The following is a 288,358-nucleotide window of genomic DNA, read 5'->3' on the forward strand; positions in this document are numbered from 1 at the left end:
GGAATTCCCTGGCACTGATAGTGCTTACCGCCATGGATTTCATGGCGGTTCCAAACCGCATGAAATCCATGGCGGTCAGCCGGGTCCAAATACCGCCGGCGGTATAGTGACGACCGCCGGGCTGGAGACCCAGGTCTCCAGCCCAGCGGTCGTCTCCGCCCTGGCAGGCTGAACGGAGAAGCGGCGGATGACAATGGCGGTAACCGCCATGGTCATAATTGCAAAAATGTGACCGCCAGCCGGTTGGCAGTCTTACCGCCGCTTCTCCCCCGTCCGCCAGGGTCATAATGACCCCCATTGTTTTTTAATCCTTATCCATTGGTGCTGCCACCAGCGTTAATTTAAAATTTTAATAACAATCATCCCATGCGCTATCTTGGGATCCTTGTGACGAGTAGCTACACAGATTTATTTAAATTAAACTATGAGAAAACAATAGTGAAAGGGCTTCTAGAAAAATGGTCCTTGCTGCCGCTCACGTTGATATGGAGAGTGTCATTAATTAAAAGTCTTGCCAGTGTTTTTTGTTTGCGATTCTCCCACTAAAGGTCAACAAGGCACTTTTTAAAGAATTAGATTCTCTTATAATTTAGGACCTCACTACGATTCTGACTGTGGGAACACCAGCCCGCCAGACTTGCAGTGAAGAGACCGGCATGGTGCTGGCAGTCTCCCCACCAGCCCCATTTTGAAATTTCCACTGGGTGACAGTCAGAAACCAAGGTTTCCGCCAGTCAGCCCAGTGGAAAACGTGCAGCAGCATTGGACTTGGCTCCACATGAAGCTGAGTCCAATGCCATTGCCCAGGGGGCCATCCAGTATCCTCGGTATCTTCAAAGCAGACAGTGCACATTCCGACAGTGCTGGGGAGGTGGGCCCCAGCACTGGCATCCCGCCAGCCTTTTCATAACGGTCAGACCACCATGAAAAGGCTCATGGAAAGTGGGCTTGTAACTTATGGATGCTTAATAGATTTCTTTGTGTGGGATAAACATAATTTTTTAAGTTTAAAAGTTCTGTATCATCGTAGCACATTCTAGGATGAGGAGTAAGAAGGAGAAAAGAGAACAGGGAGCTATTTCTTAGTTTTTATGCCAAGCTGTCTATTTTCACCAAAATAAAAAGATGGTTGATTAATTTATGTTCAGGCTAGGCCTGTTTTGGATAAGTGAGTCCTCCAGTTTAGCTGTGAAATGTTATGTAAAACTGTTCATGTATATGATATAAATGGTGGATTGTTAGTCTATGTTCATTTTGAATTGTCATTTTTAATGCTGGAGACCCTTCGATCTGGTGAATGAATTTATTCTTTATATTGCAATATTGACTTGCTAAATCTGCTCAGTAGAAAAAAAATGAAATATCGTTAGAGTAGTTAACCTATTGTTATATCTGAGTGCAACCCAGGAACATGGTATGAGACATCTCTGCTTGGTCCATTTCCATAATCGCCCAGTGGGCCAAGCGTGGCAGCATTGGTAGTAGATAGACAATCTTGTACTGCTATGTTTACATATTTTCTAGTGATATGTGTGTTGTGATATGTCACAATGTATTTTAGCCTGCACACATTGCTGGAGCATATGTCAACTGTATGGGTTGAACTGGGTTCCCATCCACTTACTGTGTGCCCCAGCTGACAGGCATATGACTGTGAGTTGACTCTACTATCCTTCACAAGTGTGTGGCTGTACAAATGGGTAGCTAAAAACCACAAGATTAGTATTTGGACAGTACTTACTTTTACACACACTTTTGTAAGTGTTTTGTTGTCTGACATTAATTACACTGCAAAAGAACACATTATCATGAGCTGTACATTCCCTGGCTGTTTGTAATCTGTATTCATAACGGACCTGCATTTGCCACAGGTCATTGGCAGGGCCACTATTTTTGGATTACAAGATGTTGTGCAGCCCTTTTTTTGCACATTGCTATATACCATGGTTGTGTGCCAATGAAGAGCAGATATGATTAGTTGTTTTAGTGGTTTACAGTGATTTGGAATTAGGAAAGCTTACATATTGCAAATGTTACAAAATAGCTGCAATTTTATTACCGTTTTGTCCGGTGGACAATGCATTTGTTATTGAATTGAATAGTCTCATGCATCTGGGAAGAATTTGTTCACAATTTGGTGTCTTTGTCCTGTCCTGTCCTGGGAATTGGTGCAACATTTTGATGTTGCAACCTAATCTTCTTCTTCACCCTCAGCAGGGCCTTCCTGGTCTACATTTTCCTCATTCCATGGGACATAGATACACACACAGATATTAAGTAAAATGCACAGACCAGGATGATTTTACAAACCATGGGGGAGGGGTGGTAGAGCAATCTCCCGCCGGACAAATTAAATCAGCGAAAGAGTGATTTGAGTAGTCTGAAAGTCCACTTAACCATGCTCCGGGCCCTGCTGAGGCCATGATTGTAGTTGTGCTGTGTCTCTGTCTGGGAATGTGCTTATGGGGTCATGACCCATGGCTGCAGACCATATCCTTGGTCACCTGTAAGGACAGGAGGGGAACAACCAGACCATGTTCATAATGGTTGCTGTCTCCACATTCAGTTACATACTGTTTATTTCCTGATTGACTCAATCACTTTTCACACAGTACAGGAGGTGCCCGGACATTGTTTGACCTAAATGCTCTTTAATTTTTGTTATGACTGACACTGTACTACACATACAAGTGTCCTAGCCTTGGTGTTACACTTACTATTTGTCTAACTTGTGAGTGCCAATGCCTTGGCCATGGTGAGTCACTGATGGTATGGATAATCAGTTAGCAATTGAGGTGACACTTCTGTCACACTTTTAAAATTATTTTTTTTGGGACTATTGTTGGCATTTCTGACCTGATGCATGTCGGAATGTTCAAACTTTTGTAAGTCTAGATAATGTTGTCCCATTCATTCACACATATTTGGATATGACAGTAATAGTTACTGTTGTTTATTAGTTACTGCCATGGATAGTTTATAAGTGCGTGCCATTATGCTACATGATAATCTACACATGGCACTGCACTGTGTCCACTGTGTTGAAAGTACAAAATGTGCGAAATTTGTAGGAGCTCTTTACTGTATAATGCAACTGTCAAACTGTCAGGACTACCCTGCTTCACTTATTGAGTACAGTGTTGGAAACATTTTTCTGCATGATGCATTGTAGTGGGTTTGCCACGTGCACTTGCAGACAATGGGCAGCATAGTACCAAAACAGACAAATTATGGGAATGGTGAATGCGTGGCTGGCTGGTGTATTAGCTAAACTTTGTGCATGAGAGTCTCCCTTGCTGCACACTGTGAAGCCGTGGGTGACAGTTTTTTTCCATTACAAAATGGAGCAAACACAGGATGGCAGGTGTGTTAATACAATGAGTGAGGGAATTTCCCAGTGCGCACATGAGCTGGGTATTGTCAAATATTTGGTCCTGTTTAGGTTTCACAGGTATCGGGTACATGACGTGCCTCATTGCCATGGGAGTTACCTGTGGACACACAGACTTAAAAAATGTAGGCCCTTCCTTCAACCTGGGATGGCTACACAGCATTTTACATGTTGATGCAGGGCTTAGGATCTTTAAACCATTTTGAAACACACACAGGGCTTCATTTCCAGGTTGTTGCCACAGGGCAGCACAGGGAGCCACTTAGCTGCACTGCCATACGTTAAATGAAAAGGGTGTGAATGCGTCATATTAATGCAATATGACACATTTGTGTTTCTGCTGCATGCACAAATTCACAAATTGGTGAATGGCAACAATACATGCTCCCTTGAACCATGGTGTAGATGTGTCTGCTTTATGGACTAACTTGTTTTTATGCCATAAGGGAAACCTTAATGCGTATGGACAAATAAGCTAGGCTTTTGACGCTTTGTATGCGTACTACAGAATGCAGCACACATTGAAGAGTAACTAACAAGGAAAATGAAGTTATGTTGTCCTTGTTACACCTCCCCTGAGAAGGCATACATTTTTGGAAAATGTGCAGTTGACCATGTCCTTGTACATCAGGGAATGTATCAAATGCATTTGGTGTTGCATGGGTAAGCTCAACGTGCGGCCCATGTGACACATCCTTGCTGCAGAGTAAAGTAATGTCTTTGCACTGTCTTACCTTTGTCCATATCTATGAGGCTACGCAAAGGCACACAGGGTGACTTTGTGTGGCCTCATATGTATGATTATGATACCTGCCTCACCAGAGCATCATGGAAACAGACACCTCAGCAGTACAGGCTTCTTGTACATGGGGCTCACAGTGGTTTTACAGGTCTTGACATGTGTGACTTGTCAGGTTATATTGAACATGTGCCACGTGTTAGTTTGCAAGAATAAGGCACACACCTGCTACATATACACTGTCTCAGTCACTCAACCCAAACATGACTAATTTCCGCAACATGTTTGACTTTAATGATGTGATTCATGTGCTTGAAATGTACTTACCAACCAGCAGGCCATTCCCATATCTCCTGTTCTGGAAGTACTCGTTGATGATGGAATGTCTGAAGATGGATACATCATGAGCATTCCCAGGGTACTTTGCCAGCACATTGATGGTGATCTCCAGATGGTCCACTATGGCATGTACGTTGATGTAATATGTGTGCTTCAGGTTTTGATACTGCTAAGATGCAGCAGCAGGAGGCCCTAGTTGCACATTGGTGCAGTCCATTGTCCTCAATACATGTGGAAAGCCAGCAGTGACACAGAGGCCCTGCTTGTTTTGCAGTTGTTTCTGCTGTGTGTTGGGGAACATAAGTTACTGGGATGTTAGGCTTATGATGGCATCAAGGAAGGAGGGGAGGAATGCAGAAAAGAATGCCTGAGATATTCCTGCCACTCTGGCTGTGGTGGTTTGGAGTGAGCCAGACGCCAGCATGTGTAATATTGCCATCAGCTTGGCCTGCAGAGGGATTTTGAAGGACTTCTGTGAGCCTTTAGTAGTTGATGACCTCCACCTCCCTAAGGTCAATGAGGGTAGTCCTCTGCTGGTATACTGCTCTGTTCTCCGGTGCTGTCTCTCTGGAGGTGGTGGTGGCAGGAGGGGGTGGCCATCTTCTTCTTGCTGCTCCAAGCTGGAATAGGAGTAGTTGTATGGTGAGGTTTAGTTTGCCAGAGTGTTTGGGGCATGCTCTGCTTATGTACGGCCCTGGGCACCGCACGACCCCCTCAGACCACATACGCAACCTCGGATTCATCCTGGACCCCGTTCTCACCATGACCAACCAAGTCAATGCCGTTTCGTCTTCTTGCTTCTTCACACTCCGCATGCTCCGAAAAATCTTCCACTGGATCCCCGCCGACACCAGAAAAACTGTGACCCACACCCTCATCACAAGCCGCCTGGACTACGGAAACACCCTATACGCAGGAATCACCGCAAAACTTCAGAAACGTCTTCAGCGAATACAAAACGCCTCTGCATGCCTTATCCTCGATGTACCCTGCCACAGCCACATCTCCACCCACCTGAGACACCTGCACTGGCTACCCGTCAACAAAAGCATCACCTTCAGGCTCCTCACCCACACATGCAAAGCCCTCCACAACAAGGGCCCCGAATACCTCAACCGTCGCCTCACCTTCTACACGCCCGCCCGTCAACTTCGATCCACCAGCCTTGCTCTCGCCGCCGTCCCTCGCATCCGCCGAACCACTGCAGGTGGGAAATCCTTCTCCTACCTGGCAGCCAAGATGTGGAATTCCCTCCCCGCCCACTTCAGGACCACCCAGGACCACCTCGCCTTCCGGAGGCGGCTTAAGATCTGGCTCTTCGAGCAGCGGTGACCCCCCCAGCGCCTTGAAACCCTCACGGGTGAGTAGCGCGCTGTATAAATATGATTGATTGATTGATTGATGTACCAGTACCAATGCATCATTTTTACACCTGGGTTGCTGATGCTCAGGAATTTTGACACATTTTTGAGTTGGCGTGTCATTTGCCAGCTATGCGTCACTTTCCCAAAATCTAGTATATATGGATGCCTCAGTTCTGCATGGGTTTTTAAATGGGAACACCTACCTTGAATATAATTAATGTTACCTGATGCAGCCGGTAGTTGCACTAGAAAAAACTGACGCAGGACAAGGAAAAGTGACACATTTTCCTGAATGTGTCCCTTTGTTAACATGGAACAGTTAATGCGCCATCACTGTTTAAAAAAAAAAATGACACAGCTGCAGTGCAAACTCCTTATAAATATGCCCCTGAGTGCTTAATTTGTGAAATAATGAGTGTCAGCATCCAAGAGGCCCACTGAACTCTGAATATTGCTGTATTTCATTACCCAACCGGCAGACAGAACGTCCATTTTCATTGCTTGCATTAGGTCCAAAACATTGCTTGTTATTGTCAAAAGTAAAAATTGTTCATTTAGATTGCATGATGAATCCAAATGTGAAGTGTGCAAAATCATTTGAATCCAATATCAGCCTAAAATGTTGTTATGAGCTACTGCTGCTTAAAACGCAGACTTCATTAATGTCTGCCAATTCGGGCCCATATTTATACTTTTTGACGCACAACTGCGCCAACACAGTTGTGCGTCAAACATTTTACCACCGGCTAACGCCATTCCAACGCGCCATGCGGGCGCCTTATTTATGGAATGACGTTAGCCGGCGCTGCGGACTGGTGTGCATCCAAAAAAATGACTCACACCAGGCAGCGCCGGCGTATGGGAAAATGGGGGTTGTGTGTCAAAAAATGGGGCAGGTCAGGTCTGAGGCAAAATTCAGGCCTCAAACCGGATTTGCGCCATTTTTTTTTACGCCCAACCTCCATTGGCATGACTCCTGTCTTAGCAAAGACAGGAGTCATGCCCCCTTGCCCAATGGCCATGCTCAAGGCATGGTCATTGGGCATAGTGGAATGTAGGGGGGCCCAAATCAGGCCCCCCTATGCCACAAACAAAATCTGAAAAAAATACTTACCCGAACTTACCTTTACTTCCCTGGGATGGGTCCCGCCATCCTTGGGTGTCCTCCTGGGGTGGGCAAGGGTGGCAGGGCGTGTCCCTGGGGGCAGGGGAGGGCACCTCTGGGCTCCTTCCGAGCCCACAGGTCCCTTAATGCCTGCCCAGGCATTAAAAAACGGCGCCCATCAGGCTGTGCGTCGTTTTTTAAGGCCCACACCCTCCTGTGCGTCAAAACGACGTCAGAGTATAAATATGGGGCACAGGCCTTAAAGTCATTTTTTGGAAGGGAACACCTACCTTGCATATAATTAACGCAAGGCTGGTCCCCCCTTCAAAAAAATGACGCATATGGTGGAATTTTGACGCCCGCGGGGTCGGACGTCAAAGTATAAATATGGGGCAGAGTTTGCGCCGATTGTGCGTCAAAATTTTTGACGCACATTCGGCGCAAACAGAGTATAAATATGCCCCTCGGTGTCTGTGCCAGCGTAATTTAACTAGTCCTGCTCAATTCAATAAGATATTGTTAGTGATCATTATTAAAAAAGAAACTATCAAGGGCTGCAGACCTGCACGTAGCAGATCACTTTAAAGGTTGATTAACATGCTGTAAAATCTTCTGCATATATCAACAATCACAATGTAATGTGAGCAAAGATGATACTAGAAAAACTGCAAATGTATAGACATAACATAGATCTACTTAACTATTTGGGATGAATCTTGCAATGGTGAGGTTTACACACTTTATGAGCGTGTCACAGGGAATAAAGGGACCTCACTGCTGTTCTTGGGCGTTATTGATCTAATTTTGGGAATTTAGTCTTACTGTTATAATGTGAATTTCCTAGAATTACAGCATTATGCTAAGTCGTACAAATACGTGTCATTCGCAGTACACATTTTACTGTGAATGTGCCATTGTCTGTAATATTTTACTGCAAACGCACAGGAACAACAGAACAGGAGTGGCTGTTGTCTGTGGTCCTTTTGTTTCTTTAGCACAACATTAAACCTCATATCAAATTAAAACAAGGATGCAGTTCACTGTAAAAACAAATAGCATGAAATGCCAGATTTGCATTTCATAGAATGTTTCCAATCACTAGAATTTTGCACTTTCTCAGCTCATCTATCTCAAAAAGCAGACCCTTTCCCCAGCTTGCCATGGTTTCTCCCCATAGCCTAATCGGTCAGTCAAGATGCGATGTAAAAATTGGGATTTACTCAACTCCACTATTGCACTAGCTTTACATTTCTGACCTCCCAACGTGTTAGGATGGCCTGGAGAGTCTGCCTCCAAAACTTGGGGGCATATTTAGGAGAGTGTTGCATCACATTTGCCCCACGCGAAGTGGCACGTGCATGATGCAAGGCTCTAAATCAGATTTATGAAGCCACACAAAGTGGCCTCATAAACCTGGAATAGCGCAGACTAAAAATGGTTGCCTTTCACTACTCTGCCCTGGGTAGGCATCCCACTGGTGTTGCGGTGGGTGTTTCCATGCAAAACCTATGGATTTTGACGCACCTCCAGAGTTACAAGACCATGTTAACCTGGGGATGTGCAAAAATAATACACCTTCCCAGGGGAGGGGCAACAAGGAATTTATCCTTGTTTTAAACTCTTTCTATGTGTGCTGCATTCACCAACACACATAGGAAGAGGAACATGCCTTCTAGGATTGTTTTTGTGCCGGAAAGTGCCTCTTCCTGCACAAAAAACCCTGCCTATAGTTTGATCCTCCACCCTCAGCTCCCCCACCCTACTCAAGGGTCTTCTGCAAACCATAAAATGTGATTTCTTAAAATTGACCTCTAAACCCAAAGCTGACATAAAAGAGACATAGGCTCTAACTATTTCCCGGAGACCATTCATAGTGCGGGCCATGAGGACCGCGTCATCCGCGTACGTCAGCACAGGGATATCAATACCATTCACCTTTGGGACATCCCTACAATGCTCCATCAACAAATCAGACAATCCATTTGTATATAGAAGGAACAAAGTAGGAGCCAGAACACACCCCTGGCGCACACCCCTTGAAAGCTTAAAGGCCTCTGAGCATTCCCCATTTGGCCAAACCCTCACATTTGCAACCGTTCCAGAATGGAGATACCGGAGCAGCTCTACAATATTAGGATCCAACCCTAGCTGATTTAACCTCTCCCACAATAAAGACCGGTTCACCTTATCAAAGGCACAACTAAGGTCTATAAAAGCAAGATAGAGGGTACCTTTCCTGGCCTGCGTGTATTTACCGATCATCATCAATAAGTTAAGATATTGTTCTCGCGTACCGAGGCCTTCCCTAAAACCATACTGGCCCTGGCTTAAAATATCATTTCCTATCATCCAGGCCTCCAGACGCCTTAAAATAATCCGTCCCAGAATCTTTGCAGAAGAGTCCAGGAGGGAAATAGGGCGATAAGACTTAGGATCGTTTCAATCGCCCTTTTTAAACACTGGGACAATGCAGGCCAATCTCCAAGAGGCAGGAATGCCCACAGTAACTGCTGCATTGAGAACATTTAAGAGAATAGGTGCCCATAACTGCGGGTTAGATTTTTACAAATCCATAGGGATCTAATCCGGGCCCGGAGCTTTGTTACTAGCGCTACTCTGTATCGCATCCATAACCTCCTGAAGCGAAAACCTAATTGCTAGATTAGGAGCCATGTCATACTCGTTATCCCGGTTATTTCAAAGGGGAGTGCCCTCAAAAATTCTACAAAAGTGAATTACCCAGGCCTCCGGGGCGATGTTACAGCCAAGGCCCTCAGATGTTTCTGTCCTAAAGGAGCCTCTTTTTACCATCTTCCAAAACAGACCAGGATCCTTCAGAGTTATAGCACGCTCTAACTCTTCCCAGGCTTCATCTTTATGTTTTAGCTTGCTATCCCTCAGGGCCCTTTTATACTTCAATCTGGCTTCTTTTACGAGGACCCAATCTCTAGGATGTTTCTTAGTGGACATCTTCAGGTTTGCCCTTGCATCATAGCAGGCCTTGTCAAACCAACCACATTTGTGTTTACTGGGGTGGCTGCCTACCGAGAATAGACAGTATCTCACTGCTGCATTTACTACTGTTATTGCATCCATAACAGTTTTAGGATTAGGAGCCTCTGTCAAGAGTGTTTCCATAAATAGGTGTAGAAATCCATGTGCTTGGTGTTTTAATGAAGAGACAGCAAGTATTCTCAAATTATATCTGGTTTTGAAAAATTGGTTGATGAATATCCTCTGCTGTTCCACATTGAATTGTGAAATGAAGTATATCTACTTTCTAATCTTTTTGTATGTTTATGTTTGAGCATTGTGAAAATGTATGAGACTAGTGCATTTACTTTACCAAATACCTGCTTCCAGAGAGGTGCTGACATTGCACATTAGTACTAGAACAGACATACTGAGAAATGCTGGTAATGCAAGATTTCAAGCTACATGTAAAAATCTAATTCTTCTGCAGGCTTCAGCCGACAGGAATTGGCTTTATGTGACTCAGATTATGCACTGACAGTCACCTGCTCCACGGGGCCAGTGCACCACATTTTTTATCACTCTGTCTGTGTCTGCCAGAGCACTTTCTCCTGCGCTCTTGACAGGTAAGAAATGTTGGAAAGCGGATCATTGGGAAGAGCAGGTAAGTACCTACACTTAGCAATAAGCCACAAACCCCCACTGAGGTCCAATTAGGTCTCAATAAATTAAATCCAGCTCAACCTTTGGTAGTTTGGCAACGAGTGACAAGGCTTAACTTAGGAGACAAGTGTGTGAAGCAGTTAAAAATCACAAAACAGTAAATAAGTCAACACAAAACACAATAAAGATCCAACACCAATTTACGAACATAGATTATGGGCCAGATGTATGAAAAAAACCCTTAGCGAATCGCAAATAACGATTTTTAAGAAATCGCTATTTCTGAGTCACAAAATGCAATGTAACAAAATTGTGATTCGGAAATAGCGATTTCTTAAAAATCGCTAATGCAAATTGCGTGGCCCAAATACCGAATCGCAAAAATATTTGCGATTCGGTATTTGAAAATCGCAAATTGCAAAAATGGACACCTGGCACAGCCTGATGACATCACAAGCAGGAAGTGAGTCAACCCAGGCTGTTTCCAGGAGCCACACCCAAAGGAGCAGTGAGAGAGACACAGCTCAGCCCCAGGGAGCAAGTCTGTGAGCAAGCCAGGACTTTACATCACCATGGCCAATGCTGCTAATGGGAAGGAGAAGGGAGAGAGGAAGAGAAAGCTTAAGTTCAGTGAGCAAGAACTGGAGGTGCTCACTGAGGAGGTGGTGAGGAGCCGTGACCGGCTATTTGGGAAGAGCACACTCCAGGTCCCAAAGACTGAGAAGCGCTAACTCTGGGATGACATCCAGACCAAAATCTGCACAGTGGGGGTTGCGCAGCGCTCAGTGGAGGAGATAAGAAAGAGGTGGTACGGCCTGTGTTCCCGTGCCAAGGAGAGGGTGGCCAGCAGACTACAGGAGCCAAGGAGCACAGGAGGCGGACCATTCACCCAGACACCCTCCACCCCCATGGAAGAACTTGTGGAGTCGACACTGCTCCCAGAAGCTGTCAGTGGGGTCATTGACATAGGAACGTCCGGCACACCCAGCACCAGTAAAGGTAAGTCCAATAATGAAATGTAACCCCATATGTGTAAGTACAAATGCCCCTTAGGAAATAGCAAGTAGTGCAAACCATTGTGATAAGTACTCCATTCCACATCTTAGATGCAGCACAATAATGCCTTATGGGAGTTGTAGTCCACAACCCAGAGCTGAAAGTAGCACATAGAATGTGATTAAGTAGAGCGACACCCAGAAGAACATCCACAACATAGTGATACGATGTAAGTGTACATTTATTACCATTGTGCAACATTTGGTGATACATACATAAATGACATGCTGCACATTGTGGTTGCAGATGGCCCAGGCCCATCAGCAGCAGATTGTGCCATTGTGGGGGATGCTGAAACACAGCCTCCATCAGACTCCAACACCAGCGAGTCATTGAGAATTGCGCCAATCAGACGCAGGGCAAGGGTTGTAGCTCTCCCCGATTTGAGCCTGGACTCAGATGACATGCGGGATGAAGGCCACACTCCATTCCCAGAAGCCAGATCCACCGTAAGGCAGCAGTCCCTGCCCCAGCGTCACTCAACACTCCGCAGGAGGCCTCATGATGCAGGCACACAGCACACGGAAGTAAGTGAGGGCCCATCATTCTCGGTGGCCTGGAGGCATCAATGCTCAAAGTGCAGTGCCTGCAAAACAAAAACATGAGGGCAATGCACAGGCAGATGCAGGCACATAATACCAACATGGGGGGGCTGCAGAAGCAGTTGGAGTGTCTGAATACCAACATTTGCAAGCTGCATGAGGGACAGGTAACAGCTGCGGAGAACACCAGGGAACTGACCAATGCAGTAAAGCAACTCTGTACTGAGATAAGGCATGAGAGAGTCAGCCACCGCAGGCATGAAAGGCGATTCATGTGGATGTTCAGTGGCTTTTGTAAATCAGTCAATCGCCTAGCTACATCTACTGCCCTCATATCACGGCATGCTGTGGCCGCACAGGTGGAGGCAGCACATAGCAGTCGGGATGTAGCCCAGGGACTGGTCCAGATTACCAACGTTCTGGATACTATGCTGGCAAATCGCAGTGCTACACCCAGTGAACTTGGAGTTGGGGATACTGAGGATTCATCTAGCCTCAGCAGCCTTGCAGTGCCCACGATGGATCCTAGGCAGCGCAGTGCCAGGCACAGCCCTGCCACTGAGGCTGATACAAGAGGTGCCCGCGAGGCCACTGCGCACTCAAGTGGAATGCGTGACCGTAAAAAGTGACTTTGATGGCCACAGGGGACTAACTGCACATGTTGAATTACAGCAAACTATGAAGTCAATAGTGCAACACTATAAATGGCTCATTTATGACACATGTGTATTGTTTTGTCCTAATGACACGTATGTTACCTGAAGTCAAGGTAATAAAGGTGCTAACTACCAGAACACATGTCAGTGAGGTTGTGTTGTCATGACTTACATCTGAAATGGTTGTGCGTGATGTCAGCACGCCTTTACCTGCCCTCTGCTACACTGGTCCTGTCTGCTGGCTGTAAGGGATGTATGGGATCATCATCATCATCTGAGTCTGGCTCTGATATTTCCACAGGTATGCCCCTGGTGGTAGCTATATTGTGCAAGATCGCACATGTGGCCACTATTCTACAGGTCATGTCCGGGCTGTACTGTAGTGCCCCTCCACTTTTGTGGATGCACCAGAAGTGTCTCTTCAGCAGGCCAAAGGTGCGCTCTACCACATTGCGGGTTGTCCTGTGTGCTGACTTGTATCTCAGCTCTGCGGGTGTTGCAGGATTTAGGTAGGGCGTCATCATGTAGGTGCGCACTGCGTAGGCACTGTCTCCTGGAAGGAACAAAGGTTATAATGAGTAGCTGAGCCATCTGAAGTCACACTGCCATTAATGCACCATTGTAAAGAGGGAAAATACCTAGTAGATATCCTTCACCAAATTCCCCAGCTAGCAGTCTTGTGTGAATCCCGCTGTGGCGAAAGATGTATGAATCATGTGTGCTCCCTGGTTACCTGGTCACGAGATCAGTTATGATATAGGAGGCATTGCATATCACCTGTATATTCATTGAATGTTGGTATTTATGGTTGCGGAACACATACTCTGTGGCCGATGGTGGACAGATTGCAACATGTGTCCCATCTCTGGCACCTAGGACGTGGGGGAACTGTGCTATCTGGTAGAAATCTATTTTTGTCTGCTGTATTTCCTGTGGAGTGTGGGGGAATCTGATGTACTGGTGTATCCTACTCAGCATGGTGTTTAGAAACGCATTGAAAAATCTAGAGGAGGGCACTCTGTGATACCCCTCCAGCTGCTGCTATGACCCCTTGATAGATCCCTGAGGCAAGTAGGTGCAGGGAGCATAATACCTGCACATGGGTTTGTATGCTATTGGTCCTGTGTGTTGTGCGCTGCAGTATGGGTTATAGGTCAGCTATCAGGTCAAGTATCATGGCTGAGTTCAACCTGTACTTCTCATACATTTCCTCCTCAGTCTGGTAAAAGATGATGTGGAAAAGAGTCTGAGGTATTCTGGGCCTTTTTATATAGGTTGCACCTGGTTACCACCTGGTTTCAGTCCGTGGTAATTTGCATGTGCAAAAGGTCATTCTGCGAAAATTCGCAATTTGCGAATTTTTTATGCATTGAATTGCGATATGGTTTTGCGTGTTGCATTTTGCGTCTTGCAATTTCCGACGTGAAATACCGATTCTGTATTTGCAAGTCGCTATTCCGAAATGCTAATAGCGATTCGGTATTTCATGTCGCAAATTGCAAAATGCGACAGGCAAAACCATATCGCTTTGCAAAAAATCGCAAATTTGGCAATTCCTTGTTTTTGGCCTGCGAATGCCTTTTAGGCATCGCAGACCACATTTTTACATTCTCAAACAGCCGATTTCTGCGATTCGCACCGTTTGCAAATGCAAAATCGTTTGATACATCTGGCCCTATATTCTTCTCTTTAAAATGACACCAAAATGATTAAAATCGGATAAGGGAAACCGGAGATATGAATGTTTAAAGGATTGGGCCCTCATCACAACCCTGGCGGTCGGTGTTAAAGTGGCAGTAATACCGTCAACAGGCCGACTGTAAAAAAAAATGGAATCACGACCACGGCGGAAACCGGCAAAACATACAGCCACTTTAACACTCCGACCGCCACGGAGGTAGCAACAAACACCGCGGCGGTAACCGCTAACAACCAGGCGGAAGACAATGTACCGCCCACCCCATCACAACCCGCCCATCCGCCAGCTTTTCCGGGGCGGTACCAATGCCATCAAAAGCACGGCGGAAACAGTACTTGAAGGGAAACCACTCACCTCTCGACACTCAACGAAGAACCAGGACGCCATGGAGCCCGAGATGCAGGTCCTCCCCATGCTGGTCCACCTCCTCATCTACCAGGAGTACCAACGGACTATGGTGAGTACTGCACCTAGGAGACAGGGGAGGTGGGAGGAAAAGGAGACTGACACACACACGCAACACGCCACCCCCCACCCTCACCCTCGTCCACAACACCATACACACAAACACATGCATCAACATTACATTTACACCCCATAACCCACTGGAAGAACGCAAGGATAAATGGAATAGTGTCAAATCAGTGATATTTAGAAATAGTAAGATATACGTAAGAATTTCTAAAACAGTATTTACAAAAATATACAATATGTACATAAGGCAGTACATTGTCCACTCAAAATGTCCTTGGGCCACTGGGACAAAACTCATAGGCCAAGCCCACACTTGACTCCTGCCACAATACGGAGAGAACACTGCAGGGTCATGAGGTCAAAAACACACAGGCACCTCAGGGGGAGGGTGAAGGGGGGTGCACCTCAGCCGGAAGATGGGACAACACCACTGCTCCTGGAGGGGGCTTGTAGCAGGCTGGCCTGGCTTATAGTGGGTGCCTTGTGGTACTTACACCCTGTGCCAGGTCCAGTTATCCCTTATTAATAGAATAGAGGTGTTTCTAGCAGCTTAGGCTGATAGGGGTAGCTATGGCAAAGCAGCTTAGGCTGAACTTGGAGACATGCAAAGCTCCTACTATACCACTTATATCATATAGCACAATATCATAGGAAAACACAATACTCAGAGTTACTAAAAAATAAAGGTACTTTATTTTAGTGACAATATGCCAAAAGTATCTCAGAGGATACCCTCACTTAGGAGGTAAGTAATATACACAAATTATATCTACACAAACCCAAAACAGGTAAGTAAAAGTAAGAAAAGTAGTGCAAACAATGTAGAATCACAATAGGATGCAATAGGTAGACATAGGCTTAGGGGCAACACAAACCATATACTCCAAAGGTGGAATGCAAATCACGAATGGACCCCAGGCCTATGGTAGTTTGTAGAGGGCCGCTGGGACTGTAAGAAAACAGTAAGGGTGTCCAAAATACCCCATCCCAAGACCCTGAAAAGTAGGAATAAAGTTACCCTACTACCCCAGAAAGACAGAATAGTCGTGATAGGGGATTCTGCAAGAACCACAAGCCCCAGCAAAACACTGAAGACGGATTTCTGGACCTGAGGACCTGTAAAGGAAGGGGACCAAGTCCAAGAGTCACGCAAGTGTCCAGGGGGGGCAGGAGCCCAAAAAACCCAGGATGAACGTGCAAAAGGGCTGCCTCCGGGTAGAAGAAGCCAAAGATTCTGCAACAACGAAAGGTGCCAGGAGCTTCCCCTTTGGTGAGAATATGTCCCACGGTGTGCTGGAGGTTGCAGAAGTATTTCCACGCAGAAATGCCGCAGGGTGACAAGACAAAAAGGGGGGAGAGACAGAAGATACACTTTGTCAATGCCTGCAACAACACTACCGTTGGTGTACACAACTCATAGGGAGCAGCCCTATGCACTAGGCCATGCACTACCAGTTACTAAGATAGTCACCAGCCCATTGGGTACAATGCCTAACGCCATTAGCTGCACACTTGAAACCCACAGGACCCTGCACAGTAGTACATGCCCACTAACACTATTGGAGGTGGATTGCTTCAGAGCCTGCCCAACAAGGGACCTATCCTGTCATGTTAGCCCTGGCCTAGGGGCACCCACAGCCCACATCCCCCACCCAGGTAAACCTTAATGCGTGCACAGTCATGACTGTGAATCAATACTCAACCCCTTGTGGCTGCTGTGATGCCCTCAAGCGCCCATTCAACTCCAGATAGGCCACCGCCAGGATGCGGAACATCAGTGGGGTGAGGGTATGACGGGCACTCCTTCCTCACAGGTCCTCCCACCGTTTGTGGCAGTGGGTGCTCCGCCTGTGGAAGACCCCCAGGGTCCGCACCTCCTTGGCGATGGCATGCCAAATACCCTTTTTTTGATGGGCGCTGACCTGCATGGAAAAGACAGCAGAAAAGGGCATTAGTTAACTGTCCAGACTGTCACATTCATGGCCCACCAGATCCCTCCCATCCCCTGACACATCTACATTGACCACAAGCCCCCCCCCAAACATGTGGCTTACACACACAGCATTCCATACATTCATGGCCCATGCATCATGCTCACAGTTTACTCACCTGTTTGTGTGGAGGACCTTAGAGTAACGTGTACTGGGGTAGGACCCCATCCACCAGTTTCTCCAACTCCTCCGCAGTGAAGGCAGGGGCCCTTTTCCCAGACACATGAGCCATTGTTGCTTCCTGGCACAGGTAACAGCAGCACTTGCAGTGTAGGTCCTCTCCTGTTGAAGGTCAGGTAGCAAGTGAGTGAACAGATAGGAAATGGCGGTCACGTCCACGGCGGAGCGTATCGTCACCACCAGCGTACATCGCCATTGGCTCTTGGAACCCATAGGGCCCAATGGTAACCAATGCGAAGTTGCGCAGCGGTCAACGCCTGCCTACCGCAACGGCACACAACACCAGCGGAGTTACCTCATTTCCACTTGTCCATCCTCACAGGTCAGGCAGCTGTCATTTCAGGGGGGCACAGGCCATGGCACCTAACTTCATCACAGCAGATATTGACACATCAACTGACTCTCAGATTCACATACAGGTTCTGTAAAGTAAAAGATGCATCATTATTTCAATTGATGTGTGAATAAGACCCTCTGCTCACCGTTTTCCTCCATAGGCTTCTGCCGCTGAGGATGAATATGAGATGGCGACATCCTCCCGTGTACAGACCCTTGGTGGACCTTGCGACTATGGAGGACAGACACATTATCCTAACCTACAGAATTGATTGGGCCACAATCCAAGAACTGTGTGCCCAACTGGAACCAGACCTGATGTCAGCTATCCGCCAGCCCACAGGTATCCCCCCTTTAGTGCAGGTCCTGTCAGTGCTCCATTTCCTGGCAAGTGGTTCCTTCCAAACAACAGAGGCTATGGCATCAGGGATGTCTAACAAAAGGATGATGGACGGAGTGCTGACAATGCAAACACTCACCCCTAGTCACAGATCTGGGTTTAATCCATCGTTCTTTTGCTCACCATGCTTAAACCCATATCTGTGACTGGGGGTGAGTGTTTGAAAAGTTTCAACACTCCGTCCATCATTTTATTTTATTTTGATCAGGCATGTCTCAGCCACTGTTCTCAAACATGTTGACCAGAGTGTTGTCATCCCTGCTGGAACACATGCCCAGCTACATTTCATTCCCCAAGGTGGAGAATTTGGCCGATTTGGCCACAGTGAAAGCTGACTTTTATGTCCTGGGACATATCCCCAAAATCATTGGTGCCATAGATGGTACACATGGAGCATTTGTCCCACCCCGGAGAAATTAACAAGTGTTCAGGAATAGAAAAAGCAATCACTCTATGAATGTGCAGATTGTGTGTTTGGTGGACCAGTACATCTTCCATGCGAATGCCAGGTTTCCTGGCTCTGTGCATGATACCTTTATCTTGAGGAATAGCAGACTCCCATGTGTGATGGGCCAACTCCAGCGGCACCGGGTGTGGCCAAGGTCACCACCCAGTATACGTTTGTTTCTGGGTATGTGGTTGTCCCTAAAGGTTAGTGTGTGTCTAACAGGTATCCCTCGATATTTGCAGGTGGCTCTGGTTACCCCAACCTCTCATGGCTACTGACCCCAGTGAGGAATGCCAGGGCAAGGGCAGAGGAACGTTACAATGAGTCACATGGGCGAACAAGGAGGATCATTGAACAAACCTTTGGCCTCCTGAAGGCCAGGTTCCGGTGCCTCCATCTGACAGGTGGAGCCCTGTACTACTCAACCAGCAAGGTGTGCCAGATCATCGTTGCATGTTGCACAACCTGGGCTTGAGACGCCAGGTGCCTTTTCTGCAGGAGGATGAGCCAGGAGATGGTCATGTGGCAGCGGTGGAGGCTGTGGACAGTGAGGAAGACGAGGCAGAGGAAGAAGATGTGGACAAAAGAATTACTTCCAGTGACACACGGGTAAGACACTGTAACTTCACTTTACACTTCAGTTTTCTGTTGGACATTGTACATGGCAGCCGGATTTCCCCATGTCTATGGCCACTTACTGTACCCTTTGACATCTCTATTTTCAGATCTCTGTGGCACACTGTGGCTCCTGGTATGTTTACCGTTGCCCACTAAAGGTCATACCAATGAATAAATGACTGTATACATGATTCAATCATTTGACAGACTCAAGATTAGTGTTTGTTCCAAGGGTGTTTATTTAAGTGCTCATACGGAGGGGGGGATGTGCAATGGCCTGGGGTGATGGTGGAGGAATTTCCAGTTAGATCCAGTCTGTTTGTATCACAGGTGCATTGTCCAATGGGGCATAGGGAGGGGAGTAATGGCAGTACAAGGTGGACAACCAGGAGAGCCTTATTTCCTGGTGGGGGTCTTGGCAATGTACTCTGGCTTCTACCTGGATTGCAGGGACCGTTTGTGGGGTGGTTCTCCTTCTGTATGGGGTGGAGTGCTGATGGCCTGTTGGTCCTGTGGCGGGGCCTCCTGTTCACTAGCGCCGGCGGAGGTGGAAGGCTGTTCTTTGGTGTGGCTAGTGTCAGGGGCCTGTTGGTGTGCCACTGGCTCCCTCATGGTCTTGCCCATGTCTGTCAGCACCCCTGCAGTGGTGACCAGGATGGTGTAGATGTTTTGAGGTCCTCCCTGATCCCCTGGTACTGTCCCTCCTGCAGGCACTGGGTCACCTGCAACTTGTACAGTATCTGGCCCATGGTCTCCTGAGAATTGCGGTATGCTCCCAGGATGTTGGAGAGTGCCTCCTGGAGAGTGGGTTCCCTGGGCCTGTCCTCCCCCTGTTGCACAGCAGTGCTCCCAGATTCCCTGTTGCCCTGTGCCTCTGTCCCCTGAACCGTGTGCCCACTGCCACTGACCCCAGGTCCATGATCATCCTGTGTTTGTGGGGTTGCCTGGAGTCCCTGTAGTGGTGCACACACTGCTGATTGACATGTCCTGGGGACAGTGGCATGGGCCTGCTGGGTTGGTGCTGTGCTGGTGTTTCCTGAGGGGGAGGCTCTGTGGTGGGTTGGGACTGTGGCAGGGTAACTGACTGTCCAGCGGTCCCTGATGGGCCAGGTTGGTCATCGTGATCCTGGTGTGCAGAGCTGCTGTCATCACTGTGGGCCTCCTTGGTGGGGGGATTGGATGTTGGTGCCAACTCCTCTTCAGTGACATTGAGTAGGGGTCCTGTGGGGATCACAAAGCAGTGTTATTGTATCTGCGTGTGCCATCTTTTGCATGGGTTTGTTTCCCTGTGTGGTTGGGATAGCCCTGGCAGCTTAGGCTTGTGTGCGTGGTGATTTTGTGGGTGTGGTGATTCTCTCTAATGGGCATGCTGTGGTGATGGGTGTCCATGCAGGTCTGTGTTGGGGTCCAAGGATTGGTGTTACATGAAGGGCTTGGTTTTGGGATGGGTGGGTTGTGATGGTGGATATATGTGAGGGGGTGGGGTGAGGGTAGGGGTAGGAGTTTGTGATGGCATGCAGGTAGGGTGGGGGATATAGTAGTTAAGATTTGACTTACCAGAGTCCAGTCCTCCTGCTACTCCTGCGAGAACCTCAGGATGCATTATTGCCAAGACTTGCTCCTCCCATGTTGTTAATTGTGGGGGAGGAGGTGCGGGTCCACCGCCAGTCCTCTGTGTGGCTACCTGGTGTCTTGCAACCACGGAACACACCTTCCCCCGTAGGTTGTTCCACCTCCTCCTAATGTCATCCCTTGTCCTTGGGTCCTGTCCCACGGTGTTGACCCTGTCCACGATCCTCCGCCATAGCTCCATCTTCCTAGCAATGGACTTCTGCTGCACCTGTGATCCGAATAGCTGTGGCTCTACCCAGATGATTTCCTGCACCATGACCCTTAGCTCCTCCTCTGAATACCTGTGGTGCCTTTGGGGTGCCATGGATGATATGTGTGAGGATGTGTGGGGTGATGTGTGGGGTGATGTGTTGTGGTGTGTGGTGTGAGGTCCATGGATGGTGTATGGGTGATGGTGTTATGTGGCTCAGATTGAGTGGGTGCTCCTGGCTTGTGTCTCTCTGTGTCGGCAATCTTATTTTTCATTGAAAGGGTTCTGGGAATGTGGGTGTGTGTTTTATAGTGGTGTGAGTGTGTTGGTGTGGTGTGTGTATGTGTGTCAGGTGTGTGTATTTTGAATTGTCCAATGTCGTGTAGTTTTGTAAGTTTGTGTGTATTTTGAGCGCGGCAGTGTGTACCGCCAATAGTTTACAGCGGTTGAAAGACCGCTGCGGTGATTCGTGGGTCCTGATACTGTGGGCGTATTCCTGTTGGCGTAACAGTGTGAGTTTTGCTACTGACAATTTATCACTGACCTTTGGTCTAGCGGACTTGTGTGGGTGTCTGTATAGTGGCAGATTTCTCAGTGTGGGTCATAATACCTGTAGCGGAATACTGCTGCGGTCACCGTATGTTGGCGGCCGTCAGCACAGCCAAAGGCGGCATTTACCTCTCCTAGTGTGTCTGTGACACCTCCTCCCAAAGTACACAAAAGCAAGCACCCACCCACCCAACAGCCATCCACCTCACAACAGTATCCAGCCCATGCACCTGCACCCAAACTCAGCAGACAGACACCTACAACCACTCCCTCTTCCTCCACTCCCTCTTCCCGCCCCAGTGTCCCCAAGAAGCTTTTCCTGGCAAACATTGACCTTTTCCCTCCCACTCCTCCCACGTCCTTCCAGTCGGGCCAGGGTGGCCAGAACCCAGCCCAGCACCTCAGCCACCAAATCGTCGCCCGCTGGGGTTCCTGCAGCTATCAAAGGCTCAAAGGGGACAAAAGTCAGCCCAGCCAGTTTGCCACCAACCCCTGCCAAGGACAAAGCCATTCCACTACCTGCCAAGGTGAAGAGGGGAACAGGATCCAGCAAGGGGAAGGAGCCACAACTACCCATCAAGGCCACCTCAAAGACTCAAGCTGCCAGACCCAAGGTCACACCACCATCTGCCAAGGTGAGGTGCCAAGGTGAGGAAGGGGCAGAACAAACCAGGCAAGGCACTTCAGCCGTCTGAGGCTGCCGGTGAAGGCCTGGTGTGTACTAGCACAACTGCCAGCACTTCCACCTGCACCGCGGCCAGCACCGTCCAGCAGCCCTGCCGCTAGTACCACCACAAGCCCCGCCACCTGCACTTCCACCTGCCCAGTGGGCAGCCTTCCGAGGCTGCAGGAGAAGGGCTGGAGCCTCCCTCCACCACTGGCAGCACCGGCACCTGCACCACGGCCAGCACCACCACCTGCACCACCGCTAGCACCGCCGCAGGCCCCGCCGCAAGCACTGCCACCTGCACTGCTGACAGTAGCACCACTGGCGGCAGCAGAAGCCCCAGTGGGCAGCTGTCCGAGGCTGCAGGAGAAGGGCTGGAGCCTCGCTCCACCACTGGCAGCACCCCCAACCAGCCCCGGCATTACCAGCAGTTTGCAGCCGTAGCCGTCTTACGTATATCTGACAATTTCTAAAATATCACTGATTTGACTCTATTCCTTTTGTCCTTGCATTCTTCCAGTGGGTTACGGGGTGTAAATGTAATGTTAATGCATGTGTTTGTGTGTATGGTGTTGTGGGTGGGGTTGGGGGTGGGGATGTGGCGTGTTGCATGTGTGTGTCACTCTGTTTTACCTCCACCCCTACCCTGTCTCCTAGGTGCAGGGGAGGGCCTGCTGCTCAGGCTCCATGGCGTCCTGGTTCTTCACTGAGTGTTGAGAGGTGAGTGGTTTCCCTTCCAAGTACTGTTACCGCCATGCTTTTGATGGCATTGGTACCACCCCTGAAAAGCTGGCGGATTGGCGGGTTGTGATGGGGTGGGCGGTACATTGTCTTCCGTCTGGCTGTTGGCAGTTAACGCCACGGTGTTTGTTGCTATCGCTGTGGCAGTCGGAGTGTTAAAGTGGCTGTATGTCTTGGCGGTTTCCGCCATGGTCGTGATTCAATTTTTTTTTACCGCCGGTCTGTTGGCGGTATTACTGCTGCTTTACCACCGCCAGGGTTGTAATGAGGGCCATATTGTCTGCGACAGGAACAAATCAAACCATGGTCAATGGGAGCCCTTGCATGGGGACTCCTATTGATCTTATTTGATCCATTCCTGTCACTGGCACTAGGCCCAATCACACAAGTGTCACAGCGTGCTAATCAGCACAAGAGGGACAATGCTGGATGGTAAGAATTTTGTGGATTCCGGAAGTTTCCATCACAGAAATATGAGGCAAAAGCGTGATTTCAAGCAAAGTTTAAGGTTTGCACGGCATTGTAGATAAGAAAACCTCATGGGATTCACACAAGGCATACCACCCTGGAATTCTCTAGTTGTGTACTTTTCAGAAATGTCTGTATTTGGTAGGTTACCATGGGGGTTGGTCAAGCATGGCCCAAATCCTGCAGCTTTACCTACTGCTGATATCTCCATGTTGCATTTTAGGGTAGGCCTGGTTGGCGTGCATGGAGTAGCGCTATGAGGAACTTTGTGGAGTGAAAAAATAAAATAATTTGTGCTACACTGAGTTCCGCTAGTGGGTGGAGTTCTCCATTGCACTCATTCACATTGCATTTAATGTCAAACGCAATCCGAAGTATGTACTCACGTTCTAAGTTGCGCATGAATGAAACCACGGGTTCGCATGGGTGACCATCTTCTTTTTTACTTTATTTATGGTTCTAGGTCTGTTTTGTTATCCCACATCAATCTTTGCAATCCTCCACCCTTACACTTAATCTAACCATACTTGTTATGTATTGTATTAGCGAGTCTTTTTGTGTCTGATTATTTTTACATTGTTTTAACTTTTTTGTATTTTTTGTGACGTTTGGTATTTTTGCTTATTTTTCTCTTATGTCTTCCTTCCTTCCTTCCCCTCCTGATTCTTTTCATCTCTTCTCCACCGTACTCCACCCAGCACCATGGCAGAGTAGGAGAACAGCGGCCACCTACCTTGTGGGCGGCGGTGTCATCAAGGGCTGTAGCCTTGGCCAATCTTTAGCAAGGAGGAGGTAATAGCACTGTTTTTTTTTGTGCGATGCCACTCCCCTTCATGCTGGCAGCAAGTGGCAGGCCTGGCAGAGTTACCTCCTCTTGGAGTATCAGCAGCATTAACGCACTGCTAGGTGGATATAATCGATCGTGAGCAGGACCTGCTCGAACTGCTAGGCATTGAGATTCCGGGGCTTGGTGAGTATTATATTTTTATTCTGTTGTGTTACAAAGTGTTCTACAATGCTAACTTTTTTTTTGGAATACCATGCGGCTTCCACTCAGAGGTAAGTTACGTTTAGTTTATGATAAGAATATATTTTCTTATGTGATCTAGTTAGAGTTAGGCAGGTGCTCGGCACTACATCATCGTACTCATGAGCACTAATTTTGGCTGATTATTTAAGAAGGCATTGCAATGCAGACTCCTCTGTCCTTCTGTCTCCATAGAGAATTAGTGATATTGGTGAGTGAGCATTCTCTGTGACTTTATGTAGCTCGTACAGTCCGAAGAGGTTTCACAGTGATGCGAGTATGCATGCACTGCAAAAAAGAAAGATTGAGTTGGTTGATCAAGGGGTCTGAGAAATGAGATTAGAACAAACGATCATTCATTGTAATGCGTTAGTTCCAAATGCAATTTTTATTAAGGAAATTTGAAATAGGGTTTATAGGAGCATAGCCAACTCAATGATAATTGATTATACTACTACCACAGGTGATCTGATTTGAGTATAATATTATTGCATTTGCCAATTATATAATAATTTTGTGGAGATCAAAGGTACCACTAATGTATTTTTTAAATCTTCTTTATTTCTTACATAAGCACCTAGGGGCAAGAAGAGGGAAATTGCACCAGTGGGTCCGGCAGGAGGTGTGGAGGTGCATACCACCAGCGCTGATGCTGATGGCTCTGTTCATCCCAGTAAATCCTATTATTTAATATTATTATTATTTTCCTAACTTTTACATCTCCCCACTTTTATACTACTTTTAATTTGCCTTGTTAATTTTTCTATACTGTCTCCCTTTTTTCCAACTCCCCTATCCAAGTTTGGTTTAATTCATGTTATCCTTGCATTATCTTTTTTTTCTGTTTTCATTGACCATTTTGTATTCCACCCCTTCATTGCTCTTTAATGATTGAGTCATCATCAATCATAGGCTATAGATCTGCTACACAAGGATTTTGGTTGGCTTTACTACCTGGCTTTTTTTAACATTCCAACAAAATGCCCAGAGTAATATTTTTGACAGAAGATACTGCAGTGCTAACCAAACTGCAACAATGTATTGCGGTTGCATTTATTTGATTAAAGAAATTAAGACGGTGAGGTGTTCCTGGCATCTAAAAACTATATACTGTTTTTTTATAGCCACACCAACTAGTGGAGCTGGCTCATGTTCCACTGCTGCAGGAGCAGATGGAGCAGGGGACGTGACATTTCTTGCTTATTGACAATTACCATTACTAAATAGCTACAAGGGTTTGTCATGACTAGATTCTCGAACCCCACCCCCCGCATTGCAGCTACAGTGGTAGTTGGATTACTTATGGCCTCTTCTATCTGCAACTCAGCAAAAGCACACATAATGTATGTTAAAAATGATGGCTTGATGAAAATGTAAAAGAATGGAAGGTTAAAAGAAAGGATGGGTGAAAAGAGTGAAAGGAAAGGATGCGTGGGTAGATGAAAAAGGATGCATGGCTGTGTCGCGCCGCTGCGCGGGGCACCAGCCAAACATTTGTCTCGGGCCGCAGCACGCAGTCATAAGACGCACCATGCCCCCAGCCTGCGCTGTACCTTACGAGGCCCCAAATTGGGCATGGGGCCTCGTTCTTTTTTTAGCGCACCGTGTGTCTAGGTAGGTCTGACCCCCACACACCTGAGTATTCCTTGTTCCCTACTCTCTATGGTTCCTAGTCCATTCTGTTCTATGTGCTTTTCCCTATCTAATATGGTGTCCTTTTACTTCCTGTTGGTCGTTTCTTGTTTGTTGGTATTTAAGGGCTGTGATTCTTTCTCTCCTTGCGCTGCAACACTTTCTGTTTGGATGGTGTCTTCGCTCCTGCTCCCTTGTATTCTGGTGCAGGTTCTTGTCGGTTCCAGTGTATTTTCCTGTATTTTGTTCCTGCTGTTACCTATTCTTTTTGTTCCTGTTGCAGGATCCTATCTTTTTGGAGGTTTTTTCCCCTTTCAGTTTTTTTTTCCCTCTGGCACTACTTCTGCGGGACACGGCCTGCTCTTGGCGTACCCATTGCCAGCAGCACCGTGGCTACCAGAAAGAGTCGCCCCTGCTTGGGCCAAGGATGAACATTCAAGAACAGGATCCACGCCACTCGCTCTGCGGCCTCCAGGGTAAAGCAGCACGTAAGTCGTGACAGGCTGAGTATTGGGTAAATTGATGGATGGGTGACAGGATGATTGAAAGAAAGTGTAGATTATGGGTAATGAATGGATGGATAAATGATTGTGAATTTGGGTGAAAGACTGGATGAGAGAGGGTAAAGCTTAAATTATGGTGGCTATGGGTGTATCTAGGGGAAGAATAAAAGGATAATTGGATAATCGCTTGGATGAATAAAGAAGGGACCTCTTCGTCTGTAGAGAGATCAGTGATACCCCTCTAGTTTCCTATAGCAAAAGCTCTACCTAACTTCCTAATCCATCTGCCTTACTCTGCGGTAGAGTAAAGACAAGTGTCTTTACTTTCCTTACTGCCCAGCAAATCAATTTGTTGTAAAGAATTTATGATGGTGGGTGAGACCAGTGAGTAAAGTGGGACTAAGAAGTACCCGATTTGATTTCAAGTTTGGCGTAGGGGATACTCAGTGATGAATGTGCCAAATACAATCTAGTTAGCCCATTCCTTTCACTGTAGTACAGTGCATCATTTTCCCCGGTCTACTTACGGCAGACAGGATAAATATATTCCTGCATTTTATACATGACATGTGTGACGTATCTTATTTATTCATCTGCCTCTTTGGAGTCAAGGTAGAAACTAAGTGGAAGGCATGTGGGGAGGAGCAGGGCCATTGGAATTAAAGATAGATGATTGTCAGCTGCAGCTGACCGAGCTGCAGACAGTAGCAAAATACTTGAAGCACTGACTAGCATGTCTCCAGTTATATGGCACAACAACCTGCACCCCACAGTGCATAATGCTTTACTCATCATAAATGAGATGTAATTCATGTTTATTTTTCCACTAAATGTTTCTGTTTGGTTACAAGCAAAGCCTTTAAAAAAATTAAATCACAGATTTTAAAAAATCTAGTCAGTGCTTTGTATGTGAGGTATGTGTAGATAAACAAATAAAATTGGCCCTGTGACTCTCCTAATCATAATCTCATCAATCTCCAACATCCTGAGGGGACCAGCAATGTAGTACATCTGTGCGGCCCACTACATATTATTTGAAGAAGTGTTTGTTCAGAGCATTGTTTCAATTTGTCATTTTTATTCTTCTTTTTCTTGAAATAGCTACTCCTGCTCGATGGCCACCAACTAGAAAGGAGATAGCAGCCCATCTGCGGCAGCAGAGGATGGGGAACATCAAGGCCGAATATCAGCCACAGGTGATCCTGAAGGAGGAAGAGGTCGAAACAGCTGCCTTGGACCCAGACCCCAGCAGAGCAGAATGGCAGCCCTCAGCCTCCCGACTAGTACATTATCAGTGCCACCGCCAGCACTCAGGGTTCATGCTTGCACCTGCTGTTGCATCCTCATGCCCCAATAGAGCATTGATCAGACACATCCTGCAGCGGATGGACCGGAAGGAGAGCTGGCTCACCAGCATCGAGCAGAGCCTGCACTAGCTCCTAACCCATATTGACAGTGCCATTTTTTAAGTTCTTTTTGATTTTTTTTGTTTTAGTGGGAGGGACTTGTGGGTGGAGAGGGCAGTAATGGCCTTTGAACTTTTCTTTGGACTTTTTGGGGGCGGGTTATTTGTTCAGGAAATGGGGTGGGACTGTTCTGAGTGGAGAGGGAGGGTTTTCTATTTGTAAATAATTAAAGGGGATACTGTCTTTACTTCATTTGCATCTAAAATCTTTCTTTTGGTATTTTACAGTTCACACTCTTGTCTTTTAGTGTAGCCTGTTTTTTAATCTGCTAAAAAAAGGTGTATGTCATTTACTTTATTATACTCTGCAAATATATATTGACCACTAAGGGATGATTGCACTTGCCTATTGTGCCTACAAAAACTTAGTACACACACAAAACATCTTCTTGAATAAGAGTTAATTGCTACCCACAGTTCTTCTCTTGCTTGAATAGATGAAGTGAGGGAGTCTTCTTACTGCAGGGTTTTTCTTAAGGTGACATCTTAAGGGGGTCATAGGGGTAGTGTTAGCAGGCTGGCACACTAACAGGGAAGACAGAAGGTGCCAGTTCCATCTATTCAAACTACAACTGCATGATTAATTAAAGAATTATCCATCATTGTCATCTAGATTGAAAGAAAACAGCGGGTTTGTGGGTCGTATGTCATAAATTTAGGAAGACTGAGACCGGCCTACCACAATGACAGCATTAGACACACAACAAAGAAGACAATATGATAATACAATCTAGTAATATCAATTTCTTCTGAGCAATGGTGGGAAGCTATAAAACTAAACTTAGGAAATTAAATCATGGGTTCAGGAGAAGTGGGCTTATACGCAAGGGTGGAGAAGTGAAGAGGTGCCCGTTGGCAGCCTCTTGAGAATGCAGACAAAGCAGTCTTTGGGTGGTGCCCCGGGGCAAAAGCAGGTACTTACTCTGGGTGCAGTTATCGGTGCAGCCCACCAAGGTGCACTGCAACAAATCCCCAGCTCCCCAGGAGGTGCCAGGAGTGGGAAGAGGCCGAGGAAGCCTGCCAGTCGGGCAGGAGGGTGGTGCTTCGCAGCCAGAGCGGAGAGGCTTGCCCCGCTGGGCTGCCTTGCGTGGTCCCTAGAGTGAAGGGAGACAGAGCTGGCAGGAGCCACCTCTTCCTTCCCACACCGCTCCACATTGTCTGCCAAAGGACTGCAGCCCTGCCAGGATTTCTACCCGGGAGAACCTAGGGAGGGCTTCCCCACACCACTTGGCACCAAGGCAGCTCCGAAATAAGAGTTGGTTCACCTCCAGGACTCTGGAGGGTGAACCCTCCCCTCTCCGTTGGAGCTGTATCACTCAGGGGGCAGGATCCTAGCTGGAAGGATGGGTGGGAAAACCTCAACAGATGTCCCTGTGCTGGTCCAGCTCTAGTGCTGCACTGTATGTGGTAGGAGCGCGTGAGCTCTGTGGTGGACGGAGTACTAGTCTGATTACTGTAAATCCCATAAAGGTACCATAGACCTTGTAAATAGAGTGCAGACACGCTCCAAACTTCACATGCGAAGTGTCTTTGGTGATCTACACGGCATGACAATGGGGGTTTGTGATATGTGCCACCTGTTAGGTGCATTTCTTTTATTGTCTTGTCATTCTTGTTGATGTGCTTATTACGCTATGGGCATTCATGATAATATGTCTTCCTGATATGTGCATTTTCTTTGTGTCTGACATTTACCATTTGGGTAATGTGGTTAATGATGAGGTTGTAGCATCCATCCCAATGTGATTACCCTTTCATGAGCATTTTTGGTGATGTTTCATCTTATGTGCAATCATGATGGTTTGGCAGTTATGATTATGGCCCTCATTTTAAGATTGGTGATAAATGCCACCTACTGCTGGGGTGATGGCAGCCAAAAAACCGTCGCCGTGGCTAACATCTGTCCGCCAAATTATCACCACAGCTGGATTTCCGTCACAAGAAGGGCAGAAATCCATCTGTGGCCATGCTGGCGGATGGTGTTAAGGTGGCGTTGCTACCACCAGCAGCGCCATGCCAGTAGACTGCCACCAGCCGTATTATGCCCCATCCCGTTCCATGCCGGAAGACCCCCTGGACGTAGGTAAGTTGGGCTTCCGACAGGGGAGGAGGGTGGGGGTGTTGTGTGTGTGGGGGGGGTTGTGTGAATGAATGTGTGAATGTGTGGGTGAATGCAACTGTGTGTAGTGTTGTTTGCGTGGGTGTACGCATGTGTGAGAATGAGTGTATGAATGGAAATGTGAATGCATGCCTGCGTGTCAGTGTGAATGTGTGTACGGATGTGTGTGAGAATGAATCGATGTATGCCTGTGTGAGTGAGTGTGTGTATGTGTGTCTGCAAGTGTGCGTGAATGGAGGATTGGAAGGAGGGAGCGTGGATGGAGGGGTGTGGAGGGCGTCTGGAGAGTGTTTTGGGGGGGGTGAGCCTCCTACCAGTGACAGGGAATTCCTTCAGCCATGGTTTTTGTGAAACAAGGCGGTAGGCAGGGTCAAAATGCCACCGGTGGTACAATAGCGGCCGCCGGGCTGGAGATTATTATCTCCGGCCCGGCGGCTGCTACCGCCTTGGTGGTCGGAATGGTATATTGGCAGATTGGCTGCAGCCAACCCGCCAATGTCATAATGTGGAAGTATGTACCGCCAGCCTGTTGGCGGTACTACAACACATTATCACCGACCGCCGGGGTCATAATGACCCCCTATGTGTTTACTATGATATGTGCATTTTTTTGGCAAAAATGACAACCTGACTACGGCCTGTGTTGCAGAATAGCTAGTAACCTATATGTTTTATATGACCACTGCTGGCTTTTGCAGAATACTAGTAACTGTGTGATGTTCTGACAACTGCTTGTGTAGCAGTGTATTACTGACATGTTGTATTGGGTCTAATGATAGTTTATGCAATACAGTTTATTTTTATTTAACTCAGTGTTGTATTTATTGTGTCATGTCTGTTGTGTGTGTTGTGCAATCGTTTTACACATTGCCTCTGGGATAAGCCTGACTGCTTGTGCCAGGCTACCAAGGGGGTGAGCAGGGGTTACAATTTACTCTCCCAGACTAGAGTAGGTGGGTTCTGCCTGGCTTAGGTGCCTACTCTATCCAATCATAAAACCCATTTCTAACACGTTGCAAAAAGTCCTTCGTCCATAGAGGGACACCAGATAGTATATCCTAAGTGTTATGACTTCTAGTTTTGAAATATAGAAGATTGAATTTAACCCACCAAGTTCTAAAAATGATGATTATTAAAAGGAAAACAATACTGTATTGCCAAATTGGGTGATGCATCTCAATTTTTCTTGAAATGTCTGCTACTCAGTGCCTGTCTGAACCTGTCTGGTAGGAAAGCTGGAGTTTTGAGCTTTCCCCAAGTTTGTTCATGCAGGAGAGTACTAAGAGAAAGCCTGTGTATTGAAAAAAACAGTAGCTGAATTAAAAAGAAGGACAAAAGAAAGCAAGGTACGCTTCATGAAGAGTCAGGAGGGTACCAAGAAGACTCAGAGACAGAGCAAGAACATAAGAGGAGTTTCACGTTTGAGTTAGCAATGCAGCAAAAACATACTCAGCAGCGTTTCCAAATCAAAGTACCTGTCTCCAGTTCACAGAGCAGAGTGAGTTCTAGGCCTCAGAGTCCTGCCATTATCATGGGTTCTCTTTGAAGTCAGTACCTTTCTCCTTTCTAGCTGTTGAGGTAGTCCCGCACTGAGTCCTTCAATCTTCCTCTTCAAGATCCTGAGTAACTCCGCCCCAGTCCCAAACCGAGCAGGGCAGACCTCTGAAGTGTACTGCTGTTGAAGAACAAAGAGAGAAACAGAAATTGAGTATTTTTGTGCAGATTTGTGTTTGGTAACTAAAGTGGCTGATCTATTCTGAGGAACTAAAAAAAAGGAGCGTGCTGCTTTTTGTGAGTGTGTCACCCTCTTCTTCCTCACCTTGCACTGTGATCTGACCAGTTGTAGCTGATGTTTCTTGGCTCTCCTCATCTTCACCACTGCAATCACTTTGAGCCATGTTTTTTAGGTGCTCCTCCCACCACAGTGCATGTTTTTTTTCATATCGGTCATCTGGCCTCCAGTACCATAATGTGAACATAGCTAACCTCAACGAACACTTGTGTGGCAAATGGAGCATAGGGCAATGTTCTCCTCTTGTTTGCTAATCATAAAAAAGCCCCAAACTGGGGAGGAGCACTTTCTCGTTGGAACACTGCCAATGTGGGAAGAAGAACTGGATGTAAGTGGGTGTGCCAATTGCCTCTCTGCAGTGCATACTTCTGCTGAGGTATGGGTTGATGCGGGTCTCTGCTGGGGCCTTACAAATATGGGAGCTGGTGGTGCTGCCTTTGCCACATCCCTCGCAGTAGGTTGGATAGTAATGTCGGACTCCTCTATGTCAGCTTCCACAATAACTGGCTCACGGTCATTATCTTCCTCAGCGTCATCTCCTTCCATGACTCTAAGGCTTTCTGGAACTTTTATTTTCTCTTGCCTCTCTTGGCATGTTCGGGACTCTGCCGGGGCCCACCTCTATGTCTTATCATCATCATCAGAGGTGTGTTGGGAGAAGATGGTGGAGAAGTACCTGTTGTGTAGCTATTTTAGCAATGTTTCAGGGGCGTTGTTTTAGCTAACTAGGCCTGCAGCTGTGCACTTTCACCTGCCTACTTTTTATTCAGCATTGCTTTGTTTTTCTAGCAATTGATCCATTTGAGGTGCTGTTTTATTTCGCTCTATCTTGTTGTACTTTCACCTAGGAAAGTATTGTGTTCTTAGTAGGACATGTAGATCACTTTGTGCTTTTTCAAGACTACAGTCAGATAGGGTTTCTTGTCTCCCCTGCCCTAGCTCCAAGCTGGCTGCATGAACAATGCAGGAGGGACAAGTCCTTTGTGTGAAGGCAGAGCACAACCTCTTCAGTTGCGAGTAGGGCTGTGCACAGCTCCACCACCTCATCCTGTCAGTTGATGGCACATCCAGGCACACCTAATCTCTTCATTGTGTGGTTGTCTGGAAGGAATAAATAAAGTCCCATTCAGTCGTGTGACCCAGGGGAGGCTGCAGGCACCAAATAGCAAAGATAGGGAAATGGCATTTTTCTAAAAGAGGCATTTTCAAAATTCTAATTTCAAATCTGACTTGGAAATTGTAATACCTATTTCATAGCTACTGTTAGAAATTGGGTCTTTGGTTGACAGTGAGGTTACCCCCTGTCCAAGCAAGGACCCTCAGTCTAGTCAGGGTAAAGGAGAATCACACTCAGTTAACCCCCGATCACCCTCTTGGTAGCTTGGCATGAGCAGGCAGGCTTAACTTCAGAAGCAATGTGTAAAGTATTTGTACCAACACACACAGTAATGCAGTGAAAACACTACAAAATGGACACCACAACAGTTTAGAAAAATAGGTAATATTTATCTAAATCAACCAAGACCAAAACAACAAAAATCCAACATACACAAGTCAAGCTATACATTTTCAAAAGAATAAGAGTCTTAGGGGGTGATTCCTACTTTGGCGGGCGGCAGAGGCCGCCCGCCAAAGTACCCCCGCCAGAACACCGCTGCACGGTCAAAAGACCGCCGCGGTGATTCTGGCTTTCCCGCTGGGCTGGCGGGCGACCGCCAGAAGGCCGCCCGCCAGCCCAGCGGGAAAGCGCCTTCAACGAGGAAGCCGGCTCCGAATGGAGCCGGCGGAGTTGAAGGCGTGCGACGGGTGCAGTAGCACCCATCGCGATTTTCAGTGTCTGCTTGGCAGACACTGAAAATCTTAGTGGGGCCCTGTTAGGGGGCCCCTGCAGTGCCCATGCCAGTGGCATGGGCACTGCAGGGGCCCCCAGGGGCCCCACGACGCCCGTTACCGCCACAGGCTGGCGGTAAGGGGGTCGGAATCCCCATGGCGGCGCTGCAAGCAGCGCCGCCATGGAGGATTCCCTAGGGCAGCGGGAAACCGGCGGGACACCGCCGGTTTCCCGTTTCTGACCGCGGCTGTACAGCCGTGGTCAGAATTGCCCTGGATGCACCGCCAGCCTGTTGGCGGTGCATCCGCGGTCCCCTACCCTGGCGGTCCTTAATCCTTAGAAAACAGTGAGAATGCTGTTGCTCCACGAATTACCTGGTTGGTGTAAAATAAAAGCTGCACAGGAAAGCGGGCGTCAGAAAAGTCAGTAATGCGTCGATTCCTTACTCACAAATGAGGCCGTGCTTTGTTTCCTTCTCCGGTCGGTTCGGCGATGCGTCGTTTTTTACCCTCGCAAGAAAGTGAAGCATTGATTTCTGGATGGGGCATCTCGGATACGCGCAGAGTCGGGTGGACTTGAAAGCCCAGGACGATGCGTGGAAAATCTGATTGCACTGTGTTCGAAAACCACGCTGCATGGGATTTGCGTCATTATCAGCCTCCGTAAGCGGGTGTTACGTATCATTTCTCCAGCTGCGTTGCGTTTATTTCTTAGCCATGATGCAGGTGGAGCATTGATTTCAACTGCGAAGCCGGTGGCGCGTCGTTTATCAGCCTCGTTGCGAAAGGTGCATCGGAAATTTACCCGCACGGGGTTCTGTGTGTGTATTTTCAGTTCTTGTCTGCCAACTTCACCTTTCAAGGGCCCATGGACTGGATAGGGCACCATTTTGTAGGGCAGGAGTCTCAGCAGAGAGTCCAGGTGCTGGTAGGGGAAGTCTTTGATGGCCATGAGACTTCAACAACAGGAAGTAAGCTCAGTTCAAGCCCTTGAAGATTCTTCTCAAGCAGGAATGCACAACAAAGTTAAGTCTCTGTCCCCTTTCACAGGCAGAAGCAGCAACTGCAGGATAGCCCAACAAAGCACAGTCCCAGGCAGGGACAGCAGTTCTCCTCAGCCCTTCAGCTCTTCTCCTTGGCAGAGGTTCCTCTTGATTCCAGAAGTGATCTAATTTTCACTACTTATACTCCTTTTTTGCTTTGAAGTAGGCAAATTTCAAAGGAAAGACTCTCTTGTTTGTAAGATCCTGCCTTGCCCAGGCCAGGCCTTAGGCACACACCAGGGGGTTGGAGACTGCATTGTGTGAAGGCAAGCACAGCCCTTACAGGTGTGAGTGACCCCCTTCCCTCCCTCCCGGCACAGATGGCTCATCATGATATGCAGGCTACACCCCAGCTCCCCTTGTGTCACTGTCTAGAGGAGAAGTGCAAACAGCCCAACTGTCAAACTGACCCAGACAGGGAATGCACAAACAGGCAGAGTCACAGAATAGTTTAAGCAAGAAAATGCCTACTTTCTAAAAGTGACATATTCAAACAAACAATCTAAATACAAACTTTACTAAAGGATGTATTTTTAAATTGTGAGTTCAGAGACACTAAACTCCACATTTCTATCAGCTCCCAAAGGGAATCTGAGCTTTAATAATATTTAGAAGCAGCCCCCATGTTAACCTATGAGAGAAATAGGCCTTGCACAGTGAAAACAGAATTTGACAGTATTTCACTGTCAGGATAAAACACATTAGTATATATCCTACCTTAAACATACACTTCACCCTGCCCATGGGGCTACCTAGGGCCTACCTTAGGGGTGCCTTTCATGTAAGAAAAGGGAAGGTTTCGACCTGGCAAGTAGGTCCACTTGACAAGTCGAATTGGCAGTTTAAAACTGCACACACAGACACTGCAGTGGCAGGTCTGGGCCATGTTTACAGGGCTACAAATGTGGGTGGCACAACCAGTGCTGCAGGCCCAATAGTAGCATTTGATTTACAGGCCCTGGGCACCTCTAGTGCACTGTACTAAGGATTTACTAGTAAATCAAATATGCAAATCATGGAAAGTCAATTACACATACATTTTACAAAGAAGCACTTGCACTTTAGCACCAGATAGCAGTAGTAAAGTATCCAGAGTAACAAAAACAGCAAAAACAGAGTACAGCACACATCAACAACCTGGGGAACAGAGGCAAAAACTTAGGGGAGACCATGTCAAGGATGCCAAGTCTAACAGCTACTAAACATGAAGTGCTTAGTAAACATTGAACAGAAGCAGCAGAACCAACCTTCATTGAATGGTTAGCAGGTGTTTTTTATTATGCCATATTTGGTAAAAAAATGTGATCCAAATGAAAATGTGACATTTTGTAATCGCTTTGACAAATGGCGTTGGAAATGTGTCCAATTTATACATCACGTACAGCTCATCATTCCTTATTCTGTTAATAGTTGACTTAAATACATGTGTGAATAGCTCGGCACGGTTAGGTTCAGATCTTAGATTATGACCCAAAGCATTTCACATTCTTGGTTCTTGGCCTTCTATGGATCTGCCTCTGTAACTAATTCCATTGTAAAATTAATGATTAATCAGATTTGCAGATGCTGCAGAGTAGAGACTTCGGACCAGCGTGTAATGTGAATCCAGTTTATGCAGATAAATTGGGCCCTTGCTTCAGTATGCTTTGTGAATGGTGCAAAGGTCTTTGGATATGATCGTTGCTTCAGGTGGTCGATATTGGAGGGTTTTCAGCGAAGATTTGATATGCTGCTGCCTGACCTGGGATGGGGTGGAATGGATTGGATTTGGATAAAGTGGTTTGGATTGGAGTAGAATGTGGTTGGTTGGAGTAAATGGTGTAGATGGGTTGTGTGGATTGGATTGTAGTGGGGTGGATTGAAATGGGGTGGGATGGGGTGGATTGTATTGGGGTGTGGTGAGCTGCAGTGGGGTGGACTGGATTAGAGTTGGGTGGGTGGGGTGGATTGGATTGGAGTGGGGAATGCTGGATTGGATTGGATTAGGGTGGATTGGAGTGAGGTGGATTGTATTGAGATGGTGTGGCTTGCATTGAGGTGGGGTGGGCTGCCTTGAGGTGGAGCAAATTAGAGGGGTGGGGTGGATGGATTGGATTGCGGTGGACTAAATACGGATTGGGTGGATTGGATTGTGATGGATTAGATTGGGTAGGGTGGATTGTAGTGGGGTGGTTCGGAGTGGATTGGTTTGGCATGGGTATTTCAGATTGGATTGGAGTGGTGTGGTGTGGACTGGAGTGGACAAGGCTGGTTGGATTGGATTGGAGTGCGGTGGATTGAACTGGGATGGGGTGGATTGGATTGAGGTATAGCAGGGTGGATTGGAGTGATGTGGAGTGGCCTGGAGTGAGGTGGATTATAGTGGTATGGAGTGGATCTAAATGGGGTGGGGTTATTGGGGTAGGGAGAGGTGGAGTGGAGGGGTGGATTGGATTACAGTGGGGTAGGGTGGATTGGATTGGCGTGGGGTGGGTTGGATTTTGGTGAGCAGGGTAGATTGGAGTCGGGTGGATTGGCGTGGGGTGGATTGCATTAAGGTGAGGTGGATTGGATTGGCATGGGTTAACTGGATTGGATTGAGGTGGATTTGAGTGGTGTGGACTGGAGTAGGGTGGGTATGACTGGGGTGAATCAGATTTGGGTGGATGAGGTGTGGTGGATTGAATTAGGGTGTGGTGGATTGGGGCAGAGTGGATTGGAGTGAATTGGATTGGATTGAATCAGGTGGATTTGATTGAGTGGGTAGATTGAGGGGTGGATTGGATTGAGTGCGGTGGATTGGATTTACGTGGTTTATATAGGGGTGGGTGAAATGGATTGGCTTGGGAGGTTGGTGGGTGTGATTGGATTGGGGTGGAGTGGATTAGAATGAGATCGATTGGAGGTGGTTGTGTTGGATTTAGGCGTATTTTGGTAGAATGGACTGGAGTGGGGTGGAGTGGATTGGAGTGGGGGATTGGAGTGGAGTGGAGTGGGGTGGATTGGAGTGGAGTGGGTGGATTGGATTGGTGTGGGGTGGATTGATTGAAGACCAGTGGACTGGATTGGAGTGGGGTTGATTAAGGTGGTTTGGAGTGGGATGAATTGGACTGGAGTAGGGTGGATTAATGTGGACTGGAGTTGGATGGATTAAAATGGATTGTATTGGAGTGGAATGGGTTGGTGTGGGTGGATTGGACTGGAGTGAGGTGGATTGAGTAGTGGTGGACTTGATTGGAGGGGGTAGATTAGAGTGGGTAGATTGGGTTCGGTTGGATTGGATTGGATTAAAGTGGGGCGGGTTAGATAGGAGTGTATTGGATTGGAGTGGGGTGGATCAGACTGGAGTGGAGTGGGGTGGATTGGGCTGGAGTGGGGAGGATCAGACTGGAGTGGGTTGGACTGGGCTGGAGTGGGGTGGATTGGATTGGATTGGACTGGAGTGGATTGTGTGAGGTGGATTGGATGGATTGGGGTGGTGTAGATTGAAAGGGTGTGGTGTGGACTGGATTGGAGTGAGGTGGATTGGAGTGGGGTGGATTGGGATGGAGTGGGGTGGATTGGATGGGGGTGAGGTGGATTGGATTGGATTGGGCCAAATTGGAGTGGGGCAGATTGTTTTGGATTGGAGTGGGTTATTTGGAATTGAAGTGGAGCAGGCTGGAGTGGGGCAGGTTGGAGTTGGGCAGATTGTTTTGGATTAAAGAAGGCAGATTGGTGTGGGACAGATTGGAATGGAGTGGATTGGAGTGGAGTAGATTGAAATGGATTGGAGTGGGGCAGGTTGTTTTGGATTGAAGTGGGGCAGATTGTTTTGGATTGGAGTGGGACAGTTTGTTTTGGATTGGAGTGGGACATATTGCTTTGGTTTGGAGTTGGGGTAGACTGATGTGGGTGGATTGGAGTGGGCAGATTGCTCTGGATTGGAGTGGGGCAGATTGTTTTGGATTAAATTGAGGCAGGCTAGAGTGAGGCGGATTGATTGGGGCATATTGTTTTGGACTGTAGTGGGGCAGATTGTGTTTGAGTGGAGTGCAGCGCATGGCAGTTGGACAGATAGTTTTAGATTGGGGCAGATTGTTTTGGATTGGAGTGGGATATATTGTTTTGGATAGGAGTGGGACAGATTGGAGTGGGGCAGATTGTTTTGGATTGGGGCAGATTTTTTTGGAGTGGTGCAGACTGTTTTGGATTGGAGTGGGGCAAATTGGAGTGTGGCAGATTGGACTGGTACGGGTTGGGAGGATTTTAGTGGAGTGGGTTTTGAGTTAATTGGATTTGGGTGAGTGGTCTGAATTGGAGTGTGGTGGATTGGTATCAGGTGAGGTGCAGTGGATTAGGATGGATTGTAGTGGGGAGCCTTGGGGTGTACTACACAATTATGTGTTAAAGCATTATTTCAGAAATTACACATAATAAAGAAAAACAATGTTGCTTTGCAATATTTAGAACAAGATAATCGTCATCTTTTGAGAATGGTGCCAATGAGCAAAAAAAAAGATAAAACATGAGTGCAAAGTGAGAAAAGACTACTTGGAAAAATAAAAGAAAGTTAAATATAAAAAAATAAAACTTTGCAATTTTTTTTGTCCTCCTGGGCAAATTTTTGCCAGTCACAAGCCTTCTGTTTAAAGGGCACTAGAAGTTACAAATAACAAATTTGTACCTTAATTTGCATGATTAAGTTGAGTCATTCAGTGCTTGGTCCCTCCACCTCACAGAGGAACAGAAATTATGCTTGGCCTGCAGTGGCAAATTATGAGGCTGTAAAGAAGAGTGCCACCCATGCCAGCAAGCGAGACACATGCACTAGCGCAGGCACTCACAGGCTTGACCCTAAAAAATGGCCTGGTGGTGTCTGCAGTCTGAATCTGCCAGGGTAGCACTGCTAACAGCGCTGCCCTGGCGATTACGACCCCTGTGTCCGCCAGCTTTTGCATGGGGGTTCCACTGCCACGCAAAGGCTGGTTGAGATAGGGTGCTGGGGGCCCCTGCATTGCCCCTGCACTTGGCATGGGCAGTGCAGGGGTCCCCATGGGCAGCCTTGTCACACTTTTCACTGCCTGATTTACAGTCAGTGAAAAGTGTGGTGAGTGCTGTCGCACCCGACGCCCATCAACATTGCTGCCGGCTCTAATATGAGCCGGCGTCAATGTTGTGGGTAGTTTCCACCCACTGGCCCAGGGGAAACTCATTATAGGGCCAGCGGGTAGAATACTGAACTGGCGGTATTCCGGACGCACAAGTTTGGCGGGCTGCCTCCGCCGCCCACCAAACTTGTAATGAGGCCCTAACTGTGAAATAAAGAAATACTGAAAATGAGTAGTACAAATGACCATTTGTGACAATGTTTTAATCTGTAACTTTTTGTCACAATTGCCGACTTACAAAGGTAATACACCATTATGTCTGCTAGGCCTTTCTGGTTTTGGTGATATATAGGATTTGTATGTTTTCCAAGAATGAAAGCTACCCAGAGCCAATAGCTGAGCTGCACCGTACTGTGGTGTTTCATTGTGTACCGAGCATTGACCAGTACATAGGGTGAAATATGTAGAGGGAAAATGGGTATCAAGGGAAAACTATGGGCTAGATTTGCAAGGCCCTAGCGCCAGCAGAGCGTCACTCTCAGTTACGCTCCAGTGGCACTTTTCACTGCACCATATTTACAAGGAGGTGTTAAGCCACTTTCTGCATCAGAAGGGTGTGCAATGGGTGTCGCTGTGGGCACACCATCCATTGCTTTTGACACTGCCCATTTACAAGAAGGCGTAAATCTGAGGCAGCGCCAAAATCTAATTCCACCCCAGGGATGGTCATTAGCATGGCACAACATGGAGAAATACTTATATTCGTCCTCAATTTTTGCTGCTTCTATGTGTACTACAGCACACACAGAAGGAGCAAAATGCCATGAAATATTGTTTATATGTAGGAAGGTGTCCCTTCCTTCACGTGAACAATCATTCCAAAATGACACTTTGGTACTTCTATGTGTGCTGCATTTTGCAGCACACATGGAAGTGCCAAATAGCCATTGTAGATTGTTTATGTGCGGAAGGGATTACCTTCCTGCACATAATCAAAATAACCCCTCAATGCAGACACCCTTGTACTATGGTGCAAGGATGCCTGTGTTGGTGCAGGCAGCTTAATTCAGCGCCGACGCAGGGGGAAACACACGGGTGCGCTGTATTCCTGTAAATATGGAGCATCCCTGCATTTCGAAAGTAGTGCAGCGCTCAACTGCACAGCACCACTTTGTCGTAAATCTAGGCCTCTGTGTTTCTGAAATGGGCACAAGGTTTGGAGTTTAGGAGCAGTGGTCATTTTTACATCTCTAAATGTGTGGCTATCCATACTAACATGTGATTTATAGAGTATTTTCAAAATATCTTCTTACTCACACACTGGTTTACCTGTGAAAGGCACAAATGCAGTGAAATCCAATTGGTAATAACTGATATCCTACTATTCCATACTACCACATGTCTTCTGATACAAATTGTACCACACTTGTGGGTTTGTGCCTACAACAACAAATGACCCAAAATCCAACATGGACACATCACATTTTTCCACTCAAAACTGGCACGTTTTTTGCAAGGTGGACAGCTGTGGATTTTGAGCCCTAGCTCAGCCCACAACTAGGAAAACCTAGCAACCCTATGCATTTTTTATATTTAGATACTCGGGGAATCAAGGTGGCTTACATGCCTCTCACCATTATGTTTTTCCAGAATCCATTGAAAACCTCAAACTTTGATTAAAAAACACAGGGACAGATTTATGAAGAGTGGCGCTGCACCTAGTGCAGCACCCCTTTTCTTGCACCCCATAGCAACCCCCCAATGCCACCATTTGTGTGTCATATTTAAAATACGGCACACCATGGCGGTAGTTAGGGAACTAGTGTCATACTTTTTTATGCTAGCTCGGCACTTTGCAAGACTTGCGTAAAAAATGCTGACACTAATCCTGCAAAGCATCCAGAGGCCAATTGAAACCAACGGGAGCCTCCTTTTAATGCCTGCTCTGAGGTAAAACAAAAGATTTTAGAGTTTCTTACTATTTGCACTAAGCAAGAGACACCGAGTTTCACAAGCTTGTTTGATTTTTGGAAACAGTATAGCCCTCATCTGAGTAAAATCTTAACACTTTGGTACAAAGTAAGTAGGAAAAAACATGAGTTTACATGGCGTGAGGAGCAGCTACGTGTTTTTCATTTGGCAAATGAAATAATTCAACAGACTTTAGATTTGTGTGCAGTGCAAGAGGGAAACACTGATTTACATGTAAACCAGGAACAATTTGCCACCTTGAGTATGTGGCACAGACAGGGGAGGACAAGAGTGCCCCTGGAACTTTGGATTAGAAGACTATCTGACTTTGTGGAGCGCTGTACTCCTTTTGAAAAGCAGCTTTTGACTTGTTATTGGGCTCTAGTGAATACTAAGCAAACGACATTAAATTATAATGTAATTCTGAAACTTGAAATATCAAGCATGCAGTGGGGGATGAGTTCACCTAAATCTCACAGTATAGGACAGGCACAGGAGGCTAGTATCATACACTGGATCTGGTACATGCATGACAGGGCTAGAGTCACTGCAGCCCTACATGAACAGGTGTCACAAGCCCCTGTACAGGATGAGGAGAGGGTGCAGGGAGTACCACAGGTAAAAGAGTCACCAGGGAAATTGAGTGCACCATTTGAATTCCTGTCCCCTGAGGATAAAAAGCATGTTTGTTTGACTAATGATTCATTGAAATGCATGAGTACTAAAAGACAATGGAAAGCAGTGTTATGCAATCCAGTTACTGAAAAGTTGTTGTCTACCACAGGAGAAGGAAAAAGTAATCAATATGCATAGTTGTACAATGTGTGTCATACTTTAAAGCAAGAGCTGCTTGAGAAGTGTCCTTTTTACACTGATTCTTGGTTCACTGCCAATGGATTAGCCATTTGGGTTTCCACATGGCTTGTACATAACTGGTTCAATTCCCTTGCAGATATTAAAGCCAAAATTTCAGAGACAGAAGTGTCAACCCAGAATTCTGACTTGGTGGGGATGGCTAGGTGGGTGCACCAGAAATGTGGACATCTGGGAGAAAAAGCCACTTACAGGTGGGCAGAGATTAGAGAGATGCACATTCCCCTAGATTTGATAAAAACGGTGATTTTGCAATGTCCTATTTGTCAGCACACACAACAGCAATCTGTCCCACAAACAGTCAAAGATCAGTTGGGGAGAGGAAAGTTACCAGGAGAGATAAGGCAAATTGATCAGGTTTTAGGGGGAGTGATAGCTGCAGATTACTAAATCGAGTCTGTCCCAGCCCTTCTAACAGTGCAAGGAAAGGAAAGCTGTGGTGCAGCAGATAAAAACCTCAGTGCTAAGGTGTCAGTTGAATCCCCAAATGGCCCTCCAGAACCTGCAGAAATTATAACAAAGAGCCCCAATAATGTCCTGCTTATTATAAAACAAGGAAAGGAAGAAGAAGGGCACATTTCAGATGAAAAATGTTATTTGCAAGAAAAGTCAGACTTTTTTCTTTTGCAGATCCTACCACGACTCGCCACTCACCATGAGTGTGCTGTGTGGTCTCCCTTTGGGTGTGGGCGTGTTGGGTCGGGGGGGGAGACCGCCCACGGAACCTGAACCTGATTGATTAAAGTAGAAACCTCATGGATCCATTTTGCCCAACTGGCGCCTTCAGTTGAAGTTCTACATGGGATCAATATAAAGTTTGTCAACTTGTTTGATTACATTCTTCCACTGGAACTAAGCAACCTTGCCAGTTAACTGTCTGTGTTTTTCCGTGTGGAACCGTGACTTTCACTTACATTCCAGCAAACCTTTCAGGTGGACCGTGTACCTTTACACGAGTAGAACTCATGCTACATCAACTTGCTGTTTTAGAAACACTATTATCCCAATCAGAGTATATAAGTTTCAGTCTTTTCATTGTAGATGTATCTGATTTGAAAGGTTATGAGATCAAAATGTTAATCCACTTCCATTGCTTTACAGTGATTGTTTTTATCATTCAAATCTGATTTGCTTGTTATGTTTTTTTGTTTTTTTTGTTGTTTTTGTTTTTTGTTTTTGTTTGAAATAAGAGGTATGTAAACAATATTCATTGGTCATAGGGTGGAGATGTTATGCCATTAATTGTGTTTGACCATTGACTTTGTGTTTCACCACTGCGCATATTAGTTGCTCAATGTTCACCAGTAGCACATTACATGTTGTATGCGCTTTAGCTGCCTATTGGCTTTAACGTGGCATTAGACATTACATTTGGTATTTAGGTTAGCTGCCTATTGGCTTTAACATGGCATTACCCATTACATTCTGTATTCAGTTTAGCTGCCTATTGGCTTTAACATGGCATTAGACATTACATTTGGTGTTTAGGTTAGCTGCCTATTGGCTTTAACGTGGAGTTAGACATTGCAGTTGAGACATTGCAGATGAGCTGTGTTTTCCAAGCTGTATTTTTCGTATTGAATTCACACCAAACCCTAGCTGATAAAAGAGCGTAGATTTTGTGTTTACCTCTCAATCCAGCCTGGGACGAGTGAAGTTTGGAGACTTGGCCATTCTCCAAACTTATTTGGTTCTCACACTGAGCCAGCATTTTTGCTTTTAACGGTGGCCCTGGGTGGCAGCGAGGGGAGATCTTCCAGGACTTCAGTCAGGAGCGGACGTCAGCTGCCTGGCTCCCGTTTGGGAGGAAAGTCTCTTTCTCGCAGTTGAACCGGAGTCATCAACTTGAAGTTAGGAAAAAGATGACAAGCAGTGATAGGCCCTACGGTGATGCAATTTTGACTTTTATTCTTTGCTTTGAAGTTATGCTATAATATAAGCACATATATTTGCTGTATACATTGCAATTGAGAAGTACTTTGATATATTTTGCTTTCATTGCTGCGACTACTTTTAAACGTGTGCTTCCAACCTACTAATCTCGCCTTTCAGGAACCTCGTGGTGAAGTAATAATAATAATAAATGTCTTCCTTAAACTAAGAAGTGCATTCCAGAGAAGTTTTGTTAGCTCGGTCATAAGATGAGGAAAGCAAAACAGTCCTGAGCTGAGCCAGAGACATATGATGTTCCTGGAAGGTCCATAAGCTGTAAAGATATCTTTTTGGAACTTGCAGAATTGATTTTCCAACACAAGTTACATCCTAATTTGAGAAGTCACTGGTCTCTGTAGGCCAAAAGGAAGCACAACTGCACTCAAAGGCAACCTTTCCAAAAGAGTATAATGGAGTGTCACTGCAGACAGAACAATATCCAATCTTGCAGACTACCTGTGCACAGCTCCCGGGCTGTGCACGACATGAGTTACCCACGGGCAGCCCTCCACATATGTGTAGACATGTGTACACTTGTGTGCATGTGTGCTCATGTATAGCCAGCCAAGTGCTCCTCACCATTGCTGTGTCACAGCAGCCTTGCCTTAAAAGAGAGACACTAGAGATAAACATGAGCATTCCATTTCCCATGAGTTTACCGTGGGTGAGTCTCAGGCTGTGATGCTCACCCACAGTAACAAGGTCACATCCCAGATCGAAAAAAAATCAAAAACATCTGGGAGGATTTGATTGGCAGAAACCATTTCTTTACAGTACCAAAAAAGAATGCAACGCAGCACAATGTGTTGGCTTGCATCAATTTGCATCAAGGAGGTGTTCCATGGATGTTGCATGGGAGTTCCCATGCATCAGCCGATGGATTTTGATACAAATCCAGTTCTACATATAACTGTTCACATGGGTTTGTACCAAAATGATGTGCCTTCCTGAGGCTGGTGAAACAAGGAGAACTATTTTTATTTATTCCTGTTTTTTTTTCCTTTTTGCATGTGTGCTGCATTTGCAGCACACAGGCAAGGAGGAAGTTGCCTTAAAGACTAATTGCTTGTTGCACAAAAACTGTGTCAGCCACAACACAAACACCCTTGCACTATGCTGCATGGATCCTGCATTGGTGCATGGCAGCTGAAGTGAACCACTACAGGAAGACAGCAGAACCTGCACCACGTCTTTTGAGATATGGTACTTTTCTGTTCTCTGAAGTTCATTCTGTGCAATGGCTTTGATCATTGCCCTGCATTGCACCAACTCTTTGATAATCTGGACCCTGGTGAACAGTAAAGTACATTCAGGCAGTCCCATTTTGAGTCGTTCTGTGATTACTGTTGGGCCCTCATGGGGATGCATCCTTGCTCCACTGCTTTTCAGTATTTATCTGGCAGCTATGCCCTCCAAGCTGAGCATGTAAAATGCCTTTCACTGCAACTTGGGCAAGTACAGTATCAGCAATCAATTTCCTCCAGTATTGCAATTACACTGTTTTAATCAATACAACGTGAATAAATCTTCAGAGGTTGCATGACAAAATCAGTGTTTTCCAAAAGCCAACCATATCTTTATTACTTATGGTAGTTTAAAAATGTGTTTTTGTATCTAGTAGACACACAATTAAGGATGTGTGTACTCTGGGTGAGCATAGAGTGGAACAAGTCTATATATTATTATCTTGGTATGATGTTCTCTCAAGACAGGAAATGCATGCTGGAGTGACAAATGTTAATGACAGTCACAGGCTAATTGATTAATTCTGGCTGGAAATCCCTACAAGCACCTATGTTATACATACTGTTAGTAAAATCAAAAGGACTTGCCTAACACAGGCCTAATAATGCCACTGGTCTTACACTGACTACTAGCCTTACCTTTGGTAAAGAAGACAAGAAAGAAGGGAAGAAAGGAAGGAAAAAGGAAAAAGGAAGGAAGGTAGACAAACAAAGAAGGAAGCAGGGCAAAAAGGAAGGAAGGAAAAAAAAGGAAGGGAGGGGGGCAAAGACAGAAGAAAGGAAAAAGGGAAAAAGGGAAAAAAGGGTAGAAGATGGAAAGAAAGCAAAAGAAAGAAGGAAGGGAAAAGTAACCAAGCAAAAAAAGGAAGGAAAAAAGAAATAAAGATGTCAAGTAAGAAAGGAAGATAGAAAGAAGGAAAGAAAGAAAGAAAGAAAGAAAGAAAGAAAGAAAGAAAGAAAGAAAGAAAGAAAGAAGGCAAGAAAAAAAATAAAATAAAGGTAAGACAGACAGAAGGAAAGAAAAGGGCAGTGAAGGCAAAAAAATGAAAATAATGAAAAGTAAACAAAATAGGAAAGAAAGAAAGAACGAAAGGAGGCAAAGCAAATAAAAAGGAATGAAAGAAGGAAAGAAAACAGAAAAGGAAGCAAAGAGAAAGAATAAAGTAGACAGAAAAAAGTAGACAAAAAGAAAGAAAGAAGGAAAGAAAAAGAAAAAACAATAAAGAAAAAAGAAAACAAAAGAAATTAAATCAAAAGAAAAGAATAAGGAAAGAAGTTAACATAGAAATAAAAAGGGAAAGCAAGAAGGTGAAAAGAAAGAAAGAAAGAAAGAAAGAAAGAAAGAAAGAAAGAAAGAAAGAAAGAAAGAAAAAAGTAAAGTAGGCAAAAGAGAAAGAATGAAAGAAGGCAAAAGGGAAAGAAAGAAGGACAAAAAGAAAAAGGGAAAGGAAGAAGGAAAGAAGGAAAAAAGGGAAAGAAGGGAAGAAGAAAGAAAGAAGGAAGTAACGAAAAGGAGCATGGAAAAGAAAGAAAGAAAAAATGAAAAACAGAAAGAAAGAAAAATTAAACACCATGGGCCATATTTACAAGAAAGTGGCGCATCACTAGTGATGCGCCACTTTTCTAGTGGCCCCCTTGCATCCGCTAACGCCACCATGGTAGCGGCTAATTTACTATATGATGCACCATGGTGCATGTTAGGGGCAATAGCATCATTTTTTTGATGCAATTGTAGCACTATACTGGATTAGTATAAAAAAAGATGATGTTAATCTAGGATAGTGTTAAGATGCCCATTGAAATCAATGGGAGCCACACTTTAACGGCTGCTTTAAGCAGGCTTTAAAAATTACATTAGAAATGGTGCAATGGAATCTTGTAGATTCCCTGGCATCATTTTTAGTGACCCTCAAACGAGGGAATGCCGCCTTTCCATACATCATGCATACATTATGCATGATGTGGCACAAAGGGTTTACAAGGTGGTGAAACCTAGTTTGCGCCACCTTGTAAATGTGGCACTATGGTAGTGGCCCATTAGCGTCACATTTCCAGCTAAAAATTTGCAAACGTAATGAACTTTTGATCTGTAACCTGCAAAAGCACACTTTCGATCTCATTCACTAAACAACTGTATCGCAGAAAAATTCATATTTGCATAAACACAATTTATGATATAGCTCTTGCTTGCCTAGATAGATCATTTTAACATTTTGATATGGCTTCAAATGTGTGGCACATGTATGCAATAGGCTAACCACTGGCTAGCTTAAGTATATTAACTGTGGTTACAAATACATCTTAGCAGTAGTGTGGTTAGAGTGTCATGGCCCTTAGTGCAAGGAGGAAAATGCCCCTCGACTGCTGCTTGAATTGTAAAATACAACAATAATCAAGGTTCCGTGGGCCCCTCAGGGATCTAAGCCCTGGTGCCACTGCACCTGAGGAACAAATGGAAGCTATGTCCCGACTCCTGAGGGGAATTGGAGTCAATTAACTGACTCATTTAAATGTACTGGTTTTACTGTCAGATTCCCCATAAATGCATCTTTTGTTAATTACTTGAAACCTCCACCCAACACTCATTGACAATACATTATATTTGCCCAGGGCATCACCGATCAGGAAATACTATTCACATGATCAATGCTTAATAATAAAAATCGAACTAATCGATCATAAGGCAGAAGAATCCATTGACTTCTCCTCTCCAGAGGGTGCTTTTGACTTAGCTTTGGCATTACTAGCCTTTATTTGACTGTAGTCATCTGCCAACACTCGGATGAGTCCTTTTCGTAAAGACTTTTTGAACTGATCTTTGAAGTCATGGCCCATTATGACATAAATGATGGGGTTGATGCAGCTGTTGATGTACGCCAGTCCCACCACGAAGGAATGTAACTTGTATGTTTGGATGTAGAGGGCAGAGCGTGGAGGGTACAGTCCCAAGATCAGGAGTACAACTTGATGCGGGAACCAGCACACAAAGAAGGTAAATACCACAGTAAGAATTACCTTTAGAGTCTTATTTGAGCGTGAATGCCAACTCCTTTGGACTTTTACAAAGATCAGACAGTTGCAGATGGTAATGACAAGGAAAGGAATAAGAAATGCTAACACAAATCGAAAGATACTAATAAAGCTTTCGAGACTGTGCTGGTCCCCATAGGTAAGGTCGCAAGTCATTTTGTGAGAGCGAGAGGAAAGGTGGCGGAAGATGAAAGAAGGGCTGGTCAGCAGGAGGGCCACAGACCAGATAGTCACACAGGTTATTGATGCTTTTGTTAAGGTCCGCTTGTTCTGGCACCAAACAGGCCACATAACGAGAATCCAGCGATCAATGCTGATCATAGTCAAGATGAGAATACTGGCATATGCATTCAGAAGGGTGAGTGAAGGGATTACTTTGCAAGTCAGATTTCCAAATGGCCAGTGGAGGTCCATGGCATGCATTGTGATGACGAATGGTAAGGCTAGGCAGCACAGTAGATCAGCAATAGAGAGATTGAGGAACCAGATGTTGCCTGCTGTGCGTTTCACCTTGAATCCGATAATCCAGATAACAGCTACGTTGCCGGGGACCCCGAGCAAGAAGATGAGGCAGTAAAGCCCAATGGAAAAAACTGGAACGTAGGTTTGAGAACCACTAGGTGGAAGATCTTTGTCAGTAACATTAGGCAAAGTTTCATTCTGAAGGCGGAGCACATATTCATAGTCGTCATAGGCTTCGGTAACGTATGCCATTGTAGTCTTTTTGCCTGCACAAAAAAAAGGATATAATATTTTAGAATTTCTCAGGCTACAGCTGGTCTGAAGCAAAGGAAGACATTTAAAACTGGAAAGAAGGGAAATGAGGGGAGCATTAGCCAAGGAGATTCATCCTTCCTGTTAAAAAGCTCTCAAGGGCCATCCTGAGATTGGTACCTTTAATTCGGAATATGAATATTATCCTACCTATGAAATATAACTGGTAAACTGGAGAGACTGATTCAAAGGGATGTCTGAATTTTTCCACCACAAATGTGCCTCTCAAACACAACTAGCGCTCGAACAGAGATCGTCGCATTTTAAAAAAGCCTGCCACGTGATTGTACAAGCACCACTGGCCTTTCAGAGACACAGCTCCCTATTGTCTAGTAGGCCTGACCTTATGCAGTATCGTTGGGTACTTGGTACTAACACGAGGGGAGAAATTTAATTTCATATGCCTTGTAGCTGAAGTAGCCTACGTCTCTGCGTAGCTATAACTTTCGTTTAAGCTTCTCTTGCTTGCTAGTTGTAATCCTATTCATTAGTTTTTAATGGAAGATATAGCCAATGATTAGGTTAACAAGCATGGGCAAATCCAATAGGTCTTGCTTTTGCGAGAGCTAGAGCTATTGGCTTTGTAAATGACAAGGTGGGCATATCTAAGAAATGTGGTGCTGCACACGGTGCACCGCCACTTTTCTTGCACCCCTTCGCCCCCCCCACACACGCCATGTGTGCACCGCATTTAAAATACAGTGCATTATGGCAGTAGTTAGGGGACTAGCGTCAGAATTTTTTTATGTTAGTCCGGCGCTTTGCAGGATTAGCATCAAAAATGCTGACGCTAACCCTGCAAAGCACCCGGAGGCCCATTGTAAGCAATGGAAGCCTCCTTTTAACTCCTCCTCTGAGCAGGTGCTAAAAGTGCCCAAAAAAATGTTGCAAGAAAATCTCTTGGATTTCCTTGCACCATTTTTTTGACCCCTAATGGGGAATGACCGCTTCGCATACATTATGCCTAGCACAGACATATTGTAGTGCAAAGGGTTACAAAGTGGCGCAATGCAAGAAATGAAGCTAATGTGGCGTTCGAATAGTGCTAGGGGCTCTTAAATATGCCCTAATGTCTTTTAACCATGTGTTATGGAGTGGACTGTATGTCTGTGGTGTGGAGTGGAGTTGTGTGTTGGACTGGAATTGTTAGTTGTGGAATTGTGTGGCATGGAATTCTGTGGTGTGGAGTGCATTTGTTTAGTGGGATTTTGTGGCATGGTGTGCAGTGAAATTATGTGGATAGTAATTGTGTGTATTGAGTGTACTGAAATTATGTGGAGAGGGTTTGTGTGTCATGAAGTGCAATCATATGGAATGGTGTTTTGGGTTGAAGAGTGGTATGTAGTGGAGTTGAATTATGTGTTGTGCTGTTGTATATTGTGGCATGATGATTAATTTTGTGGTGTGTGTAGGAAGCTGGCTCAGTATATGGTGTATACCTATAGGTGATGCACCCTGTCCTGAGTCCAGGCAACCCTTAGTGATAGTGTAGGAGGTTCTAGATAACCAGCTCAGAAGGGTAGCTGTGGAGAGCAGCTGAGGCTTATCCATGAGGTGTAAAGCAGTTGCAAACACCACACAGGTCAGTCAGTGATGTACACACAGGAAGGAACCACACCAGTGTTAGAAAAATAACAGGAGAAATGATTGATTAAACAAAAATATACTTAAGAAACGTTATATACAGGTGTTGGACCTGGCTTTTTGACAGGGTCATCCCCAAACTTTTTGCCTCCTTCCTCCTATTTTTTCTGACCTGTTGTTGGCTTTGGACCTCTGGGCACTTTACCACTGCTAACCAGTGCTAAAGTGCATATGCTCTCTGTGTAAACTGTACTATTGATTGGTTTATCCATGATTGGCTATTTAATTTACTTATAAGTCCCTAGTAGAGTGCACTATATGTGCCTAGGGCCTGTAGATTAAATTCTACTAGTGGGCCTGCAGCACTGGTTGTGCCACCCACTTCAGTAGCCCCTTAACCTTGTCTCAGGCCTGCCATTGTAAGGCCTGTGTGTGCAGTTTCACTGCCACTTCGGCTTGGCATTTAAAAGTACTTGCCAAGCCTAGAACTCCCCTTTTTCTACATATAAGTCACCCCTAATGTGTGCCCTAGGTAACCCCCAGAGCAGGGTGCTGTGCGGGTAAAAGGCAGGATATGTACCTGTGTAGTTATATGTCCTGGTAGTGTAAAACTCCTAAATTTGTTTTTACACTACTGTGAGGCCTGCTCCCTTTATAGGCTAACATTGGGGCTGCCCTCATACATTGTTGAAGTGGCAGCTGCTGATCTGAAAGGAGCAGGAACGTCATATTTAGTATGGCCAGAATGGTAATACAAAATCCTTCTGACTGGTGAAGTCGGACTTAACATTACTATTCTAGAAATGCCACTTTTAGAAAGTGAGCATTTCTTTGCACTTAAATATTTCTGTGCCTTTCAATCCATGTCTGGCTAGGTTTAGTTGACAGCTCCTTGTGCATTCACTCAGACACACCCCAAACACACGGTACTCAGCCTCACTTGCATACATCTGAATTTTGAATGGGTCTTCCTGGGCTGGGAGGGTGGAGGGCCTGCCCTCACACAAAGGACTACCACACCTCCTACTGGGACCCTGGCAGACAGGATTGAACTGAAAGGGAACCTGGTGCATTTCTTAGACACTCTTTGAAGTCACCCCCACTTCAAAGGCACAATTTAGTATAAAACAGGGCCTCTGCCCTACCTCATCAGACACTTGCTGGAGAAGAAACCTGAACCAGAACCTGCAACCTGCCAAGAAGAACTGCCTGGCTGCCTAAAGGACTCACCTGACTGCTTTCTACAAAGGACTGCTGCCTTGCTGTTGCCCTGCTGCCTTGCTGAACTCTTGTCTGGCTGTAAAAGTGCTCTCCAAGGGCTTGGATAGAGCTTGCCTCCTGTTCCCTAAAGTCTCAGGACCAAAAAGACTTCTCTTTTTCATTTGGACTCTGCGTGTGCCGAAAATTTCAACGCACAGCTTGCTCCACGGCGAGAAAATCACCGCACACCGACGCTGATCGACGTGACGCCTTTGGGGCGACCAGAACATTGACACACGGCCTCGCAAGGACAACGCCGCCCGACATCCAGAGGGGAAATCGACGCAACGCCTACCGTGAGAGTGAAATTTCGACGCATAGCCCCACGGAACGATGCGCAGCCGGAAAACAAGCAGGATAATCCACGCACAGACCCCGGGACATCTCGTAATCCCACGACCCACAGAAAGAGACTTTCCGCGAGCCAGAAAACGACACACGACTTCCCTGCGTGAAAAATAATGATGCAAGTCAGTGTGTGCTGGGGAGAAATCGACGCACACACCATTTTTCCACGTATCTCTTCTTCTGCGGCCCTTTGCGGAGATTTTTCACTCCAAACCAGGTACTTTGTGCTTGAAAGAGACGTTGTTTGCTTTTTAAAGACTTAAGACACTTTATATCACTTTTTAGTGATATCTTTACAAATTCATATTGCATCTTTGATCGTTTTGACTTACAATTATCCTGATAAATATGATATATTTTTCTAAACACTGTGTGGTGTATTTTTGTGGTGCTATATTATGGTATTGTATGATTTATTGCACAAATGCTTTACACATTGCCTTCTAAGTTAAGCCTGACTGCTCGTGCCAAGCTACCAGACGGTGGGCACAGGCTAATTTTGGATTGTGTGTGACTTACCCTGACTAGACTGAGGGTTCTTGCTTGGATAGAGGGTAACCTGACTGCCAACCAAAAACCCCATTTCTAACAACAGGCTTATAATAGCATGTGTTATATGGGAGGCCAAACCAGATACTAAGTAAATGGAATGCGAGAATCAGTCCCAACCCAAACTACCTCCCAAGTACCCTTAGGACTGAGGAAGCACAGTAACTCCTAAGATAAGTAAGTAGGATTCCCCAGGTGTCTGTGTGCAGAGGTATAACCCCGGGTTAGGTGTCCATAGGATAAAGGTGGGAAGTTGTTGTTGTAATTTGGTGGATTTTATGACCCTTCTCAGAGGAACCCAAGGATGCTCATTGGGACGAGGGAGGTCGGATTTTGCCCCCACCCATGGATACCCAGAACAATGAAGTACCTACCCCAGGGAGCCCAGGTGCATAGTGATGAAGTAGTGTTGGAACCTCCATGGGGACCTTTGTTGTGAGGCTGCTATCATGACCCATGGATCAGGTCGGTGGAACCCAGGCATGGATTCCTGAAGAAGCAGACCTAAGGAAAGATGGGACAGAGTCCTGACCACCCGGAGTTGCGCAGGAGGTGCAGGAGGGCATTACCCATCCTTCTTGGAGATGCTTTCCTGTTGGACAGTGGTTGATGAAGTGCAGCTGTGGAGTTCAGGTGATGCAGGAAGGCCACTGGAGTCATCTACGAGCTGTCCCACGCTGGTCGTCAGATTGCAGCGGGTCAGTGGTCAGTGGGACCACTGACCAGCCTTGGCAAATGCAGGGAAGCATTGCACAAAGATTACAGGATTTGAGGGGACCAGCAAGGTCCAGGTGACTCAACCTTTGCAGGTAGGTCAGGGCCAGCCCTCAGAAAGTAGGAGAGCCAGCAGGAATCGATGGAGACCCCAGCAGGACCTTCTGGCAGCAGGCACAGGCCTCAGCAGCACAGCAAAGGGGGATGCCCATGTCGCAGGAGTTGCAGAGAGGACGTAGTTCTTGGAGCTGGAGTGTGCTGGAGGCCAGGACTTCTAGGACTTCTTGGAGCTAGGAGGTCTTCAGAGTGAAGAGCCAGCATGCCTTATTAATGACAAACAAAAGTAGTGCACAGGGGTTCAAGCCAAGCAGCTCTAGTGAGGGACCATAGATTTCTCAGTTGCAAAGAAGACAGGTTAGACCTCTGGAGAGCCTTGAAGTGTCCATGGGACAGCAGGATTCACAACACGGTCACCGATGTTGAGGTGCCTGTGGATACAGGGGGTTGACTCCTTCGCTTCCCGGCAGATTTTTTTTTCTTTTCTACGTGCAGGCAGAGTCCTTGTGACCCCAGAGGATGCACAGCTATGGAGGTTACAGAAGTCTTGTAGAACTTGGAAACAAAGTTGCAGTAGGAGCCCTCCTACTGGTTACAGTCTTGCTCTCAAACCCAGCTAAGAACAGGAGCAGTTCCAGTGTCCAGGATGCCGAAGTGTCTTGCAGGGGATAATTGTAGCTGGATCTTAAAGTCTTGAAGACGAATCTAGCGTCCCATCCTCAGGGGAACCCTTAAGTAACCCAGGAAGGGATTAGACACTTTCTGGACTAATCAGTCAGATGCTCCCAGGGACCTCTTCTCATCTTATTTCCAAGAAGGCAGAATAAAGTGGCAACCTGGCAGAGCTCTGTGTCCCCTCCCAGGTGAGAAGCTGGACAGGGGGGTGGTCACTCCCCTATCCTTTGTGTGGTTTCAAACCAGAGCGGGAGCTGCGGCTCCGGCACTAGAGTAAACCAGTTTATGCAATGAGGGCACTAGATGTGCCCTTCAAAGCAGTCTGGTGGTGCTCAGAGGTACCCCACCCCAGCCCATTGACACCTATTCTAAAGAAGAGTTAGTCACACCTCTCCTCTACAGGACATTATTTGTTCTGCCTTCCCCTGCCCAAGTTAGGCTCAGCAGCAGAAGGGCAGAACAGTGTCTGGGGTTGACAGCAGCATGGGCTGACATACAGACCATGCAAGGCTGTACAGACATGTGAAATCCCCTAGGGAGTCCCCAGAGTTCATTGTACCATACCATGCAACTTGCAGTGGAATTGGTGTAGTTGCATGATTTCAACATGTTAGATACCAAACATGCCTAGGTTTGGTGAAGCCATTATGTAGGTCGACATCTTGTGTTTACCAGTATCCACTACATATCTTAAGATGACTTCCCTGCATTTACAAAGTCCAGAAAATGGAGTCAGGGGTTTGTAGGGGCACCTCTGCTCATGCAGGTGTGCCCTCACATTGAGAACCAAGCACCCTAGCCTTGGGCAGAAGGGCCTACCTTTGGTGTGACTTATAGGGTCAGAGTGCAGTGACCATGATATAAGGTAAACCTTACATCTGGGGTGAAACGTACAAGCACCATTTCACAGAGACTGAACTAAAAGGCCTGTAGTCACAGTTTGCATGTGCCCTCATGGGTGGCACAATACATGCTGCAGCTCATGGGAACCCATGGTGCACCAATGCCCTGCGTACATAGGTGCACCAGTAGTCCAATTGTTGGCTGTAAAGGTTACTTGCCAACTAAATTTAGGGGCGAGAACACCAACACTAGGGTCCTGGCCAGCAGGATCCCACTGCACTACAGTCTAAAGTTACTGAAACCAGGCAAAAAGTGGGAGTAACTATGTCAGAAATGGGCCACATTCCTACAGTGTGGATTGGATGTATGTGGTATGTTGTGTTATTGTGTTGTTGAGTTAAATTATGTTGTTTGGTGTCGAATGATGTGGTGTGGAATGGAAATGTGTGAAGTTGAATTGTGTGGTTTGGAACTGTGTGGGGTTGAGTAGAATTATTCTGATTGGAATTATGTGGCATGGTGTGGAGTATATTTATGTGGATTGTAGCTATGTAACATAGAGTGGTTTTGTGTGGGGTGTATTTATGTGATATTGGAAAAACATGACTGTGACCATGTGTAAATGTAACTGGTGCTCTTATAAATATTAACAAATACCACCTTCATGAAGCCCTTGTAGGCTTTACCCTTCTTTTAAAGCACTCTGGGCTTCTTGGGCCTAGAAGCATTTTCCATAGGTGTCTAGACTTGACCTAAACAGATAAATTGCCACACATCTTCCATAACCTTGAAAATGGCAAAGACATTGGGGGTCACAGCATCGGCAAGTCACCCTCCCTTCAAAATGATTAATGTTTGCAAAGTTTGGATAACCTAGTGCTGTGAAGTTGCGCAACACACCTAACATGTACACATGACATAAGCACGATACACTAGTTCAACTTGGTCCTTATTTATTCCAATTTAGAAGGATGAAAGACCAAGTCCAGGGCATGAACCTGTGTTGTTCAGATGACATGCAAGTGTCTGCAGAAGAAAAACAGCAGGTCTCAGAGATTTGTTTTCAGCCGAACAATCACAGATCCAAAAATTGTCTGGCTGAAAAGTAATTGCAACAGAATGTGGCTGTGAAGTGCCTCAAAAGTGTGCCCACTTAAAAAAAGAGTGACCAGCTCTTCAAAACTACAGCTTGTAGAAGTCCTCTGGCACATCCCATTGACGTTAGTTCCTGTTGTCAAATACTGGTGCTTCTCATAGCTTTAAATCCTGTGAGTAGGAGGGACAACAGTGCCACTTTTCATCCTTCGAAAATCAACAAAATGAATTAGGGTAGAAACAATACTGTCTTCTCATTATTTATAGCACCACAAAGACAACATCAAGTGTTCTATAGAAATTCATCTTATAAATTAGAATTTGCATTTAAACATGTTTGTCATTTAAGAAGGGTCATCTTATGTTCACATTCAATGTATGATCTCCTTGTTGGGCGGGACGGTGCTCAATAATACTCTAGAGACATGCTTGATGTGGGAAAGGTCACTTTAATGAGGTAGGCACAAGTTTAACTAATTATAACCTTGACAATTAGCCATACATGCTATACAAACCCAACCCTCACTAATACAACATAGAACCTATCAACCTCCCCTAATAAATCCTCTTAAACACTTGCTTGTCACTCACCCTTCACCAATCTCTGTTCACATCAGAACTTCACCATTGAAACTATACCATGTCAATCAATGATTGGCTTTCTATAATCTTTCAAATTGCCCCTCCCTCCCCCATTGCAACTCCAAAATGTATTAAGCTGTCTAACTTCTGTACAGTAAACATTCCAAAACTGTACAAACTACCCACCTCAGAATATGCACCTGCTCATCAGCGACAAACAACTTTCCAAAAACACCTTCTACAATAACCATAATGCACAACCTGTCACAAAAACTCACCCGTACCCAAGCAGCAGATCCTACCTCTGCTAAGAATGCTCCACCAACCAGAAGGAGAAAACTTGACAGATTCCAGGGTGCTAGAGTGGGGAAAAAGTTTCTCTACTCCAGCGGGGTGCTTAGACAGTGCCCTTACAAACTGTTCTTATACCCTCAAACCCTTAACACTCTGCCTCCTCACTAAGCCTACCAATCCTGCCTCACTCTGACTCCTGGAATACACCACCCGCCCAAAAACCCCAAAGGTGTCGGTTTATGCCACAACACCCCCAAGAATGTGCTCAATAATACTCTATAATAATACATCTAAGTTGTTTAATATGTTTAGATACTCCTTCTCTCTGAGAACCAATGACTACATCTTTTTTAGACGGGGAATGAGACTTTACCCCCATTTGGAGTTGACAAACTGGGGGCCCAGACCATAATTGGAATATCTATCACTTGAGACGAACAGTGAATAATATACAATCATACAGCACAGCACATTTACTTTTGGTGAGATGGTGTGGGACAACGTCCAACCAACATAATTCAAGTATGCTCTGCCCCACTCGTGGTCTGTAGGAAGACACAACATTGGCTATGATATAATCTTGATTGTGGATACTCTGACGTAGATTGTCCTTTGTGATCTTAGAGACTTGATACAAATTTATATGTTGTTAATCCAACATGGTGTGACATAAGTACATGAGAGAACACAAACCTCTATCCTCTTGCTGTCTTTACTATTATGCTTGCTAGATTATCCAAATAAAGGATTAGCCAGCACCCCAGCTATACCCACAGGGCTCCGATACCTTATCTAGGAGGGTAAGAATTACTCAGGGTGGGAATCCTCCCCCCACCCCCTTTTTAGCATGAGTACACTTTGGTTTTTGCTTAGACTAGGCATGGGTGTGGCTTGCAGTTTCATCATATGCCACAAACACTTGTTTTCATGGCAATAGGTGTGCACACAAATGAATGTTTATTTGACATTGGTTTTGATTAATTGGATTTTGTCTTTGTTTATGTTTTATATAGGTCCCCTGACTTCGAAGGATGTACCTTAATATGAGATTTTAGTGATTTCTTACACATCACATCATTGTAGGGTATTTTTACTCTCTTAGTAAGTTCTAGGCTTCAAAATAGGTCTTGAGGAATCGTCAATAGATCTGTGAGACTATTTTTAGGCGAGAAACATGTTGACCGAACAAATCTGTAGTGTAGGGACTGTAGGAGGCTGGACTGGCTTGAAGTGAGTACCAAGGGGTACTTGCACCTTGCACCAGGCCCAGTTATCCCTTATTAGTGTATAGGGTGTCTAGCAGCTTAGGCTGATAGATAATGGTAGCTTAGCAGAGCAGCTTAGGCTGAACTAGGAGACGTGTGAAGCTACTACAGTACCACTTAGTGTCATATGCACAATATCATAAGAAAACACAATACACAGTTATACTAAAAATAAAGGTACTTTATTTTTATGACAATATGCCAAAGTATCTTAGAGTGTACCCTCAGTGAGAGGATAGGAAATATACACAAGATATATATACACAATAGCAAAAATATGCAGTATAGTCTTAGAAAACAGTGCAAACAATGTATAGTTACAATAGGATGCAATGGGGAAACATAGGGATAGGGGCAACACAAACCATATACTCCAGAAGTGGAATGCGAAACACGAATGGACCCCAAACCTATGTGACCTTGTAGAGGGTCGCTGGGACTATTAGAAAATAGTGAGAGTTAGAAAAATAACCCTCCCCAAGACCCTGAAAAGTGAGTGCAAAGTGCACCAAAGTTCCCCTAAGGACAAAATAGTCGTGTTAGAGGGAGAATGCAAGGAAAACACAAATCAGCAATGCAACAACGATGGATTCCTGTCTGAAGGTACCTGTGGAACAAGGGGACCAAGTCCAAAAGTCACAAGCAGCTCGGAGATGGGCAGATGCCCAAGAAATGCCAGCGGTTGGTGCAAAGAAGCTCTTACTAGGCTGAAGAACTGTGAATACTGCAGGAACGACAAGGGTTAGAGACTTCCCCTTTGGAGGATGGATCCCCCACGCCTTGGAGAGTCGTGCAGAAGTGTTTTCCCGCCGGATGGACGCCAACAAGCCTTGCTACACGCAAATCGTGCGTTTGGCGTTTTTGGACGCTGCTGGGGCCCAGGAGGGACCAGGAGGTCGCAAATTGGACCTGCAGAGAGAGGGGACGTCGTGCAAGACAAAGAGTCCTCACTGAAGCAGGTAGCTCCTGGAGAAGTGCCAGAAACAGGCACTACGAGGATGCGTGAAACGGTGCTCGCCGAAGTTGCACAAAGGAGTCCCACGTCGCCGGAGACCAACTTAGAAAGTCGTGCAATGCAGGTTAGAGTGCCGTGGACCCAGGCTTGGCTGTGCACGAAGGATTTCCGCCGGAAGTGCACAGGGGCCGGAGTAGCTTGCAAAGTCGCGGTTCCCAGCAATGCAGCCCAGCGAGGTGAGGCAAGGACTTACCTCCACCAAACTTGGGCTGAAGAGTCACTGGACTGTGGGGGTCACTTGGACGGTGTCGCTGGATTCGAGGGACCTCGCTCGTCGTGCTGAGAGGAGACCCAAGGGACTGGAAATGCAGCTTTTTGGTGCCTGCGGTTGCAGGGAGAAGATTCCGTCGACCCACGGGAGATTTCTTCGGAGCTTCTGGTGCAGAGAGGAGGCAGACTACCCCCACAGCATGCACAAGCAGGAAAACAGTCGAGAAGGCGGCAGGATCAGCGTTACAGAGTTGCAGTAGTCGTCTTTGCTACTATGTTGCAGGTTTGCAGGCTTCCAGCGCGGTCAGCGGTCGATTCCTTATCAGAAGGTGAAGAGGGAGATGCAGAGGAACTCGGCTGAGCTCATGCATTCGTTATCTAAAGTTTCCCCAGAGACAGAGACCCTAAATAGCCAGAAAAGAGGGTTTGGCTACCTAGGAGAGAGGAAAGGCTACTAACACCTGAAGGAGCCTATCAGCAGGAGTCTCTGACGTCACCTGGTGGCACTGGCCACTCAGAGCAGTCCAGTGTGCCAGCAGCACCTCTGTTTCCAAGATGGCAGAGGTCTGGAGCACACTGGAGGAGCTCTGGACACCTCCCAGGGGAGGTGCAGGTCAGGGGAGTGGTCACTCCCCTTTCCTTTGTCCAGTTTCGCGCCAGAGCAGGGGCTAAGGGGTCCCTGAACCGGTGTAGACTGGCTTATGCAGAATTGGGCACATCTGTGCCCAACAAAGCATTTCCAGAGGCTGGGGGAGGCTACTCCTCCCCTGCCTTCACACCATTTTCCAAAGGGAGAGGGTGTCACACCCTCTCTCAGAGGAAGTTCTTTGTTCTGCCATCCTGGGCCAGGCCTGGCTGGACCCCAGGAGGGCAGCTGCCTGTCTGAGGGGTTGGCAGCAGCAGCAGCTGCAGAGAAACCCCAGGAAGGGCAGTCTGGCAGTACCAGGGTCTGTGCTACAGACCACTGGGATCATGGAATTGTACCAACAATGCCAGGATGGCATAGAGGGGGCAATTCCATGATCATAGACATGTTACATGGCCATATTCGGAGTTACCATGGTGAAGCTACATATAGGTAGTGACCTATATGTAGTGCACGCGTGTAATGGTGTCCCCGCACTCACAAAGTTCAGTGAATTGGCTCTGAACAATGTGGGGGCACCTTGGCTAGTGCCAGGGTGCCCACACACTAAGTAACTTTGCACCTAACCTTTACCAGGTAAAGGTTAGACATATAGGTGACTTATAAGTTACTTAAGTGCAGTGTAAAATGGCTGTGAAATAACGTGGACGTTATTTCACTCAGGCTGCAGTGGCAGGCCTGTGTAAGAATTGTCAGAGCTCCCTATGGGTGGCAAAAGAAATGCTGCAGCCCATAGGGATCTCCTGGAACCCCAATACCCTGGGTACCTCAGTACCATATACTAGGGAATTATAAGGGTGTTCCAGTAAGCCAATGTAAATTGGTAAAATTGGTCACTAGCCTGTTAGTGACAATTTGAAAGTAATGAGAGAGCATAACCACTGAGGTTCTGGTTAGCAGAGCCTCAGTGAGACAGTTAGGCACCACACAGGGAACATATACATGCACACCTATGAGCACTGGGGCCCTGTGTGACAGGGTCCCAGTGACACATACATATAGGCCACAAACCTATGAGCACTGGGGTCCTGACTAGCAGGATCCCAGTGACACATAACAACCATACTGAAAACATGGTGTTTTCACTATGAGCACTGAGGCCTGGCTATCAGGATCCCAGTGAGACAGTGAAAACAGTGACAAACACCAAGGGGTACTTGCACCTTGCACCAGGCCCAGTTATCCCTTATTAGTGTATAGGGTGTCTAGCAGCTTAGGCTGATAGATAATGGTAGCTTAGCAGAGCAGCTTAGGCTGAACTAGGAGACGTGTGAAGCTACTACAGTACCACTTAGTGTCATATGCACAATATCATAAGAAAACACAATACACAGTTATACTAAAAATAAAGGTACTTTATTTTTATGACAATATGCCAAAGTATCTTAGAGTGTACCCTCAGTGAGAGGATAGGAAATATACACAAGATATATATACACAATAGAAAAAATATGCAGTATAGTCTTAGAAAACAGTGCAAACAATGTATAGTTACAATAGGATGCAATGGGGAAACATAGGGATAGGGGCAACACAAACCATATACTCCAGAAGTGGAATGCGAAACACGAATGGACCCCAAACCTATGTGACCTTGTAGAGGGTCGCTGGGACTATTAGAAAATAGTGAGAGTTAGAAAAATAACCCTCCCCAAGACCCTGAAAAGTGAGTGCAAAGTGCACCAAAGTTCCCCTAAGGACAAAATAGTCGTGTTAGAGGGAGAATGCAAGGAAAACACAAATCAGCAATGCAACAACGATGGATTCCTGTCTGAAGGTACCTGTGGAACAAGGGGACCAAGTCCAAAAGTCACAAGCAGCTCGGAGATGGGCAGATGCCCAAGAAATGCCAGCGGTTGGTGCAAAGAAGCTCTTACTAGGCTGAAGAACTGTGAATACTGCAGGAACGACAAGGGTTAGAGACTTCCCCTTTGGAGGATGGATCCCCCACGCCTTGGAGAGTCGTGCAGAAGTGTTTTCCCGCCGGATGGACGCCAACAAGCCTTGCTACACGCAAATCGTGCGTTTGGCGTTTTTGGACGCTGCTGGGGCCCAGGAGGGACCAGGAGGTCGCAAATTGGACCTGCAGAGAGAGGGGACGTCGTGCAAGACAAAGAGTCCTCACTGAAGCAGGTAGCTCCTGGAGAAGTGCCAGAAACAGGCACTACGAGGATGCGTGAAACGGTGCTGGCCGAAGTTGCACAAAGGAGTCCCACGTCGCCGGAGACCAACTTAGAAAGTCGTGCAATGCAGGTTAGAGTGCCGTGGACCCAGGCTTGGCTGTGCACGAAGGATTTCCGCCGGAAGTGCACAGGGGCCGGAGTAGCTTGCAAAGTCGCGGTTCCCAGCAATGCAGCCCAGCGAGGTGAGGCAAGGACTTACCTCCACCAAACTTGGGCTGAAGAGTCACTGGACTGTGGGGGTCACTTGGACGGTGTCGCTGGATTCGAGGGACCTCGCTCGTCGTGCTGAGAGGAGACCCAAGGGACCGGAAATGCAGCTTTTTGGTGCCTGCGGTTGCAGGGGGAAGATTCCGTCGACCCACGGGAGATTTCTTCGGAGCTTCTGGTGCAGAGAGGAGGCAGACTACCCCCACAGCATGCACAAGCAGGAAAACAGTCGAGAAGGCGGCAGGATCAACGTTACAGAGTTGCAGTAGTCGTCTTTGCTACTATGTTGCAGGTTTGCAGGCTTCCAGCGCGGTCAGCGGTCGATTCCTTATCAGAAGGTGAAGAGGGAGATGCAGAGGAACTCGGCTGAGCTCATGCATTCGTTATCTAAAGTTTCCCCAGAGACAGAGACCCTAAATAGCCAGAAAAGAGGGTTTGGCTACCTAGGAGAGAGGAAAGGCTACTAACACCTGAAGGAGCCTATCAGCAGGAGTCTCTGACGTCACCTGGTGGCACTGGCCACTCAGAGCAGTCCAGTGTGCCAGCAGCACCTCTGTTTCCAAGATGGCAGAGGTCTGGAGCACACTGGAGGAGCTCTGGACACCTCCCAGGGGAGGTGCAGGTCAGGGGAGTGGTCACTCCCCTTTCCTTTGTCCAGTTTCGCGCCAGAGCAGGGGCTAAGGGGTCCCTGAACCGGTGTAGACTGGCTTATGCAGAATTGGGCACATCTGTGCCCAACAAAGCATTTCCAGAGGCTGGGGGAGGCTACTCCTCCCCTGCCTTCACACCATTTTCCAAAGGGAGAGGGTGTCACACCCTCTCTCAGAGGAAGTTCTTTGTTCTGCCATCCTGGGCCAGGCCTGGCTGGACCCCAGGAGGGCAGCTGCCTGTCTGAGGGGTTGGCAGCAGCAGCAGCTGCAGAGAAACCCCAGGAAGGGCAGTCTGGCAGTACCAGGGTCTGTGCTACAGACCACTGGGATCATGGAATTGTACCAACAATGCCAGGATGGCATAGAGGGGGCAATTCCATGATCATAGACATGTTACATGGCCATATTCGGAGTTACCATGGTGAAGCTACATATAGGTAGTGACCTATATGTAGTGCACGCGTGTAATGGTGTCCCCGCACTCACAAAGTTCAGTGAATTGGCTCTGAACAATGTGGGGGCACCTTGGCTAGTGCCAGGGTGCCCACACACTAAGTAACTTTGCACCTAACCTTTACCAGGTAAAGGTTAGACATATAGGTGACTTATAAGTTACTTAAGTGCAGTGTAAAATGGCTGTGAAATAACGTGGACGTTATTTCACTCAGGCTGCAGTGGCAGGCCTGTGTAAGAATTGTCAGAGCTCCCTATGGGTGGCAAAAGAAATGCTGCAGCCCATAGGGATCTCCTGGAACCCCAATACCCTGGGTACCTCAGTACCATATACTAGGGAATTATAAGGGTGTACCAGTAAGCCAATGTAAATTGGTAAAATTGGTCACTAGCCTGTTAGTGACAATTTGAAAGTAATGAGAGAGCATAACCACTGAGGTTCTGGTTAGCAGAGCCTCAGTGAGACAGTTAGGCACCACACAGGGAACATATACATGCACACCTATGAGCACTGGGGCCCTGTGTGACAGGGTCCCAGTGACACATACATATAGGCCACAAACCTATGAGCACTGGGGTCCTGACTAGCAGGATCCCAGTGACACATAACAACCATACTGAAAACATGGTGTTTTCACTATGAGCACTGAGGCCTGGCTATCAGGATCCCAGTGAGACAGTGAAAACAGTGACAAACACCCTGACATACACTCACAAACAGGCCAAAAGTGGGGGTAACAAGGCTAGAAAGAGGCTACCTTCTCACAGGGACTTCCCACACACAGGCATTCAATATTTCCACTCCTGAATTGAGTAGTAGACACATAGACACATTTTGATTTCGACAGAAAATCAGACCATTAAACCCTGAGCTTTCCTGCTTTAACCTTGACATGGGTATCAGACTATATTAGAGATAGTTATCATTGGCACTCCATAATCAATTTTAACTCTTTATGCACCAGCCCCTCTCACAACCATTCGTTACTGGCAATTGTTCTTCAAAGGATCTAGTGCAAAGAGCCTTCTAGCAGTGCCTATCAGCCATTGCAGTGCCGGTCTGATGAGGAACAAGGCTCGATGAAGAAGCATGTCACCCATTGATGAGTTCTTGCAAGACCAATACACTAGGGGGCCAATAAGAATACTATCCTACTTGGTAGTACAGAGCCTGTTTTCCTGGTACAGCGTGCCTCTATTGGGTAACAGATTGTCATAGGGAGACTGACGTGCTGGACCAAATAATTCTTCCTGTGTTTATATCCCTGTCTATGTTTTGGCAACTTTTATAATAACCTTGTGAGCCAGCCATACATTCTATACAAACCCAGGCCTCACTAATACAATATAGAACCTATCCATCCACCTCCACCCTGCCATGGTAAATCCTCTTACACCCTACTCCTGTTGTGGCCTCGCAATGCAACCTACAACAACCGAAAAATTAAATTAAACAGGACTCTCGAAAGCAACCTTCCCTAAAATATTGCTTACAAAAGTCAAACTTCTACCATCCCACATTTTTGATCTCTTGCCCTCCCCAACCTCACATTTCAGCCTCAGCCACCATCCCTATTCTAAAAGAGTGTGTGCCATATTTATGCCCAGGCATCCCTAAGCTGCACAACGCTTTTTACAATACTCCTAAAACTTGCGACTGTTAAACTCTGTCACCACATATCTGATAAAACAAAGATTCTGAAAGAAACTCTTTTCTATAAGAATGCTACCAATTTACGGGACATACTGTTTGGGCAGGATAATGTCGGAGTGTCACACACTTACCCTTTCCCTTTTGATCTGTCTTGGACGTGGGCATCCACACTTGTATGTTATCCTGTGAAACACATTGAGCATTTTGATACCTCCAACCTTTTTGGTCCCAACCATTTCACCCACTCAAAATGCACCAAACAACTACCACACCATCACCACTGCAAACATTACACTTTCATGTACACTCCTGCATACCTGCGACAGCACACCAATCAAACGCGTTAGCAGTTGAAGAGTTATCAGCCTTCTTACTCTTTCTCACAGGCCCCCCTCTCTTGCCCCACCTTTCAACAACCTCTTTCCAAGTTCACCTGCGAATGGCTCATAGCCCCAGGACAACTTTCCAAAAAATGACAGACCTCCCAGTTTGCCTGACATAGTCACAGATGACAAGCCTTTTTCAATCATTGTCATAATTAATTTTACCACAGTCTCCCTGTGCAATTGCTCTCCATCTTCAAAGCTCCTTTTCTGAGCTCCTGACTCCCTGAACTCATTCCATACTTGTTTGTAAGCTCGCCATGTAGACTCTGATAATAAACCCTTGATTATCTGCAGCGACCTGACTCCCAGATGGTCCACCGGTACCCCGGCATTGCTGTCTTCACTCTATCTGCCCCAGGCGCTAGCCCAGGGAGTTTCTGCCACTGGGGATGAGAAAGAGCATCTGCAATTCTGTTGTCCACTCCAGCGATATGATTGGCCCTAAAGACCACATTCAAGCATAAACATTGAAATACAAAGATTCACAGCTTAAAAACATGTAAATCCCTTGCTGACCGAAGATTCACACTGTGCACTATTGACAAGTTGTCCATGTGGAAAAGCACTTTTTTGTTGAAGAACTTTCTGCCCAATAGTTATAAAGCCACTGTCGATGGAAAAAACTCCAAAAATGCAATGCTTTGACCTCCATTCTTCCAGTGCTCAGGCTATTCTTCGGCACACCATTTTGCTTACCAAAACAATCCAAAACCTGCACCACCTGCCACGTCCAAAAACAGCTCCAAGAAACACTCTGCTTTTTCGCCCATACCTTCCATGGTTACTCCTTTGAAATCCTGCAAAAATGTTTTACACATTCTCAAGTCTTCTTTCACAGCTGCCTTCAATATCATTCTATAATGCGGAACAGCAGTCCCAGAGAGAGCCAGACCCAATCTTCGACAAAAGGTGCACCCAGCTTCAACCACCTTACATGCAAAATTGAGATGCCCCAGCACTAACTGTATATATTTTGCCAACATTTCATTCAAAAAGCTCAACTAAGTCACTCTATTTTTTTCAAACTGTCTCACTTCCATCTTCACTATCTTCAACTCCACCCCCAAAAAGGTCAAAAGCACAACCAGACCACATGCTATTTCAAGAGCATGTGGGACCACTATGTCCTGTGATAGAATTTAAAAACTGTCCAGCAGGTCCATCTCCTTCATTAGTTACTTCTACACAAGCTCTCCTTTCCTCTAGATGGAACACAAATTTTCAACCCAGTGACTCTCTCGGGAACATTTATAGCCCAACTTAAAACTAAATTCAAAACCTGTTAAAAATTGTTCATCTGCCTCAGTAAGTGCGCTGTGTTCCATCCAACACTTCAACCTGCCAAATCTAACTCTGGTATGCTCCCTTTCCCATGTGTTGTCTACCCCTCCCTCTGCCTCTATCACCTCCAGACTGCCACTGTCCCCTTTGTTTTTATTCCCTGCACACTCCCATTCTGTTAGATGCATTGCAACATTGTGTGTCTCCCCCTCACTGAGAACATTCATGTTTAAATCTGCAATATTCTCTGTTGCAAGATTATTTTGTTAAATCCCCAACACATGTTAGATGAGTTCACCTGTCCTCTCCTAGTTGTTTCCATCCCTCTGTGGTGGGGGCACTTTCAAAAGGCCTTATAGAACAATGGACAACCACTGTCTCTGTATGTCAACGGTTCTGCCCTTGCTGGAGTCCTTGTCTGTAAGAACAGTTCATTGACTAATTGTCCCCAAACACCATCTGCATCATCCACCTTTTTTGCCGTAAATTCTTCATCATATCCTACACATGCCCAACCAATTAACGTAATCCACGCTTTGCACACTACAGCCAAATACTTTAAAAGAGCCACTTGCTGCTCAGGGAACTTTTCGCAACATAGACTTGCTTAAATCAAAAATGCTGCTGTCCACTTTTCAATATTCACCAGTACTTTCGGGCACTTGGAGAGCTCAACCTCTTATTCCTTAGACCCTTCTTTAACCCCCACTTCCCTGTATAAAAGTTTGAAGATTTCAATATATTTGCCCTTCCAAATTCTCTTCTTCCTGGCCATGGTAAGATGTGCCCCCCAATGGCTTTGTAATGCCAAAGTATGGTAGCTTTTTATGCTTCACTTCATGACTCTCCATCTTCTCCCCTTCCTCTTTACCTGCATTCTGATCCCCAGCGTCCAACCCCTGCCTTTTTACCTCCTCAACAACTTGAGTAGCCTTACCGTCCTCACATGTACATTGATCCTCTATGTATTTTCCTTACACCAACCTGATCCAGGTCTCATCCCCACTACCCCTTGTGCCCCCCACTCTCTGATTGGCATCCTACCTCATTACACACTTGGTCCTTCTTACCTGCTTTAGCGTCGGGACCCACCCTGTGGATTATGGTGCAGCTGCACTGCCATGTCCAGTTGGCACTCCAGCTTCCTTCAACTTTATTTTCTGTTTTGAGGCATGAAAAAAACTGGATGGTGCAACATCAACCATCTCCTGATGCCCATGATGTGAACCAGTGGGTGCCAACCACCAGGCTGCCTCCTGACTGTCACATAGCTCATCTTCCTCCAGCTCATCCTCCTCATAGTCCAAAACCTTATTGATACTCTCATCTGCGTCTCCAAATTTGCACATCACTCATGTCAGGTATTTGCTATTTATCAACTACCTCCTCATCAATAGAAATCTTTGATAATCCAGCTCCCTGCTCTTGTCGCAGTAGGGAGGCCGCTGCATAGGCGTGTGCTTTGACTTCAGTGTGGGGTCTTTGAGCCATACTAAGCTCTCCCTGTTCTCCTCTTGCCTCTGACAGCAATGCATCAATGTCTGCTACTGTTCTCCCCAGATCAGGAGCTGCTAATACTGTTCCTACTCTGTCCTGTGCACTGTCCCTTGTTTCTAGAATCCACTGCCCCCAGATGCTGTCCACGGTCTAGGTGAAGGCACCCTCTCTGTCACTGTGCCTGTAAAAACATCTGACTAAAACCTGCAAGGTCTCCATTCGGAGTGGCTGCCTCCTTCAGACCAGAGCCACTGCATGCCTTGCAAACTGCTGAACCCCATTTCCTCAGCCTTGCCCTGAAGTGCCTCTCCTCATCAACATGCTGCCACAAGCCTGTGAATACTGTTTTGTATAGGTGTAGACAGCGGTAGCAGAAGCTCCCCAGAAACAGAAAAAGAATGCCCAGATATCCTGTCCACCAATCAGGGAGATTCCCAGACTGCACTACCTGTATTTAAATTGCCCTGTAAATGATCTGTATCCATCAAAAGGGGCTGAGCACCCCTGTCCCTAAAGGACTGCACCACATTCTCCCCTGAGGCACAGAATGCCAAGCCTTTATAAAAAAACATTCACTTCTGTGTAGTCCTTCCTGCTCTTTTCAGATAAATCCAATGGCAGGCCCACCTCACTACCAGCCCCACCCTGCATGTGCACCACATCGGAGGCCCATTCAGGCCCTATCTTCAATGTCTCTTCCCTGGGATTCGTTACTGCAGCCTCCATGGTGTCAGACTGATGCCTGCATGAGCCTTTAAATTGCCTGCTCCCAGCAGCTGCAACAAGAACCGGTAAGTCTTCCTGTGCTGTAGCACTTGGCTCTGTCATGGCCTTAGAGCTGCCCAGCATGTCTTGCACTCGCGTAATCATGCCCCTGACTGCCTCCCCCCAGCTAGGCAAGTCTGCCGGAGATGACTGCATCCCAGGAGGTGTTGCACTTAGTTTTGATGCCCTTGCTCACCTCCTCCTTATGTTTTCCAGCTTTTTTTTTAACTTCTCTTTCAGAGGTGAGCATGCCATCACGCCACCGCTACCCTACGACCGCCCTCCTCTATGGTCGCTACTTATGCGAACCCAGGCTAGATCCAGAAGACTTGGCTGTAACAGATCTATTTGCACTCAGTCTCTAATGGAAGAAGGGCCTCAATTACTCTTTTGCTCTTGGCCCTTTTTGCGTCCTTAACGAGGAACATTTGTATTTTGAACTTGCTTTCCCTACCTAGAAAAACGTTCCCTTCTCCTTCCTGGTGATTAGACAGTACCCTCACTAGCTGCTCTTCCACCATCTTACGCCTAACACTCCACCCCTTCCCTAAACTTACCAATCCCGCTTCACTCTATCTCCTGAGATGCAACACCTGCCCAAAAACCTCTAGGGTGACGGCTTATGCCAAAATACTGCAAGGATCCCAATGATAACCATTTTGTGATGATTAAGTATGTAGGTTGTTGGTCAGGGCGTGGATGCATATGAAAGGTCAGCACTCCAGCTTTATTTCCTTTCCAAGGCTTTGTTGGTGCTCAAAATATCACCAAACAAGTTTAAGCAAAAGCACATGAGTACAGAATGTTTGTTTTAAATTATACGAAGACCACGCAGGGTAGCTGGCACTGATTGAGCAGTTTTTTTACACATGCCAGAATTGCCAAAATGTTTCTGCTCAAAAAATATATTAACATGTCTTTAATATAGCGTTTGCTATGCCACACTTGCAACTTTGCAATACTTGAAGGAGAAGGCAGCTGCTGTTGCTTGGGTATAAGAGGTGGATACCACAGTGCAAGAGGCCAACCCTCATCAAAAGTGCCTCAGGAATGGTGGAATAATGTGCCCTCTCTGTAGGGAGGGATTGGAGTGATGGAGACCATAGAAAGGAAACTGGTAGCACAAAGAATGAATAAGTCTAATCATCCACTGGGAATCACCTTAGATTGCATAGCAAGGGGAGGCTCGGCATCTACACACACTATTACACAAGCACGGAGGGAGGAGGAAGAGGGAACATGCAACAACAGAACAAGCGGAAGAGTGGAAACATCAAAGATGCAGACAACAGAGGAGGAAAAACAAGCTGGCAATTAGGTTACATTTATCAGGTAGTGTCTGTGTGTAAAAAGTGAGAAAAATTGTCTTTAAAAACCTATTCAACTACTATTGTGCTGTAGTTTAATTTCAGTCTCCAGGAGAGGTTTGGCAGAAAGCAGGAAAGCAGGACATGATATGACTCTACTGAGTCTGAGAACAGGGCTCACATTAAAGTCACAGCTGGCTGTGAGTGGTGTGGTCTGGAAGGGCAAAGGTACCAGAAGAGCCAGAATGCAGAGGAGCTGCTCACGCTGGCACAGGACAGCTCAAGCCAGAGTAGGCCAGGGAGAGTGCAAGAAAAAACATTCCAGGGCTTTTTAATGCACAGAAAGAAAGACAAGTGCCTCAATGCAAGTCAACAGAACTGAATAAGTAATTAAGGACATCAGTTTAGAAGGCAAATCCCAGTGCAAGAATAAGTACGCTGTGGTTGCCTTTTATACAGTTGTCAGTGTTTAAATGGGTTGCTTCATTCTGAGAGACTTTCAGTGTGGCCAAAGTGGAGAAAATTAGTTTGTACTAGATTGTTATTTTTGTAGCGGGCATGGAATTCAAGAGATTCACTTATCATTGGACACTAACAGAAAAAGAAGGATCCGGTGAAGGTAACTGGTCCATGGGCACCGAGGTCTTTCTTTTGGCTTATAGTGTGACTGGGTGGTTGCTGCCTAACAAAAAGCAAGTAATGTGACTGGAGAGATTGCTTTTTCAGAACCTCCATGCCAGACAACTAACACTTCATAAACTGGGCAGCCTGGTGAGCAGCAGAGCATCTGCTTTTTAAATACAAAACCTCCACCCAACGAAGATCACTGCCAGGGAGTCCAAGCAGAAAATAAACAGAACATTGTTCCTAACCAGGTATTGTAAAGCATGCACTAACCTAAAACTAATGCAATTATTAACCAAGGCTGCACACATGGTGAGCCAAGTGCACCATGATCCTTTATCACCATATTATATAACCTTGCGGACCGAATAAATCAATAAATACACCATGCACATTCATCCTGCCTGCAGCCTGCAATTAGCACACAATGCCTCCTTCACTCTGTCCCCCTCCCTGATGGATCACAAGTCCTCAGACAGAAAGTGAAATTGGTAACATGCTGACAACAGAGACATAGGGCCATATTTATACTCTGTTTGCGCCGGATTTGCGTCGTTTTTTTTTACGCAAATTCGACGCAAAACGAACTCCATATTTATACTTTGGCGTTAGACGCGTCTAGCGCCAAAGTTCATGGAGTTTGCGTCATTTTTTTGCGTGGACACCTACCTTGCGTTAATTCTATGCAAGGTAGGCGTTCCCATCTAAAAAATGACTCCCAGGCCTGTGCGCCGTATTTACACTCCCATGCAAAAATGACACACGGGAGTGGGCGGGCCTTGAAAAATGACATCTAGCCGTGTTAGCGTCATTTTTTAACGCCTGCTCAGGGCAGGCGTTGAGGGACCTGTAGGCTCGGAAGGAGCCCACAGGTGCCCTCCCATGCCCCCAGGGACACCCCCGGCCACCCTTGCCCACCCCAGGAGGACGCCCAAAGATGGAGGGACCCACCCCAGGGAACTTAAGGTAAGTGCTGGTAAGTATATATATATATTTTTTTTTGTGGCATAGGGGGGCCTGATTTGTGCCCCCCTACATGCCACTATGCCCAATGACCAAGCCCAGGGGACATAAGTCCCCTGGGCATGGCCATTGGCCAAGGGGGCATGACTCCTGTCTTTGCTAAGACAGGAGTCATGTTAATGGCGTCTGGGCGTAAAAAAAAAAATGGCGCAAATCGGGTTGAGGCGATAATTTAGCCTCAGCCTGACTTGCCCCATTTTTTGACGCCCAAACTCCATTTTCCCCTACGCCGGCGCTGCCTGGTGTGTGTAATTCTTTTTGACGCACACCACTCCGCAGCGCCGGCTAACGCCGGCTAACGTCATTGAATAAATACGGCGCCCGCATGGCGCTTCAGTATGGCGTTAGCCGGCGTTACATTTTTTGACGCACAACTGCGTTGGCGCAGTTGTGCGTCGAGAAGTATAAATATGGCCCATAGGTTGGTGGCACATTCATCCCACCCAGCCAAAAGTGAAACTAATCAGACAATTGCCTACTGCATGAACAGGATGAGTCAAGTGTACCAGGTTCCTTTACCCCAGTGTTGTTTGGCCCTCTGGACCCACTAAATAAATAAATACCTCGTGCACATTTGTGCTGCCACAATTAGCACACCTAGCCTCCTTCGCTCTGTCCCCTTCCCTGAGGGATCATGAGGCCTTAGACAGAGGGTGCCATGCTGAAAAAATGAAAGACATGCAGTACTAAGAACAGAATACAAGTAAAGGGGGCCACAAGCGATGAAGCAGGAGGTGCGGGAAGGATGGCAGCAACAACAAGGGAAGGAGGAGGCAGGAGGGAAGATGCAATTAAATATGGATACTGAAGCTGAACACGCACCCACAGTGTAACACAAGCAGGAAAGAAATAAAAAAATAGCCCCCCAAACATACAGATAAACAACCAAAGCATAAAAATACAGTACTTTGTCCCTGCTCCATGGGAGGAATCGAAAGACAAAAAGGAGGGACAAAGAGGAAGGACTGATCACCAGCAAGCAAAGATTTTTAAAGGACACAGAAACAAACAAATGAAAAGCAGTGGGCGGGCTCTAAGCTCACAAAGGAGTCTATACAAAGTATAGAAACAGGTCTTGAGAGCTCAACCTAAAAACCTCAAACAAATAGTATTTTGGTATTTTATGTTACTAAATATTATGTTGTGTTATGTTTCTGCATGTCCCTTGGTTGCCAGGATACCAGGTCTTTGCCAAGTGATGCTGATGGGAGGATTCAAATAATTTCAGAAGACGATGGCTGGAAAGGAAAAGGCCTCTCAGAAAAGGAAGAGACAGACAGACAGGGAATAAGAGACTGACGTGTGGCATAAAGCATGAGTGGGGCTAGGTTGTAAAGGTGTCCAAGCGAGAGGCTCTGGGAAGTAAAGCTTTAAGAACAAAATATGATAGTGAATAAGGATAACATGACTGACGGATCTGAAAGGATGGTTAAGGAAAACAGAGGTAACACTTTCAGTGAAAATGTATTGTTGGCAGGGGATTGGGTTGTAATTTTTTGTCTTTCCAGAAAAAAAACACTTAAACAAACATTTGTTTCTGAACACAAGAACAAATGTACATGACTTGCAAGAAGCATTTTCCCATGCATCAGAAACTTTTTTCTTGCTTGCTTTGTATGATAAATGTGAAAAATGGTAAAGCCTGCCCTAAACAGAACCTTCCAATGCCGTTGGCCCTCTGACAACTAGTATTTCCAAGGTTGGAACCGGATGGGGCTCTGCTGTCAGAATCCAAATATTTTCCCTCCTAAATGAGGCAAACAAACCATGAGGCAAACAGGTAGGGGCAGCTGCAGATTTAAAGGCGGGTGTCCCATTTTTGCCCACCTCTTAATGAGGCCCTTGGTTTTCAGGTGTTTTGCTTCTTGAGAGTTCACAATTCTGTGTGATGTGTTTAGCTGAGGCAATATTGGTTCTTGATCTGTGCAAAGTAGCATTCTGGTTGTTACATTGTGGATCCATTAGAGTTAGAATGGTAGATAGGTAGGGAAATAAAAATAGAGTCCATTGTCTTGGTGAAATGTATGCTGTCCTCAAATTTAATGCCACAAATGGTGACTTCTTGTGTATGAACACAAAGGAAAATAGATAATGATCCTGTCAGTGCCTTTGTGGGTTTGTGACCATGATGTGTATCCAAAGTGTGGACTGCGGAGTGTACCAAAAGGATTTTGCCACAAACACCAAGGCCCTGATTTAAGCTAAGTGGTGCAGCACACTGCTTTGGCAAAAATAGTAGTGCTGCGCTGCTCCACTTTTGAAACACAGGGATGCACTGTATTTACAGAAATACAGCGCAGCCCTGCATTTCCTCCCTGTGCTGGCACTAAATTAAGCTGTCTGTGCCAACCCAGCCATCCTTGCACCATAGTGCAATGGTGTCTGTGATGAGAGGATAGATTGTTTATGTGCAGGAAGGTCTCCCTTCCTACACATAAGCAATCTATAATGGTGATTTGCCACTTCTATGTGTGCTGCAAAATGCAGCATACATAGAAGTACCAAAGCAACATTTTTTAAATGATTGTTTATGTGCAGGAATGGACACCTTCCTACACATAAACAATCATCCATGGCATTTTGCTTTTGCATTCTGCCGCACACATAGAAAAAGCAAAAAGCGAGGAGGAATAAAAGCATTTCTCCTCGTTTTGACTTGCTTGGTGTTAGTTTTTGGCGCTGCCTCAGGTTTACGACAATTCATAATTCTGAGGCAGCATCAAAAGCAATAGGTGTTGCAGTGGAACACCCACTGCAACACCCATTGCACACCCCTCTGATGCAGACCTCATCAGAGGGGGCTATATTTACAAGGAGGTGAAACACCACAAAAAGTGGCATTACACCTCCTTGTAAATATGGAGCAGTGGTTAGTGCCACCAGAGCAACACAAAAAGTGGGGCTAGGGGCTGTTAAATCTGCCTCCAAGTGTGCCTTGTGATAACCATGTCAAATTAAGTAAAGATTTCACATTGAAACATGTAGCCCACAGGTATTTAGCTCCTCTACACATATTATGCTAGGACAGCATATGCACAACAACTTTCAGTAATCCACAAAGCGCTACAGATGTGCTGAGAAAACATCAACCACTGCATCTTTCCCTATGAGTGGAGTAATTATGTGGACAGATCCAAAGAGAACTACTTTCTGTTAGAATTTGCAGGATGACTCTATGGGGGTTATTATGACCCTGGTGGAAGGCGGAGAAGCGGCGGTAAGACCGCCAACAGGCTGGCGGTCTTTTTTTTCGTATTATGACCATGGCGGTTACCGCCATGGTCATCCGCTGGTTCTCCGTTCCGCCTGCCAGGGCGGAGACGACTGCAGGGCTGGAGACCAGGGTCTCCAGCCCGGCGGCCGTCACTATACCGCCGCCGGTATTTTGACCCGGCTTACCGTCATGGATTTCATGCGGTTGGAAACCGCCATGAAATCCATGGCGGTAAGCACTATCAGTGCCAGGGAATTCCTTCCCTGGCACTGATAGGGTTCTCCCCCACCCCCACCCCGACTCCCTCCCCTACCCTCCCACCACCCCTGCCACCCACCAAAGGTGGCAGGACCCCCCTACCCACCCCGATCCCCAACATAACAACACTCATACACACACGCAGGCACCACCAACACACATACACGCACACACGCCGACATACATGCAAACATCCACACACACACTCAGACACGCACATTCAAACATACACGAACACATCCATACAGACATACCTACAGACATACACGCACTCATTCCCAAACACACAACACCCCCACAAGCATACACGCACTCACACACCCCCTCTACATACACACACGCACACTCCCACGCACGCACACAACACCCCCTCACCCCCACCCCTCATGGACGATCGACTTACCTGGTCCGACGATCCTCCGGGAGGGGACGGGAGCCATGGGGGCCACCCCGCCAACACCACACCGCCAACAGAACACCGCCACGCTGAATCACAGGACGTGATTCGCTAGGCGGGGTTCTGTTGTCATGGCAGTGGAGGTGGACCAACCTCCACTTCCCCGCCGCCCACCAGTATGGCTGTTGGCGGCTCTCCGTCCGTAAAAGGACGGAGAGATGCCAATGGTCATAATGGGCCGAGCGCCAAACCGCCACCACTGGCAGTCTTCCGCACGGCGGTCCCTTGGCGGTCTTGGAAAAAGACCGCTGAGGTCAAAATGACCCCCTATGTAAATTAATAATTATTGCTAATGGTGTTCTATTTATGACATCCGATATACCTGCTATCCCTTCCATTTGTTTCTTTGTTTCCAAATTTTCCCCTATATCTTTGACTTTTTGGGTAAATTTGAGGGACTGAGAGCATATGGACCCCTTAACCTGAACTGATGGTGTACCCAGAGGCCACTCTTAGTGACCATTGGCACCAGGGAGAACTGACACTGGACTCTCCAGCTTATATTCTCCAGGTGATACCCCTTTGAACCATTTTCCTATGTCCTGCATGGTTGCTGTATAGCAGAAGCTACAACCAGCTGCCCACTGACTCCTGCTGTATATTACATTGGTTGACTTTGGTAACAGTGTCACCTTTATTAATTTAATTTTTAACTAATGCTAGTGCTCACAATCATTATCAAGTTGGTGAACAGTGTGATGATTATAGATATTGAAATAAGTACTGGTATTGTCACAGATACAGCATGGTCAATCAGTTTACTCCTTAGGGGCATATTTAAGAGCCCCCTAGCGCCATCCCAACACCACATTAGCATCATTTTTTTTTACACAAATGTGGCATAAGAAGGCCAAAAACGCTGCATTATATTTACAAAGTGACGCAATGCATGTAACCCATTGAGCTACATTATGCCTGCACCAGACAGATTTCTTTACGCCATTTGTTTCCAGCACTTTTAATGCCTGCTCAGAACAAGCGTTAAAAGGAGACTTCCATTGGCTAAAATGGGCCTCTGGGTGCCTTGCTGGATTTGCGTCAATTTTTTTGATGCTCATCCTGCAAAGCGTCGGACTTGTGTCCAAAAATGTGATGCTAGTCCCCTAACTACCACAAACTACTGCCATGGTATTTTAAATACGGCACAGACATGGTGGCACTTTTCATAAATATGCACCTTAGTCTTCCTCAAGGACTATCTAGGGGCATACATGGGTTTGGCTTTCCAGTCACAGCATTACTCCTGCACTGTTTTAGTGCCTTATGCATAACCACCAGTGCCTAAAATGCATGTTTGGATTGGATAGTCTTGCTTTTTTGTCTTCTCAGAAATGCAAAACTGATCCCACTCAAGTGTTTACTTAGGATATGTTATTTTGATTTTTATAATGCTCTATCACTCATGAGGATATCCTGGCTCTGTCCAGGTCTGTGATGCTTGCCTGGCACTCCTTTACTCAGAGAGCCACGTCTTAAGCTTCTTGCAGAACTCAAGAAGCAATGAGAAGGGTCTGAATTGGTGTGTTAGGTCATTCCATGCTTTTGGAGCGATGTACGAGAAGGACTGAACTCCTGATGTGGTTTGCATATTTATGGTACGCTTGCCAGTGAAAGACCTGTAGAGAGGAGGTGCCTTGAGGATTGGTGGAACTGCACGCAGCTGTTCAGGTAGGCTGGACCCATGTTGTGTTGTGGCTTTTCTAGATGAGTGAGGAGGTTGAACTGTGCTCCCTGATGTATAGGGAGCCATTGTAGTTTACTTAGATGTGATGTGATGTGAGTCCACCTTGGGAGGTTGAGGGTCAGTCTGACTGCTGCATTCTGGACTGTTTATTGGCCTGAAGTTGTTGAAAGGTTTCTTCTGGTCTCCGTTTTTTCCCTTTCTTCTGCACTATTACTTCCTGAGCAATTGCTAGTGTCCAAATACATTGTGGAGCATGAGGGTGTCACTAGGGGTAGTAGGTCATTTCTTGAAACCAAGAAAGTTTTGAAGTTATTGCCTAAAAGTCCTGCCCTTGATAATGACTTCTTATGACTCATTGTGTTCTGCCCACATCTGTAATGACTGGTTGCCTTACCTGTTGAAAGAATACTCTTCTGTGTAGTGGCACTGATTAGCTATTTATTGTAGTGCAGTGGGTAAGGGCTTGGTGGGACATAAACACACACACCAACAGCTAGGTTTCTGCACCACAAACTCTTTGACTTCTCAACGCTGGACCAGACTTCCTGACTGGCAGTGTCTGATGGCTGCTATATTCAACCAGGTACAATGCCACTAAAGTGAGGTGGGGTGGCAAGCTGTCAGATTCTCCCCAGACACTTAGGGGCTGATTTAAGAGCCCCCAGCACCACCCTAACATACATTTGAGTAATTTTGTTTACGCTAATGTGGCATTAGATGGCCAAAAACACTGTGCCATAATTACGAAGTGGTGCAATGTATTCACTGCAGCACTTTGTAGCCCTTTGTGCTACATTATGCCCGCGCCAGGCATAATGTATGCAAAGGGGGCATTCCCCATTAGGGGAGGCTGAACAAATGGCGCAAAGGAATCTAAGAGATTCTACATCAATTGTGTCAAAAATAATCATGCTATTGCCCCCTACCCTGCTCCGTAGTGTTCTGTATTTTAAATACAGCACACACATGGTGGTAGGAGGGGGGGCACTAAGGGGCACAAGGAAAGTGGTGCTGCACTGGGTGCAGTGTCACTTTTCTTAAATCAGCCTCTTAGTGCTGTGTCAGGAGGGCAATGGATAGGCATGTGTCCCACATGTGTTGTATAATCGGGCTGGACATGCAGTAAAGTGAAAAGCAGCATGCCCTTTCCTGCCAGTGCTCTTAGTCACCCCGGAGGATTGGACACACATATTGACTGAAGGTCACACTGAGGGTGCAAGCTAATACAGACGAGCAGCAGCTTGCTCTATGCCTCCAGCAACGCCCTGAGAGCTGGCGATGAGCACTGGGTAGCACATGAGGTGGTAACCGGCTGCACCACCCCCAGTCTCAACAGCTGAGCTGACCCAAATGACACAGGCCCTGAGCAGTAGTTAGGAGCAGATTTAGGAGCCCCGAGCACCTCCTTGCACTACATTAGCATAATGTTTTTTACACTAATGTGGCCCAATTAGGCCAAAATCACCATGCCAAATATACAAAGTGGGGAAATGCCTGCATTGCGCCACTTTGTAACCCTTTGTGCTACATTATGCCTGCACCAAGCATAATGAATGCAAAGGGGGAAAATGGTGCAAAGAAATCTAAGAGATTTTGTTGCGTCATTTTTTTTGGCACTTTTAATGCCTACTCAGGGCAGATGTTAAAAGGAGGCACACCATTGTTAACAATTGGGCTCAATGGGATTTCCAGGATTAGCATCAAACTTTTTAAAGCTAATCCTGCAGAACTCCGAATTAGCGTCAACATTTTTGTAGCTAGTTCCCTATCTGCCTTAGCTACGGCACACACATAGTGGCGTTAGGGGGGTGCTAAGGGGCACAAGAAAAGTGGTGCTGTCCTGGGTGCAGCACCACTTTTCTTAAATCTGTCCCTTAGTACTTACATTCCTATTGACCCTGAGTGATGAGTGCTGCCACAGGCTGTGGACAGGAGACAGCAAGCAATGTTCATACTTTACTGGGTTTACTGACATGGAAGTCTCCAACTTCAGTGCAATAGAGGGAGACTTCAGTAATGACTGTGAGTCTCAGATCTCTCTGATGCACTCTAGATCATTGGACTTCATGAGATGAGCCAAAGGAGGACAGTAGGAAAAGGATGACCTTTGTACAGAGTCAGAGCAGCCTGCAGACATCAATGATGACCACTTATTCACAAGGCAGGCATTGTCACTGCCAAGCATAATCCAACATAGCAGACAGTCCTAATATTGTTTCTAACTCCTGCTGCTGTCTGTAGTTGGCCTGGCTGGTGAACCCTAGATAAGCAGAGTGCATTGCCCTGACTAAGTCTATGCACCATTGAAAAAGTGCAGCCAGTACTGAGTGTTACACTGACTGTTGCTGTATTGTGCAGAACACCAGTACACTAATGTAACTACATTTAACCTAATTATTAGTGCTGCATCAGCAGTGGCATTCAGCAGCATAGTGACAGCAGCATAAGCAGTACTCACTTCACCTGTGGGACTGCAGGAGTAGCCAGCAACATGAAACCCCGGCACCAGAACCTGAGTACTACAAAACAATACTACAAGCAGTCTGGCAGCAATAGGTGAATCCTGGGACTGGGATCAACTTCAACAAGACACAACCTGTTGTGGCACAACATGAATGATAGTGGAAAGCTCCTGAGTCCACTGGACAACTGGGCCCTGGTGATCCACGCTGATGCTCCATACTGTTCCCACACACAGTGACTGCACACCTCCCCTCCTTTAATGTCATTGAACAAGATACAGACAACTGAGATTAAGGTCAGAGGGATTTCAGTTTTCTTTTTTCAAAGAACTATGGCCCATATTTATACTTTTTGACGCAAAACTGTGTTTGCGCAGTTTTGCGTCAAAAAGTATAGCGCCGGCTTGTGCCATTCCAGGACGTCAGCCAGTTCGCCAAAATTATGGAATGGCGCAATCTGGCGCAAATGGTGGGATAGCGTAAAAAAAATGATGTTAGCCGGGTGGGGGTGGCGGTATTGGAGAAGGCGTTTTGCACCAAAAAATGACATTAAGCTGGATAGAATGCCTCTAACCAGCCAAGCGTCATTTTCTGACGCAAAACCATCCATACCACACGACTCCTGTCTTAGAAAAGACAGGTGTCATGCACCACCCCAATTGCCAGCACAGGGACATGACCATTGCACCCTGTGCCATGCAGGCGGCTCCAATTTCGGCCCCGGATGGCACTTTAATTAAAAAAATAAAAATACTTACCCATACTTACCCTACTTAGCTGGGATGGGGTCCCCCATCCTCCAGTGTCTCTCTGTGGAGGGTGGGAGTGTTCCTGGGGCTTGAGGAGGGCACATGTGAACCAATTCTATGGTGTTTAACCATAGAAATGGGTCCACAACTCCCCTAACTCCTGGTCTGACCCAGGCGGTCAATAATGGTGCAAAGCAAGCTTTGCATCATTATTTAGCCCCTCTTCTCACCTGTGCATCATTTTAGCACAGAGGATAAATATGGTGCTATGGAGTTAGCACTATTTTTTAGATGGGAATGGCTACCTTGCATCTCGTTGACGCAAGGTAGGTTAATGCATCTAAAAAATGGTGCAAACTAGCGTCAAAATATAAATATGGAGTTAGTTTTTGCACCGAATTTGTGTTAAAAAATTACGCACATTTGGGACAAATGGAGTAAAAATATGCCCTACGTTCATAAACATTACTTGCTACGTAACTAATGCCCACAAATTGCAGTGGCGGACTCAATAGGGGGCCGGCTGAAAAGCATAGAGGCAGATTTAAGAAAGGTGGCACTGAGCCTAGTGCAGTGCCACTTTCCTTGCGCCCTTTATTGCCCCCCTATTACCACCATGTGTGCGCAGTATTTAAAACACGGCGCACCATGGCGCAGGGTAGGGGGCAATAGCATCATTTTTTTTACGCTATTGATGTACTCTGCAGGAGTAGCACCAAACTTTTGGCGCTACGCCTGCAGAGTACATAGGGTTCATTATAAATAATGGAAGCCCCTTTTTCATGCCTGCTCTGAGCAGGCGTTAAAGTGCCAAAACAATTGCCCAAGGAAACCTCTTAAATTTCCTTCTGCCATTTTTTTCCGCACCCCTACTGGGGCAACGCCCCCCTAGCATACATTATGCCTGGCTCAGGCACAATGTGGCGCAAGAGTTTACAAAGTGGTGCAATGCATGCATTGTGCCACTTTGTAAATATGACACGGGGAAAATGCCACTTTAGCGCCACCTTAGTGTAAACAGAATGACGCCATGGTGGTGCTAAGGTGGCGCTAGGGGCTCTTAACTCTGCCCCACAATGTTTAACTGGGTAGTAAATTTTAGTCGTAATAATGTTTCATTTTAATATATTGTCTTTGAAGTTTTATTTACTGTTTATCCCACTTTAGTGCTTTGATGGATGGATAGTACACTAGCCTGATCCATGGATGTAAGAGTATGCCTGTTTTTTGTCACTATGCATGAAACTGAAGCAAAAAGGAGTGAAGGGTAGAACTCTTGAGCATAAAGTCATGCAAGCAGTGACCTATCATTTTTCATGACCATCTTGCAATGGTGGTACAGCTCTGCTCATCAGTTAAAAAGGCTGCATGACCCTGCCACCAAGCCCTATCTGTCCTCAATCCTGTGCCGATGTTGAGCAGTTCAAGGGTTAATGACGCAACTGGTATGGGTTTAGAGGCCCATCACTCAATAAAAGTTAATAACTGAGCATCTAGCTCATGCTGAGACTTTTGAAAAAGCACATGTGTTGGTACATCTGCCATAGTTGTGTGTTAGCCCCTCTTTCCTCTAGCCCATAGTGGCCATTAAATAGGTTTAGAGCTCTCCACAGATGTTTTACACTCCCCACACATCAAGTCATTGTTGCAACGTTCAGTAGTATGCATGCATGGCCTACCTGCTGTGAGATTGAAAAACGGTAGTTCATCTGTCGAGTAATTGACCTTTTCTCTGCCAAAACGGGCCGGAGTTCTGGCCCCTGCTCCTGGTCGGGCTCAGATGGCGGCAGATGGGCTTGCAATTGGTGCGCCTTCTGTGCACCAGCGGTGTGCCCACTGTGCCCATTTGTGACCCGGTGCACATTAAGTAGCAGGGCCGGAATGCAGTAACTAGCATGCTAACCAAGATGATGCCTGAAATGTGTGTAATTGGTTTGGCATTGAACACCACCAAAACCTGTTTATGACCTTTAGATGAGGAAGGGCTCCTTATCCTTTCCCTCACTTAGGTGCTGAGCAGTCTCAACAACGCGGTCAGACGGCAGGGAGAAATGCCACAGATTAGCAGTGATGAAGTGAGTGATTAGCAGCAACTAGGTGAATTTTTGTTAAAAGAATTTACATTTAATACACATAAATCCAACTGTTAAAAATTCAGAACGGTGTGTGCAAAGCAGCAGCGTGTACACTAGGCTGTCTGCCCGCCCGTGGCCCGGTGCACATTAAGGTCCTCCTTCATCTGACTCTTGGTGCAACATGCTCCTTATACTTGGAGGGAATGATGGGGTAACTAAGCCTCGCCAGTGGTGTTGGAGTGTAGTTTTATAATCAAAATTAACATAAAATGTTTACGAATTAATGCATAATGATGCCGCATAGAAAATGTATTAATGTACTTTTCCTAAACGTCTGTTTGAATTGTGCCCACGGGGAGGGCCACCATTGTATTCGATGATTAATGAAATTGACTAATAATGAAATATTAATATACTAATGTATGATTTTGTATTAGTATTAAGAGTTACATGTTAAGGTTTTGCTAATTAGTCACTAGCCTTAGTTAGCATGAGTCGGGCCTAGCTGCCCGGTTTCATATTAAATATGTTTTTCTAACGTGCAATGTGCTGACTTCTTGAAGGGCATGAAGCTGTACTTTTCCAGGAGTTAGAGATGTGTGTGTAACCGTAGTAAACTTTCTCATGAGAACCCGACTTGCTCAAGGAGACATTCTTGTGGAGCGCAACTGTGTAATTCGCAACAGGTACAAGGTCATTTAGACTAGGGAAGACAATGGGACTACTGACTTGAGTAACAAATGTCACTTATTCCTCACCTGACATTCTACCCGTAGGAGGCGTCAAACCCAGGAACCAATGAGCTGTGTGAGAAGTGTCAAAAGTGGAAAGCTCGAATGGGGTGACCGTTGGATATTGGATGGAGATAATGATGCACCAAATATTGACCAATTAGAAATTAGAGACTTGTTCGACAAGTTTAATATCCTCATCTCATTCCTTACCTGATAGTTACTTTTCTTCCTTATGAGGGAAGTGATCCTTATTGCCCGTCTTGCTGAACTTTGCTGTGTTTCCTTGGCTGATGGCGAATCAACTGAGGTCCTGAGGACGAAGACTGACTCTGTATGCTGACTCATTACGGAGGGTAACTATATGATGATGAAATTGGAATTGTCTGTTTGCCTTTCCTTTCTAGGTACCAACTACTACATTTTGATAGAGACCTTAGTTAGATGTTTTCGAAATTTGTGTTGCTAAATTGTTTTGCATGAAGCCCAACATGCTAATGCTGATTCGAGGTTAGTTAAGGAATTCACTAAACGGACGCAAAAAGACAAATGACTGAATCTATGCTTTGTTGAATAATGCGCTATTGAAACTCTGCTAAGATTAACCCATGTTGACATTGTGCTTTGTTCTAATGTTTATAATTTTTGCTTTGATGAAATCTTATTCTAGTGGTCATATTATAACAGTGTTGATGAGTTTTCTGGTTTTGAGACTAATGAACTTGCTATTAGAGTGTGATCAATAGGGAATAAATATCATAAATCTTACTAAATTTTGTGTGGTCATTCAAGACTGAAAGGTCATGGAGTGCTTCAATTCTTCTAAATGTCATTGATTAATTTGATTGATTTGTTATTGTGAATATTGATGATGTTATTGATCCATTGATTGCTATGTTGATTAGTTATCTCGTCCTAAGGTGTCTTCAATTAGGGTCAAAAGATTCATTGGCCTAAAACGAGTCCCAGACTAATTAATTATTTAAGACGGGACGCGTTATCAGTGGCTGCATATGATTAGTACAAGTTAAAAAAATTAAGCTTTTTTTTGGAAATCAATCAGGAAGACACAAAGGACATTTTTAAATCTTTAAAATCAGGCTCTCCACAGGACCCAGGTCCCCCAGATATTATGTGAAAAGTTCGAAAAGCAGAGACTCCTATTCTGACATGTTTAACCATTCACTGGTCTGGGATTGTTCTATCTGATGACAGGCAAATTGTCACCTCCTTCTCTAATGAAACAGAAAAGACGTCCACTCATCTTAATAGCTGCCATAAATGTGTAGGAGACTGGATGGCTGCAAGCAGTTTGAAATTAAATGGGGATTAGACAGAGGTGTTGGTGCTATGAAAAAACCCCACCAGATAAATGGAATTGAATTGGCCAGATTTCATGGCATTCAACCCACCCCTAAATTAAAGGTCAAGAATTTGGTCTTTTAGCTCGACAACAAGCTTTCAATGGAAATCCAAGCCAAGAAATTGATGGCAACCTGTTTTGGCCTTCTCAGGACTCCGAGAAACCTAGTGAGATGGCTGCCTGAATACTCATGTAGACTGGCAGTACAAGGCTTAGTTATCTCATAACTTGATATGAGAACTCCCTATATTTGGGGAGTCCCAAGTCTGTCATAAAAAGACTCCAGGCAATACAAAATGTTTCAGCCTGAATTGTATTGGAAATTCCTAAACATCAATTGGTAACTGCTGTCCTGACAACCTTGCATTAAAAGAAAGTGCTTAAAATAATTCATTTTAAAGCACTCTGCCTTGCTCATCGAGCTATGTACAAGAATGTTGCGCTCCACTAACTAGAAACTGTTCCTAGTATCCAGGATAAAGAAAACTAGGAGAGAAGGGTGATCTTTTGCCTTCCTTGCCCCCAAGCAAAGGAACACTCTCCCACAGCAATTAAGGAAAACTGAGTTTGAACTAAAATTCAAAAAATTGTTAAAAACTGTCCTTTGCAGCTATGTCAACTGATGCTATTATACCTGAATTCTGTCTTAGCATTGGGAGTCTTCTCTGGGTAGCCAGGGGCTTTAGAAATCCATATGAATAGAATAGAATAGAATGTTCAATGGCAGATTGTTTGCTATACAAGAGCTGATTCACAATAAAAAATATACTACATCAGTTAGCATGTACAAATCCATATAAATAATATGAATCTTATACAGTATTGACCTGAGTCACCTTATGTTTAGACTGTGGTTTATTTTAGCACAATTACATTAGACACACTAATGTAAAATAGAAATAGCACACTCATTGTAACTCATCTTGAACTATACAAATCCACCTGGTACACTTGTGTGTAGCTGTGTTTGTGAGCCAAAGCATAGCCTACTTTGGCAGACTTTCACTGAGCTATAAAATGAATGTGACTTGAATACAGGCTTCTGGCAGACAGTGTCCATGTCTGTAATAGTCTATGGCCCATATTTATGGAAACCTAGGGGCAGATTTATGGAAAGTGGTGCTGTACCAAGTGCAGCACCACTTTCCCTGCGCCCCTTAGCACCCCCCTACCGCCACCATGTGTGCACCGTATTTAAAATTAGGCGCACCATGGCGCATGGTAAGGGGCAATAGCGTAATTTTTCAGGATACAATTGATGTACTCTGCAGGAGCAGCGCCAAAATATTGGTGCTAATCCTGCAGAGTACATAGGGCCCCATTCTAAAGAATGGAAGCCCCCTTTTAACGCCTGCTTTTGAGCAGGCGTTAAAAGTGCTGTAAAAATTGTGCAACGAAATCTCATAGATTTCCTTATGCCATTTTTCCAGCTCCCCTAATGGGGCAATGCCCACTTTGCATACATTATATCTGGCGCAGGCATAATGTAGCGCAAAGGGTAAGAAGTGCATGCATTGCGCCACCCTGTAAATAAGGTGTGGGGATTTCGGCCTTATTGGGCCACATTAACGTAAAAAATAATGATGTTAATGTGAAGCAAGGTGGCCCTAGGGCATTATAAATATGCCCCTTAATGTTGCCTTAGCTTCATTTATTTTGATGCTAATGCAGCGCTAACTTAACTTCATATTTATGTTTTGACACTAGACCCATCCAGCGTCAAAATATTAGAGTTAGCTCTGTTTCTAGGAAGCGCCAACCCACCTTGCATCAGTGAGATGCAAGGTAGGGGTTCCCTTCCTAGTAATGACACTAGCCCCTCAGCGCCTTATTTAGCACCTGACGCAGAAACGACGCGGAATTAGGAGGCAGGCCTAAATAATTTTGGTAATAGAAAGAGGCGCCAAGTAATGATATGCTTGTGAAAAACATTTTTTTTCGGAGAATATTGTAAGATAAATGAAACATTTAAGGGTCTTGACAGCAAGTATTTTAGTCCTTATTTTAGAAAACCAGGGTAGAAGAAACATGATTTTCAGTTTGTTCAGTCTCAGGAAACTTAGGCCCAGAGTTATGTTAAAGTGACGGAAATTTTTTATTAGAAGTTCATTTTCTGCTTTTTATATTGTTAGCTCTTTAACACATACACCCTCATTATTCATGTGCATCCTACATTAGAGGTGAATGAAAAAAATCACTCCACTCACTGAGTTGACGGGATCTAGGAACTCTGCGCTACTTGTGTGACAAAATCTTTTTCCATTGGCACGCAACACTTTTTTGGCTCTCTTGCAAGCGTCACAATACTTTTGGCCACTTGCGAGTGTGCATGAGGTTTCATCTTTTTTGTGACGCTGGTGAGTGTGAGCGACTGATGCTTTACTTTGAGCAGATTCTCAACTCGAGAAGCAGCTAAATCTACTTGAAAAGACAATTTCCAGTGGATATTCTACTCCAACAGACCGTTCAAATTGCTTTTTAGTGCAAGAAGCCTTTCTTTTTACTTTATTTTTTTCAACAGGAAGGAAGTGCCCCAGAGATTCCAACTTCCTGTTCCCGTCCAGCAGGCTCTGCCCAGTGCTTTATCCATCTCCTGGTCACTTTTCACTTGGATTTCTTAGGTGGAAGAATCACTCTCTGTGTCTGCTACATATATACCATTGGATGTAAGGGGTTGGGGACATATTTAAAGAAAGTGGCGCTGCACGCACTTTTTTTGCACCCCTTAGTGCCCCCCCTACCACCACGATGTGTGCGTCGTATTTAAAATATGGCGCACCATGGTGCAGGATAGGGAGCTATTGCGTCATTTTCTTGGCACTACTACAGCAGAGTACATAGGGGCCCACTGTGATAAATAGCATACCCTCTTTTAACACTTGCTCTAAGCAGGCGTTAAAAGTGTAAAAAAAAAATGAAGCAAGGAAATCTCTTAGGTTTCCATGTGCCATTTTTTCGGCCTGCCTAACGGGGAAACGTCCCCTTTGCTTATATTATGCCTATCGCAGGTATAATGTAGCACAAAGGGTTACAAAATGGCGCAATGCATGCATTGTGCCTCTTTGTAAATATAGCTCAGCGTTTTTGGCCTTCTAGCGCCACATTAGCATAAAAAAATGATGCTAATGTGGTGTTAGAACAGCACTAGGGGCTCTTAAATATGCCCCTTTGTTTTTCTGTTGTCACAAATAAGTTCAAAAACTATTGTGTATGGGGGTTTTTTGTTTGATAAGACATGCACCAGTTTTTCTTAGTACTTTTATTTGATTTTTAAATTTGATTGTGATGGTGGGTGGCCTGGAGTTTCACCTGGGGCATAGTTATTTTTTTTGCATTATATTTTTAGCCTTTTGTAAAGGAAAAATGTTGTACAGTTCAGTACATTTTCTCCATGTTTGTTACATTTGCAATAATCATTTACTTTACTTTGTGGCCTAGTCTGCCAATGGACCATCCAGTCAGTAGGCCCGGAACTAGTCATCAGTGCATGAAAGTACTGTTTCTGTGGTATATGTTGTTTAAATAAAAAAAAACATAATTTAGGTCGGGGGAGGCATTGGAATAAATTGAAAATGTAGGTTATTTTTTTGTATTTCACATTTTTTTCTGCAAAATGTGTTTAGGTGATGCCATGGAAGGATGTGTGTTTTTTTTAAATTTTGTATAGCTCAGTTCATTTTTGTTTTTGGCATTGCTGAATTCATGATAGTGTTATCTTCAGCGTTACAGAGCTTCGTTTGTCTGGCCAGTGTATGTGTGAGTGTGTTTGTCACAAGCCTGTATGTGTTCTTAGTTGTGGCCATGCTTCCTTGTTCGTTGCTGTTTGTTGACCATATGGCTGGTGGTGATTTTGTGTGGCCAGCCAGTGTGCTTTTGCCATAGGTCTGCATGTGTTCTTTATTGTAGCTTGCTGTTGTTTGTTGGTCAGCCTAAGCCCAAGCCCATGTCTGTCAGAAACACAGCCACTGCAATCATAGTGACGCAGACGAGCAGTGATATTGAATTGGATTTGTCTCTTTCACAAAGTAGTACACAGTTGTTGCAGGAAACTGAGAAAAGTGAACATCAGCCGCAGCCAACAATAGATCTTCCTGGAGTAGTAGCAGAACAGGAGGTTGAGTTTCCTGCTGAGGAAGAACCTCCTCTTTAAAATCATTTGCTTCCTGATCTCCCACAAGAAAAAGGAAGGGTACTTAACCATCTTCTTCAAGCTCCCCTTCTGATAACCTGGATATGGATTGGAGCCCTGCAGGGACCATGACACACCAGGAATAGGCAGGGACAATAAAAGTTCCTGAAAGCCTTAGAATTATGGAAGGGGATGAGGAGGAGGATGACAAGCCAGTCATTGTCATGCAAGCTGGCCCAGAGGAGACAGACATTACCCCTCCTATTCTAATTGCTCAGAGGGATGTGGCACTGGTACCACCGCCAGCTCCCATATTTGTAAGGCCCCGTATTTGTAAGGCCCCGGTTAAGACCTGCATCAAGCCCTACTTCAGTAGAAGTATGCACTGAAGAGAGGCAAACAACGACTCACCCACCTACCTCTAGTTCTTATTCAGGCATTGGCACACTAAAAAAGTTCTCCTCTCCAGTTTGGGACTTTTTTACGATTAAGAAGCAGGAGGATAACATTGCAACATGTTCCATTTGCTACATGAGTGTCCGTCGAGGTAATCCTGGTTCCCACTATGGTACCAGAGACCAAACAACCCATATAAAAAAATCACATAATCTGGTGGGTGGAGCACCTTAAAAAATTGCTGCAAGTGGTGGTGGAAAAGGTGAGGAGAATGGGGAATCATCTCGGATCACAAAGAAAGGTGAAAGTGATGAGGAAGAAGATGATGACATCTCTATGCAAAGCAGTCCTGTCCTTCAACCTCGAAATTGCACAAAAGTCAGACGGAGACACCACAGTGACTGCCCCAAGATGAACATTGAGTCTACCACCTCCTACTTCTCTGAAGTCACCTGCATCAATGGTCCTAGAAAAGAAAAAAATCCAGGTTACTATTATGGGTTGGTCTAGGCAGGAGGGTTCCTATTACCGCACCTACACAATAGCGTGTTTGTACAATGGAAAGCTAGCACAAATGTTAGCACTGGACCTCCTACCTTTTCCTTTTGTGGAAGGCGTGAGATTTTAAGAATTTGTGTCGGCCATCTCCCCAAAACGGAAGGTTCCCACTCTGACCTATTTTGCCTGAGGTGCTGTTCCAGCACTCCATCACAATGTGTTCCAATTGTTTGAACAAGCTTTGCAGCAGAGTGCTGTTCACACTATCCACCATTCAGCAGACACGTAGACCAGTTGTCATGCAACTGATTACATGTGTATCACTGAACACTAGATCTCTTTTTCGGGTGTAAGGCAATAGCTGTCTACAGGTCTCAGCACTAAAGAAACATTTACGGGGTTTGGCAGCTGCAAAATTAGCCATGTCAGCTGAAAACATCTTGGAAAACTTCAACAGCAAGGAGTTTGAATGGTTGCAACCCAGAGGTTTCGGAATTTGATTTTTTGCCACACTTAATGGCAGTAATATAGTTAAGACCTTGGCAGATGGTGGCTATTTCAGGGTCCTGTGTTTGATGCCTTTTTTTTAACCTGGCAATGGAGGGCTTCCTCAAAAAGAAGATGTAGTCATGAACATACTGACCATTTGCAGATGAATCTGCACACATTTCAGCCATTCTTTTAAAGCTCAGAGGCAGTTGCGGATCATTCTGCATGCTAATAGAGTACCACTTAAAGCACTGATGCAGGAGGTTCCAACACACTGGAATTCGACCTATTACATGTTGCAACATATGTTTGAGCAGTACAGATCAATCAATGACTATGTCATTCAAAGATGTGGAGATGCAATTGGGAAAAGCATGACCAAGGATGCAGACAAATGTGGCCTAGTAAAATGCCTGACACAAATGCTACTTCCTTTTGAGATTTTCACATGGGAAATCAGCAAGGAGGAGAGTATGATAGGCCAAGCTATCCCATTGTTGCATCTGCTACAGGACTAGTTGAAAAGGGTTTGCATGTCTGAACGAAAACGCAGAAGTGCATGCCTTGTTTGAGAGCTTAATCCTTCGCTTCGCTGTTAATACAAGGCTGCAAAAAGACATTGTGTCATTCAAAGAGTGCATCTGTGCTACAATACATGATTCATAATACAAAAAAATACTGACGACTTTTACTCTTTTTTGTCAAAATACAAGATGTGGATTGTTGAGCAAGCCAGAGACCTTGAAGAAAAATTGCTGAGAACTAGAGCCTCACTCCTGGGCATAAGTTCTGGGGTGCCGCCTTCAACTTCCAGAGAGGGCAGTTTATTGTATCATAGCAGCCAACCCAGCAACAAGAACACCGGTAACAATAGCAACAAGAGGTATAGAGAATTAGCCCCAACCGCTGCATTGGCTTGGTTTCAAGTGGCAGGTCTTAAGTCCAGTGCAGATGTGAAGGCAAAAGAAGTTGACCATGTGGCAACACCAGTGACCATGCAGAGGATGTTCCAGGAGTATCTGTGTGACCCTAAAGAGGTCTGTGTGGATCAAAACCCTTTGGTGTTTATTGGTATGAGAAGATGTGCCAAAGGCCAGAGTTGGCAATAAAGTATCTGGCTTGTCCAGTGGCCAGTGTGTCTGCTGAGGGTGTGTTTAGTGCAGCTGGCACAGTTGTCACAGTGAGAAGGACCAATCTTTTACCTCAAAACATGGAGATTTTTACCATGATCAAAATGAACCAACACTTCATGCCACACAATTACTCTGTTTCTGAAATGCCGCAGCCGGAGAAAGAAGATGATTGGTCAAACTCAAGTGTGTTAGCTGACCAACTTCTGGGTGAACCACCTGAGTTTGAGGACAAACTCTACTTCCCTGACTGAGTATGCCACCAAAGAACTTTTTAATTATTTGTTGTCGTATTGCTTTGCCCCCCCAAAAAAGTATATAGCTAGTGGAGAATTATGTTTGTGTCTGACTTGTAAAGTCCCACTATTTTAAGGCACATATATGGCCAGATTTGAGTTGAACCAGTGTTCAGTGAAGAAGCATCCCCACTCCCTTCAGGACATTGGAGACAATGCCTGCCTCCCTCACAAGCCTATCCTTCTTTTTTTCATCACCTAGCAGGACTGCCCCAGAAGTTCATTTGATTTACAACACTGCCAAATTCTAATGTGTTTCTTGCATGAAAGAGGAGATACAAATGTGTATCTACCACTGTGCTTGAAAGAGGTAACTATTGCACCCATGAGTGATGATATATTATTGAGCAGTTGTGAGTGAGGAATGATGATTTATGTAGTGGCAGACAGTGAAGAAGGGTGTTCAGCTCAGCTAATTTGTAAACCTTATTTTGAAGGTGATAATGTTAGGGGCCTGAAGTTTGACCATTTTTGCTGAAGGTGAACGGCCCTTTCACACTTAGCGGAATTTACCTGCAGGATCCACTCCTTTTTTCTGGTTCTTCAGCAACTAGGTCAGTCACTTTAGTTAGTAAACACAAATCTACATGAAATACTCCAATTCCGTTTCACTACTTGTACTTCAACAGCAGTGCACTACAGGCCTATCTAGCTCAGGTTGGGAAGGAGCTGGAAGTTATCAACTTCAAAGGGAAACCATGATGATGATGATGACTCTGATGCCTACTCATCACTGTGGACTGGAGAGAGCTGCGTTCATTTGGAAAATGCTGCTGAGTGTGTGTGCTGCACCGTTGGCTCAAATGTGAAACACCTCTTATGTACTTGCTCTGCCTCTTCTTTGTACACTCATGAAGCTTACCTTCTGTCCTTCTCCTTGATTCTAAAATATTGTTTCTGTTTTACAATCTGAGGCCTTCTCCTTTCCTGCATGAAAGGTGAAAGCTCAACACTGCTGCTTACCCTACCAGTCCAGTTCAGCCAGGTGCCCAAGAGTGACGGACATTCTGAGAAGAATGAAGATAAACGGCCCAATTTGGCAATACAATATCATTTTTCCTTTAACAATCATAGGGGGTCATTTTGACCCCGGCGGGAGGCGATAATGTGGCTGTAGTTCCGCCAACAGGCTGGCGGTACTTACCGACACATTATGACCGTAGTGGTCCCACAATGGTAATACCGCTGATACCGCCAGGCTGCCGCTGGCCTGCAGCCTGGCAGTCCCAGCTTTTGTAATCCACCAGGGCAGTGCTGCAAGCAGCACTGCCCTGCGGATTACGAGTCCCAATCCGCCAACCTGTTCATGGTGGTAAACACCGACAGCCTGGCGGTATGGGTGACTCTGTGGGCACCTGCAATCCCCATGCACTTGGCATGGGCACCACAGGGGTCCCCATGCACAGCCACATCGTGCATTCCACTGCCCGAATTGTGGGCAGTGGAATGCACGACGGGTGCAGCACCTCAACATTGCCGCCGTTCCATTACGAGCCGGATTCAATGTTGTGGTGACTTTTTCGCTGGGCCAACGGGTGGAAACGCTGTTTCCATCCACTGTCACAGCGGAAATATCATAATGTGGTGCCAAACATACCATCAGCACGGTATGTTGGCGCCGCAGCTTTGGCGGTCTTTTCAAAAGACCGCCAGAGTCGTAATGAGGGCCATAATTTTTAGAACTGTACTGGGTGAGTTCACTTCACTCCACCATAATTTGAATTTTTCAAACCCAAATGACAGAACTTTTAGACATCTAATAATAATTTGTATCTCTAGAGCTGAAGGACTGTCTACAATTTATTTAACGGAAATGTGTCATACTTATTACCTCATTTCCTTCCAGCACATCATCATCATTGATGATGATGTGCTGCTCATCGCCCTGATGAATATCGTTGTGTAGTGTTTGTCTTTGTTACAACTTTCCCCAAATTCACTTTCCCATGCATTCATCAAACCTCTGACCCTCTTCCACTGGGCTGTGTGATTTATTGAGGTGTGACTTAGTTTACACCATAAATGGGTCACACACTTGGGCCCAGATTTATACTCTGATTGCCCTGAAATATTGGAGTTAAAGTCATTTTTTCGATGTGTGAACCCACCTTGCGTCATTGAGATGCAAGGTAGGCGTTCCCATCCAAAAAAATGACTCAAAACCCTAGCGCCTTATTTATCCTCCCTTGCAAAAAGGGTGCACGGGAGGGTGGTGGGCCTAAATAATGGCGCTACGCCTGCTTAGTGCCATTATTCAACGCCTGGGTCTGGGCAGGCATTAGGGGACCTGTGGGCCCGTTTCCATGGTCAAACACCATGGAAAGAGACCACAGGTGTCCTCCCCAAGCCCCAGGAGCACCCACACCAGAGGGACACCACTAGATAGGGGACCCCATCCCAGGTATAGGTAAGTATTTACATTTTTTTTAAAGTGCCATTGGGGGCCCTGAAATGGGCCCCTCTACATTACACTGATGCAGTGGCCATGCCCAGGGGACCCTTTTCTACTGTGCTAGCCATTGGGGTGGTGGGCATGACTCCTGTCTTTTATAAGACAGGAGTCATGTAGTATGATTGGTTTTGCATCAGGAAATGATGCTAGGCTGGTTAGAGTCATCTTTTTTTACTCTAATCAGCCTAACGTCATTTTTTGGTGCAAACCACCATTCTCCCATACCGCCTCCTCCACCCGGTTAACGTAATTTTCCATGACACTAGCCCAACTTTTTCGCTGGATTGCGTCATTCCATAAATTTGCCGCCCTGTTGGCGTCCTGGAAAGGCTCAAAAGCTGCTGCTATAAATTTTGATGCAAAACTTTGCATCAAAAGTATAAATCTGGGCCTTGGTTGGGTGTATGTGGTTAAATGTGACACCAACTCAGTGCAAGATCTTCTATTACCTGAATAGTAGCCCACACCAGCTTCACTTAGCCACCCACACTTGAAAGGGACCCATATTTAGGTTTTGTGTTGTGTAAACACTTAGGGGGTTATTACAATTTTGGAGGAGGTGTTAATCCGTCCCAAAAGTGACGGTAAAGTGACGGATATACCACCAGCCGTATTACGAGTTCCATAGGATATAATGGACTCGTAATACAGCTGGTGGTATATCCGTCACTTTACCGTCACTTTTGGGACGGATTAACACCTCCTCCAAAGTTGTAATAACCCCCATAATCCTTGTCCACTCTAGAGTTTGAGGTACACTTTTCCTGACTTGCAGATTTCATAATTTTACCTTTAATTAAAGTTCATGTTCCCCATTGCTCAGAATAAGGTAGGAGGCTGGCCTGGCTTGTAGTGGGTACCAAGGGGTACTTACACTCTGTACCAGGTCCAGTTATCCCTTATTAGTGTAGAAGAGGTGTTTCTAGCAGCTTAGGCTGATAGAAGGTAGCTATAGCAGAGCAGCTTAGGCTGAACTAGGAGACATGCAAAACTCCTACTATACCACTGGTGTCATATGCACAATATCATAAGAAAACACAATACACAGATATACTAAAAATAAAGGTACTTTATTTTTATGACAATATGCCAAACGTATCTCAGTGAGTACCCTCAGTATGAGGATGCCAAATATACACAAGATATTTGTACACAATACCAAAAGTATGCAGTAATAGCAAAAGGAAGTAATGCAAGCAGTGTAAAGTTACAATAGATTGCAATAGGAGCACATAGGTATAGGGGCAACACAAACCATATACTCCAAAAGTGGAATGCGAACCACAAATGGACCCCAAACCTATGTGAGCTTGTAGAGGGTCGCTGGGACGGTAAGAAAACAGTGAGGGTTAGAAAAATAGCCCACCCCAAGACCCTGTAGGGTAGGTGTAAAGTGCACCTACAACCCCCAGAGAGCACAGAAGTCGTGATAGGGGGATTCTGCAAGGAAGACCAACACCAGCAAAGCAACAACAGTGGATTTCCAGACCTGTGTACCTGTAAGACAAGGGGACCAAGTCCAAGAGTCGCGACAGTGTCGAGAGTGAGCAGATGCCCAGGAAATGCCAGCTGAGGGTGCAAAGAAGCTGCCACCGGATGGAAGAAGCTTTGTGTTCTGCAAGAACGAAGAGGACTAGGAACTTCCCCTTTGGAGGATGGATGTCCCACATCGTGAAGAAGCTTGCAGAGGTGTTCCCATGCAGAAAGACCACAAACAATCCTTGCTAGCTGCAAGGGTCGCAGTTAGGGTTTTTGGATGCTGCTGTGGCCCAGGAGGGACCAGGATGTTGAACTTGGATGAGGAGACAGAGGGGGCACCCAGCAAGTCAGGGAGCCCTCACAGAAGCAGACAGCACCCGCAGAAGTACCGGAATAGGCACTTGGAAGAGGAGTGAACTGGAGTCCACCCGAAGTCACAAAAGGGAGTCCCATGACGCCAGAGGCCAACTCAGAATGTTGTGCACTGCAGGTTAGAGTGTCGGGGACCCAGGCTTGGCTGTGCACAAAGGAAATCCTGGAAGAGTGCACAGGAGCCAGAGCAGCTGCAAATCACGCGGTACCAAGCAATGTCTAGCGTTGGGAGGTAAGGACTTACCTCCACCAAACTTGGACTGAAGAGTCACTGGACTGTGGGAGTCACTTGGACAGAGTTGCTGAGTTCCAGGGACCATGCTTGTCGTGCTGAGATGGGACCCAGAGGACCAGTGATGCAGTCTTTTGTTGCCTGCGGTTGCAGGGGTAAGATTCCGTCGACCCACGGGATATTTCTTCAGAGCTCCTGGTGCAAGAAGGAGGCAGGCTACCCCCAGAGCATGCACCACCAGGAAACAGGCGAGAAAGCCAGCAGGATGAAGCGATACAAGGTTGCAGCAGTCGTCTTTGCTACTTTGTTGCGGTTTTGCAGGCGTCCTGAGCAGTCAACGGTCGATCCTTTGGCAGAAGGTGAAGAGGGAGATGCAGAGGAACTCTGATGAGCTCTTGCATTCGGTATCTGAAGAATTCCCCAAAGCAGAGACCCTAAATAGCCAAAAAAGGAGGTTTGGCTACCTAGGAAGGAGGATAGGCTAGTAACACAGGTAAGAGCCTATCAGAAGGAGTCTCTGATGTCACCTGCTGGCCAGGGCCACTCAGAGCAGTCCAGTGTGCCAGCACACCTCTGAATCCAAGATGTCAGAGGTCTGGGGCACGCTGGAGGAGCTCTGGGCACCTCCCCTTGGAGGTGCAGGTCAGGGGAGTGGTCACTCCCCTTTCTTTTGTCCAGTTTCGTGCCAGAGCAGGGCTGGGGGATCCCTGAACCGGTGTAGACTGGCTTATGCAGAGATGGGCACCATCTGTGCCCATCAAAGCATTTCCAGAGGCTGGGGGAGGCTACTCCTCCCCAGCCCTGACACCTTTTTCCAAAGGGAGAGGTTGTAACACCCTCTCTCTGAGGAAGTCCTTTGTTCTGCCTTCCTGGGCCAGGCCTGGCTGGACCCCAGGAGGGCAGAAACCTGTCTGAGGGGTTGGCAGCAGCAGCAGCTGCAGTGAAACCCCGGGAAAGGCAGTTTGGCAGTACCCGGGTCTGTGCTAGAGACTCGGGCGATCATGGAATTGTCTCCCCAATGCCAGAATGGCATTTGGGTGACAATTCCATGATCTTAGACATGTTACATGGCCATGTTCGGAGTTACCATTGTGACGCTATACATAGGTAGTGACTATGTAGAGTGCACGCGTGAAATGGTGTCCCTGCACTCACAAAGTCCGGGGAATTTGCCCTGAACGATGTGGGGGCACCTTGGCTAGTGCCAGGGTGCCCACACACTAAGTAACTTTGCACCCAACCTTCACCAGGTGTAGGTTAGACATATAGGTGACTTATAAGTTGTTTAAGTTCAGTGGTAAATGGCTGTGAAATAACATGGACGTTATTTCACTCAGGCTGCAGTGGCAGGCCTGTGTAAGAATTGTCAGAGCTCCCTATGGGTGGCAAAAGAAATGCTGCAGCACATAGGGATCTCCTGGAACCCCAATACCCTGGGTATCTCAGTACCATATACTAGGGAATTATAAGGGTGTTCCAGTATGCCAATGTGAATTGGTGAAATTGGTCACTAGCCTGTTAGTGACAATTTAGAAAGCAGAGAGAGCAGAACCACTGAGGTTCTGGTTAGCAGAGCCTCAGTGAGACAGTTAGTCAACACACAGGGAACACATACAGGGCACACTTATGAGCACTGGGGCCCTGGCTGGCAGGGTCCCAGTGACACATACACTAAAACAACATATATGCAGTGAAATATGTGGGTAACATGCCAGGCAAGATGATACTTTCCTACAATGTTGCTGTAGAAAATATTGGCAATGGCAGCATACCCCGCTAATGGTCAATATAGTTACGGAGGATAATAGGACACTGGTATACCTGTAACTAACGAGTATCAAAAACATGCTACGTGAAAAGGCAGCAGTGCAAAGTAAAAGTAAAACAAAAAACTATTCCAGGCATAAAGTATAAGAATACATTTCAACAATATATGTATATAGAAAAACCCACCCTCTCCATCCACAACAGGCTGGCCCCTCTCCCCAAACAAATCACACCATCCCAAACCAATGTCCAAAAAAAGTCCAAAGAGTCCAACAAAACTCCAAATGTTCCGGTTCCTTCCCAATTTTTACCCTCTCCACTCACAACAAAAGTCCCTCCCACCAAAGCAATAAACAAAAAAGGGCTAAGAAGAGGGCATTTTCAATGAGGGTCTGTAGCTTGCACTGCTGAGCTTTAAGGAGTGCCATTCGACATCCCATGTGTGCCTGCTCACGCAGCACCTGACATTGAAACAGACAGTCTGGGGAGGCTGCAATGGTGGTGCAGGAAGCTGCAGGTGGCACTGGTGATGATATTGCCCGGAGGATGGCTCTCCTGGGCCTGCCTCCTGCTGCCAGCATGGAGGGGAGGTGGCACGGCACATAAAAAATGAGTATGAAAAAATGGTGAGGGGCTATTCCCTTTGGCGGTGACGGCAACCACAAGGTGTGCGGTTACCAGCTGCACTGGCGCTGCCTCATCCCAGTCTCAGCCTGCACTGCCATGGTGCTGGGTGAGGGGTAAAAAAAGAAATAGGAAAAAGGAATGAAGAAAAGAAAAAATAAGTAAGTGAAGTGAAAACCAAAAAAAGTACAAAAATGTCACCGAAAAATAAAAAAAGACAAAAACATAAAATACACAAAGACACACCGATAAAATAAAGATTAAAGAGGGGTTAATGAGTGGGATGGATAAGGAATAAAAATATTAAGTGCCAGATTTAAGAAAATTGGTGCCGCACCCAGTACAGTGCCACTTTTCTTGCACCTCTTAGCGCCCCCCTAATGTCACCATGGTGGTAATTAGGGAACTAGCATCAACATTTTTGATGCTAGTTCAGAGCTTTACAGGATTAGCGTCAACATTGTTTAGGCTAATCTTGCAAAGCCCATTGCAAGCAATGGTGTGCCTAAAAGTGCATAAAAAATTATGCAAAAAAATCTCTCAGATTGATTTGCAAACCTTTTTTGGCCCTCCTAACGGCAGAATGCCCTTTCTGCATACATTATGCCTTGAGCAGGCATAATGTAGCGCACAGGGCTACAAAGTGCAAAATGCATGCTGCACCACTTTGTAAATTTTGTAAGATTTTTGCAAAAAAATGATGCTAATGTAGCGCAAAGAGGCGCTAGGGGCTCTTAAATCTGGCCCTAAGAGTAGATTAAAAACAGGCCCAGCACCATGCCCAGAACAGAGAAAAGCAGATAAACATAACACCCATGCTACTGGCACAAATAAGGAGTGCAAATAGGCAGCTGAGCAAAAATCTACTTGTTCACGGAGTTAGACAGAATCCTGCAGAGTTTTTTGGGAACTATGCGGAACGCCACGTAGCAAATCTCTGCAAATTCTGCCCAGGCCTATTATACATTATCTGGGTACCAACGTAAATGTAAACCAAAGGCTTCACTATTAACAAGTCAATGTATATATGAAAATGGTATCTCTATAAATTAGACTTAGACAAAAGATAGAAGAGTGCTGTGCTTTGTCGAAGACAAGCATAAATTTAACGAGTGAGAGAAGATTGAGCTGGTTTGAGGGCGGTTAATGCATTCAAATGTAGTGTTCTTTAAATAAATTAGGCTTCAACTCTTTCCTAAACTGGAGCATGGTTGTGACTAACCTGATGGATACAAGGATGCTGTTCCAGATCCTGGGTCCATAGATGGAAAAGGTATGCTGTCTTTGCTTTTTCTCTAGGCCCCTACATCCCATATTCTACCAATGCTCTAACATTCCAGATACCAGCCTAGCAGGACCCAATACATCTTTCCCCTTAAAAGCAAAACAGACCAGCTTTAAGAAAGAAGAAATCAATAACTGAAGGGCAAAAGGGACACATGGGTAAAAGTGTGCAACAAAACATGTAGTGACAAATGGCAAGGACAATTCAGTTGTAAAAACATTGAACTTACATAAGATACATTTTGGGAAAACATGATAAATTCCTATCACATATACATCATAAAAAAACCAAAGATATAGGTTAAAATGGGGTATACTAAAAATACTACTGATATATTGGCCTAGATGTTACAAATTGGGCCTCTAGTTGGCAGAGGTATGTACCCTGTCCAAGCAGGGACCAAAGTCCCAGTCAGGGTAAGTCAAATACACAACCTAAATTAACCTGTGCTCACCATTTAGTAGCTTGGTACAGAGCAGTCTGGCTTAACCTATGAGGCAAGTATTTGTACAACACATAAGTTAGAGTAACACAGAGAAAACAACACAACAAGACTCCACACTGGTTTAGATAAATATAGAATATTTTTAGGAGTAAAACAAGACCAAACTGACAAAAATCCAATAAGTGAAAGTCAAGACATGAATTTTTTTAAAATAAACTGCAATAGTTTGCTTAGGAATCAATAATGCTAAAAGGTTACTTGAGGTTGCGCTAGACAAGGGTAAAACCAAAGTTCAGGCCAACTGCAATGAAGGGCAGTATGACTACAGGACCCATGCAGAACCCGTTGAAAAGTACCTTGGATGGAGGGACGTGTCAACACTGAGGAGGTGATATGAGACAATGCATTGGTTCTGACCTGTGCAGTCCAGGGGATATGTCATCATCGAACCATGCAATCCGTAATCCAATCTCCTCAAGATGCGGCATTGCACCCTTGTGATGAAGGCGATGTGTCGCCATTGAGCCTTGCAACCAGCGATGCCAGGCTTGTGGTGATGCATTGATCCTGATCTGCACAGTCAGCGCTGCAAAGTCATCGACCTCAGCAGCAATGTGTCGGCATCGAGGGAGGGTGCTCCGGTTCCGACTAGCGCAACAGCATCAATGCATCGATCTTTGTAGGAAAACTACTGCAAAGTCCCCTTTCAAGGCCCAGGACTGGATGGGCACCTCTTGGCAGGACAGGACTCATGGTTGCCAGAGTCCAGCAGCTGAGCAGGGTTGTAGGAAGTCTTTGATGCCCTAATACTTCACAACAGAAAGCAATCCAATAAGCTCTTGGAGTCACTTAAGTTCCTTAGAGGATGTAGAGAGGCAAGTCCAGTCCTTCTCACTCCCAGGCAAGAAGCAGCAGGTAGCATGCCAACACAGCAAAGCAGTTCAAGAGAGTGACTGTCCCACCTGGCAGCACAGCAGTCCTTCTTATTGGCAGAATGTTGTCAGATCCAGAAGGTTATTGATTTGATAAGGGGGGGTCCAGTACTTATACCCAGCTGGGCCTTTGAAGTGCCCTAGTCCCTACCCTTCCTTCCCTGATTCCAGTCACACTACAGGGGCTTATGCGGCTCTTTGTGTGGGAAAGGCACAGCCTTCCCCACCCTCACATCCAGCCTAGGAAGACCCAGCAGCCTGGTGATGAGCCATCAGGATGTAAATAGCAAACCTCAAATTTCTTTGTGTGTGACTGTCTGGAGGGAATGCACAGGAGCCCAGCTGTCAGCTACCCACATGTGTATTCAGATAGGCAGAGGCACAGAATGGTTAAAGTAATAAATTGCCATCTTTCTAAAAGTGGCATTTTCAGACTTGCGACTTATGATCCAACTTGACCATCAGTTGTGATTTTAAATTGTGAGTCCAGAGACCCCTAAATTTGAAATATCTGTCTGTTCCCAATTGGAAATTACACTTATAACATATAGTAAGGCAATCCCAATGTTAACATATGGGAGAGGTTGGATTTACAGTAGTGAAAAACTAATTTAAGAGTCTTTCACTCTGTGGACATATAAGACTTAAGACTACATGTCCAAATGTTTAAATACATTGCACCATGCCTATGTCCAGATCCTACCTTAGGGGTGACATCTGAATTAAAAAGGAAGGTTTGGGCCAGCAAGAGGGCTAACTTGCCAGGTAGACCAGCCAGTTTAAAACTACATAAAGGCTCTGGAATGGCAGGCCTGAGACATGTGTAAAGGCCTACTAAAGTGGGTGACAAATTTAATTTTACAGGCCCTGGGCACATGTGGTGAACTTTACTAGGGACTTATGAGTAAATTAAATATGCCAATTGTAGATAAGCAAATGTTACCATGTTTTAGGCAGAGAGCACGTGCACTGTAGCACTGGTCAGCAATGTTAAAGTGCCCAGAGTCCTAAAGCCAACAGAAATGAATTCAGCAGAACATGAAGGAGAAAGGCAATTAGTTTGGGGATTACCCTGCAGAAAGGGCCAGGTCCAAAACTAGACATAATCTCTGTAATGCAGAGGTACATGTCTAACCCTGTGCAGACATGAGAAACTGGACTTACCATCACTGTTGTCGTGAACCTCATTAGCATGTTCAACTCCCAACTGGGCATGCACAAACTCCTCCTTATGACTAGGAACAACAGCAATCAGGCTTTTACTCCAGACCTTTCCATCAGTGGTGTGTACCACACTTGGCAAAATTTGAGTCACTTGAGCCAGTGCTGAACATCTGGATTCTCCTTTTGGTACATACCCTGGTTTTTTTTCCTCACCCAACATCTAGGTAATATTTTACAGATGTTCCTCCTTCCTCACATCAGTCACACCAGACATATGTGTAATGTCCACCACATATCTATTCATCCACTCTCTGTTCAACTTGGACCCTGGAACTCAAACTCTAAGTAACACAAAAGGGGACATCCCTGTTGACACATTGGGAGGAGCCGTGTAGGTCCAAAACATATCCTCCACTACTTGCCTCCACTTCAGTCTGTTAAACATGGAACATTGTGACTGATCCTTTATTGTGTGATTGAAGCGTTTAACAAGATCATTGCTCCTGGGATGGTATAGGGACATCCTGATATGTTTAATCCCATTGGAGAGGAAGAACTATCTCATTTCATTTGATACTAGCTGGGTACATTTGTTTGTCACTATCTCATCAGGGTACCCCTCCAGCATGAACACTCTCTGAAGGAATTAGATTACACTGCTCATATTCACACAATTCACAAATGTGGCAATTGGGCCACTTCAGCATGTGGTCTATCAATAAAATGGAAAACTTGGAATTTTCATGTAACACTCTTATGAGACCTGCCATGCCCAACGCTAATTTGGACCAAGGTATGAATGGAACTTCTACAGAACTGAGAGGGGAAGCTACTTGAGTGTTATCACTCAAATTACATGGACCACAATCTCTCACAAAATATTCAGAGGCAGGTTCATGAAAAGTAGCACTGCACTTAGCGCAGCCCCACTTTTCTAGTGTCCCTTAATGCCCCCCTAATACAACGTATTTGATATATGGCGCACAATGGCAGTAGTTAGGGAGATAGCATCAACAATTTTTAGGCTAATTTGGAGCTTTGTAGGATTAGCGTGAAAAATGTTGACACTAATCCTGCACAGCCAATTTAGGCTCATTGTAAACATTGATGTGCCTCCTTTTAACACTTGCTCTGAGCAGGTATTAAAAGAGCCAAAAAAATGATGCAAAGAAATCTCTTAGATTTCTTTGCGCCATTGTTTCAGCCCCCCTAATGGGGAATGCCTCCTTTGCATAGATTATGCCTAACGCAGACATAATGTAGCGCAAATGGTTACAAAGTGGCGCAATGCATGCATTGCACCACTTTGTAAATTTGGGGCAGCAATTTTGACCGCGTTGGGCCACAATATAATTAACAAATGTATGCTAATGTGGCGCACGGAGGGCCTAGCGGGTCTTAAATCTGCCCTTCAGTTACTTTCCCACCCCAGTCCACCAAAAAGATCCCACACTCTGTGCTTCACGGCCTTAATCCCAATGTGGCCTTCATATGCAAGCTCCAAATCCTTTTTTCAAAGTAAGAGGCACAGTTAATTGGCCATTTCTGGATAACAATCCATTATTTCATGTGAGTTCAGTCGCTACCTAATAAATAAGGTTTTACCTGCTGTTCTAACTGCTTGGTATTGGGCCAAACCCGCACCACCCATTTCAACATCCTTGAATATACCATCTCTGTCACTCCACACTCCTTTTATCCTCACTCAAAATACCACTGAAGACATCATGCATCTGGCAGGTCATGCAAACTTTATCTTCATCATCAATATGAGTTTCATCTTCTCCTTGCAATGGCAATCTGGATAAGAAATTGGCAATAACGTTCATTTTCCCAGGTACATATTCAAAGTGGTAATTGAATTCCTGCAGTCGATATTGCCACTTGGCAATTTGGGGAGTGGCGCTAGCAGCTCCCTTAGTAGTAAATAAGTCAATCGGGGGTTTGTCATCAGTTAAGAAGGTGAAGGATAGACCTTCATTTTTCTGCTTTTACATAAGAACAACACCCAAATCAAATGTGCTGACATCACGGTCAGTGAAAATTATGGTGTTGTCCCTGGTATCACATAATTTCAATGGTTCATACAAAATAATGTCCTGATGAATGCCATCAAAGGCCAGTTGGCACTCATCATCCCAGAAATACGTTCTGCCTTTTTTCCATAAATTAAGCAAAGGATTGGTTTTGCTAGCAAAACGTGGAACAACTTTGGAATAAAATTCTACCAACCCCAGAAAAGATTGCAACTTATCTCTATTGAGTGGTGCAGGGACATCTTCCATTGCTTTCAACAATTTTATTTTGGGTGTTGCTCTATCTTTGAATATATGATGACCCATATAATCAACCTAATTTTGTTGAAACATACACTTTTCATGCCTTAGCGTCAGGCCTCTCCGCTTTAAAATCTGAAGGACACAGTCTGGTCTCATATTATGCTGTCATACTGAAAAATCCTCACACCTTCACAATCCCTGAACATTTCCTTCATGAGTCTCTAGACATAATATAATGCCAGCACCAATCCAAAAGGCATACGTTTGATACGGAAAGCTCCTTCAGAAGTAAAAAAGGATGCTAGTGTGGAGAAAACGTAAGAATTCCCAAGTGTACATGACATTTTGTTAACATTAGGTAGAGAGTCTCTATCAACCCACTTACCTACTCATTTTGATTCACATCACACAGATCTGCACAGAAACTAATGGAGTTTTCCTTTTTGTGTGCTATGGCAATCGGAGCCGCCATTCCAATTCTTCTATTGGCTCAATTACCTCCAACTCTTACAGTTTGTCTTACTCTTTACGCACAGCTGCTCTCAATGGCAGAAGTACTTTATGAACCGTGTAAACAACCAGTAAAGGCCCTGTTTTCAAACCTATTCGGTTTTGAAAACCTACCAACTTTGCAAGATGTTTGGCAAAGATTTCAAGGATTTTTTTTGCCCATTGATTCTCAACAGTAACATTCATGCACACCTAGTTATATTTGGACACCGCACAATCAAGATGGTTGGCATCGAAAATGATCACCAACATACCTTGGTCATTCCTACCTAGGAGGTTAAATCCCTGTTTAGCACCATAAACTTCACACAAGGCTTTTTTCCATCGAACTCTGACATAACCTGGTATTTGCCTTCGATATCAATTCTCTTTCCCCCATTTGCATAGACTTTAACATTAGTCTCCTTTAAGACCTGTAGTAAAAATTGTTTAAAGACCTCAGGACCAATCACTGTAAATGGCGAACTGGAATCTGTATTCACCTCTACTACAATGCTGTTCATCATAACATTACACAATGATGGCTTTTTTTAAATGGTTACAACAAAGCAACACTTCCACACTCCTCCCATTCGCCACCACACTAGGCACATCACAATCATTACCCCATCGCTCATTTAAACCGTAAGCATAAGATCACCTTCACACTGATCCATGCTTCTTTTTCCTGAATCATAAATCGATGATAGAGTAGGTTTGCATGTGTTCTGACCCACTCTAGTAAAATGCCTCTTCCGGTTGAATTTGACACACATTTGATTTATATCTGTACAAATTATTGCAGACTCAACACGCGTATGATGGCCACAACTGACACACACAACCTGATCCTCAATCCTAGATTTGTCCCTTTTGTCAAATGCCCAAACACTACTCTTAACACTGAGGGGCAGATTTATGAGAACTGATGCATCGCTGCATTGCTGCAGTAATGCATCAGAAAAAGTTGTGCTGTACTACAACAGAATACAGTGACATGAATGCACCATATCTATGGTGTGGCGCACCATGTCACAAGCTCCCAAGGTGCGTCAGAGATTCTGATGCATCTGTGGGAAGGATGGCACAATGGATCTGCCCTCAAAGAGACCCACAGCTGAATTTCGGCTTACACCACGCAACAGAGGCGATGCATGAGTACTGACTGATGCAACTGGTCCAATGTGTGGGGACTAATGTAAAATAGTGTAAAATGGAGGAAATCACACCTTGGACACACTTCCATTGGTCCTGGATGCATAAAATACAAGTCTTAAGTATGCCTATGTGTGACATTACAGTGACCATTAATTGCTGATTACATTATTTAAGTGACTTCAGCCAGCCAGATTCCTAAACCACAGCCACTGTGTCATTTCCTATGCCTGAGTTACTGAAACGCAGGGTTTTCCAGACTTAGCGTGATGCATCCAAAAGATGCGCCAAACACCGCCAAACTCATACATACTGCTGTGTCACTATTGTGTTATTTTTTACGGGGGAATGCCCTCCTGGCATATTTTAAGATTTGCATAGCACAGATGGTTTAGGAACAGCTTTTGGGCAATGTAAACCTTAAAAAAATGATACATTGTGGCAAATGCAGTGTCTAAAAGATATGGAGTAGAGGTTCCACCACCACTGTGTCAAAACTTTTGACACAATGGCGTCACAAGCCTCTCATAAGTATGCCCCTGAATCCTTTCTTAATGCCCTCCTATCATCCACATTTTTAAGCAAACACACTTGTTCTGTAGGTTTAGATAGTTCCCTAAAATACGCTTGAGAATTCTCAATTGCTCTTTCAATACACAAGGCAGATTCAAGGCTAGGGACTTCAGTGGATAACACTCATTCCTGTATTTTGTTGTTATTAATTTTTTCGATTAGTTGATCATGAATAATCCCATCCTTGCACAAACTGAATAATGTCCTAAGAGTTGTTACAAAGTCATCAATAGATTCACCCTGCATCTGTAATCTCTCTAAAACAGCATTTCTGTATGGAGAGAATCTTTCGTTGAGTGTCTTAATAATGAACAGATAATCTTCTATGACATCAGCACGCATGCCCTCTCCAGATGCATTTTCTAGACTAAGGTGGAGAAACCCTTTCCTTGCGGCCTTTAGCGCCCCCCTACCGCCACCATGTGTGTGCCATATTTCAAATACAGCACACCATGGTGCAGGGTAGAGGGTAGGGAGTAATAGCGTAATTTTTTTATGCCTTTGATGTACTCTGCAGGAGTAACGCCAAATTACATAGGGGCTCATTGTATTCAATGGCATGCCCCATTTTAACGCCTGCTCTGAACACCCCAGTTTGGACCCAGACAAATTCTAATCAGTGCTTACCCTGTTCAACAAGGGAAAAGTCCAGCTTGAATAGCCAGGCCACGTTTTCCCTGGACCGAAAACGAGCATCATGGGATCAGTTTCAAGATATCACCCAGGCTAGCTTTATTACAGTGGCACGGTGAACATGTGACCCATGTCTGGCATAACCTTCCTACTTAGGGCAACTTTAGCAAAATAAAGGAACAATGGACGGAGTGCTGCAGTTTTTCCACTACTCACCACCACTCACAGATATGGGATGAATCCATCCTTCTTTTGCTCACCATGCCACCCCAGTTTTGACCAAGCCATATGCAAATCAGTCTTGACACTGTTCCCCCTGGGAACAGTCCAGTCCAAACAGCCAGGTCAGGTCCTCTCTGAACCGGGAAACAAGCATCCTGGGACCACTTTCAGAGTATCATCCATCATCAGCCAGGCTGACTTGAATCCAGTGGCACAGTGAGCGTGGGACCAATAAATGGGCATTCCCTTCCCACTTAGGGCAAAAGTTAGCAAAACAAAATGATGATGGATGGAGTGATGAAAATTTTCAAACACTCATCCACAATCACAGAACTGGGTATAATCCATCATTCTTTTGCTCTCAATTCCTCCCCAGTTTGGACCCAACCATATGCACACCAGTCTTGACCCTGTTCCCCTTGGGAGCAGCCCAGCCCAAACTGCCGGGCCACGTCTTCCTTGAATTGGAAACAAGCATCCTGGGACTACTTTCATGGTTTCACTCTGCATTAGCCAGACTAGGTTAAATCCAGTGGCACAATGAGTATGAGACCCATGTCTTGGTATACCCTTCCCACTTAGTGCAATTTTAGCAAAACAAAAGGATGATGGACAGAGTGCTGAAACTTTTCAAACACTCACCCCCAGTCAGAGATTTTGATTTCATTCATTGTTCTTTTGCTCGTGGACATATCACCCCAGTTTAGACCAACCATGTGCAAATCCCCAAGAGAACAATTCAGCCTGAACTGCAAAGCCAGGTCTTCCTTGAACTGGAAAAAAAAGCATCCTGGGACCAGTTTCACTGTATCACACCTCATCAGCCAAACTAGCTTGATTCCAGTGGCACAGTGAGCACTAGACCAACGTCTGGTCATATCCTTCTCACTTAGAGCAACTTTAGCAGCGCAAAAGGCTGATAGACAGAGAGCCGAAACTTTTCAAACACTCACCCCAGTCACACAGCTGGGTTTAATCCATCATTCTTTTGCTCACGATGCCACCCCAGTTTGGACCTGACCATATGCAAATCACTCTTGACCGTGTTCCTCATTGGAACAGTCCAGCCTGAACTACCAGGGCAGGGCCTCCCTGGACCAGAAACAAGCATCCTGGGATGGGTTTCAGGGTATCACCTATCATCAGTGAGGCAAGCTTGAATCCAGTGGCACAGTGAGCACAGGACCTACGTCTGGGCATACCATTCCCACTTAGCATAACTTTAGCAACACAAAAGGATGATGGACGGAGTGCTGAAACTTTTCAAACACTCACCCCACTCTAAAATCTGGATTAAATCTATAATTCTTTTGCTGACCATGCCACCCCAGACATATAAAAATCAGTGTTAACCCTGCTCCCCATGAGAGCAATCCAGCCCAAACTGCCAGGACAAGTCCTCCATTGATCGGACAGAAGCATTCTGAGACCAGTTCCAGTGTATCACCCTTCATCAGCCAGACTAGTTTGAACGCAGTGCAAAGTGATACTCTGAAACAAGTGTCACAATACTTGCATCTAGGCCAGGGAGGACCTGCATCTGCTCTAGTAGTTCAGGCTGGAGTCTTTTTATGGGGAACAGGGTCAGGAGTGATTTGTGTATGACTTGGTCCAAACTTGGATGGTATAGTGAACAAAAGAATGATTGATTAAACCCAGATTTTTGAATGGGGGTCAGTGCTTGAAAAGTTTAAGTACTTTGTCCATCGTATTTTTGTGTTGCTAAAGCTGTCCTAAGTGAGAAGGGTATGCCCAGACGTGTGTCCTGTGCTCACTGTGCCACTGGATTCAAGACAGCCTAGCTGATGCTGTACTTTTCCCTCTGGTTGTACATAAGTATAAGATTGCTCTTGATCACCTTGTAAGAGGATATTTAAGAGGAAATCCTTATTGGGGTTCTTCCCAATCCCTGAGCTCCTTTTTAGGCAGAGCCCCCTCAAGCCTTTAAAGTTAAGGTTCTCATATGTTGTCTTGATATCCCTGGGGGTAACCTCAATAGAAGACATAGTGATGGAAAAGTTTGGAAAAAGAGTAAGAAGTAGGATAACTATTACACCTAACTTTTAGAGAGAGAATGTGAGAAGCTGGTCTGGTTTGTAGTAAGTACCAGAGGTACTTACACGTTATACCAGGTCCAGTGATCCACCAAATTCAACTTTGGAATTGAAAGTACTTCAGAAGCCTCAAATTATCTTATTTTTACATTTACATCACCGCTATTGTCTGCCCCAGGTGCCCCAAGGGTATGGTGCCTTGTAATCATAAGCTGGGACATCATAAAATATGTTTTATATACCCTGGTGAGGGAAAACCTGCCACTGTTTCCCCATTGTAGTACATTAGCTTCAGAGGCTAATATATGAAGGCTTTATTTAAAATTAATAAAGTCTATCTTTTGATAGGAGTGAGCTAAAATATGATTCAAAGTGCCAAAATAATAGTGTGGATAAATCCAGCAACTTGCCAATGTTAGATTTATCATAACTATTACAGAGAAAGAGTTTGAGAACTCTTTCCTAAAGTTACCTAAAGTTAGCCCTGTAACATTCTCTCATGATTGGTCAGGCTTTGACAGGCTGGTCAGGCTGCTCTGATGAGGGGTGAAATGGCCTGGGCTGAGACAAAGGAACCATCTGGTGGTAGGAGAACTGCAGCAGCAGATGCCAGAACCGGAAGGTGGCTGGGCAGCCGAATGGGTCTTCAAACGGGGTAAAGACAGTTGGGACAGAAACCAGACCTTTCCCATTCCCTGTACCCCCAGCCAGATGGGAGCCCCTCTAAATAGATTAGAAGTGGGTCTGGAAGGGGAGTGTAGGGAAAAGGTAGCCACATCTGTGGGTGGGCTTAGTCAGACCTGAACCTCCAGGTCAGATTTTCTCCATCTTAAATTTTTGAGAAACAGTATATTCTGGGACAAACATTTGCCACATAGAGGGTGGCACCCTGTAGACCATCTTCTTTAAACTAGGAGGGGGGGGGCTTATGTGATTCCAGGAGGGGAGTGCCAGGCTCTGATCAAAGGAACCATTATGCAGATAACTGTGCTTTATTTTTAGCAAGAAACCATGTTTGCATTTTAAAAAGGTAACAGAACTTAACTGCAATGTTTAAATAAGTCTGTACAATCATTGTCAACTTAAAAGAATAACTGTGAAAAAATCTAAGGAGGCCTCATGATTTCTTTTTCCACTGGGGGACACAGCATTACAAAGTTTGAAAATGACTGTTGTAAGCCATTGGTCAGGGGTGTCCCCTTGCTTTCCAGCCCAGAAATATGGATAAAAGTGGGAGAGCTGTCCAGCAACTCAGATCCCTGCTGGAAGAAATCAGAAGAAGAAAGACTGCCCAGCTGACCCATGTTCTGCACCAAATAGGACTGCACTCTGAAGAACTGCACCTGCAGCATACTCTGGGCTTCACCACAAAAAAGGACCTTGCCTTGTTGTAGGATGCTGGCCCTCTATGTAGTGGGCAAGGCTAGGCACACTGTGTAGGGGGTCCAGACAGCCAGATGCTGGTTTACAGAGGACAAAACTAGGTCACCTAATGCTCTAATTTTTATAGTAGCTTGGCCAAGCAGTTGGGCCAATCTTGGAGAAGTGTAAAGCAATTGTTGTACCCACAGTATCAATCATGCAACTCACACATTCAAAGGAATAACCCGGGACCAATTTACAAAAATACTTCAGATTTTTATATAAATTTTAATTCCAAGATTATCAAAATTGGTTAAGTACTTTTGGAAAAATGGATTTTTGAAGTTTAATAAAAATAGTATTTTTGTGCTAAATTACGCACCATATGATTCAATGGATGGTCACCTTTAAAAATACATATAAAATCGCACAGTTGCTTTGCCAAGTTCTCCTTTGGCAGGTTAGTCAAGGTCATCGGTGGGCACGCTGTGCCAACTGGAGAAGTTTGGGCGTCTCCCAGTTCCGGCAGGAGCAACGGTGAAAAAGTTCTGGAGCTGGTGAAGGGCCACTGCGGGGAACCACTTGGAAAAGGTCTGTGCAGATAAGCTTAGAGGTGGTTCTTTGGGGTCCCCTTGGAGTTTCGAGGTTGCAAGGAGGAAGGTACCCTTAGGGTACAGCAGGTTATTCGTTGCAGGGCACAGGGCGGCAGATGCGGAGCGAATCTGTGAGCCAGGAGCTGTGTGCAAAGACGCCCTTTGGATCTGGAGGTAAGTCACTTTAAGGGTCGCTTACAGGGCAATTGGGGCATTCTGGTGGGAGGTCGAGGGTGTTTCTAAAGTCCCTTGACTAGGGCTTCCTCCTGGTCCTTTTTCAGTTTGAAGCAGTGTTGAAAAGTACCCTCTTTTTGGCATGTTACCCCCAATTTCTGCCTGATGTGAGTGTGTTTTTGACTGTGTCACTGGGATCCTGCTAGCCAGGACCCCAGTGCTAATGGATTATGGCCTGCTTGTCAGTGTGTTTCACGGTTTTCTAAATTGTCACTGGAGTCCTGCTAATCAGGACCCCAGTGCTCATGCTCTCTCTGTTTCCAAATTTGTCCTTACATACTGGTAACTCAGTATTTTACTTCAAATTGGCATACTGACCCCCCCTTATAAGTCCCTAGTATATGGTACCTAGGTACCCAGGGCATTGGGGTTCCAAGGGATCCCTATGGGCTGCAGCATTTCTTTTGCCACCCATAGGGAGCCCATGCAAAGGCTTCTACAGGACTGCCATTGCAGCCTGTGTGAAATAATGCATATATTATTTCACAGCCATTTTCACTGTGCCTGGTCTCTTATAAGTCACCTATATATCAGATCTTCCATCCCTGAAGGCTGGGGCAAAGTACCTGTGTGTGGGGGCACTAGCAGAGGTGCCTCCACGTTGTCAAGGCCCATTTTCCTGTACTTCGTGAGTGCAGGGACGCCATTTTACACGGCACTGGGCCTAAGTCAATACTATGTCCAGCTTCACAATCTTAACCCCGAATATGGCCATGTAAGGTGTCTAACAACTGGGAATTGTACCCCAATACTGATTCCAGTATTGGTTACACAATTCTCTGCTCTCTGGGGGCTCCACTATGGACCCCCTGTACTGCCATAGCAGCCTTCTGAGGTTTTCCAGGCAGCCCCAGCTGCTGCCACCTCGGAGACAGGTTTCTGCCCTCCTGTTGCTTGAGCAGCTCAAGCCCAGGAAGGCAGAACAAAGGATTTCCTTTGGGAGACGGGTGTTACACCCTCTCCCTTTGGAAATAGGTGTTACAGGCATGGGAGGGTTATCCTTCTAGAGCCTCTGGAAATTCTTTGAAGGGCACAGATGGTGCCCCCTTGCATAATCCAGTCTACACTGGCTCAGGGACCCCCAGTCCATGCTCTGGGATGAAACTGGACAAAGGAAAGGGGAGTGACCACTCCCTTGTACATCACCACCCTAGGGGTGGTGACCAGAGCTCCTCCAGAGTGTCCCTGGGTTTTGCCATCTTGGATTCCAAGGTGGGGAGGCACTCTGAGAGCATCTGAGTGGCCAGTTCAAGCAGGTGAAGTCAGAGACCCCTCCTAATAGGTACTTACCTGGTTAGGTGACCAATCGCCCTCTCAGGTCTATTTAGAATCTCTCCCCTGGGTGTTTCTTCAGATTAGGATTGCAAGTCTCCAGCAGGAGTCCTCTGCATCCTTTACTTCATCTTCTACCGACCGAACAGCCGCTGACCGCTCCAGGAACTTCACAAAACTGCAACAAAGAAGGAAAGATGACTTCTGCAACATTGTAACTTCAGCTCCTGCCAGCAACTGCAACAGTTTCCAGGTCATGCATCCTCAGATGACTGCCTTTTTTCAGCCTGCACCAGAAGAACCAAAGGAATCTCCCTTGGAGTAACGGAGTCACTTCTCTGCTTCAGCATGCACCTATATGCAGCAACAACTGGTGGCTTGGGTCCTGTAGGAAAGTACCATCTTGCCTGGCATGTTACCCCCATTTTTACTTATGTGTCAGTTTGTTTTTACCTGTGTCACTGGGATCCTGCTAGCCAGGACCCCAGTGCTCATAGTTTGTGGCCTATATGTGTACCCTGTGTGGTGCCTAACTGTATCACTGAGGCTCTGCTTACCAGAACCTCAGTGTTTATGCTCTCTATGCTTTTAAAATTGTCACTGCAGGCTAGTGACTATTTTCTCCAATTCTGATTGGCACACTGGAACACCCTTATAACTCGCTAGTATATGGTACCTAGATACCCAGGGTATTGGGGTTCCAGGAGATCCCTATGGGCTGCAGCATTTCTTTTGCCACTCAGCGGGAGCTCAGACAATTCTTACACAGGACTGCCACTGCAGCCTGAGTGAAATAACGTACACGTTATTTCACAGCCATTTTTCACTGCAGTTAAGTAACTTCTAAGTCACCTATATGTCTAACCCTCACCTGGTGAAGGTTAGGTGTAAAGTTACTAAGTGTGAGGACACCCTGGCACTAGCCAAGGGGCTCCCACATTGTTCAGGGCAATTTCCCTGGACTTTGTGAGTGCGGAAACACCATTACACATGTGCACTACATGTAGGTCAATACCTATATGCAGCTTCACAATGGTAACTCCAAACATGACCATGTAACATGTCTAAGATCATGGAATTGTCCCCCCATGCCCAATATGGTATTAGGGTAAAAATCCCATGTCCTGGGGTCTGGGCAGCCCAGTCCCAGGAAGGCAGAACAAAGGATTTCCTCTGAGAGAGGGAGTTAAACCCTCTCCCTTTGGAAATAGGTGTTAAGGGTCTGAGAGGAGTAGCTTCTCCTGGCCTCTGGGAATGTTTTGAAGGGTAAAGATGGTGCCCTCTTTGCATAAACCAGTCTACACCGGTTCAGGGATCCCCCAGCCCCTGCTCTGGCGTAAAACTGGACAAAGGAAAGGGTAGTGACTACTCCCCTCTCCATCACCACCCCAGGGGTGGTGCCCAGAGCTCCACCAGTGTGTCCCAGACCTCTGCCATCTTGAATGCAGAGGTCTGCGGGCACAACGGAAGCCTCCGATTGGCCAGTGCCAGCAGGTGACGTCAGAGACCCCTCCTGATTGGTGCTAACCTGGTAAGGTGGCCAATCCTCCTCTGAGGGCTATTTAGGGTCTCTCTTGTGGGTTTCTCGTCAGATAACGAATGCAAGAGCTCACCAGAGTTCCTCTGCATCTCCCTCTTTGACTTCTGCCAAGGATCGACCGCTGACTGCTCCAGGATGCCTGCAAAACCGCAACAAAGTAGCAAGACAACTACCAGCAACATTGTAGCGCTTATCCTGCCGGCTTTCTCGACTGTTTCCTGGTGGTGCATGATCTGAGGGCTGTCTGCCTTCACGCTGCACTGGAAGCGAAGAAGAAATCTCCCGTGGGTCAACGGAATCTTCCCCCTCCTAACTCAGGCACCAAACTTCTGCATCACTGGTCCTCTGGTCCCCTCTCATCCTGACGAGCATGGTCCCTAAACACAGGAGCTGGATCCAAGTGACCCCGACAGTCCAGTGGTCCTTCTGTCCAAATTTGGTGGAGGTAAGTCCTTGCCTCCCCACGCCAGACAGTAAACCTATGTACTGCGTGATCTGCAGCTGCTAGGGCTTCTGTCCACTTTTGCAAGGAATCCTTCGTGCACAGCATAGCCCAGGTCCTCAACACTCCGTTGAGTTGAGTTGTTCACCGACTTCATGGGACCCTCCTTTTTTTAGTGTTGAAATGACCACCATGCTCAGATTTCTTGAATGCCTGTTCAAGTGCTTCTGCGGGTGCTGCCTGCTTCTTTGTGGGCTCTCTGTGCTGCAGCGCACCCCCTCTGTCTCCTCTTCCAAGGGGCGACCTCCTGCTCCTTCCTGGGCCCGAGCAGCACCCGTTTTCTTCAACTGCAACCTTTGCAGCTAGCAAGGTTTTTTGCAGTCTTTCTGCGTGGAAACAACTCTGCATCCTCCAGCATGCCGTGGGACATCTTCTGTCCAAAGGAGAAGTTCCTGCCATCTTCCGTTGTTGAAGAATCTTCAGCTTCTTCCACCCGGAGGCAGCCCTTTTGCACCTTCATCTGAGATTTAATGGGCTCCTGCCCCCCTGGACACTTGCAGAATCCCCTATCTCGACTTTACTGTCTTTCTGTGGCAGGAAGGTAACTTTACTCCTACTTTTCAGGGTCTTGGGGTGGGGTATCTTGGACACCCTTAGTGTTTTCTTACACTCCCAGCGACCCTCTACACACTATACTAGGCCTGGGGTCCATTCGTGGTTCGCATTCCACTTTTGGAGTATATGGGTTGTATTGCCTCTAGGCCTATTGATTCCTATTGCATCCTATTGTATTCTACAGTGTTTGCACTACTTTTCTAACAGTTTACTTACCTGATTTTGGTTTGTGTGTATATTTTGTGTATTTTACTTACCTCCTAAGGGAGTATATCCTCTGAGATACTTTTGTCATATTGTCACTAAAATAAAGTACCTTTATTTTTAGTAACTTTGAGTATTGTTTCTTATGATATAGTACTATATGATATAAGTGGTATAGTAGGAGCTTTGCATGTCTCCTAGTTCAGCCTACGCTGCTCTGCAATAGCTACCTCTATCAACCTAAGCTACTAGACAATCTACTAATAAGGGATCACTGGACCTAGCAGAAGGTGTAAGTACCATTGGGTACCCACTATAAGCCAGGCCGGTTTCCTACAGGTCCCCTCTCCAGACAACATACGTGGATCCAGCAACACAGGTCATGGGCTAAAGTGACCACGACAGTCCCAACGTCCAGCTGTCAAACTTTGGTGGAGGTAAGAGCTTGCCTCCCCACGCAAGACAGTGCCCCTGTGCACCTCGTGACTTGCAGTTGCCAAGGCCTGTGTGAGACCTTCCAAGAAGTTTTTCATGCACAGCACAGCTTAGGCCCCCAGCACTCCATCCTGCGATGCACAGCTTCCTGAGTGGTTCTCCGGTGGCGAGGGATTCCTTTGTGTCTTGCTGCGTGGGCCTCCATTTGTGCCTTCTTTGTCCCTATGCTGTGGGACTCCTGTGCGTGCTGCCTGGTCTTCTGAGGGCTCTCTGAATTGCTGAGAGACCCCTCTGTCTCCCCCTCCTAGGTAGAGGCCTCCTGCTCCCGGGCAGCGCCATTTTCCACTAACCGTGACCTTTGCGTGTGCCAAGGCTTGTTGGTGAAATCCAGCGACGCAAACCATACTGCATTGATGCATCCGGCGTGGGACACCTTCTGCACCAACTAGGAACCCGCATCTGTCTTCTCTGGTTCAATACTGACTTTGTTTTCTCACCAGTGGATCTCCTTTTGCACCTTCATCCAGGTTAGCAGGGGCTCCTGTTTTCCCTAGACATTTCAGTGCTTATTAGACTTGGTCCCCTTCTTCCACAGTCTTCAGGTCCAGGAATCCATTGTTGGTGTCTTGCAGTCTCTTCTGATTATTGCATAATCTTCTATCACAACTTCTAGTGTGTTTCAGGAAAGTTAGGCCCTCATTACTACCTTGGTGGTCCGTGTTAAAGCGGCGGTAATACAGCAAACAGGCTTGCGGAAAAAAAAATGGGATTACGACCGTGGCAGAAACTGCCAACATAGACAGCCACTTTAACACTCCGACCACCACACCGGAAGAAACAAACACCGCGGCGGTAACCGCCAACAGACAGGCAGAAGACAAAGTACCGCCCATTGTATTATGACAGGCCTATCCGCCACCTTTTCTGGGGCAGAACCAACGCTATCAAAAGCACGGCGGAAACAGAACACAGAAGAGAAAACACTCACCTCTCAACACCCAACGAGGAACCAGGACTCCATGGAGCCCGAGCTTCAGGTGTTACCTATGTTGGTTTACCTCTTCTTCTACCAGGAGTACTAACGGCGGCAGCGGCAACTACGGTGAGTACTGCACCTACAACACAGGGGAGGGGGAGGAAAGAGAGTGAAACACACATGCAACACGCAACACCCCCACCCTCACCCTCACACACAACAACATACACACAAATACATGCATCAACACTATATATACACGCCTCCACCCCCTGGAAGAACGCAAGGACAAAATGAAATTATTGTAACGATTGTAATCATGAAAAATCCATTAGTCAAAAGTCAAAATTCAGTATATACAAATATGTACACCAACTACACGAGTCCAGATAGTGTACCAATCATTGTCCATGGACCACTGGGCCCAAAATGCATGGGTGAAGCTCACACATGATACCTGACTCGAAACAGAGAGAACACTGCTGGGTCATCAGATCAAAAATACACAGACACCTCAGGGGGAGGGGGAGGGGGGCACCTCAGCCTGATGAACGCACAACGCCACTGCTGCACAAGGGGGCTCCATGCCCACTGCTTTATCCTATGCAGTGAAAAGCCACAGTCTCTCAAGTATCTCCAGTGGGTGGGTTGCCCACTGCTTTATCCTGGGGAGTGCAAAGCCACAGTCTCTCAAGTCTCTCCAGTGGGTAGGTTGCCCACTGTTTTATCCTGGGGAATGCAAAGCCACAGTCTCTCAAGTCTCTCCAGTGGGTGGTTTGCCCATTGCTTTATCCTGGGGAGTGCAAAGCCACAGTCTCCAAAGTCTCTCCAGTGGGCACAGTCTCTCAAGTCTCTCCAGTGGGTGGGTTGCCCATTGCTCTATCCTGGGGAGTGCAATGCCACAGTCTCTCTAGTGGATGTGATAAACCAGTGGTTCTGGAGGGGGCCTGGTGCCCAGAGTGCTTCATCCTACCAAGGTCTGAGGTAGTGGATGTGATACTCCACTGGTTCAGGAGGGGGCCTGGTGCCCAGAGTGCTTCATCCTGCCAAGGACTGAGGTAATGGATGTGATACTCCACTGGTTCTGGAGGGGGCATGGTGCCCAGAGTGCTTCATCCTTCCAAGGACTGAGGTAGTGGATGTGATACTCCACTGGCTCTGGAGGGGGCATGGTGCCCAGAGTGCTCCACGTGCAGTGGGGCCGGTACAATTTCCTCATCTGGGTGTGCGTGCCACGAGATTGGTGAGGTTCAGGTAGAATGATACACCATGGAGGCAGCGACATACCCCACACTGCTGCGGCTTCGCCTTCCACCTGCAGTTGCAAACAGTGATGGAAGTCATGCCTCATGGAAGCTGCCCAGGGTCCAGGAACTCTCCTCCAGCCTCAGACGACTGACCACTGGGGATGGTAGCCATATCAGTGGTGGTGCCAGTGCCCGAGGATGCCGCTGGGCCAGTGGCGGCGCTTGCGGCTGTATCTGTGGTGGCGCTGCTTGCTGGGGTGTCTGTGGCGGCAGTGCTTACGGCGGTGTCTGTGGCGGCGGTGCTGGCGGCGGTGCATGGGTTAGCATCTGCTGAGCGACAAAGCAGGACGTCTCCTGCAGCCTCGGATGGCTGCCCTCTGGGGAAGAGGCTGGGGACTATCGCTGAGGCTGTAGACGTGCCAGTGGCTGTGCAGGTGGCGGTTGTGGTGGCGGGACAGCTTGCGGTGTTCGCCGTCGTACAGGTTGTTGTGGTCGTGGAGGGAAGGTGTGACACTGGTCCCTCAGTCAGTGCCACTGTGCCCTCTCCTGACCTGCTCTTTTGCTTTTGTCCCTTCCCCACCTTTGATGGTGCCACAGTTGTCTTGCCACTATCCCCTTTTGTTTTTGCTGAGCCCTTGGTGGCTGATAGTTTTGGCTTCTCCCTCCAGGATGTGGGCACCTTTTTCACCTTGGCAGGTGGCGGAATGTCCTTGCCCTCGCTATGTGGCACACTGGTAGCCCTGATGGGTGGCACACTCGATGACCCCGCAGTTGCTGGCACCACTGTGCCTGGGGATTTGGTGGCTTAGGTGCTGGGCTGGGAGACCTGGAAAGCCTGGGCCTAGGGGAAGGACGGGGGGGAGGTGAAGGGAAGAGGTCAAGGGTTGCCAGGAAAAGTTTTTTAGACACACTGGGACGGGAAGATGGAGGGGGTTTGGGAGTGGAGGAAGAGGTAGTGGTTGTAGGAGGTGTACCTTTGCTGAATTTGGGTGAAGGTGCATGGGCCGGAGGCTTTTGTGAGGCGGATGGCTGTTGGGTGGGTGTGTGCCTGTGTTTGTGTACTTTAGGAGGAAGGCTCACAGACACAATGGGAGAGGACACAAGGGATGTGTGAATGGTAGTGGGGTGGTGATTGCACGTGAGCGGTGAGTGGTGATGGAGGTAGTGGCTGAGGATGTAGTGCATGGAAGTGTGAGTGGAGATGAGACAGGGACTGAGGAGGACGACGTGGAGAAGGGGGACACAGTGGAGGCAGTGGATGTTGGTGTGTCTGCATGGGGATGGTGCTTGTGTGAGTGCCTATGGGATGTGTGGTACTTATGTTTGCCATGTCCACTCTTGTGTGTTGATGAGTGTGCATGCTGGTCTGATGGTGTGCTTGGGATAGGCTGAGGTACAGGGGATGATTGGGTCTGGGTGGAGGAAGTTGGAGGGGGGAGGCTGGACACAGGGACAATGGCTGCCATCAGTGCTGAGGCCAGACCCTGAAATGCTCTCTGTTGGGCTGCCTGCCCAGAATGAATGCCCTCCAGGTATGCATTTGTTTGTTGCCAATGCCTCTCTACACCCTGGATGGCATTCACAATGGTAGATTACCCAACAGTGAGGGATCTCAGGAGGTCTCCTCTCTAGTCTCCTCACTGAGGGCAGCAGGGCTGACTGGGGCAGGGCCTGAGGTGCCTGGGGCGAAGGAGATGCCCACCCTCCTGGGAGAGCGGGCACAGGACACACGCTGAGGGGCTGCTGGGAGGGCAGTGCTGGTGGGGGGGTGGTGGTTGTACCTGTTGATGCGGTGGGCAAAGAGGTGCCCACCACCGCAAGGGAGCTCCCATCAGAGGAGGAGTCGCTGTCACTGCTGTCTGCTCCTGTCCCCGCCGTGGAGCTCCCCTCGCCCTCCATTCCACTGGTGGCTTCACTCTCCGTTGCTTCACCATCCATGGCCAAGTGGGTTGCAGCTCCCTTCTGCTCCGGTGCCAATGCTCCTATGCTATTGCACACAAGAACAGGGAGACCACAAAAAGGGGGGGGAGACAGAAGAAAGGAAAGACATGTTCAGTGCATGCAACACCACTACTGTTGGCGGACACAACACACATGGAGCAGCCCTCTGCACTATGCCATGTACTCACAGTTCCTAGAAATTTCAGCTGACCATGGTGTGCGAGGCCTAAGACCAATTACTGCACACCTGGAAGTCACAGGAGCCTGACTAGGTGTAGATGGCTCTTACCACTGGTGGGGTTGGGGTGCCACATAGCCTGCCTCACAAGGGACCTTGCCTACCAAGTTGGCCCTGGCCTAGGGGAACCCACTGTCATTCTCCCCCACCCAGACACCTCATAATGCTCGCAGAGTCAGCTGAATGAGAGTGGACTCACCCCCTTGTGGCTGCTGTGATGCCCTCAAGCGCCCATCCAACTCCGAATAGGCCACCGCCAGGATCCGGAACATCACGGGGGTCATGGTGCGACGGGCACCCCTCCCACACTGGAAGGCCTTCCCCAGCTGGGCCTCCGCCGTCTTCTTGCTCCAGCGGCGCAGGTCCTCCCATCTTTTACAGCAGTGGGTGCTCCGTCTGTGGTAGATCCGCATGGTCCGGACGTCCTTGGCGATGGAACGCCAAATACACTTCTTCTGGTGGGCGCTGACCTAGAGGAATGATACAGGGGGAAAGGAAATTACTCACCCATCCGGACCGTCATACTCATTGCCCACCAGTTCCCACCCATGCCCTGACGCACATATACTCACCATCTGCACATGCAGGCCTCAGCCCCCCCATGTATCTTCCATCCACACCACTCAAAACAGGCATTGCCCATGCAGCATGCTCACAGTGTACTCACCTGTTTGTCTGGAGGACCATACATTTGCGTATACTGGGGGAGGACCCCATCCACTAGTTTCTCCAACTCTTTCGAAGTGAAGGCAGAGTCCCTTTCCACAGACACTGTAGCCATCGTCGCTTCCAGACACAGGTCACAGCAGCACTTGCAGTGAAGGTCCTCTCCTGTTGAAGGTCAGGTATCAGGTGAGGGAACAGACAGAAAATGGCGGTCACGTCCGTGGCGGTGCGTATCGTCACCACCGGCGTACATCGTCAATGGCTCCTGGGTCCCATGGGTCCCAATGTTAATCAATGCAGAATTGTGCCCCGGTCTTTGACCGCCCACCGCGACGGTGTACAACGCCAGCGCAGTTACCTTATATCCCCTTGTTCCACCTTACAGGTCAGGCAGCTGCCATTTCAGGAGGCCACATGGGATGGATGTTAACTGCGTCACACCTATCTAGGCCGCAAATATAGACAGATACTGGCACATTGCGAATTACTAACGTTTCTGCAAATAACATATTGTTATTCCACAGTGTTGGATGACTCTCTGCTCTCTGTTCTCCTCCATAGGGCACATTCACTGGGGCAGGTGATGAGATGGCGGCATCCTCCGGTGTACAGACCCCTGGTGGACCTGGCAACCATGGAAGAGAGACACATCCTAGTCACATACAGACTTGATCGTGCAACAATCCAGGAACTGTGTGCCCAGTTGGAGCCAGACCTGATTTCTGCTATCCGCCATCCCACAGGAATCCCCCCTCTAGTGAAGGTTCTGTCTGTACTCCATTTCTCCATTTCCTGGCCAGTGGGTCTTTTCAAACAACAGTGGCATTGGCATCAGGGATGTCCCAGACAATGTTCTCTAACGTGTTGTCCAGAGTGTTGTCTGCCCTGCTGAAACACATGCGCAGCTACATCGTGTTCCCTCAGGTGGGGGATTTGCCCACAGTGAAAGGTGATTTCTATGCCCTGGGACATATCCCCAACACCATTGGTGCCATTGATGGGACACATGTGGCATTTGTACCCCCCGCAGGAATGAACAGTTGTGTAGAAACCGGAAGAGCTACCATTCGATGAATGTGCAGATGGTATGTTTGGCAGACTAGTACATCTCCCATGTGAATGCCAAGTATCCTGGCTCTGTGCATGACGCTTACATTTTGAGAAATAGCAGCATCCCTTATGTGATGGGGCAACTCCAGTGGCACCGTGTGTGGCTAATAGGTGAGGCCAAGGTCCAAATACAGTTGACATAGGTGTCTGGGTATGGGGCTGTCCCTAAGGGTAAGTGTGTGTCTAACAGTTGTTCTCAACATTTGCAGGTGACTCTTGTTACCCCAACCTGTCATGCCTACTGATCCCAGTGAGGAATCCCAGGACAAGGGCAGAGGAACGCTACAATGAAGCACATGGGTGAACTAGGAGTGTGATCAAACGCACCTTCGGCCTCCTGAAGGCCAGATTCCGGTGCCTCCATCTGACAGGTGGTTCCCTATACTACTCACCGAAGAAGGTGTGCCAGATAATTGTGGCCTGCTGTATGCTGCACAACCTGGCTTTGCGACTCCAGGTGCCTTTTCTGCAGGAGGATGGGCCAGATGGTGGTCTTGTGGCAGCTGTGGAGCCTGTGGACAGTGAAGAAGTGGAAGCAGAAGAAGAGGATGTAGACAACCGAAACAACATTATCATGCAATACTTCCAGTGAGACACAGGTAAGAAGATGTCACTGCTTCCCACATCTCATACTATTGATTAGGCTAGCATAAGTCTGTCATTTTCATTCAGTGTATGGACTCTGAATTGTCACTTTGACTTTCCATTTCACAGATCTGGGTCCCACTTTGTGCCCTCTGCTATGTTTACTGCTGGCCTACAGCTGTGTTACATTGGTATGTGAACAAGCAAATTGACATTGCTATATTCCATAGTTATTGCAATCACACATTTGTGAAAGCACAGACTGACTCCAGATTGTTTTGTGATTGAAGTGTGTTTATTCCTGTGCAAATAAGTGGAGGGGGTGGTAAAATGGGCTGGGTGATGGTGGAGGAATGTCCATGGCAGAGTCCAGTCTAATTGTTTCACAGGTGCATTGTCCGAAGGGACGTAGGAAGTGGAGCAATGGCAGTTTAAGGATGGAGAGGGTGACATAGTGGGACAGAAGGGTGACATTCAGGGGGGTCTCATTTCTTGGCGGGGTCTTGGCAATGTTCTCTGTCTTTTTTCTGGATCTCAGGGACCATTTGCGGTGTGGTTCTCCATCTGCAGGGGGTGGGGTACTGGTGCCCTGTTGTTCCTGTGGCGGTGCCTCCTGTCCACTAGCACCGGCAGAGGTGGAGGGCTGTTCATCGTCCAGGCTAGTGTCAGGGTCCTCTTGTTGTGCCACTGTGTCCCTCCTGGTGTTGAGAAGGTCTGCCAGCACCCCTGCAATGGTGACCAGGGTGGTGTTTATGGACTTCAAGTCCTTCCTGATCCCAAGGTAGTATTCCTCCTGCAGCCGCTGGGTCTCCTGAAACTTGGCTAGTACCGTTGCCATGGTCTCCTGGGAATGGTGGTAAGCTCCCATGATGTTGGAGAGTGCCTTGTGGAGAGTGGGTTCTCTGGACCTGTCCTTCTCCTATCGCACAGCAGTCCTCCCAGCTTCCCTGTTATCCTGTGCCTCTGTCCCCTGAACCGTGTGCCCACTGCCCCCAGGTCCCTGATCGTCCTGTTTTAGTGGGGTTGCCTGGGTTCCCTGTAGTGGTGGACACACTGCTGATTGACGTGTCCTGGGGACAGAGGGATGGGCCCGCTGGGTGGGTGCTGTGCTGGTGTTTCCTGAGGGGGGAGGCTCTGTGGTGATTTTTGACAGTGGCAGGGGAACTGAATGTCCCAAGGTCCCAGATGGGCCGGGCTGGACATCTTGATCCAGGCGTGCAGAGCTGCTGTCATCAGAGTGGGCCTCTTCTGTGGGGGGACTGGCACCTCCTGTCCGGTGATGTTGGGTAGGGGTCCTGTTGGGGTGTAAATGCATAGTTATTGTATCTGTGTGTGCCATTGTGTGCAATGGGTGAGTGACCCTCTACTCCAGTGTTTGCATTATTGGCTTGGTCCTTGTGTGATTGGTGATTTTGGGGCATTAGTGTGTCTCTGTACTGGACATGCTTGGGTGATGGGTGTCCATGTATTGGTGTTACATGCAGGGCTTGGTTTCGGGATGTGTGGGTTGTGTTGGTGGGGTATCTGTGGGTTGTTTGGGTGATGGGTGTGAGGGTAAGGGTTGGAGTATGTGATGGCATACAGGTGGGGTGGGGGATAAGGTAGTAAATATTTGCCTTACCAGAGTCCAGTACTCCTGCTACTCCTGCGAGGCCCTCAGGATGCAGTATTGCCAAGACCTGCTCCTCCCATGTTGTTAGTTGTGGGGGAGGAGGTGGGGGTCCACTGCCAGTCCTCTGTACTGCAATCTGGTGTCTGGATACCACGGAACGCACCTTCCCCCGTAGGTCGTTCCACCTCTTCCTGATGTCATCCCATGTTCTTGGATGCTGTCCCACTGCGTTGACCCTGTCGACAATTCTGCGCCATAGCTCAATCTTCCTTGCAATGGATGTCTGCTGCACCTGTGTGCTCTACCTGGACGATTTCCTCCACCATGACCCTGAGCTCCTCCTTAGAGAACCTGGGTTGTCTTTGAGGTGCCATGATGTGGTGTGGGTGATGTGTGAGGTGGTGTCTGTTGTGATGTGTAAGGGAATGTGTTGGTGTGTGTTGTTTGAGGTGCGTGGATGTTGTGTAAGTGATGGTGTTGTGTGTCTGTGGATGCTGGTGTTGTTTTAGGTAGTGTCTCTCTCTGGCCTGCTTTCAAATTTTTGGTTGTAATGGTTTCTGGGTGATGTGGGTGTGTGTTTTATCTTGGATTGGGTGTGTGGGTGTGGCATGTGTAAGTGTATCAGGTGTGTGTATTTTGAATTGTCCAATTTGGTTGTGTTTTGTAAATGTGTGTGTATTTTGAGCGCAGCAGTGTGTACCGCCAATGGTTTACTGCGGTTGAGAGACCGCCGCGTTGGTTCGTGGGTTCTTGTTGGCGTGACGTGTCGGTTTTGTTATCACCAGTTTATCACTGACCTTTGGTGTGGCTGACTTGTGTGGGTGTCTGTATTGTGGTGGATTCTAAGCTGTGGGTCGTAATACCTGTAGTGGAATTCCGCAGCCGCAGTGGTATGTTGGCATTCTTCTGCACGGTGGTAAGCAGGATTTACCGCCAGGTTTGTAATGAGGGCCTTAGTGTGATTTACTCCTGCTTTCCTGGGATCTGAGGGGGGTCTATTACTTACCTTTGGTGTTTGCCTAGGTGGGAAACCGACTTTTTCATTCCAAAATATTAGTATATGGTTTGTGTTCCCCCTAGGCCTGCAACCTATTGTGATTTTCACTGTTTGCACTATTTTCTGACTATTTACTTACCTGTTTTTGGTTACTAGTGTAAATATTGTGTATATTACTTACCTCCTAAGGAAGTATAGTTTCTAAGGTATTTTTGGCATTGGGTCAACAAAATAAAGTTCCTTTATTTTTGTAACACTGAGTATTGTCTTTCATGTGTGAGTACTGTGTGACTACAGTGGTATTGCAAGAGCTTTGCAAGTCTCCTAGTTCAGCCTTGGTTGCTCTGCCTACAGCTACCTATAGACGGCCTGGCTTATAGATACTGACTAAATTTCTCTAATAAGGGATAACTGAACCTGGTATAAGATGTAAGTACTTTTGGTACCGACTACAAACCAGGCCAGCCTCCTACAGGCGGACTAGTCTTCTTTGTGTCCGACATCAGCTGACCACCAGGGTATTGGCAGGGTTTGGCCACTGGAGGGCACAGTGCCACTAATCCTGGCACACTTGCAGGGTTTGTCCTTGTGGCTGTTGGCGTGTCATCGGGTCCAGCTGCAACTTCTGGTTTAGGAGTTAGCAGCTAGTCAGTGAAGTGACCCTCACAGAGTTGTTGGTTTCTTTTTTGTTGCAGAGTAGGAAGGCTTGGGTGAATTGTGAAGTCTGGAGGTCTTCTGGGTTTCTTGCGGTCAGTCCAGTTGTCCAGCAGCCTCTCTGCAGTGAATGTCGGGTCCTGGGCGCAGCAGGCAGGGTTTGGAACCTCTTCTTTGTATAGCAAGTCCACAGATCTCGTGCCTTGGATCTTCTTTGTGCTGGCCTTCTTTGTGTCCTTCAAATCTAATTTCTTGGTCTAGGGATGCCCACTAATACTGCATTTAGTGGGTATTTTAGGGGGAACCTGGTAGTGTCCAATAGGACACTTACCTTTGGGTGACAACACCCACTATAGTGACCACTTCCTGTGGGAAGGGTCACTTCCCTAATCCTGATTGGCTATTTTCCTTCCATCTAAGATAGAGGAAAATTAAATGGAGTGTCCACTTTGCCGGAAACACCTTAGGGGTAGTACATGTCAGGTGGGGCCACTCCTCCTACACTTTGTGTGGTTTCCCACCTTTGCTCCTGCCAAAAGGGGGGGGTTTGCTAAGGGGCTGACCATCTACTGCTAGCAGCAGGCCTGGGGGTAGAGTTTCAAAGGCAGTAAACCCTTTGAAGCTCGCCACCAGGGCACTACAAATTCCTGAGGAAGGGGGTGTTAGCACCTCCACCCAGGAAGGCCATTGTTTTACAAACCAGAGAGACAGGGCTCTCCCCCAAGGTTTGTAGATTGGATGTCTGAGGTGGCAGGCTGGATAGAATCAGTCAGCAACTATGCCAGGGTAGTAAGCTTTTGCAGGGGGCCCCTGGGTACATTTAGGGGTTAATCCAATACTGGTACCCGCTTGGATTTATCATTCTGAGTTGTTTGGTACCAAACAACCCAGGGTTCAGAATGGCCATCATGTAGCTGGGAAACTCGTGTTGACCAGTGTCCAGCAGATGTATTAAAATGGCTGCTCTGTTCACTCACTATATCCCAGGTTTGGCAAGGACAAAGTGGGGACATATTGCTCATGCAAACATGTCCTCACGTATAATATGGAGCACCCTGCCTTACGGCTGGAAGGCCTGCCAGAGGGGTGTCTTAACCATAGTAAATGCAGTGTATGGTAGACAGGGCACACAGGCAGTGGGCCATGTCGAGTTTGTGTTATAGGTTTACACCAGGACATTCAGCCTTCATTGGCAGTGCTGGGTGCATCTGATGCACAGCCATAGAGGGTGGCACAATCAGTGTTGCTGCCCCCAGGGGCATACCCAAAGTACCTCATGCCTTGGGTACCTTTTTACTGGCGACATATAGTGGTAGCTAAGGAAAGAGCTCTGGCCCAGGGAACCTGGTTAGCAGGGACCCTGGGCGCTACAATATCTAGGCTACATCAAACATCAGGCAAAAAGTGGGGGCTAACCATGTCAAAAAGAGGCCTTTTCTCACACTTCCCTCAAAAGATCCAGGAGTGGACTCCCTAAAAGCAACAGGTGCAAAAAAACTACCCAGAGTCCCCTGCATCAACTTCTGCATGAAGAGCCAAGCTGACAGCATCCAGTGGACATTTCAGGATTGGACCAGGTGCATTGTGGGATTTGTAGTCATAACTCTTCAAGTAGCAACTCAGAGTTCTGGTCATATAGCCGCAGTTTGCGCTTTTCAGCACTCAAAAGCTATTTTTTTTATTTATCCTTTACAAATTCATATCTCCAGTTTCCTACATTGGAGTTTTGTCATTATGGTGTCATTTTAAAGATAGAAATATTTCCTATTTTTATAAATCGGTGCTGGGTTTTTATTGTGTGTTGTGTCTTATTTATTTACTGTTTTGTTGATATTAAATGCTTTACATACTTTTCTCCAAAGTTAAGCCTAACTGTTATGGGCCAAGCTACGAAGGGTTGAGCAGGGATTCATTTACTGAGACCTTGACTGGACCTTATTTGGGATTGTGACCTTAATACTAAGTTTAGATACTGACCTGCCCCTATTAATAAACCACTTTCCAACATTTGGCAAATTAAGTGTATTTGATTGTTGTCCACAGGCTCTCCCTTGTTCACCGGCCAGAAACAGAGAGATGAGTCAAGGGCGCTGAGGAAGGCTTATGAATCGTGATCCCTTGAGATGATTCTGGCACACAAAACTAAAATGCAGAACCTGGTGTTGCACATGAAATTTCCAGAAGAAGACCATTATAGGGACTAACCCATATGCCTCATAGAGAAAGGTCAACAACAACAAAGCCAGAAAAACTGACTTGTGACCGCCTGCGCCATTGTGATGGCGTTTTTGCCCCAATTAAAGAAACTTGATAAGTGTGCAGGAAGGTGGACGGTAACCTTGTTTACTTTTTTCCTATCTGTATTAGCATTTTCAGGGTAGGCAGCATAGAGAGGGGAGATGGCAGTATTACCTGATACTCAAGGAAAGTTTCATTTTATGATTCTAGGGATGTTGAACACTCTATTAAAGCTATTGTCTCAGTTGGCCATGTTTTTCTTAATCAAAGGGAAGGTTAGGGTGCAGTTTCATATAGTATTCGTCGCTTCTGCACACGTTAGACTTGCATTCAAGTTACCTTATAAATGTTTAACGGCTGAACAACACAGTAAGTGGCAAAGAATATGGATATATATGACTCCACAAGAACCCTATATAATCATTTTTAAGGTTTTAAACTCGTATTACACCCTCTCCCTTTGGAAATAGGTGTTTAAGGCTGGGGAGGGGTAGCCTCTCCCAGCCTCTGGAAATGCTTTGAAGGCCACAGATGGTGCCCTCATTGCATAAGCCAGTCTACACTGGTTTAGGGAACCCCCAGTCCCTGCTCTGGCGTGAAACTGGACAAAGGAAAGGGGAGTGACCACTCCCCTGTCCATCACCACCCCAGGGTGGTGCCCAGAGCTCCTCCAGTGTGTCCCAGACCTCTGCCATCTTAGATCCAGAGGTGTGAGGGCACTCTGGAGGCCTCCGAGTGGCCAGTGCCAGCAGGTAACGTCAGATACCCCTCCTGTTAGGTGCTTACTAGGTGGCCAAACCTCCTCTCAGGGCTATTTAGGGTCTCTCCTGTGGGTTTTTCCTCAGATAACGACTTGCAAGAATTCACCAGAGTTCCTCTGCACCTCTCTCTTCGACTTCTGCCAAGGATCGACTGCTGACTGCTCTAGGACGCCTGCAAAACTGCAACAAAGTAACAAGAAGACTACCAGTGACATTGTAGCACCTAATCCTGACGGCTTTCTCGACTGTTTCCTGGTGGTGCATGCTTTGGGGGTTGCCTGCCTTCATCCTGCACTGGAAGCCACAAAGAAATCTCCCGTGGGTTGATGGAATCTCCCCCCTGCTTCAGCAGGCACCAAACTTCAGCATCACCGGTACTCTGGGACCCTTCTCATCCAGACGAGCGTGGCCCCTGGAACACAGGTGGTGGACCTAAGTGACCCGGACTGTCCAGTGCTCCAACTGTCCAAATTTGGAGGAGGTAAGTCCTTGCCTCCCCTCTCCAGACATTAATCCTGTGCACCACGTGAACTGCAGCTACAAGGACTTCTGTGCACATTTTCATGAACTCCTGCTTGCACAGCCAAGCCTAGGTCCCCAGCACTCTGTCCTGCTCAGCTCAGCTCCCTGAGTTGATCTCCGGTGTCGTGGGACCCTCTTTTGCAGTGTTGAGATGACTGCTGTGTTCAGACTTCTTGAACCCATGATCAAGGACTTCTGTGGGTGCTACTTTCTTGTGTGTGGGCTCGCTACATTGCTCAGGGCGCCCTCTGTCTCCTCTCCCAAGTAGCGACATCCTGGTCCTTCCTGGGCCTGGGCAGCACCCCTTTTCTTTAACCATGACTCTTGCAGCTAGCAAGGCTTGTTTGCAGTATTTTGCCAAGGAAACAACTCTGTGTCCTCCAGCACAATGTGGGGCATCTTCAGCATGAAGGAGAATTTCCGAACACCTTTTGTTGTTGCAGAATCTTCAACTTCTTCCATCCTGAGGCAAACACTTTTGCACCTTCTTCCGGGCTTTAGTGTGCTCCTGCCCCCCCTGGACAGTTTCGCAACTCTTGGACTTGGTTCCCTTCCTTTGCAGATCGTCAGGTTCTGAAATCCATCTTCAGTGCTTTGCAGTCTGTTGTGGTCTTTGCAAAATCCTCTATCACAACTTTAGTGTGTTTCTGGGGAAATAGTAGTACTTTACTCCTACTTTCCAAGGTCTTGGGGTGGGGTATCTTGGACACCCTTAGTGGTATAGTAGGAGCTTTGCATGTCTCCTAGTTCAGCCAAAGCTGCTTTGCTATAGCTACCTCTATCAGCCTAAGCTGCTAGAACACTACTAATCTACTAATAAGGGACAACTGGTCCTGGCACAAGGTGTAGGTACTAGGTACCCACTATAAGCCAGGCCAGCCTCCTACAACCATGTTCCTACTGGACACAGCAGAGGTCTAATATCCAATCTTGAGAATTTAACAAGGAAGAGGATGGAAATTGGCCTGTCTACGAAATCAGTGGCAAACATGGTAAGTGAGGAACTGTCTAACGGAATAGGGAACACAAAACAGGAATTAGAGATGCCAAATTTGACAGTATACTACCCAAGAGCTATATTCCTCGAAGATGAGACTGACACTAAAATAGACCATTTAGCCCAGGTACACATTGCCTGTGAAAAGTGGAAGGGCAGCGAATTGCAATGACAAGAAGTGCTTACTTGCTTCGAGCGTACATCACTTTGTAATACAAAAACTAATTTGGGGGAACTAAAACACATAGAATCTGCGGATAGAGAGACAAGTGTAAATATAACTACTCATGTGGGCAATGATAATGATGACCCTCCATCCATGGCCCCTGCCCTAAAAAAACATCACTACAATGAACGATGAACATACCAGCCAGGCAAGACCCCCTCAGCAGGCGTATGAGAGGGCATGGCTGGTATCATTAAGGCCTGCACCTGACACCAAAAACAAATCTCAAGACGAACCTCGGCCCCAAAGAAGCCAGACTCAAGAAAGGCATAAGAGTTTTATGACGAACACCGGTAGAATCAATGAACAGGCAGCAACAATCAAATTCTGCCCAGAGTACTATTCGAGAGGGAGCCACGACATACTAAACAGGCGTTACATCATATACCTCGCAAACTCATTGCCGGGTCTGCATAATGTATCAACTAACTATCTGCTCTCTTTAAGATTTATACAAAGGAAATGGCGGATCTGAGAAGAATCCACTGAAACAGTCTGGAGCTCTGCAAAGATAGCAAACGAGATTCTAAGTCCTTCCATTATGATGTAGACATGGGGAATAACAACTTGTACCCTACAAAACGAAACATACCCTTCCATATTCCTCAAAAGAACACAAATACAAAATTTGTTCAGCAATAACGGGATCAAGGAACCACTGGGCTCAGTACTGCAGGGGGCAATTAGCTCTATCCATCTACTCCCCCAACGGCTAGACTTGTGTAAGATGAGGTTTTGCCTGTTAGTAACTACGCCAAGAAAGAATTATCGCCAAACAGCTGAGTTGCAAGCCCATATTTCATTGGCAGAACATCAACAGCGTAGTGAGTAGCAAATAACGGACACCGCAATAACAAAAGGAAAAATAAGACAGCCATTAAAAAATTTAAGTTGGAATATCGCGGGCCTAAAATCTAAAACTGAGGACCAGGACTGGCTAGAATTCATTAAACATCAAGACGTTAGTTGCTTTCAGGAAACATGGTCTGTAAACGTCATTGACTTAGATGGTTATTGCTTGTTCCATATACCGGCATTGAAACAATGTAAAGGCAAGCCAGCAGGGGGCCTGACAATCTGGGCCAAAACATCACTACTTGAAAACTTTTCAGTAACTCATACCATTTTTAAGCAACAACATGCACGCACTAACAATGGAAAACCAGACATGGTCACTTGAATTAGTGAATGTTTACTTTCCACCCTCCAGTTGGGCTCAAGTTAAGCCAGGAGTGCAGCTGTTAAAAGAGTACATCTTAAGGAGAAGAGCAGAAGCCCAGGTAAAACGACCCTTTGGAGCTAGAGGCGGGTGCTTACCTCAGCTTGCAGTAACGTTGTTTTAATATGCAGTGACCTCAACACCAATCCACACGCAATAATAGGGACGAGCTGGAAGTAGGAGATGATGCTTGGAACATTCTACAACCCCCCACAGAGTGATGCTGAAGCTCAAAAAAGGGAGAGCTAATTTCTGAGGCCCTAATTGAATGTGGAATGCGTACCCTAAACGGAAGAACTAACTCAGACAAAGCTCTGAATCCTACGTTCCAAGCTGGCAGGAGGCAAAGCACCATTGACTACACAGCAATTAACATCCTAGGCTGGCATTACATTAAGGACATGAAAGTTGAGGCCAGGATTGAAAGTGACCACGATCCATTATTATTGGAGATGACGCACCCAGGTACAGGTCACCTGAAACCCGTATCAGCGCCTAATAGAAATCGCCCAACAATCACTTTGAGGTAAAACAGGAAAAACATTCAATAAGTAGTCGAGGTGACCTTTTCAACTTTCCACCAAGTGAAACCTGGTACGTATCGTACACTACAATCTTAGACATCCCAGGTAATGATGCACCTCTCTGGCTGCTAACATTTAATGATCTTCTGGAACACACGTTAAAGGACAGAGTTAAGATTGTTAGAAGCATATCGCTGGCAACCAAGGTTGGATTGACGGCGAATGCCTAAAATTAAAATAGTCCCTCTCACAGGCACTGCAGAATCGTCATACAAGCAAGACAAACGAGCAACAATTCCTAAACTGTAGGTCCCAATACAAGAAATTATTAAACTATAAAAAGATCTCTCTTCATAATCTTTGGGGAGAACGTTTAGATGCAATCTCAGCAGGAAACTCGAGAACATTTTGGGAAATAATCAGGTGGGGATGCAATGGGCCTCCAAAAAACCTGGAACTGAATACCAACCCACAGCTATGGGTTGACCACTTTACAGCCCTGTATCAAGGCGACGACAAAGCAGCAATGGAATCCTTTGCAATCCAAAAGACAATTCCACAGCCCAACACCTAACTTACCAACAGGACTCATTATGGACCCAAAAGGGCATAAACAAAGGCTGGCAGAAAGTAGAACCAGCATCCATGAGACAACAAAGCTGCCAAAGAACTATGAAACAATGGCCCAACGGCCCAAAGCTTCCCCAAGTCAAATATTCGATAAGTCAGTTTGTACTAACAAACTAGAATACAAATTCAATGAAAAAGAAGTCAGGCAAGCCATCCTCTCATAAAAACCACGAAAAGCAGCAGGTCCAGATGGAATATATTCAGACACTTATCGCAGCCATCTAGTGCTATGGCTACCGTCTTAACTTGTCTATGTAACATTGTCTGGTGTCTTGAGGAAATTCCGTTGTCATGGACAAAATCAATAATAGTTCCAATACACAAAAAGGGCCAACGAGACAATCTGTGTAATTTTAGGCCAATCTCTCTTCTGGACAGCGCAGGAAAAATCTTTGGTAAGCTGCTACAATCGCGTATAGCGCTTTGGCTAGAAGGAGACTTACTATCACCATATCAAGTGGGGTTCAGGAGAGGCCAAAGCCCAGTGGACCAACTCTTGAGAATGACCTTGATTTGTAGCAAATACAGTATGTCTCTGTAAAGAATACACCGTTGTACTTGGTATTCGTCGATCTTCAGACTGCATTTGACAGAGTGGACCGCCTAAACTATGGCACCTTTTGGCAGAGATGGGCATCTCAGGAAAAATCCTGAGGTTGCAAATTTTATGACACACTGGAAACTCCACGAGGGTTATACATAGTACGCGAAATGAGCTTACAGCAGAAATACCAATTCAACTTGGAGTCAAACAAGGGTGCGTTCTCGCCCCACTTTTTTTCAACAGCTACTTAAACGAGGTGGCCCAAAAACTGAAGAACGTAAATCTTGATGTTCCTAAACTTACAAACAAAAGTATACCAATACTGCTCTTTGGGGACAATGCTGTGCTACTAGCATGAACTGAGGTAGCAATGCATATTTTAATACAGGGCCTAGAGGACTTCTGTCCATCAAAGAATTTGAGAATAAATGTATGCAAAACAAAATACATGATCCTCAATCAAAAACGGAAACTGCAGACAACTTTCAAGGTTAGGAACAGGCCTCTGGATCATGTCATGACCTATGATTATCTGGGCTGTCGGATGGACGATAAAATGAACTGGAACCCTCATGCACATAAAAGCAATGTCACTTTAACACAACAAGCTGGAGCTGTATTGCGATTTGCCAAAGTCGTGGGAACCATTCTGAAAAACATGCAATACTAACATATAAATGGAAAGCAAGGGCCACAGCATTGTATGGCGTGGAAATCTGGGGCTTTAAAAAGATCCCAGACATACAAATAACTGAAAATCATTTATTTTGCCACCTACTTCACCAAGTCCGTGGCTTTCCAATGGATGCCATAAGAATAGACTTACAAATGGTGAAAATCTAAGACCTTGCGGCACTGGCACTAATAAGATACTGGTTCCGTGTTTGGTCCAAGAAGGATCTAACACCATACAAAGACACTCTGATAGACATCATGAAACTTCAAAACTATCAAAAGTTACCTTGGTTTAATCACATGGCATCAACACTGGCGGCCTTGGACCTGGAAGATTTCTGGTTACTTCCAGACAAAAGTAGGACGGACAGTCTTCCTGCAGTAACAAGGGCCTATTGGGTCCATAAAATACAGAGGCTCCTTAACTCACCTGGCCCCTTGCTAAGACGTTACCTAACCTTTAACCCAGAATGTAAACTGTCTATTTTCATCGACACAATGTACTCAGTGGACAAAAGATCTCTCTATTTCGAATTTCACATGGGCACGTTATCAGTGACCTCAGTGACTAACAAATGGCACATCGCTGAGACAGAGAGGTCGGCCTGTTGCCTCTGCATCTTGGGGGGCCAAGAAACACTTGTTCATTTTTTACTATTATATCACTTTACAATTTCACCGCGCCGTATGTTTTTTCGTCCACTTTTAAGAAAGTACGGGGTCAGGACCTGTAAGGAAGCTGAAGTCCTGTGCATGCGCAGTGATGACAAAGATATTGTGCAGGCTGTCTCAGCATACATTCATGAGGCAAGGAATATAAGAGCCTTAAATTACGTATAGTTTTTACCACCTTTAGTCTATTAAGACCATTGATCGTTAGTATGGCTGGGCAAGTAGGTTTTAGCAGAGAGATGGTTGGGGTCACTTCTGTTCTGTACCAATAATGTATCTACTGTAGACTGGGCCAAAATAGTTCAGTTAAAAGAAGTATTTGCTGGACATAAGCTTTAGGACAACTAGTTCCATTAGCTTAACAGTCATATGAGCGATAAGGAAGGTTATGAGTGTTAGTAGCCATATTCTGCAAAAGCTTCAGCTGTATATAGTGCCAAAAGGACTGTCAGAACACAAGTGAACTATAACTAACCATAGACGTTATCAGATATATTGTATATTCTATCACCAATTTTAAATTACTGTGTTTAAATGCTTTTAATTTTTAATTGTGAAATTGTTATGGCCAGACAGGCTGACAACAATAAAGGTAAAGGGTGGTGGGCATGACTCCTGTCTTTTCTAAGACAGGAGTCATGTAGTATGGATGGTTTTGCGTCAGAAAATGACTCTAGGCAGGTTAGAGTCATTTTTTTTTTACTCTAACCTGAATAACTTCATTTTTTGGTGCAAAACCCCTTCTTCCATAATGCCAGCCCTACCCGACTAACGTCATTTTATTTACAGTAGCCTACCCTTTGCACCAGCTTGCACCATTCCATAAATGTGGCGCCCTGCTGGTGCACAAAAATGGTGCAAGCCGGTGCTAAACTTTTTGGTGCAAAACTGCGTTAGTGCAGTTTCGTGCCAAAAAGTATAAATCAGGGCCTAAGACTCTTGATGTCCACGTAATGGAGATATTGCTAGTTTGGCAGTCTGTGTCTCACCCTAGGATTGCATTCATGCAGGACCAGTTAGGGGTAAAACATGTACCTAATTCATAATTAAATACACCAAGACTACCAACACAGGAATTCAGCAAGCACCCAATATACCTCCCAAGGACAGTACCAATATTGCACAGGCCTACATCTCAAATATCTTGAATATGGCTGGTCTCAATCAGCATTTTTCGTTGTGAGGTCAATCAGAGATCCCAGCAATACATATGACAGATGATACCACAAGTTGAGACTGAGGAACTGGGCTTTAGTGTTAAAAAGATAACTTAAACAGTATTGGTACTAATAATAGTGTAGGCCTTCATATTTGTTTGAGACTGGCGATCAGGGCTGGACCAGATAAGGAGGGTGATTTACTTTTGTGGCGACCAAGTTGGTGGTCATTTCTGAAGCATTGGCAGGAACCACCATCATAGTGATTTTCTACGTTTGATACACATCTCGGTCAACATGATGGAGCCATCCATCAAACTTTTCTTTTTTTATTTTCAGACAGAAAATCCCGAAGAAGACTCATTTCCCATGGCATGGGGGACATTCTTAGTTATCAATCAATCAATCAATCATTGGATTTATAAAGCGCTCTATGCACAAGTGAGGGTTTCAAGGCGCTGGTGGGGGGGAGATGTTGTTACTGATCGAATAGCCAGACCTTGTAGAGTCTTCTGAAGGTGAGTAGGTCTTGGGTCTGTCGCAGGTTGGTAGGGAGGGTGTTCCAGGTTTTGGCGGCGAGGTATGAGAAGGATCTGCCGCCGGAGGTCTTTCTTCGGATGCGGGGAATGACGGCGAGGGCGAGGTTTGTGGAGCGGAGCTGGCGGGTGGGGGTGTAGAAGCTGAGTCTGTTGTTCAGGTAGGCTGGTCCGGTGTCGTGGAGCACTTTGTGAGCATGGGTAAGAAGCTTGAAAGTGATCCTCTTGTCCACGGGGAGCCAGTGAATGTTTCTCAGGTGGTGGGAGATGTGGCTGTGGTGAGGTACGTCGAGGATTAGCCGGGCGGAAGCGTTTTGGATGCGTTGGAGGCGTAGTAGGTCTTTTGCTGGGATCCCTGTGTAGAGTGCGTTGCCGTAGTCTAGCCTGCTGCTGACGAGGGCCTGTGTCACCGTTCTTCTTGTTTCTGTCGGGATCCACTTGTAGATCCTACAGAGCATGCGGAGTGTGTTGTAGCAGGAGGAGGAAAGTGCGTTGACCTGTTTGGACATGGTGAGGGAGGAGTTGAGGATGAAGCCCAGGTTGCGAGCATTGTCGGTCGGTGTCGGTGGGGTTCCTAGTGCGGTAGGCCACCAGGAGTCGTCCCAGGCGGAGGGGGTGGGTCCGAGGATGAGGACCTCTGTCTTGTCCGAATTCAGTTTCAGACAGATGTATCTCATCCATTCGGCGATGGATTTCATTCCCTCGTGGAGGTTGGTTTTGGTGGTGCGCGGGTCTTTGGTGAGTGAGAGGATGAGCTAGGTGTCGTCGGCGTAGGTGAGAATGTTGAGGTTGTGTTGTCGGGCCACTTGTGCGAGGGCAGCCATGTAGATGTTGAACAGCGTCGAGCTGAGGGATGAGCCTTGGGGGACGCCGCAGATGATGCCGGTGGCTTCGGAGCGGAAGGGGGAGGCGGACTCTCCGGGTTCTGCCGGAGAGGAATGAGATGATCCAGTCGAGAGCTTTTCCTTGAATTCCGGTTTCGTGGAGGCGTGTTTTCAGGGTGCGGTGGCAGACTGTGTCAAAGGCGGCAGATAGGTCCAGGAGGATGAAGGCTGATGTTTCGCCGTTGTCCATTTGGCGTCTGATGTCATCTGTGGTGGCGAGAAGGGAGGTCTCAGTGCTGTGTTTTTGTCTGAAGCCGGACTGGGAGGGGTCCAGGATGTCGTTGTCTTCGAGGTGATTGGTTAGTTGTGTGTTGACGATTTTTTCAATCACCTTCGCTGGGAAAGGGAGTAGGGAGATCGGTTGGAAATTCTTCAGGTCAGTGGGGTCTGCTTCTTGAGGAGGGCGCGGATTTCGGGCGTGCTTCCATCTTTCCGGGAATGTCGCCGTTTCGAAGAAGATGTTGATGACCTTCCGTATTTGGGAGCAATGGTGGAGTCAGCTTTGTTGTACACGTGGTGGGGGCAGCGGTCTGACGGAGATCCTGAGTGGATGGAGTTCATGATCTTGCGTGTCTCTGTGTCATTGAAGTTGGTCCAGGAGGTCAGGCGGTTTGCACAGGTGGGGCTTTCGGAGGTGGGGTCTGGCGTGGGAGTGGCATTGAAGCTGTTGTGGATGCCGGTGATCTTCCGGTGGAAAAAGGTGGACAGCGCGTTGCAGAGTTCTTGGGATGGAGGGATGTCGTTGACGTCGGCACTAGGGTTGGAGAGTTCTTTCACGCTGCTGAAGAGCTCTTTGCTGTCGTGTGCGTTGTTTTCCAGGAGGTCTTTCAAGTGGGATCCTTTGGCTTGTCTGATGAGTTGGTGGTGCCTGCGGGTGGCGTCCGTGTGGGCTTTGAGGCTGTCAGGTGTGCGTTTGAGGAGCCATGTAGGAAAGTACCATCTTGCCTAGCATGTTACCCCCATTTTTCACTGTATATGTGTTGTTTTAGTTGTATGTGTCACTGGGACCCTGTTCACCAGGGCCCCAGTGCTCATAAGTGTGCCTGAATGTGTTACCTGTGTAGTGACTAACTGTCTCACTGAGGCTCTGCTAATCAGAACCTCAGTGGTTATGCTCTCTCATTTCTTTCTAAATTGTCACTAACAGGCTAGTGACCAATTTTACCAATTTACATTGGCTTACTGGAACACCCTTATAATTCCCTAGTATATGGTACTAAAGTACCCAGGGTATTGGGGTTCCAGGAAATCCCTATGGGCTGCAGCATTTCTTTTGCCACCCATAGGGAGCTCTGACAATTCTTACACAGGCCTGCCACTGCAGCCTGAGTGAAATAACGTCCACGTTATTTCACAGCCATTTTACACTGCACTTAAGTAACTTATAAGTCACCTATATGTCTAACCTTTACCTGGTAAAGGTTAGGTGCAAAGTTACTTAGTGTGAGGGCACCCTGGCACTAGCCAAGGTGCCCCCACATAGTTCAGGGCCAATTCCCCGGACTTTGTGAGTGCGGGGACACCATTACACGCGTGCACTACATATAGGTCACTACCTATATGTAGCTTCACAATGGTAACTCCGAATATGGCCATGTAACATGTCTATGATCATGGAATTGCCCCCTCTATGCCATCCTGGCATGGTTGGCACAATCCCATGATCCCAGTGGTCTGTAGCACAGACCCTGGTACTGCCAAACTGCCTTTCCTGGGGTTTCACTGCAGCTGCTGCTGCTGCCAACCCCTCAGACAGGTTTCTGCCCTCCTGGGGTCAAGCCAGGCTTGTCCCAGGATGGCAGAACAAAGGACTTCCTCTGAGAGAGGGTGTTACACCCTCTCCCTTTGGAAAATGGTGTGAAGGCAGGGGAGGAGTAGCCTCCCCCAGCCTCTGGAAATGCTTTCTTGGGCACAGATGTGCCCAATTCTGCATAAGCCAGTCTACACCGGTTCAGGGGACCCCTTAGCCCTGCTCTGGTGCGAAACTGGACAAAGGAAAGGGGAGTACTCCCCTGACCTGCACCTCCCCTGGGAGGTGTCCAGAGCTCCTCCAGTGTGCTCCAGACCTCTGCCATCTTGGAAACAGAGGTGCTGCTGGCACACTGGACTGCTCTGAGTGGCCAGTGCCACCAGGTGACGTCAGAGACTCCTTCTGATAGGCTCCTTCAGGTGTTGCTAGCCTATCCTCTCTCCTAAGTAGCCAAACCCTCTTTTCTGGCTATTTAGGGTCTCTGTCTCTGGGGAAACTTCAGATAACGAATGCAAGAGCTCATCAGAGTTCCTCTGCATCTCTCTCTTCACCTTCTGCCAAGGAATCGACTGCTGACCACGCTGGAAGCCTGCAAAACTGCAACAAAGTAGCTAAGACGACTACTGCAACTCTGTAACGCTGATCCTGCCGCCTTCTCGACTGTTTTCCTGGTGGTGCATGCAGTGGGGGTAGTCTGCCTCCTCTCTGCACTAGAAGCTCCGAAGAAATCTCCCGTGGGTCGACGGAATCTTCCCCCTGCAACCGCAGGCACCAAAAAGCTGCATTACCGGTCCCTTGGGTCTCCTCTCAGCATGACGAGCGAGGTCCCTTGAATCCAGCAACTCTGTCCAAGTGACTCCCACAGTCCAGTGACTCTTCAGTCCAAGTTTGGTGGAGGTAAGTCCTTGCCTCACCTCGCTAGACTGCATTGCTGGGAACCGCGACTTTTGCAGCTACTCCGGCCCCTGTGCACTTCCGGCGGAAATCCTTTGTGCACAGCCAAGCGTGGGTCCACGGCACTCTAACCTGCATTGCACGACTTTCTAAGTTGGTCTCCGGCGACGTGGGACTCCTTTGTGTAACTTCGGGTGAGCACTGTTTCATGCATCCTCATAGTGCCTGTCTCTGGCACTTCTCCGGGTGATACCAGCTGCTAAGAGGACTCCTTGTCTTGCTCGACGTCCCCTCTACCTCCTGGTCCAATTTGCGACCTCCTGGTCCCTCCTGGGCCACAGCAGTATCCAAAAACGCTAACCGCACGATTTGCAGCTAGCAAGGCTTGTTGGCGTTCTTTTGACGGGAAAACACCTCTGCATGACTCTCCACGGAGAGAGGGATCCGTCCACCAAAGGGAAAGTCTCTAGCCCTTTTCGTTCCTGCAGAAACCTCAGCTTCTTTTGTCCAGTAGAAGCTTCTTTGCACCCACAGCTGGCATTTCCTCGGCATATGCCCATCTCCGACTTGCTTGTGACTTTTGGACTTGGTCCCCTTGTTCCACAGGTACCCTAGATTGGAAATCCATTGTTGTTGCATTGTTGGTTTGTGTCTTTCCTGCATTATTCCTCTATCACGACTTCTTTGTCCTTTGGGGAACTTTAGTGCACCTTGCACTCACCTTTCAGGGTCTTGGGGAGGGTTATTTTTCTAACTCTCACTATTTTCTAATAGTCCCAGCGACCCTCTACAAGGTCACATAGGTTTGGGGTCCATTCGTGGTTCGCATTCCACTTTTGGAGTATATGGTTTGTGTTGCCCCTATCCCTATGTGTCCCCATTGCAGCCTATTGTAACTATACATTGTTTGCACTGTTTTCTAAGACTATACTGCATATTTTTGGTATTGTGTACATATATCTTGTGTATATTCCCTATCCTCTCACTGAGGGTACACTCTAAGATACTTTGGCATATTGTCATAAAAATAAAGTACCTTTATTTTTAGTATAACTGTGTATTGTGTTTTCTTATGATATTGTGCAAGTGACACTTGTGGTACTGTAGTAGCCTCACACGTCTCCTAGTTCAGCCTAAGCTGCTCTGCTAAGCTACCATTATCTATCAGCCTAAGCTGCTAGACAGCCTATACACTAATAAGGGATAACTGGGCCTGGTGCAAGGTGCAAGTACCCCTTGGTACTCACTACAAGCCAGTCCAGCCTCCTACATTGTGCAGCGGTGGGATAAGTGCTTTGAGACTACTTACCACTCTTGTCATTGTACTTTTCATAAGAGAAAAATATACAAAACAAGTTCAGTGTGTGTACACATAACTAAAAAGTTTTGCATTTCCTCTTTTCACTCTTTTCTAAAGTGCTGAAAAGTACTTCTAAACTTTCAAAAAGTTCTTAAAAGTTTTAAAAGTTTTTTTTCTGTCTTTCTAAAAAGTTCTGAAAACTTTTTTCTCTTTTTCTATCACTTTAAGTCTCTCTAAAAATGTCTGGCACAGGCCAAAATGTTGATCTGTCCAAACTTGCATATGATCACCTTAGCTGGAAAGGAGCAAGGAGTCTCTGCATAGAGAGAGGTTTGAGTGTAGGGAAGAATCCTTCCTTGGAATTGTTGCTTAATATGCTTAGAGAACAAGATAAGGCCAAAGGGGCCACATCTGTTGAAAAAGTAGCAAATGGTTCCCAATCTGATCTAGGGACTCCCCCAGGAAAAGATTCAGGAAAGAAAATCCCTAGCCTGCCCATTACTAGACAGTCTAGCATAGTTGGTAATGATGGAGAGCCACACCATACAAATAGTGTTGTCTCACATCATAGCAAAAGCATTTATTCCCACCACAGTGGTACTGATGTTTCTGTTAGCCAAGCTGTTAGGGTGCCCTCTGTAAGGGACAGGTCTCCTTCTGTTCATTCCCATCATACCTCTGTATCTAGAAATGTCCCTCCCACCAACCCTGATGACAGATTGTTAGAATGGGAACTCAATAAGTTGAGGGTGGAACAAACCAGACTGAAGCTTCAAAAGCAACAGCTGGATTTGGATAGACAGTCTTTAGAATTAGAGAAGGAAAGACAGAAGTTGGGTTTAGAAACCCATGGTGGCAGCAGCAGTATTCCCCATAGTCATCCTGCAAAAGAGCATGATTCCAGGAATCTGCACAAGATAGTTCCCCCTTATAAGGAGGGGGGTGACATTAACAAAGTGGTTTGCTGCACTTGAGAGGGCCTGTGTTGTACAGGATGTCCCTCAAAGGCAGTGGGCTGCTATCCTATGGCTATCATTTAGTGGAAAAGGTAGGGATAGGCTCCTTACTGTGAAAGAAAGTGATGCCAATAATTTTACAGTACTTAAGAATGCACTCCTGGATGGTTATGGCTTAACCACTGAACAATACAGGATAAAGTTCAGAGAGACCAAAAAGGAGTCTTCACAAGACTGGGTTGATTTCATTGACCATTCAGTGAAGGCCTTGGAGGGGTGGTTACATGGCAGTAAAGTTACTGATTATGACAGCCTGTATAACTTGATCCTGAGAGAGCATATTCTTAATAATTGTGTGTCTGATTTGTTGCACCAGTACTTGGTGGACTCTGATCTGACCTCTCCCCAAGAATTGGGAAAGAAGGCAGACAAATGGGTCAGAACAAGGGTGAACAGAAAAGTTCATACAGGGGGTGACAAAGATGGCAACAAAAAGAAGGATGGTAAGTCTTCTGACAAGCGTGGGGACAAATCTAAAAATGAGTCTTCATCAGGCCCACAAAAACACTCTGGTGGGGGTGGTGGGTTCAAATCCTCCTTTAATCAAAACAAAGAAAAGAAACCATGGTGCTATTTATGTAAAGTAAAAGGCCATTGGACAACAGATCCCAGTTGTCCAAAGAAAAGCACCAAGCCTCCTACCACTACAACCCCTACTGCTACACCTAGTGTCCCTACTAATAGCAGTGGTGGTGGGAGCAAACCTACTAATAGCCAATCCAAGGGAGTAGCTGGGCTCACTATTGGTAACTTAGTTGGGGTTGGTCTGGTTAGGGAGACCACAGAGGCTATACCAGTCTCTGAGGGGGCTATTGATTTAGCCACCTTAGTTGCTTGTCCCCTTAATATGGATAAGTACAAGCAGCTACCCCTAATAAATGGTGTTGAGGTTCAGGCCTACAGGGACACTGGTGCCAGTGTGACTATGGTCATAGAGAAACTGGTCCACCCTGAACAACACCTACTTGGTCACCAGTACCAAGTAACCGATGCTCACAACAACACACTTAGCCACCCCATGGCTGTTGTAAATCTCAACTGGGTGGGGGTTACTGGTCCAAAGAAAGTTGTGGTAGCCACAGATTTACCTGTAGACTGTCTACTAGGAAATGATTTGGAGACATCAGCTTGGTCAGATGTGGAGTTGGAGGCCCATGCAGCAATGCTGGGCATCCCAGGGCATATTTTTGCTTTAACCAGGGCTCAGGCCAAAAAGCAAAAAGGACAGGGAAGCTTGGATCCTGGAACAATGGACCAAGTGCTCCCTAAAGCTAGGGCTAGTAGAAACAAACCACTTCCTACTATCCCTCCCTCTACAGTGGATTCAACTTCTGAGGAAGAAGAATTCCCTCCCTGTGCAGAACCTACACCAGAGGAGCTTGAAGCAGACACTGCTGAGCTTTTGGGTGAAGGGGGGCCTGCCAGGGAGGAGCTGAGTGTGGCACAGCAAACCTGTCCCACATTAGAGGGTCTAAGACAGCAAGCTGTCAAACAGGCTAATGGGGATGTCAGTGACTCTCACAGAGTTTACTGGGATGACAACCTCTTGTACACTGAGGCAAGGGATCCTAAACCTGGAGCTGCCAGGAGATTAGTGATTCCTCAGGAGTACAGAAAGTTCCTCCTAACTCTTGCCCACGACATTCCCCTAGCTGGGCATCTGGGACAAATGAAAACTTGGGACATGCTTGTTCCCTTGTTTCATTGGCCTAGAATGTCTGAGGACACAAAAGATTTTTGTAAGTCCTGTGAAACCTGTCAAGCCAGTGGCAAGACAGGTGGCACTCCAAAGGCACCCCTTATTCCACTGCCTGTGGTTGGGGTTCCCTTTGAAAGGGTAGGGGTTGACATAGTTGGCCCCCTTGACCCTCCTACTGCTTCAGGCAATAGGTTTATCTTGGTGGTAGTGGACCATGCCACAAGATACCCTGAAGCAATTCCTTTAAGGATCACTACAGCACCTGCAGTGGCAAAGGCCCTCCTGGGAATATGTTCCAGGGTGGGCTTCCCAAAGGAAGTAGTATCAGACAGGGGAAGCAATTTCATGTCTGCATACTTAAAGGCCATGTGGTGTAACTTATAAATTCACTACACCCTATCATCCACAAACAAATGGACTGGTGGAGAGATTTAACAAAACTCTCAAAGGCATGATTATGGGTCTCCCTGAAAAACTCCGCAGGAGATGGGATATCCTTCTACCATGCCTCCTTTTTGCCTACAGGGAGGTACCCCAGAAAGGAGTGGGCTTCAGCCCCTTTGAACTTCTTTTTGGACACCCTGTTAGGGGTCCACTCACACTTGTCAAGGAGGGTTGGGAACAACCTTTAAAAGCTCCAAAACAAGATATTGTGGATTATGTACTTGGCCTCAGATCAAGGATGGCTGAGTATATGAAAAAGGCCAGTAAAAACCTTCAGGCCAGCCAAGAGCTCCAGAAGCAATGGCATGATCAGAAGGCTGTTTTGGTTCAGTACCAACCAGGGCAGAAAGTGTGGGTCTTGGAGCCTGTGGCCCCAAGAGCACTCCAAGATAAATGGAGTGGACCCCACACAATTGTTGAGAAAAAGGGAGAAGTCACCTATTTAGTTGACTTAGGCACTGCCAGGAGTCCCCTTAGGGTGCTCCATATCAATCGGCTGAAACCCTACTATGACAGGGCTGATCTCACCTTGCTCATGGCAACTGATGAGGGACAGGAAGAAGACAGTGATCCTCTACCTGATCTCTTCTCTTCCACAGAACAAGATGCTCTTGTGGAAGGTGTAGTTTTGGCTGATTGTCTTACTGCTGAGCAGAAAGACCATTGCATAAATCTCCTAGATCAATTCTCTGAACTCTTCTCTACTGTGCCAGGTACCACTTCTTGGTGTGAGCACACTATAGATACTGGAGACAGCTTGCCTGTCAAAAGTAAGATCTATAGGCAGCCTGACCATGTCAGGGACTGCATAAAGCAAGAGGTACAGAAAATGTTAGAACTAGGAGTGGTTGAGCACTCTGAAAGTCCATGGGCTTCTCCTGTGGTACTTGTACCAAAACCCCAGTCCAAAGATGGAAAGAAGGAAATGCGGTTTTGTGTAGACTATAGAGGTCTCAACCTGGTAACCAAAACTGATGTTCACCCTTTACCCAGGGCAGATGAGCTCATAGATACACTGGCATCTGCCAAGTATCTAAGCACTTTTGATTTGACTGCAGGGTATTGGCAGATCAAATTATCAGAAGATGCTAAACCTAAAACAGCATTTTCAACCATTGGAGGACATTACCAGTTCACTGTAATGCCTTTTGGATTGAAAAATGCACCTGCCACTTTTCAGAGGTTGGTGAACACAGTCCTGCAAGGGCTGGAAGCTTTCAGTGCAGCATATTTGCACGATATAGCTGTCTTTAGCTCCAGCTGGGATGATCACCTGGTCCACCTATGGAAAGTTTTGGAGGCCCTGCAAAAGGCAGGCCTCACTATCAAGGCTTCAAAGTGCCAGATAGGGCAGGGAAAGGTGGTTTATCTGGGACACCTTGTTGGTGGGGAACAGATTGCACCACTTCAGGGGAAAATCCAAACAATTATTGATTGGGTTCCCCCTACTACTCAGACTCAGGTGAGAGCCTTCCTAGGCCTCACTGGGTATTACAGGAGGTTCATTAAGAACTATGGCTCCATTGCAGCCCCTCTTAATGACCTCACATCCAAGAAAATGCCTAAAAAGGTATTATGGACAGCAAACTGTCAGAAAGCTTTTGAGGAGCTGAAGCAGGCCATGTGCTCTGCACCTGTCCTGAAAAGCCCTTGTTACTCTAAAAAATTCTATGTCCAAACTGATGCATCTGAATTAGGAGTAGGGGCAGTCCTATCACAACTTAATTCTGAGGGCCAGGATCAACCTGTTGCTTTTATTAGTAGGAGGTTGACCCCAAGAGAAAAGCGTTGGTCTGCCATAGAGAGGGAGGCCTTTACTGTGGTCTGGGCTCTGAAGAAGTTGAGGCCATACCTGTTTGGCACTCACTTCATTGTTCAGACAGACCACAAACCTCTACTTTGGCTAAAACAAATGAAAGGTGAAAATCCTAAATTGTTGAGGTGGTCCATATCCCTACAGGGAATGGACTATACAGTGGAACATAGACCTGGGAGTAGCCACTCCAATGCAGATGGACTCTCCAGATATTTCCACTTAGACAATGAAGACTCATCAGGTCATGGCTAGTCTTATTGTCCTTCGTTTGGGGGGGGGTTGTGTAGGAAAGTACCATCTTGCCTAGCATGTTACCCCCATTTTTCACTGTATATATGTTGTTTTAGTTGTATGTGTCACTGGGACCCTGTTCACCAGGGCCCCAGTGCTCATAAGTGTGCCTGAATGTGTTACCTGTGTAGTGACTAACTGTCTCACTGAGGCTCTGCTAATCAGAACCTCAGTGGTTATGCTCTCTCATTTCTTTCTAAATTGTCACTAACAGGCTAGTGACCAATTTTACCAATTTACATTGGCTTACTGGAACACCCTTATAATTCCCTAGTATATGGTACTAAGGTACCCAGGGTATTGGGGTTCCAGGAGATCCCTATGGGCTGCAGCATTTCTTTTGCCACCCATAGGGAGCTCTGACAATTCTTACACAGGCCTGCCACTGCAGCCTGAGTGAAATAACGTCCACGTTATTTCACAGCCATTTTACACTGCACTTAAGTAAATTATAAGTCACCTATATGTCTAACCTTTACCTGGTAAAGGTTAGGTGCAAAGTTACTTAGTGTGAGGGCACCCTGGCACTAGCCAAGGTGCCCCCACATTGTTCAGGGCCAATTCCCCGGACTTTGTGAGTGCGGGGACACCATTACACGCGTGCACTACATATAGGTCACTACCTATATGTAGCTTCACAATGGTAACTCCGAATATGGCCATGTAACATGTCTATGATCATGGAATTGCCCCCTCTATGCCATCCTGGCATGGTTGGCACAATCCCATGATCCCAGTGGTCTGTAGCACAGACCCTGGTACTGCCAAACTGCCTTTCCTGGGGTTTCACTGCAGCTGCTGCTGCTGCCAACCCCTCAGACAGGTTTCTGCCCTCCTGGGGTCAAGCCAGGCTTGTCCTAGGATGGCAGAACAAAGGACTTCCTCTGAGAGAGGGTGTTACACCCTCTCCCTTTGGAAAATGGTGTGAAGGCAGGGGAGGAGTAGCCTCCCCCAGCCTCTGGAAATGCTTTCTTGGGCACAGATGTGCCCAATTCTGCATAAGCCAGTCTACACCGGTTCAGGGGACCCCTTAGCCCTGCTCTGGCGTGAAACTGGACAAAGGAAAGAGGAGTGACCACTCCCCTGACCTGCAACTCCCCTGGGAGGTGTCCAGAGCTCCTCCAGTGTGCTCCAGACCTCTGCCATCTTGGAAACAGAGGTGCTGCTGCCACACTGGACTGCTCTGTGTGGCCAGTGCCACCAGGTGACGTCAGAGACTCCTTCTGATAGGCTCCTTCAGGTGTTGCTAGCCTATCCTCTCTCCTAAGTAGCCAAACCCTCTTTTCTGGCTATTTAGGGTATCTGTCTCTGGGGAAACTTTAGATAACGAATGCAAGAGCTCATCAGAGTTCCTCTGCATCTCTCTCTTCACCTTCTGCCAAGGAATCGACTGCTGACCGCGCTGGAAGCCTGCAAAACTGCAACAAAGTAGCTAAGACGACTACTGCAACTCTGTAACGCTGATCCTGCCGCCTTCTCGACTGTTTTCCTGGTGGTGCATGCTGTGGGGGTAGTCTGCCTCCTCTCTGCACTAGAAGCTCCAAAGAAATCTCCCGTGGGTCGACGGAATCTTCCCCCTGCAACCGCAGGCACCAAAAAGCTGCATTATCGGTCCCTTGGGTCTCCTCTCAGCACGACGAGCGAGGTCCCTCGAATCCAGCAACTCTGTCCAGTGACTCTTCAGTCCAAGTTTGATGGAGGTAAGTCCTTGCCTCACCTCGCTAGACTGCATTGCTGGGAACCGCAACTTTTGTAGCTACTCCGGCCCCTGTGCACTTCCGGTGGAAATCCTTTGTGCACAGCCAAGCCTGGGTCCACGGCACTCTAACCTGCATTGCACGACTTTCTAAGTTGGTCTCCGGCGACGTGGGACTCCTTTGTGTAACTTTGGGTGAGCACTGTTTCACGCATCCTCATAGTGCCTGTTTCTGGCACTTCTCTGGATGCTACCAGCTGCTAAGAGGGCTCCTTGTCTTGCTCGACATCTCTTCTACCTCCTGGTCTAATTTGCGACCTCCTGGTCCCTCCTGGGCCACAGCAGCATCCAAAAACGCTAACCGCACGATTTGCAGCTAGCAAGGCTTGTTGGCGTTCTTTCGGCGGGAAACCACTTCTGCACGACTCTCCACGGCGAGAGGGATCCGTGCACCAAAGGGGAAGTCTCTAGCCCTTTTTGTTCCTGCAGAAACCTCAGCTTCTTCTGTCCAGTAGAAGCTTCTTTGCACCCACAGCTGGCATTTCCTGGGCATATGCCCATCTCCGACTTGCTTGTGACTTTTGGACTTGGTCCCCTTGTTCCACAGGTACCCTAGATTGGAAATCCATCGTTGTTGCATTGTTGGTTTGTGTCTTTCCTGCATTATTCCTCTATCACGACTTCTTTGTCCTTTGGGGAACTTTAGTGCACTTTGCACTCACCTTTCAGGGTCTTGGGGAGGGTTATTTTTCTAACTCTCACTATTTTCTAATAGTCCCAGCGACCCTCTACAAGGTCACATAGGTTTGGGGTCCATTCGTGGTTCGCATTCCACTTTTGGAGTATATGGTTTGTGTTGCCCCTATCCCTATGTGTCCCCATTGCATCCTATTGTAACTATACATTGTTTGCACTGTTTTCTAAGACTATACTGCATATTTTTGGTATTGTGTACATATATCTTGTGTATATTTCCTATCCTCTCACTGAGGGTACACTCTAAGATACTTTGGCATATTGTCATAAAAATAAAGTACTTTTATTTTTAGTATAACTGTGTATTGTGTTTTCTTATGATATTGTGCAAGTGACACTTGTGGTACTGTAGTAGCTTCACACGTCTCCTAGTTCAGCCTAAGCTGCTCTGCTAAGCTACCATTATCTATCAGCCTAAGCTGCTAGACACCCTATACACTAATAAGGGATAACTGGGCCTGGTGCAAGGTGCAAGTACCCCTTGGTACTCACTACAAGCTAGTCCAGCCTCCTACAAGCCATTCCTTTTTTAGTTTCCGGCAGTCCGCTTGGAGTTTCGGAGCTCGTCGGTGAACCAGGTGGCATTTCTTCTGGCTTGGTTGTCGGTGGGTTTCTTGAGTGGCGCAAGGGTGTTGGCGCAATCGTTGATCCACCAAGTGAGGTTGTGGCCGGCAGTGTCTGGGTCGGTGGGGTCGGAGGGTTGGTTCTAGGCGAGGGTGTTGGTAAGCTGGTATTCTGTAACTTTGCTCCAGCATCGGCGGGGTGGTTGTTGGGTGTGATGGTGCTCGGTATGTTTCTTGTAAGTGTAAGTGAAGTGGATGCAGTGGTGGTCGGTCCAGTGGAGTACGGTGGTATGGTTGAAGGTGACGTGGGCGCTTGAGGAGAAAATTGGATCAAGCGTGTGGCCGGCGATGTGGGTTGGTGTGTTGACGAGTTGTTTGAGGCCGTGGTTGGTGAGGTTGTCGATCAGAGTAGTGGTGTTGGTGTTGTTGTTCTCCAGGTGGAAATTTAGGTCCTCGAGGAGGATGTAATCTGTTTAAGTGAGTGCATGGGTGCTGGTGAGGTCGGCGATGGATTCCCTGAATGGTGCTCATGGTCCGGTAGGTCTGTAGATGCGCGTTCCTCTGAGAGTGGTGTTGGAGTCGGTGTGGATGCAGAATTGTAGGTGTTCGGCGGTCTTGAGGGTGTCGTCAGTGAGGGTGTAGACCTTGAGGGTGGATTTGTGGGCTATTCCTCCTCCGATTCGGTTGGTGAGGTCCCTTCGGATGATCTTGTAGCCGTCCGGGATGGCTATTGCGATGTCGGGCGCCAAGGAGTCGTTCCACCAGGTTTCGGTCAGGAAGGCTACGTCTGGGGCGGTGGAGTCCAGCAGGTCCCAGAGCTCGATGGCGTGCTTGCGTGCAGAGCGGGTGTTGAGGAGTATGCAGTGGAGGTGGTTTGTTTCAGTCTTTGTTGGTTTCGTTGTTCTGTCGCAGGTGAATCTGCAAGCGCGGCAGGAGAAGGGTCCGTTGGTGTTCCTCGGTGAGGACTGGAAGCATGCTTCAAGTTATATACTGCCCCTTATCACCAGGGTTTTTCTGGCAGTGATGTGAAGTAAAAAATGGCTATATGTCCACCCATCTAAATTGGCCAGAAGGACATATAGGCATTTCTTTGACAGCCCTTACTCCGTAGGGCTGTCGGAGACGTTTATTCATGGTGGAGGCGGAGTAGTCTCCCCCGTTGCCAAACTAGTGTTCACCCATATATGGATACTTTATCACGGTTGCAACGAAGTATCCTTATCATCAATATATAAATGAGGCTGGTCATCTTAAATGAAATAATGTGTTTTTTGGGACCTTTGGTAATAATCTGTGTTTCTAGTGAGTCATCATTATGTCCGCCATCTGTGCCATTCTTTATTAATCAAGTGCCTTTGTATTTTTTGTAATTTGTTTCTTGTCTTTCTAATTTTTTTCCTGGCCACGTTTGCAATGGGTTTTAGCAGTAGGAAACAGCTGAACCATGTGCCAGGTATGCTGTCTGACAAGTCTTCCTTGTCTTCTCTTTACCATTCCGGATAAGATTATGATAGAGACAAGCACTAGAGTATTTGAACCACCATGTTTAGAAGATGTAACCCTTCTTGTCACTCACTTGTTTGACCCCATGTTCCCCCTCAGTACTTGAGTGGTCTATCATGTGTGTTCTTTATTTATACTCTCATCAGTCACACTTGAACGATATGCAGCAGGACTGTGTACGTGCGTTTGCAGTTATGTTTCCAAGTGTTATTTAGTACCTCTTACACATTTAATTAGGCTGGAGAAGTGGGTTAGATAAGAAAGAGAATGGAATATTCTTAGAAAGGTTTTTCTTAAACAATTTAAAATGGATTTCCCTCTGCCATGGTCAGAGGCTGTGATCTGTACTAACCCTGATAACTAATTTAGAATACCAAAGCCAGAAAAGTGTGACGTCCCGTAAATAAGAGTGACTCAGGCATTCATATGCCTACTATGTGTGTATCGACGTCCTTGAGAGTATTTTCACTCCACTTGCATTACAGAAGATATTTACTTCACATGTTTTGTGCTGCTGCGTCTGTCACAGGTTTAAAATAGGGCAGTTTCTTCCATTTGTCTTTATAATTTATTTATGTGCCACGCAGAGTAAACAATTTTCAAAAGCAAGATGCCTGGATTCAAAATGGCTGAAATGGTTGACCGCCAGGGTTAATGTGACGGTATCACTGCCAAAAAGCTGGTGGTGTATACCGCCACATCATGAGTGTGGCGGGTTGCCCGCAGCCAACCCGCCACATCACCACTCATACCGCCATGGTGGTTTGAACAGCCGGGCCGGAGATGTGCATCTGCAACCCGGCGGTCCACACATGACTGCCAACGGTATAATGAGCCGGCCGACCACCATGGTTTTCGTGGCGGTACCACTGCCATGAAAACCATGGCGGTAGGGCTACCGGTCACAGGGAATTCCTTCCCTGTCACCAGTAGAAGGCTCCACCCCCGTAGAATCACAGCACCCCCCAACACTCCAACCCCCTTCCCCGCAATCATGCACACACACATGCACCCATGCACCACCACTTCCATACACGCATTCACTCACAGTTATCCATACACACACTCACTCACACATACTCACACGCATACACACTGACATGCAGACACGCACTCACAGTAACATTCAAACATGCATTTACTCACATGCATACAACCATGCATACACCACAACACTCACAGATGCATACACACATGCACACACACATTCATACACACACACACAGACACCACACACTCACACACAACACCCTCCACCCCTCTACCCTGACGGACGACCAACTTACTTTGTCCGGCGAGGTGGTCGTCCGGCAGGGAACCGGAAGGCGAGGCGCCTGGGCGATGCTACCACCTGCACCGCTCCACCAGCAGGACACTGCCAGGCCATATGAATGGCCATAATATGGCTGCCAATGTCCTTCTGGCGGGGCAGTGCAGGTGGTAGCATCGCCCAGACGCCTTGCCCGCCAGCATGACTACTGCCGGATTTCCACCCTAATTGTGGCGGAAATCTGGCAGTTTCCATATTACGAAGGGTGGAAGAAGGCCAGCACTGGCGGTCTTCTGGCACCCATGGCATCGGCGGTCTTGGGAAAAGACCGTTGATGTCATAATGAGGGTCTAAGTCAGGTTTGTGCTGTTTTGTGTTGGTTAGGCTTGGCAAATAACAGGATTCTTTCTTGTCTGGGTTGAGAATCACGTAAGAGCTGGAAATCCTTGTCTGAATGATATGCAAACAGTGTTTGAGGCGTTGGAAGCCTAAATCAGAGGTGTGTTTAAATTAGAGCTGTGTATCATTGGGATATTGGTGAATCTTAATGCTGTTACCTGTGAATATGGCACCAAATGGCTCCATGTCAGGGTTGAAAAAGACAGGAGAATGCATGGAACCATGGGGGAGAGGGGTTGTAGGTGATAGTGGTCTTTCAGGACCTGAAAGTACCCATGTGACCAAACTGATGTCAGTCAAAAAGGAAGGAGAACCAGTGAAGGACACTACTGGTGAATCCCATTCAACAATCCAGGGCGGATATGAGGGTTGGATAATCGATTTTGTGGAAAGCAACTGAGAGGTCCGGCAATATCAGGTGGCAGAAACATATTTGTCTGTGGTCAGGAAGGCATTGTCTACAATGTGTAAGGAAATGGTCTCTACTACAGCGAGATCTGAAGCCAGACTGGCAGTTATGCAGGAGATAGTTATCAGTGATGTGACTTTTCCAATGATCCTGCCAATGAATGGTAGGTGAGTGATGGTCTGGTACTTGGCAAGGTCAACAGGGTCTAGTATAGACTTCTTTAGGCTGGCAGGATCTGGCCTGCTTTGAAAGCTTCTGGCAATTTGACTTCAGTGATGGAGGCATTGACAACGGTAGGCAGAAGTCAGAGATTGTGACTAGAAAGAGCTTTGAAGGAAGATGACAATAAGACTTTGTCTTAATAAGAAGTAGCTTTGAGGGAATTGAGGATGTCAGTGAGATCTGCAAGAGATAGGGCTTTGAAGGCTGACCATTGCCAGATTCCTATGGAAGCGGGTAGATATAAGAGATGAAGTAGGCTTGGTGTTGTGAATGTTCTTTTGGATCTTCTGTGTTTTTTAACTGAAGAGATTGAGGACATTGCACTTTTCTGTGGTGTGAGAATTAGGTGCGTCTGGCATGGGGTTGATGCATTGCTTGATTGTCTTGGAAAGCATTCCGCTTCTGTTTATAGCTTCTTTGATAATGATGGTACAATACTTTGCTTTGGCTGATGTGATGCGCTGTCTGCCTGTTGCGCAGAGGAAATTCAGCATCTTGAGGTCATTTGAAGGTCTGTTTTTCTTCCATTTTCTTTTTGGCCTGCAGATAGATTCTTTATTGTCAGCAAAAAATTGTTGAATTTGTTTAGAAGGTTGTTTACATTTGACATGGAGTTGTTAAGATAAAAGATGAGTTCCAGTATTACATTGTCTATGAAGAATTGTTTAAAACATTTGAAGGTTTGAATTTGTATTTTCTATTTACATTGGTTTGTTGGTACGGCACTGAGTAGGGAAATAGGGATGGGAGAGTGGTTGCTTCAGTCTAAATGAATGGGTATTTGCATTGGATTGTTGATGATGTTAAGAAGACAAGGTTGAGGATGTAATGTGTTGGTTGTGTGATATGCTGTATCACTTTGAGTGTTTGTCTCGCTTGCCTAAATTACACGACCAGAAGGACCTATGGATGACAGTGAGGCCTCATCCCTTCTTATGTGTGGTCCAGACACTGAAGTATCCCATTGCAGGAAGGACACCTAAGATGCCCGAGAATGTGGATTTAAACCATGCTTCTGTGATAAAGCGGGCTTCAAGCTGATGAAAGATGGCAAGATCTGCAATATCGGGTGCATGGATTACTGCAGAGGAAATGTTAATGGGCATGAACTGAAATGTGTGTTCTCTAGTTTGTGGATATGTACTAGCGGGATTTATACAAGGTTGGGTCTTTGTATCGCTGGAATGCTATGTCAGCGTTAGTGTCATCTTAGTCTGGGTGGGATTGTGGAGATTGACAAAATGGGGTGCTGGGGGAGGCACATGATTTTATCCTACCATGTAGATTTCAGTGGAACAGGGGTTCAGACCCAAAACCTTCTTTGCCCTAATAGGCTAACAGGTGATGCCCCTGTCTGAATCTGACTTTAACAGACATAAACGGGTGATACCATTGTCTGTGTCCACCCTTTGATGGGATGTCCGGGCGATGGGATGCCCTGAAGAGTTGACTGAGGTAGGGAGAAGACCAAAAGTGATGGCACTTCCTGTACAAATGGCTAATAAAAATTTCTGTTATATCACTTTCTGTGCAGAAGGGTGATGAGAGATGAAGACTTTTTGCTTGACTTTTTCTTTTATAGATGATTTTGGAGTGAAACCATTGATGTCACTTTCTGTGCAAGTGGCTGATTGGAAATCCAGTGATGTCAGTTCTTGTGAAGACCGAAAATTGGAAATTAAATCATCTTTCTTGACTTCTTGTCTTGAAGATGGTTTTGGCAGGAAAACAGTGATGTCACTTCTTGTGCATTTTGAACTATCTTACAGGGTTAGAGGCAAGGACTTCAGAGAGTCTTGTGTGCCAGAAATGTTCAGACAAGAATACAAATGTCAATTTAAGTCTGGTGATTAATGTATCTGTTGGAGAGATCTGAGTTTTGCATAGTCCCATTTATGACTCACCATAAAGTAGCACAAAGGAATAATATGCTTCCTGCTAAGCACAATGTGTAAGTATAAATTAAAGAATTGTATTTTTGTGGATAACTCAGTGGTTACTGCTATTGTCACAGAGTTCCCTGTGTAACTTGCAGATCATAAGTAACACTCCTTATATAGCACAGTGAGCTATGAATGAACTAGAATCAAATAGCAACATGGAAACCATAAAGCATGGGTTTAGAACCTTGTTTTTTCCCTCAATCTTCTGTTATTCTAAGATTGCTAGAAAGAGTTCCTTTGGGTATTAATAAATGCTTACTAGTAAAGCCTACCCCAACTACTATGTTACGTTTTAAGTTCTGAGTTTGTATTTCAATAGTCGTAGCATTCTTAAGATATAGGGCCTGATTTAGAACTTGGCGAACGCGTTACTCCATCACAACAATGACGGATATCCCTTCCTACGAAATCTAAATCCCATAGGATAGAATGGTATTGAGATTTTGCTGAACAGGATATCCGTTACCGTTGTGAAAGAGTAACCTGTCAACCGAGTTCTAAATCAGGGCTCAAATGCCTACCAGTATGGATGACATGTGACTACTACACCTTCCAGTCCCCATCTTCTTATGAACATTTCCTATATGTTGATTTACACAGTCCCATGAGACATTGTCTCTGTATGATATATGTTAGCTGAAAAGCACTCTGACACCCTATATTGGTGTGAGTAGCACCATAAAAGAAATTAAATACACATGAGGGTGAGTCTTTGGGGAGATGTGGGGCACCAATGGGTGGTGGTAGTGAGGGAATCTGAGGAGAAGGAGGTCTTTGGGGAACACCAACAAAGACTGACGCACAGAGCACCACCAGCTCTAACGCCAGCCCTCATGATGTAAGCAACTTCCAGCTCTAATTGTGCATCTACGTTGTATTGCACCTAGACCTCTGCATTGAAACTGCATAATGTAAGCTGTATAAATTTGTTTATGTGTCGCTGCTATTGCATGCCTTGAATTTTACAGGCAATTGCAATCACCTATTCCGCTCCCAGCTTACATTTCAGCGTGTAATTTAAAACATTCCACTAAGGCCCTGACTACTAGCTTGGAAGTTAATTTCCTTCAGTAGGAAAAACCCCTTTGCGCCGCAGGGACAGAATTAAGAGTTTGGTTTTATTTAACACATCCAATATTTATCGAATGAGATAAATAACCCAACATTCATTAAATTTCAGCAGGTCAAACCTGCTGAAATTTAACAGGAGAAAACATACAATATTTACTGTATCATGGGGATTTTGGTGCATTGAACACCAAAATCCTCATGTTATTCCCCATAAACTAATGATAGGTGTTTTTTATCACACTCAATAAATAACATTCCCTGGGGTATCGTTATTTATGGAGCATTAGAACATTGGAATGTTGGGACCTCCATTGCAGACAATGGAGTGCTCCGGGCCTTTACTGGCCAGTAAAAGCTTGAGCATCAACATTCCAATGTTCTCTTTGTTCACAGCATCAGCTGTGCACAAAGGCTTCAGGGAGCCGGAGGGGATTTTAATCCCCTCAGGCTCTGTGAGGACTTTGTTTTATTTGTGAGAACATTCTGTCCTCCAGTGGCAGAATGTTCTAATAGCCTTAGAGCCCGCCATAGCGGGCTGTACCGGCCATTAAAGGCCCGCTCCCTTGTTAAAGGACCTCGCCTTCGGCTCAGGCCTTTAACCCTGCAGAGAGCATTTAATGGCTGGTAGAGCCCACTACGGCGGACTCTAAGGCTATAATAAATAACACCTCATCTTGCAATCAGACCCTAAGACCATTCTTTGTACTTACTCGCACATTCAAATAGGTTCATTCTTTATGTATACTAGTAAAAGGAAAACAAATCCACGAATACAGTGATAAATTCACCTCACTTTAATTCTCCAGATAAAAGCTAAAACGTCTCCAACTGTTTGTTTCTTCAGGCTGCAAAGCTAAGTTGAATTTGTGGGGGTGAGGCTGACAGAGCATTAAAGAGCGTGGGTGTTCAGTGTTTTTTTCGAGATAGTTTCATATTTGTATTTAGTTCTCAATTTTTTTGCCCATTCCTGTACAAAATGTCTTGCAAATGCCCCAAAAATATTTTTCTTTCTTTCAGTGTCATTTTTAATAGAATCGTTCACCTAACGCAATAATGATCACTTTTCTTCAACACATTTTTGGTCACATGTAGCAACATTCAGATTTGCGTCCCAGAAATTGCGAGTCAGAGCGACTTGCAATTTACGAGTCGCAAATCCGAATGTTTGATGGTGTCCCTGACACCATCTGCGATTCGCAAGGGGGTCACAAATGCCCACCTCATGAATATTCATGAGGTGGGTCGCAATTTGCGACCCCCTTGAGAATGGCGGCCCTCACAGGGATGGTGGCCTGCTGCGGACAGCAGACCACCATGTCTGTGACTGCTTTTTAATAAAGCAGTTCTTTTTTTTTTTTGTAATGCTGCCCGTTTTCCTTAAACGGAAACGAGATGCATTACAAAAACGAAAAATTAAACATTTCCTTTTCATTTATTCAGAGCAGGCTGTGGTCCTTAGGACCACTGCCTGCTCTGAAAAAACTGTTTACAGTGCCATTCACAATGGGGAAGGGGTCCCATGGGGACCACTTCCCTTTTGCGAATGGGTTACCACCCATTTGAAAAGGGTGCAAAATGCGATTGGTTTGCTACCTCGTTCGCGGTCACAAACCAATCCTACCTTGCACTGCGACTCGCAATTAGGAAGGGAACAACCCTTCCTAATTGAGAGTCGCAAACCTGTTTTGCGATTTGATAACCAGGTTACCGAATCGCATAACGGGGTTTGTGCATTGCGATGTGCTTTTTGCACTTCGCAAACAGGGAAATTCTCTATTTGCAACGTGCAAAAAGCTTGCTACATGTGGCTCTAAGTTCCTAATAATTTGTAAAAATGTATACCACCATTGCCAAAAAGCACACATGAAAGAACAGTACAGTAACATTAAATGAAAACAAGTTATCAGAAATATATGACTTCTCCACATAAGCAGTAGGTAAAACAATGAGTTCATCACTGGTGAGAAAGAAAGGACAATGAAGGCCATAACTCAGAAAGGGATAACTTTGTTAGAGACAAGACTACTAAAATTGTGCAGCAATTAAATATCAAATTAGGTTAAAGAGTTGCGTAAATATGCAACATGAAAACGACAAATTATGCACCCTAATGTAGAAGTATAATTTCGTTATCTTGTCAATTTAGTACATATGAATACAACCTGGACTAAAGGTTCAACTGGTGGTACAAGTTTAACACAAGAATAATGCAACCAGCACAAGAATAGTGACCAGTTAAGATTAGCAGCCACAAAGTCATGTAATTCCAACGATACTGCTTGAGATTTAGGCATCAAGTAGTAAAAACTGAGTAAGATAAAAAAATAAGAAAGTGTACACCTGACACACAGATAAAGGTAATCCATTTCAAATGTAAAATCGTCTTTTGGTCCGTAACATGTCATTGGTAACTTGGGGAATGTATATGATTTGGCTGGAAATATTGTCTTGAAAAAGTGGTTGGCAATGATGAGAAGGTTACCAAACTTCAAAGCTTTCATCCTCATTCTAGACTCTCACTGTTGGATACATGTCACGTAAATCAACTTTGATCACAGGCAATGTCGACTCTCAGTCACTTTCATTCCCCGTCAATGCCATCCCTAAGCCTTAAAGTAATCTCAAAGACTTCATTCAACACGTGCTTTCTTCAACGCCAATCGTGTATTTTCTCACCCATCTCGTGTTTCCTAGGAAAGCAGCGTGGGCCTTCTTTTAAACAAGTCCTTAATCACATCGGAACTACCCTTCTCATATTATCTGGTCTACCCCCACGCTCTTTAGAACTGCTGATTATGACAAGCACTGCTTACTTTAACACGCTTATATATGCCATCTACTGCTCATATTGACACTGCAAAACTCCAATTCCTTTAAAGATTGGAATATCCCTGTTTGTGCAGCAGTGGACAACCATATACCCACCCACGGTTTACCCAACTAATTTCCCGTTTCCAGCCATTATTTTCAACGTGTCCAAAGCTAAGTTGATTTCAACCTTGGCAAATTGTGGAAGCCTTAGAAGATCTAGAAAAATACAAACGCGTGCTTGAGGCCCCAGCCAATGCAATATATTACCAGGCTATTGTCACATCTTTCAGACTTCACCAAAATGCTTTGCCTCACCACTTCCATCACTACTCTTTCAACTTGCTGTACAATCACCCCTCTAAAGTCTCGACCAAAGACCTCACCAAATGGATCAGGATCACATTAGTAGCCTACGTTTTTTAGCTGGAGTCCCTGAAACGTGTTCGTTTTTTAAACTTCTATTTTGTTATAATGTGTGGCCACAATTTGTTCAATAACTACATTCTATTTCCTCAGAGAGGAGGGCAAAAGTAAAAAACTGCATATGTTACTTCCTCAGAGCTTTGGGTATTTTCCAATTTGTGATAAAGCTTTACAGTGTATCTATTGTTACCTTTGCTAGAGTGAAATAAATTATTTAATGAGTATTTGTGGAACACTAGTTTGCCAAGGCCTTGGAGAGCAAACCATTGTGCACTCATTCATGAGAACAGGGGCATATTTTTCCTCATTAGTGCAACAGAGATAGGCAGAAATAGGAGGACGAAGCAGGAAGAGAAAGATGGAAAAAACATAAGGAAAAGCAGGAGTTAAAAGGAACAAGTATGAATGAGATTAAAAGACAAAGGGCAACATTATGACAATGGCGGTAAAAACTGCCTGCCACTGCAGTGCCGGCCGCCAGAAGACCATCACAGAGGCTACCATCCGTCCGCCAGATTATGACCACAGCCGGACTTCCGCCACAAGAAGAGCGGAAATCCGGCCATGGCCATACTGGCGGATGGTGGTAAGGTGGTGCTGCTACCACCAACACCACCATGCCAGTAGACCGCCGCCAGCCGTCTCATGACCTGTGATACAGCCTGGTAGTGTTCTGCTGGCAGGCGCTGCTGGCGGTAGCAGCGCCCCGTCCCGTTCCCTGAGGGAAGACCACCTGGATGAAGGTAAGTTGGGCTTCCAACAGGGGAGGGGGGGTGTTAGTGTGTGTTTTGTGTGTGTGTGTGTGTGTCTGTGGCTGTGTGCATGAATGTGTGAGTGTGTGGGTGAATGCGTCTGTATGCGTAGTGTTGTTTGCGTGGGTGTATGCATGTGTGTGATTGCGTGTAAGAATGGAAATGTGAATGGCTGTCTGCATGTCAGCGTGAATGTGTGTACGGATGTGTGCGAGCATGACTGGATGTATGCGTGTATGAATGCGTGTATGCCAGTGTGAGTGAGTGGGTGTATGCTTGTGCTTGTCTGTGGGTGTGTGCGTGTATGTGGGTGGGGGGATCAGAAGGGGGGATCATGCATGGAGGGGGGTGGGGGGTATCTGGGGAGGGTTTAGTGGGGTGGGTGAGCCTCCCACCATTGACAGGGAAGCAATTCCCTGTCACTGGTAAGGCCTACCACCATTGTTTTCGTGGTGTTGCTAACGCCATGAAGAACATGGAGGTAGGCTGGCTCAAAATGCCGCCAGTGGTACTGTAGCGTCTGCCGGGCTGGAGATTGATATCTCCGGCCCGAAGCCTGCTACAGCCATGGCGGTCTGAGTGAAGAAGTGGCGGGTTGGCTGTAGCCAACCCACCATTTTCAAAATGTGGTGGTTTGTACCACCAGCCAGCTGGCAGTACTGCCGCCGCATTACCACTCAATGCCGGGGTCATAATGACCCCCACAGTATAGAGCAGTGGAAGGAGGAGAAATGGGGGTGAATCAAAATTAGACATCATTGTTATTCAGCAATATCAGTATTTAGTAGAACCGATGGTGGATTCCTTAGAAAAAAGGTTGGGGTCCTGCTTTTTTTAATATGAATTAAAGACTGCATTACAACAAAGATATAAAAGTCTAGTTTGATACACACCATGTAAAAGACAATAGAGATGCATAAGAACAGTCTAAGGTGAATGAAAGAGGGAGGCTCCCTTGGAAACATTCACATTTGACAAGAAGTAAGACAGGCATTGGAAGGCAGCACAGCCACAGCAATAGTGAAACAAGCATTGGCAAAACCAATAGCTCACAGGTCTAAAAGGCTGACTCATAGATTATGCCACTATGTTTTAATTGTCATTAATTTGCATTGGAACACATGCATCATAACACAGGAGCACACAAGGCTGGCAATATTCCAATGGGTGTTCTATCGCCGCCGATGTGTACGCAAGTGTCTTTATGAATGCGTACATTCTCTTTGCACATGCATTGACTGGCAGGGTGGCCACTTTTTGCCAAATTCTAATTATTGAATTTTAATCATGGTGTAAAGCATTTGTATGCCACCTGTATAATTTAAATTAAGAATCCATATGCTCAATCATGTAATAACCTTCAGAAAGGTATCAAGTACTTGTGGTGAATAGAAAAGAGGTTGGAAATAAACTGTATTGTCAAGCCTTCCACATTGGAGCATGGGCTGGCTAGAGGAAACCACTTTGGCCCGCTGAACACAGTACCTTAAATCCTGGTGCACTGTCTGTGTGGTGTGCTTTGTGAGTTAATGACTGTTCTCATGATAACTACAGAGGGCAGAGCACCCTAGGCCCATTTTCAAGGGTCCAGGATTGGTGTGGCACTACTTGGCAGGGTAGACTCACAGATGGCAGAGTCCAGGTGCTGATGTAGGTGAGTTGCAGCTGTCTTTGATGTCCCTGAGACTCCAGTAGAACCATGGCATGCCAACAAGCACTTGGAGATTCTTGGGTTCAAGGATGTAGAGAGAAAGTCCAGCCCCTCCATCTGCAGGACATAAGCAGCAGGCCCAGGCCAACACAGCAGAGCAAACAGCAAAGTGGCTGTCACTTCTATAGGAGCAGCAGTAGTTTAACATAGCAAAGCAAGTAGCAAAGTGGCAGTCTCTCCTACAACAGCAGCAGTAGGCCCACACAGCAATGAAGTTGCAGAGTGACAGTCCCTCCTGGCAGCACAGTAGTCCTTCTTCCTGGCAGAGGGTCCTTGGTTATAGTAGAATCTGATTTGATGGGCTTTGGTGCCCTAGTTCTGGAAAGTGGAAGAAACTTCCAGGCCTTCCTTTGAAGTCCACAATGTACCTGTCCTGCCCTCCCTGGCTCCAGACACTCTACAGGGGTTTATGCAGCCCTTTGTGTGGGGTGAGATACAGCTCTATTCAGGTGTAAGTGAGGCAGTGTTAATGGGCCATTAAGTCACACCTAATCTCCCATTGTGTGACTGTCTAGAGGGAATGCACAAACCCCCAACTGTCAATTAAACCCAGTCATGTGACCTAAGGTAGGCTTAAGGCACAGATGGCTAAGGCAGGAAAATGCCAACTTTTTAAGAGTGGCATTTTAGAACTTGTAATTATATCTCAAACGTTATCATTACAGGTTCATAGATACCACACATGGCATATCTACCACCTCTGGTTTAGGAATTACAGCTTGTTAGTTATAATAGGAATGTCCCAATATTACCTTGTTGGAGAGGTAGTTTTTTACTACTAGGACATGTAAAACTAAAAAGTACACGCCCTACCTTTTAATTACACAGCACCCTGCCCACAGGCTACTTAGGGACTATCTTGGGTGGGGGGGGCATATATGTAATAAAAGGGGGTGCAAGTCTTGACAAGGGGTTTTAAATGCTAAGTCGACATTGCAGTAGGGCACTGCTTCAGGCTGTGATGGCAGGCCTGAGACAAGTTTTAAGGTGCTACTTGAGTAGATAACACAATAAGTGATACAGGATCACTGGTAGCATTTAATTTACAGGCCTTGGATATATTGTATACCCCTCTACAAGGGACTTACAAGTAAGTTAAATATGTAAATCAGGTGTATACCAATCAAACCACGTTTAGGGGAGTGAGCACATTCACTGTATCACCGGTTAGCTGTGGTAAAGTACACAAGGCCGACAGAGTAAAAAGCCAGCAATAAGTAGAAGGAAGAAGGCAAAACATTTGGAGGTGACCCTGTAGAGAGGGCCATTTCCAACATGTATTATATCCAAGTTTTGCATCAATTCCCCATATATTTGTTTGAATGCTTTTAGAGATTAAAAGAGACAAGGGACTGACTCTCCACTGGACTCCACGTATTGAGTCACCTCCCACTGAATCCCCACCCCTAATATCTAGTCAAAACAACTGAATGACTCTTGGGGGGCATAGCTGTTCTAACTGGTAATATATTGCACCAATGGAGCCCAATGCGTAGTCTACTTGAGTCACAGATGGGTTATATTAGAAGTTAGTTGCCTCACAGCCCAGACTTGTCACTGTTTAGTAAACAAGAGGGCAATGGATGAGAATTCTCCTTTCTTCCAAAATAAGGCAATAAGGGCCAGATGTAGCAAAAATTTGCGAGTCGCAAATGGCCCGAATCTCAATTTGCGACCCCGCAAACTCAGAAATGGGATGCAAAAACCCCATTTCCGAATCACAAATTGCGACATGAGCCATTACCGACTCGCAAATTCTGCGACCCCATTGTGCGACTTGCAAATAGGGAGACGCAATTTGCGAGTCGCAAACCATATGAAAAAGCCACTCGCAAATTGCGACTAGTCGCAAAAAGCCCATTTTGCACATCCAAATTACCACTAACTCAGAGAAGGTGGTAACCATAACCAAAGTATAAAAGGAGACCCAGAAGGCCTCTGGGTTACTCAAGATGGCTGAAATATATGTGATAGCAAGGAGGAGGAGAGTCCACGCCGCCCAGCAGAGGAGGAGGAGGAGCCAGAGACAGGAGAGGATATACAGAACCAGGCACACACTTTTCCAACAAACTGAGGAGAAGATTTATGATAAATACAGACTCAGCAGTGCAGCAATATTAGAATTAATAGATCTACTCAATCCGCAGCTTCAACGACAGACTGTGTGCGACAGCGCCATCCCCACACATGTGCAAGTGCTATGCTCACTGCACCTCTTGGCCTTGGGTAGCTATCAGGGGGTCATTGCAGTGGCAGGTGGGGTATCTCAAAGTGCACTCTCACGGTTCTTCAGATGTTTCTTAGATGCCATACTCACACACATGTCCAGATACATATACCTACGCAGGAATGAGGCAGAAATCAACAGCACCAAGTTGGAATTCTACAGAATTGCCAACTTCCCTCATGTAATAGGGTGTGTAGACGGGACACATATACAAATATGCCCTCCTGCAAATCTGGAATATCTGTTCCGCAACCGGAAGTGTACCCACTCACTGAACATCCAGGTGGTATGTGACGCCCATTATGTCATCACTGACATGGTAGCCAAATTTCCAGGGAGTACACATGACTCCTACATTTTCAGGCACAGTGGGATACACCAACGCCTAGAACGTGGGGAGTTTGGAGACAGATATCTATTAGGTATTGCTGAAGACACCCTGAAGACATACACACAGGTCACTGTAGAAAACATCCATGCCCTGCTAACATTGTTCTTTTTTGCCAAACAGGTGACAGTGCATATGCGCTAAGACCATAGATACTTACCCCGTACCTAACACCCAGCAATGAAAATGAGAGGCGATATCACAGTGCACATAGGAGGACCAGAAATGTCATAGAGAGGACCTTTGGACTGTTAAAGGCAAGATTCTGTTGCCTCCACAGAAGTGGAGGTGCGCTCCAGTATGCCCCAATAACAGCATTCAAGATAGTTGGTGCATGCGCTATACTGCACAACATTGCCACCAGACGTGGACTATATCTCACCCCTGAAGACCCAGATTTGGAGGATGAAGAGCAAGAGCTACCACATCATCATCCTGGGGATAGAAGCATTGCAAATCAAGGCAGACAGAGACGGGACCACATTGCAAACCAATACTTTGGAAGGTACGTGGTAACTGTCACCACACACACTTATGTCACACACAAAGAGCCCAGTTGTGATTTGGAACAAACAATAAGTTTTATTACATGAACCTAATAAGTGAAGAACTGAACTTTTGTTAAGGGGCTGTAAATGTCCACCTGCAATGAGGACACATTCTCTTCATGTGCCTCATGTGTCCTGTAGTGCATGGGCCTAACACCTCTGCCTGGGACGCCCAGCATGGCTAGTGCTAGGTGTGTCAGCAGACCCCTGACGTGAACTGCCACTCCTCAAGACAGGTGTGTCTGTGGCAGATGCGCTGCTGATGGTGGACCCCTCCTCACTATCCTGAGGTGTCTCTGCCGTGCCCCTAGCCACCTGTCTAGCCTCCAGCACGTCCACAGCGTGGCTAATGCGACCCAGTCCCTGAGCCACATCCCCTGCAAAGTGGCCCAAGTCCACCTGCAAACTGACAGTACAGAGTGACAGCCCTGTGGTGTTGACTGCGAGACGGACGATGGATGCAGCCATGCGGTCCAATCTGTGTACCAGTTGCTGCTCGCAGCGCCTTGCACTCTGTCTCTCTGACACTAGTTATGTCACCAGTTGCCGTATGGAGAGAGCAAGGTCACCAACATTATCGTTCAAACGTGTGAACTGCGTGTTCACTTGTGCCAGCCCATTGGTGAAGTTATGCTCCATCCGTTGCATTGCCCCAGAAATGATTCTCATCTGCCTTGTTTGCAGGCGCTGGCCAGATATGAGGGCTGCCTCAGCTGCAGATATGGATGAGTCAACTCCATCCTCCTGGGACACTGCTTGGACATGGAGTCTGCGACGCAGTGGTGCTTCAGGGTCCTGCTGTCTGACACTGTGGCTGGGACCAGGTGCTGTGTCTATTTCCACCATTTCCATTTGTTCAGCTGGAGGGAACTGTGGTGGTGTGGTACTAGGCCCTGTAGTGGCTGCTTCAGACTGTTGCGCTGCCTGTTGCCTGCTTTATGCAACCTGGACGGTGTGGCTGGTGTGGGTGTCTTGTGGGAGACCTGTGGGACATAGGGAACACACTGTCAGTATCTAACATCTGTTGTATGCCTCCTAATAAACAGTTTACTATAAGCTGACTACTGTACTACATTGCCCATAATGCACCATTCTGGTGGTTGCAAGTCTGGAATGGAGCTAGTTTGGTTGTGCATGCTGCTGTGTACTGGGTGGGTCGGGGTATGGCAGTTATGGGTGTACATGCATGTTTCATGGTACTCACTTTTTGATGTCCCTGGTGCTGACGTGTCCAGTTCTCCCATTCCTGACACTGCCTCAGGCTCAAGGGTCTGTTCTACCAGTTCCTCCATGGGTGTGGGTGGTGGGATGGTGGATGGGCCTCCTCCTGTGCCCCTCATCTACCTGAGGCGCTCTACCACCCTCTCCTTTGTCCTGGATCGCAGGTCATACCACCGTTTTTTTATTTCTTCTATACTTCTGTGGCTCACCCCTATGGCGTTGACCCTCTCCTGGATGTCTTGCCAGATTCTCCTCTTTTCCGTGTCTGGAACACTCAGGGCAGCCCTTCCAAACAGCTGGCCATGGTGCTGGCAGCATTCCTCTGTCAGCACCTCAAGTTCCTTTTCAGAGAACATCAGTTTTCTCTTCCTGCCTGCACTGCATGAGTCTTCCATTCTTGCTGCTGTTCCTCCAGGTGGTTGCTCAGCAGTTAGAAAAGGGTGTGGTCCTCCCTCCTCCCAGGTGTATTTGATATCTTCCTGGCTGTGATGTCATCAGCAGGAGCCAGGGAGTGTTTTTCAAACTGTTTTGCTGCACCTGCATGCAATTTGCGGACTCGCAATCTGCGGTGTGACTTTATTTGCGAGTGGCAAAATGAAGTCGCTTTTTCTTGTTGGATACCATTTTGCAAGTCGGAAATTGCGAGTCGCAACGACTCGCAATTTTTTGGCTTCCTACATCTGGCACTAAGTTTTTTTACTGCTCTGTCTTGATTGGGAATCCACTTACCCCTATGATGGGGATTATTACTTTCTTTCTGAATATCTGGATGGTACTGCAGAACTAAAAAACATGAAAAATGTACCCCATCCTCTTGGCACCACCAACAAAGTTAAATGTATTTGGGTATAATGTGATGAAGCCCCATGGACTCATGCATAATTGGTGCATTACCTTGGATGCTGAATCCATTTGGCGATGCTTCTTTATACCTTAGGGATGTCTGACCAGAGGGAGTCATCGCTTCATCAGTTTCTTTTTGCAGGTTGCTGAACCATCTATGCTGATAGGGCTATTTCTGCCTTTTACACTTGCTTGTAGTTTTCTTTGTCATTGGAATTAGGATTTTTGGATCTGTGTGAGCTTCTCAATTGACATTTTGGGCAGTATGACAGCATAGCGCTGCCAGGTGGTCCAGTTTGCAGGAGCCAGTATGTGGGTTGTTTTGTGGTCCTCTGGGCAATGACAGAACCACTAGTAACAGCCCACAAACTGGCCCTTTCAAGCTGGGCCATGTTGCAATGTCAAATTACAAAAAAGCCTGACCAAGGCTGCAAATTGAGGAAGGTTCCCAGTGGTTGCTACATTTTGGGAGAGAAGAGCGTCCAGTGCCTAAGTGGGCAATGACGATAATGCCTGATTCCTGAATGCCATACTCTTGCACTGTAGGATGTGTTTTTCTTCTGTAGAAGAGGCCTGTTGGTATCCAGCATTCCCCTATTCCCACCTTTGAAAAGTGTTTCCCCTCAAAGTCAGGGAGAAATCATGGAGAAGTTCAGGGTCTGTGGTGTGGGGAAGGTCGTTAGGCCCCCTAATTCAGCTATTTGATCCGATACCTCTTGCATAATTTTAACTGGAGTTGTCAGGTACCCTCTCCTCAACCAGGCCAGAACTTGGCCTCGTCAAAATTGTATTACTCTGGACTATCAAGAGTAATTTCAGTAATTACGTATTACTCTTGTGTTGCAAAATTACCATAACTATGCAATTACGCCAGCTTGAGTAATAAAGAGTAATTTGGGGCACACATCCTACAGCAGGAACACAGGGACAACCACCTAAAAGAGAGTGAAAGCTACTGGCTACTGCTTTTCATGTCTTGTAGCATTTAGTGCTGTTTTCTAAAAAGCAAAATGATTCCTTGGGCCTATTTTGTACATAAGGGTGCACTTTGCATGAAGAAAACAGCACTAAATGCTGGATTAAGCTTCTCACATAATTATGAACAATTACAAGTAACTACTAGTAATTTTGCTGTAAATGTAAGTAATTACATTACAGAGAATTATGCCAGTTATGCCCGTCCCTAGCCAGAACTCAAAGTGAGCACCCAACCAGTGCCAGGTCATTAAAAAGTAATTTTCTTCTCAGTTTCATTTGTTGTTCTTTCTAGGATGTGGCAGAGGTGGGGTGAATACTTGTATTGACATAGTTGGGGCAGGCCAGAACCCCATTAATCCCCTGCCCCTTCTTGTGGAGCCACCAGTATTCTCCACAGGACAACGGCCAGTTTGCCTCTCCACATTAAGCTCATCAAGCATCTCTCTAGGGCCTATTTAGTGGATTTGGGGAAACTAACTGGAGTGACCGAAGCATGATTATGACATTTAGAAATATATTCATTTTGAGGACACTTAGATGCCCCAAACAGAGAGAAGATATAGGCTGGACACTATTTCTGATGGGACTGTCAAGATTAGAATTACTGGTATTTTTCTTGTTAATTTTAAAGCTGAATACATTCTCAAAATGGTTAAGTTCCTCCAGCACTGCATGCAGATATTCTTCTTTAGTAAGTGGAATTCTCCTAATTGCTGTTATGTTCTTCAGTGTTATAGAGAATTGTTCCCTAGCGACATTTTATCAAGGACTGCTTTGAGAAACTCTCAGCTGACTCGTGAGTGCCCTCTCTGCATCCAGTCATAGTAATATCACAGAGAGATTCTTCCTAATTTCCTTTTTCCGTAGGGGTGGCTCCTTCGCAATGGTGAAGGAGCGCTGCCCCACCGGCTAAGGTAGGAGCTGGAAGATAAAACAATATTTAATTATTGTTTTATCTTTCAGCTGCTGGCTCAGCCATCAGTAGGTGCAGGGAGGGGCGGGCTGGGCCAATGGAGGGGTGAGTGAAATCTGTGCCCAAGTGCGCATGTGTGTTTGGCTGGTGTGCACTTAGGTTTCTACAATGCGGCTGTGGTACATAGCTGGGATAGAAAAAATGCACAGACCTCAGTGCAGTGCCTGAGTGGCAGTCCAAGTCGTTCAGACCAATCCTGATGCAGCTCTCATGCTAGGTTTAGCATGAGAGCAGCACCGCGATTGCTGGGGAGCCTGTTCTTGTGTCCCAATTAATGCTGAGACACCAGAAGAAGAGCAGAGGAGCAACGTGGAAGGCGGCTGCGCCAGGAACAGGTACGTTTTTTTTTAATTTTATTTTTATTCCCCCTCTCCTTGAGATTTGTGGCACCAGCCTCTGGGTATGCCCCCTATCGAGGCAGGAATTGCAATCCTAGTCAGGGTAAGTCAGTTACACACCATAAATTAACATGTGCTCACCCTCTATTAGTTTGGCACAGAGCTGGCAGACTTACCTTATGAGGCAATGTGTAAAGTAATTGTTCAACACTTAAAAGAGTAAAACAGTAAAAAAACCACCCAAAAATAATTCTCACCTTGTTAGAACAATAAATCTTAATCCAATGATCAAAACAAGACCCAAACAACAAAAATCCAATAAGTAGAAGTCAAGGTATGTATTTATAAAGAATATATGTAATTGTAGTGCTCAAAAGATAAAAGTTCCAACCCGGGCAATCTGGTCGCAATAGACCGGGTTACATCCAAAGTTCAGGTTGACCAGGATGGAGCATGGGCCGGATACATGGACCAACCTTGTCCTACTGAGACAGTACCTTGTGTGGAGGGTTGCATCGATGTTGAGGATCCAATGCGAGGAGCACAGGAGATGATGCAAATGCGATGTGTCAGTTTCGATCCACACAGTCAGGGATGTGTCATTGTCAGGCCATGCAGTCATCTGTGTGTTGTCCTTGAGCAATGGTGCGGCATTAAACCCTTTGCCATGAAGGCAATGCGTTGTCATTGAGATGCATTGCCGGCGATGTGCCGGCGTTGTGAATGCGATGCATCGGCACGGAAGGCAATGTGCCGATTCCAAAGTGCACACTTTGTGCTTTGATGTTGTTTTCCTCATCGGCAGGGGTGATGCATCAGCATCGAGGAGAAATGCTGTGGTTCTGATTAGTGTAGTGATGACGATGTGTAGATTTCTGTAGAAAAAAGCTGTAGAACCCACTTCCAAGGGCCCAGGACTGGATAGACGCAACTTGGAATGGTAGGAATGACAGATGGCAGACCCCACAATCTGAAGTAGGGGTGAGTGAAGTCTTTGATGTCCTGGAGACTACAGAACAAGAGGCAAGCCAGCAAGCCCTTGAAGTCGCTTTGGTTCTGAGAATGTAGAGATACAGGTCCAGTTCTCACACACAGGCAAGGAGGGCAGCAGGGCAGGCATGGTAAAGCATGAGTCCAGCAAAGTCCAGCAGAGTTTCAACAGAGTGACAGTCTCTTCAGCAGCACAGCAATCCTTTATCTTGGCAGAATGTCCTCAGGTCCAGAAGTGTACTGATTTCGTTAGTTGGATCAGAAGTCTAGTTGTTATACCCAGTGGAGCCTTTTAACTGGGTGAGACTTCAAAGCAAGATTATTGAAGTCCCTTCCTTCCCTGGCTCCAGACACACTACAAGGGGTTATGAAGCCCTTTTGTGAGGGCTCAGGACCCACTCCACCCAGATGGAAGTGACAGTTCTGCCCTCCCATCCTGCCCAGGATGGGCCATCAACATGCAGACCTGCAACATGCAGAGCATTCAGGCATTCCTAAGCTCCCTTTGTGCATGGCTGTCTGCAGGTAATGCACAAGAGCCCGGCTGTCACCCACCAAGGCGTGTATTCAGAGAAAGACAAAGCCCACTGGATGATTTAAAGTAAGAAAATGGCAACTTTTAAAAAGTGGCATTTTCAGAATAACAGCTATAAATCAGACTTCACCACAAGTTGTGATTTTAAATTGTGATTCCAGAGAGACCAAACTTGGGGGTCCCATCTCTTCCTATTTACTTTTATCGGGAACCAGGAGATAGCTTAGCCTTCTGGCTTGCAGGCCTGTGCCCTGTCACCTAGTAACTTTTAACTTACTAAGCCTGCTCTGTTTTAGCGCATTTATTTAATTGTTTCTTCCAAGATGGCTGCTATATTTATAGTTAGGAAGATGTTTTGTTGATTTCACGTTATCAGTGCCACTCTGTGAAGGAGTCACAGTCAGCTTCAAAGACAAGTGATATACGTAGGTATTCACGTCATGTCCCTTTCCCACTTACAGGTGACAGGAACATGATGTACTTTTGAGGGAATTGTTTAAATAATTGCCGCCCCAAGCATGTCTTCTTATCTATTGTTTGGGAACATACCTGCATCAGGCGTCCTACAAGATCTGTATAAATACATCTCACACAGACAAGGATATCAGAGGGATTCCTACCAGATGCCATCAACGCTATCTATGCTACACATCGCCTTGATGCAGACCCAGCCTTTGTGTCCCTACAGATTCTTACCTAGAGACTTCATTCCAAGGTAACGAGGGTTGGGGGCTCTTCTCATGGACATGGTACTGGCAGATTAGGTTTAATACACCTAGCTCTCTTTAGGTTAGAGATAATGTTCATCATGCTAGGGTATTAGGGCCTAGCTCACATCTTATGTTTATTGAAACATGGTGGGGGTCTTTGTATTCATGACTCTCACTTTTACAGTTCCGTTTATTTTATTGTTCATTATCATTGCAGCCCATGCATTTTACAGTAGATTGCAGTCTTGTTAATAAAACCCTGTTGAAAACTTTACTGTTTCTTCTTAATTTCCTGTGTGTGACTGAGACTTGTTGCTCATGTGAGAAAAGGGTAATCTCCATTTAACCACAACTCCCTAAGATGTCACACTCGTGAGTTCATGGGTAAAGGCTACCACAAATCACCTTTTACTATTTGGGTTTTGGTGAGTTACTGCTTGTGAGCCAGGAGGGTTAGTCCGACAGCTGTGACTTGTTGTAGGGTTGGCCTAGTTGCCTACAAACAAAAGTGCTGTCACCTCTAAACCAGCAGTCTTGCCTAGAGCAAGAGTCCCACTATGACAGAGTGCAGGTCCAGTTATCACCCCCAGGCAAGGAGGGCAGCAGGTCAGGCATGACAAAGCAAGAGTCCAGCAAAGTCCAGCAGAGTTCATGTAGAGTGACAATCCTTACAGCAGCACAGCAGTCCTTCATCCAGGCAGAACGTCCTCAGGTCAAGATGTGTGCTGATTTAGTTAGTCAGTCAGAAGTTTAGTTCTTATACTCAGTGGAATAATTCAACTGGGGGAGGCTCCAAAGTGAGGTTATTGAAGAGCACAAAGTTCTTTCCCTTACTTCCCTGGCTCCAGACACACTACAAGGTGTTATGAAGCCCTTTTATGAGGGCTTAGGACCCAGCCCATTCAGGGGGAAGTATCAGTTCCTCCCTTCCATGCTGCCCAGGATGGGCCATCAACATGTAGATGGCCAGTCAGGCATCTATTGGTGTGTGGCTGTCTGCAGGCAATGCACAAGAGCTGAGCTGTTACCCACCTAGATGTGTATTCAGAGACAGACAAAGCCCACTGGATGATTTAACCCCTTTGCTGCCAAGCCTTTTCCCCCTCCGGTGCCAAGCCTTTTTTTGGCTGTTTGGGGCAGTTTGCGCTTAGGCACTCATAACATTTTGTTCACATAAGCTACAACTGCCAAATTTGTGTTGTTTTTTTCCAATATCCTAGGAATTCTAGAGGTACCCAGACTTTGTGGGTTCCCCTGAAGGAGACCAAGAAATTAGCAAAAATACAGCAAACATTTCATTTTTTTAATACAAAATGGGGAAAAGGCCGCAGAAGAAGGCTTGTGTTTTTATCTCCCTGAAAATGGCATTAACAAAGGGTTTGTGGTGCTAAAAATCACCATCTTCCCAGCTTTTAGGAACAGGAAGACTTGAATCAGAAAACTCACTTTTTCAACACAATTTTGGCATTTTACTGGGACATACCCCCAGTTTTACTATTTTTTGTGCTTTCAGCCTCCTTCCAGTTAGGGACAGAAATGGGTATAAAACCAATGCTGGACCCCAGAAAGCTAAACATTTCTAAATCGTAGACAAAATTCTAAATTCAGCAGGGGGTAATTTGTGTAGATCCTACAAGGGTTTCCTACAGAAAATAACAGCTAAAATAAAAAAATATTATAATTGAGGTGAAAAAAACTGCCATTTTTCTCCACGTTTTACTCTGTAACTTTTCCCTGCGATGTCAGATTCTTTAAAGCAATATACCGTTACATCTGATGGACTCATCTGGTTGCAAGGATATATAGGGCTAGTAGGTTCATCAAGAACCCTAGGTTAACAGAGCCAATAAATGAGCTACACCTTGCAATGGGTTTTCATCCTATACCGGGTATACAGTAATTCATTTGCTGAAATATAAAGAGTGAAAAATAGGTATCAAGAAAACATTTGTATTTCCGAAATGGGCACAAGATAAGGTATTGAGAATCAGTGGTTATATGCACATCTTTCAATACCGGGGTGCCCATACTAGACTGTGAATTATAAGGCATTTCTCAAATAGATGTCTTTTTTACACACTGTCTTACATTTGGAAGGAAAAAATGTAGAGAAAGACAAGGGGCAATAACACTTGCTTTGCTAATCTGTGTTCCCCCAAGTCTCCCGATAAAAATGGTACCTCACTTGTGTGGGTAGGCCTAGCGCCCGCTACAGGAAATGCCCCAAAACACAACGTGGACACATCACATTTTCCCAAAGAAAACAGAGCTGTTTTTTGCAAAGTGCCTAGCTGTGGATTTTGGCCTATAACTCAGCCACATTTTTTAAAACTAGACACCTAGGGGAATCCAAGATGGGGTGACTTGTGTGGCTCTCACTGGGTTCTGTTACCAAGACTCCTTTGCAAACCTCAAAATCTGGCCAAAAAAACACTTTTTCCTCACATTTCTGTGACAGAAAGTTGTGGAATCTGAGAGGAACCACAAATTTCCTTCCACCCAACATTCTCCTGATAAAAATGGTACTTCACTTGTGTGGGTAGGCCTACTGCCCGCGAAAGGAAATGCCCCAAAACACTATCTGGACACATCAAAATGATCAAATACAAAACTACCTGTTTTTGCGGGGGAACCTGCGTTTTTGGTCCTGGGCTCAGAAGCCATCTAGAGAAACCTACCAAACCCAGACATTTCCGAAAACTAGACACCCAAGGGAGTCCAGAGAGGTGTGACTTGCGTTGATCCCCCAATGTTTTCTTACCCAGAATCCTCAGCAAACCTCAAATTTAGCTAAGAAAATCACATTTTCCCACATTTCTGTGTGGGATCACTGCACCAGGCCAAATTTCCTACCACCCAACGTTCCCCTCAATCTCAGTAAAAATGATACCTCACTTGTGTAGGTGGATCAAGTGCCGGTGACAGGGAAGGGCAAAAAACATGTTGAAATTGAGGGGAAACGAAAGCGGGTCCAAAAGGGCAGTTTGAAAAAAAACATTTTTAGGCTGACAAGTGCAGCAGAATTTTTATCGGTATAGATGAGACAATGCTGGGTGGTAGGAATTTTGTGGATTCCTGCAGATTCCGGACGGTTCCATCACAAAAATGTGGGGAAAATGTGTGATTTCCAGCAAAGTTTGAGGTTTGCAGGGCATTGTGGGTAAGAAAATGGGGCGGGTGCATGTGAAGCACACCACCCTGGAATCAACCAGAGGTTTAGTTTTCAGATGTGTCTAGGTCTTGTGGATTTTTCTACATGGCAGCGTCCCAAAGACAAAAAAGTGCAGCCCTCGCCATTTCAAGTGGGACGTTTTTGAGAGTTACCAAGCACTCGTGGCCCAAATGTAAAACCAAAACCCAAAATAATCAAATGTCTTCTTGCTTGTCGTGGGATAAGATGTTTTAGTGTGTGGGGGGAGAGCTGAAAGACTGTTACCTCCTTCAGTTGGGGTGGGGGCGTAACCCGGCCCAGACTGGTTGATAGCCACCACCCCACTATTTTTTTTTTTTTTCAAATTCCCTGGCATCTATTAGACTTTCTGCCCCCCAGCATGTGGATCGGGGGAAATTGCTCAATCTGCCCACTGGTGGACAACTTTGGACCCTCTTATTTTGAAAAAAAAATCTTGCCTGGTCTCTGGTGGGCTTTGGCCTTCTAAAAATAGGCCGATCTGCCTCCATGGGGGGCAGAAATGTCCTAAAAATAATTTGGCCCCCTGGGGAGCTGCCCAAGGGCCCGCTCCCCTTATGACAATGACGAGATAAAAAACATTCCCTGGTGTCTAGTGGTTATTTCTGCTGCCCGATCGCCAAAGGCTGAGAGATATTTCCTCGCCTTTAATGCCTTTCTCGGCCACTCCAGTGATTGGATGAGAAATGCAAAAGCATTTCTCTGCGGAGGGGCAGGCCTCTGATGAGGTCAGCGCACACAATTGTGCGCTGACATCATCAGACGCCACGGGGTGGGGGGGTGGAAGGGGAAGTGATTCCCCTTCCATCCCTGCAGTGGGGGCGCTGAGGCCAGACTCATGGCGGGAGCACTAGCGCTCCCCCCATGAGCCAGTACAGGACGCAATGGTTACGTCCTTGGTGCCTCAGCGCCGCAGGCAAGGACATAACTGTTACATACTTGGCTGCCAAAGGGTTAAAGTAAGAAAATTGCAACTTTTTAAAAGTGGCTTTATCAGAATAACAACTTAAAATCAGGCTTCACCATAAGTTGTGATTTTAAATTGTGAATCCAGAGACACCAAACTTGGGGGTCCCATCTATTCCCAATTGGAAATTAAACTTACAAAATGTAATAAGGCAATCCCAATGTTAACTTATGGGAAAGACAATTGAAGATGTAAATGTTAAAAGTGCATGTATTTTAGAAATGAGGTCTCTAGTTGGCAGAGGTATACACCTTTGTCCATATAGGGATCACAATCCTAGTCAGGGTAAATCACACACAATCCTAATTATCCTGTGCCCATCATCTGCTAGCTTGGCACTAAGCAGCCAGGCTTAACTTAGAAGGCAATGTGTAAAGTATTTGTGTAATAAATCATGCAATAACACAGTGAGAACACTACAAAAGACACCACACAGGTTTAAAAAAATATAAGATATTTATCTGATTAAATTAAGGTAAAAATTATCAAGATTTGATAATCACAAGTTGAAATATCACTTTTGTAATGATAAGAAGAGTCTTTAGTCCTTAAAAGCAACAATTGTCTCTTGCCCGCACAAAGTACCTGATTTGCTTCAAAATGACACGCATGAAGACCACAGAGGAGGAAAACAAAGTGTGAATAGGATTTCTGGGCACACACAGACGATGCATCCATTCTTTTCCAAGCACCAAGGACTTTCTGTTGCATTCCGGCGAGCAGGCTTGACTCCTCCTTGCGATGCGGGGTCTTTTGACAACCAGGGACGATGCATGAAAAATCGTGGGCGTGCGGGACAAAGTCACAGTTGCTGCGTCGATCTGGTGTGCAATGCAGAGTAGTTCTGGTGCACGACTGGTGCTGCATCGATTCCTCTTGCAGGAAGTCGGGTTGTGTTGTTCCGGCTCGGCGATGTGTCAATCTAGTGGGCTGTGTGTCAAAGTTCCAGTCGCAACGCTGGTGCTGCGTCGATCTCTACTCAGGGAACCAGGCAGCATCGTTCCGGGTCAGCAATGCGGTGATTCTTTCACCGCTAGGCAGGCTGTGTGTCAATTCCGGCAGGCTGTGCATCAATTCTCGCCGCACAAGAAGTTTCTTTGCAGAGATGAAGTATTTTGGGCCCTGAGACTTCAGGTACAGGAGGCAAGCTCAAGCCAAGTTTGAGTTGGTAGGGTCAGGAACCCAGTTTATATTCCCAAAAGTGTCTTTGAAGTGGGGGAGACTTCAAAGAGTAGTTTTGAAGTGCACAAGGTCCCCTTTCAGTGCAACCTTGTCTGCCAGGGTCCCAGTAGGGGGTTTGGCAGTCCATTGTGTGAGGGCAGGCCACTGTCATTTGAAATGTAAGTGTCAGGCCCTCCACCCTTCCAGCCCAGGAAGACCCATTCAGTATGCAGATGTGTGCAGGTGTGACTGAGCATCCTGTGTTTGTGGTTGTCTGGGTGAAATGCACAAGGGAGCTGTCAACCAGCCCAGCTCAGACATGGATTGGAGACAGGCTGTAAGGCACAGAAGGATTTTAAGTGCAGAGAAAAGCTCACTTTTTAAAGTGGCATTTTTAAAATAGTAATATAAAATCCAACCTCACCAGTCAGCAGGATTTTGTATTATCATTCTGGCCATACTAGTGTCGCATAGGCTCTCATTATCCTAATGAGACTACTGGAGTTTGGCAAGATCGTTCACATTGTGGGGGAATAAGTCTGACCCACGGTGAAGGACCCTCGTCACTCTAAATCCGGGTTTTGCTCCGTCTAAATTGCAGTGCCTCATCTCTCCCAAGGGAAGAGACGATTGGGCAGCCGAGCGCATGACATCTTAGTACTTCCCAGGGAAGTCGTGGTCACTCAGGTCACAACCGGTTCTCTCATACACAGTACGGTCTCATATAGAAATGACAAAGGCAGTTTACGTTTTAAAGATTGGTTTAATAAAACAACTGCATTTTAGATAGCAAAGCGTGAGCTGCAATAACCAGAACTACACAACACAATAGGATTGAAATAGTAACGATGAGAGTGAAGCACAAGAATAAGGCTATCATAGTGCCACTAGATTATGTTCTCTCTAAATTATATTCTGAGCACAGCGTGTGAAGCTCTAAGCCTGCCTTTCAGGTTCCCCCGGGAGGACATCAACCCTCATGCCTGAGCAAAGGCCTGTAATCTGCATCAGCATCGGCAACGGGGCAGTCAGCATCTAGTTGTAGGTTCCTGGCCGGAATCTCCCTCTGACATGTACTAGGACTAGGAAGTGTTTTTATAACTAACACGCAGATGTTCAAAGAAAATGGCCCTATGTAAGGATGTGTATTTTCTACGAATACTAGAGACTAAACTTCTACCACGTTTACCGGCAATGTACCAGACTGTAGCCTTGACTGAAGCACAGGGCGTTCAAGAATGCATTATTTGAGAACACAGTGCTGAACTAAGCTAAACAGTGTGATAGAAGGAAATTAAAACAAGACCGTAAAACTGGTCATTGTAAAATAACAATGCGAGGCTGAATAAAATGTATCTAGGGCAAAGTGCACAGCGGCCTAGTATGTCAAACTAACGTGCATGAAGCTATATTAAAAATGGCTACACTACACTAGATATGACCTGTTTACCCCTTTTAATTAGAACCTAACACTCAAACAGTATATGAGGGCAGCCCTAATATTTGCCTATGAAAGGGGTGTTCACCTCACAGCAGTAAAAAAACTAATTTAGGAGTTTTCCACTACCAGAACATATCCAACACACAGGTATATGTCCTGCCTTTTTCCTACATAGCAACCTGCCCTGTGGATTATCCAGGGCCTACCTTAGGGGTGATTTATGTGTAGAAAAAGGGGTGTTTCTGGCTTGGCAAGTACGTTTAAATGCCACGTCGATGAGGCAGTGAAACTGCACACACAGGCCTTGCAATGGCAGGCCTGAGACATGGTGAAAGTGCTGCAGGCCCACTAGTAGCATTTAAGTAATAGGCCCTGGGCACATGCAGTGCACTTTATTAGGGACTTAAAAATAATTTAAATATGCCATTAGGGTATGAGCCAATGTCACCATGTTTTAAGGGAGAGAGCATAAACGTTAGCACTTCAACCAGCAAAAACAGTGTCAAAATGTGGAGGGAGGCAGGCAAAAAGTTGGAGTGACCCCCCTAAGGCTGTCAGGTCTAACAATGTGCAACTTTTTAAACACACTGCACCCTGCCCTGAGGGCTGCCCAGGGCCTACCTTAGGTGTGACTTTTATATATTAAAAATGAAGGTTTGAGTCTGGCAAGAGTGAAAACTTGCCAGGTTGACATGGCATTTTAAAACTGCATGCAGAGCTCTGCAATGGCAGGCCTGAATCATTTTAAGGTGCTATTGAAGTAGGTGGCACGATCAGTTCTGCAGGCCCATCAGTAGTATTTAATTTACAGGCCCTGGGTGCATGGAGTGCACTCTACTTGGGACTAGTAAGTAAATTAAATATTCCAATTGTGTATAAACCAATTGTAGCATGTTTTAGGGAAATAGCACATGTAATTTCACACTGGTCAGCAGTGGTAAAATGCTCAAAGCCCAAAGCCAGCAAAACCAAAGTCAGCAAACAGGAGGGCAGAAGGCAAAAAGTTTAGGGGAACCCATGCCAAAGATGTCAGGTCTAACAGCCACCTATCTGGTATTGGCAGTCCCCTGACTATGTATTATGAAGCAAACTTGATCTGGATCAATCAAGCTTGATAGCCTGTGTAAGCTATTTGTCTAGATTTTGGTAAATATTTTTGCGTCAGTGTAAAGGAGGGCTATTTGTCTATGTGATAAGCATTCCTCATGGGGCTTCCCAGGATTAGGCATAAGCAACACATCAGCTTTGTACATGGTATGAGTCAGGACTGAAATAGATATTAAAGAGGCCCACCTAGGTGATGAAGGAAGGTTTTGTTAAAGAATACTGGGATGCTGTTGGGTCTGGTCTTCTATTAAAATACATAGGGCCAGGTTTACAAGGCCCTACCGCCTCTTAGCGGCACATTAGCCCAATTTTTTATACTAATATGGCATTAAGGAGGCGATTCTCCTTCACCATATTTACAAAGTGGGCAATGCTTGCAGTGTGCCCCTTTTTGCCGCAGCCACAATATGCCTGCACCAAGCATATTACATGCAAATGGGGTGTTGCGGCACAGGGAAGCCTGTAAAAATGGTGCAGTAAAATCTACAAGATTTCAAAGTGCCACTTTTAGCTTAATTTCTAATGCCTGCTCAGAGTAGGAGTTAAAATAACGTGCCCATTACTTTTAATGGCCCTCCTTTTGCAGGATTAGCTCCAAAATTTATGGTGCTACTCCTGCAAAGTACTACAATAGCATCCTAAATTTTGATGCTAGTGTCCTAACGTGTACCATGGTGCACTGTATTGTAAATACGGCCCACACATGGTGTCATTAGGTGCTGTGGTCGATAGTTTTCAGGTATTTCCTTATTCCTTCTATGTCTATGAGCACCTTCGGGGAATCCCTAAGCTCTTCTGCATGGGTTGGCCATGTGTGCCTCTCTGTATAGACTTGAATGTCTTCACCACATTGCTTGTTTTTAACATGTTAGGATTCAAAGAACACCCTGAAAGCTACATATTTATCCCATTCCCAGATTGTCTTAGAGCCATCAGTGCTCTTGATTTTCGCTATGTGCTTTCCTGCCTTTTGATGTAACTTCTTTCTGACAAGGCATTTGGCCTGACTTTAGGAAGATAGCTTTGGTCCTATTTACCCTATAAACTCTATTTGGCCTCTTGTCATGGTCAGGTAGGGTTTGATCTTCCGGGATATATTTATTTTTATTTTATTTATTTATTTGAGGGGTTTTATATAGCGCGAACATGACCCTTCAGGGTATCAGAGGGCTGTACGAATAGCAATCAGATCATACATAAACCGAAAAGAAAACAGCAAATGTCAATCAGATGAGTAATGAGCAGGGAGCAATAACAAATACAGTATATCATTCAGCGGGGCAGCTCCAAGATCCAAGGGAGTCTACCAGACGCTAGAGAAGTTAGGAAGGTTCAGGCCTCCTAGAGAAGATATCTATGCATCAGAAACATTTTTACTTCTTTTTTGAAGGAGGTAGTCAAGGGGTTTGTTTTGGTTTCAGGCAGTGATACATTCCAAATTCTAGAGGCAAGGCCGGAGAAGGAGAGGTTGTAAATGCTCTTTTTATTGAACTTCTGTGAATTCAACAGCAGGGAGTTAGCGCTTCTTAAGGTACGACTATTATATACTAGCTCAAGTTTTTTGGCCAGGTAGATAGGAATGTTATGATGAAGGCCCTTGTCCTTCATGCATGCAATCTTCAATTGGATTCTAGCTTCAATTGGGAGCCATTTTAGATGCTTTAGGTCAGGAGTAATGTGGTCGATATTCCTGAAACCTGTTATGAGTTCGGCAGCTGAGTTCAATGTGGTCTTTAACGGAGCCAGCTTTACTTTGGGTAGGCCAGCAAAAGTAGCACTCCTGTAATCTAATCAGGAGATGACTAGAGACTGTACTGCTGCCTTAAAGTCCTCAGGGGACAGGAAAGGTTTGGTTTTCCTTGGAATGTCCATTTAGTAATTTGCTTCCATGATGGTTGTAAGGAAAAGATCTTCCATATTCAGATGTTTGTCCAAAGTTATACCTAGAGATCGAGTAGAATAAATAATGTGAGGGGAGCAGATGAGAGCTATAAATTGTTCAAGAAAATCTTCTATTGGAACAGAGAGATTGTGAGGGGCAATCCAAAGGAATTCCGTTTTGAAGGTGTTAAGCATGAGGTAATTGTGGGTCAGCCCTTGTTGGGTTTTCAAAAAGGTGCAGTTCAGCGTTTTTATGTCTTTAAGTAAGGAGATTTTCAAATACGATTGTGTGTCATCAGCGTACATGTGTTAATGAATGTTTGAGTGCTTCAAGCCTTCAGTAAGAGGTTCCATTAATAAGTTGAATAATATAGGTGAGAGCTTGGAATCATGAGCTACTTCAATTGTTACTTGTGTGATGTCAAAAAGGGATTGATTGGCTTTGATTCTCTGAGTTACATTATGAAAGAAGAAAGCAAAACAGTTTAAAACAGTACCAGACAGACCCATCCAATTTTCGAGGAGGTCAATCATGCTGTCATGTTTGATTGAATCAACGCAGAGTAGAGATCAAGGACTATAAGTAGGCAGGGTTTGTTCTGATCAAGCAATCTTGGGGCATCATCAACTACGTGTGTCAGAGCCATTTCAGTGCTATGTTCGATTCTGAAGCCTGATTGGCATTGGTCAAGAAGTCGGAATTGTTCAATGTGTTTGTAGAGTTACAGGTGTACACATTTCTCAAGTAGCTTTTCTACAGTCAGGATGTTGGAGATTGGGCAGAATTTGTTGAGGTCTGGCTGATCCACATTTGTATTTTTTGGGGTGACCTGTCCAGTCTAGGCAATCAGGAACCATGCCCTGAGAGAGATATGCATTGACAATTCCATAATGGAAGTATGGGTGATCCAAGCTCTTTGGTGAGCTCAGTGGGCAGAGGATCATTAAAGTGGTTACAGGGTTTTATTGATGTCATTATTGTGGGTATGTCGATTTTGCCAGGGATTTTGAAGGAAGAGTGTGTAGTCTTATTTTTCATAGTATAACCAGTACAGGGGAACTGTCCAGGTCATGCACCGGGAGGAGACCGGAATGCCATGGCTGAGCAAAAGTTGGGAGGAGAGGGACTGCATGAAAGGCAGGATGTTTAGCCCGCGTGACCGATAACGATGCAGTGTTGGAAAGGCCCGCAGTTTGAGGAGGTTGCCTCAGGAGGGAGTTGGAAGCTGCAAAATGCCTACAGGCAAGAAGCCAGTAAATTAGCCTGTCCTTCCAGGCCTGCACTATGCAGTGCAATAGTCAGGAACTGGTGAGAAAATCTATCCTTCAAGGACCACAGTCAGAGTAGGTCTGTTCAGGAAGGGAGTGGTAGCCCATGATGGAATGCTGCAGGTGCAAGCTGGCAACTAGACCCATGGCCACCTGCACTATAAGAACTACTGGCAACATTCAGGGGGAAAGAGAGCAGCTCAACTAAGGGCAAGTCAGGGAGTAGCTAGCAGGTCAAATCATCCGGATCAGCACTCACCAGAGCAGCAATCACCAGGCTTCTGCTGCATGATGCTGGTTTCGTCTTGGCAGGCCGATAACATGTAAGGAAGGCAATTGGGTCATCATCTGGGACCATCATGAAGCTGAAGTCACTCTCCAATAAGTATCTCATATTTCCAGTTTTTCTACAGGAGTGTAAGGAAGTAGAACGGCTTTGCAGCAAGATCTGATCACATCTGTGTATCACGCGTGGATGCAATTCAAATCTCCAAATGGAGAGAAGTATCTTCCAGTGCCGTCACTATGAATAGACCCAATTTTGCAGTATGGGTACAATTACATTGTGTTCCTTGTTGCAAAACCATACAGCAGAGGGGTGCTTTGATCTGATCCTAGGTAGTAGCTGGGTTGACATCCTGTGGTGCGTTAGCCTTAGATAATTCTCCTATTTCTTTTGCCATTTCGTTCCTTAGGTCAACATCTCTAAAGATGTTAACCTACAAATTCCATAGTCTACCCCTTAAGGCCTCTCCTTCTTCCCCCACAATATTTCTGTGTGGTCAAGGTCAGAGTGTGATATGTCTGACATGCTTGTCTCAAATATGTAGTCAAGGCAGGAGAGTGACACAGAGATATAATCAATGTGTGAGGATGTGGATTGGAGATAAATGAAAAAGAAGTAGGCTAAGGAGGGAGTTGTTTCCAAGCATTTATTAATTACAGGTCCATTGACCTCTATTTTAATCTATCAGACATAGGGACTGATTTAGAGTTTGGCAGAAGGATACTTCGTCACAAACATGACAGCTACACCAACCGCTGTATTACAAGTTCCATAGGCTGTAATGGAATTGTATTACGGCAGACGGGATATTCATCATTTTTGTGAAGGGGTAACCCCTTCCACCAAACTCTAAATCAGGCCCATAGTCCTTGTGCCAGAGGATGGCTTGTGGGTTGTTTTGAGCTCAAGATCCCACACCAGATTGAAGGCTTTTTCGATATGAGGTGGCCATCGACCTCTGATACAACTCCAGAGTGGGTGCCTTTTGTTTGAGAATATAACCATTTCTGTTCAAGAACAGGCGACTGAATGGTATATTGTTATTGTAAGCTTGTGTTACGAGCCCTAGGGAATTATACATCCTCTCTCACTTTCAGGTACCTGAGAAATCTCCCCACATGTCCCCAAACCAAGCAGAAACAGGGGCCAACTAAACCCAACTCTTATCTCTAATTTAAGGGACATATTTTTCCAGTGTGTTAATACATGAGGTGCCCATTTGAGTAAAGTCTAGCGATATTTGCCTGTTATATGTCCTTTTGGACTGTCTCCACCCAACTGCAAGTGAATCCCAGCCCTCAGAATGAGGCTAGACTTAAGGTCACTGTTGAGTTACCACTGGAAGATCAGTGTTTCATTGCAATTTTCTCTGGTCCATAGCTAGTTGTTTTCTCTTTGTCTGTTTACTCTGCGGGACCCCATGTGCTTCCGCTGTGGTAGTACATCGACCTTTGCCTCAGCCATGGTATTCCTAAAGATCCCTCCAGTACTCCTGTTGTGCCTGACCTTCTGCCAGGCAGACATAATGTTTTCTGGCAAGAGAAGCAACACTAGCCTCCCGCTCTTCTTCATTTTCCTTTAGCTGCAGAGTGTCTTTTGCATATTTTGTGACCAGATCCTCTTAAACATTCAATTCTATGGGAACAGTATGGAGAAAGAATGATCCCCCTGGTAGTGAAACTACAGTTCTCTCAGATAGTGTGTGACAAGGTGACAGGGAGGAAGACTCTATGTTTTTTCACTGTGATTGCTGAGAGGTCATGGAATAATTGGAGTTTGGGCCCCTTATGGATCATGACATCTTTTTACCTGACACACTGCCCAATTAGGTCTTTGTCCTCCAAGAAGTGCACTCCAATTAGGATCTCTAGAGGAACTTACATTTGGATGTTCCATGGTATCCTTCTGTAGGTGCACTCTAGAGTGTTGTCTCCTTCAGCACCCACTGTAACAACTCTTATTCTTGTTTTAAGCTGCTGCCTGGCACACATTTTTAAATCTCATCACCTGCCTGCAATTTTATGAATTGTTCTAGCACCTAAATTGTGGCCCACAATTGTGCTTATTTCTCTGATCTTTGATCAATTACTCCCTCCAGTCGCCCAATTCTTCTGCCACATTCTGCCACCTCCCATTGATGTTCCTAGAGGAATGACTTAATATCTGTCTGAGTTGACACAACCTCTGACTCTATTTCCTTTAAGAAGCTGTCAAGACAGTCTTTCGTGACCCTAGGCAGCACATGGCTTTGTCTTGCATTATTATTATTGTCAGGAGAGGGTTATTCTGCATTTGCATGCCTCCATCTGTGGTGTTCCTACCCAACCCTGGTTGGGCCCACATTCCTATAAATGAGGGGTCTTTTTTGTCCCTAGTATTTGCTATTCCTCTCATACAAGATATTGATCTTCGTGACTTGATATTGGGGCCAAGAACCATCTGATGGGACTTGAGGCATACCATTTATTATTTTGTCTTGGGGTTTGTATGACACTTAAATCATTTTATTACCACATGTGAGGGTAGACTTATCACTCCCCTCTACACACACCAGTGCCTTGAGATCCTCAACCCTCTTTTACATGCTTGTAGGCCTGTCCAATGCTCCATCAGGCTGTTGATGGCCCTATTGTCTGGGACTCCTCCTTGCCATGTCTCAGGGACATGAGATGCCCTGTTGCTCTCAGGACCATCCCTCCACATTTGACTTCCCATGACAAGGTTGTGCCTCTCTGGATGCCAGGCGCTAGCTACTGCTGCAATGGCAACATCAACCCGCCCCAAACTCCATCATGTTGCACTGATGGTTTCCTGCTGTGCAAGGGTCCCCAGGTTCGGTAACCTATCTCGAAGTCGGGGATCTTATCTCAGATCAACTTTTCTCAGTTGCAGGAGCTTCAAGATGGTTGCCTCCTTTCCTCCACTCGCACTGAGTACGATGCTATTTTAAAAGGACAAGAATTGAGTTGTTATTTATGGCATCGTAACAGCGTTCTTTTGGGCTGTAGGGTCCCGAACACAGGAGCACTCTCTGACGTGCAACCTATATGTGGAGGCAACAAGCTCTCAAACCTGATACTTGAACCAGTTAATTTCCACCTGAAAGAAAAACTAAAAGCGACTCTGATTTCTGGGAAAAACTAGTTCATAAGTTTCACATTAGTGATATGAGTAACTAGATACCCTCAAGTGAACACAGCAAATCCACACATTTATTTTCAACACAAGACATAACGAGTGAACACAGTACTGCAAGCAGACTTTGTGTATCACATGCATATCACTCACCCTTTTGTTTATCAAATTACCCAATATCAGGGATTAACTAAACTTCACTGGACAAAGGAGAGTCATGCACTTCTCTGTAGCCAAAAACTTGTGAATGTAAAGATGAGCACACATTTATGCTTTACATGTTCATTCATCATATAGTAACCATCCTTGTTACTGTGTCATTTTTTTACATGATCGTTGTGGGCAAACACACATAGACATAGGAAAAACATAAAGAAAATCCAAGTATGCAATTAAACAAAAAAGAATCTAGTAGCCTGGCAGAACTTTGCAACTGCAAGGCCCCCCAAAAATATAAATATGTTGACACATTTTTTTGGCCCTGTTGGGATCCCTCTGGACTCCCCTATCACCCCACAAGTGCTAGGGAGTCACGGTGTTCCCACCCTGGCCTGATATATCTTTTTCCAAAACAGTTTTAGGAAATAGGGACCGAGTCCCTGAGTCCTTTAACGGCAGTAGCAAATTTTTTGTCTAGGTTGTGGCTAGCCAATCAGATTGTGGTACTGAAATAATTGATAAAAAACTTCCTTGGACAATCACAGAGCCCTGTTTTTTATATTTACGAACTGAAGAACTCCTGCGGGACCAACAGTCCAGATATACCTATTCCTTAACACCTTTATGATCACCTTTGCAAATGTGAATTCTTGAAAAATTTCTCTTTTGGTTTACATCAAATCACAAAAGCACACTTTCTGAGTAAACATCTACCGTTTTGCCACATTTGGTGGAATTCTGTTGAGCTGTTTTTTCGATAGCTACAACAGACGTTTTTGAAAGGAATTAACATGGGAAATCAATCTTTTAGATCTTTCCTTTTTCTAATGTGTTCCAGAAAGGAACTGAGGTGGATTTATTTTTAAAGAGTGGTGCAGATTAGTTTAAATTGCACCAAAGTTATTAGCGAAACAAAAAATACTCTTCTTGTGAAATTCTGACCCAAGTATAACTACACAGTGGCAACCGGCACTATGTAATTAAACTGTATACACATACGCATGCATGCACACACTCACAAATACACATATGGACCATCACAGCCTCACTAAAATGTAGGTACCGTTCACAGGTGAACAGTAGAAGCAGATCTGAGAGATTATTTTCCTTAGAAAGTGTTTTCACAATTTACTCTGTTCACAAAATTGTCAAAATTGTATTGAACAAGTATTGGGAGCAGTCTATTGCAGTAGACAGGAGATGCACACATTTCTGTTCCTTTCACCTGTGGCCAATGTGCGAGTTCTCCAGTAGGCAGTACCCCATGCTTCTTTGTAAAAAAATAAGAAGAAAAAAGCAATGAGGCCCTGCAGGTAGTTCCCTCCATCTGTTTGTTATGAATCCAAATGCTCCAGTGTAGGAGGCTGGCCTGGCTTATAGTGGGTACCTGATGGTACTTACACCTTGTGCCAGGTCCACTTATCCCTTATTAGTAGATTAGTAGTGTTCTGGCAGCTTAGGCTGATAGAGGTAGCTTTAGCAGAGCAGCTTAGGCTGAACTAGAAGACATGTAAAGCTCCTACTATACCACTTATATCATATAGCACTAATTCATAAGAATCACAATACTCAGTGTTACCAAAAAAAAAGGTACTTTATTTTCGTGACAATGTGCCACAAATATCTCAGAGGAGGTAAGTAAAATACACAAAAATATACACAAAACCAAAATCAGGTAACTAAAACAGTCAGGAAGAAGTGCAAACACTGTAGAATGCAATAGGATGAAATAGGCCTATGGGCAACACAAACCATATACTAAGAAAGTGGAATGCGAACCACAAATGGACCCCTAGGCTAGTATAGTGTGTGGAGGGTCGCTGGGAGTGTAAGAAAACACTAAGGGTGTCCAAGATACCCCACCCCAAGACCCTGGTAAGTAGGAGTAAAGTACTGCTATTTCCCCAGTAACACACTAAACTCGTGATAGAGGATTTTGCAAAGACCACAACAGACTGCAAAGCACTGAAGATGGATTTCTGGACCTGAGGACCTGCAAAGGAAGGGGACCAAGTCCAAGAGTCGTTAAAGTGTCCAGGGCAGGCAGGAGCCCACTAAACCCCAGATGAAGGTGCAAAATGGCTACCTCCGGATTGAAGAAGCTGAAGATTCTGCAACAACGAAAGATGCTAGGAACATCTCCTTCGTGCAGAAGATGTCCCACGGAGTGCTGAAGGATGCAGAGTTGTTTCTTTGGCAAAAGACCACAAAGAAGCTTTGCTAGCTGCAAGAGTTGGGGTTAAAGAAAAAAAGGGTGCTACCCGGGCCCAAGAAGGACCAGGATGTCAGCACTTACGAGAGGAATCAGAGGGGGCCCTCAGCAACGTAGAGAGCCCATGCACAAGAAGGTAGCACCCGCAGAAGTCCTTGAACACGGGTTCAAGAAGACTGAGCACAGCGGTCATCTCAACACTACAAAAGAGGGTCCCACAAAGCCAGAGTTCAACTCAGGGAGTTGAGCAATGCAGGACAGAGTGCTTGGGACCTGGGCTTGGCTGTGCACGAAAGATTCCTTGGAAAGTTGCACAGCCCTAGCAGCTGCAGTTCACACGGTGCACAGGATTACTGTCTGGAGAGGGGAGGCAAGGACTTACCTCCGCCAAATTTGGACAGTTGGACCACTGGACAGTCTGGGCCACTTGGGTCCACCACCTGTGTTCCAAGGGCCATGCTCGTCAGAATGAGAGGGGTCCCAGAGTACCAGTGACGCTGAAGTTTGGTGCCTGTTGGAGCAGTGGGAAGATTTCAGCAGCCCACAGGAGATTTCTTTGTGGCTTCCAGTGCAGGATGAAGGCAGACAGCCCCCAAAGCATGCACCACCAGGAAACAGTCGAGAAAGCCAGCAGGATTAGGCGCTACAATGTCGCTGGTAGTCTTCTTGCTACTTTGTTGCACTTTTGCAGGCGTCCTGGAGCAGTCAGCGGTCGATCCTTGGCAGAAATCGTAGCGAGAGGTGCAGAGGAACATTGGTGAATTCTTGCAAGTCGTTATCTGAGGAAAAGCCCACAGGAGAGACCCCAAATAGCCCTCAGAGGAGAATTGGCCACCTAGCCAGGTAAGCACCTATCAGGAGGGGTCTCTGATGTCACCTGCTGGCACTGGCCACTCGGAGGCCTCCAGAGTGCCCTCACACCTCTGGATCCAAGAGGGCAGAGGTCTGGGACACACTGGAGGAGCTCTGGGTACCACCCCTGGGGTGGTGATGGACAGGGGAGTGGTCACTCCCCTTTCTTTTGTCCAGTTTCGCGCCAGAGCAGGTACTGGGGGGTCCTGAACCGGTGTAGATTGGCTTATGCAAATGCCCTTCAAAGCATTTCCAGAGGCTCGGGGAGGCTACTCCTCCCCAGTCCTTAACACCTATTTCCAAAGGGAGAGGGTGTAACACCCTCTCTCAGAGGAAATTCTTTGTTTTGCTTCCTGGGACTGGGCTGCCCAGACCCAAGGAGGGCAGAACCCTGTCTGTGGGGTGGCAGCAGCGGTAGCTGCAGAGAAAACCCCAGAAAGCTGGTTTGGCAGTACCCGGGGTCCATAGTGGAGCCCCGGGGGTGCACGGGATTGGCACCGCAATACCAGAGTTGGCATGGGGGGACAATTCCATGATCTTAGACATGTTACATGGCTATATTCAGAGTTACCATTGTGAAGCTACATATAGGTATTGACCTATATGTAGTACACACATGTAATGGTGTCTCCCCGCACTCACAAAGTCTGGGAAAATGGCCCTGAACTATGTGGGGGCACCTTTCCTAGTGCAAGGGTGCCCTCACACTTAGTAACTTTGCACCTAACCTTCAGCAAGTGAAGGCTAGACATATAGGTGACTGATAAGTTACTTAAGTGCAGTGAAAATGGCTGAGAAATAACATGTGCATTATTTAACTCAGGCTGCAGTGGCATTCCTGTGTAAGATTTGTCTAAGCTCCCTATGGGGGCAAACGAAATGCTGCAGCCCATAGGGATCTCCTGGAACCCCAATGCCCTGGGTACCTAGGTTACATATACTAGGAAGTTATAACGGTGTTCCAGTGTGCCAATCAGAATTGGTAAAATGTTCACTAGCCTATAGAGACAAATTTAAAGGCAGAGAGAGCATAAGCACTGAGGTTCTGGTTAGCAGAGCCTCAGTGACACAGTTAGACACTACACAGGTACAAACATTCAGGCCACAAACTATGAGAACTGGGGTGCTGGCTAGCAAATTTACATACATGTAAAAATGGGGATAACATGCTAGGCAAGATGGTAGTTTCCTACAATCCCTAACCCTGATTGCCTGTTTTCTTACCATCCAAGATGGATGAAAATTAAATGGAGTGGTCACCTCACCTACCACACCTGAAGGGTGGTGCAGGCTGAGTGTGACCACTCCTCCTACTCTGGCTAAGATTTCCAGCTGGCTTTCTCCCTCAAAGCGGAGGAAAAGCCATTGGGCAGCCATTTGCTGCTAGCAGCAAAGGCAGAGATCAGATTTCAAAGGCTGTAAAGCCCCTGAAGCTGACCGATGGTGCAGGGTGCCTGCCTGAGGGAGGTGTAACACATCAATCATGGAAAGGCTTTGTATTCTGGTTCCACAGAGCATAGGCTCTCACCTCAGGAGTCCAGACTTCTGTCTGGTGGTGGCAGGCTGGCTAAGACCAGTCAGCAACCATGCCAGGGCTGTTAGTATTTGCAGGGGGCACCACTAAGGTGCCTCTGGTTACACTTTATAACAAATCCAACTGGCATCAGTGTGGGTGTATTATTCTGAGTTGTTTGGAACCAAACAACCCAGTATTCAGTGAGGCCATCATGTAGCTGGGGGACGTATAATGACCAGTGTTCAGCACATGTATTTGCTATGGCTTCCCTGCACACCCACTATGTCTTAAGGTTTTGCAAAGACACAGTAGGGACATATTTACTCATGCACACATATGCCCTTACAGTCATTATAGTGCACCCTGCCTTAAGGCTGGATGGCCTGCCAGAAGGGTGAATAATCTATACTGCATGTTGTGTTAGTGGACATGGCGATCTTGGAGAGTGTCATGCCGAGTTTGAAACTTTTAAATACACCTTGTCATGCACATGCAATGGCAGTCTGCATGAGGCTTCTGTGGGGCCTCTCAGAGTGGCACAATTGATGATGCAGCTCCGGGGGGCCCTCTTCAGTACCCATGTCCGGGGTACCAGGAGTACCATTTAATAGGGACTTAGCAGGGTGGCTGAAGTGCCAAACATTACAGTTTGGGGGAAAGAGATCTGGCCCTGGGAACCTACTTAGCAGGGGCCCAGGGCACTTACAGTTTGAAAGCACATCATTTTCCATGCAAAAGTGAGGCTACTATGTCAAAAGAGGCCCTTTCTCACAACATGGCGTAGAAACTACTGTCATATTTGATCTGTCTATGAATGGCAGTTGAGGGCATGGGACCTCTAACTGATGTCAGAAGTTCTGCTTCTATAGTTTTATAGAAACAGTATGTGGTGAATTTACATTCTTAAAATCTGATTATGCTAACTTGTTACATTAATTCGATATCTTCTGTTTTTCTCCTGCTGAGTTAGTTTGCAACATTAGCACCCACAAACCAAAATATTCTTTAAATATCTGATTTGACGTTAATTTGTCCTAAGTCCATTCGATTCACACTCACTCAAAAAACATTAAGTCAAAGACCGCCAGGGCTGTTCTGGAGGAAGCACCGCCAACAGGCTGGCGGTGCTTCAGAGCGAATTACGACCCCGGCGAAAGCGCCGAGGTCGCACCGCCGGGACCGGCGTTTTCCCACCACAGTGGTCCCGTCGGTTTTAATCCGCCAGGGCAGAGCTGCTAGCAGGTTGGCGGTAAGGGGAGTTGTGGGGCCCGTGGGGGCCATGGGCAGTGCAGGGGCCCCCTGCCACATCCCGTGCAGCTTTTCACTGTCTGCCATGCAGACAGGGAAAAGCACAACGGGTGCAACTGCACCCGCAGCACGGCCGCAACACCGCCGGCTCCATTTGGAGCCGGCTCCCGTGTTGCGGGCGAATTCCATGCTGGGCCGGTGGGCAGCCGGCCCAGCGGTGATCTCCTGATGACTGCGGCGGGAGTGCAGCCGCATTGGCAGCTGCCCGGGGGTCCACGCCAAGGTTGTAATGAGGGCCATAGTCTCTTTCACCTAATAAAATGTAGCAGAGTTGTCTTTGCAGACAGCTCTGGCAAGGATCGCGTGGGCCCTAATGCAAGCATGAGGAATCAGCCACCCCAATCCCCAGTTGGATAGTAAAAGATAGCCATAAAGTGGGCTCAGTGGACGCCTCACACACTTGGGTCCGTGATACAGCACCTGCTGTACTATTAATAGCTAAGCCCCAACTCTGATAAACAATAATGGCTGAAGACATGGACGAGCAATTAAGTTAACCATCCACACAATTTTAAAAATGAGAGACTTCAAATTGGTTTTACTAAATAACCATCAGTAGCCTTTGAGTCTGCTCTGTGAATTGTGTTGCATTTGGTGGTTATTTATAATTCATCATATGGTTATTCGAGCCTTCAGCCAGCCTTTGGTTAATACATGTACTACTCATTTTTCGTTTTCAAGGTAAGAAGGTGTGCCACTGTATATGGAGTTCTAAGCAGCTGCTCACAAATGAAGGACATAATAGCCTGTTCTAGGTAGCTAGAAGTAAAGCGATGACTGCATTTTTAAATAAATGACGTGTTTAAAATCCCTAACGTATTCAAATGCATGCTAAAATGAAGTAAGATGTACCTAGTTTATAACTCTATGTACGATTTTCAGGTATTGTGGCCCTACAAATTCTCGAGGCGGACACATTCTCACTATTACATCCTCACGGTAACAGGTTTCTGATGAACCTACCTTGTGAACAGGTTGAAGAAATGTCCACCTGCGTCCGGGTACAAGCACAGTACCTTCCCTGCCTTCAACAAGACCGGGAGAGCTCAAAGAAGCTTTTAGTCAAGAGTGAGCCTCTAAGGCAAGGCATCTGTTCCCACTGTGGTAAAAGAGTCCATGTCCGCCTCAGTTGTGTCATTCATTTCCTGTGGTTTTTCATTTCCTGCGGCTTTCTCCACTTACAAGATACCCCTTCGAAAGAGGGAAGCCGATCCCCATCTACTCGCCCGCACACCCTACGTACTCAAAGCCTCCCGTGCATACCACAGAATGACCTCTACCAAAAGAAGCAGCAACTTTATCTTGTGTATGCCTTCATGGTAATGCGGCTTGTATTTTATTCGGCAAGATTGCTACGTCCACTGCAATACTTTAGTTAGGGACCTCTTTGAAAAGTAGATAACCGTGCTCTCCGCCTCTTTTCATTTCTGGTATCGCTCTTACCCTGGGATCGAGAGGGTGTTTTATTTATGCTGGTGGTTGCTGGTAGCGGCACCTGTGCTCATTTTTGGGGACCAAGGGCTATGTTTAAGGGAAAGTGTCACAGTGAGCTGCTCTGCGCTGTCAAATGTGCCGCATTTAAGGAATGTCCTTTCCCCCCTGCCCTGGCATGAGGTGGGCTGCCCAGCACCAAAGCAGGTACCCATGCACCATGGTGAAAGGGTGCCTGTGTTGTGTGCAGGATTGCTTTTGTGCGGAATGCAGCACACATTCAAAGAGAAAAAACGAGGAGAAATAAATATATTGTAAAATTTTGGAGTATTCACAGGTATACAAATTCTTGTAAATCTGGGGATACACCAAAAGCCATGGGAGAAACTCATGCAACACCCATGGAATGCCTCCTTTGCAGAGAGTAAGGCAATGCAGCGATTTGTGCTGCCTTGCCTTACTCCATAGTTTTGAAGCCATTCAAAGCCATGCAAAGTGACTTTGCGTGGCTTTCAAATTATGACAGTGGTTTGCGCCATGCATTTACCATGTTAGGTGGTGCACGCATGGCACAAACCCCTCATAAATCTGGTCGCAATTGTTTTTCATCATCAGACTTTGGCCCAAAACAAGCAAGAGAACAACAGAAAGGGTGGGAAGAAGGAGGAAGAGAAAAAGAGGAAAACAGTGACAAAAGGAGAAGTCCGGAATGAAAAAGTACTATCGGAAATGAGCTAGAGGAACAGGAAATGTGGCTAGGTGGAAGAACAAAGAATGAGATGTAAGCGAGACCAGGCAGCCTTGGAATTCGGCAATCCCAAAATTCAAAGCGCTGGCAGTGGTGTCCTAAGAAAAACTTTGGACCCCTACGTTTTTTATTTTTTTATATTTACACATTAAACACTGTCAAATCCAGTTCGTTTGAGGCACAGTGTGGTCAAGTCGCAGTCTGCAAGCTTTTTGCAGTTTCTAAAGCTGCTTCCTCAAAGCAGCAGTCTTTTTCTTCAAAGGTGTGTAGACGTGCCCTTTGCCACCAGTTCTCCCTTCGCCAATATTTTTTTTTAAATCAGGTAAACGTTTATTTGCAGCTCATGTTCAGGAATACTTTGCTTGAAAATTTTTAGGTGTCATTGGAAGTTCTGAGGAAAAAAATTAGAAATAATTCAGTACTTCAGGGTCTGGCACAGACAAAACACAAACATCATTTCTTTGCAGTAGTAAATCAAGTATGTGTATGTAAAAAAATTGGGTGCTCCCTCATAGCTCGTGATGATTTGAGGAAATTCAAGTCTATCCAGGCCTGAACGTAGGGTACTGTCTGCCAGCCTACTGAGGCTGTTGTCTGTGTCCCTTACAGTGTTGCTTTCAAACATAGGTGGATATCTGTCTGCATGTATGAATACATAGATGTCTCCTGCACCACACTGTGCTTAATTTGTGTCCTCCACCTGCACTCATTTTTGGGGCTCAGCACATATTTTTCCTCATCAGATATTTCCTGAGAGCAAACAAGGAATAATGCACAAAGGGGAAAGAAGGAGAAAGAGAAAGATGGAAAAACCGTCACAAACGGAGAAAACAAGGATTGGCAATAGTGAGACAAAGGGACAGAGAGTGCGGGTGATGGTTGATTAAAGAGGCCTGAGGGGATTCCAGACTATCGAGCCTGGCAGTGCTGGAAAGGAGGGGGATCCTACCAGATCCCCAATCCAGGTGCTATTATTCAGACAGATTGAGGATGCATATGGCCTGTGAAACATGCAGGATTGGTCCTGGTGTAATTTGCAAACATTGGGACACAATTCAGCAGCACATGCATATTGTCTGCTTTGCTTGCAGCAGCAATGTGCAGGCAGCGAGGGAACTTTACTTTCTCTTCCAGATGAGCCCAAAATAAAGGGTGAATTTAAAGGGCCAGCAGCTCTCCTTTTGTTCACGTATTATCCTGTTGTGAGCTATCTGCCCCTTAACACCTATATGGCAATGCAAGGCAATGGAGTAACAAAACTTGAGGCGGCCCCCCTGTACAGTACAGGGAGGAACACCCCTCCTGACTTACTCAGAAGCGCTCAGGCCTGAGTACTATGCTGAGGCGACCCTCTTGAGAAAGGTGGCCACCTGCACCACAGGGGGCTGTGGGGACCTTTGTTACACCACTGATGCAATTGGGAAACAAAGGCATAGAGCTTATCAATTTATAACTACTTACGAGAAACTATGGTCTGGCAGCACATTTTTAACGTTATGCCTCCCCTGTACGTAAGAGATATACTTGCACTGTAAGAATGTCCATTGCATCTGTATATATGTTTATTTACACAAATAACATTTTAAATCACACTTGCTAATTTTGTTATTTATTACTTTTATCTCGCGCCTCATCACACTGTAGGGTGTCAGAGTGCTCTACATGACACACAGAAGTTACACATTTATAACAAATCATACAAATTAGTAGTGTAAATCAATGTACAGGATGTTGGATGTTACATAACGCAAAGAAGGGTGCAAGACGTAGGAGTCACACATCATCTCAATTGGTGGGCATTATATGCTAAAATTATGCACCTGGGAGAAAGACAAATTCAGGATTTAAAACATAACACAGTGCTTGGGGTTGTCTTTTATTACTACCCAAAGAATCCCTTTTTTGAACTCTTATAAGAAGAAATAAGAGATTGAGAAAAAACAATACAGTTCTACATACGTCTTGAAGTTTGAATGCACTTGCTTGATGCCGGTTCATAGCTTACTGTGCTATATTAGAAGGATGGCAATTTATGAACTACAAGTAATAAAATTAAATCTGTGTCAAAAGCAGTGACTCACTTACCTAAATACATAAAATAATAATCTGTCATCTATAGGTTGCATGATGTGGTTTCCAGGAGAGACATTAACCCTCTGTGCTAATTTGTGAGTCAAAACTGTGACTAAACATAACACAGATCTCTCCAGCAAATGTTTTACCGCTAGAGTTAATTAACCATTATTATTTCCTGATATTTACTGGGCACACACAGCTCTTTGCAGTAGATCCTCCATGACCTTACACATGGGTCCAAAGTAATGAACAAACATTTTCTCATTTTTTCATGCAAGAAATACCTTGAGAATGTAATCAGAACACGCTTTAGAGCAGTTGCCTTGCACTATTCTTTATTATGGACGCTGCAGAAATAATTTACTCCATATTTGACTTGGTACAAAAAAATGTATGTCTTCTAAAATCCAGCAGACAAAACATTTTTGCCGAGTTCACCCTGTGGCTACCGGCCCAGCCAATGCTCTCACATTCATTCTCCTCCATTGTGGCTTCCCCAGAGTAGTGCCGACGCGTGTGAAGTCCAGACGCTCACCGCCCATCAATTTGAGCTACCCACAAAATAGAAGATGTGCGAAGACACTGACTGTGCCTCACATTGAAGTTTACCAATCACTGCAGAAAGTACCTGGAATGACCTGGAAGAGGATCGAGGAGGTAATATTTCAGTTGCAGGAAACTCCTTGTCCTGCAAACTGACCTTTCTCTTGGAAACCAGAAAAGTATGATGGTTTCGTACTTAAGGGAGAAACCACAGTTGAAAAATTGTCGGTGACAAATGTAGGCATGGCAGGTGCAGGCCTGCACAATGAAACTCCTTTTGCTCTGTCACAATAATAAGCCTTTGTGTGCAGCCCGCAGTAGAAAACTGTCTGCCAGATCTAGAGATCCCCACCTCCCTGTCAAATTCAAATTCAAAAGCTTTATTCCGTTATAGTAAAAACCATGAAAGCATCACATAGCATACAACAAATACACACATGGGTAAAAACAAACAATCAGTTAATATCAATCAATTATGAAACACCGTGATCAATAGCTCATACAAAGGTGCAAAACTGCAGTCAATCCCTCATATAGTTCCTTGATTTTATAACAGCTTTTAAAAAGCTAGCATCATTGAAAACAGTGAGCATTTGTAAAAACAAAAGAGCGGGTGGTGCTTTATAGACGTACCAAAATATCTACCGAACAAAACAATAAGTATGGTATCCTGCGGAGACACCTGGTCAAACCTACAGGATGCTAATAAGAGTACCTCCTGCCAGCCCCAAGGGGATGTTAATAACTGGGACAGCAGGTTTAACTTAAATCCTGTCAGCAAGTAACGAACATAGTTTGAGGTAACAAATGTGAGATAAGGTTATAGGGCTAACGTACTTTTCAACAGCAGATAACCTCATCCTAACACCTTCTGGAGAGCGGCAGACTCTGTCTCCAGTGATCTTTGTCTTAAAAACTTTCCCTAACCCTCCTGCGGTCAGCCTTAACTATCCTACGTGAATATCGTCAAATAGGGGTGTGCCCTAATGACCCTACTATACCAACGCAATAATCAGAAAAAAGAAGCAAGTGTATATAGTGGGGAATAATCAAAATAACTGCGTAATACATCAGTGAAAACATAAATTAGTCACTGAAAATACACCATATTTCATACGGCACCAAAAATACATTTCTAACCTGTTTGCATAGCCCAATATTCTACACCTCAAAATCATTAAGCCTAAATTAGAACCTCATCACATCAAGAATAATGTCAACTTACTCAACACCTAAAATAACATGCATCATGACACACAATATAGAGAACATACACAAAGTCAACCTAGTGGCTACATAGACAATGCAGACAACAAATTTCCTTACTGTTTTTTGTATGATGTGGCTGTAAGTCTCTGTTTTGAAAAAACTGTCCACAAGGGAGGTAGTTCCACTCAAGATAACAAGCTAAGGAAATTCATGACCTCAGGTTACTCAGTGTGAATACCAATTCTCTGTTCAATTAATTCCAGAATTGAAGCAACTCCTCCATAAAAGACGTTATAGTTAGGAAATAGAATTAAAAACATCATAGAAATTCACTTAAAAAACCAAAGGTTACAGGGACTTTATAGGCTCAAATTTTTTGAAACATTTTTATAAAGATTTTTTTTTTCTTTTGCAGGAAACAATGAAATAATAATACATGTACAAATAACATGAAACCAACTGGTGCTCGAGTACGGTCAACCCCCGGTCCTGGTCAGAATTCTGTATGCAATATCTATACGCCGAGATGATAGTTATTGACATGATCTCAGTCTCTCTAGGAAGGATAGGGGAGGTAGAGGAAAAAGGAAGGGAGGGAATCCTCCCACCATCTCCTCTGGTGACGGCGCCACTCCTCCAATTGCGCTGATCTTTACAAGCTAGGTGCATGTCATGGCCTCCCACTTCCCCCACACTTTGTCGTACTTGTTTGGGCACTCCCTTGCCTCATACACCAGCCTCTCACGCTGTGCACACCAATCCACTCCTCGTCTCCATTTACTCAGTGCCGGTGCTGCTCCGGCTTTCCAATCCACCATAATGTCTCTCTTAGCCACCAGATACGGCACTCCCAGGAAACTCCGGTCCGCTCTCCTCAGTGCCGCGTCTCTCATGACCCCCAGTATAAGTGGCAGTGGGGTCACCTTTACGTCTTCTTGCAGGACCCTGGAGACCTCTCTCATGACCGCCTTCCAATAAATCACTATAACTGAGCATGCCCATACCATGTGGAAGAAGTCAGCATCTGGGATGGAACACCGGGGACAGTCGGCTATTTTGCAGGTGTGAGGTATGCAGTGTGCAGATAGAGGGCATGAAGTAAACGGAATCGAGTAGCCATCGTTAGGGTCCGAGGGGCCATCAACGCCTCCCTCCAGTCCTCTTCCTCCACAGGTCCCACCCAGTCCTCCCATCTATGCGAAGCCGCTTGAGGGAACATGAGGTGTTGGCCATCAGTGAACAGTAAATCTGGGAGACACCTCCCTTACCCAGGTTCCCCATTAGTATCTTCGCCTCCATGGGGCTGTACTTGGGAATGTGTTTTCCCGCTCGTGCGTGCACTAGCAAAGCGTGGCAAAGCTGTAGATGTTTGTGGAACTGTGCCCTGTTTAGTGAGAAGAGGCCCTGAAGCTCCTCAAAGGACCGCACATGTGATCCCCCCCACACGTCTCCCAGTGTGGAGATTCCTATGTTGTCCCACCTCTGGAATCCTTCCAGCCTCGTGACTTCCGCGAGCAGTTTTCCATGCCATAGCAGGTTCTGCCGGGTAAGACGACCCCACCAGCCTGACACTTTTTGGGCTACGCGCCACCCTAGCAAGATCACCTTAGTCACATCTGGGACAAGCCGGGGGATCGGGCAACCATCCCCCGGGTTGTCCCAGAGCATCAAAAACCTCGGGGTAACCCAATGTGTGAAGCTCCAATCGGTATGCAGGGTTAGTCCAACCACCTCCCACCCAATCGTTGATTACGAGCAAATGCATCGCAAGGTGATAGTAGTAGATATTAGACATTCCCAACCCTCCGTCATAGACGTCTCTTTGGCAAGGAGTGAGTGCCAATCTAAGACGGGTACCACTCCACAGGAACTGGCGCGCCACTGAGTCCATTTCGTTGAACCATTTCTTGGGGATTGGGTATGGAAGTTCTGCAGTAACTAAAGAAGCCTAGGGAGGGTCCTCATTTTATAGAGTGCTATTCTCCCAAGCAGATTGAGGGGTGGGTTTGCCAACGTTGAAGATCATCCTTGATTCTTGTTGTAAGTGGTGTGACATTAAGTTCCCATGCTAGTTCTGGAATAAGGGCGATGTATACTCCCAGTTATTTGAAACTATTTCGACGGATGGGGATGTTGTGTTGCCAGTCAATACAGTCCCTCGAGGGGTGCAGAGGAACCAGCAGAGATTTGCAGGGGTTTAAGGTTAGGCCTGAGGCCTCTGAGAAGAGGTCCAGGATCTGTAAAATACTCGGGCCGCTTATGGCCGGGTTGGCGATGTAGAGGAGAACGTCATCTGCGTAGAGCGCCACCTGGTCCTCCGGTTCCGCGGGCCAAGACCATCGCTCAATCAGAGGGTCTTCACGCAGCAGTTTCGCCATAGGCTCTATTACAAGTGCAAAGAGTAGCGGGGACAATGGGCATCCCTGACGAGTGCCTCGGCTGATAGGAAACAGGTCGGAGACCACTCCATTTACTTGCACCCTAGCGGTCGGGTTAGAGTAAAGTAGCCCCACCAGGCCTTGGAATTTGGGACCAAGTCCATTACCCGCAGAACGCGATCGAGGTAGGACCAGTCCACTGTATCGAAGGCTTTCTCAAAATCGAGTAAGAGTAGAGCCAAGTGGGATCGGGTCAGGGCCCCGCGGTGTGCCAGGGCCAAGTGCACATGCCTGATGCAATGTCTAGTACTTCGGGAGGGCATGAAACCACATTGGTCGGGCTGTATCAATGACGGGAGCGCTGTTTTCAGCCTAGAGGCAAGAATTGAAGACAACACTTTAATCTCGGTGTTCAAGAGGGAGATGGGCCGGTATGCCGAGCAGTGTCGTGACGGAGGTTGGGTCTTAGGGATTACCATAATTGTGACTTGGTCAACCCCAGAGGGGAACTGACCGCTTCTTTCTGCTTCGTCATACATATTAAGTAGATGAGGACCTAGGATGTCGCCACATCTTCTGTACAGTTCTGCTGGGAAGCCGTCCGGCCCGGAGTCTTACCTGGTGATAAGTTAGCTATTGCATCAGTTTCTACCAGGCTTATACCCTGTTCTAAGCTTTTCATTACCACCTGAGGAATTTTGGGGAGGGTAATGTCGTTGAGGAAGGGGGACTCCCTTTCTGCCAGTGGCCGGGGGCGCTCCACACATAGCTGTGCGTAGTAGGAAGCAAAGCTCTGCGTGCTATCTCTAGGTGTCTTGGAAAGAGATCCCGTATCATCTACGATCTCTGAGATGACCCTGTTAGCCAATGGCCGTGTAGCTAGCCAATGTAAAAGTTTTCAATTTTTGTCCCCCCAGCCATATACTCGGGCTGTCGACACTCTCCAAATATGTTTTGCGGACTCCAACACCAAGAGGTTAATCTCATCTCACTCCTTAATGAGCTGCCGCAAGCAAGGGGCTGAAGGAGAAGTTGAGTGTCGGCGCTCAAGGCGCAGTGTGCGGGCCTCTAGTTCTGATATTTGAGAGTTTTGTGCGCATTCACGTATGCGAAGTTTGGCGTGTCCTCTAAGGGTAGCTTTGCATGCAGCCCAGACTATACCCAGGGACGTACTGATCCCAGGTTTTGCTCAAAATATTGTGTGAGGTGATTTCTAACTGCTAGCGTGTAGTCGCCATCTTGCAGGTACCATGTGTTCAAGCGCCACATTGGACATTGAGTGGGATCCACGCCGCCTAATTGGATTTGTACTGGCGCGTGGTCGGAGACCCAGCGAGGTAGGATTTCGGCCCGTGACATTGGCAATGTCTAGCGCAGGCGTAAACACGAGATCGATTCTGGCGTGCGTCCAAAGGGCTGCGTGTACCATCTCGTCCTGGGGTGCCGGGTTCTCCAAACCTCACACAGGCCGAGGCTCTCCGCCCAGCCATTCAGGACCATTGTCCGGCCAGACCGGCTGATGGTAATGTCGGCAGACACATCTAGTCCGGGATCTAGGACGGCATTAAAATCTCCTCCTATTAGTGTAGTACCCTGGGAGAGTCCGGCCGCTACTTGGCAAAGGGAAATTAGAAAGGCATCAAACCCGATTGGAGGGGCGTATGCACATATGAAATTGAGAGGTAGCCCATGGAGCGACCTGGACACTGCGACGTATCTACCCTGTAGGTCGGACTGTGTGGCTGTAATCACCATGGGCAGTGAACAATGAAGTAGGATTGCCACTCCCCTGGAGCCCCTAGAAAAGCCTGAGTGGTAAACTTTATCGTACCCTCCCCTCGCAAGCATGGGGCACCTAGTCCCAAGGAGGTGTGTCTCTTGTAGCAAGACCACTGAGGGGGTATATCTGCGGAGAGTACTTTACACAGCAGACCTCTTAATCTTGTCTAGGAAGCCGTTCACGTTCCATGAGAGTACCTGTGTCAGTGAGGGCCACGCGTGGAGTGTGCAGGTGCGTTAAGGCGTCGAGTATCTGTCAGTGGGCACAGGGACGAATGTCTCAAGCAGTAAAGTAAAAAGTCAAAACAGTAAAGGAAACTTACAAAAACATTATTGTTTAACCCCAATGTAAAGTTTTCACCCCCCAACCACCCACCACCCCATACTTCTACCCAGGAAGCATCTGTCGCCCAACTAACCAACCTAAACAATACAGCCAGATGGACTGTCATTGGAGTGGAGTGGTGGACCCCTCCATTCAGACAGATCTCTGCAAACTATAAACGGAAGTCTAAGCCAGGCTCGGTAGGCAGCGGACGGGTCGCCGAGTCGCGGGCAGGGCGCCGTGCTTGTCTGTATGCGCCGACTTTGGGCAGTGTCAATTAAATCCTGCATGCCATGGAGTAGATCTGTGTGTTTCTTTCATCAGCCGAGTGTCGGGGATTGGCTCAGGCGGTCACTGTCCATCACATGTGCCAGATCTAGGGGATCCGGGACTCCCACGGGAACCTCTCCAGTCCTGGGGTCAGGACCTTGGTCCTCACCTTCGCCTGTAGGATCTTCGGGGCCACTCCGCCCCCCACGCCTAGATCTAGTACGCTTTCCGTCCCTCCGCTGTTCCATCTGGGCAGGAGGTCTACCCCCGGGGGAGCCTCCATTCGGACCAGGGGGGCCTCTCCGAGACCCGACACACTGCTCGGTCAGCCAGTCCCACGCCTCCTCCGGGGATACGAAAAAGTACGTCTTTCTGGCCATAACGACTTTTAGACGCACCGGGAAAAGGAGCACATACGAAAGTTGCATGGCCCTGAGTTTTTGTTTAACGTGTTCGTATGACCAGCGCCGGGTCTGGACCTCACGGGTGTAGTCTGGGAATATCAGGATCTTAAGGTTGTCCAGTGGAGGTCAACTGAGCATCTGGCCTCCTTTAGGACATTATCCCGGTCTTTAAAATTTAGGAAATGCGCAATCATCGGTCTCCTAGGACCACCCGGGGGGGTCGTGGGGCCAGGGCTCTGTGTGCGTGCTCGATTGCAAGCCAGGATGAGAGAGTTTGGTCCGGCATCCAGGACCTGATCCAGTGCTCAAGGAATTTGGAAGCTTTATTGTCTTCTGCTCCTTCTGGGAATCCTATAAAGCGTAGGTTGTTGTGCCTTGAGCGGTTTTCTGCGTCTTCGGCACGGCGGTGTAGTTCGCTGGTTCAGGTTTGCAACTGGGCCACTTTGGTTCTGAGGTTGGCCAGCTCGTCCTCGGCATGGGAGACATGGCTCTCTACCTCTGTGATCCGGCCCACTGCATTTCTGAGATCCTGTCTGATGAGGCCCATATCCTTTCGCACCTCTCCTATTTTAGTCTCCACGGGCAGTTGCTATCATTGGATAGCCTGGAGGATTACGTTCAACCCGTCTGGCGCGGGGCACCCTGAGGCCACGTCTCCATCGCCTCGAGAGGTCGCCGGAGTGGTAAACTGGTCAATCTTCTGCTGGTCGGCCGGTGGCTATCTATTTGCTCTGTCCCTCCCCATTTCTCTTCCAAGAGTATGGCTTGACCTCTTTGTGTCACGTAGGGTTTCAGACTAGGCTCCAGCCACCCCACAACCTCACACGTCCTTAAGTCCCAAAAGAATATCTCCATGGGAGGAGTCTCTGGGGCCAGTCCGGACACCACAGGAAGGGGGACTAGTCCGGAGGTCTGCACGTTAGGTAACTATCTGCGGGTTTACCTCCCATCGGGCAATCTCCCCCAGGAGTGTAGCGGTATCCACCCAGCCACGCCCAGCCGATGTCCAGACATCTCAGGCCAGTACTGCCGGACACCTCTCACCTCCAGAGACTTCTGTAAGCATTTGTTTCTCCCGGAGGGATCTTCGAGGACAGGAAGAACGCACCACTCAACATCTCCAGCCCAAGTCCCTCAATGGTCGGTTAGGTGCTCCTTACCGCACCTTCTGCTCCTACGCTGCTGTATTGCGGTCTCTCCTCTGGCCTGTTCTCGTCCCAGGTTTAGAAGGGGCCTGGGGGTTCAGTTCCTCCCTCCCCCTCCGGTGCTGAGGCTTACATTTTAAACGTACCAAACCATAGAAATTCATCAGTTATAGTTGGAATTATCTCAAGTAACTATAACTCTTGACCTAAGGTAACTATAACTCTTGCCCCGCCATGAGTTATAGTTACTTGAGATAACTCCCTGCATGAAATTACTTCAATGCCCAGGGGAGTTGGCAGTCCCCGGGGCAGTGGGGGGCATGCAGCCCCCCGCAATGAATGACATTTAAGCCCCAGGGAGCTGGTGGCGCCCGGGGCTGCAGGGGGGGGGGGCACATACCCTCCCACATGTACAATTACATTGAAGCCCTGGGGAGGTGGACAAATATCAATGCCCTCTGGACCTAGCCCACCTGGGGCTTAGGTATTAAGAAGCGCGGGAGCCCGCCCATCGTTTTGTTTTTTTTGCTGCAGATTTGCGACCTGTGCCCTTCTAGGACTACACCACCAGAGCTAAGGGATCAGGATGCCTCTACCCTGGCCCCATTTGCTTTTTTTCATCTTTTTTTCTGGGACTTAGCTGAAGCCAAGTCCCAACATGGCTGCCAACACTTTCTTGTTGAAGTGTTGGTAGCCAATCAGATCTCAGCACAAGATTGGAAGGGTCACAAATCCTTTGCGTCCCTATGTATACAAATGTGGATTTTCTTTCATTGCTCTAAAACTACTGAACGGATTTACACCAAATAACAACAAGCACTTGCAATGCAAAGGGTCCTGCATTTACTTGAGTTAGAGCTGTTGGCAGTGTAAATACATAGCTGGACTTTTTTGCCACATTAATTGGTCAACCCTGCTGCATATTTTGGTTCTTTTTGCCACATAATTCCAGTGGCCCTGCATATAACTAAAGGGCTTTTAAGCCTACTGGAATATCTTTTTAAACAAGGCCCTTAAAACACAAACTACTCCCAGGTGCAAAATATATTTATTTGGCAGTTGGTACAGGCGACATTGCCCGTAAGGCAATGAATAAATAATTGTACCCCAAGAATGCTTGCTTACGGGATCAATGTCCCTTTCCTGCAGTCTGAGGAGTCAAACAAAATGCCCACGATTTTTCACAAGCTTTAGGAGAGCCACCTCACATGATATTAACGATCCTCAGTCGGTCTTGAACTGAAATATTAGTTATTAAATATTGACCATTGTACAGCATAATCAACTTTAAGCTCTCCTTAAGGTTATTTTTATAAATGCATGCACACACAGCTCACGTTTCTCAGACTCAAATGTGTGTAGTTTATTGAGTCAGGTTTCTGCTTTGTAATCACAGCTTGTATCATGTTATAAAATCAAAATTACAAGTCCCAGAATGCAAAGCTGAAACATAAGCTAAATGAGCGAATCTTGCATTGGACTAGGGAGCTGGACAACTCTACGAATACTACTCCAAGAGCTGGTTTCCAGTTTGTATCAAAAATATAACTACAAGTCCCAGAATGAATATGTGTGCTGCAGAGGGGGTGCACTAAGCAGATCGGAGTGCATATAATGTAAAAATGTCCAAATAACTCTGGTGATTAATGTTCTTTTTGGAGAGAAAACGCTCTTTTGTCTAGTGCAAGCTTGCAGTCATCATAAGGTAGCTCACAGGCTAATTTGCCAGCTGCAAAGAACGTGTACTAAGCAGATCAGAGTGCATATAATGTAAAAATAATAACGCCCACCAAGTTCCCACTCTGAGCGCTATGAGCACCATGGTAGAAAAGAGTCCGTACCTTTGTCTGGTGGAAGCTTGGAGTCATCATAAGGTAGAACACAGGGTTAATGTGTCTACTGCAAAGAACTTGTACTGGGCAAATCACAAAGTGCAAGTAATGCAAAAATGTACAAATAACTCTGTCAATTTATGTTGTTTCTGGAGAGAGAACATACTTTTGTGTAGTGAAGCTTGGAGTCATCATGAGTTAGTTAAAAGGGATAATGTGCCTGCTGCAAAGAACGTGTACTAGGCAAATCACAAAGTGCATGTAATGTAAAAATGTAAAAATAACTCTGGTGATTTATGTTCTTTCTGGAGAGAGAAAGTACTTCTGGAGAGTGAACATAGTTTTTGTCCAGTGGAACCTTGGAGTCATCATAAGGTAGTACACAGGGTTAATATTGAGGTGAATCCTAGTTTGTTTTAATGGGAATCAGGAGTTAGCTTACCTTTCGGCTTGCAGACACATGCCCCGTCACCTAGTGACTTTTACCCTACTTAGCTTGCACTGTTTTAGTACATTTATTTAATTAAATCTTTTAAGAGGGCTGCCTTGTTTTTAGTTAGGCCCATGTTTTAGTTTCATGTTATCAGTGCCATCGCGCTAAGGTGTCAATATCAAGCTAACAAAGATAGACAAACTGTAGGTGTTCACATTAGGTACTTTCCCTCTTCACTACTTTCAAGGGAATTGTTTATATAAATTACTGTCCCCAGCATGTCTTGTTATCTATTGTTTGGCAACAGACCTAAGTCAGGGGTCCACGCAGACCTGTAAAAATGTACCTCACTTAGACAGATAGTCAGAGGGATTCAGACAAGATGCCATCACGGCTATCGATGATGCACGTCGCCTTGACGCAGACGAAGTCTTCGTGTCCCTACTGAGTCTGAGCTAGAGACCTCAGACCAAGGTAACTAAGTATGGGGGGCTCTTCTCATGGACATGGCATTGGCAGATTATGTTTAACACACTGTAGGAGGCTGGCCTGGCTTATAGTGGGTACCTGATGGTACTTACACCTTGTGCCAGGTCCAGTAATCCCTTATTAGTAGATTAGTAGTGTTCTAGCAGCTTAGGCTGATAGAGGTAGCTATAGCAGAGCAGCTAAGGCTGAACTAGAAGACATGCAAAGCTCCTACTATACCACTTATATGATATAGGTACTATATCATAAGAAATACAATACTCAGGGTTACTAAAAATAAAGGTACTTTCTTTTAGTGACAATGTGCCAAAAATATCTCAGAGGATATACTCCCTTAGGAGGTAAGTACAATACACAAAATATATACATAAACCAAAATCAGGTAAGTAAAACAGTCAGAAAGTAGTGCAAACACTGTAGAATACAATAGGATGCAATAGGGCTAGGGGCAACACAAACCATATACTAAGAAAGTGGAATACGAACCACAAATGGGCCCCTAGGCTAGTGTAGTGTGTAGGGGGTCGCTGGGAGTGTAAGAAAACACTGAGGGTGTCCAAGATACCCCACCCCAAGACCCTGGAAAGAAGGAGTAAAGTACTACTATTTCCACAGAAACCCACTAAACTCGTGATAGAGGATTCTGCAAAGACCACAACAGACTGCAAAGCACTGAAGACGGATTCCTGGACCTGAGTACCTGCAAAGAAAGGGGACCAAGTCCAAGAGTTGTGAAAGTGTCCAGGGGGGGGCAGGAGCCCACTAAACCCCAGATGAAGGTGCAAAATGGCTACCTCCGGATAGAAGAAGCTGAAGATTCTGCAACAACGAAAGATGCTAGGAACTTCTCCTTCATGCACAAGATGTCCCACCGAGTGCTGGAGGAAGCAGAGTTGTTTCTTTGGCAACAGACCGCCATCAAGCCTTGCTAGCTGCAAAGGTTGTGGTTGAAGAAAAAGGGTGCTGTCCGGGCCCAGGAAGGACCAGGATGGTGCCACTTGGGAGAGGAGACAGAGAGAGTGTTCAGCACCGTAGAGAGCCCATGCACAAGAAGGTAGCACCCGCAGAAGTCCTTGAACACAGGTTCAAGAAGACGTCTCAACACTACAAAAGAGGGTCTCACAAAGCCGGAGGACAACTCAGCGAGTTGAGCAATGCAGGATGGAGTGCTGGGGACCTGGGCTTGGCTGTGCATGAAGGATTCCTTGGAAAATGCACAGAAGCCCTAGTAGCTGCAGTTCATGCAGTGCACAGGATTACTGTCTGGAGACAGGAGGCAAGGACTTACCTCCTCCAAATTTGGACAGTTGGACCACTGGACAGTCTGGGTCACTTGGGTCCACCACCTGTGTTCCAGGGGCCACACTCGTCAGGGTGAGAGGGGTCCCAGAGTACCGGTGACGCTGAAGTTTGTTGCCTGCTGCAGCAGGGGGAAGATTCTGTCAACCCATGGGAGATTTCTTCATGGCTTCCAGTGCAGGGTGAAGGCAGACAGCCCTCAGAGCATGCACCACCAGGAAACAGTTGATAAAATCGGCAGGATTGGATGCTACAATGTCGCTGGTTGTCTTATTGCTACTTTGTTGCAGTTTTGCAGGCGTCCTGGAGCAGTCAGCGGTTAATCCTTGGCAGAAGTCAAAGAGAGAGGTGCAGAGGAACTCTTACAAGTCTTTATCTGAGGAAAAGCCCACTGGAGAGACCCTAAATAGCCCTCAGAGGAGGATTGGCCACCTAGTGAGGTAAGCACCTATCAGATGGGGTCTCTGACGTCACCTGCTGGCACTGGCCAGTCAGAGACCTCATTGTGCCCTCACACCTCTGGATTCAAGATGGCAGAGGTCTGGGACACACTGAAGGAGTTCCTGGCACCACCCCTGGGGTGGTGAAGGACAGGGGAGTGGTCACTCCCCTTTCCTTTGTCCAGTTTTGCACCAGAGCAGGGACTGGGGGTTCCCTAAACCGGTGTAGACTGGCTTCTGCAAGGAGGGCACCATCTGTGCCCTTCAAAGCATTTCCAGAGGTTGGGCGAGGCTACCCCTCCCCAGCCTTTAACGCCTATTTCCAAAGGGAGAGAGTGTAACAACCTCTCTCAGAGGAAATTCTTTGTTCTGCCTTCCTGGGGCTGGGCTGCACAGACCCCAGGAGGGCAGAACCCTGTCTGAGGGGTGGCAGCAGTGGTAGCTGCAGAAAAAAACTCAGAGAGCTGGTTTGGCAGTACCCGGGGTCCATAGTGGAGCCCCGGGGATGCATGGGATTGGCACCCAAATACCAAATTTGGCATGGGGGGACAACTCCAAGATCTTAGACATGTTACATGGCCATATTCGGAGTTACCATTGTGAAGCTACATATAGGTATTGACCCATATGTAGTTCACGCGTGCAATGGTGTCCCCACACTCACAAACTCAGGGGAAATTGCCCTGAACTATGTGGGGGCACCCTTGCTAGTGCGAGGGTGCCCTCACACTTAGTAACTTTGCACCTAACCTTCAGCAAGTGAAGGCTAGACATATAGGTGACTTATAAGTTACTTAAGTGCAGTGAAAAATGGCTGTGAAATAACGTGTGCGTTATTTCACTCAGGCTGCAGTGGCAGTCCTGTGTAAGATTTGTCTGAGTTCCCTATGGGTGGCAAAATAAATGCTGCAGCCCATAGGTATCTCCTGGAACCCCAATACCCTGGGTACCTAGGTACCATATACTAGGGAATTATAAGGTTGTTCCAGTGTGCCAATTCGAATTGGTAAAAATGGTCACTAGCCTATAGTGACAATTTTTAAGGCAGAGAGAACATAAGCACTGAGGTTCTGATTAGCAGGGTCTCAGTGACACAGTTAGGCACTACACAGGAATACACATTTAGGCCACAAAGTATGAACACTGGGGTCCTGGCTAGCAGGATCCCAGTGAGACATATAAAACACACTGACAAATAGGGTTTCACTATGATGACTGAGGTCCTGGCTATCAGGATCCAAGTGAGACAGTAAAAACACACTGACATATACTCTCAAACAAGCTAAGAGTGGGGGTAACAATGCTAGAAAGAAGCTACCTTCTCACACACACACACCTAGCTCTCTTTTATGTTAGAGATTAGGGTCACATTATTAGGGTATTAGGACATATTTCACACTTCATGTCACTTCATGTCATTGCAAGATGGTGGGGGTCTTAGTATTAATGACTCTTGACTTTACCATTCTGTTTCTTGCACTGTTCATTATCTTAATCATTGCAGACCATGCAACTTATCGCAGATTGCAGCTTTGCTAAATAAAACCTATTGAAACTTTACTGCATCTTCTTCATTGCCTGTGTTTGATTGAGACATGTTGTGAGAAAGGGGTAGCCTCCATTTAACCACAACACTCCCTAAGATGTCATACTCTTGATTCCATGCATAAAGGCTGCCACAAATCACCTTTTACCGCTTGGGTTTTTGGTGAGGTGCTGCTTGTGAGCCTGGAGGGTTGGGACAACAGTTGCGACTTGTTGTACGATTGGCCTAGTCTCCTACAAACATAAGTACTGTCATCCTTAAACCGGGAAACATCCTGAACAACTAGGTTTAAACCACTACTTGCCTGAACCACTACTGCTAAACAACTAAAAAGTCTCTACAACTAAGTACTGAACAACTACTGTCTAAACAACAATTGTGCCTGAATAACAATTGCCTGAACAACTAATTTTAAGGTAAGGTTTTCTTTTTGGTTTTTATGGTTTATTAGTTGTTTAGAAGATATAGATATACAAATAGTTGTCGCACCACCAGCACCTGCTTGGATATCAATTGGCTACTGGGATTAATCCACAAACAGTACATACTGTCATGGGTAAGCTACTCACAGAACGAGAGAAAATACCATTCTGGATAGCCCAGAAAACAAATCAGCTGGAAGCTGTCTTTCCCCATATGGGACCAAAGGAGAAACATAGAATTCTCCCAATGTGCTTGCCCTTGGGGATGGTCCCCTCGGTGAATCACTGCGCCACATGGGGTACAGTCTTCGCTGCAATCTGTACTATCACACATGGTACACCGACACTTGACAATTTACCGGAAGTGTTAAAACAAATTCAGAATGACCACAGAACTGCTCCAGTCGTAGATTTGGGGATGAAACTTATGCGTAACTTTGACTCAGTCTCCTCAATCATACTCAGTAATATTAAAGGGGAAGTGGTAGCACTGGCTATGCGCCAGCGCCTCCGAGATATTCCACATTTGGATCAGGAGAAATAGCTACCGAAAATAATTTCTGACACCTATATAAGTATAGGATGGGATAGTTTGGGAGCCAAGATGAACAAGCTTGAACTACAGAGTACCACCCCTAAGGAAGGTACTAAACAAGCACAGGGGAGTTCGAAGAAGTGCTGGGATAAGCAAAAAACAATTTAAAGATAGGCGAAATCAGAGAGCTGTTTCTCCACACCCGGAGAACTCTGACAGGAAATATAGTCTCAGAAACAGAGAATATATAAAAGCTCCTGACAGATATACTGATTCACGTCCTTCTCGTTCCTTTCAGGATGCACCGGATAGATGTAGTGAGAGAGGGGGCCGTCCTGATTGACGTCCTGAATAAATGAAACTGAAGAAAGACTCACCACAGTCTTCAGACAAAGAAGATAAGCCCCCACAACATAAGCCACAGTGTAAAAAGAAAAAGGTGCACCACTGTCAGTTAAAAATGTCAGTACACTTGAGAACATTGCTGAAGAACAAGACATGGGCAGTGACACTGTTAGACAGTGCAGCAGAGGTCATGTTATGTCGCCAGAGTCTGAAAGATCATCTTGATGCGACAGCAACTAGCGATTTCATTGCAGTTGAGACTGTGGATGGTCACGTTCTCCCACCCGACAGGGTTTATGATTTATACATGCAAACTGAGGGAGACGTGGAGCGCACCATTGGTGTGATATTCTGGGGTGAACTTAGTTGTGATATCCTGCCGTCTGAAAGGGACTGGCCGCCCGAACACGTCCGCAAGCTCCCACATCAGGAAGATGTCATTTTGCCTTCTTTCTCTAGTCTTGTCCAAAAAGCAGTAAAACAAGCCTACGCTGTCAATTGGGCTTTAGCGCAGGCACCTGTGTTATACCACAATCATGTACGTTGGGACAATGACTCTCCTTGTCATGTATTACCTACCAGGTCTAGACACCAACCTCAGCCGCAATAACCTGTTAAACATGAAGCAAAAGCTCCAGTGAGGGAAATCCTCACTCAACTCAAGTACCAGGGAGTAATTGAGCCCTGTGTCAATGAATAACCCGTTATTCCCCGTTGCAAAACCAGACCATTCCTACAAACACTTAAACAGTCATACACGTACATACGCTATACAAAATTCACATAGCACAGCACTAATTAATAACATAGTGCACAAAAAATACAAAACAACCTTGGATATTTCCAAAGGTTTCTTCTGCCAGAACTTAGCACATGAAAGTCAGGACCTGAATGCATTCTCATTTGGCTAACAGAAACTCTTCTGACGTTTGCCCCCAGGCTACAAGAACAGCCCAGAGTTGTTCTCAGCCCGAGTAACATCAATATTGCATCATATTGATCCCGAGACATTGTCTTATGTGGATGGCATCTATCTCACAGATGACGATCTCAACATTCATCTTGTCAGGGTCAATCGGATCGTTTTGGGATTCGCAGCCCTTGGGTACAAATTTAATTTTAGGAAAACTAAAATAGCCTTTCTCAGTGTATTGTTCCTGGGATTTGAGCTATCAAACGAAGGGAAGAGCTTGACCCGCACTTTCTAGAGAAATGTGCCCAACTCCACCCATCAAACACTCTCAAGAAACTATAGTCTTTCCTTGGTTTCTTTAATTTTGGCAGAACTTACATTCCTGACTATGCACAACGTATCAAGCCACTGTATGACTTAATATGCTCTGATTTTTCTAGCAGACATTGAACACACATGCATCCTTAGGGAATTGCAACAGGACATGCTGGAAGCAAAACACTTGCACACACGTGATAACAAAACCAATGTGGTCATCAGAATAATTGCTGGTGCCATTGGGTTCACTTATGTCCCATTAACGTGGGCAACACAATGCCCATAGCATATAAATCACATTTATACTCCAATGCAGAACAATGTTTTGCACCTAGAGAAAAAATACTAACTGCAGTTCAGATGGCTGTCATTAAGGAGAGGCCACTTGCCCAAGGAACCGCATTATTGTCGTTACCCCGGTGCCAGCCTTAGAGGCTGTGAACAAAGCAAGCGTTCATAAAGCTAAAGCATTACATCCACGTTGAATTCAGTGCGCAACCTCGCTGACTGCCACCAATGTTAACTACATCTTTGATCCAAAACTCCAGACACAAGAATTTCTCCAATACAAACAGGAGTACCCTGCTCCTCTAGATATTTTGCCACTTGACAGATACCATACTTCAGCACTACCAGCGGAAGGGACCAAACATCAATACTCAGCCTCTTGCGCAGCCGTGAGCAGAGTGATGAAGGATGGAGTTTTCCACCCTTACAATACCTACATGCAAACCTTAGGGGACTGCACAGCTCAGTTGCCTGAACTCAAAGCCCTTATATTAGTGTTAGAACATACAGAGTCAGGATTGCTGACCTTAATTGTCTGTGACTCATACTACTGCGTCCAGTCCAGTGGCGATTGAACGGGTTTGCGTCCATGTAGTACACGCATTGGGCCACCAACGTGTAGGTGTGCATGTTATTGGCAAAACTTTAGCTGATAAAGCAGCCAAAGCTGAAGTAGCTACAGCTTCTACTGCTGCATTGACTCGTTCCCAAATGAGATTGGATAATGAAATTCTGACTGCCATGAAAGCTTCGGCTGAAGGCAAGTCTCTTCCAAAAGGATACCCTAAAAAATACTCTTACCACATCAGTGCACAGAATGTTGCTTATGCAACACTTCCTGGGGTTGGAGATCGAGTGATCCCCAACGAAGACCAGAGATTATATTTAATAAAAGCAGCGCATGAGGGTGTTGCTTCTGCTCATGCTGATATTTCGGCCACAGTAACACTCTTACAGAAACGTTTCTGGTGGCCAGGTCTACACAAACAGACGAAACATTACGTCCTTTGTTGTGACATTTGCCAGCAAATTAAGGGCTCCAACATCAAACGCTCACCGCAGACATCCCTCTTAGTGTCCAGCAGGCCACTACAAGGTGCGTACTTGGACCATTGCGGTCCCATTTAACCGGATGGTGCATACAAATACATCTTAGTCATTGCAGATTCTTGTTTTAGATTCCTGTGTGTATGGCCTCAGCGGTTAGCTGTCGCTCTAACTGTTATAAAAGACTAGCTGATCTTTATCGGTACATGTGGCCTCGCAGCATTCCATTCGGACCAGGACCCTGCCTTTGCCTCTAAGGCATTCAGGGACACCATGGAGACAATGGGTGTTGAACTCCCTTGCTCCTCACCATACCATCCTGAGGTAAATTCAGTTGTGGAAAGGTGGAACCGTGATCTAAAGCAGTCCTTAACAGCTAGAGTATTTGGTGGTGGCCATATTTGGCTACATCACCGGGGACCAGAGAGCACTGAATAACCTCCAGGACGATCCTTGGGGCTACGCACTCCCTATGAGTGCTGCCACTTTAGGAATAAGGGATTTACCAACAACTTCCACTGGCTTAATTCCTAAAGTCGGGGACCTGGTTCGTGAGAACATTGCTGTGAAGAAGGAATTCGGTCCATCCTGCAGAGCACCGGGCCCACTCCTGGGTTTAAAAGGTACCAGAACTGTCATCCTACCACTGCTGCCTGGTTCCAAAGCAAACAGATTAATTTACATTGACAACATCAAACTTCACCATGTGGCCAATCCAGCACAGCAGACTCAGAGGTCCCTTGGGTAGTTCCCGGTCTCCTTTCACTACCCAGCAGGACATAACTCTTCAAAGCAGAATTAACAACATTACTTCTGACTACTTAAGAATGTCCAACGATGCTACAAATACCTCCTCGACCATGGGGAGGGAGGAAAATGAGCTTTTGCTGATTCCATTTACCACTTAAACAACAGCACCTGTCCAAGATTTGGCTGTTTTCTACACCAACACTACACAGACTGACAACACCTTCTATTATGAGCCTCCACGCAAAGTGGATCCATCCACCAGTAATGCACCTGCTCCTGCATTTGCAGAGACTGCCTCTGGTTATTTCATCAACATTAATGACTTTTCTTCAGACATATCCACTGCAGTAAATGAAAATGTTTCAAAGACACATAAGCTTTATATATGGCTTGAAAATAACTATTTAATTCACCCATGGAACTATTTATGGTTCTGCCTGATATTTTTTGCATTGTTTCTCTGGATTGGTTTCGTGGCCGTTTTCTTTTTACTTATCAATGGTCATTACCTTCCTGAATGCTCCTCTGTTGAGCCTGTGGATGAAGTCTTAACTCCATATCATTCCTCACATAAGGTCCGAAGAGACTTGTCCCTTGTGAATATTTCAGCTGTACCTATTCCTGATGGGAATGTGTGGGCCAACATTCCATTTGATATATACGGGCCTACTGAGGTCATTCAAATTCCAAATATCTTCAAAATTTCTATGATCGATGTAGTTACACCTGGTGATGTATCTGATGATTGGGATATCCAGACAGTTGATTCTATGTTAACTGAAGTGAAGGACTATTCAGTATTTGAACGTGATGATGTATATACAAGTACACAGAATTATTGGGAAATGTTCTGCTATAACAACTGGAAACATTACTACCTGCACTGTGCCACTGGGCATAGACCAGTATTTAACTACACACAGTGGGAACACTGTTCAACACTACCTGTGGGGAGCCCAAAATGCTATTCAGATACATTTACATATTTTTCTGGGCACGACACAAAACATCCAGAGTCATAATATTTCAAGTTACTTCCTTCTAAAATTAGAAACATTTTGCTAACTGATACAAAACTGATTTATTCAGATTCCTTTGTTTGCCGTCTTGCAGTTGGAGGTTACAAATACTGAAGGAACACTGTTGATTTAAATAGTGTACGATGAACACAAGATTGGCATATACAGGGTAGGAAAGCTTTGTTTAGAGCATGTCTTATTCCTGTGCAAATGATCTTTTTGAATACACCATTCAAAGACATTTTGTCTGGGGTTAGCAAAAATAAAATAAATAAACAAGCCTAGTATCCCCACACCGGCAATTTTTAATAATTGGCAAACCTTCCTGAATGTCACAGAGGAAGAACTAGATACAATGGTTCAGGCTGGTACCTATAACTCTCCACTTTCCAGTCCCGGCGGGTGGTGATTTGGCCAATAGACACAAATAGATGTCAGGCACATTTTGTGAATTCCTCATTGAGTTTCAAGATTAGCCGGCCAGGCCCTCACTTTGTCTTGGGCCAACACACGGGTATAGTTACAACATACAGTGTGGGTAAGCTGTGTCAACAATGGGTACAGTCTAACACAAGAGATAAAAGTATCAGAAATGTGGCCTCACATTGATACTGCTAATGTAAATTATGACAAGCTGAGCAGACTACTGTTTCAAAAACAGGTCACGTGGATATCAGCTAGAGAGATTTATGCTCTCCAGATTGCAAGATCATCAGCCGAGATACAATCATTATTAAATACCAACTTCCCCAAGCACTTTGGAGAGCTGATATCCGGAATGGTCAGCGCCTTGAGCACTACTGGAATTGTCCACTTCTTTAAGGCTGTTGTGTCCGGATTTGTGTCCATCTTCCAGACCATCTTTGGAGTCCTTCAATCAGCCATCCATTAACTATTTTCAAGTGCGTTTGGCTGCTTTCCTATCATTTTAGTACTGATTGGCGGAATACTGCTGCTATTTCTTCTGATTCGCAGTGGTTGTGTCTTTCCAGCTACAGGAAGCAATGGAGCTACCAGCTCAACTGTTGAACGTATGGTTCAGGTCTTTAATGCTCCGTTGTTGTAGGAATTGGAGCATGATTGGTCACTTTCATTCCGACCACTCCTATGGTGCTTGCAACCAGTCTTTCGCTGCGTATGGTGCCTCTTCGAACACTTGCCTACAGTGTGTCTTGCTGTTACTCCAGTGCCTCCTATGGACCAAGCGCTGCTGATGTCCCTGATAAGGGTTCATTCACGGTCGTGCCCCTTGAGACTAAGGCTGATTCGCAAGGCCACTTATGAGCCACCATTTGGTGAACGATTTGGCTCTTTTTGGCGCTGTGGGGAGTGCCACTCCTGCAGGTAGACCTACACAAGAGACTACTACGCACTACTGCTCCGTGGGTCCATCTTCCTATCCTGTGATTTATCCAACATCTGATGATGTGGTCGCTTTCCTGAGGTCCTTTCCATTTGATGGCTTCGAAGATGCTCTTCAAGATCATGACTACTGTTAGAAAGTTCGATGATTGGCTTTTTATACCACATTCAAAGTTGGCATTTTTTGTCCTTCCTTTGGCCTGCTGTGCTTGTCATGGTCAACATTATGGCCCTCATTACAACCCTGATGGTAAATGCTGCCTACCGCCGTGCTGACTGCTGCCAACATACTGTGACCACGGCGGTAATCCGCAACGGGTATTATGACCCACACATAGGATACCGCCACAATACAGACACCCACACAAGTCCGCCAGACCAAAGGTCAGTGATAAACTGGCAATAGCAAAACCCACACCATTACAAAATACACCCACAGTATCACGCCCCACGAATCAGCGTGGCGGTCTTTCAACAATGGTAAACCATTGGCGGTACGCACTGCCGCTCTTAAAATACACACACTTACAAAACTACACCACATTGGACAATTCAAAATACACACACCTGACACACATACACACACCACACCCACACACTTAATCCAATATAAAATACACACCCACACTACCCACAACCCCTTACAATGAAAAATAATATAGCTAACTGAGAGAGACAAGCCAGGAGCAGCCACTCAATCAGAGCCTCAAAACACCATCACCCATATACCATTCACGTACATCACAGCATACCCAACAACACATCACCCCACACATCCTCACACATATCACTCACACCACATCCATGGCACCCCAAAGACACCCCCGGTTTTCTGAGGAGGAGCTAAGGGTCATAGTGGAGGAAATCATCCGGGTAGAGCCACAGCTATTTTGTTCACAGGTGCAGCAGACGTCCATTGCAAGGAAGATGGAGCTATGGCGGAGGATCGTGGACAGGGTCAATGCCGTGGGACAGCACCCAAGAACCAGGGATGACATCAGGAAGAGGTGGAACGATCTACAGGGGAAGGTGCGTTCTGTGGTATCAAGACACCAGATTGCTGTACAGAGGACTGGTGGTGGACCCCCACCTCCTCCCCCACAACTAACAACATGGGAGGAGCAAGTTTTGGTGATCATGCATCCGGAGGGGCTCGCAGGAGTAGCATGAGGACTGTATTCTGGTAAGTCAAATCTTAACTACTTCATCCCCCCCACCCTACCTGTAAGACATCACAAACTCCTACCCCTACCCTCACCCCATCACTCCACCAACTCACAAATACCCCACTAGCACAACCCACCCATCCCAATACCAAGCCCTGCATGCACGGCCAATGCATGGACATCACTCATCACAGCAGGCCCAATAGAGAGACTCAGCCAGCCCACAAGATCACCATTCACACAAGGCCAAGCCGACAGGGAAATCAAAATCATAGAGGCAAACACACCCATGCACAAGGTGGCACACAGATACATTAATAATGCATTTGCATCCCAACAGGACCCCTACCCAACTTCACCGGAGAGGAGATGTCAGCTACATCCAGTCCTCCCCCCAGAAGTGGCCCACAGTGATGACAGCAGCTCTGCATGCCTGGATCAGGATGACCAACCTGGCCCATCAGGGACCTCTGGACAGTCGGTTCTCCTGCCACAGTCCCAACCCACCACAGAGCCTCCCCCCTCAGAAAACACCAGCACAGCACCCACCAAGCGGGCCCATGCCACTGTCCACAGGGCACGTCAATCAGCAGTGTGTCCACCACTACAGGGACCCCATGCAACCCCACAAACCCAGGACGATCAGGGACCTGGGGTCAGTGGCAGTGGGCACACGGTTCAGGTGACAGAGGTACGAGCCAACAGGGAAGATGGGAGGACTGCTGTACGACAAGGGGAGGACAGGCCCGGGGAACCCACTCTCCACGAGGCATTTGAAGGGATCCTGGGAGCATACACTATTCCCAGGAGACCATGGGCCAGGTACTGGCCAAGTTGCAGGAGACCTAGCGGCTGCAGGAGGTACAGTACCTGGGGATCAGGGAGGACCTAACAAAAACATACACCTTCCTGGTCACCATTGCAGGGGTGCTGGTGACATGGGCAAGACCATGAGGGAGGCAGTGGCACAACAAAGGGCGCCTGACACTAGCCAAACCGAGGAACAGACTTCCACCTCCGCCGGCGCTAGTGGACAAGAGGCCCCGCCACAGGACCAACAGGCCACCAGCACCCCACCCCCTGCAGAAGGAGAACCACACCGCAAATGGCCCCTGCGATCCAGACAGAAGACAGAGAACATTGGCAAGACCCCGCCAGGAAATTGGACTTTCCTTATTGTCACCCTTTTGTCCCACTCTGTTACCCAGTCCACCTTGAACTGCTATTGCTCCCCTTCCTATGCACCATTGGACAATGCATCTGTGATATCAAGAGACTGGGCTCTAACTGGACATTCCTCCACCATCAACCCAGCCCCTTGCACATACCCCTATACGTATTGGGACAAAAATAAACACCCTTGAAACAAATACCATACTGGAGTCAGTGTATTGAATCTCAAATGTATTAGTACAACATTATCAAAGCTTCGCAACGTATATGTTCAGTGAAATATACTACAGGATCACCTTTGGTGGGCAGCAGTAAACTTAGCAGGAGCCAGAATGGGGCACACAGATCTGAAAATAGAGAATCCAAAGGGGACAGTCAGTGTCCATAGATATAGGGTAAGAGGCTGGCATGTACAATGTACAAAAGATTACTGAAATGTCAATTGAAGTTACAGTCTCTTACCTGTGTGTCACTGGCAGTAGTGCTGTATTATGTTTGTTCTGTTGTCAACATCTTCTTCCTCTGTCTCCTCTTCCTCACTGTCCACATGCTCCACTGCTGCCACAAGACCATCTCCAGGCTCATCCTCCTTCAGAAAAGGCATGTGGCGTCTCAAGGCCAGGTTGTGCAAGATATAGCATGCCACGATGATCTGGCACACCTTCTTAGGTTAGTAGTACAGGGATGCACCTGTCAGATGGAGGCACATGAACCTGGCCTTCAGGAGGCCGAAGGTTCTCTTAATTATTTTCCTTGTACGCCCATGTGCCTCATTGTAACATTCCACTGCCCTTGTCCTGGCATTCCTCACTGGGGTCAGTAGCCATGAGAGGTTGGGGTAACCAGAGTCACCTGCAAATATTGAGGGACAACTGTTAGACACACACTAACCCTTAGGGACAACCCCATACCCAGACACCTACTTATACTGTGTGGGGACCTTGGGCTCACCTATTAGCCACACCTCGTGCCTCTGGCGTTGGCCCATCACATATGGGATGCTGCTATTCCTCAAAAATATGCATCATGCACAGAGCCAGGATATTTGGCATTCACAAGGGAAATGTACTGGTCCGCCAAACACACCATCTGCACATTCATCGAGTGATAGCTTTTTCTATTCCTGTAAACCTGTTCATTTCTCCGGGGGGACAACAAATGCCACATGTGTACCATTAATGGCATAAATGATGTTGGGGATATGTCCCAGGGCATAAAAGTCAGCTTTCACTGTGGCCAATTCATCCACCTGGCTGAACACGATGTAGCTGCGCATGTGTTTCAGTAGGGCAGACAACACTCTGGTCAACAGGTTAGAGAACATTGGCTGAGACATCCCTGATGCCACGGCCACTGTAGTTTGAAAGGAACCACTTGCCAGGAAATGGAGCACTGACAGGACCTGCACTAGAGGGAAGATTCCTGTGGGCTGGCAGATAGCTGACATCAGGTCTGGCTCCAATCAGGCACACAGTTCTTGGATTGTGGCACGATCAACTCTGTATGTGATGATAATGTGTCTGACCTCCATTGTCGACAGGTACACCAGAGGATGTCGCCATCTCATAATCTGCTTTAGCGGTTGGGGCCTATGGAGGAGAACAGTGAGCAAAGGGTCATATTTCCACATAGATTTCACTACCATTGCTGAATTTACATCACAGAAGCAGTATGTGAAGTCCAGAGTCAGTTGATGTGCCAATGTCTGCTGTGACGCAGTTAGGTGCCATGCCATGTGCCACCCTGCAATGGCAGCTGCCTAACCTGTGAAGAGGGACAAGTGGAAATGAGGTAAGTGCGCTGGCATTGTGCGCTGTCAGGGTAGGTGACCGATGACCGCCATGCAACTTTGCATTGGTTAACATTGGGCCCTATGGGTTCCAGGAGCCAGTGGCGATGTACGCTCCCAGTGATGGTACGCACCGCCGCGGACGTCACCAACATTTTCTAACTATTCACTCACTTACAACCTGACTGTAAACAGGAGAGGACCAACACTGCAAGTGCTGCTGTGACTTGAGTCTGGAAGCGGCAATGGCTAGAGTGTCTGGGGAAAGGGCCACTTCCTTCACTGCGGAGGAGTTGGAGAAACTGGTCGATGGGGTCCTACCCCAGTACACATTATTCTACAGTCCTCCAGACAAACAGATGAGTACACTGTGAGCATGACGTGTGGGCAATGCATGTTTGGAGTGTTGTGGGTGTAAGCCACATGTTGGGGGTTGCTGAGGCATTCTGGCCTGAGTGCTGCATGAGAGGTGGTCAGTGTAGGTGGGTCAGGGCATGGGTGGGAACTGGTGGGCAATGGGTATGCCGGTCCAGATGTGTGAGTGATTTCCTTTTCTACTGTCTTTTCCCTCCAGGTCAGCTCCCATCAGAAAAAGTGTATTTAGCGTGCCATCACCAAGGAGGTGCGGACCCTGGGGGTCTATCACAGGCGGAGCACCCACTGCTGCAAGAGATGGGAGGACCTCCCCTGCTGGACCAAGAAAACTGCAGAGGCCCAGCTGGGGCTGGCCCCCCCCAACGTGGAAGGGGTGCCCGTCACACCATGACCCCGCTGATGTTCCGCATCCTGGCGGTGGCCGATCCGGAGATGGATGGGCACTTGAGGGCATCACAGCAGCCACAAGGGGGTGAGTACAGATTCAGAAAGCTGACTTTGCGTGCTTTAGGAGGTAGCTGGGGGGGATGTGGGCTGTGGGAGCCTCTAGACCAGGGTGATCATGGCAGGGTAGGTCCCTTGTGTGCAGGCTCTGGCGTACTCCTACCTCAATGGTGCAAGTGTCCATCTACTACTGAGTCCTGTAGGTGTCTGGTGTGCAGATGCTGGCGTTAATCATTGTACCCCATGGGATGGTGACTATCTTAGTGACTGCTTGGGCATGGCCTAGTGTATCTTCTGTCTCCCCCCACTTTTTGTTTTCTTGCCCTGTCCTTGTGTGCATAAGCATCATCTGGCAGAGGAGCAGAGGCACAGGCAACGGAGGGAGCTACATCCCGCATGGGCCTGGAGGCTGAATCCACCGAGGGTGAAGGCACCAGTGGGACAGAGGGCGAGGGGAGCACCATGGCGGGGACAGGAGGGGAGACCACAGACAGTGACTTCTCCTCCAATGGAAGCTCCCTGGTGGTGGCAGACACCTCTGTGCCCACCCCAACTACAGGTACAGCCGCCAACCCCCCTACCAGCACCGCACTCCCAGCAGCCCCTCTGCGTGTTTCCTGTTCCCGCTCACCCTGGAGTGTGGGCATCTCCTTCGCCCCAGGCACCTCAGGCCCTGCCCCAGTCAGCCCTCCTGCCCTCAGTGAGGAGGCTATCAAACTCCTGAGATCCCTCACTGTTGGGCAGTCAACCATACTGTATGCCATCAAGGGTGTCGAAAGGCATTTGCAACAATCAAATGCATACCTGGAGGGCATTCACTCTGGTGTGGTGGCCCAACAGAGGGCATTTCAGGCTCTGGCCTCAGCACTGATGGCAGCCATTGTCCTTGTGTCCAGCCTCCCCCTCCAACTTTCTCTACCCAGTCTAAATCCCCTCAACCCCAGCCTATTCCAAGCACACCTTCAGACCAGCATGCACCCAAATCACCACACAAAAGTGGCTCCGGCAAACATAGGCACCACACTTCATCTCACAGGCACGCACACAAGCACCATGCCCATGCAAACACACCAACATCCTCCACCGTGTCCCCCTCCTCCTCCTCCTCCTCCACCTCCCTTCCAGTAGCGTCTACACTCACACCTGCATGCACTACATCTTCATCCACTACCTCCATCACCAGCACGCCCATCACTACACGCCCCTCACTGGCAGTCACCACCCCCACAACCATGCACACATCCCCTGTGTCCTCTCCCAGTGTGTCTGTGACCCCTCTTCCCAAAGTCCACAAACGCAAGCACCCACCCACCCAACAGCCATCCACCCAACAACAGCATTCAGCCCATGTACCTTCACCCAAACTCAGCAGACGTACACCTCCTACAACCACTCCCTCTTCCTCCACTCCTAAACCCTCTCCATCTTCCCATCTCAGTGTCTAAAAAAGTTTCCTGGCAAACACTGACCTCTTCCGTACGCCTACCCACCCCATCCTTCCCCTCGGGCCAGGGTGTCAAGATCCCAGGCCAGCACCTCAGCCACCAAGTCGGCGTCCGGTGTGGTACCTGCAGGTTCCAGAACATCGAAGGGGGCACCCGTCAGGGCAGCCAGTGTGCCACCAACCCCTGCAAAGGACCAACCCATTCCACCACCTGCCAAGGTGAAGACGGGGCCAGCAAGCAGCACGGCCAAGAAGCACGATCCACCCAGCAAGGCCTCCTCCACAACTCAAGCTGCCAGTGCCAAGGTCCCAGCAGCGTCTGCCAAGGTGGGGAAGGGGAAGAAAACCCAAGGAAGGACACTTCAGGCCTCGGAGGCTCCAGGTGAGGGACTGGTGCCCACCATCAATACCGACAGCCCCGCAACCTGTACAGCGGAAAGCACCGCCGCTGACACCGCCGCTGACACCGCCACCTGCACCGCCATCTGCCCCACCACCTGCACCGCCCCCTGCACCACCACCTGCACTGCCCATGCAACAACAACTGTCAGCAGCATCATCCCCAGTGGGCAGCCGTCCGAGGCTGCAGGAGACGGCATGATGTCTCCCTCCACCACTACCAGCACCTGCACCACGGCCAGCACCGGCCCTCCAGAACCAGTAGAGAAATGCATCAACTATCACTATCCTTGGCAGGCTGAAGCAGACTAGGCACAAGGCCCCCTCCAGAACCAGTGGAGAAATGCATCCTCTATCACTATCCTTGGCAGGATGAAGCAGACTGGGCACAAGGCCCCCTCCAGAACCAGTGAAAAAATGCATCCACTATCACTATCCTTGGCAGGATGAAGCATACTGGGCACAAGGCCCCCTCCAGAACCATGGAAGAAGCCATCCACTCACCCCATCCTTCCCAGGATTAAGCACACTGGGCACAATGCTCCTTCCAGAACCAGTGGAAGAAGCCATCTACTAGAGAGACTGTGGCCTTGTACGCCCCAGGGACAAGCAGTGGGCAAACCACCTACTTGAGAGACTGTGGCTTTGCACTCCCCAGGACCAAGCAGTGGGCAAGCCACCCACTTGAGAGACTGTGGCTTTGCTTTCCCCAGGACCAAGTAGTGGGAAAACCACCCACTAGAGAGACTGTGGCTTTGCACTCCCCAGGACCAAGCAGTGGAAAAACCACCCACTCGAGAGACTGTGACTTTTCACTCCTCAGGACCAAGCAGTGGGCAAACCACTCACTTGAGAGACTGTTGCTTTGCACTCCCCAGGACCAAGCAGTGGGCAAACCACCCACTTGAGAGACTGTGGCTTTGCACTCCCCAGGACAAGCAGTGGGCAAACCTCCCACTTGAGAGACCCTGGCTTTGCACTCCCCAGGACATTGCTGTGGGCATGTTGCCCCTTCCAGGACCAGTGCATAGTGCCTGTGTGTTTTCGACCTGATGCCCCTGCAGTGTTCTCTCCGTTTTGAGGCAGGAGTCAAGTGTGGGCTTCGCCCATGATTTTTTGGCCCAGTGGGCCATGGACATTTGCAAAGGACAGTGTACGGCCTTCTGTGTATATTGTAAATATTTCTATATACTATTTTTTCTAATCGTTAACTATATCTGCATACTTCAAAATATCACTCTATTCTTTTTGTCTTTGCGTTCTTCCAGGGGGTTACGGGGTGTAAATGTAATGTTACTGCATGATTTTGTGTGTATGGTGTGGTGGGTGAGGGTGGGGGCGGGGGTGTTGCGTGTGTGTGTCACTCTTTCCCCCCCCCGTGTGCTAGGTTCAGTACTTACCGTGGTCGTCGCCGCAGCCTCCTGTGATATTCCTCGTGTATGAGAAGATACACCAGCAAGGGGAACACCTGCAGCTTGGGCTTCATGGCGTCCTGGTTCTTCGTTGAGTGTCGAGAGGTGAGTGGTTTCCCTTCCAAGTCCTGTTTCCACCTAGCTTTTGATGGCATTGATACCGCCCTGGAAAAGCTGGCAGATTGGCGGATTGTGATAGGGTGGGCGGTACACTGTCTGTTGGCGGTTACCATCACAGTGTTTGTTGCAACCGCCGTGGTGGTCGGAGTGTTAAAGTAGCTGTATGTGTTGGCAGTTTCCGCTGTGCTCGTGATCCCATTTTTCTTACTGCCAGCCTGTTGGCGGTATTACCGCCACTTTAACACCGACCGACAGGGTTGTAATGACGGCCTATATCTCTTTGTATGTTTTTTAGCAACTGATTTTTAACACATTTTTAAATGTGAATTGTTATCTGGTTTTTATTCTTTTTCATTTTAGTCCAGAGCATTTTTAGCATTTGGATTCATTCACCTTCGGTGGCGTCAACACTGTGACGTCATACTTGTTACGGCAATGGGCAGTATGTGGTGAATCCTAGTTTGTTTTAATGGGAATCAGAAGTTAGCTTAGCTTTCAATTTGCAGACTCGTGCCCCCGTCACCTAGTGACTTTTACCCTACTTAGCTTGCTCTGTTTTAGCGCATTTATTTAATTAAATCTAAATTAAGATGGCTGCCTTGTTTTTAGCTAGGCCCATGTTTTAGTTTCATTTTATCAGTGCCACCATGCTAAGGCGTCAATATCAAGTGACAAAGATAAACAAACTGTAGGTATTCATATTAGGTACTTTCCCTCTTCACGACTTTGAAGGAATTGTTTATATAAATTACCATCCCAAGCAAGTCTTATTATCTATTGTTTGGGAACAGACCTATGTCAGGGGTCCAAGCAGATCTGTATAAATGCACCTCACTTAGACAGATGGTCAGAGGGATTCCGACCAGATGCCATCGCTGCTATCGATGCCGCACGCCGCCTTGACGCTGACCTAGTCTTCGTGTCCCTACGGAGTCTGAGCTAGAGGCCTTTCCAAGGTAACAAGGGTTGGGGGGCTCTTCTCATGGACATGGCATTGGCAAATTAGGTTTAACGCACCTAGCTCCCTTTTAGGTTAGAGATTATGTCACATTATTAGGGTATTAGGACATATTTCAGACTTCATGTCATTGCAAGATGGTGGGGGTCTTTGCATTATTGACTCTTGACTTTCCCATTCTGTTTCTTGCACTGTTCATTATCCTAATCATTACAAACCATGCAACTTATCACAGATTGCAGTTTTGCTAAATAAAACCTATTGAAACTTTACTGCATCTTCTTCATTTCCTGTGTTTGATTGAGACATGTTGTTCATGTGAGAAAGGGGTAATCTCTGTTTAACCACGACACTCCCTGAGATGTCACTCTTGATTCCATACGTAAAGGCTGCCACAAATCACCTTTTACTGTTTGGGTTTTTGGTGAGGTGCTGCTTGTGAGCCGGGAGGGTTGGGACGACAGTTGCGACTTGTTGTACGATTGGCATAGTCGCCTACAAACATAAGTACTGTCATCCTTAAAACAGCAGTCTTGCCAAGAGCAAGAGTCAAACTTTGACAATATGCGTGCTGCAAAGAACGTGTACTGAGCAGATCAGAGTGCATGTAGTGTAAAACAATACCGCTGATCAAGATCACTTTCTGAGCACTGTGAGTGCCATGGCAGCCAAGAGAGCCTGCTTTTGTCTAGTGGACATCATAATGGGGTCATAATAAAGTAGGCACATGGTTAATGTGCCTGCTGCAAATAACGTGTACTAGGCAAATCAGAGGGAATATAATGTTAAAACAATACCGCTGATCGAGTTTGCGCTCAGAGCACTGTAAGCGCCATGGCAGCCACGAAGCGCAGACACAAGAAGAAGGTAGTTCACCCACCCTGAAGTATATTGGCCATCGTGCAATTATCCCTGTAACAGAGCTGGTGTTCAAGGTGGTAACCAAACTGCCCCAAGGCGGGACAAATGTAAAGCATTTACCAATGACATCAAGTGATTTTTTAAAGGCAAGACCAAGAATGATGGGTGTGAGCTGGGCGTGTTTAAAAGCTCACACTACTTACAACAGGTCAAAGCGCTTGTGCACTTAACCTAAAAAGGACTCTTTTTGTTTCAAGAGCTACCTTTCTGCCAAATTTGGTGTAATTCCGTCCAGTGGTTTGGGTGCCATCGCTGTTCAAAATCCATGTAGAAAAATGAATGGGAAAAACATGTTTTGGGAACCCCCCTTTTTCTCTGCCCCATTCGACAGATCACCTTGAAACTTTCCAGACAGACGCTGAAGTGCGTGTCGTATTTTCTTGGGAAAGAAGATTTATTAACTGGTGCCAGCGTTATTAGCAAAACAAAAAAACGTTCTTTCACTCTGATGTTGCCCTGGGTACTGCTAACCAGTCTCAGGGCCTGTGCTCTGTATAAAATAGGTATACACATTAGGCTAATTATAATTGGCTATGTCAACCTACCCATAAGTCCCTAGTATATGGTAGGGCATGTAGGTTTAGGGGGACCCAGCATAGATACTGCACCCATAGGTGCACTGCTGAGGTGCCCAGTGTCATTTTAAGGCAGGCCTGCCTTGCTGGCTGCTTTTACATTAAAGTTACATGCACATTTGACTTTGGAGTTAAAAGTACTTCCAAAGTCTTAAAATACCGTATTTTTATATATAGGTCACCCCTAAGCTGTGCCCTATGTGCCCCTAGCGTTGGGGGTCATGTAACTATAAGCGGGGGCCTTATAAACATAGTTGCATAAGCCCTGGTGAGGTAAAACTGCCAAATTTGTTTTCTCCTCATTGTAGTGAATGACCTCCATAGGCTAGAATGGGGAGACTTTATTTGAATTTATGAAGTCCCCTTAGGTATCAGATTCCTCAAGTTTGGTATCAAATTAATTGTTATAATAAATCCCACAACTTACAATTGTTGGATTTAATATAACTTGTTCAGGTAAAGAGGTTTAAACTCTACCTAAAAAGTTGCCAACTTCAGTACTGTAGTGCTCTGCTCTTATTGGCCAGGCTGTCTTGATGAGGTATAAAGTAGCCTGGGCTGAACAACACAAAGGAATGTGCCTGTGGGAGTTGATCTTCCCTGATTAGATTAGGAGAGGGCAGGAGAAGGGTGTGCTTAGGATTTTTAGTCACACTGGTGGGTGGGCTCAGCTAGATGTAATCTCTAAAAAACAGTTTCAGCCAGGATGGATGTTTTGAGGAATGTTGCTCCATGGGATTCATTTTTGCCACACTTCCCAGGAAGTGGTCATCACGGGGGGAAGGACCCTGCACCTGATTGGAGAACCAGTACCCCTCAGTTTTCACCCAGGAGCAAGGATAAATATGGCAGAGCTGCACCCACACCTCAGATCCCTACCAGATTCCAACAAGGAAGAACTACAGAAGAAGAAGGGCTGTCCTGCTGGACCCCTGACCCTTACCTGGACACTGCACTCTGGAGCACAGCACCAGCTACACACTTTGGCTTTACCACAAGAAGGACTTTGCCTGGTTTCAACTGATTCAAGGTTGGTTACAGGTGAAAAATTGCTAACCAGAGTCCCCTGCACCAACTCCTGGAGAAACTGACCAGCTGACCACTGGCCTGTGGCCACTTTGGAGTTTGCGCCACGTTGTAGTCCGCACCCCCAAGGAGCATCTCAGAGCTTCTGGAACCTTGGCGTGAGCTGTGGACCTCAAAAGAACCTTTAAAGAACATCTGGAAGAAGATCCAGAAGTTTGGAGAACTTTTGGAAAAAAGCTCCATAAAGGGATAGACCAGCCACTGCAACTCTAGCCTGCTTGCCTCAACCGTGACCCGACCTGACTTGCAGGTTCGTCCCCGTAAAGAAAATCTCCAAAAAAGTAACTAGGTCCGAACATAGAAAGTTGACCGGGATCTCCCAGGCAGTGTGTCCAAAGAGGGCTCCAGGGACATCGGATCAAGATTCAGGTTTGCCCCGGGTCGAAGGATTTTCACCTCGAAAAAACGACTAAGTCCGAAGGTAAAAATCTCCACCGAGGGCTTCCGCGACATGTATCCGAGGAAGAGTTCCAGGAGGTCGGATTGGACTGCCGACTTGGTCCCACTGAAGAAAATCTTCAAGAAAATGACTAAGTTCGAAGGTAAACTTTTGACCGAGGCCTCCTGGGAGCTGTAGCTGAGCAGGGCTCCATCGCGGTCAACCTCAAACTTTGACTTTGCCTCGGTCGAGGTGCGACCAGATGACCAGATTGGCGCTTTTCATTTCTATGTGCTAGAAAACAGTAATTCTTTAAACATTCATATCTATGGTTCCCCTTATCTTATTTTGGTGTCATTTTAAAGATAAAAATATAATCTATTCTTATAGATTGGTGTTGGATTTTTATTTTGTTTTGTGTTTTACTTCTATACTGTTTTGTGATTTTTAAATGCTTTACACATATGTCTCGTAAGTTAAGCCTTGTCGCTCGTTGCCAAACTAGCAAGGGTTGAGCTGGGTTTAATTTATTGAGACCTAAGTGGAGGTCAGTGGCCTATTGCTAAGTGTAGGTACCTACCTGTCCCTACCATTAACCCATTTGTCAACAGGCACCGTTTAACAAATCTTCACAAAATGTTCCCAAAAAAGTGTTGCAATGATTCTTGTTGTGCAGAAAAAGTTGTGGGGTGATCCGTCAAGCAGGGGTAGAGAAAAAGGGGGCTCAAAAAAGGTTGCATTACCCATGTTTATTTCCATAGGATTCTTTAGACACAATTACAGGCCAAACCACTGGACAGAATTACACCAAATTTAGCAGAAAGCTAGCTGTTGGTACACAGATTTATCTATTTGATGTAAATCCATTCTGTAGTTTTTGAGAAATTTAGGGACGTTCAAATTTGTATATCTCTGGCCGCGAAGTACTTGTGAACAATGACGAGCTCATACAGGAATATGCACAGCTCTGATTGTCCTCCAACACTTCAAGCCAGGAAGTGTTGGCAGCCATCTTGGGCCTCAGCTTCAGCCAAGTCCCAGAAAAAACTATAAAAATTAAATAAAAGGGGTTGGGGTAGAGACACCCTGACCCCTTAGCACTGGTGGGGGGTCTCAGAGGGACACCCAGAGAGATAAAAACATTTTTTTTAATTATTGTTTTTGCCGTGAATTCACGATATTCAAAAATTTGTGGCAAAAAATAAAAAAATGTGCAAACTTCTCTGCTTGTTTTTTTATAGGCCTCTGGTGGGCCAGGTCTCAGGAGCATTAAAATTTAGTGTGTGGGGGTCTTCCGGCCTCCCCACAGGTCCGGGGACCACCACCTCCCTGATGCTTTCATTTTTTTGTAAGCAGGGGGGCCGTCAGCCTCCACGCTGGCCTGGGGACCGCCACCTTCTAAGGGCTTTCTTTTAAAATATGTAGAGGGGCCCATGGTCCCTCGCTGTCCTGGGGATAGCCACGTCCATGGGGATTTCTTTTAAGATATGCAGGGGGCCGTGTAAGTATATGCGGTAGAGCTTGTGGGCCACCCGCACCCCGGGGACCACCAACCCTTGGGCTTGCTTTAAATATGTGTGAGGGGTCCCACGGTCCCCCAGCGGACCACTTCCCTCATGGCCAAGCTTGGAAAAGTAAAGGGGGTCCCTATGGGACCCCTGCTTCCTTGGGGACCGCCACCTCTCCAGGGTGTTCATTTTAAAATATGCGGGGGCCCGCGGCTCTCCCCACTACCCTGGGGACAAATATTTGTTGAAATTTTCTATAAAGCATGCTCAACAGTTAGAATTTTGATTTTATGCTTTTGTATATATATACATATATATATATATATATCTATATATACACACACATATACCACACACTTCCTGCTGTTCATCGTCTTCTTCCACCAAACATGGTTGGTGCACGGCAATTATCTTTCAGAAGCCTTTCTTGCTGATATCGAAGAAAGGAAAAGCCAGCACTCCAGGCGATACAATAAAATCAGTTGATTTCAACTCGCCTAACAGGGTTTCAACCATTACGGTCTTCCTCATAGCCGGAAATTAATTACAATGCCCCAACTACCTTAGAAACGATATCCAACAGATTCATAAACATAGAAGAAAAGCTACCCTGCTTTAAAGATGGAAGGTCCGATACTTCCTATTTACATTTCTACTTTGAAAATCGAAATACCCACCACAATACATGACAAGTTTGCAGAATAATAAATGAACAAAAATTAGCAAATTAGCATTTGTTTCCATAAAAAAATATACATTGAAAAATAGCCAATATATTTGCTTTTTATAATACATTAAGTGGGTCTTGGTCTATGTCACTCAAATGTCTCCTGCCCAGTGGCAACCAAACATCCCTACCCTCAAATGACCTACTAACCTTACATAAAGTCTTGGAAAGGGAAAGGATGGAACGTTGTAATTATTAAAAGAAAAAAGGATTGTATATTTCTGTGTAACACGATAATGCCGGGCGAAAAGACCAAAATTGTTACACATTTACTATTTTCTACCATCCTTAAACCCACACCACCTAAATATTAGTTCTCAACCCACATGTACAAAATGCTGGACGTTTACTGTTTAATCTGATAATATACTCGGATTACATCTTCCTGAGGGTGGATTCCTTGTCTCCTCCGCTCGGAGTCAGCATCACCCTGTCAATTCCAAAAAAAGACATGTCATCAATTTTTCCATTATGTACCTGTTAACAATGTTGTGCCCCAGGATAACTTACATCATTGTTCCTGATGGCACACCAATGATCCAAAATGCATTTTTTTAAAGGGAAAGTAGTAATCCACACATATATGAGTCCACACGGACAGATTATAACATAAACAACATATATATATATATATATATATATATATATATATATATATATATATATACATATATATAATTTATTATCTAGGCTCTTCTATGTTCCTGAGGAGGCCCATAATTTATAGGGGCTGAAACATGTCAACATCTTTTATGGAGGAGTTGCTTCAATTCTGGAATTAACTGAACAGATGATTGAAACCCATATCGAATAACCTGAGGTCATGAATGTCCTTAGGATGTGATCCCTAGTGGAACTACTTCCTTTGTGGACTTTTTATTCAAAACAGAGACTTATAGCCACATCATACAAAAAACAGTCGGGAAGTTTGGAGTGCACCATACTCTATGTAGCCACTAGGCTGGCTTTGTGTATGTTCTCTATTGTGTGTGTCATGGTACATGTTAATGAGGTGTTGAGTATGTTGACATTATTCTTGATGTGATGATTTTCTAGGCTTAGCTTAATGATTTTAAAGTGTACAATATTGTGCTATACAAACAGATTAAAAATGTATTTTTGGTGCTGTTTGATATATGGTGCATTTCCAGTGACTAATTTATGTTTTCACTGATGTATTAAGCATTTTTTTTATTATTCCCCACTATATACCACTTGTCGACCCTTCCTAAATTCTGTAGCAATACCCTAAGGTGCTTAAGCCAAGGGATACGTAAGGCAAAATCAAGTGATGAACAATCCTGCAAAACCACTCTGTTTAAATATGCACCTTTAGTCCAAATATAAACCTAACATAAAAGGAGGAGAGCTATAATGGTGGTAAGGTAATTTATACCTAGTTCTTCATAAAATATATAGGAGTGGAAGTCCTGGAGGATACAGAGGAGACATCTCAAAAGTTTTTTTTCAACCACCTGAAGGGAATCATGCTTAATATAGCCCTAGATATCGCTGCCATGTGGTACTTTAGAGACACTTTTGGCACAATAACCTTGTAATTAGGTGCTTATCAGCTTCCTGCCCAATCTGGAGGTGAACCTCCAGACTACAGTATTAGTCTTAGTAAAATAGGACATCCTCCCAGTTAACAAAAGGCTCCAGCATAGGTCAACATGACACCCAAACATGGGAAGGGTTTATCCCTCATAAGAATATGTGATCCTATCTTGTGGGTTTCTGTCTTTGTGTTTCAAGGACCAATTACCATCACATGGGAATTGCTAATGTTAATACTCGGCTCTTCCATAAAACCCACAAATATGTTTATGTGGTCAAGTAAAACTTAGCAGTTATAGCCATAAGTATGGCATCATTGGCATAAAGCAGGACTAATTTATTTTTACATAAGATGAACAGAAAGGAGGCCAAAATACACCCCTGCTGACACCTCACCTGGTTTTAAAACTACAAGTGGAGTGGGAATCAGTAGTATATCTAACCGATGCAACAGTGTGGGGATGGAGATCCCTCAAAAAGTAAACTATGTTCTCGTCAACTCCCATGTCAAGGATGATCCTCCAAAGTTTATCATGATTTACACCATAAAAGGCTAAGGTTAAATCCATAAAATACCACAGAATTGATTAATTTTGAGCCACTGTGTATTAGAATTAAATATAGATTCAACCACTAGTCAATAGTTTACATTTCAGGCCTGAAGTCATGATCCATGGCCCAGGTTGATAATCTGTCCAATAAGACCCCACCCAGGACTTTAACAACAGACTTGGTCAGGGAGATAGGCCTGCAGCACTGTGGATTATCCCTGTCCCCTTTTTTGAATACTCGGACGATAACTGAAGAAGCCAGGAGGAGGGGGGACATTCATTAACAGATGCATTCAAAACATTTGTTAGGACAGGAGCCCATGTGTCAGTATCACTCAGATAAAAATCAGGAGTGATCCAGTCAGGTTTTGGAGCCTTATTTTTAGACAAGCCTAAACATGCCATCTTTACTTCATCCAAGGTGGATCGAAGATGAGAGGAACCTTGGAGCGGCTTCAGGTCTGCCAGGTTAGCTAAATCTGTCCCCCGATTATAAACCCCCTCAAAATGAAAGACTCAGCCATCCGCATCACAATGGTCCACAAAAAAAGGATCATAAACCTGTACAAAATAATGCTGGTTGATGATGCCCCAGAATTTGGCACGGTTCTTTAAGCAACAGGGATCAAGCAAATTGTCCCATACAGCATCACTTATCACATTTTTGCCTCTCCTCACTGAAGCTTTGTATTTGCGATGGCATTGTACCACAGAAATGGCATCCCTGGGAATCGCCTTAAGGACTGTTTTTAGATCTTTTGAGGCTTATGAGCACCGTTTATAAACTATTTTGGGTCAACAGGGGCTCTGCTGTCCACAGGACAACTGAAAGACTCAGAAACTACCCCTGCAATATGGGAAATGGCACCCAAGACCATTTGAGAGCAGGGTGTGTCATCTAGACAAATTGCAATCTCATGCATGCTTTTGATTGAAAGGATATATCTAAGGTGCTCCAGGGATACCTGAGACCACTGAAGCGTTCTACCTTGACTGGTGGACTTTAAAACACCCCTTGGTTCCCCAGGGTTCTGCTTGATTGTCCCCCCAACAAAGGGAGATACAATTAGCACTGTGATCACTGTAGGGGCTGCACTCAATTCTGAAATTTCTAATCTGAGAAAAATAGATGGTGAGATAAAAATAAAACCTATAATTGAGGCACACCTTTTACCAATAAAGGTCGGGATCAACTCCTCCCGATGGAGTGAACAAGTTTATCCAATGAAAAAGCAAAGTCATACTTATTGAGGATGGCATTCAGTAGATTCCCTTGTGTAGAATGGTCCAAATTTAAGCCCGCCAGCATTTAGCAACTATGAGATTTATAAGACAAGACAGTAGGGTCCTCAAACAAATGACAATTAAAATCTTCACTAATATATTATTTGGGACCTTCCACTTGGTCCATTCCAGTTGACCAAAGAAAGAATCCTGAGGGGAAGTTTTAGCATTATGAAGGAAAACAGAAAATCTTGTAATGTAGGGGCCCATGTGTGAAGAACTGAAGAACCTCTGCATCACCTTCAACTGCAGGCAATACAAAAACAGTCAATCCCCCCTTAGCCCGGCCCTTTAGAGATAGGCGTGCTGGAACAGAGAAAGACTTGTACCCCTCCATGAGGTAACTAGCTACAGTCCAGGTCTCATGCAAACATATCACCCCAAACTGTTTCACATAGTTGGCCTATACTGAATAACTAAAATTGGCCCTAAGACCTGTTATGTTCCAACTAATTAATACCTTCGGGCACATTTGCTTATAACAACTGGGTGGTGATACACAGGCACCATGGGGAAGGCTATTAGAGCAGTCACACTTTCACAGTTAATCACATGTGTCCAAGGTGCTGAGTGGCAGGAACCTATTAGAAGTTTCCAACACAAATGATTCTGCTGACCCCGTGAACCAACTAGGGACAGATGAGAAGACAAATGACTTTGACAGCAAAGTACTTGATTCAGTCTATAAGCGAATCCTAATGTCAGTGCTGAGAGAGCTGCTCTTGAATCTGTACTAATTGAAGCAAGGACATGCCCTGCTACATGGGGTCTATTGAAGCTGATAACAACACAGTTTCCTAGAAAGGACTTCGGAGCACTAACAACCCAATGCACTCATCTAACCAGATTATTCCAAGCACCAAGATGCATTCTTGTGGAGGTATGGGCCCCCAACCAATGAGTCACCTTGTTCTTGAGTTGCATGTGGTTCTCCAATAAGTTAGAGTGATGTGGGGGATTGTGATACAATACCACAAAATAGGGAGTAGCCTCTGGAGCCAAATTGATGGTAACTATGGGGGTCCTGGTAGTAGCAGATACTTAATTCTATTTGGCAGGGAACGGTGCAAAACTTGAATGTCTTGCAACTTATACTGGGTGCTATTAACAGCTATCCCCCCAGGTCTCTCTGTCCATTGCAGACAGCTTTCCAGACTCCTTAGGTTTTAACAGTTTATGGTCATGAACCATATTTGATACTTTTCACTCAATCTTTTGGTTTGCCCAACTACTATTATATATAACCCAGGTCTCTACGAATCCAGTTTGGCCCCATGTTGTAATTTTATTTTAAATAACATGATACAGGAAATCAAGCAAGGGAGGGTGAGGCAGAGGAGAGGGACAGAGGGTGAACGAGAGAGTGTGTTTTAAAAACTCAAAGTATTACAAGCATCAGCACAAACACAACCACCTTCAAGGAATATATACTTGTAAGCACCACATTTGCTATTGTTTCCCTACTAATGCTAGAGGTAAAAGAAAAAAAAAAGTTGAGCTGGAAAAGTTAACTCTTCAAAGGCCATACTCACTATCCTTAAGAATGATTAAGTTTGATACTGCAAAGAACTGTGGGCGACTTGCACCTGAAGACCCTCACTTGACTAACTTGTCATAGTACTTGGGATCCATCCAAGCGCTTTATTTAAGAGTGAACCAAAGATTTCCCTTTCCTGACGCGTTTCGTATCTATCTATCTATCTCTCTCTCTCTCTATATATATATATATATATAATATATATATATAGATATGCATATATATATATACACATATATATATATATATATATATATACACACATATCTATATATATATAGTGCACATGAGAAACAGACATATTTTGATTTACTCACTGCAATGTTGCAAGGGTATGTGAAAAGTTTTGAGAGTTGTCAATGCAGTGATATAATTTAATCTACTATGGTGACTTTGGCATCACTATGCCCACCCCCTTGAGGTCAGGTAGGTTCACCTTGCCCCCTTCTACCCTTTTTCTCTTCTTGTTCCCCAAAGCAGTGCATGGTGCACTCTGCAAGGAAATGGTGGCCTCAACAAAAATGTTCCGTGGCAGCCATGCCCCCCTTCCTGAAGCTATTAATGATCCTGGGGACTCCATCACTCTGGGACAGCACCTGCTATGTCCCTGGGTGCCCACCCCCGGGACATAGCAGTTTCCCTGTCCGCACTGGCGTGGACTGGGAAACCTGTGATTGCTCTCGCTTGGCAGGAGCAATTTCAAAGTTCTTGCCAAGTGAGAGCAAACACGAATACACAATATTATGGATGGATGATTATCTCCTCAGAACCCTAGATGTTGCTCCCTTTATTCAAGCATTGATCACAAAGAAGGCATTGATGCATGCACACACTTTTTCAAGGCTAGACCCATACATTTTTATTTCCATAATATTATATTACTAGATTTAATCCGCATTTGTCTTCAAAATGATACATTTGTGTTCTGTGGTGAACTGTACGGACAATTAACCAGTATTGAGATGGACACCTGCTTTGTCCTCAGCTTTGCAAATATTTTTATTGGCTGGTGAAAGCAACAGGTGTCCACTACACCTGATAGATCTGAGGACATGGAAAAAGCTATCCTCTGGCTCTGGTATATCGATGACCTATTAATTTTTTGGAAAGGTATGGAAAGGTCAGCCATGAAGTTTCTTTCCAAACTTCAAACCAACAATCTTAAATTCAAAAATACTATCAGCAACAAAAAATGTGAATTCCTCGACACTCTGATAGGAAGAGTTCCAACTACATGCCTCCATAGAAAATCAACTGCAGGAAATACTATCCTCCATGCCCTGAGTAGTCGCACAGCGACATTTAAATGGAAAATCCCCTTGGATGAACTGCTCAGGACTAATTGCATAACTTAAGAGGCATACTTGGGGGAAGAACAAATCATGTGTGGGAGGTTTGAAGAATGGGTCTATTCTAAATGGGTTCTGAGGAAAGCCAAAAAGCCATCCCCAGAGACACTATCCTTTTCCATGAGTCTCCCCCACACATTGGGGAGAATTCAGAGATTTGACTCATCACTACTTATAGCAATCATATAGAGTAGCTAAAATAGTAAAAAGGAAGTGGAGTATTATTTGTGCAGACCTTACCATTGGCCCTTCCCTACAGGAAAAGTCCAGCTTTACATACAGGAGAGGTAGAAGCCTTACCGACTTATTGGTATGCAATGATATCACAGTTAGGGGGAAAGCCAATGAGACTTACAAGGCTTTCACCTATTAATTCCAAAGCCTGTAAACATAGTACCAAACGGAAAACATTCAAGGTACCATATTGAGTGGCTGAAAAGGATTAAGCAGTTTCTTACATGCAGTTTCTTATGTAATTTATATCTTAGAATGCCCCTCCAGTGAATGGTATGAAGAAACTACTATTCACCCCAAACTAAAACAAATACCGGACCAAATGTGCGTCATAGATACAGGTGACAAACATTATTCTACGACTAGACATTTTGAACAATGTCACTAAAGTGACAAAAACAGATTTGGCATACTTTGTGATTGAACAAATCCAGTGTAACATTGAAGTGGTGACAGGGAATTACACTTGAGGCAAAGAGAATCTAGACATATCATTGAACTTTGACACTAAGCTTCCACATAGGTGGAATATAGAGGAAGAACTTACAGTTCATTTATATATGGAATGAATAGTATTACTATGGGTTGCATGATCTGGATTCTCAGAGTGCTGTTAGTTTTCATTGTTTTAATCTTTGTAGTGTTTTCTGTGGAGTTGACATATATTTTAGCTCACTTCTTTTTCTTCATTCCTGCTTTCTGTTTCTCATAGGAGGAAAAGAAGGGAACCTCTTCTGATATGCAGTGGTGCCTGGCTGGGCAGGATCCCCCTATCCTTTCCACACTTGTGTGATCTTTGGAGCTTTTCTAATTCAGATAAGGAACTTTCATTTCATTAATGACATGTGCTTTCTATTGATCATGTTCTTTATTAAGCACAGTGGTTCTGGCAACTTTTCCATGCAGGACCTGATGGTGGGAGTCTGTTTACTTAATTTTGTGGGATTTTTGTGGGTCCCAACTGTAGGAGGCTGGACTGGCTTGTAGTGAGTATCAAGGGGTACTTGCACCTTGCACCAGGCCCAGTTATCCCTTATTAGTGTATAGGGTGTCTAGCAGCTTAGGCTGATAGATAATGGTAGCTTAGCAGAGCAGCATAGGCTGAACTAGGAGACGTGTGAAGCTACTACAGTACCACCTAGTGTCATATGCACAATATCATAAGAAAACACAATACACAGTTATACTAAAAATAAAGGTACTTTATTTTTATGACAATATGCCAAAGTATCTTAGAGTGTACCCTCAGTGAGAGGATAGGAAATATACACAAGATATATATACACAATAGCAAAAATATGCAGTATAGTCTTAGAAAACAGTGCAAACAATGTATTATTACAATAGGATGCAATGGGGAAACATAGGGATAGGGGCAACACAAACCATATACTCCAAAAGTGGAATGTGAACCACGAATGGACCCCAAACCTATGTGACCTTGTAGAGGGTCGCTGGGACTATTAGAAAATAGTGAGAGTTAGAAAAATAACCCTCCCCAAGACCCTGAAAAGTGAGTGCAAAGTGCACCAAAGTTCCCCTAAGGACAAAATAGTCGTGTTAGAGGGAGAATGCAAGGAAAACACAAATCAGCAATGCAACAACGATGGATTCCTGTCTGAAGGTACCTGTGGAACAAGGGGACCAAGTCCAAAAGTCACAAGCAGCTCGGAGATGGGCAGATGCCCAAGAAATGCCAGCGGTTGGTGCAAAGAAGCTCTTACTAGGCTGAAGAACTGTGAATACTGCAGGAACGACAAGGGCTAGAGACTTCCCCTTTGGAGGATGGATCCCCCACGCCTTGGAGAGTCGTGCAGAAGTGTTTTCCCGCCGGATGGACGCCAACAAGCCTTGCTACACGCAAATCGTGCGTTTGGCGTTTTTGGACGCTGCTGGGGCCCAGGAGGGACCAGAAGGTCGCAAATTGGACCTGCAGAGAGAGGGGACGTCGAGCAAGACAAAGAGCCCTCACTGAAGCAGGTAGCACCCGGAGAAGTGCCAGAAACAGGCACTACGAGGATGCGTGAAACGGTGCTCGCCGAAGTTGCACAAAGGAGTCCCACGTCGCCGGAGACCAACTTAGAAAGTCGTGCAATACAGGTTAGAGTGCCGTGGACCCAGGCTTGGCTGTGCACACAGGATTTCCGCCGGAAGTGCACAGGGGCCGGAGAAGCTTGCAAAGTCGCGGTTCCCAGCAATGCAGCCCAGCGAGGTGAGGCAAGGACTTACCTCCACCAAACTTGGGCTGAAGAGTCACTGGACTGTGGGGGTCACTTGGACGGTGTCGCTGGATTCGAGGGACCTCGCTCGTCGTGCTGAGAGGAGACCCAAGGGACCGGAGATGCAGCTTTTTGGTGCCTGCGGTTGCAGGGGGAAGATTCCGTCGACCCACGGGAGATTTCTTCGGAGCTTCTGGTGCAGAGAGGAGGCAGACTACCCCCACAGCATGCACAAGCAGGAAAACAGTCGAGAAGGCGGCAGGATCAGCGTTACAGAGTTGCAGTAGTCGTCTTTGCTACTATGTTGCAGGTTTGCAGGCTTCCAGCGCGGTCAGCGGTCGATTCCTTATCAGAAGGTGAAGAGGGAGATGCAGAGGAACTCGGCTGAGCTCATGCATTCGTTATCTAAAGTTTCCCCAGAGACAGAGACCCTAAATAGCCAGAAAAGAGGGTTTGGCTACCTAGGAGAGAGGAAAGGCTACTAACACCTGAAGGAGCCTATCAGCAGGAGTCTCTGACGTCACCTGGTGGCACTGGCCACTCAGAGCAGTCCAGTGTGCCAGCAGCACCTCTGTTTCCAAGATGGCAGAGGTCTGGAGCACACTGGAGGAGCTCTGGACACCTCCCAGGGGAGGTGCAGGTCAGGGGAGTGGTCACTCCCCTTTCCTTTGTCCAGTTTCGCGCCAGAGCAGGGGCTAAGGGGTCCCTGAACCGGTGTAGACTGGCTTATGCAGAATTGGGCACACCTGTGCCCAACAAAGCATTTCCAGAGGCTGGGGGAGGCTACTCCTCCCCTGCCTTCACACCATTTTCCAAAGGGAGAGGGTGTCACACCCTCTCTCAGAGGAAGTTCTTTGTTCTGCCATCCTGGGCCAGGCCTGGCTGGACCCCAGGAGGGCAGCTGCCTGTCTGAGGGGTTGGCAGCAGCAGCAGCTGCAGAGAAACCCCAGGAAGGGCAGTCTGGCAGTACCAGGGTCTGTGCTACAGACCACTGGGATCATGGAATTGTACCAACAATGCCAGGATGGCATAGAGGGGGCAATTCCATGATCATAGACATGTTACATGGCCATATTCGGAGTTACCATGGTGAAGCTACATATAGGTAGTGACCTATATGTAGTGCACGCGTGTAATGGTGTCCCCGCACTCACAAAGTTCAGTGAATTGGCTCTGAACAATGTGGGGGCACCTTGGCTAGTGCCAGGGTGCCCTCACACTAAGTAACTTTGCACCTAACCTTTACCAGGTAAAGGTTAGACATATAGGTGACTTATAAGTTACTTAAGTGCAGTGTAAAATGGCTGTGAAATAACGTGGACGTTATTTCACTCAGGCTGCAGTGGCAGGCCTGTGTAAGAATTGTCAGAGCTCCCTATGGGTGGCAAAAGAAATGCTGCAGCCCATAGGGATCTCCTGGAACCCCAATACCCTGGGTACCTCAGTACCATATACTAGGGAATTATAAGGGTGTTCCAGTAAGCCAATGTAAATTGGTAAAAATGGTCACTAGCCTGTCAGTGACAATTTGGAAAGAAATGAGAGAGCATAACCACTGAGGTTCTGGTTAGCAGAGCCTCAGTGAGACAGTTAGGCACCACACAGGAAACATATACATGCACACCTATGAGCACTGGGGCCCTGTGTGACAGGGTCCCAGTGACACATACATATAGGCCACAAACCTATGAGCACTGGGGTCCTGACTAGCAGGATCCCAGTGACACATAACAACCATACTGAAAACATGGTGTTTTCACTATGAGCACTGAGGCCTGGCTATCAGGATCCCAGTGAGACAGTGAAAACAGTGACAAACACCCTGACATACACTCACAAACAGGCCAAAAGTGGGGGTAACAAGGCTAGAAAGAGGCTACCTTCTCACACAACCCCCCCCCAAACGAAGGACAATAAGGCTAACCTTGGCCAGTTGAGACTTTATTGTCTAAGTGGTGATAAGTAGAGAGTAGCTCTGCAATAGACTGGTTACTCCCTTTATCATCCACTATATGGTTACTTCCCTGTGGGGATGTAAACCACCCTGTTTGAAGTTTTTTAGCTAAGCAACAATGTGAAGATGTATTTTCAGAGTTTCTATCAGTAAGTTTTAGTTTAGAGCAGTGGGAATTGTCCACTGAACCTATTTGTAGTGATGGAAATGCCAGACAGGGATGCTGTCTCAGAAAAGCCATAGCTGGGCAAAAACTTTGTCCATATGGCTGGAAGAGAGAACAGGGATGCTGTTTCTCTTGGGTTGGAGCAGGGCAGGGATGCTGTCCTATCAGCTCCACACTAGGGCAGGGATGCTGTCCTAAGTGTTGTGAGGCAGTGCAGAGTTTCTGCACTAAAGTTTCTCTGGGAGGGTTGGAGGGATGCTCCATGTTAACTAAAATGGTGCTCTTTTTCTCACCAATGTTAGTTATCCCACAGAGAGGTACTTCCACCTCAGGGAGTCCAGCTTTGCCAGCTGATGATTCCCTTGGAACAGGTGCCACCCCAGGAGAGGTTTCTCCCACCACAGGAATAGTATCCTGAATGGTAGGGTGGTTAGGGGATACTGTGATACCCTTTTTACCTGTTGATGGAGAGGGATCCTGAGTTTTCAGGCCTTCTCTCCTTTGCTTTTTCATTTCACTTGAAATGAGAGGGAACAATTCCTCAGGGATGCCCAGCATGGCTGCATGGGCATAAAACTCTACATCAGCCCAACCTGAGGCCTCTAGGTCATTACCTAAGAGACAGTCTACAGGTAAGCTAGGTGATACCACCACCTGCTTAGGGCCAGTAACTCCACCCCAACTAAACTGAATTATAGCTAAGGGAAGAAACTTAGTGGAGTTATGGACATCAATAATCTTATACTGTTGTCCAATGATGTGTTGATCAGGGTGCACTAGGTTTTCAGTCACCAAAGTGAAACTGGCACCTGTGTCCCTGTAGGCCAAGGCCTCAACACCATTTATTGAAACTGTCTGCCTGTACTTATCCATTGTAAGGGGACAAGCAGCCAGTGTGGCAAGGCCAATGCCACTAGGTGTGACAGAAACTGTCTTGGGACTGATTACATCAGTTTCCACTATGGACCCATAAGTGAACCCAACTACACCCTTTGCTTGACTGTTGCCAGCAGTCCCACCACTAGTACCACTACTGCTAGGGGCACTAGAGCTTGATGTATTAGTGGTGGTAGGCTCAGGGGGTTTACCTGGACAGGACTTATCCCCTGGCCTATGGCCTCTGTTTTTACACACAAAGCACCAGGGCTTTTTAATGTGTGCAGGTTGGGAAGAAGAGGAAGAATTTGTTTTATCCCCACCCTCTGAAGAGTGTTTAAGATTTGAAGTGGGATCTTTGGTTTTACCCTTATCCCCATGCTTATCTTGAGATTTTTCACCATCTTTCTTCTTATTGCCATCTTTGTCACCCCCTGTATGAACTTTTCTGTTCACCCTTGTTCTGACCCATTTGTCTGCCTTCTTTCCCAATTCTTGGGGAGAGGTCAGATCAGAGTCTACCAGGTACTGGTGCAACAAATCAGACACACAATTATTAAGTATATGCTCTCTCAGGATTGTGTTATACAGGCTTTCATAATCAGTAACTTTACTGCCATGTAACCACCCCTCCAAGGCCTTCACTGCCTGGTCAATGAAATCAACCCAGTCTTGTGAAGACTCCTTTTTGGTATCTCTGAACTTTATCCTGTACTGTTCAGTGGTTAAGCCATAACCATCCAGGAGTGCATTCTTAAGAACTTGGAAATTGTTAGCATCATTTTCTTTTACAGTAAGGAGCCTATCCCTACCTTTTCCAGTAAATGATAGCCATAGGATAGCAGCCCACTGCTTTTGAGGGACATCCTGTACAGCACAGGCCCTCTCAAGTGCAGCAAACCACTTGTTAATGTCATCCCCCTCCTTGTAAGGGGGAACTATCTTATGCAGATTCCTGGAATCATGCTCTTTTGCAGGATGACTATGGGGAATACTGCTGCTGCCACCATGGGTTTCTAAACCCAACTTCTGTCTTTCCCTCTCTACTTCTAAAGACTGTCTATCCAAATCCAGCTGTTGCTTCTTGAGCTTCAGTCTGGTTTGCTCCACTCTCAATCTATTGAGCTCCCTTTCTAACAATCTGTCATCAGGGTGGGTGGGAGGGACATTTCTAGATACAGAGGTATGATGGGAATGAACAGAAGGAGACCTGTCCCTTACCAAGGGCACCCTAACAGCTTGGCTACCAGCATAATGTGAGAGCACATCATCAGTATGATGTGATTCAACCTCTGTACCAACTATGCTAGACTGTCTAGTAATGGGCAGGCTGAGAAGTTTCTTTCCTGAACCTTTTCCTGGGGGAGTCCCTGGATCAGATTGAGAACCATTAGCTACTTTTTCTACAGATTGGGCACTTATGGCCTTATCCTGTACTCTAAGCATATTAATTAACAGTTCTAAGGAAGGATTCTTCCCTACACTCAAACCTCTCTCTATGCAGAGACTCCTTGCTCCTTTCCAGCTAAGGTGATCATATGCAAGTTTGGACAGTTCAACTTTTTGGCCTGTGCCAGACATTTTTTAGAGAGAGTTAAAGTGATAGACAAAGAGAAAAAAGTTTTCAGAACTTTTTGGAAAGACAGAAAAAACTTTTTAAACTTTTAAGAATTTTTTGAAAGTTTAGAAGTACTTTTCAGCACTTAGAAAAGAGTGAAAAGAGGAAATGCAAAACTTTTTGGCTATGTGTATATACACTGACCTTGTTTTGTATATTTTTCTCTTATGAAAAGTACAATGACAAGAGTGGTAAGTAGTCTCAAAGCACTTATCCCACCACTGCACAACCAATGTAGGAGGCTGGACTGGCTTGTAGTGAGTATCAAGGGGTACTTGCACCTTGCACCAGGCCCAGTTATCCCTTATTAGTGTATAGGGTGTCTAGCAGCTTAGGCTGATAGATAATGGTAGCTTAGCAGAGCAGCATAGGCTGAACTAGGAGACGTGTGAAGCTACTACAGTACCACCTAGTGTCATATGCACAATATCATAAGAAAACACAATACACAGTTATACTAAAAATAAAGGTACTTTATTTTTATGACAATATGCCAAAGTATCTTAGAGTGTACCCTCAGTGAGAGGATAGGAAATATACACAAGATATATATACACAATAGCAAAAATATGCAGTATAGTCTTAGAAAACAGTGCAAACAATGTATTATTACAATAGGATGCAATGGGGAAACATAGGGATAGGGGCAACACAAACCATATACTCCAAAAGTGGAATGTGAACCACGAATGGACCCCAAACCTATGTGACCTTGTAGAGGGTCGCTGGGACTATTAGAAAATAGTGAGAGTTAGAAAAATAACCCTCCCCAAGACCCTGAAAAGTGAGTGCAAAGTGCACCAAAGTTCCCCTAAGGACAAAATAGTCGTGTTAGAGGGAGAATGCAAGGAAAACACAAATCAGCAATGCAACAACGATGGATTCCTGTCTGAAGGTACCTGTGGAACAAGGGGACCAAGTCCAAAAGTCACAAGCAGCTCGGAGATGGGCAGATGCCCAAGAAATGCCAGCGGTTGGTGCAAAGAAGCTCTTACTAGGCTGAAGAACTGTGAATACTGCAGGAACGACAAGGGCTAGAGACTTCCCCTTTGGAGGATGGATCCCCCACGCCTTGGAGAGTCGTGCAGAAGTGTTTTCCCGCCGGATGGACGCCAACAAGCCTTGCTACACGCAAATCGTGCGTTTGGCGTTTTTGGACGCTGCTGGGGCCCAGGAGGGACCAGAAGGTCGCAAATTGGACCTGCAGAGAGAGGGGACGTCGAGCAAGACAAAGAGCCCTCACTGAAGCAGGTAGCACCCGGAGAAGTGCCAGAAACAGGCACTACGAGGATGCGTGAAACGGTGCTCGCCGAAGTTGCACAAAGGAGTCCCACGTCGCCGGAGACCAACTTAGAAAGTCGTGCAATACAGGTTAGAGTGCCGTGGACCCAGGCTTGGCTGTGCACACAGGATTTCCGCCGGAAGTGCACAGGGGCCGGAGAAGCTTGCAAAGTCGCGGTTCCCAGCAATGCAGCCCAGCGAGGTGAGGCAAGGACTTACCTCCACCAAACTTGGGCTGAAGAGTCACTGGACTGTGGGGGTCACTTGGACGGTGTCGCTGGATTCGAGGGACCTCGCTCGTCGTGCTGAGAGGAGACCCAAGGGACCGGAGATGCAGCTTTTTGGTGCCTGCGGTTGCAGGGGGAAGATTCCGTCGACCCACGGGAGATTTCTTCGGAGCTTCTGGTGCAGAGAGGAGGCAGACTACCCCCACAGCATGCACAAGCAGGAAAACAGTCGAGAAGGCGGCAGGATCAGCGTTACAGAGTTGCAGTAGTCGTCTTTGCTACTATGTTGCAGGTTTGCAGGCTTCCAGCGCGGTCAGCGGTCGATTCCTTATCAGAAGGTGAAGAGGGAGATGCAGAGGAACTCGGCTGAGCTCATGCATTCGTTATCTAAAGTTTCCCCAGAGACAGAGACCCTAAATAGCCAGAAAAGAGGGTTTGGCTACCTAGGAGAGAGGAAAGGCTACTAACACCTGAAGGAGCCTATCAGCAGGAGTCTCTGACGTCACCTGGTGGCACTGGCCACTCAGAGCAGTCCAGTGTGCCAGCAGCACCTCTGTTTCCAAGATGGCAGAGGTCTGGAGCACACTGGAGGAGCTCTGGACACCTCCCAGGGGAGGTGCAGGTCAGGGGAGTGGTCACTCCCCTTTCCTTTGTCCAGTTTCGCGCCAGAGCAGGGGCTAAGGGGTCCCTGAACCGGTGTAGACTGGCTTATGCAGAATTGGGCACACCTGTGCCCAACAAAGCATTTCCAGAGGCTGGGGGAGGCTACTCCTCCCCTGCCTTCACACCATTTTCCAAAGGGAGAGGGTGTCACACCCTCTCTCAGAGGAAGTTCTTTGTTCTGCCATCCTGGGCCAGGCCTGGCTGGACCCCAGGAGGGCAGCTGCCTGTCTGAGGGGTTGGCAGCAGCAGCAGCTGCAGAGAAACCCCAGGAAGGGCAGTCTGGCAGTACCAGGGTCTGTGCTACAGACCACTGGGATCATGGAATTGTACCAACAATGCCAGGATGGCATAGAGGGGGCAATTCCATGATCATAGACATGTTACATGGCCATATTCGGAGTTACCATGGTGAAGCTACATATAGGTAGTGACCTATATGTAGTGCACGCGTGTAATGGTGTCCCCGCACTCACAAAGTTCAGTGAATTGGCTCTGAACAATGTGGGGGCACCTTGGCTAGTGCCAGGGTGCCCTCACACTAAGTAACTTTGCACCTAACCTTTACCAGGTAAAGGTTAGACATATAGGTGACTTATAAGTTACTTAAGTGCAGTGTAAAATGGCTGTGAAATAACGTGGACGTTATTTCACTCAGGCTGCAGTGGCAGGCCTGTGTAAGAATTGTCAGAGCTCCCTATGGGTGGCAAAAGAAATGCTGCAGCCCATAGGGATCTCCTGGAACCCCAATACCCTGGGTACCTCAGTACCATATACTAGGGAATTATAAGGGTGTTCCAGTAAGCCAATGTAAATTGGTAAAAATGGTCACTAGCCTGTCAGTGACAATTTGGAAAGAAATGAGAGAGCATAACCACTGAGGTTCTGGTTAGCAGAGCCTCAGTGAGACAGTTAGGCACCACACAGGAAACATATACATGCACACCTATGAGCACTGGGGCCCTGTGTGACAGGGTCCCAGTGACACATACATATAGGCCACAAACCTATGAGCACTGGGGTCCTGACTAGCAGGATCCCAGTGACACATAACAACCATACTGAAAACATGGTGTTTTCACTATGAGCACTGAGGCCTGGCTATCAGGATCCCAGTGAGACAGTGAAAACAGTGACAAACACCCTGACATACACTCACAAACAGGCCAAAAGTGGGGGTAACAAGGCTAGAAAGAGGCTACCTTCTCACACCAACGCGGCTATTATGCTTTTTTTTTTACTTACTGCCAGCTTTGTTCGTATTGATTGCCCTAACTAAGGGGAGAACGCATAAATCTGAACTGTAACAGGGTGTCAATAGCATGATGAACTGACAGTAGCCCACTTGGACATTATTCTGTTTTCTAATATATGTTACAATTGTTTACTTTCATTTTCTGACATTATCACATCTATGACAGTTTTAGCTGATTTTCCTTTCTTTTTTAAACTTTTAATTATTTCCTTTGCAAAGAGGGTTATTTTAATCTTGTTACTGTTATAGGAATGCATTTTGACCACTGTTTTGACATAGTTCCAAGATTACTCCTTGTGTCTTGGTATTTGAATTATGTCTTTCTATTATGTTTATTACATTCTTTCTTTGGCACTTTTTCTCATGTGTAAATAGTGTCCTTTCACTATGTTTAGTACTTTGGTGTACAAATAGGTGTTGGATTTACTGCTGTTCGTGAGATCAAGCCTGTTGGCCCAAAATGCGTCATGGCTTATATCTTGTAATAAATTGTTTCTAACTGGATCACTACCTGTGTGAACAGCTCCCTTTGTTTTGTTTTAGAAGTGCAAGTTTTGGCAAGTCTGCTCCCCTACCTCTCGTTCCTCCTCTGCAAGGTTGGGGGAATTTCTCTGGAGCAATGCAATATTTTGATTGATATGTAGATCTCTCTCGATATATATATATATATATATATATATATATATATATATATATATATGTGTGTGTACGTCTCACATGTCCCCGATGCGGTGGCACAGAGCTCTCAAAAGACATCCCATGGCCGATTTTCTTGTGCAAAAATTATATTTTATCTTATTGTGTGCAAAATAGCCAAAATAGCGCAGAGAAAATCAATGAAATCTGTACAATACAGGCCAACGCGTTTCAGCTTGATGCCTTGTACTGAGCCTATTTCAATAACATGGTGTATAGCATTCTACTTTTTAATGTCCTTCTTCCATTTCAATACCCAGTCAAACACTAGACCGAGAAACGTTACATAATGTCCAACAATGAGCGCCATTCTGAAACGCATTCATGTCTCTGAAACCAATCTTTATACCATAGGACATTCCCAAAACATATACTATACATAGGGGGTTATTCTAACTTTGGAGGAGGTGTTAATCTGTCCCAAAAGTGACGGAAAAGTGACGGATTTACCACCAGCCGTATTACGAGTCCATTATATCCTATGGAACTGCTGGTGGTATATCCGTCACTTTACCGTCACTTTTGGGACAGATTAACACTCCTCCAAAGTTAGAATAACCCCCATAATGTCCAATCAATTCACTTTAAAATTGTTTTTAATGCTCCTTAATTATATAAAGTGTAAACTGCAAAACTGTAAACATATAGTTGATGCTTGTCAAAACATAATAAGGGGTAGAATAATGTAATTCATCACAAATTCCTTACTGCTGGTCTCTTCCTTATAAAGTGAGAAGTGCAAGAGAATATAAACATCTAATCAATTCATGATCAACATTTTTATGCACCATATTTGATATCAGCTTAATACTGGTGATTGGCCAATACTTTTATAAAATATGAAATGCAAAGCATGTAAACATATAGGCCCTCATTATGACATTGGCGGTAAGTGCGGCTTACCGCCAGGCTGACTGTTGCCAACATACCACGACCGCGGCAGTATACTGCTACGGGTATTATGACCCACACATAGAAATCCGCCACTATAAAGGCACCCACACAAGTCCGCCAGCCCAAAGGTCAGTGATAAAATGGTGGTACCAAAACCCACACCGTTACACCAACAGAAATACGCCCACAGCATCATGACCCACGAATCACCATGGTGGTCATTCAACTGCGGTAAACCATTGGCGGTACATACCACCGCACTCAAAATACACACACACACACACTAACAAGACTACACCACATTGGACAAATCAAACTACACACACCTGACATACATACACACACCACTCCCACACCACTATAAAACACACACACACACTACCCACAACCCTTTTCATCCCAAAGATTTTGGCAAATGAGAGAGAGACAAGCCAGGAGCACCCATTGGATCTGAGCCACAAAACACCATCACCCATACACCATCCACGCACCTAACAGCACACACCCCAAAACATCACCCCACACACACACCGCTCACACTACACCCATGGCACCACAAAGACACCCCAGGTTCACAGAGGAGAAGCTAAGGGTCATGGTGGAGGAAATGATCCAGGTAGAGACACAGCTATTCGGATCACAGGTGCAGCAGACATCCATTGCAAGGAAGATGGAGCTATGGCGGAGAGTCATGGACAGGGTCAATGCTGTGGGACAGCACCCAAGAACAAGGGATGACATCTGGAAGAGGTTGAACCACCTACAGGGGAAGATGCGTTCCATGGTAGCAAGACATCAAATAGCAGTACAGATGACTGGTGGTGGACCCCCACCTCCTCTCCCACAACTAACAACGTGGCAGCTCCTAGCTGATCTATGAGCTCATCAGTTCTGGCTCTGGGGATGGGGTTCGTGTCAGTCCTAGTGACGGCATTGAGTCCACGGTAGTCCACATAGAACCTCATTTCTGGGGTGGCACTGGGGGGAAGTAGTCCTTTGGGACCAAGACCACTGGGCTGGTCCAAGGACTGCTGGAGAACTCAATTGCTCCTAGCTCTAGCATCTTGGAAACGTTATCCTTGATGCTGGCTCTGACCTTGCCAATCACCCTGTAAATCTTGTGTTTCACAGGTAGACTGTCCCCAGTGTCTATACCACGGGTACACAGATGAGTGACCCCCGGGGTCAAGAAAAACAAGGAGGCAAACTGTCCCAGCAACTGGCAACAGTCCCTCTGTTGCTCTGAATCAGTGTAGGGGAGACGTTCACACCCTCCAGAGACCCATCTTTCTCCTGAGCAGACAGAAGGCCAGGAAAGGCTCACTATCCTCCTCCACCCATCATCTGATGCCAAGAGCATAATTAGTTCAGACCTCTCAAAGTGAGGTTTGAGGCAGTTCACATGCAGGACCCTCAAAGGGTTCCTGGAAGTGTGCAAGTTTACCAGATAGGTGACATCACACTTGCACTCCACCATCTCAAAGGGCCCAGTCCACTTGTCTTGGAGAGCACGAGGCTCCACTGGGGCCATGACCCACACTTTCTGGTCAGGCTGAAACTCAACCAGAGTGGCATTCCGGTTGTACCACTAATTCATGTCCTCTTTGCTGGCTTCTAGGTTCGCCTAAGCGAGTCTTCTGAAATGTGCAGTCTGGTTTCTAAAGACCAGTACGTAGCTAAACATGTCCTGGGGGGCTTACTGGAGGTTTCCTCCAAGCCCTCCTTTATCAGACTCAAAGGTCCCCTCACAAAGTGGCCATATGGCAGCTCCAAGGTGCTAAAACCAAGGCCCATATTTATACTTTTTTTGCGCCACATTTGCCTCTTTTTTTTTACGCAAATGCGGTGCAAACATAACTCCATATTTATATTTTGACATTAGACACGTCTAACATCAAAATATTTGAGTATGCACCATTTTCTAGATGCATGCACCTTCCTTGCATCAATGAGATGCAAGGTAGGGTTCCCATTTAAAACATGGTGCTATCCCTATAGCCCCATATTTATCCCCCAGTGCTAAAATGACGCACAGGTGGGAGGAGAGGCCAAATAATGGTGCAAAGCTTACTTTGCACCATTATTTAACGCCTGGGCCAGATCAGTCGTTAGGGGACCTGTAGACCCATTTCCATGGTCAGACACCAAGGAATGCATCCACAGGTGCCCTCCCTAAGCCCCAGGAACACCCCACCCACACCAGAGGAACACCGGAGGATGGGGAACACCATCCCAGGTAAGTAGGGTAAGTATTTTTTAAAGTTTTAAAGTGCCACTTGGGGCCCTGAAATGGGCCCCCTTACATGGCACTGGGTGCAACAGCCATGCCCAGTGGACCCTTGTCCCCTGTGCTGGCCATTGGGGTGGTGGGCATGACTCCTGCCTTTTCTAAGAAAGGCATCATGTGGCTTGGATGGTTTTGCATCAGAAAATTACGCTAGGCTGGTTAAAGGCATTTTTTTTTTTTGCCTCTAACTAGCCTAGCATAATTTTTTGGTGCAAAAACCCTTATTCCCAAACCGTCACCCCCACCCAGCTAACATGATTTTTTTTTACACTAGCCCACCCTTTGGCCGGCTTGCAGGATTCCATAAATTTGGCACCAAGCTGGCACTCCGGAATGACGCAAGCCGGCGATATACTTTTTGATGCAAAACTGTGTTTGCGCAGTTTTGCGTCAAAAGTATAAATATGGTCCCAAGACCCTTCTGCGGTACCTCCCTGTATGCAAAGAGAAGGCATAGAAAGAGGACATCCCACTTACACCTAAGGGGTTCTGACAGACCCAGAATCATGCCCTTCAGGGTGCCGTTGAACCTTTCAACCAACCCATTTTCTTGGGGTTGATAAGGCGTGGTGAACGTGTAGGTTAACCCACACTCCTTCCATAGAGACTTCATATAGGTAGATATGAAGTTGGTACCCCTGTTAGATACCACCTCCTTGGGGCACCCCATGCATGTAAAAATCCCCATCATTGCCCACCACAGGGCCTGTCATCAACCTCAGAGGGATGGCATCTGGGTAGCAGGTGGCATGATCCACTGTTAGAATTGTGGTCTTTGGTTGGCACTCAGGTTACCCCCTGTCCAAGCAAGGACCCTCACACTAGTCAGGGCAAAGGAGAAGCACACCTGGTTAACCCCCACCCACCCCCTTGGTAGTTTGGCACAAGCAGAAAGGCTTAACTCAGAAGCAATATTTAAAGTATTTGTACCAACACAACCAGTAATACAGTGAAAACACTTCAAAATGGACACCACACCAGTTCAGAAAAATAGGTGATATTTATCTAAATCAAACAAAACCAAAATGACAAAAATCCAACATACACAAGTCAAAATATGAAGTTTCAAAAGAATAAGAGGTTTACTCCATAGAAAACAATAGAAACGTTGAGTTTACACAAAGTACCTGGTTTGCGTCAAAAATAAAGCCGCACGGGTGAGCGTGCATCGGAAAAGTCAGCGATGCAGCAATTCCTCATTTGCAAGTGAGGCTGTATGTTGTATTCTTCTCCTGTTGGGTCGGTGATACATCATTTGTCTCCCTCGCAAGAGAGCGATGTGTTGATTTCCAGACAGGTCACCTCGGTTCCATGCAGGTTCACGATGGCTTTGACGGCCAGCCACGATGCGTGAGAAATCTGGTCGCACGGTGTTAAAAAGCCACGCTGCATGGGGTTTGCATCGTTATCAGCAGCTGCATGCGGGGGTTGCGTTGTTTCTCCAGCCACGATGTGTCGATCTCCCAGCCGTGATGCAGGTGGAGCACCAATTTCAGCCACGAAGCAGATGGCATGTCGTTTATCAGCAGCGTTGCAGATGGTGCATTGAAAATTTCCCTGCATGGTGTTCTGTGCGTGGATTTCAGTCCTTGTTCTGCCAACTTCACCTTTCAAGGGCCCAGGGACTGGACAGGGCACCACTTGGCGAGGCAGGAGTCTCAGCAGAGAGTCCAGGTGCTGGCAGAGGAAGTCTTAGATGGCCCTGAGACTTCAAAACAGCTGGCAAGCTCAGTTCAAGCCCTTGGACAGTCTTCTCAAGCAGGAATGCACAACAAAGTCCAGTTTTTGACACTTTCACAGGCAGAAGCAGCAACTCCAGGATAGCCCAACAAAGCACAGTCACAGGCAGGGGCAGCACTTTTTCTCAGCTCATCAGCTCTTCTCCTTGGCAGAGGTTCCTCTTGGTTCTAGAAGTGATCTAAAAATCTGGGGTTTTGGGTCCAATACTTATGCCCCTTTCTGCCTTTGAAGTAGGCAAACTTCAAAGGACAGTCTTGCCCAAGCTAGGCCCTGGACACACAACAGGGGGTTGGAGACTGCATTGTGTGAAGGCAGGCATAGCCCATTTAGGTGTAAGTGGTGTGTGTCTGGGGCCTGGCCTGGGCAAGGCAGAATCTTTTGGACAGCAGAGACTGTCCTTTGAAGTGGGCCTTCTTCAAAGGCAGAAAGGAGTACAAGCATTGGACCCAAAACCCCTGAAAATCAGATCACTTCTGGAACCAAGAGGATCCTCTGCCAATTAGAAGAGATCAAGAACTGAGGAGGAGTGCTGCCCCTTCCTGTGACTGTGCTTTGTTGGGCTGTCCTGCAGTTTCAGCTTCTGTCTGTGAAAGGGGACAAAGACTGGACTTTGTTGCATATTCCTGCTTGTGAAGAATCTCCAAGGGCTTGAACTGAAGTCTCAAGGCCATCAAAGGCTTCCTCTGCTAACATCTGGACTCTCTGCTGAGACTCCTGCCCTGCAAATTGGTATCCTGCCCACTCCCTTTCCCTTGAAAGGTGAAGATGGGACACAACAGCTGAAAATCCATGCACAGAACACTATGACTGATAACGCGCCACTGGCCTCGTGGCTAAAATCGGCACTCCACCTACATCGCGGCTTGGAGATTGACGTATCGCTGCTGGAGAAACAATGCGCAACACCCACTTGCTGCTGCCGATAACGACGCAAACCCCACGCAGTGTGGTCTTCTAATACTGTGTTCACAGGATTTTCAAAGCAGCGTCCCTGAGCGTCAAAGTCAACCCGACTCTACACAGATTCGAGGTGACCCATCCAGAAATCGAAGAAGTGCTGCCCCTGCCTGTGACTGTGCTTTGTTGGGCTATCCTGGAGTTGCTGCTTCTGCCTGTGAAAGTGACAAAGACTGGACTTTGTTGTGCATTCCTGCTTGAGAAGACACTCAAAGGGCTTGAACTGAGCGTACCTCTTGTTTTGAAGTCTCAGGGCCATCAAAGACTTCCTCTGCCAGCACCTGGACTCTCTGCTGAGACTCCTGCCTCACCAAGTGGTGCCCTGTTCAGTCCCTGGACCCTTGAAAGGTGAAGTTGGCAGAACAAGGACTGAAATCCACGCACAGAACACCATGCAGGGAAATTTTCAATGCACTATCTGCAACGCTGCTGATAAACGACGTGCCACCTGCTTCGTGGTTAAAATTGATGCTCCACCTGCATCACGGCTGGGCGATCGACGTATCGCTGCTGGAGAAACAACGTGCAACATCCACTTGCTGATGCTGATAACGACGTAAACCCCACGCAGCGTGGTCTTCTAACACCGTGATCACAGGATTTTAAAAGCAGAGTCACTGGGCGTCAAAGTCAACCCTACTCTACACGGATTCGATGTTCCCCGTCCAGAAATCGACACATCGCCGACATGACCGGACAATAAAATGACGAGCAGCCTCCCTTGCAAGGAAGGAATCAATGCATCGCTGCCTTTTCCGACGTACGCTCGCCTGTGTGGCTTTATTTTTGACACAAACTAGGTACTTTATGCAAGATCAACATCTCCATTGTTTTCTACGGAGTAAGACTCAGGGGGTCATTCTGACCTCGGCGGTAAAAGGCCCTTACCGCCGGTCAGAAGACCGCCATAACACCGCCACAGCCGCGGTTAACCGCCACGGTCATTCTGACCCACAACGGCCAAACCTCCAAAAATCCGTCCTCCACTGCAGCCCGCCACATCAGCGGGCAGCGAGAAACTGGAGATGACCAAACCTCCACCGTCACGCCAACAGAAATACGCCCATGCCATTACGACCCACGAATCCACACGGCGGTCATTCAAACGCGGTATTCCATTGGCACTACACACCGCCGCGGTCAGAATACACACACAGCACCAAAACACAGCCACATTGGACAATTTGAAATACACACACCTGATACACATACACACACCACTCCCACACAATCAACCAACTATAAAACACACACCCACATCACCCACAAACCCCTGCGACCATAATTACTGAGAGAAGGAGAGAGAGACACAGCAGACAATCCATAGCAAGACACACTGAGGCACACTACACCATCACACACACCACATAGTAGCACAAAGCACCACTCACCAACATACTTATCATCACATACACCACCCCACACCTCACCCACACCACCCCATGGCACCCCAAAGGCACCCACGCTTTTCGGACCAAGAACTCCGGGTCATGGTGGAGGAAATCCTAAGAGTGGAACCCCAGCTCTTCGGCTCGCAGGTGCAGCACACCAGTATAGCCAGGAAGGCGGAGCTATGGCAGCGGATCGTGGACAGGGTCAACGCGGTGGGACAGCATCCCAGGAATAGGGAGGACATCCGCAAAAGATGGAACGACCTACGGGGGAAGGTCCGATCGATGGTCTCCAGGCACAACATCGCGGTCCAGAAGACTGGCGGCGGACCCCCACCCACCCCTCCCGAATTCACATCGTGGGAGCAAGAGGTCTTGAACATCCTGCATCCTCAGGGCCTCGCAGGAGTAGCCGGAGGAATGGACTCTGGTAAGTCCAATCTCAACTACTATATCCCCCCCACCCCACCAGCATGCCAACCCACACCCCCACCCTCACCCCCAACCCCCCAGCACACATCCTCCCTGACAATGTCTCACCAGCACAACCCACCCATCCCAACACCAACTCCTGCATGCCAACACAAATCATGGGCACCCATCACCTAAGCATGACCACTGCACTAACCCCCCCCCCCACTAACTACCCTCACAACACCTCCCTCAAGGGAATGCCTGCACTGGGGGACAAGGGCACCCATAACACGCACGCCGTTGCACACACAGAAACAATAACCAAACTCTCTTACCCCATGCAGGACCCGAACGACAACACACCAGCCAGGAGGGTCCAGAAGTGTCCATCCCACCACCGGAACAGGCCCACACTGAGGATAGCAGCTCTGTCGACAGTGAACCTGATGACCAGCCAGGACCATCGTGGACCTCTGGGCAGTCGGTTCCCCTCAGGCAGCCACAGGCCACACCAGACCCGACCCCCTCTGCCAACACCAGCACAGCTCCCACCCAGCGGGCCCATGCCTCTGTCACTAGGACAGCTCAATCAGCGGTGTGTCTGCCACTACAGGGCACCCAGGCTAACCCAACACCCCAACAACAACAGGGACCTGGGGGCAGTGGTAGCGGGCACACCGTCCAGGGGACAGAGGCCGGGGGAAACCGGGCAGCTCGGAGGGCTGCTGTGCGACAGGGGGGGGAGGAGAGGCCCAGGGAACCCACTCTCCAAGAGGACCTCACCACCCTCATGGGGGCATACCACCACTCCCAAGAAACGATGGCGACGGTACTGGCCAGGTTCACTGAGATCCAGGCACAGCAGGAGGAACGCTACATGGGGTTCAGGGAGGAGCTGAGAATCATCGGGACCGCAATGGGGACCATCGTCCTGGCCCTCAACAGGATAGAGGACGTGTTGCGGGACCATGGTGCACCACACAGGGCCCCTGTCACTAGCCCGGACCAGGAACAGCCTACCACCTCCGCCGGCGCTAGTGGACAGGAGGTCCCAACACCTCGACAGCCCCCCAGAACCCCACCTCCTGCTGAAGAACAACCACCCCGTAAGAGGAGCCTGAGACCAAAAAAAAAGACAGAGTAGGATGTCAAGACCCCCGCCAGCAGGACATACCCCCTCAAGTCTTCCCACTGTCCCACATTGCCACCCTGTCCAACCATGAACTGCCTATGCTCCATCCTTCCACAGGCAAAAGGACAATGCACCTGTGAGACTGAGAACTGGACTCTGCCATGGATATTCCTCCACCCCCACCCATCACCCTTAGAATCACATGTACCGATATCTAGCACTGTAAATAAATCACATTTTGCACACAAATCTGTTTTGAGTCATGCTGTATTATTAACAAATGTATTACATATTACTGTTCAATTTCTGTTCTGTCAATTAGTCATGACAACATACCAATGTCAATACGCTGTATTTCATGGGCGAACCAAGCAGAAGTCAGGTACTGAGTCAGACAGCACTGAGAACGGAAGGGAAAGGCAAAAATTAATGAAAAACATCTGTGGGGAACTACAGAAAGTACAGATGCAGGAGGCTATAAGCAATTGTGAAATGGCGTGGGTGATTCTTACCTGTGTGTTACTGGAAATACTGTTGTATCACTCTGTCCCTATTGTCTGTGTCGTCCTCAGAGTCTTCCTCCTCTTCACTCTCCACAGGCTCCACGGCTTCTACAACACCACCATCTGGACCATCCTCCTGCAGGAAAGGCACCTGGCGTCGCAAAGCCAGGTTGTGGAGCATACAGCACGCCACGATGATATGGCACACCTTCTTTGGTGAGTACATTAGGGATCCACCTGTCATATGCAGGCACCTAAACCTGGCCTTCAGGAGCCCAAAGGTTCGCTCAATCACCCTCCTAGTACGCCCATGGGCCTCATTGTACCGTTCCTCTGCCCTGGTCCTGGGATTCCTCACTGGGGTCAATAGCCACGGCAGGTTGGGGTAACCAGAGTCACCTATTAGCCACACACGCTGTCTCTGTAGCTGGTCCATCACATAGGGGATGCTGCTATTTCGCATAACATACGTGTCATGCACTGACCCGGGGAACTTGGCATTTACATGGGAGATGTACTGGTCAGCCAAACAGACCACCTGGATATTCATTGAATGGTAATTCTTCCTGTTCCTGTACACCTGTTCATCGTCATTTGGGGGGACTAAAGCCACATGGGTCCCATCAATTGCACCAATGATGTTGGGGATGTGTCCAAGGGCATAGAAATCAGCTTTCACTGTAGGCAAATCACCCTCCTCTGGGAAAATGATGTAGCTCCGCATGAGTTTCATCAGGGCAGACAACACTCTGGATAAGATCTTGGAAAACATAGGCTGAGACATCCCAGATGACATGGCCACTGTTGTCTGGAATGAGCCAGTTGCAAAGAAATGGAGGACAGACAGAACCTGCACTAGAGGGGGAATTCCTGTGGGTTGGCGGATGGGGGACATCAGGGCTGGCTCCAGCTGGGCACACAGTTCATGGATGGAGGCTCGGTCAAGTCGGTATCGTAGTATTATGTTGCGTTCTTCCATTGTGGACAGGTCCACCAGCGGCCGGTACACGCGAGGATTCCTCCTTCTCATCGCTAGTCCCAGCGGACGGTGCCTAGGAAGGAGAATATGGAGTACAGAGTCAATCCACTCACAGGTACGTACAACACAGCTTGCACAGTACAGGTAAATGTATGGTTTGATATGTTTGTATGTGTGCCATTGCAAGGCCTAGGCCTGTGTGACGCATTAGAAATTAAGCCATGTGGGCCCTTGAAATGGCCGATGCCTGACCTGTGAAGTGGGACAATGGGATGTGAGGTCACTGTGCTGGCGGGGCACACCGTGGCGGTAGGCGGTCGAAGACCGCTGTGCGAAGACGCATTGGTTAACATTGAAGCCTATGGGTTTCAGGAGCCAATGACGATGTGCGCCGGCGGTCGCGGGACGCACCGCCGCGGGACGCACCGCCGCGGTACGCACCGCCGCGGGCGTGACCGCCATTTTCTATCTGCTCAATCATTCGAGACCTGATCATCCACAGGAGAGGACCTATACTGCAAGTGCTGCTGTGAACTCGGTCTGGAAGTGACAATGGCTGCTGCTACTGGTGAAAGGGCCCCCGCCTTCAGTTCAGAAGAGTTGGAGAAGCTCGTGGACGGGGTCCTCCCCCAGTATGCGCTACTCTACGGTCCTCCAGACCAACAGGTGAGTACACTCAGTGCACATTGAATGGGTTATGCCTGTGTGGAGGGGGGGGGATGTAAGTTGGTGGGGTGTGGAGGGAATGAGGAGTGCAACGCACGACAGATGAGAGAATGGGAACCATGACAAGGTTGGGGAGGGGGGGGGCATGTACTCCAAACATGCAGATATGTGACGGTTTCTCTTTCCCACCCTGTACATGTCAAACAGGTGAGCGCCCACCAGAAAATCGATATTTGGCGTGCCATCGCCAAGGAAGTCCGGAACTTGGGGGTCTACAACAGACGGGGCACCCACTGCCGCAAGAGGTGGGAGGACATCCGCCGCGGAACGAGGAAGACCGCAGAAACACTGCTGGGGATGGCCTCCCGACCTAGGAGGGGTGCCAGTCGCACCATGACCCCCCTGATGTCCCGGATCCTGGCGGTGGCCTACCCTAATTTGGATGGGCGCTTGAGGACAGCGCAGCAGACACAAGGGGGTGAGTATCCGCACATTCTCCTATCTGTATGCGCATTGGAGGCGTCTGGGTGGGGGAGGAGGGCTGTGGGTGACATTAGGCCAGGGCGCTCTCTGTAGTGTAGTCCGCTCCCTTAGGCATGGCCCTGTGCCCCCGCCCCCCACCTCTGTAGGGTGCCAAGTGCAGCTACCCATGCTCCAGCATCACACATGTGCGCGTGTGTTGTCCCTAAACCTGTTTGCCTAGTCAGAAGTACTGAGTAGTGTACCCCAAGTTCGCGACTTAGTGCACGAGGCACCTGTGTCTGTCCTCTCCGCAAAGGGTATTGCTAAGGCATGCACTCAACTTTGTTTCATTTCTCCCCCCACCCTAAATCTTTGTCTTCTTGTGTTTTAGCATCATCAGGCGGAGGAGATTTGGCGTCGGAGCAGGAGGGAGCTGCAGGTCACCAGGCCCCGGTGGGCACTGACACAGACACCGAGGGCACCAGTGATCCGGAGGGCGAGGGGAGCACCACAACGGGGGCCGGTGGAGACACCAGCGACACGGACACGTCCTCGTTTGGGAGCTCCCTAGCGGTGGCGGCACCATCTGTCCCCCCGCAACAACAGGTACAGCCGCCACCCAGCGCACCAGCACCGCCCTCCCAGCAGCCCCTCAGTCTTCGCTCCGTGGCCGCTCGGCCAGGAAGGCGCGCGTCTCCTTCGCCCCAGGCACCTCAGACCCTGCCTCTGTTACCCCTGCTGCCCTCAGTGCGGAGCTCATTGACCTGGTGAGGACGGTCATTGTTGGGCAGACTACCCTTCTGAATGCCATCCAGGGGGTGGAAAGGGAGGTGCATCGGAGCAATGCCTACCTGGAGGGCATTCATTCGGGTCAGGCTGCCCATCAACGAGCGTTCACTGCTCTGGCCTCAGCACTGACGGCAGCCATTGTCCCTGTCTCCAGTCTCCCTCTTCTATCTGCCTCCACCCTTTCTCTGTCTCCTGTACCTCAACCTATCCCATCCACACCATCAGACCAGCCTGCACACACCTCAACACCCAAGGCCAGCTCATCCAAACATAAGCCCCACAGAATACACAAGCATTCACCCAAGCAACACACAGATGCAGACATATCAACAGTCACTACCACCTCTGTGTCCCCGTCCTCCTCGTCTCCCTCCTCCCTCCCTGTGACGTCTACACTCACACCTGCATGCACCCCAACATCAGCCAGTTCTTCCACCACCAGCAAACCCTCCACTACAGTCCGCACACCTGCAGTCACCACCCCCACTGGCATTTACACGTCCCCTGTGTCCTCTCCCACTGTGTCTGTCACCCCCTCTTCCAAGACACATAAACGCAGGCAGACACCCAAACAACAGCCAACCACCTCACCACAGCCTACGTCCCAGTCACCTGCACCCAAGGACAGCACACCTGGCTCTCATACAACCACATCCTCTTCCTCCACTTCTCTCACCACTACTCCTACCCCTTACCTTGGTCCCAAGAAAAATTACCTCTCCAGTTTTTACCTCTTTCCCTCCCCCGACCCACCCCCTCCAACTGGGAAAAGTCCCAAGGGCACCTCAGCCACCACCAGCCCAACTTCTGCAGTGCAAGTGGTGCATGGCATGTGGAGTCCACCCTTTGGCGGCAGTAACACTTCGGTGAGCAGCAAGGGGACAGCCAGCCCCCCCCCAGGCAAGAGGACCCGGAAATTGAAGGGCCGCCGTGAGCGGACAGAGACGGCTGCCCCCAAGGAGGTGACTCCGGCCACTTCACCGGCCACAGCAGCCAGGGGAGGCAAGGGCCCGAGAGCCCCATCTAAGGAGCCGAAGGACAGCAGGGCGGAGAGGACAACCACCAGGAGCGCGGAGCAGGAGGGCCCCACAAGCCCCATCCCGGCTGCAAGGGACGACACCAAAGGGCCCAGGACTCACTCCCCGAAGGGGCCTGACACAGCACGGTCAGAGGGCGAGTGAGCAGGGTGTCCAGGCCAGGTATGACTCCCTTGACATACTGCAAGAGCACCGCTGAACAGGGCCCTGCCGTGAAGACAGGTACCGCTGAACAGGGCCCCGCCGTGCAGAAGAGCACCGCTGAACAGGGCCCCGCCGTGAAGACAGGTACCGCTGAACAGGGCCCCGCCATGCAGAAGAGCACCGCTGAACAGGGCCCTGCCGTGAAGACAGGTACCGCTGAACAGGGCCCCGCCATGCAGAAGAGCACCGCTGAACAGGGCCCCGCCATGAAGACAGGTACCGCTGAACAGGGCCCCGCCGTGAAGACAGGTACCGCTGAACAGGGCCCCGCCGTGAAGACAGGTACCGCTGAACAGGGCCCCGCCGTGCAGAAGAGCACCGCTGAACAGGGCCCCGCCGTGAAGACAGGTACCGCTGAACAGGGCCCCGCCGTGCAGAAGAGCACCGCTGAACAGGGCCCTGCCGTGAAGACAGGTACTGCTGAACAGGGCCCCGCCGTGCAGAAGTGCACCGCTGAACAGGGCCCCGCCGTGAAGACAGGTACCGCTGAACAGGGCCCCGCCGTGAAGACAGGTACCGCTGAACAGGGCCCCGCCGTCTCAAGCACCGCTCCGCTGGGCCCTTCCTGTCAAGCACCGCTCCGCTGGGCCCTTCCTGTCAAGCACCGCTCCGCTGGGCCCTTCCTGTCAAGCACCGCTCCCATGGGCCCCGCCGTCTCAAGCACCGCTCCGCTGGGCCCTTCCTGTCAAGCACCGCTCCGCTGGGCCCTTCCTGTCAAGCACCGCTCCCATGGGCCCCGCCGTCTCAAGCACCGCTCCACTGGGCCCTTCCTGTCAAGCACCACTCCGCTGGGCCCTTCCTGTCAAGCACCGCTCCGCTGGGCCCTTCCTCTCAAGCACCGCTCCGCTGGACATCGCCATGTCATGCACCGCTGCGCTGGGTCCCGCCGTCTCAGGCACTGTTTATGGTTCACTGTGCCCACCATGCCTCCTCCTTGACCAGTGGACTCTGTAATCCACCTGAGAGACTGTGGCTTTGCACTCCCCAGGATGGCACAGTGGGCAACCCACCCACTGCAGAGACTTGAGAGACTGTGGCTTTGCACTCCCCAGGATGGTACAGTGGGCATGGTGGCCCCTCGTGGATCTGGCGTCGTGGACTCATGTGGCTGTGGTGGCCCCCCCTTCCCTTCCCCCTGAGGTGCCTGTAGTTTTGACATCAGATGCCCCTGCAGTGTTCTCTCCAAAGGACTCAGGTCTCGTGTGTGGGCTTTGCCCTTGTTTCGCAGAACCTTGGCCCACGGACATGTTAGATTCGTAGGATGTGCAGGACTTGTTACTTCAGTGATACACTGATGTGTATATCTTTTTGGTTTTTGTACATATTTTTCACGGTTGCTCAATTATTTCCAGGTGCTTTTTTTGTACATGAAAATTTATTCCAAATTTGGTTGTGTCATTGTATTTTTAAAGGGTCTTTGTGTGGTGTCACTGTGACTTCCTGCTCTGCATTGGTGTGTACATATTGGGTGGGTCGCATATGTGTATGCCCGTAACCTTTCTTCCTCCCCCCTCCCGTGTGTCGTAGGTGCAGTACTCACTGTTGACGTCTGCGCCAGAGTTCGTACTCGTGGTAGATGAGCAGGTAGACGAGAGCAGGTATGATGTTCAATTCGGGTTCCATGCTGTCCGGATTCCGCGTGGAGTGTCTCGAGGTGAGCGTTTTCCATTCAAAATGTCTGTTTCCGCCGTGTTTTTATCGGCGGGGCTCCCGCCCCGGAAAAGGTGGCGGATTGGTGGGTCGTGATAGGGTGGGCGGTACATTGTCTGCCGCCTGGCTGTTGGCGGTGACCGCCGCGCTGTTTGTTTGTTCCGCCGTGGCGGTCGGAGTGTTAATGCGGCGGGCTGTGTTGGCGGTTCCCGCCAGGGTCAGAATTGCACTTTTTTGACCGCCGGCCTGTTGGCGGGTTGGCCGCCGCTTTATCACCGACCGCCAGGGTCAGAATGACCCCCTCATTCTTTTGAAAATTCGTATTTTAACTTGTTTATGATGGATTTTTGTTGTTTTGGTCTTGCCTGATTTAGATAAATATTAACCTATTTTTCTAAACTGGTCTGGTGACCTTTTTGCAGTGTTTCACTGTAATACTGTGTGTGTTGGTACAAATACTTTACACATTGCTTCTGAGTTAAGCCTACCTGCTTATGCCAAGCTACCGAGGTAGTGAGTGGGGGTTAACCAGGTGTGTTTCTACCTTGCCCTGACTACAGTGAGGGCACCGGCCTGGACAAGGGGTAACCTGACTGTCAACCAAAGACCCCATTTCTAACAGACCTTGACCCAGATTTTTTCCAAGAAGCAACGTCACATGACCCCAACATCATACTCACATTCTTACACTCCCTTCTACTTATCCTTATTCAGTCTCATTCACTTGTGTTCATGCTGAATTTCACTCATACTTACTGACACTAAGGCCCAGGTTTACTAATGCTTTGCACCCTGTATGCAACCCTTATGTGATGTAGACCAAGTGAAAAGTGTTAGTGTGGGATTTACTATTCAATGCAAATCCTGATTTGTGTTGGATCGCATCCCAAAGTAACACAAAATTGAGCTATGCACTGCTTTGCTTTATTTTGCATCAAGTGGTTGTCCCATTGACAGTGCACAGTCATTCCCATGCAATCACCTAGGGGTTTTGATGCAAATTCCTATCTACAAACATTGGTAGAGAGTAATATGCACCAATATCTTATAACTGCTCAAAGCAGGCATAACGAGCAGAATTGTTTTCATTTCTCCTCATTTTCCAACTTTGCATGTGTGTTGCATTGTACAGCATACATACAAAGTGGGAAAGGCCAAAGTATAGTTTTTTTCCTGGAATGTATCCCTTCCAGTACAAAACCTATGCTCCAGAGAATGCACACACCCTTGCACTATGGCCCAAGGGTGTGTGCTTTGGGCATTGCATCCAAAAGTGAACGAGTGTTCAAGGAGTGAAACAATGCACCATATCTCAGTAGATATTGTGCATTTTTTCTCTCGCTTTGACATAAAAAAGCACAGCAGCTTTGTGACTGCATTGATTTTGCATCGAAGAATAGTACATTTGGCCTTCAATTTCACACAGTCTCAGTCATTATCGGTCACTGGCCCTCACTCATTTTCACTCACACACGTTTTTACATAGAGACACATGGTCACTCGCACGGTCTTATCTCACATAAACACTCTAACCCACAAGCACAAACACAATATACATTTAAAAATATGTTTTCTTACTACAGCACCACCAAAGGTGCTGTGCCAGCCAAATATGCTCCAGGTTTTATTACACTAATATTCAATAATATTCATTATTAGTGTAAAGTAAAATGTGCTGTAAATATGGAATGAAGATACGCCTTAGTGTCCTTGGCACTGATGTTGCCACCTCTGGGGCCAGGGGTCGCAAAGCCAGTGCCAAGGGTAGCAAGGGGCAAGCCAGGGATTGCAACTGCAACCCCTGGCGACCTCTAAATGATGTCCATGACACACACCAGTTCACAAGATCCTGACATGATAAAATGGAATGACTACTGGTAGCATATCAAAGTAGCTTTGTTCTTCCTGCTTGCTCTATGGCGGACAAGTTATTTGTAAAAGAATAGGTTTTACTGACCTAAAAAAACTGTCAGAATTTTTTTTTAAATATATGATTCCAGTGAAACTCTCATGACCAGTTCACTGAAATTAACTGTATTTGGAAATCCAAGCATTGGAATGCATTTAGGTAGAGCTTACGCTATGGCTATAAGAAAACATAATGAGGAGGTTCATAGAAACCTGTACAGTGTATAAAAATGAATTGTCAGTGCAAATGTTTATAGTTACTTTAGAATGGCACTGCCAGTCCATGATGAAACTCAAGAATCTCTAAATCTTGGAGAATAAAGAAGTATGGTTTATTTTGTCTGCAACTTAGACACTGCAAGGAAATGCATCAGAAAAGTGCAAGTGTGCTTAAATACATTCAGAATGTTTTTGAATGACTGTATATTGGAAATAACAAGATACTTTAGTTTTGAAATCTACACTAGAGGTTATTTGATGCTATGGTGAACAGAAATAAAGTTTCTGATTGCATGATAATCCAAGCAGATGATACAATTGATTCATCTGCTAAGACCCAGTCAGTGCTAGTTCTTCGCTACATGGATGGTAATAGAAAAGTAGTAGAAATATGTTATTGTTTTAACTACCAAGAAGTCTAGTCTGCAGAAACAACTGCTAAAATTACATTTAGTGAAGTAGCCTTTGTTTTTCCAGAGCAGTGCACTAAAAGAAAAATTAATTGCTCAACGCTTTGATGGTTTCAGCGTCAATCATAGTGGAGTCCAAAACAACAGGGGTTTGAACCCAAATGCACACTATGTTCATCACTATGCTCAACAACTAAACCTAATGGGTGCATGGAGATTGCCTGGCCCGAAGATGGCTGCCTTTTAGATGAGCTTCTTTGGACGCTTTCATGATCCTCTGGCATCTTGTGCCACAAGATGTACTGCTGCCACAGATATCTGCCTTGGTAGGGTTGCTTTTGGGGTACCTTTCAAAGCCAAAATTTCACTGAAAAGTGGTGCGGGAGGCCCTGGGTTTGCCCCATACAGCCTGCCATGAGGACAATGTGGAGAGCGGACCACAGGGCTGCTCATAACAGCTTTGGGCCAGGGCGAGGCCACACCTGCACCCCTCCAGGTGATCTTGAGGTCCTGTGCTCTCTATGGGGGCTTCATTGCCCTGGCCTTTTCCCTAGTGTGCAGAATATGCCTTTGGCAGCATCAACGGTAGGGCCTGCGGTAGCAGGTCAGGGCCTTGATGCAGCCCTCTACTTCCGGCAGTGTGACGAAGGGCCCGGCAAGCCAGGGGGAGCCAGTGGTTGCTACTTCTTCAGGGCATCTCATCAGGCGTTGGGACTTTGTACCCTGCCATGCCAAAGGAACAGCTTGCATTACACTGTCCACAGGCCCTTGTGATATTGCTGGGGGAGTGCCGGCTGGTGTGCAATCTACTGGAGATGAGCATGTGGCCCACGGCCAGGTGGCGGGGTGGCTGGCACTGCCAGGGCCTCTGCGAGGAGGGAGACTCTTACCTGAACTGGTGGTGTGGACAGCAGGTGCCCACCTGCGTTGCTGCCAACTTTAGTGCACTGTGAGCCCATGTGCTACAGTTGGACCCCTGTGGACAGACTCCATCTGCTTGTATAGTGGTATGGGCCCCGGGCCTGGCTTGGGCAAATACAGACATTGCCTGCTCTGGCTGCACTTTTTCCCAGCATTTTTGCATCCTGCTGTGGATCATCTCCCACTTGCTTGTGACCTACCCCTGGGCTTTCACTCTGTGTCCTTTTAGTGTGCGGTTACCAGAGTGGGGCACATTGCCTTTATTTGCACTGTGAAGTGCCTCCTTTGTGATCACTGCTTCCCTCTGTGACATTTACCCATCTGGTCATAATGGGCAAAGCACAAAAGATACAGCCCAAGCTACACTTTGACCACCACAAGACTCGTACGCATCGTGAGGAGAGCGCAGTGTCATCCAAGCCTGGTCCTGAGGTTGCCGGTTCAGAGGTGGGCAGTGAGTTGCACCAGATCCCAACTCTCATGCAGCCCAGCTCTACCAAGATTGATAGTAAAATAGATGCTCTTACCTTTCATATTGACAGGATGTCAGAGCACATTGACAAACATGCACAGTGCCTAGACATGGTAGAACTCCGCGTGTCAGATGCACAGGACAAATAGGTCACTACCCCTGCCCAGCAAAAGCAACTCAAGAAGGCATTTTCTTCCCCACAGGCCAAGACTGAGGGATTGGAGGAATTCTCCTGTAGAAATAACCTTAGAATAGTGGGCCTAGCACACACTACAAATTAAGGAAACATGGAGAGGTATGTGGAACGACTACATAGTAACCTACTAGGGCGAGAGACATTCTCCAACATCTTCATGGTGGAGCACTCCCTCGCACCGCACCCAGCCCCTGTGGCCAAACCTCACCCGATCATCTCACAACTGCTTAACTATAGGGATCAGGACGGGGTGCTCCACGGGGGCCCGGGAACTGCAGATTCCTTGTCATGAGAGCACTGAATTATCCATATTCCTGTATTACACACAGCACCTCAAGGAGGCACAACAGAAATTCCTGCCAGTTAAAAAACACAAGTTGCAAGAACTACAATTGGAGTATGATGTGCTTTTTCCTGTGCACCTATGGGTGATGGTCGATGGGAGGGCCAATATCTTCTTCAACCCAAAATTTCTGCAGCAATTCCTCAAGAAGCATGGAACAATGGGTGTCTGAATGCACTCTCTGAGTTCATAGGGATGCGAGCTGGAGAACTTTCAGGACCTAGAGGGACTAGACTGAGCTCCATATTGAATATTTGCTCATATCCGAGATCCAGTTAGTATTCCTCTTGTTTGCTAGGTTCTGTAAAATGCTCTGCTTCCCATCCTCTTTATCTTGTCTGAGTGGAGTGGTGTTTACATGTTTTCTAGATGCCCACAGAAACTAACCACATGTACTGCTGCTGTTCTGTATTTCTGAGAGTCACATGTGGGTGGGCCTGGTTGTTTTTCCTGTTGCTTGAGCGTGGGCCCAGCATTGCTGTCATCAACTATCGGCATCGTAGAGTAGATGCGTGTTGCGTGGTTGGGTGCATTTTGATGGCATGCCCTTGAGTTTGGTTAAGAGCAGATTTGCACATAATTCACAGTTGAACTGGTCCCCTGTAACTTTGCACAACAGGGGTGCTCGGCGGCCACCCTCAGTTCCTATGTGTGCACCACATTGGTTTTCTTGGGGTGCTGATCATTGGATTCCAGGTGGGGATGGGGCAGGAGCTACTTTTCTGTGCTGTTTGTTGGGAGCACGGCATGGGAGTGGGGAGATCAGGGGCATACGCAACTAGTTATTCTACAATGGCGAGGACTGATGTGTGGGGAATGTGTGCTTGGCGAATACAACTTATGTGAGGGGAATGTGGCTGAAAGTGCATCTGATGTTGCTGCTGGCGCTGGTCACCCCTTGCTGCTGAACTTCTTTACTTGGACAGTAAGGGACTTGAATGATTGCAGGAAGGTTTGCAAGGTGGTAATGTACTTGCAGCAACATAACATAGATGTTGTCATTTTGCAGGAAGCACATTTGGCTGAGGGGGGTGAGATGCTCAAACAGAGAAAATAAGAGGGGGTCTCTGACATGGCAGGTTTCACTGTTCACACCCGTGGGGTGCTGGTTTGAGTCCAGTGCAACTCTGGTGTTCAGATTCAAGACGTTTGTGTGGACTGGGGGGCACTTGTGTGCTGTACTAAAGACCAGTTTGCTGTCCTCATGGTGGGGTATATGGCCCTAATTATGATGATCTGCAATTCTATTACAACCTGTGCACTAGACTTGTTCAGTTTGGTGACCTTCCTCAGCTATGGGTTGCGGACTTATGTCTTATGTCCAGAGAAGGATCGCTCCAGGGGTCTACCCTGGTGGCCCTCGGATGTGGCCCATGCTGTTGTAGAAATTGCTGTTCTGGCAACTTTCCGTCTGCTGCAGGCAGGGGATAAACTCATCATTCCACTGTGCACGGCATCCATATGTGCATTGATTATTGGCTCATGTCTAGGAGCCTTAAACATCGGGTCTGGTGCTGCAAGCATCTGCCGCACACATTCTCTGATCACTCCCCAGTGCTGCTGGTCCTGGAACTAGATGATCCTTAACTTCCTGTTTTTTCCTGGCTGTTTCTGCAATTTTCGTTGCTAAATGTGGTGTTTTGTGAGGAACTCACGCAAGTAATAGACTTGTACTTTTGGCTCACTTTGGGTTGTGTTGAAAAATTTTCCACTATCTGGGAAGGGCTTATATCTACAGAGACACCATCTCCATGCATGCCTGTGTGCTCTGCTCGATCTGGGACTGCTTGTTGCGGTTGGAGGTGGAAATTACAGACTTGGAGCATTCCCATAGTGAGACTGCAGAGCAAAGTCTGCTGGTGGAAATCAGGGTCAAATTGGATGAATTTAATGAGCTCACTCAGAGTGAGGTTACCCACGTGGGTAAATATGTGATGTCTCAGATTTACAGCAAGGGTGGGTGATCAGGTGCGACACTGGTGGCCCTTATCAGGCCTTTCCGCAAAGACAGTGTGGTGCTGCCTATTGGTAATGAGCGGGGGATACCCCTACACAGACCTCTACACTTTATGGATTGATCATGGCGAGCAGGCCCTGACAGATCATCTATCCCGCATCACCTGAAATGGTTGACCATGGCACACAGGGAACAACTGATGGCGCTGCTTTGCTCCTCGAGATTGTCATGGCTCTGAAGGGCATGCCGTGTGGGAAAGTGCTGGGAACTGATGGACTGATGGTGGCCTTTTACAAGACAAATCAAGATAAGCTTGTCCTCACCTGGTCAATGTTTTCGAGGAAATGATTAAGAAAGTCACATGCCACCCATGATGCAGGAAGCACTAGTGTTCACATTGATGAAGTTGGGCAAGCCGGCTGATTGCTGTTCAACCTTCCGGTCCCTGTCATTATTAAATACTGATAAAACATTTTTTGCAAAGATTCTTGCGAACTGCCTGATGCACCTGCTTCCTGGTATTATTGGCCCTGAGCAGGCTGGCTTTATACCCAGTAGGTCCCTTGCATACAAACACAGGACCTGCTTTGGGGCAATCTCCCCCATTGACCCTGACATCCATGCTGACCAGTTTTCTTACATGCAGAAAGAACATTCAACTCAGTTGAGTGGAGCTTCATGTTTTCTGTGTTCAGGCAAATGGGGAGCGGGAATGGTTTTCTTACACCTGATGTGGGTGCTCTACACTGTGCTAACGGCCCACATGTATGTCAATAGCATAGTGTTGGCCCTATTACCATTACGAGAGGTACTAATCAGGGATGTCTACTGTCGCCACTCCCATATGTGCTTGTCGTGAACCATTGCTAGTGCCCTGCATGAGTATCACACTTACAGAAGTGTGCGCTTCCCGCAGTACAGCCGCATTGTGTCCACTTATGTGGATGGCACCCTTCTGTGTGTCCAGGATCTGGCACATAACCTCTTCCTGGTTCTTCAGGAGGTTGTTCTCTTTGGTGGCCACAAGGGACTGAAAATTAACTGGGACAAATCTCTTGTTTCCCCTGTTACTCCCACCACTGCGTGGGTAAAGATGGAGTGCACATTGCAGTGGATGACAGGCTCAGTGAGGTGCCTTTGCATGCAGGGCCATAGGAGTCTATGGTAGTGATCTTGGAGAATTGTATGGCAGAGCAGGGCAACGCCTAACTGATTCGGTTGAGAGTTGGATCTGTTTGCTCCTCTCCCTTTGTGGTCAGGTCTCCATTATGAAGATGGCGGTTTTGCCCCACTTCTTGTTCCTATTCAACATCATACCTATTTTGCTACCCACCTCTTTCTTTTGAACTTTGTGGACTTCGTTGGTGCATCTGGCATGGGCTGGTAAAAAAACAAGTATATGCTGGGACATAATTACTCTCCCTTATAAGATGGGTGGGTTGAATGCCCCAGATCTGGAGGCTTATTACAGGGCAGCGCAATGCTCGTTTGTACATTATTGGCTGCTCAGGCTAGGAGAGCTACGTCATCTCTGGATGGAGTGTGATGCTGCCCACCTGCTTGCCTTGCCCAGGACTTTATTTCACAAGCCCACACAAAGTTATCATGCTGTGGACCTTCCTGGTACCACCCACTGAATGTGAAAGAAGTTTGCTGATTTGACAGCTGGGCCTTTGCACTATTCTGCTATGATTCAGTTGGAGTGGTGTATGTGGTTCCCCTAGGACAGGGGGCTGTAACCTCACCACAGAGTGCTGTGGTAAGCAAACTGCATAGGCTCGATGCACGTTACATGGGTGACTTCTTTGCAGATGGTCTCCTTTGTAGCTGGGATCAAGTGTATGCTCAACGTGAGGCAGCTAGTGGTCTTGCGTGGTTTCATTACTGTCGGGCTGGTGGTAGGCTGCGGGACCTGCTGGGTGACCCATTGTTGGAGCCAAAGGAGATACCTGCTCTATCTTACCTGCTGCAAATATTGTCCCCTCACCACATAATAGCCTAACTTTGCATGGATACAGGTGGCCCGGTGCAATGGTGCTGCAGGAGCTAGGTAGGCCTTTTAGGATGTCTTAGGCATAGCAATCAGTGATAAGCAATGGATGTACTACTGCTCCATAGTATGGACTGCTTCCCTGAATGTTTGGCATCAACTGATACACTTTAAAATACTTGCATCAAGTTTATTACACACCAGCTCATTTGTTTCGATTTGGTCTGCACAACAATTCCTTACTAGTGCATTGCCGAATAGTGATGTGCTGGATGAGGGGCACTCTCCTGACTGAACAGCATCAGCATACTAATAACACCTACTGCAATACACACTCTGATGCATATCATGATCTTATGCCTCTTCATAGCCACTCAAGGGATATTTGGGGGCCTTACGAGCATTACTTTGTGCGCACCCGGGATGATGATGATGTGGAAGAAAGTAAAGATGCTCCCTGAATGTTGCATTGCGCTGATGGTTGAATGCTCCATGGGGTGTGCCGGAAGTCCTGATGAATGGAGCTGTCCCAGGTCCAGGAGCTGGTATTGTTTGTGCCGCCAAGCAGGGACAGTGACGGGGAAACTGTTTGCTTGGTTTCCTCATGTACGGATAGCCGCAGTCACTGTTATACCAGTACTGGACAACTCTAGCTCAGCCAATCTATGTAGTCCCTTGTGATGTTTTGCTCTCTTTATGTCATGATGCACACACTGTGATCCTGATCACCTTGCTCCTATGCTCTTTGTATCTTGTCAGTTAATGCCTTGCCATTTTATGTTGTTTGGTTGTCTGAAAAATGAAAATAACGTTTTTTTTTTTTATAAAATAAAAACTAAACCTAATAATGAACAGGCTCTATCACAAATATTCAGTTTTGTGGCATTTCAGAATTTTTGCATGTTCTCCAAAAAGGACTGGTGTTAGACCTGACATCCTTAGGGGGTAATCGCCCAACTTCTTGCCTGCCTCTGTCCACTTTTCTTACACTGTTTTTTCTGGTTTTAGGACTCTGTGCACTTTACCACTGCCAACCAGTGCTAAAGTGCATTTGCTCTCTCCCATAAACATGGTAACATTGGTTCATTCCCAATTGGCATATTTGATTTACTTGTAAGTCCCTAGTAAAGTGCACTACATGTGCCCAGGGCCTGCACATCGAATGCTACTAGTGGGACTGCAGCACTGGTTGTGCCAACAACATAAGTAGCCCCTTAACCATGTCGCAGGCCTGCCAATGCAAGACCTGCGTGTGCAGTTTCACTGCCACTTCGACTTGGCATTTAAAAGTATTTGCCAAGCCTTAAAATCCCCATTTTCTACCTATAAGTCACCCCTAGAGTAGGCCCTAGGTAACCAATAAGGCTGGGTGCTGTGTAGGCAAAAGGCAGGACATGCACATGTGTGTTTTATATGTCCTGGTAGTAGACAATTCCTATATTAATTTTCTACTACTGAGAGGCCTGATCCTTTAATATGATAGCATTAGGACTACGCTCATATACTGTTTGAGAGGTAGATTCTGTTCAGAAAGGGGTAACCAGGTCATATTTAGTATGGACGGAATGGTAATAGACAATCCTGCTTATTGGTGAGGTTGAATTTTATATTACTATTTTAGAAATGCCACTTTTAGAAAGTGAGTATTTCTTTGCGCTTAAAATCCATCTGTGCCTTACAGCCTTTCTCAAATTAACATCTGGGCTGGGATGGTTGACATCTTCCTTGTGCATTACACCCAGACAACCACAAACATAGGACACTCAGTCACACCTGCACTCATCTGCATACTGAATGGGTCTTCCTGGGCTGGAAGGGTGGAGGGCCTGACACTTACATTTGAAAGGCTAGTGGCCTGCCCTCACACAATGGACTGCCAAACCCCCTACTGGGAACCTGGCAGACAGACCTGTACTGAAAGGGGAACTTGTGCACTTCAAAGCCACTCTTTGAAGTCTCCCCTACTTCAAAGGCATTTTTTGGGCATATAAACTGTGTCTCTGACTCCACCAACTCAGACACCTATGGACCTGAACCTGCAACCTGTCAAGAGGAACTGCCTGGCTACCCAAAGGACTCGTATGGACTGCTTTGCTGAGAAAGACTACTGCCCTGCTGTTGCTCTGCTGCCCTTGTGACATCTGTTTACTGAAGTCTCAGGGCCAAAAAGACTTCATCTCTTCAGGAAACTTTTGCGACGAAAATCGATCAACAGCCTGCCGGAAATGACGCACAGCCTGTTTTGCAACCAAGAAATCACCGCACAGCCGAACTGGAATGAGGCAGCCTGACTTCCGTAGTGGAAATTCGATGCAGCGCCTGCCTTGCGACAGAAAATTAGATGCACCACCCTACCGAATCGATGCACAGCTGAACTGGAATGATTGAGCTGATTCCCCGAGTGGAAAATAGTCCCAGAGCCTGCGGTGCAACAGAAAGCTTGACGCATCGCCCTACCAGATCATCGCAATGCCTGTGACTTCTTCCACATGCCCAGGATTTCCCCGCATCATCCCTGAGTGTCAAAAAGATCCCCACATCGCAGTGAGGAACCAAGACTGTGTGCCAAAAAATTACGCAAGCCCCTTGCAGCGTGGAAAGAAATGATGCAATGTATGTGCTGTGTTGGAAAATCTGACGCACACCTTATCTTTCCACGCATCTCCTCCTCTGTGGGAGTTATTTTTTACGCAAAACAGATACTTTGTGTAATCAAGGGACAACTGTTGATTTCTAAGATTTAAGACTCTTTTTTTTTAACTTGCAAAAGTGATATTTCAACTTGTGCTTATTGAATCCTTATTGTTTTGACCTTATTTTTTCCAGATAAATATCATCTTTTTTTCTAATCCTGTGTGGTGTATTTGTGTGGTGTTTTCACTGTGTTACTGTATGATTTATTGCACAAATACTTTAAACATTACCTTCTAAGTTAAGCCTGACTGCTCAGTGCCAAGCTATCAGAGGGTGGGCACAGGATTATTTGGATTGTGTGTGACTTACTCTGACTATGACTGTGGTCCCTACTTGGACACAAGTGTAAATCTCTGCCAACTAGAGACACCAGTTCTATCAACTGGCATTTGTGAACAGAGAGTAGAAGGAAGACTTCCAAGATTGTCTGCAATTCATTGAAAATTCTAGATTCAGGTGATCAATATAATTAACGGCCAGAGAAGATCTTTCATAACACATCAAGATCACTGCAGAAAGACTTTTGAGTTTACTGCTAAATGTGAAGTTAAGGGGTTTATAAGAAATTGAATGACAGCTTTTTTATTTTCTTTCTGTTCATACTTAATGGCATAAGGCCTTATGTCCACATTTTGTATCATCAGATACAAAAACGATACATTGATACTGCAGTTGTAAAGAAAACTGCCAAACACTGAGATATTTTATCTCCAAGGTACGGGAATTCATTACCAGTATCAATTCTAGACTGCCACAGGAACCTGAATTACAAACTGCATATAAGCACTTTAATACAAGAGGCAAGACATATGTATCATTGTTGTGGTCTATGGCCAGAGACTGTATTGCACTCACAAAGGATCTCATTAGTACACCACTATTGCATGGTAACCTATTTGAAAGACATGCCAGAATAGTTCCTACTGCATCACTTACTGTAAGAGTGCGAGCTTATGCCATGCTAAACAAGGCAAGATTGAACACTCAACATTTGTCCCTGTATGCAAGATGCAACTTTCACCAGGCTCCCAGTAGTGCTTTGGCTTTATATATCTGTTTCTCTAAAAAAACGTACATATTTATTTTCATGAGAGCCTAAAGATATTGGAAAATGTCATCACTAAACCACTGGCATCAGAATATCAGTGATCTTTCTCCACATTGAAGAGGGTAAACACAGTTTTGAGGGACACAGTGACTCAGGTGCACCTAAATGCATTCCCAATACTGCCAACTGACAAAGGCCTAACACATGAGATACCTGAATTCAACAAAAGAACAATTAAAAAGTGTGTTCATATTAAAGAATGGTGTGCAAACTCTAGCTTTAAAAAGAAACCATGGATAACTCTCAATATTTGGTCACTGTTGTTTAATATGTATAGATACATATATATATATTTTGGTTTGGACCTCAACATTAGGGAATACTTTAGGAACCTTGTATGAAAATTAATGTGCACCCCTTACTTTCTATGTGAATTTCATTCGGTCACATTGCAAAGAAGAATTTTAGCCCACTCCTCTTTACAAAACTGCATACTTCCAATAATGTTTGAGGACATTTGGTAATACACAGCTTTCTTTAGGTCATGCTACATTATATCAACGAGGCTGAGGTCTGGACATTGACTTGGCCCTTCCAAAATAATTATTCTTTTCTTTTTCTGTTGGCAGCTGTATATATAACGGTGGTTTTGGATCATTGCCTGTTTCATGATCCACTTTCAGCCAATCTTTAGATGTTGGGCAGATGGCATCATATTTTCTACTAGACTGTTTTGGTATAGCGAGACATTCTTGGTGGACACAATTGGCCCTATTCATAAATGAAAAGAAAAAGTATATTCCAAGACTTGAGTCTCTCCTCGAAGTACATTTGCGTTATTTTGGTATTTACAAACAGACCTAGAAGCACAGCTGGAAAGGTACGCCAGGAGTAGGCTTTAGAGCATACTTCTGGGAATGTCGTAAGACTTTTCCAAAGGCTCTTATCCCCCTCGTGCAGAGTTTGCTTTAGCGGAGAACTCCACAAAGGAGGCATAGGAGTCTCCTGTCTAAATTATGAAACCTTTTCCACTAGAATCCCAGTAAGTTTGATAGTGATCGGTTCCCTTCACTGTCCTAAAAGGGGGGTCACTCCAGCAGTTGGCTCGAGCAAATTTCAGAACATTTCCAGGCTAGGATGGGGCTTTATCATATTTCCAAGGCAAATCATGCCTTGGAATGCCCACTTTTTACCCACTTTAGTTGGACTTACTGCTGCAAATTCCTTCACACTTCTTTGGGGAGTCCTCGCAGGAGTAAAAAAGGTACATTTGGTGTTAATCTTGTGTTTATGACAAAAGGTACCTTTGTGAAAATATTCCAATAATTCATAGGTATCCCTGTCCTGCAGCTACAAAGCAGGCTCTAATGTTCACCCCTTCGCCATGTTTGACCCTTGATACTTGACATAACATTGATATGGGAGGTAGAAATTAGTTTCTTGTGGTGATACAGGGTGTTTGGTTTTCTGCTTTTCACTACCCATGTCATTGTTCATTACAGACAGACAACTCCAGTTTGGTCTCATCCCCTCAGAGTACACTGCTCCAGAAATCTTGCATCGATGTGCTATTTTGCAAACCCAAGCCTTGCATGAGAAATGTTTTTAGTGAGAAGGGAACTTCCCTTAGCTACCCTTCGAAGAAAGCCATTGCTGATAAGCGGTCGAAACATGAATTGTGATATTTAACTAATTGACAGAAGCCTGTAGAATCCTGGATGGGGAAATGTGATTCATTGCTATTTCGAAGAACATCATAGATTCAGATTATGGTGATGTATTTGTTGGAGTGCTCACTCATGGGTAGGCTTGAAATTTTAATGATTTCTCAAAAATCTTTCTCACTGAGCAGTGATGGATTTCGTTTTGTTTTGAAAAATATTTTTCTTTATTTATTTTATCAGTCAAAGAACACAAAAGTGTAGCTAAAGATAAAGAGAGTCATCCAGCAGCATACATTAGATACAGTGTGAATACAGCTGAGCATACAAAGGTGTGGGGTGTCATAGTCTCTGACCTATAGTAATTCACTGTGCTTCGACACAATTTGTTACGATGTAATAATAAAAACACATGCTGTTGTGTAACTCGTATTAGTGGACATATAGGCCCTCATTCCGACCCTGGCGGTTTGAAACCGCCAGGGTGGAGGGCAACGGAAGCACCGCCAACAGGCTGGCGGTGCTTCCAGGGCCATTCTGACCGCAGCGGTAAAGCCGCAGTCAGAAAAGGGGAACCAGCGGTTTCCCGCCGGTTTTCCCCTGGCCCAGGGAATCCTCCATGGCCGCGCTGCTTGCAGCGCGGCCATGGGGATTCCGACCCCCAGGAACAGGATGGCGGGAACGGGTGTCGTGGGGCCCCTGGGGGCCCACCATGATTTTCACTGTCTGCTATGCAGACAGTGAAAATCGCGATGGGTGCTACTGCACCCGTCGCACCCCTGCAACTCCGCCGGCTCTGTTCGGAGCCGGCTTCCTCATTGCAGGGGCTTTCCCGCTGGGCCGGCGGGCGATCTTCTGGAGATCGCCCGCCGGCCCAGCGGGAAAGTCAAAATGACCCCCGCGGTCATTTGACCGCGGTTTGGTCTTTGGGCGGTTTCAGCCTGGCGGGCACTGCCCGCCGCCCGCCGGACTCGGAATGAGCCCCATAATCATGTATACCACTCAACAGCGTAGAGACAGGCAGGTCTATCCTACTAGGTTACTGTTGATCTACTTGCATCGTGTTGCATGTTCGTAGACAGCAGGCAGGTCTTTAGTGGCCCACATATATGTCTAGGCCTGTGAGTGATTGGCATGAGCTCCGCATATAAATCAAGCTGTTTGTTACAACATATACGTGTTGTAGGAAGTTGGCTCTGTATGCACTATTTCAAAGTAAGGAATAGTATGCACAGAGTCCAAGGGTTCCCCTTAAAGGTAAGATAGTGGCAAAAACAGATCATTCTAATGCTCTATTTTGTGGTAGTGTGGTCGAGCAGTAGGCTTATCAAAGGAGTAGTGTTAAGCATTTGTTGTACACACACAGGCAATAAATTAGGAACACACACTCAAAGACAATTTCAGGCCAATAGGTTTTTGGATAGAAAAATATATTTTCTTAGTTTATTTTAAGAACCACAGGTTCAAGATTTACATGTAATACTTCAAATGAAAGGTATTGCAGGTAGGTACTTTAGGAACTTTGAATAATCAAAATAGCATACACAGTTTTCAAATATATCACATATAGCTATTTTAAAACTAGACAGTGCAATTTTCAACAGTTCCTGGGGGGGTGTAAGAGTTAGTTAATTTTTGCAGGTAAGTAAAGCACCTACGGGGTTCAAGTTTGGGTCAAAGGTAGCCCACCGTTGTGGGTTCAGAGCAACCCCAACGTTACCACACCAGCAGCTCAGGGCCGGTCAGGTGCAGAGGTCAAAGTGGTGCCCAAAACGCATAGGCTTCAATGGAGAAGGGGGTGCCCCGGTTCCAGTCTGCCAGCAGGTAAGTACCTGCGTCTTCGGAGGGCAGACCAGGGGGGTTTTGTAGGGCACCGGGGGGGACACAAGTCAGCACAGAAAGTACACCCTCAGCAGCACGGGGGCGGCCGGGTGCAGTGTGCAAACACGCTTCGGGTTTTCAATAGGTTTCAATGGGAGACCAAGGGGTCTCTTCAGCGATGCAGGCAGGCAAGGGGGGGCTCCTCGGGGTAGCCACCACCTGGGCAAGGGAGAGGGCCTCCTGGGGGCCACTCCTGCACTGGAGTTCCGATCTTTCAGGTCCTGGGGGCTGCGGGTGCAAAGTCTTTACCAGGCGTCGGGATCTGGGAGTCAGGCAGTCGCAGTCAGTGTCACGACTCACGTGCTGCTTGCGCCTGGAATCTGCAGATCTAGTGGCGTGGATCTTGAGTGTTCGGCTTTGGCCCAAAAAGGGGCGACTCTTTCTGGTAGCCACGGTGCTGTAGGCAATGGAAACGCCAAGAACAGACCGTGACCTTCAAAAAATAGCGCCAGAGGGAAAAAACCCCTTCCAAAAAAGGGGAAAAAACCTCCAACAGAATGATTCCTGAAAACAAGAACAGAAGAACAGGAATCAAAAAGAACTGAAGTCAAATAACACAGAATTGGCGAATTCCAGAACCAAAAGGCTAGGAAATCAGGAGCAAAGACACCATCTGAACAGAGAGTGTTGCAGCGCAAAGAAAAGAAGAAAACACCTCCCTTAAATACTAAAAAACAGGAAGTGACCCACAGGAAGAAAAAGGACACCATCTTAGATAGGGAAAAGTAGATAGAACAGAATGGAGTAGAAACCATAGAGAATAGGGAATGAGGAATGCTGGGAAGAAAAAGGTAACCTGGGAAGGGGGAAAAGACATAAAGGAAAGTGCAACAGACAGACCTAAGAAAGAAGAAAGAAGAAAGAAGAAGGAGCAAGAACAGGTAAGAGGGGTCAGGAGACCCCAACAATGCGGAGAGAGAGAGCAGAGCGAGGCCCCAAGTAAGTTCTGGGGCCTCGTAGAGTGCAGGAAAGGCTCGGGCGCGCCGCGTCTTTGGAACGCGATGCGCGGCCCGAGCCGAATGCCCGGCTTGTGCCGAACGCTCGCCTCGCGCCGCACGGTGCGGCGCGACAGTAGGTCCCCCTCCCGAAGGCCCCGGTTTGAGAGGAAATAAACGGTGAAAGCGCTGAATCAGAAGAGGTGCGTGAACAGAAGATGCATCTTTCCAAGAACATTCACTGAGAGGATAACCCTTCCAATGAATCAGATACTGCAGACGTTTGTGAGAAAGACGAGAGTCACAAATTTCCTGAACCTCATATTCAGGAACATCATCCACTAAGACAGGAGGAGGACAGGAAAACTGACGAGAGTAAGGGTCCGGCACATAAGGTTTGAGCTGGGAGACATGAAAGACTGGATGAATCTTCCACGTGTGAGGCAAGTGAAGACGGACAGTGACAGGATTAATCAACTGGTGAATACGGAAAGGCCCGTAGTAGCGAGGTGTGAACTTGTTCTGAGAAAGACGTGAGGGTAAGAATTTAGAAGAAAGCCAAACTTTATCTTGTAGATGGTAGTCCGGAGTGGTCCTACGTTTCTTGTCTGCTACTTTCTTCATATATCTCTTGGTGTGTAATAGATTGGATCAAATTAGTCTATGGATTTGTAGAAGTCGTTTGGAGAAATAGGTAATAGCGGGCAGGGGAGAGGGAGACCGAGAAGAAGTAGGGAAAGAGGTAGGATGAAAGCCATAAGAACAGAAAAAAGGAGTGGTCTTGGAGGCACTATGGACAGAATTATTGTAGGAGAATTCAGCAATAGGGAGATAAGTGTTCCAGTTGCTTTGGGTAGAATTGCAAAAACAGGGAAGGTATTGCTCTAATCCTTGGTTCAGACGCTCGGTCTGTCCATTGGTCTGAGGATGGAAGCCCGATGACAGGGCTCTATTGATATTAAGTGTTTTACAAAAATATCTCCAAAACCGGGAAATGTACTGAGGTCCTCTATCAGATATAATGGTATGTGGAAGTCCATGAAGACGGAAGATATGGTCGATGAATATCTGGCTTAGTTCTTGGGATGTAGGTAGCTTTTTCAGGGCAGTGAAGTGAGCCATTTTAGCAAAGGAATCCACAGTGACCATGATTACCCGGTTTCCTGCTGAAGGTGGTAGCGAACACATAAAATCAGTGGAGATGGTGTACCATGGAGTTGGCGGAACAGGCAAAGGCTGGAGTAATCCTGCAGGTCTGGTACGGGAATCTTGACTTGAGCGCATGTGGGACAAGCCTGAACGTATCTTTCAATATCCAGTTTCCAGGTAGGCCACCAGAAAAAGCGTGAACGAAGTTCTTGTGTGGCCTTGATGCCTCTATGACCAGCAACCAGTGAATCATGACACATTTGTAATGCTTTTTCTCTAACTCTGTTAGTAGGGAGGAATAATAGGTCTTGATAATAATAGTATCCTTGTCTCTTATGTAATAGAGGCCTTAATTTCTCCACTTCGTGATCAGATAGATTGGAGTATTCCAGTTGTACCTCCTCCAGAAAAGACTGAGCTACTCCAATGATCTTACTAGGTTCCAGTAGATGTTGAGCTGGGGCAGGAGTTCAATCTGGATAACGGCGAGACAGAGCATCAGCCAGAATGTTTTGGGAGCCAGGAATATAAGTAATGTAAAAATCATACTGGCTGAAGAAAAAGGCCCAACGAGCTTGACGACTATTCTGGCATACGAAATTTCGTAAACATTGTAAATTACGGTGGTCTGTACTCACTTCAAAAGGCTCCTTGGAACCCATCAGAAACTGTCTCTATTCTATGCAAGCTGTTTTCAGAGCCAATAATTCTCTTTCCAGTACTGAGTAATGTTGTTCTGCTATAGAGAGTATATGAGACAAATAGAAAACAGGATGTTCAAGACCATCATCCTCTTGTTGTTGAAGTAGGACGGCTCCAATGGCTCTTTCAGAAGCATCAGTAACGACAATAAATTGTTTGTTGGTATCTGGATGTCTTAAGATGGGAGCTCAAGTGAATGCCTTCTTTAAATCTTGAAAGGCTGTTTCGGCCGCCTTAGTCCAGACAAACCCTTTTGTTAAAGTGTGAGTTATATGGCTAGTCTGTTTCGCAAAGTCTAAGATGAATTGCCGATAGAAGTTCGCTAATCCTAGAAAACATTGTGTTTCTTTAATAGAAGATGGAGAAGGCCAATCTAGAATAGCTTGTACCTTTTCTTGATCCATGGCTATGCCGGTGGGACTTAAATGATAACCCAGATATTTGACTTCCGTCTTGTCAAACTCACACTTTTCTGGTTTGCAAAATAGTTGATGTGCCCGGAGTCTTTGAAGGACTTGTTTCACATGGGAAGAATGAAGTTCGGGATTTCTAGAATAAATAAGAATATCATCTAGGTAAATTACAACTGTCTGGTTCAGAAGATCAGAAAACACTGAGTCCATAAATCTCTGGAAGATTGTGGGGGCATTAGTGAGACCAAAAGGCATTACCTTGTATTCAAAGTGACCAAATGGGGTCCTAAAAGCTGTTTTCCACTCATCTCCTTCTTTAATGCGTAAAAGGTGGTAGGCTCCCCGTAGATCTAGTTTGGTAAACCGTTGAGCTCCTCTGACTGCCTCTAGAATATCCCTGATGAGAGGCAAAGGATAACGATCTTTAATAGTTATCTTATTCAGGCCTCAAAAATCCAGGCAAGGGCGAAGATCCTTTGTCTTCTTGGGTACGAAAAAGAGAGGAGCCCCGGCCGGAGAAGACGATGGAACAATAAGACCACTCTGTAAATTTTCTTCCAAATACTCCTTTAGTACTTCCTTTTCAGGTTCTGTGAGGGAATACATCCTTCCAAAAGGAACGATAGTGCAAGGTTCCAAGGGAATAGCACAATTGTTATCTCGATGTGGAGGTAACACAGGTCTGGATGGTTTTTGGAACACATCTTGGAACTCCAAATAGTGTTCAAGAACTCCTTGGACTGTATTAATGGAAGAACCGGTGGTACCTTCCGTGATTATTGATCTTTTAGGTGACCAATATTTGTCAGAAGCAAAACAATGCTCGTGACAAAACTGTGAAGACAAGGAGACCGTCCGGGTTGCCCAATTCACATATGGATTATGTCTGATGAACCACGGAATTCCAAGAATGATGGTATGGTTGGGGGATGTTATGAGATCAAAGGAGATGTGTTCTTGATGGTTACCGATCTGTAAACTCAGCATCAGGGTAGTTGTATCGACTGGACCCGAGGATATCAAGGATCCGTCCACTGTGTGTACTTGTTCTGGAATTTCCTTAGGTTGTGTAGGAACTTGTTGAGTAGTGGCCCACTTCTAATCCATATAAATACCACTAGCTCCGCAATCTAGTAATGCCATAGTCTTTTCTTGACGGCCATCAGGAAATTGTAACATGACTGGTACTATGAACAAGGATGTTGTATTGTCATTAAAGGAACTGATGGAAGGTATGGCTGATAATCCCGTCCCCTCCCTTCTTACAGAGGACGGGAAGTGGCGTTTCCCGATGGCCTTGATGGACGTACTGGACAGGTACGAAGCATGTGGCCGGCAGAACCGCAGTACAGACACAACCCCTTCTTTCGTCTGTCTTCCCGCTCGCTAGCGGAGAGAGGGCCTCGAGTAGTATCCACCTGCATGGGTTCTCCTTCGATGTCTCTAGCAGGAGGGCGAGGTTCCTCAGAACGATGCGGATAAACTTGTGAAGTGCTTGGTTGGAAAGACCCTCTACTCTGTCTCTTCTCCGATCTCCGTTCCTGAAGGCGATACTCGATGGAAAGGGCTTGATCCATCAGGCCACGAAGATCTTCCACTCTGGTGGAATGTACTAATTCATCCTTTATTTCTTCTTTGAGTCCTCTACGAAACAAAGTCACCAAAGTACGTTCCACCCAGGTGGTCTCTGCCGCTAGCTGACGAAAACGTGATATGTATTGAAGGACATCTTGTGAGCCTTGTTGAATGTCGCATAAGGCTTCTTCCGCTGAGGCCTCCAATCCAGGGTGACTAAACATTTGTTTGAAGCGATTCACGAAGGCGGAATAGTCCGACAATACCGGATCGTTGGATGATACCATTGGGGTTGCCCAGGCCAAGGCAGGACCGGATAAGGCACTGATGAGATAACCCACTTTTGTTCTGTCATGGGAGAATTGGGTGGGTCGGAAGGCGAAGTACACCGTTAATGAATCAAGGAACTCACGCAGTTTGGTTGGTTCACCGGAAAAACGATGGGTAGAAGCGGAGAGCGTCGGGACATCACCACTACGGAAAGCCAAAGCCTGTTGTAACGCAGCATTCTCACTGCGTAGTTGTTGTAATTCTTGAGCTTGTTGCTGAATCGAGAGATTGATCCGGATCTGCAGCAGCCACCACTGTGTCATCCATGGTGTTTGAAGACGTCGGGATGGTTTGGCGCTGCAATCTGTCACGACTCACGTGCTGCTTGCGCCTGGAATCTGCAGATCTAGTGGCGTGGATCTTGAGTGTTCGGCTTTGGCCCAAAAAGGGGAGACTCTTTCTGGTAGCCACGGTGCTGTAGGCAATGGAAACGCCAAGAACAGACCGTGACCTTCAGAAAATAGCGCCAGAGGGAAACAAACCCTTCCAAAAAAGGGGAAAAAACCTCCAACAGAATGATTCCTGAAAACAAGAACAGAAGAACAGGAATCAAAAAGAACTGAAGTCAAATAACACAGAATTGGCGAATTCCAGAACCAAAAGGCTAGGAAATGAGGAGCGAAGACACCATCTGAACAGAGAGTGTTGCAGCGCAAAGAAAAGAAGAAAACACCTCCCTTAAATACTAAAAAACAGGAAGTGACCCACAGGAAGAAAAAGGACACCATCTTAGATAGGGAAAAGTAGATAGAACAGAATGGAGTAGAAACCATAGAGAATAGGGAATGAGGAATGCTGGGAAGAAAAAGGTAACCTGGGAAGGGGGAAAAGACATAAAGGAAAGTGCAACAGACAGACCTAAGAAAGAAGAAAGAAGAAAGAAGAAGGAGCAAGAACAGGTAAGAGGGGTCAGGAGACCCCAACAATGCGGAGAGAGAGAGCAGAGCGAGGCCCCAAGTAAGTTCTGGGGCCTCGTAGAGTGCAGGAAAGGCTCGGGGCGCGCCGCGTCTTTGGAACGCGATGCGCGGCCCAAGCCGAACGCCCGGCTTGTGCCGAACGCTCGGCTCGCGCTGCGCGGTGCGGCGCGACAGTCAGGAGGAG

General features: G+C 46.5%; 1 protein-coding gene across 1 annotated transcript; it reads right to left on the reverse strand.

The window, feature by feature from the left end:
* Positions 1-47,499: 47,499 nt before the first annotated feature.
* On the reverse strand, positions 47,500-195,136 carry LOC138259683 (C5a anaphylatoxin chemotactic receptor 1-like). The gene is made up of 2 exons (XM_069207566.1): positions 195,026-195,136; positions 47,500-49,479 (listed from the first exon to the last, which is right to left on the reverse strand). Exon 2 carries the CDS (start codon positions 49,463-49,465, stop codon positions 48,398-48,400), a length of 1,068 nt encoding a protein of 355 aa, XP_069063667.1. The 5' UTR covers positions 49,466-49,479; positions 195,026-195,136; the 3' UTR covers positions 47,500-48,397.
* Between the last annotated feature and the right edge of the window lie 93,222 nt (positions 195,137-288,358).

Source organism: Pleurodeles waltl, chromosome 9 (assembly GCF_031143425.1).
Source record: "Pleurodeles waltl isolate 20211129_DDA chromosome 9, aPleWal1.hap1.20221129, whole genome shotgun sequence".
NCBI lineage: Eukaryota > Metazoa > Chordata > Amphibia > Caudata > Salamandridae > Pleurodeles > Pleurodeles waltl.

What these genes read in the sequence shown, in the direction of transcription:
- LOC138259683 (XM_069207566.1), bottom strand. Translation starts at nt 49,465, where the DNA reads ATGGCATACGTTACCGAAGCCTATGACGACTATGAATATGTGCTCCGC.